We start from the raw sequence: 288,358 nt of genomic DNA, 5'->3' as shown, positions 1-288,358 counted from the left end.
CAAATTGTAGGGTGACATGAGTAAAAGTGGGCGGGGGCCAGGCGTATATGGGAAAAGGGGTCATATAGTTGATATATGCATAAAAAAGTGAGAGAATATATTTAGTAGCAGGCAGGGAAAAATTGGAAATGGAGGAATAGGTGATTAATAAAGGGAAAAGCAGACATCCACCCGTTCGTAGCAATTGCTACAAAGGAAACCCAACAAAGGGTTTCCTTTGTAGCAATTGCTACGAACGGGTGGATGTCTGCATTTCCCTTTATTAATTACTTCTCTCCACCTTGCGGGTGACCGCAGAACTACTACGTCAGGAATAGGTGATGATAAGAATCAAGGTTAGCTGGTGGCACAATATGTTTTGTGCCTTGGTTAATGATATGAGAATTTCAGATTTAACTTGCAGCTTTTCAAGATTCTAAGTTGCCACCTGCCAAATGATTTCTCTTCTGGTGTAGGCATTTAAACTTGTGTATGAGGTATGATTCAGTATACATCCTCTCGCGAGGTGAATGGAAATTTGTTTGTAGTATATAGAGCCTTGCTTTGTTGAATATATGACCATGTTCATTGAAGTGGCTGGCTACTGCTTTAGATAAATTGTATTTTGTATCTGTGCTCTGACCATTGAGTCTTGTATGAATTGTTATGCTTCTTTTATGGTATGTTTAGTACTAAAATCCTTATTGTTCTTTCTTTCCACCCCTTTAGGCTACAAAATCTGCCTCTGACAGTGACTGCATTAAATTTGAAGGCACTGTGGCTGGCCAAGAACCAGGTAGGAGCAGGAAGAAATTTCTTGTCAAGCATTGGGCAATGATGGATGTTTTTCTGGCTTAGTTAGTTGTTAGCACTTAGCAAAGGAAAAAATGCTATCGCACCTTTTTTAGTCCTTCATGTTCATTAGTGTTGAAGAAGGGTTAAAGTACTTATTTGCCGTTAGTACTGGTGCAAATTATTTTTTGCCGAACCAGAAGCTGTACTTAAACCTCCCTGCTTTCCCTCACTCTCTCACTCTCTCTACCTCTCTCTCTTTTGTAAGAATGCTTTACTTTTAATTTTATTACCTATCGTATTTTGTGCCGAGTGTATGATGATGTGGAAGCCAATCTTAAAGGGTGGAAATAATAATTTTAAAATTTTACAACATATGGCCATTCATTTCGCATGTGGTAGTAAGTGTTCTGTTTTTCAGATTCACATATGCCAACCCTGAGGTTACAGTGTGCTTTTACCAGTTTTATGTGCAGCTTTTCATGGCCAAATTTGACACTGCTGCTGATAATGATGTACAGCATGTTGAGTGACAAGCTAAAGCTGCAGCCATACAGCTACACATGCACGCTGGTGATGCTCATGTGTCGAGCATTTTGCTGGCCTATCCTTGTGCAGCACAAAATTCGTACCTTTGATGAGCTTTGTGTGTCATGCGCCACATTAACGCTGCGTGTGTTGCCTTGTTTCCTTCAGTCTCAGCCCATGCTCAAGTTCCAGACCGACTTGGATGAAGCCACGGGTGACAAAGTGCTGACATGCTTTCTGCTGCCACAGCAGGATGACCATACAGAAAGCATGGGTGAGGCGCGCTTCTAGCTTACCCGTGTGGCTCATTTTTCATGTCCCTGTAAATCTTCATGTCCTGGGTGGCTTGGTGACTATTGCATTCTGTTGCTGAGCATGAGGTCACATGTTTGACTCCTGACTATAGTGGATACATTCTGATGAGAGTGAAAGAGTGTCAAAACATTTGTGTATCGAGCTTTGGGCACATTAAGGGACATTGGGGAATCAACATTAATTCAGTGCCCCTCACCGCAGCATCTCTCTTGGCATAGTGAGGGTAGTTTTGGAGCATAAAAGCCCAAAACTTCTGATGACTTCATGCGCTTGAGTGTCCATTGATCAAGATATACGAGAGAGAGCAAATCAGAAAGTCTTTGCCCCTTTATTTATTAGCCAAAATAAGGTACATACAGGTAATTACAAATATACATACTATTCTATGTACCTTACACTATTTTTCCACATAGTCCCCACACCGGTTCAGACATTTGTCTTATCGCAGCACTAAATTTGAGATGCCCCTTTGGTAGAATTCATCCTGCTGACTATGGAACTACCGTACCGTCGCACTGCTGTCTTGGCCTCATCGTTGCACGTGAATCACAGTCCTGCCTGGAAATTCTTCATTGGACTAAAAGCGTGGAAATCAGTAGGGGGGAGTTCTGGTCTGTATGGTGGCTGGTCCAGACTTTCCCAGTAAAATGACCAGAGCTTGTCGGTGGTTATGATTGCCACATGTGGCTTTGCATTGTAGTAGAGGATACCACCATGTTCAACAACTGACAGCTGCGCTGTGCCATGGAGTTACCAGCAGATAATGTCGCACCGGTCCAAGAAAGGTCTACTGCTTGGAATGGATATGTTGACTTCACATTTACAGCTGTAATTTCACTTTAAAAAAAAAAAAGGTGGGGGGAGGAGGGGGCAAAGATTTCTTTATTCACCCTCGTACAATGCTGGTGACTTGGGCAATGCTGTGTGTGAAACTTAAATGCACTCTGTGGTGTTTTTTGCCCAGACTTCTGTTATACCAGTGCCTTCTTAACAAGCATCTGAAAGGGACATGCATAATCCTAGGTGGTTTTTTAGGGTAGTTTTTGCGATGCCTCTTGTCAATGTGGCAAGTTGCACTTTGCGCAGGAAGCAATTTTTCTACACATGATATGATGATGCAGGCAGTTGTTAGGGTGTCATTCATAAGTACGTTTTTCTGTGTAACACTTTAAAACATATATACAGCAGCATAGCATACTGCTGTCTTGCAACCAGCCTGCCAGCTTCATGTTGAGCTTTTTGTTTCAGCTGGTTGTAGCACATCTTAGAAATGAACTTTTGCGTAAACTGAGATTGCCTTGTATTCTTTTGCCCCATGTGATAAAGTGACATGTAAGTATTCTGTGACTGCTCAAGTGCCGTGTTGTTGCGTAAGTATTATCTTAGTCAATCTAATGCACAAAGAATGTGCGTTAGATTGAGCATTGCCTAGCATTGTGATTATCTCGAGAGTGGAATGGTTGACCCTAATAATTGAATATCGTAGTAGCAGCTGTGTTTGCTGTGCTTCCGTGAAGAGCCTTGAAAACCTACCTGTTATGCCCTTTGTACTTTTTCTATAACTGGTACACTATTTCATACCTGTTAAGGGGAGATGCTACTCAAGAAAAAGATTTTATTATTTGTACTACAGATTTCAAATTACGACCATTCATAGAGATTTTATGTATATGTCAAATATGTCAAGAGTTTTTGTGTATCTGCTGTATTTTTTTTAGTCATGTCCTACACAACTGCAAAATATAGTGATGTTTGGAGGCACTTTCTTGTGTATTAATGTTTCACGAAAAGCATTGTACTGTAGCTTATTTAGCTCTTTGTAGACTGCAAAGTGCCGATATCTATGTAAACTACATGTATAATTAGTGGAACTATGCAAGGAAACATAAGAAAACTCGTGAAATATAACCTTGTACTTTCACAGCTACTGCCGAGAGATATTGCAATTTCAAGTAGATATCAGCATTCTGCATATATTGAAGAGTACGTACGCCAAATTTCATTAGTATAAGACAACTATAAGCGCACAAGGTTATTCCCATGGGATTGTGAAAAAAATTTGTTGAAGTTTGCTCTTTTTCTTTTTTTTGCATAGTTGCGCTAGTTATACATGCAGTTTGGATAGATATTGGCACTCTGCAGTCTACAAAGAGCTAAATAAGCTACAACACGATGCTTTTCATGAAAGTTTAATACACAAGAAAGTGCCTCCAAAGATCACCAAATTGACAGTTTTTTTTAAGGCGAAGGCCTTTCTAGGCTCATGGTGAAGTTTGTCAGCAGACCTGACTGCCATATATATATATATATATATATATATATATATATATATATATATATATATATATATATATATATACGCACGCGCACACACACGCACGGGGTGTCTGCCGAAGCGTCATCACGCCATATGAAAACAGATTAAAGAATGAAAAATGATTGATAGTGACAGTTAGTGAATGATAATGTTATAATAGAGATTGGTAGAGGTTAATAACAACTTATAATGACTAGTAATGACTACTAATGACTGAAATGACCAATATGTCTAATGACTGCAATTGATTAGAAATGACTAGAAATGTCTAGTAAGGAGCAGTAATGACTAAAATGACTACTAATGACTTGTAATGACTACAAAATGACCTGTATGTCTAACGACAGCTTGTAATGACCACAATTGATTACAAATGACTAAAAATGCTTACTAGCAAGCAGAAATCACTACTAATGACTTGTAATGACTAGTAATGAGTGAGATGACCAATATGTGTAGCAACTTGTAACGACTACAATTGATTAGGAATGATTAACAATGACCAGTAATGACTAATAATGACTTCAATGACTTGTGATGACTACTAATGACTACGAAATGACCAATATGTCTAACAACGAATTGTAACAGCTACAATTGATAAGAAATGACTGAAAATGCTTAGTAATTACCGGTAATGACTAATAATGAATGAAATGACTTGTGATGGCTAGTGTAGACTATGATATGATCAGCATTTCTAATGACAGCTTGTAATGACCATAATTGATTACAAATGACTAAAAATGCTGAGTAGTGAGCAGTAATGACTAAAAAAAAAAGAAGAGAAAGAGAAGAGGCAAGGAGAAACAGGTGAATGATAAGGGAAGGAAGGAGCAGGCTTTCGCCGTTTGCCTCATAGAAGAGATCATAAGAGACCCTGTAAATTCCTATTCTATTTTATTGCACCCTCAAAACTATAGTAGTTATCTAGAACATACCTAAAAAAGTTATAGCAACTACAAAACTCATGACATATTTGTAATCTACATAATAAACTCTATGGATGGCAATATTTTCATATCTCTAGTACTAACAGATTTTTTTTGAAGTAGCATCTCTCCTTAAAGAAAGAGAATAAACAGATAAACCGAGCGCTTCATAAGAGATAAAAAGCACATAGGTGCTTTTTTCCAGACCTCACTTAAAATAGTGTGACAGTTTTGCCTTCGTTAATTATCTGTTTCTCATGTTACTTCTTACATTTTGTTTCATACATAATAGCTTCTTGACTGCATTGTGTAATTGAAAACTGCATTGTGCATCCCTCAGGCTCAATTACAATAATTACAGGTGTGTACTAATGCTTACATAGGTACATTTTTCACCATGCAGAAGCCGCAAAATATGTCATTTACTAGCAGTTTCAAAGGCAGCCTGAATTTATAGTATGTGCCACCGGTTGCATAGACGAATACGGTGTGTGTGCGTAGGTGTGTGCATGTGTGTGCGTGTTCCCGTTGGGTACTTACTCTTTTTTTGCACATATTGGGTTGCAAGAAATATTGCAAGCAGCCATACACTATTAAACAAAACATTTGCAGGGAACTCGTGCCACATTAATGTATTATTATGTCAGTCTTTGCAGACTATGAATTTTTCCGTTTAGCATAAGCTTCCTGACAGAATGTTTTCTTTTTGTAAATGAGAAGGCTCAGCTTGCTTGACTGTTTTTGTGCAGAAAATCTGCTGCGAGACAGTACAGAACAGGACAGTCGGTTGAGCTGGGACCAAAAGACTGAGAACCGTTCGTCAGCTGTGAAGTTTGTCGAGGAGGCTGTTGAGGAGAAACTAGACAAGGAACTTGAGGTAAAGCCATTTGTTCCTTACTACCACTACTAGGTACGTAATCTTCTGTATTAACCATTGGTGCAGCTTAGCAAAATGCTTTACTGACTGAACTATGGGTACCGCTTAACCTGTTCAATTATAGCTATTTCGTAGGATTATGTGAATGCATGTATCAATTTTCGGTACGAAGTGTAGTCAGAGCAAATAGTAATGAGTGTCAAATAAATTCAGAGCGATTCATTAGAATAGTTGTAACATTTGCATAAAACCTTGGTGTAACAGCCAGATGTTGACAAATCTAAGAAAAGTTGGTTCTCTAGTTGCAAAAAAGAAAACAGGTTTATCTCTGGAGTCCATTATTTCCAAAGTGCCGTTATTCGGATATTTTCATGCAGAAATGCAAGTTTGACATCTCTTACAACTCCAGCAGCGCAAAAAATATGTTTACAGGCACTTGTTCACAGTTGATTAAAATTTTGTGGTGGTTGAGGCGGCAGGACTGTTCCCTGATGACATCATTGGGATGCTGTGAATGCAACCTTGACTGCACGAGCTTAACTCATTCTTTCCTGCAAGTGCACCGACGAACTTAATAGGCTCGCTCGTCGCTTTTGTGGTCCTTAGTCTGGCTCGCACACATGATATAGGGCCCAATCTCCAAGGAGCAGCAAGCTTCCCACAACGATTTTCCGACCACCGCTGCACCCGCCTTGGCTGTTAGACCTAACCAGCACTGTTTTGCCGAGTGTCGACCAACAGAGACGCGGTTTAGTGCCGCGTCGATGCATACCTATTTACAGCAGTTCACAGCAGTCATACAGCTCTCGGGAAGCCACACTTGCAGCAAATAATATATTTGAATAATTGAACCAGTGCAGAAACCAGTAGGCGACTGCAAACGAATTTGTCTTTGTTTTGTCTTCGCTATAAGCAGTGTGATGCAACTTGCTCACTGAAGCCAAAGCCGTCAACCGTACGTGTTTTAAGATTTACTATATTTTTATGCCTATAACTGCACCAAAATTTTTTTAGAATTAGCTACAAAATCGGAGTGGGAGTTATATGCAAATTTCGACTCGAGTTGTGGCTTCATAGCGGCGTTACTTTTGCCTCGGAAGTGTGGTTTCATGGCAGCCTGGTCCACACAACCGTGATGCCACTGTTGTGCGGGACGCGAGCGCGGTTGGGAAGGAGCAGATAGAAGCGAGTAGTGCGTCCCTGAAGAACAAGAAAAAACTCTTTATTTTGTGATCGTCGAGCCTCTACGGCTCAGTTGCGCACCCTCGCACCACGTCCCTTTCTCACACACAAGGCAATAAGATTTTACTGAGTCAAAAAGGGGGAAAGGGTGTCTGGTAGCTGCTGTGCCACCGTGAGGCCGCCACATCACCTTCCCTCCTAGTGAGTTAGCGAATGTTTATAGAAAGACTTAAATTGTTCACATGTCCATACAAACGGGGCGCCCTGGAGACTTGTCCACTGCGTGTCCTTGTGACTTGGCGTGTTTGAACGAGTAGAGCCTTGAAGGGTGGTGTCAGAGATGACTGTGCATGTGAAAGGGTGTCTGCATCTTCAATGTGCGCTGGCTTCAGCCGATCGAGTGACACCACTTCGTGATGACCACGCACGTCAATAGTGAACTGCTTCTTACCTCAATGCAGCACTCGAAATGGCCTGTTATACGGTGGTTGGAGTGGCCGATGAACTGTGTCATGGTGCACAAACACATGCGTGGCGCTGCCCGTCGCGGTGGCGTAGTGCGAAGGTTCTCCATTATGTCTCGTAGCCTAAGTGCATAGGCTGCAGTGGCTGTACAACCGTCTTGCGGACTGCCCGGGAAGAGTTCTCCTGGAAGGCGTAGTGTCGTTACATAGACCAGTTCAGCCACGCTGCAGCCAATGTCTGTCTTGACAGCTGTCCGGATTCCCAAGAGGATGCGTGGTAGTGCCTCCATCCAGCTGCGCTCTTCTGTTGCGGCGAGCTCAGACTTGAGCTGGTGGTGGAAACGCTCTACCAGGCCGTTGCTAATGGGGTGGTAGGCGGTTGCTCTGATGCGAGAAGCACCAATGAAACGTGTAATGCTGGCGAAAAGTGATGATTCGAACTGCCTTCCACGATTCGTTGTTATTATAGATGGTGCACCGAAACGAGCAACCCAGTGGTGCAAAAAGGTGCGGGCAACCGTGTCAGCAGTGATATCCGCTATAGATATGGCCTCTGCCCACCACGCGAATCTGTCAATGCGCGTCAGTAAATAGCCATGCTCTTGGCAAGGCGGCAGAGGTCCAAAAATGTAGAGGTGCATGTAGTCGAAACACGCGTCTGGAGGCACAAACGTTGCCAATGAAGTCACAGTATGTTGCTGAATTTTGGCACGCTGACACGGTATGCATCCTCTTGCCCAGCAACGCACGTCTCAGTTGATACCTGGCCAGATGAACCTTGCTGTGAGCAACTTTTGCGTAGTTTTGATTCCAGGATGCGATAGCTTGTGAACAGAAAGAAAAATGCGGCGATGTAGATTGGCAGGCACGAAGGGGTGTGGGCGGTCCGTGGTGGTGTCACAGCAAATCTGGTCGCCTGATCCCGGAATCTGCATCCACTGTAGCTTGAGGGCCGTTTTTGTTGTTAGGAGGCTTTTTAGCTCTTTGTGTTCTCTTTGGGCTGCTGCCAGTGCATGGAAGTTAACTCCTTCTGCATTGTTGACGGCCTTTATAGCGCTCCGTCACAGGGCATTGGCAACGACGTTGTCGCTCCCATTTACATGCCGGATGTCTGTCATTAACTCGGAGATGTATGCCAGTTGCCGAAGTTTTCGGGCCGTGTGCATGCCACCGTCCAAATGCATAGAGCGAAGAGCCTAGGTCAGCGGCTTATGGTGGGTTAAAATGATGGAACTCGACGCCTTCCAAGAAATGCCGGAAGTTGTGTATACTCGAGTAGACGGTGAGCAGTTCGCGCTTGAAGGTGCTGTAGTGGCGCTCAGTAGGTGTCGGCTTCTTCGAGAAGAATGCAGTTGGGTGCCGTGTGCCGTCGCTCAGCTGTTGCAGCACGGCGCCGATGGCTATGTCTGAGGCATTGACCGTGAAACACTGGGGAATTCCTGGCCGTGGGTATGCCAGGAGAGCCGCATTTGCTAAGGCCTGCTTGCTTTGGTTAAAAGCCCTTTTCGCTTCTTCGCACCAAGGCTGGTCATTCGAAGATCCTTGCGTTGCCTTGAGCAGGTCCGTGAAGAGGTTGTATGATATGGGCACATTCAGGCACAAAGCGGCGGTAGAAGTTTAGCAATCTGAGAAATTCACGTAGTTGGTGCTTCGTGGTTGGCAGTGGAAAATCTTGTATGGCCTGCACTTTAGATGAGTGTGGCCATACTCCCGAGCTCAAAATGATGTGGCCGATAAATGATAACTCAGGCACGCCGAGTTCACTCTTGGCTGCGGTGACGATTGTCTCCTGAGAAACTGTGGAGGCACGACAGGAATTCGACCATATGTTATGCATCCTCCAGCTTTCTTCCAGTCCTTGGGCATCTCCCCTTCACATGGTTCCTAAGTGATCATTGGGTGACTGGCGTCCTTGCGGGGACTATCGTGCGCTGAACAGTGTCACAACGCCCGACAGGTACCCCGTGCCGCATATTCATGACATACTGGCAGGTCTGCATGGGGCCAAACTTTTTTCAAAAATTGATCTCGTGCGGGCATACCACCAGATACCTGTGTCACCAGAAGACGTCCCCATGTCTGCTATCACTACACTCTCCAACGCCTCATAAACGTTGTCTGCTGGTGGGGAAAGCAGCAGGTCTCGAATTTCGCCAGCGGTTGATGGGGGCAGACTGCTCACCACATAATGGCATTACGTGGAATCTGCTGTGATGCGCCATGCAGCGAATTGTGATTCTGCCTGAATGAACCACAATGCAGGATTCGCAGTCCGAAACTGAGGCAGTTTGACGTCGACGCCAGAGAGTGTCGGAATTTCGGTGCCTTGAGGTGTCCATAGCACTTGCTGCTCGTCTGGGTCACCAATGTTGCGCGGGACACAAGCGTGGCTGGAAAGCAGCAGATAGAAGCGAGTAGTGCGTCCCCGAAGAACAAGAAAAACTCCTTATTTTTTTATCGTCCATCCTCTACGGCTCGGTTGCGCACCCTCGCACTACTTCCCTTTCCCGCACACAAGGCGATAAGATTTTACTGAGTCAAAAAGGGGAAAGGGTGTCTGGCTGCTGCTGTGCGACCGTGAGGCCACCACACCACCTTTAAGGCAAAATTGTTCCCCATCAGCGTTGTCGACGAAGCGAGGAAAAGAGCTGCTAGCCAAAGATGTAACATGCATGATTCGTGCATCCATGAATAGAGACTGTTTTACAAAGATTTGGGCGTTTTATGCAGTTATTTCCGCAGGTTACACACACAAACTTTTGTTTTTTCTAGCATGTTGTTATTGCTCTACGGCTTATGTGCAAGAATATACACATATTTATTCGTTTCGAATACTGAAGCTCGAGCCGAACCGTATAGTGAATAGCATAATACAGTCTACGCTCGTTACAACGGACCTCGGTACAACAGACTTTCGTATATAACTGACTATATTTCAGCCTTAGTTTGTTCTACATATTTTATTAATGCAACGAAGTTCGCTATTAACGGACCGTGCTACGACGGACTATCGGCTACAGCGGACGAAATTAGCAGTAATTCTGTCAAAATCAAGCGTATAGAATGGACTTTTGCCGTGTCGACACGGGCTGGCAACTGACTTGCAAGGGCCAGCCGACGAGCGCAGCTCAATATCCTGCGCGTGAGAAAGGCCGAAAGGCGGGGCGGAAGTGCACCGTCTCTCGTGCACGAGGCACGGATGTAGCTTCTGTTAACAGCGCGGGCGCCATATCTTGAAAGCGATCTGTAATGTGGACAATGTGCGTGCGCCCGCACGGGTGCCATATCTTGAAAGTGACCTGCAATGTGAACAAAGTGCGCAGCCTAGCAGGCCTCATCTTCAAAGCGATCTAAGATGTGGACAAAGTGCACTCAGTGCCGGTAGCTTTGTATGTGCTGTGCTTTTGACGTTTAGTTCATGTTGAAGTGAGAGACTGCATGAAGGTCAATTTGCTCACTGCTGCTGCAGCACTTCTCTTGCTTAATTTGCTACCGCAATCGATGCTTCAAGTTTCGGGTGAAACTTCGACTTTTTTTGTTTGTTTCTTTCTTTGGGCGTTCATCACTCACTCTTTGCAATAAAGTTGTTAGACATCGCGATGAAAGTTTCGGAAGTGAGGCATCTGGAATATTACGGACTTCAGGTAAAACTGATGTTGTTTGTCATAGTATCAGCGTCCGTTGTAACGAGAGTAGGCTGTATTCAATTAAATATGCGAAAATATTGAGTATTTGCATGAGCCTACTATTTCATGGGGCTTGGTAAGTCTTTAAATAAATTGCACTGCTTGTATTAGCAAGCATATGGGATCTGGTAATCCGATTAAAGGAAATGGATCACCAGAATAGACAATCACTGATCTGTCGGGATTGTGATTCAAATGCTGAAAGTTGCAGAGTATGAGGTAAATTGGCGAGTTAAGTTATTTAGCTAGGCATACCCCGTTCGAATGAATTCTGGGGATGCACCACTTTAGAGATACACACTCCCAAAACGTGCGATAAAATGCGTTAGTGTTCCAGTAATTTTTGCAGTGCAGTGCATAAAATGCCGTTTTGTTCAAAAAGTAAATGGAACACTACTGCATCTTACTGCGCATTTGACAGCCCTTATCTCAACACTGGTGCTAGCTTCAAGATTAATTCCATGTGGAACTCGTAGTACTTTTAAGACTTTACTAACTTGAGAACCGAGGACCTTGCAAAGGTTTTCTCCTGTGTTACTTGTGTGCAAGGTTCCATACAAGGTATAATACAAGCCCCGTTGGTAAAACTCGCCTTTTTTTTTTTTTTTTTTTTTTCAGACTCAATTTGTTCGTCATGACACTCCTCACCCAAAAGAGCTGAAGGCACGGCACCAGAAGTTTGTACAGAAGGCCAAAAACATTGATGGTCATGTGATGTCACATTCGGATGAGGTAAGGAAGGGCTTGCTTGGCCTTGAGTACTTTCATTGCCCGAAGTCTTTTGCTTGAGTGTCTCCAGGAATATACAGTGTAATATCATATTCTTTATAATGGCACTTCTCAGTTAGTTAAGCCAGAAGAGCAAATTTTTGCTTGGAGCCAACAGGATAGATTATAATGCAAGGAATGCCGAGCTTATTAGTGAACATACCATGTTGGCTACTAGCCTTCTCTCTCACTTTTACATTGTCATTCTTTTATCTCGCACCCTTGATTAACTGTTCCCAAAATTTCAAGGTGTGTTGGACACCAATCCTCCTGCTTTCTGTTCTGTCTGCCCAGGATGGGGAAGTTGGTGTGTACCGACCACATCGAGCCAGCACTGGATCCATGCAATCGGCATCATCCATTGAGACAGCACCTTGCCAGTCACGAGGTAACTTACTATTTCTTTTGTGAATGCTTTGTATTTTCATAACTGTCTTCAAAGGGCCCCTCACCAGGCCCCATAGCAAATTTTGGTTATACGCTGGAAGTTGTTACGGGTCCTCTAGAGAGCATTCTGCCGCAAAAATTTTTCAAATCGGCTCATTAATAGTCGAGATAGAAATATTTCAGTGCCACGAACCCATGATTTCAGAAGACGAGCTCCACTGCATAGCGAGACACTCTCTCCACTCGCCCCGCCTAGCCTCCGCAAGCAAAATTCCTTCCCTGCATTCTCCCATACCGCACCTCGAGGATCGCGTGACGCACACGTCATGGGCCCCGCTTTCATTCTTTTGTCCTCGCTTTTTTTTTCCCTTGGAATGCGCACTTCCGCAGCAGACGTTGCATGCGAGCTCTTGTTATGCCTTGTTTCACACAGCGCACGATTTTGCACACTGTGCACAAGGATACATGACTAGTGGTATAATTCAGCGCTACACGAATACTGAGGCAGAACAAGCGGATTGTGGAGCACGATCATGCGCTGCAACACAGTTGAAAATGGCATAGTTTCGGTACCTGCGCACGTGACTGCACGACCGTGGGAACAAGCAGACGAAGCAAAAGTACATCTCACTTTATTCGGTGCGAAGTAAAGCAAAAAACGCGCAGACACTCCATTTGTGTGTTTTATTATTTCTCTAAACTTCAATTCGTCAATTCAAGCAACAAATCAAACAAATAACAGATGTTGCCTTGAATAATTCTCGAAGTCGCAAGTCAAGTCACCACGAGCGATGTCACACAAGGGCACAACTACGTAGGCACAGGGACATGGCTATGTAACCTTCCAGCTTGGAGCGCGCTGGCCGGGAGAGAAAGGGAAAACGGCGTGCGGATTGAAATTTCAGACCTTGCCGTGGCACGTAGCAATGTAATTCTTTGTAAGCGCGATCGTTAGCACTCATTGTATGCTCTGCGCTTGTCAGCTCAAAATGGCCAGACCTGGTGAGGGGCTCTTTAAGTGGTGTGAAGTAACCATTTCTGTCTCGCTCTCTGTTGCATTACTTCTTTTCATGATGGTTTAATGTCTCGGATGTGGGAAAGCATAGAAAAATAATTGGAGGTATGTAAATATTTGTATTCAATTTGAAAACTTGCTGTTTGAAGTTGTCAAATATTCATTCTGTCCGAATACATGGGATATCAACACTTGTCGGAGTCTACAGGTGGTGTCTCTATATTTACCTTGTTTGTTTGTGAGAAAATATTAACCATTCAATATTAAAGGTAATTTTTCTCAAATATCCGTACTCGTTTCAATTACGAAATCTTTCTATTCAAGCACCTTTAAATATTATGGACTCGCCGTTTCCTGCTTACCTACTACATGTTATGACCTGTATCTGTCGAGGTCATCACACCTCATCGGCTTTAGCCATTCGCGAAGGTTTCTGAATACATTTATAAAGCTGTGCATCCTTTTCTCTCTCCCTCCCACTCACCTTCAGCATTCCTCAACTTCAATTTATGCGTTGATTGCAACAGCAAAATTCTAGAAATGAGCATGGTTTGGGCCTCCTTTTGCTGTGTCGGTGGCTCGTGCCCCGCCCTGAAGTGCAGTGTACCAACCTGTTTGTGCTTAACTCACTTGGAGCAGAAGGGGAGCCCATTGGCCGACCTGGGAGCGTAAGCGACCAGGAACCCGATGGCCGACCCACGTCTGTTTCTGAGGAGGAAGCACAGCACATGGCACGGGTTGCGCACAACGGAATGGCCCCGACGTCCCAGGGTGGCGGCAGCCCCGAGTCTTCAGGGGACGAGGATGACAACGAAAAGGTGAGTCAAAAGGGGCATGGCGCTTGTGTAACCTTACGTAATCTGCAAGTTCACTAAAGCTGCTAGATTAGCTTAGTTCGATTCCATTAGTTCAACATTGATCAGTTTATTGAAGAACTGGATAATGTCAGATCTAATACATGATTTCGAATTACGTAAGTGTGCAAGTTTAGTGGCGAATCAGTTTTTGGGCTTGTTAGTTGCACTTATGTGCGTGCATTGCGTTTACTGTATGTATTTGGCTTTCTTGTTAGTACAGTGAAACCTCGTTAAACCGTAGTTGGCCGGAGCTCGGAAAAAGTACGTACTAAACGGTCGTACTGTTAAACTGGATTAGCATGATATCGCCCACTTACCTGTCAAAAACTGAACTCAGAGAGAGTGCGATGAAAGGGAAAAAACATGCAGTATTTATTCACTTCGTGCGACATAAGTGTTATTTTCGTTTGATGCCACGGCGGCCTAGCATGACGACAGCGACCTGCCATGATGAAGCTGCGTGCCAGCTTTTCAGCCAGCCCCCTCTTCTCTTCAAACACTCGCATGGCAGATTCCTCGTTGGCATTACGTATTCTCCATGCACCCGCGCAGTAGGGCAGCAGAAGTACCGGGACGCCTTTTTCATTGCTGGGTGCCGGAGTTTGCAATACTTTTTGCTTGGAATAGAGTTACGTTATCGCTCCGCTGTTCTCGTCGCGATGATTGCATTCATGAGGCTGGCGTAACGAGCAGCTTCTGCCACTGTCGGGCCTGAATTGCCCGTGCTGTCGCTTTCCGTGTTGTCCTCATCACTGTCGCTAGGCGACACTTCGGCAACAACAGAGGCAACGATGGCGAAAAGTCGAACTTCGTAGCCGACATCTCTTCGCGGTCGCAGCAGCGCTGCCGGGCAGCTTCTTCACATTCCAAATGCCACACACTGTAGTCAACAGCAGATCCCTGTTGCATGCCAGCGCCGACTTCTTCGTGATAGCACAAACAATGTCTATTTTTTCTTCTAAGCTGAGCACCCGGCGTCTTTTCTATCCGAGCTTCGGAACGACGCGAGTCCTCGCTTGCACGACGCTATTACGCTCTCTGGCACAGCGTCAAAATGATGTTGATGTTCATGTGGCTTCACGCACAAACGCACAGGGCGCTTGGAGGCCGTTGTTCCGATCTCTGAGGCTTGTTGTTCTGCCGGGCCGCCCGATGGAGACGGTGCACCGCCGTGTTTGTGCGACGAAAAGTTGAAACGCTACATTTTAACCGATGCGTATGCAATAAGCTGGTACGGTTTATGCGGATACAAAACACATTATCTTCAAGGGTCACTGAGTCGGGGATTTGACTTTACTACTTTTAAAACGAAACTACTGTTTAAGCGGGTACGGTTTAACGAGGTTTTACTGTATTATCGATGACCTTTTGTTTTCTCCATGCAGTGCAGTTCACTTAAACCATATCAAGATGAACGAAAAATTTGTTCATTGTAACCAATCGTTGCTATGTCTGGACTCCCATTAAGATATGAAAAAAAGAAGAACACTACCAAACATACCATGAAGCTTCTAAACCAAATTGGCCCCTTGTGCTAAACATTAACATACAATGTGGGCAGTGAAAAATAACATGTTTGTCTCCAAACAGCGTGTCAAGCATTGTGGGCAGAGATAGCCAGAAATCTGCAATTGCTTTCATGGGAGTTCCAAGTTCACAACCGCCATGTGGATTGCGTCCAGCTGCTGCGCACACACTGGCGGCAATAATTTAGCTTGCATGAAATCAGTGAGCAACTCAGTCAGGGTCAGTGCTAAAGACTGGCCATTGTCAACCTCGTCATCACTGCCGCTGCTGTCATTGCCTCCGTCGAACAACAATCACCCCGTTGGATATCTCTTCGCAGAATGAGGCAGCACTATCTGCACCCAGAAACGTCTCCATTAAAGCACCACCTGTTTCAACGTCAGTAGCAACGTGCTCCCAGAACTCGGCAATGTCAGCGGCTTCCACCGTGTCGGTTTCACTGTCATGGGGTGTTTTGCCTTGGCACATGAAGCCCGCCTTTTCCGTGGATTGGCACGGCCCCTAGTTGCAGCCGTCATAATCGCGGTGCTCTTGCGTGGGCACGCACGCTTCGTCGTCTAGAGCGCAGCTCTTGGGTGACCGTTCCTATGGCAAGTGTTGCCATTGGCGTCCTACCTCATAACCGAGCGAATGAGCACATCGAAAGATGAAATTTAACGCGGAGCGCAGCAGGAAATGAAAGGAGGCGATAGTGAAGACTGTGGGAGGAGGGCATCGCGAAAGCAGGTATGGGAAAGGGAAGAGAGGCTCTGCAGGGCAACGATGGCTACGAGATCGCGCCAGAGTAGCGTGCGTTGTCTGTTCAGCAAAGCGCTGCATGAGCAGAGGTCTGTCTGTGGTGGCTGCTGTGAACTGAGCCCACGCATCGCCCACGCGTTGCCTCTCGCAATCTCCCGCTTAGCGAGGCAGTCGGGCCACATGTTTGGAACGTGCCGTACGAGACAGATTGTCCGCGCCAGCCAATATAATCGCGGAATGAAAACACATATAGAGCTGCGCTCAGATTTCGCATTAGGCAGTATCATAATCATCGGTGATTTTTTGCCTTTCTCTCTTCACGTGTGGAGCGTAGTTCAATAGCATAGCGGAGCACTATCACAGGCGACGCGGACGGGACGTGCACAATGTTGCTGATGCCATCTTGTGGAATGCTGCGTCAACTTGCGATGTTCTCCATGGCTTTCGCAATCGTCGTGAGAGTGGGACGCTCTGCGCAGTAATGGCGGAAGATACGAACTCGTGTAGGGAAACTTTTCACCCCATCTCAGTATCGTTCGTTTAAGGGGAAGTTAGCAACACTAATTTCACAATTATTTTGCGTGAAGAGTGCTCTCCAAAAGGCAAATTTTTATCGTTATATCCAATACGTGGTGGATAAAATATCATTATACAGTCTACGCTCATTACAACGTACCCGAGTACAACATACTTTCGGATATAACGGACTATATTTCAGCCTTAGTTTGTTCTACCTGTTTTATTAATGCAACGAAGTTCGCTTTTAACGGACGGCATTACAAAAGACTATCGGCTACAGCAGACAAAATTAGCAGCAATTTTTATAAAAATCGGGCGTATAAAATGGACTTTTGCCGTATCATATCGACACCGGCTGACAACTGACCTGCGAGGGGCAGCCACCGATCATGGCTCAATATCGTGCACGCGAGGGAGGAGGACGGGGCGAAAGGGCGCTGTCTGCTTTTGCACTCAAGGCACGGGTGGAAGGTGAGGGAGAGGGGTGTACTCCAGCGGCTGCTGCTTATGGCGCGGCCGCGCACACGCCATATCTTGGAAGTGATCTGCAATGTGGACAATGTGCGCCCAGTGCCAGTAGCTTTCGACGTTTAGTTTGCGTTGAAGCGAGAGACAGCACGAAAGTCAATTTGCTTGCTTTTTCTACAGCAGTTTTTCAGTCCAATGTTTTGAAAGCAACTTTCCGTGGTCATCGAGCGAGATATGTTCATGTTTACCTTTGTGTGCATGACACCACGCTTGTTAATTTATTTACTAAATGAATGTTTACAACTTTATACGGCAGATAAAACTATTATCCTTGCTTCGCATAGCAGTCTGCTAATTTGCTATCGCAGTGGATGCTTTTCATCTAGGGTGAAACTGTGACTTTGTTTTTTACTTTGGACATTCGTGACTCACTCTTCGTATAACGTTGTTACACAACGTGACCAAAGTTTCAGAACTAAGGCATTTCGGATATTACAGACTTCGGATAAATCGGACAATTTTTGTTCAATTATCAGGGTCTGTTGTAGGGGAGTCGACTATATATATATATATATATTTTTTTTTCGTGGCCCTTATGCATAAGTCGATATTCTTAAGTTGACTCATCATTATAACTGAATATCATATGTGGTATCGTTATAAGTGGAATGCACTGGATATGCATTTTGTTGCTGGCTGCCTTGTGCTCATATGTAACTTTGGTACTTCAATGGTTTTGTTTTCCTAGTGTGTACACCCATACATAATGCCCACGAGGACATTTAGGGCAGTTAAACAAGAAAAAAAAAAGATGGTGTCCATCTGTCAAGTGGCTGCACTGGATTAGTCATCCCTGAAATGCTGTTCATAATGGAAACAATGAAATTTTTGCTTGGCATTGTCTAGTTGCGCCACCGCAGGAGCAGAAATATGCTGTTCATATACTTTTGAAACTTATGTACTGGTGTTGCATTTTTACACGAGGATATTTCAGACTTCCTGCTACTTGCTGTGCTGTCTCAGGCTTCTCGGCATACTGCATCGCTCTGTACACAACAGATTTAGTCCACTTCAAGTTTTACACACTTTAGTTGCCACAGTTGTGCTGTGTAAGGAGGGCCACAAGTGAAGGTGTGTTTTTACGTTTTGTGCAGGAATCTGACCGACATGTGGCATTCACACATGATGGGCCTGAAGAACCAGGAGATCGACAGAATCGACTTCATAGGCGTGACACTCCTCACCATCTCAAGAACAAGAGGATCCATGTAGGCAGCACTCGTGAGGAGCAGGAGAAGGTGTGTGCCTTACTCTTGTGCCACGTTCCGCACTGCCACAGTGGGAAAGTGGAGCTGTTACACCTGTAAGCAGCATGCAGGTTTAAATCAGCTCGTAGGGCATGACAAACTTGTCACATGGTAGTTTTGTAATCTAGGTGAAAGCATCGTGCCCCTCCCCCCTTTTCTTTTTGTGTGTGTGTGTGTGTCAAAAGAGCTTTAATATGGTTTTTATCGCGGGTCTATTGTGAAGGCAGTGCAATCAAAGACGTAACTGGGTTGATCCCGCTACAGTCAGCTGTAGCATTTGCACCTGGCCTTATAGCTTCTTTGAGTCTCAAAGTATTGGCATTGGTGTCTTGCCAACTAGCTAGTGGGGGTGTATCATACAGCTGAGGCATGGAGAGGGAAAGCACGAAGAACAGCTGACGTTAGTGTCGAGGTGTAAAGGAGGTAGCACTTACTTAGTGGCACTACTTTATACATCACGAGGTATCCGTATATAGCTCAGTGCAATCCTAAAGGACATTTACACAACACACTGATTAAGAGGTGCAGTTGACCATGTCCTTGCAAGGGGGCTGGGGACGCATTAGATGTTGAGAGCTCAATTTCATATTTCTCATTACATAGACCCCTGCTTGTTTATTGCTTCAACATAAGAATCTACATGTTATGTAGTGTTCTTTAATATAGCATCACACATCATCAACACATTCAGCACTTACATAGGCATCTGTATCAAAGAAGCCTCACATCCACCGATTCTCACAGTGCGAGAGATCTGCATGATTGTCTTGTATTTCCGTTGTGAGCCGTAGATGCACTGTCAATATCATAATATGGTTAACATGCTAACTCTGTTTATTGTCATTTGTTAAACATCTTTCCCACTGGTTCATCGACTGGTCGAGCCCGCTGCCAGAGCTGTTGTATCATTATTCTATGAAGCCACTACAAAATATGTGCATGCTAACTCTAAATTTCTAAATGTTATCATGTATGTTAAGAAAATCTAACATACCTTATCGAAAAGTTAGGCCTTACTTTGTTCTTTATGCACAAATTTGTTCGCAAACCTCAATCCATACACAGTTCAGAGCAACAGTACATCAAGTAGCTTGCTGAAGCCTGGGCTCCCAATTGCTCAGGGAAACCTGAGCATAAAAACTTATTTGCTAATAGGCAACATTGCTATCGATCATTAAGAATCTGCCGTGAGACATACATTAATATGTAGTATGAAAATGGTACTGCTGTAAAGCTTATTATGCATATCATCATTTAGTAATTCCTTTTGTCAGTGGCTGCTGTATGCAAGTTCTAGTGTTTGTCGTGCACTTTGCTTGAATAAGCATTTACCTATGTTGAGCTTTATGCATACTGTGCTTTTAGTGTGAGGATGTTGTAAGGGCTCATTGATGTTGAATCTACCATGATGCTCTTCTGACCACAGAAGTGAGAGTTCAAGAGATTCAGCCTGGCTACTAAAACATTCCAGTTTTTTTACAACGAATGCTGTCTTTGAAGAATAAGAAAGTTCTCTTTCGTAGGTGGCATCCATATTGATGCAAGCCCTTCATAGGCCAGAAGGCGAAGAACCGTTGCCACCACCTCCGCCTTCACCACCACGAGAGCGTCAAGCAGTTGACTCTGAATCAGAGATGGACGGGGCAAACACATCGTTTGGAGAAAGTAAGGGCGATGTGCAAGCATTATGTAGTCTTTATGCCATCTTGATGAGGCAATATGTGTGAACATGCTGAATCGCATGCAGGATAAGTGCCAATCAGTGGTTGAACCTCAGTTTAAGGAAATCATATTTGCAGCGAGAAACTTCAATCAATCTAGCCATCGATTGTTTAAACTGTGTAAATAAATTTATAGCATTTTGCCATATCAGTCCTGTTTGCTTACAGGTTGTAATTGAGGAAATTTGAAAGTTTCAATAGGAATTGATGTGTAAACCTTCCATCAAGTTTAAGGTAGTTAGAGGGGGATTTTGTCGTACTGATATGCCACAAGCTGGTGACTGAGAGATGTAAGCAATGCAGGCAACTGAGAGCATTATCCAGCAATTCTTCCTGGTATATACAGTAAACCTTCATTGTAACTTCATTGTAATTGACTTCGTTACTAGCGGCGTTTCGTTAAAAGCGGAAGAGCTGTAGGAGAGTCATAGTAACATGGAAAACCAATAGACTTTGTAAGAGCAATACTTCATACAAAACAAATTTTGTTATAACGAGGGTTTACTGTACTAGAAATGGAAACTGTGGACACAGACACCACCGTTGCTCTTTTCTTTATTATTATTATTTTGCTTCTTGTTTTTTATAAGACTGTTCCTAGGTCATTTCTAGCTGTCGCAATGTTCAATATCCGCATTTACCTAGGTGTGGCACCTGCTGCAGTTGTGGAGGAGCACATGAGGATATGCGTGGAAAGGAATGCTTTGGGTCTTGGGCTGAGTGTGGCTGGTGGGAAAAATTCGACGCCATTCAAGGGGGATGATGAGGTTGGTGTCACAGGTTACTGCTGCCTTTATTTTGAAACTGCACCTTTTTGATGTGCACTTGGAATGTGAATGTCTTGTCTTGCATTTCAGGGTATATTTATTTCTAAGATAACCGAAGGGGGACCAGCGGAACGGGCAGGGCTGAGAGTTGGCGACAAGATTCTCTCTGTAAGTAATGAATTTAATGTAGCGTATGTTGGTGTCTTTGAGAACTGAAGTTGTCACTATTGAAAACAGGAGCTTAGCTAACATATGTGCGGGCCTTGGCAGATAAAGTTGTTCCGACTTTGTAAGTTCAAAGTTATGCTGAGGTCAGTCTTGATAAGTAAAGGAAGCCTTTAAATTGAATCATGAATGTTTTTACAGTGATGCATTTATGTTTTAGCAGTGCAACTAATTTTATATCTTGCTCGCACTTTTTTCATTGGCAAATTTTTTGCATTAAGCATTATGGATTGGAGTATGTGTAGTGATACATTATGCAATTGAATATACTGTCGTCTTATGTGGCTGCACAGGCTGCTTGTATTATTAATGAGTGGGAAACTACTAAAGCGTGAAGCACAGAAGTTTGACGAAAGATTTGTGCTATCCAAGTTCAATCTAAACAATGACTGTTATTGCCTTTTTGGTGCACATTTGTGGAGTAATATGAATCTATTAGTCATCAATTAACAAGTGTGTTACTAACATGCACGCAAGGTGGTTACTGACAGTTCTTTGACATTTTGCTTGTTATTTAGAACACCTGCAGTGGCTGACATTATGTCATTTTTCTTGTACACTTAGGTGAACAATGCATCTGTGGTGGACATTGATCATTACGAGGCTGTGAACACACTCAAGGCAGCAGGAAACAAGATCTCCCTGCTTATAGCACGAGAAGTTCAGCGACCCACATCTTCCTTGGCGGTAAGAAATAGTTTTCCTAGTGCACGCGTCTAACAGCGCTCTAAAGGAAATGCACTACTACATGCCTGTGAGCAGATATATGAAATATGTATAAAATTGTGTGGTGTTCATGAAGAATTGTGTATCCAATCTTCCTTGCCGTAGATAGGTCACAAATGGATTGAATGTCATTCGCATGCCCTACTTCGTTTCCAACGAAAGCAGTGCTCATGTTCAAAAGTCTAGGCTTATACGAGCTCACTGTGATTTGCGCCTCATGCTTCCCGTTTTTCATGTGCTCCTTCTACCAGAGGGAGCCAGTGACAGCTGCAGCAGTACCGTCTAAGGTGCCACTGCAGCAGGTGCACTCTGAGCCTCTTCGTACTTTGGAGGAAGAGCCCCTTCCTTCTTCGAGAACGTCTCCTGTATCAGTGCCCCAGCAGAGGGTGCGACAGCCTGCTGCCAGTGGAGGACCCCAGAACCTGCTGGCTCCCTTGCCGCAGGGAGACGGTGACCTGCGCTCGCTCCCTACGACACCAGAGCCACGCACACCTGAGCCGGACTTTGAGACCAAACGAGAGGTAGGGGCGATGCCTGAGTAGTGCATGAACAGTTGCAGACATCTTGCTTGGATGTCTCGTGCTGCTGACTGTTGGAAAAACCTTGCTGTCTTCGTGCATATGATCCTAAAGAGCGTTAGAGAGGCTGTATGTATGGTGCCGTATTTCGAAAGTGATCTGTGACATAGTCACAGTGCGCGTATTGCCGGTAGCTTCGTATGCGCTGTGCTTTCGACGTTTCGTTTGCGTTGTAGCGAGAGATGCATGAAGGTCAATTCGATCGCTGCTGCTACCGCGATTCCTCACTCCAGCATTGTGACAGTGAGTTTCCGTGCTCATCGAGCGAGATGTGTTCATGTTTACCTGTGCGCGCATGACATCATTTTTGCTAATTTAATTAAAACACATTGGCGGGCTAGTTGCTTGTTGGTTTGAATCCATGATAGAATGTGTAAGCACGACTGAACAAGGACGTAGGAAGAAAAAGACGTGTGTATGTTTCTTTCTATATCCTCATTCAATCGTGCTTACACGTTATATCATCTTTAGTTTAGTTAGTAAGCAAATGTTTACACGTTTATACCGCTGATAAGACTACTATCCTTACTTCGTAGAGCTATCTACTAATTTGTTATCGCAATCAGTGCTTCGCCTTTTGGGTGAAACTGCGACACACTCTCTCTCTCTCTCTCTCTCTCTCTCTCTCTCTATATATATATATATATATATATATATATATAAACTTTTGCGGAACTGTGCATCAGACTTGTCAAAGTATGCATTCAACAGCATTCCTGGCATTGTGTGCAGATAGCGAGCATGGCACGGCGTCAAAAATGCTGGCGGCTGATTACACCAGTGCATCCATTGCCGAATCGTGCGAAATCTCACGAAAGTGATAGTATTTCCGAAAGTTATTGGCTGAAAATACCACTCAAGATCGTAGTCAAGCGCAAAATGAACCGACAGCAATAGAGTTAGTATGCTAAATCTGGAGGAAAAGCTGAGAGAATTAAGTGGCAATCTCTAAGCTGCCGCCATGTTGCTACTAGTCATTATTGTAATGCTAAAAATACTCGAAATATTATGCACAAATAAGCAATAATACATAGCATGCACATATGGACAACATGTAAAGTTTGTTCTATATAATTTTCAGAAAGTTAGATAGCTATTTAGAAAAATTCTATGTAAAATTTACGGTGCATGAAAGGATGCGTTTTTAGGCACCTGAACTAGATGGCGCTACCATACTGATAGAGGCTTGAGATTGCATTGATGTGCATCTCGTCTGGATCGAATCTCGTCGTCTGTGCCTGCGCATCTGCACAGAGTAGCAACATGGCGGTGCTCTTGTGGTTGCCAATTTCAATGCATGGCCACTAACTATGGGGAGCTTTTCCTCTTGAGTTGTTCATATTAACTCTATGGCGACAGCAACCTTCACAAAATCTTGCTCTGTCGGCATTTTCTGATGGTGATGACCCTGAATCTGACGGCTCTAATGCTATAATGTTGCCCGCATTGTGACCGTGGTTTTGGTTTCATATCAGATTGTAACGCACAGGCAATATCCAGACTTATTTTCTATGAAAAATGGTGCACATTACATTCAGGTAAATACAGTACGAATCAAATATGGATGCTTAGCTTCGGATATTTAATAGAGTATTGAATAATGGTTTGCACATAGATTTATTATCAAGTTGCGTTTTCTTAACATCGTGGAACGTCGCAATTACACTGTCTGTGGTAAAAGAATTAGACTAGTAAGCTGTTATACTGAAAGATTTCACTCGTGTTAACTTGAAAAATTGAGTAATTCCCACAAGCTTTTCGTTCTCGCCAACCTGTGACTTATCATGCCACATCAAATGTGTGTAAACTCATAGGCATTTGATCGAGTGCCAGCCGTCACTCATCGAATTTGCTTTCAAGAAATAAGCTCAGGATTGTGGGTGGCTCTGGAAGAGAGTGCACCCTCACTATCGGAAAACCCGTGGTCTTTGCTATTGAGAGGCTGGCTTTCCCGCAAAGCTGTGACATCCGGTGGCTAAGCGTGCTTTACAGGCGAAATTTTGCGAGCAGCACGAAATTATCACAAAATTCAGTACAAAATCAGGTGCATATTCTTAGATTAGATAGAAACAAACGCTAAGAACCGTGTTCGATTTCTTTATAATAATTGTATTCCACTGAATATTCGACAGTTTTAGAATACTTAGGTTTCGAATCAAATAATATTCGATGATATTCGAAATTTTTGAATATTCGCACACCCCTAGAAAGAAATTATCTGGCAGCTGCCTTGTGATGAGGCCTTTGTAGTCTTTTTTTTTTTTTTCTCTCTGGAATGTTTGTCATTGTATGCTATGCTGTGACACACTGTGTTCTACTCTAGAAGACAAGCATGAAATATTAATTTTTTGCCTTTCTTGCAGATCATCTATACTACATTAATTAGGGACCACAATGGCCTGGGGTTCAGCATAGCTGGAGGCAAAGGAGGAACACCATACAAAGACGGAAGCCAAGTGTGTTTTCAACGTCATTTCTTCGCTGCACCGTTGTCAGGCCAGATCAGGGGGTTGCTGATATTATGCATTAATCTGGTTTTCATCTTTGTCGTACATTAGCAGAACTCATTCTAATTCTCAAGCATAAAGCAAAAGAACTGCTGACATTGTAAAAACTTTTGTGTTATTTTCTTCAGTAGATAAAATGTATAGAAATGCACCTGTACAGAGTTGTCATCTTTGATCAGGGGGCCTTATAGACAGTCTGCTTGGTGTTGAGCATGATTGGTGCTATTAATTTCTTACCTTGATTTCTTTATCAGTATTAGGCAAGCTATGCCATGCGTTATAAAATAATGTGTGAAGGCAAGTAAAAGGAATTCGGAAGTAAAATTTAATGGTCCAACTGTTTATCATTCAGTGAAAGTTTAATACTACTCGCTCAAATATATTAGAATACTTGCACAATACCATTTTATACATTTCACATGGCATTACAGTGGTTGCTTACAGTCAAGTTTCACTCACCTTCAGGGCATCTTCATATCACGGATAGCAGAGGGGGGAGCGGCAGCGCGAGATGGCAAGCTGCGTGTGGGCGACCGTGTTCTCTCCATCAACGGCATTGACATGGACGGAGTGCGGCATGATCAGGCCGTGGCCATGCTTACGGGGCTTGAACGCTTTGTACGACTGGTTGTGCAAAGAGAGGAACTGGTGCTGAGGGACCCCAACGCTAGGTCCCAGCAGCAGCCATCACCGCCCACTGCTACGACCCTGACGACATCTGCAACGACGACAACTAGTAGGCCTTACGGTGGTAGTCTGTACTCCTCCTCGTCGTACATGGCCAACCGGCCATCATATCTGGGTGGATACAAGAGGCCCGGACCCATCAGCAGTGTGGGAAGTGCTGGTGATGACGCAGCTGCTGGTGACAAGCAGCCAGCAGGCACAAAGGTAAATGGGGTGGCATAAGAAGAAAACAGTGCAATGCTGCTCATGGTTGCCATGTGGTTAAGCTGCCTGTGCTGTATAGTACCCCGTTGATACATTCCCAGATACATGTATTGTGCTTTCCTGTCTGGCTGCTTTGGTGGTTTCCATGATGATATGGGTCCAAAGCCTGTATGCTCCCATGTGCTTTATGACTTGATATATCGTCGTTCCATTAAGTTCCTGCATCGTATGTTGCATTTTGATCAAGGTGGTGACTGTGTGTATAGTAAATACGTGCTCATACCAAGGTGTCTACCAACCAGGAAAACCGGGAATTCTCAGGGATTTTGCATAGTCTGAAATTACTCAGGGAAAACTCAAGAGAACGAAAGTTCCGCTAATGCTGGCTCGAGTTACAGAGAGGAATCGTAATGAATTGTCTTTGATGCCATGTAGTCGGCTGAAGGAGTCGCCAGAGTACAGTCAACGACCGGTTTTCCGGACACCCAATTTTTGGCACATGCCCGATAATTCGGATGGCTTCGCGGCGGCACCCCGTACCCACTTCGAGCCGCCAGACAATTTGATCAATTTCGTCGGTCTCGTCAGGGTCAAACTAAATACTGTCAACTGTACTTAGATTTAGGTGCACATTGAAGCACCCCAGGTGGTCAAAATTAATTCGGTGTCCCCCACTAAGACGTGCCTCATAATCAGATTGTAGTTTTAGTTTCTCGAACCGCGAGAATTTTTTATTATTATTATTTTTCCTCTCTTTTTTTACAATCTCAGCAATTGCAGCTCTACTATAGCCTGTTTCATACATAGCAGGCAAAACTGCAGAAGCTATGCAAGTAGTGTGATCATAGAGGTCTCGCTCCATGAGTGTCGCACTGCAGTTGTTTGTAGTGCGTGACACATTCTGTGGAAAAACTATTTCATATATTATGAGCACAAGTTGTTAGACGGGAGGTTTACATCGAATCATGCATTATTTGTGAACCTTCATGCTTCCAGGATGCGATTTACTACGTTTTAGTCGTGAGGGCAAGCAGTGATGCTGTGGCTGTTGGTTGAGATGTGTGTCACTCCGCTCGTTTGTCTGGTAAATAGGTTCACACCTGCAGCACATTCCTCGTAATATTTGCAATATTTCATTTTACGTCTAATTACATGACGCATACCATATTTACACGATTGTAAGTCGACCCCCCCATATCGCGTGACAGAAAAAAAAGAAGAAGAAAAGAGAGAGCATACCCGAGGGCGCATTCGATAACGAAAATTTATTAGTAGCTGACATAGTCACTGGACTACTGGTCTTCACTAGTGCTGCCATCGTCATCGTTGCTGCGGTCCCACAGCGCGTCGTAGTCCAGCGAAATTTCACATTTGGCAAACAACCGCACCACGACATCTTGTGAACAGCAGCCCACGCCGAATGCACCCAACCACACACGGCTGTCAGAGAGGCTCTTTTGACAGGTCCGGTTGGCGTAATTTCGCGGTCTTCTGCCGCCAGCAACGCGTACTCACGGCGGAACAAGGCCTTAAAATTAAGGCTAATGTCCGGGCTTGTTTCATGACCATGTCACACTTCACTGGCAGGGACCGATCACGCATTTCAGCGACGTACGCCACAAGCTTAGCCTACAGCTCTGGAAAGTGTCCAGACTTCGGCACGTGGAAAATTTCTCACTTGCCGTCACAGGTGAAAATTTCGCTTCGCTGCAGTTGCCACTCTCGCACCACCCATTCAAAAACATTTAAATTGCGGCCCGCTGCGCAGTGATTTGTTTCTTCGGCGTAAAGGATGGCAGCCCTCTTGAACGCTGCTGTGTACGAGTGCCGAACGATTAGTGGGCCTGGAGCACTCATGACGACTGGGGAAGCATAGAAGTAGCACGTAGTCGGCAGTCAAGTGGAACGCGTCAAACCAATGCGAATACCTTTCAACAGAGAAAGAGAAACCCACGAGCGGTGTCTGCTCTTCCATGAACTACCGATACTCCCCGCAAGCGCCGCCGTTCTGAGGGTGCCGCCGCAAATAAGAACAGCGGCGCTTCCATCAACTATCGACACCACCCCATGAGTATTGCATGCACTGTAAAACTATCAAAAATGCTGCAAAACCCTTCCGAAAAGCGAACAAACACGCGGGATAGCGAAAAGATACGGGTAAGATCATAGAGCAAACATAAAATTGTAACTACGTTGTAGCTCCCGTTGGTCTCGCTTTTTTTGGCTCTCTAGCTTTTGTAGTGTTGCCTGCTTTGTATGAAGCAGAGTTTGGGTCTAGTAATCTTGAAGTTCATACTAAAGAGGGTACCTTGATTGAATGAGTCTTTCATCCAGTGTTCCGGCGGCAGGTCCCACAGTAGGCTGACGTTTAGCTGTGTGGAGGGGGGAGCCTCTACAGTGAGCCCCCTTTTTCTTTTTGTGCAGACCACATACTCCATCTACACCAAACTCCCAGGGCTGAGGAACGACACGACCACCTTGACGGGGAGTGTGCCACACCCAGTCCTCTCGCACCAGCCATATTCCTTTCCCAGTGCACAGAGAGATCCACCCCTGCCTGCAGCACACCCTTCAGAGCCCATCTATGCCAATAGTGGAGAGCATGGCGGGCTTGGCACCTCATTGTCATCATTTCGTCCTGCTCGTGTCATGCCGAATGTAAGTCATCTGGTTCCTCCTCTAGTGCCCTTCCTTTGCGTAGGTCAGCAATCCTTTGCCATCATTGCCCTGGGAAGCTCTTGTGTCAAGTATGTATAGTCATCATTCATTACAGTGGGCTGTAATAAGCCAGCGAAAAAGATCCATTACAATAGACTTCCGTTAATCTTGGTAAATTTCTGGTAAATTCTGGTAAATTCTGGTAATTCTGGTAAATTTGATTTTTCGGTTATTTTGATCCCAAGCAAGCTTCCCGGCTTGCCCATGCATATATATAGGCCCAAACTTTCGTCATTACGATCCTGAAATGGGCCTTCACCGTATAATACAAAGTAGTTGGATCAATCAGCCTGCACGTGCCTGACCTCTGTGGTGACACGAGGAGCTACCGCTTTAGTGGCTATGTGTGTCTTGGCGGAGGTTAGGGGACAGTGAACACATCATTTCCTATTGAAAACGCCTATGTTTTCGTTGCCCTAAGAAGGTTTTTCAAGCAATAACTGTAGCTCGCAATGTCTGATGACGGTAGTTATGTGATTCTCACACCTTTATTGCTAAAATATCGGGTGCACATTAGCTTTTTACTTTGTTCAGGAGCTTTAATGTAATTTCTACATTAATTTTCTGCTTTAGACACTTAGAAAGTGAGTGTGCATCTGATTCGGAGGCATGCTGATTCTGGAAAATACAGCGAAATGAATCGGTGTTTTGTTTTTAATTTTTTCTGCAGCTTGTTTAACCCTTTGAGGTTCGATTTCTTTCACCATATGCGACAGCCCAGGGTCGAGTTTTTTCATTGCAGGTTCCAATACTTCTTAGGGACTAAAAGGAAATAAACTTATAAGAATTAAAAATTTGATGCATTGTTATACACATAGTTCAATACATAGTTCAAAGCTTTGAAAATTTGCGCACGAGAATATTTTGCAACTCTCACCTGTTCCTTCTCTTACACTAATATTTACGTCCATAGCGTAATCGAACTGCGTAGGTTTGCGCACTCAAGAAAACTGTGTGGTTGTGTGCCTATCAAAAAAGCAAAATGTGTGACAAACTTCCGCTAATCTTCATCTTATCACCAACCAGAAGCAGTTAGTTTTCTCGAGTATCCCACACTCCCCACCCCAAAAGAAAGCAACGGAAACGCATGCACGGTGGCATCCTTCCTGTGCACACCCTTGTGAGCACTAAACGAGTGAGAAACAAGCAGCAGCCCTTTGAGAATCAGTAACGAGATCGCCATCAGTCTTGCAAGGAAAAGAAGCCAAAACCACCCGCAGAACAAAACCCAAACCGCCGCCCGCCCGCCCACGCGCCAATGCGCAAGCGGTAGTATATATAGACACGCGGGAGCAAACTAGCTCTAAAACAAACCATGCAACGAAAACCAAGAGAGGAAGGCGCATGAAAAAAATTCCCTGTATTCCCACATAGTGGCAGCACATGATAGAAAAGAAAAAGTTTGGAAATCGGTGCGCTTTTTAAATGTACAGGCGGTGCCGGAAATATACGGCATCGACCATTTTTGGACTTGATCGCCGCGCCGTATATTTTCGTCATTGACCCTCAAAGGGTTAATTCAGCCCACCAGATAATTCGATCGATTTTGTTTATTCTCTCATGGTCAAACAGAAGTCAACTGTATATCCGAAGTCCGTTCTATCCAAAATTAGAGTTGCAGTATGTTGTGAAATGGCAGTGCTTCGCAAATACTGCAGCCTAGTGTTTGGTTAATGGAACCTGGAGGTGATTGCAAAAATGATTAAAAAACCGAAGTTAAAATATATATGCCATAATCGTACAACCATACTAGCAGTATGGTGCCTTGCTGTTTGCCGTTCTTCAGACGCTGACTGCTGACAAATGGCATTTTCCCCACACTACAGCGTACAGTCGAACATCATTATAGCAAAGTGCTTGGGGCCTCCAAAATAATTTGTTATACAAGTCCCGTTATACAAATCCCATACACAATAGAACCAGGGCAGAATTATTCCTTCGTTATACAGGTCATTTTATTGTAGAGGCGTTCAGTTGTATACAATAACTTTACCCCGCACAATGGGAAGATTTTCCTCTTGGCAGAAGAATGGTTCAAGTGATGTTTTTGCCGTTGGCGCTAGCACCCCATCGTGCTCGCTGCCTGGCCAGAGCGCTTCGCCGCCGCCGATGACACAAGCACCGACTGCAGTTTATTTTTCATGCAAAATAATGGTCGGTGAATGAACTGATGTCTTCATTTTATCTTTCGTGACTAGTGACGACTACCACTGTCAGGCTTGTAGCACGAATGAGAGCTGCAATACAAGGCAAGCCCAGCTCGGAGGTCGGGTCCTGGCGTTGCTGCACTGCATGCGAGGCGACTCAACTGCATCATGCGCTTCACAGTCTGGATGCCGCAAATAGCAGCCTATGTTATGTTTTTGTACAAATTGAGGCGATGAGAAATAAAGCGTTTTAAAAACAATGCAGTTTGCAATTGTTGGAAGTGGTTATTGAAGTGCTGTATGCTACAAAATTGATGCAAAGCAGGTTAGGCTTAACCCGCTTTGTGTTTGAGGTGCTCCACAGGTAACAGCACAGCCGATTTGTTTAAGTCTTCAGCATTATCCTTTGCGGTGGCTCTTTCCAGGCCATTGGCAATGGCTTCCCACCAGCAGCAGGGGGCGTGCAGACAGTCACTCCAAACCCATCATCATCACCGTCAACCCAACGGTTGAAAGGTCCCCTGGTGACAGTGACGATTCAGCAGCCAGATCCCTACTTGCCTCTGGCCACTGAGTTCCCCCCAGCACCAAAGACCCTGGGACGCACGACTGAGGTGATCACACGAACGACTTTAACCGAGACGACAACAACGCGGGTCACCAACAATGTCCTGTCACTCACACCTGGCTCAGAAGAGGTGAGGATAGTTCAGCAGGATAGGTGGTAGTTTTGGAATTCCTATCGCTTGATTCTATTCCTTTCTTCTTATTTGCTGTTTCCAACCAGCCAGTCGAGGTGATAACATAAGCGATGACGCACTGCTTGGACCAATGACAAAGTATGAAGAGGGAAGAAAAAATAGGACTAGAGTTGTTGCAATGTCCTGGCCCTGATTTGTGTAAATCCATGTGTCACTGTTTTGTTCTTCTCTCTGTGTAATCGTCAATTTATCTTTCTTGAAATTTTCTTGAGATTCTCTTGAGGTATTAGAGGGATAAATGTTACGGGATGCTCCCTGGCTCAAGTTAATGTGCATCATTCGGTGCAACTGATATCAGCCATGAACTGAAAAGAAAAAGAAACTTTTTGCTCACCTTTTACCGGATACCGGATTAGCTATGCTATTCCAGGGCTACAATGGCTGTTTCATACATACTACACAGTACCGTGTAGCACACGGGCATTCCCGAGTTTACGAGATAAATTTGGGGGGGAAAACAATGTTATCGTTATTCACATCTCATGGTGTACTGAATGCAAAACACAATGACTCAGAGAAAAGGATGCATTATCATCGCATTTTCCTTTTTTCTGCATTTCTAGCTTCTATGCTAGTTTAGGAAGGTGTTTAAGGTCCGAAGTCAGCGCCCCTCGATGACCCGAGCACACGGTGGCAGCGCGAAGGAAGAGCTGTTGTCCGGAAAAGAGACGCTTTAATCAAACGCCAAGGCGTCTGTCCGGGTCCAAGTCCCAACCTCTGCTCCCTCACACAACCAAAACATGACATCTTAAAGCCTCAGTTGCACAAAAAAAGTCACAAACCAGCCAATCAGGTTCACACCATTGCAACCAATAGCACAAAAACTTTCGTGACAGATGCGACATTGGTGGAAATAGTGGCGCTGGTTGTTGCTCTTCCGTCTTCATCTTTTTCTCCCCACATCCCTTCCCCGTGCAGTGCTGTCGAGGTGTCTTCCTCTGAGAGACAGTTACAGCACTGCACTTGTCTCTTCCATTTCTTCTTCAAAGTCACTACACACACAGCGGCACACTTTACAACGCACAAGAGGATGGGTTTGCTCAAAGACGCATGGTCATCTTATCGGCCTTGATGTCCTCCTCTTTTCTCTTGCAAGAAGCTGCCACGCAAGCTGCGAGAATGTTACCAAGAAACCACAGCTTATTGACGGTATGTCTACCGGACAGTGGGCAGCCCTGCCAGTACTAAGAAAACTCGGCCCCCCATGCAGCTGTGGGCCGTTTCCCTTGAACGCTCCAAGCACCATAATTGGGATTCAATGATGATTGCACCCAAAAGCATTCATCGGTTGTAGCCGGCTAAGGGGTTGTAAAAATACCGCTGTTTTCACAAGGCATTCTCAAAAGGCGCGGGGATGCCAAACAGTGACGCTCAAACCGGATGGGCATGTGTGGCTGCACCTACTTTCCGTGATTACGCTTCCCCGTCTAGCGGCGAGGACCACAAACAAAGCGGTCATGACCAAGAAGGTCAATGGGACATGTGGGGAGCGCATGGGCATTAGCGGTGGCGGTGAGCTCAAGCACCCCCTACCTTTTATCATCATGGCTGCCTCCCCGAAGGCTCCCGTTCAGCTCAGACCTTCTTCCCATTTGTTCCAAGCGAGGGTGCAGACTTGGCGGCTCTTCTTTCCTCACATGTGTGTCTCCCGCGTCCCCTCTTCGCGGAACCAACCCACGTCCTTCCTTTCCGGTCATTGGCCAACATAGCAGCATGTGAAATCGTCCTGCACTTTGCTGTACTCGACTAAACTGGGCCACACAGCAACAGCAAGACCAACTTCATAACCTCAAACTGACTCCAACTGTAAAAGACTTGAGAGCCTGTTAGACAATGTTTCTGGTCTAATGCGTTGTGTCTGTCCTCAACTGGCTGGCCCCTCCCTTGAAACAAACACCTTCTGTATAAATGGCAAATAAATGGGATCAAGTTATTTATTTATTTATTTATTTATTTATTTATTTAAAATGTCCTTACAGGCCTCGTATGAGGCATTGGGTAAGGGGGGCGTTACAGAAGGATTAAAAGGAGTACCGTATTTACTCGCATAATGATCGCACCCCAAACTTGCCGCAGCAATATGTCGTGTGCCAAGTCTAGCTAATATTGATCGCGCTTACCATCTGTCAAATGCTACGCGAACAACTCTTCAAGACAAACCAAGCAGTCTGCTCGCACCAAACATTCTTAAGTAGATGCCTCATTTCATTACTTTCATCACTTTCCGCACTTCCATGACTAAAAAAAAAGCTGCAGCCAAACTTGCCTTTATTATGTGAAGGCTTTTTAATGGTTGTGGTCAACAACAACAAAAAAGGCACCTTTTGATTCTTCTCATCTGCACTCGTGGGCACGCAACAAATCGCAAGGGGCAACGATAGTAGCCACGTTTACACTGATACGGTAAAAGTGTACCCTATTCATATGCCGATGCTTGTAACACAGCTAAGATATTCACCCACCCTTAGTGGACACGTGCCGTATTAGAATAGTAGTGAAGACAGGTGCCGTAGTTTCTGCAGCATGCCGGCCATGTGTTTCTGTCACTGGCAGCTAAGCGCACCCATCTGTTTCTGTCCCCTCAAAGTGGACATGGCTACATTATTGCCGCAAAATTGCCGATATTAACGATATGATTCATTACTGATACGGAAGAAACTGTTTCAATGCACGTAATGTACTCGCAAGAAGAAAATAAAATCGCGTTCGGCTTGCTCCACCGGCCGCCATTTTGGTTTTGGTGTCCCGCAGCAAATGCGGGACGAAAAAATTTTTTTCCCGTTTCGCGGGAAATTTAACCCACGTAATGATTGCACCCCTGATTTTGTGTCAATTTTTCTGACAAGAAAGTGCAATCATTATGCGAGTAAATACGGTATATAGGGCATATAAAAGAACATAATAGGCATACATTATTTATAGGCAGTGGAAAAATGTATAGACATCTTATACAAGCATTAAAGCATTGTACAAAAATAACAGGGTCGGTAATGTACACATTAGGGAAAAAAAAATACAAATGATACAGTTCTTTCAATAAACAATGAGAAAAAGAAATGTAGCCACTCCAGTACAAATACTAAACAGTACTAAAAGAATACAAGAATAATATGCAATATAATGAGCTCATAAACAAGAGAGCACATAACTGGACATCTGAATACATGGGAAAGGAGAAATTGTTTTTCTTGGCAACCACTGCACCAAGTTTGACGAGATTTGTTGCATTTAAAAGAAAAACTTAAAATCTAGTTAGTGAGTGTTGGTTGTGAATTATTGAGTTAACTCACCGACTTTTTTAATAAATATTGTTAGAAATCACAAATCTTCAGAAAAATGAAACTATCATGTTTAGAACTCTGTAACTTGGTAATTAAAAATTATATTACAATTCTGTAAATTGCACCGAATAGTACATCTAAAGCGCACAAAATTAATATATCATACATGCCTCTCAACTAAATCACTAATATTTGACTAGAACTTTTGCAAAAACCTTGTAAACAATATAACCAATTCAGGTAAGATATAAATTGAAATTTAAAAATTGTCCACTTTGGGTGCAAAAACAGATGCAGTTTACAGAACTGCAATATCTGTTCTTAGTGTACAGCCACAACATTGTAAACTTCGTGCTGCTATTTTGTTCAAGCTTACCAATTTTGTAAAATTCCTTTTAAACATTTTAGGCCCTGAATCAGAATTTCACATCTAACAGTCACTAGAATTTAACGTTAATTAAGATCGGCCTAGTGATTATCTCATAAAAGTGTTTATGCATTTTACATGTACATACTTGAATAGGCAGCATCGGAGTTGGGCCTGAGCTAAAGCTTCCTCTTAAGTGGATTTTCAACTTGGCCAAAACATTTTTTAGTCTGCAAATAGAAGGGCAAGTTTCCCCAACACAAGCGTGTCCCATTTATTTTCTACGTAGCAGGACTACTTGAAGTAATAATTGATGTTGGATTGTTTGGTAGGGTAGTTTACTACAAGGTCACTGTCTCTAGCCCACTAACCATGCGCAGTGTCTCACAGTCACCACCGCTACCCAGCAGAGCTGCTGATGAATTTCAGGAACTCGATAATCATCATCAAAGTAGGTGCCCAAGTTGGCTCATTATCGTCTCTGCTAGCACCTATTCCTACACTGTCGGTGCTGACGGCAACTTCGTCTTCCACATTAGCGTACCGGCAGGAGAGAAAACATCACACATGCGACAACGCATGTAACACAGCTTGTATGGTATTTGCAGCGGTAGAACCAGAAACGAAAAAGCAAAAGCAGCACGTTTATTGATGATGATGATGATGGTGATGATGATGATGATCCGACTCTCTTCATTGCAGCAGGCGGAAATGCATAAAATTAACACTCACCACCACACAGCATAACCACTTCGCAAAGCTGCATAGCACCAACATTGTAGAATCTAGTGCTTGCTCAACTAGTGGTGTCTGATTCTTGCCATCTTGTAACGTTGATTGTTTCTGTAGCTTGCAGAGCATATATGCATGGCTTTTTGAGATTGGACTCCGAGAGAGCCATCGCTGCTGCAATTCAGATGCATGTGAAATGTCTTGCAGAAAGCGATTGCAGGAGCTGGAAACATGTTACAACTCCCATACTATTTGTGACAGCTCCTCCTAGATATGCAGAGCCAGAAGTGTGTTGCAGCATGCCGGTCTCGGAGGCCACAACCAGAAACTAAGAATTATCCAAATGGACACGTGCCGGCTTTTCAAGTTATCTGGTATATTTCACGTTAAAAATTACAAGACTGCACAAATTCTACGAAGTAGCCGAATTTTCAAATAAAATGAGATCAAGTTATCAAGGTTTTACTTTAATTCAGTATCAATCAGGCATTTGGCTGTTCTTTTCATGTTTACTGCTTTCTGTGGGAACCTTGCAGTGCACAGAATTGAGCTTGCATCCCGTGTCCACTGTACTAAATTGGCCTCTGCCTTTTCTTTCTATAGGATGTTACACTTGTGAAAGCTGGTGGTCCTTTGGGCTTGAGCATTATTGGTGGCACGGATCACCCTTGCCATCCATTCGGTGCTGATGAGTCTGGTATCTTTGTGTCTAAGGTGAGCTGACTTCATACACTTGCATGTGCGGAAACATTATTGTACAGGGCCTGTCTGGCTGTGTATGTGTGATGCTTCTAGTTTTAAAAAAAGTTTCACTATTCAATAATTGAAGGATTATTAACATGACATATGGTGTTGCTGGCCTTTTTGCTTCCGCTGTAGATTGTGCCAGAAGGAGCAGCGTCGAAGTGTGCAAGGCTACGAGTAGGTGACCGCCTGCTCAAGGTGAGCAGAGGGCCTCCATTGTGAAACTCGTTAGTAGGAAGGTTTATTGGTCATTAAAGGTGGTTAAATCACACAAGGCCAGATTGCAACTGTTATCAGCGCAGCCCTGCACTGTTGAAAAGCATCTTCTGGTGCTTTTTGCAATTCACTTATGCGTACCTGCCAACCTTTACGATTTTATTGTAATATGCCAGATTTCTAGAGCTTGTTTACGTATGTCCTATTTACACCAATAATTCTACGATTTTTCGTGTGCCTCAAATTTAGGGCTGAATTTATCTCAACAGAATGCACATACTCTGTACAGTCGACTGTCATTACAGCAGACCCTGATAATCTCACAAAAAATGGACGTTTTATCTGAAGTCCGTAACATCCGAAATGCCTCACTTCCGAAACTTCGGTCACAATGTATAACAACGTTATTACAAAGAGTGAATGACGGATGTTCTAAAAAAAAAAAAAATGAGTCGCAGTTTCACCCAAGAGGCAAAGCATCACTTGCGATAGAATATTAGTAGACAGCTATACGAAGTAAGGATAGTAGATTTATCGGCCGTGTAAAGTTTAAATGAGGACCAGCGGAAGCGACACATAATACACCACAAGCACAGACTGCCAACTGTTTAACAGTTTGCAGTCTGTGCTCGTGGTGTATTGTGTGTGTTCCTTCTGCGTGTCCCTTTTTTTCCCCCACGCAGTGTTAACCTTCTTTAAGACTTTAAGAAAAAGCTTATTGTGACAGGTTCTGTCAGAGGCTTTTGCAAGTCAATGAAGATGGCATCAATTCAGGCCTGGTCAATTTATGTGGAAACTGAGAACTGAAAAACTTAATCAGGTTGAGTCAATATAATAACTGCACAGTAGAATCTCGTTAAACGGAACCTTAGAGGACTGGAGAAATAGGTTCCCATTAACAGGAGTTCCGTTTACTCAGAGAGATGTGCACAGTTGTAGCACTATATGTCAGATGCCCCCTTAACACTGTTTGATTTGTTAAGAATGGAGAAGAGAATGTAGCAGCTAGTTTGTCCCGTGGTTTTGCTGGTATTGCTACGCTTCACCAGTTTCGATTTATGGGAGGCACCAGCAACTTATCAAAGCAAAAAACATCACTATTAATGCTTGACTTGGTGGCTGAATTAGCACGAAGTCGTGCTAGTGGAATCCAAATTATCAAATGTCCTGTAAGGCATCACGAAATTTCAGTCATTCTTATTTCGGTTGTCCAAGGTGACTGGCAGAGTCGCAAAAGTGCCCGAACTGCGCATGCTATGCATTAAATATCTATCACATTTTTGCTTGCTTGAGTCTTTGCCACTGCACTTTAAGGGTGGCTTCTTGCATGGAAGACGGGCATTTCAAGATAAAAAATGAGATTTTTGCTTTCTATGAAAAAAAAAATACTTGAGAGCTTGCTTTTGTTTTTCCATTTCCTAAGGATTCTGAAAACTTAAGTTCAAATTTACGAGAGGCTTTTTTTTTGCATTATTCGAGTAGAAAACCAACCAACGTATAAAGGCTTTTGTTTCGTTTAACCAGCAATACCGCTTAACACTTTCCTGTCCGTGGGAAAATAAGCAGTTTTGGCGTAGTCTACGAAATGATTTTTTTAGCGCTACAGCAAATGCTTTATATTAGAATGTATGATATCAATTTGTAGAAGAAGGAATGTGCTTTTTAATGGTATTCTGTTCAAGCGAACATCTATTAATAAATCATTGAAAAAAATTATTTAATAAAAAGATTTGTTACAAGCACGAGGACACTCCGTAACATCGATACTGCTTTGCACCAAGAGTACATTTAAAAAAAATTTGAGATATGCATTTTAAACAAAAAGGCTATATATTCAACATTCCTGCAAATATAAGCTTTCTATCTGTGGCCGTTCTTTGTATACAAAGGAAAATGTCAGTCCTAGTGGCTATCTGGGTCTTACAAACCGCCACGCAGCACTGCAGAGCACAATAATTGCGCAATGCCGTGATCCACTCCCAGCCGCCTTTTTGCGCAAAACTACATCCTTTGCGCTGCCAAACGGCACTGACACCCTGCAAATAAGAACTGTGACCTTTAGGAGTTTGGAGAGTTTCGAAGGTTCGGAGTTGAAAATGAAACCTGTCAGCAGATACTTGTTGACATTCCGGGGCTATTTGATGTGCTTTTGCCGTCTGTGCTGAAGTCCGATGAATCAAAATCGTCTTCCGAGTCTGTGCTACTAGCACCATAAAAAAATTCTGACTCGGACTCGTTGGAATCCGTCGAAATTTGCTGTTTCCGAAGGGTATCTGCGCGTGACATCAGTACAGTACCCTGATGTAAGCTATGACCGCTTGTCATGCCCGACTATAAGGCGCTTTAAAAATCGCCCTGCAGTGAAAAAAAGAAACACGAAAGCACAACTAGAAAAATAGTTCCTCTTTTATACGCTGGATTACGCTAGCTCTCCGAAAGCACTCTGAGCACGTCAAAATTCGGAATGGGCTATCGATAGGTACAGGCGTGGACAGGGAAGCGTTAAGCGATTTCCGTTTACCGAGTTTCTACTGTACACATGATTGTCAGTCGGAGGCCCACAGACCTCCACACTGTTGTCTGAACAGACAAAATCCTCAAGAGAGACATCGCTCAGGGCACAACACAAGTTGTCATCATCAGTGCAGGTCAGGATACTTACTGCTGTAACCACCGTCACCTAGGGAAGCAGTAGCCCCCTCTGCTGAATTTTCAAGCTTTTAATGACCGCTACGCACATAGTGGGGCACCTATGGGGATCGAACACAACAAAGTGGCGTGCTTTTGCATTCAAAATGAATTATTTTTCCTTCCGTAACAATGTATGTTTCTCTCCAAAACATTCCAAAGTACTTGAATTGAGTGAAGTAAAATGAACCAAGGTCCAATTAACGGTAATCGGCTGTAATAACTTTTTGTCACATGCATACTGTTCCAGTAAGTATATTTTATCAGTCTGTATTTTGATTTCTTTGGCCACTGCATCACTTAAGTGTTGCTGCTTCATCAGCAAAAGCGGATGTGCTGCCATCTCTGCAAAAACGGGTACACACGACAAATGCATGGTGAACACAGACAAAGAATTTATGCTTTGTCTTTGTTCGCATATTTCTACTGAGTATACTTGTCTTGAGGGTAGGTGGGGAGGGAAGCAAAGCAATCTCCCTTGCCTATCGCTATGATGCTGTGATGCAAGTGGCCTGCGCTTGCCGATGCAGGTCAACGGTATGGACGTGACCAAGTGCACACACCAGGATGCGGTGATGGCCTTGCTGGACCCATCGTACCAGGTGGTCCTCACCGTCCGCCACGACCCACTCCCAACGGGCTGGCAGGTAGGCCTTGCCGACGACTCAGTGGTGATATGATGGTCGTGATTGATGACTGCCGCTGCCATCCGCACCGCAGCTGTTGCTGCTGCTACTGTTGTCCAAGTTATAAGCAACGTGGCCGTCCAAACCTCGTCGCCGCTTTTGCTTGCATTTCAAGTGTGTTTATGTTCTTTTGTGTTCATGAAAGCGACATGAGCAGTAAGGGCTGTATATCTTGCTATGTCTACTTGACTTTAAGGTGCACCCCCGAGTCACTTTCTAAATGTAAATTTGCACAAGACAAGCGTGCACCAGTGTTGGTTGTTGCTGCTCTCCTCCAGTCTGCTGCTTGTATGTATTTAGAATGTATCCAGAATGACAACAGTAGACATGTCATTGATGAACTGTGAAAAATTGGCATTCTTGAACTGTAGCACACTGGCTCTGGGCTTGAAGTTGATGTTGAAAAAGGAGTTTCTTCTTGAGAACCTCCTTGAGAAGAAAAAGCAGGTGTGGAGGGTGCACATTACAGTCAAGTAATTACAGCGCTGCTTGTTTTGCTGTTAAACCACTGTGATGCACTGTTGGCTTTGTTGTAGCACTTGTGGAAAAAGTGTGGGTGCTTTACGTGGATGTTTTATCTTTTTTTTTTTTTTTGCATGTGAGAATAGAGACACTGATTTTAGTTTACAGTTTACGGTCTTACGCTTGGAGTCATCTAGAAATAGGGCATTTAGCAATGGATTGTCAAAAAAGAAAGATTTTTCAAAGAATTGTTGAAAGTGCATTGAATTACTGCCAAAATTATTATTATTATTATTGACTTCACGCTGAACTTGTCCAGTATGGGCTAATAGGAGGTTCTTTAGTCATTTGCTTTTGTGTGCCAATTTTGTTTGTGTACATATATGTTTTGTGTCTTGTTGGACACACTGCTAAAGCACTAAGACAAAGAGTACACAACTATCTAAGGAAACAAACTTTATACTTAGTAAGCCAAAGGTCGCCACATTGTATGAATTTTGGCATAATTGTTTTATAGAGCATTTTGTTTGTACACTTGCCATGAGGCTTTGTATTCATCTACTAGGCTATGCATGGTGAAATGTGTGAGTCATCACCATTGCATTTATCGACAAGCACTCGTGTTCTGCCTGGATCATTGACGCAGTAGTTCTTTCTTATAATTTTTTTTTCTTTTTCTTTATCCCTTTCCTTGACTGGCAAATTTACGTCATTCATTTCCAAGCAAAAAGTTTATTCCCTCCCCCCCCCCCCCTTATAATTATTGCCTGCTACAATTTTATAAATTGACAGGACTTTCTTTTATATATTGGTACATTAGGCCAATCTCACATTAATTTCATTATGCCATCTGGACACGTTACACTGGCCTGAAATTTTAAAATTCTTTTTACTGTCCTGTCCCCTGGTATGGAGTATGTTAATTAGTGGTTTAACAGCACTGTTCACTATGCTGGTGTTACTTTCTTAGCATCGGCCAATACTCTTCACGGAGCATTTAACCTTAATTTTATTTGACGCAGCAGTTTGATTTTAGCCTGCAAGTGATTGGCCATGCTTCATGCTCCAAGTTCAGTTTTGACCTAGATTACCTCTTCCTTATTTCATTTTCATTGATAGACTCTCGTTTGCCAAAGCATTTATACCCTTGTTTCAGGACTCTTAAGTGCAGTATATAGTCTCAGATGTTTAAAGGACTTCTGTTTTGTACTAAACATGATGTGAGCTTGATGCTTATGACCTTTCTTGGCTTCAGGCAGTCCTTTATTTGATACACTGGCAAGTGTTTTTGTGAAGTCATGTGTCATGCCAGCATTATGCTTCCTAGCTCTCTAGAATTTTTACCTGTGTTAATGTGCTGTAAGCAATTTATATTTTGCTTTCTTTCTGTTCCATTTCTGACATCTGTCGCGAGGCGTGAAATGAGAAATAAAGATATTTTAACAGGATACTCACAGTAAGTTTGTTTTGCTGAACTAATTTTGATTATCCCCTGATAATGTGGTCTTCAGTGCTCACAGAAAAATGTATTATTCAATTTTTCTTAAATTTTACAGTCGAACCTCGTTATATCTCATATTTGTTACAAGCATACACGTAGATATCTGTGAGAAAAGAAAATACGAGATTGTGTTTCTGCAAGATAAATGCAAGCGGGCTGCCTACAACAGGCCAGCAGAAAAAGTATCCTGCAGATTTTGATGGCCCGTCAGCATCTTGCCAAAAATAGTCTATTTTTCCACGTATAACCCATGCCCTCGTATAATGTGCACCCCCAATTACATTACCTGGCAAGCAAAAGAAGAAAAGATGACCCGAGTTCTGCTTTGCCGTCGCGCTATTCACCAACTGCAAACTCAGCGAAAACGCAAAATGGCAGTCTGTAAAGAAGAGAAGAATGGCCAACTATGAAAGAGGGAAGAGCAAGCTGCAGCACGCAGGGATGGGATTCCCCAAGAAATAACGAAACTTTATATGGCAGCGTGGTAATGTGAAGTCGCACCTCAAAGCAAGATTTGTATATAATCCACACCCTAACATTACTTTTAAATTTGTCAAAATTTTTTATGTCGTATGTATGCTCAAAAGTACAGTACGTACAAGCACTCTGCGTCGCCACTAATACGCAACTGTGTGGCCAGACTTGTAATGTGGGATAGGCACATTGTCTTGCCAACTGCGGTCCAGCCTGCCAAGCCGCCAGCTAAAACATGTACACGCATCAAGTGTGTGTCATTTGAAGTTGCTATTGCCGAGTTTTGACGCCAGCAGACTTTTTTGACACTGAGGAGGCTGCACATGGATCCGTACTCCACTACTGCGACCATCTGTCTAGCCTGTGCATCTGATCTTGCGCCTGGTCGCGAATAAGGGCTTCCAAGGTGAACATATTGATGGCAAGCTTGCTGCAACATCTTGTCACCAGCCACTCTGCCAGCGCTGTTTTTTGGGAGTCAGCAACCAAAGTTCCATCCAGTTATGTGCCATTCGGTATGATGGCAACTTTCTTCATGGCCATCATATGTGCGGCGTCGTGCCCGCGGTTCATGCCCAAAACATTGTGCAGAGTCCGTATTTTCTGTTAGTATTTTAGGGCTAAGGGTAGGTGGTGGTGCTGCAGGGAAGTCCGAATAATCGTGATAAAAATTGGTCAGTGACTGTATTTTACATTTTTGTTACAAAACATATATCGTGTGGCATCTGTAGACAAAAAAGTTGCTTCAGTATAACCGATGCGCAGTTGGACACCACATTTCTGATTTCATTATATCAGTATCAACTATTATAGCCCCATTGAAATAAAGCATGGCCAACCAAATTTGATATGTACTTATATACAATTATTGGTTATATCAATGTTTGTTATATCGAGGTTCGACTGTAGTTGCTTGTTTGTTTGTGCAGCACTATTATGATTATGCCTGCTTTTAGGGTGCGAGATGTGTCAGGCTCACCATATTCATTCGATCCATTGAATGCAGTGGCAGCATCATGCTATGTTTAAGCAATCTGAAGGAAATATTTGCAGGATATAGTCTCTTCATGTTCAGGCATGTGAACATGACGTGGCAAATCCTGCTGGGGGGGGGGGGGGGGTGGGGTCTGTGCTGCTGCAGTTCCAAGGATTCTGACTTGCAGTTGTGCTCTCGGAATGAACAACAGCAATATTGTAGCAAGCCCCATGGGGAGATCTCTTCTTATATATATTAGCCAGCATATATATTGACTATGCACACATAAGGGGCTGTAGCTATACTATCTCTTCAGTAAATTGCATCTCTGTGATTTGAGGGTGTTCTTTAAAATCCTAGGTTTGGAAATCCTAAAAAAATAGAAAAAAGAATATTTTTGGCAAATTTGCAAACAAAGAAAAATATAGTAGGTATTGTAATGCTTTTAGATGTAAAATGGCACCTCTATACATCATTACAGAGTTTTAGAGTAGGGTGCCCAAGCCAGACCCAAGTGTTTGGGGATGCGAAATTCATTGTGGACCCTTTGCGCTTTCTTGTTTATACTCCCGGCAGTTTGCAGCCCCTAATGCTTGCTCACCCTAATCTAAAGCTCTCTCCTGACCTGACACAGCTTCTGTGCAACTACTGCTGGTGGTAAATGGTAACTACACTTTACTGAACAGAAGCGACCCAAGAGCACAGCTTGTACAAGTTAATGTGAATGTTATTAAGTACAGTCCCATAAAGCCATTAAATACATGTAATTTTACATGTAAATCAGCACATTGACACTGAGGTGTGAAAGAAATGAACATCTAAGCAAGCTTTTTCAGAGTTGAACATATCTTGAGTTGCACTTTTATTTCAACTCAGCAGAACTAAGACATGATTGCTGCTGTGCTACAAATTTGCACTAGTTCGTTTTAAGGTTGTTATTCACACGCACTGCAGGAATCGACGGAGTACAATTTCAGCAATGCACCCGTATTCTTGGTTCGAGTTTGCGTTTAAAGTGTTCGGTTAGCAAATTCAGTTGTCGGAAGCAGCAAAGCTAGTTGGTAACCATGCCATGTAATGACATAGGGAAGTTTTTCAGTAAAGCTGGCAAAGGGATTTCTGCAACAGCTTCTGTGCAGCAAAGTCCAGCATGCAGTGGTGCGGTCAATATCAAGCATTAATGCAGTACAGCATGTGTCACGGCACCGAACTGGTTTTGAAAGGTAATAACCAGTGATAACAAAATAAGTTACCTTAAGTATGACTCATTCGAATAAACAACAACTTATATGCACGCTTCTTTTAGCCAGTAATCCACGATTTTTTTCTCGTGTTGCGTTATACAAGTTCCACGTGGGAGGTCAGCTAGAAGCTCATATGGCTGTGCAGGTGAAAGCATACGCCAGGGAGCTTAAAGGGCCCCTCACCAGGCCCCATAGCAAATTTTGGTTATATGCTGGAAGTCGTTACGTGTCCTCTAGGGAGCGTTCTGCTGCAAAAATCAAATCGCCTCATTAATAGCCGAGATAGAAATATTTCAGTGCTGCGAACCCATGATTTCAGTAGGCGCAATAGACACTCTCTCCGCTCACCCCGTCTAGCCTACGCAAGGGAAATTCCTTCCCTGTGTTCTCCCACACCAGACCTCAAGGATCACGTGACGCATACGTCACAGGCCCTACCTCCTTCAATCCCCTCCCCCCCCACCCTCGGCGCTACACACTTTCGCCAATAGCATTGTGCGCGAGCTGTTGTCTCGTTCGCACAGCTCTAGATTTTGCACGCTGTGCATAAGGAAACATGACTAGCAGTATAATTCAGTGTTACACGAATACTGAGGCAGAACAAGCAGATGAAGCGGAAGTACATCTCTCTTGCTTCGGTGCGAAGTAAAAAAAAAAACACGCAGACATTCTGTTTGTGTGTTGTATTATTTCTCAAACTTCAATTCGTCAATTCAAGCAACAGATAGCTCAGATAACAGATGTTGTCTTGAATAAATTTCGAAGTCGTGTCACCACGAGCGACGTCACACTGCAGACACGATTACGTAGGCGCAGGGGCATGATTACATCACCGTCCGGCTTGGAGCGCGGCGGCCGCGAGGAGAAGCAAAAACGGCATTTGGCTTGCAATTTCAGATCTGTCCACAGCACGTAGCAATGTAATACTTTGGAGACACAATCGTTATCGCGCAATGTATGCTCTGCGCTTGTCAGCTCAAAATGGCCAGACCTGGTGAGGGGCCCTTTAAACGAAGTGTGCATTGGAGCCATCACTAAGGAACAACTGCTGCTGTGTTTGAGCGAGGCCGGCACAGACCCCTAGTACTTCTAAAAGGGTGCAAGAGCTTGCTTATACAGCTTCACTGCCATCGATGTACCATTTGTCGGATTGGCATACATCTGCAAAGGATTTCTTTCAACACTCATACTTAATAAATTACCTGCATTGCCTTTGCATAAGATACAGTTGCTCTTCTTCCCTTCCTTATTTGTGATATTGGTGCCTTTCCTTTTGTGGTTCTAGCACTACCTTATTTGAACCAAAGTAGTTGCACAGAAATCCGCAAAGTGGAGAAAGATTTGCGAAGGGAAAGAAAGGTGCATCCAGCTTTCAAGTTGATTCCAAATTTTCCTTTTCTGAACATCATTATCGGATCCTTCTGAATTTTCCTATCTGATTAGAAGCTCTATGAATGTGTGGTGTGCTAACGATGACTCTTTCATTCATAATTAAAGGCCATGTCAGACAAGTTTATTCTTGCAGGCTCTTGATTGCTACATTTAAAGTAAGTCTTCATTTACTAAAAGTAGCACATACTGTGTAGTTGTACTAAAATGAGCACAATAATGAATTGTCAAAAGGCATTGTCTTGGGTTAGTTACCAAATTGTGCTGGTGTTGGTACTTCTATTTGCTGCCATATTTTTTGTGCCTTTAAGAAATTGAGTGATTGCCTTTATCTTGAACTTTTCTTGCTGCCGGTACTCTAAAAGGCTGAGCCACTAGCTGTAACTGTAAGTACAAAAAGTGAATTGCATTTGCATATTCCCTCTTTGTTATCAAAGCACAACTGTTGTTTTGTTCTGACCTAATCCATCAGCTAACGTAATCAAGCATTCCTACAAATGCCACTGCTGTGCCATATTCTGTTTGCATCGTGTTGTTTAACCCATTATTGTGCCTTTTATGACTTCTCTAAGCTGGGCGTCCAAGGTAACATAAGGACTGTACTTTTCTAAGGGTCTTATTTCAGTTTTCCTGCTAAACAAAATTGTACTGGTGATTGCAGCTCCATAAAATGTAATCTTACTCTCAGCAAACTAAACAAGGGAACATTTATTTTCTTCAGCATCACTGTACATTTTCAGCCATTTCTTGCTTTTAAATTAGCGATAATGCTGTACCATGTATATCAGCAGGCACTTAGTGCTATGCGGAATAGCGCACAGACATTTAGCTTAAGTGTTCTGGCTGATTCAGTGAACCACTTACTTTGCTTGAAGACAGGCATTGAATAGATGTGGAAAACAAATGGGAAGAGAGATACCTTTTTAAATATTTTAACATGTCATTATTTGCTTTCTTGCAAGAGTCCTTATGCTTCCTTCTGTTCCTTTATTATTTGTTTGTGGTTTACTTGGTTTTTATTGCTGATTACAGATGTTTTTTTTTGTCCTTTTCCACCTAACTCTGTAAGAGTTCAGTGCTTGTGTTTTTTTACATCGCCACTGCTGATTGACCTACTTGAATGTTTCCTGTGCCTGTTAAGGTTGCAAAGAAAGGATACAGCACTATCTTGCTTGTAATGTCATGTTAATAGTTGCGCTGAGTTTAAGTGCATTTTATTTGCGATTTGATGCTCCTATTCACATTTTGAACTCAGATGCTGAAGGCTTCTACCCGCCTGTGCATGGAGATGAAATCAGAGCAATATTGTTGGGCATTTTAATTATTAACAGTGTTTCTCAGAAGGCTTGGGAAACTGTGCAAGAAAATGGGGGCAAAGTCTAGAAAGAAGCAACATGAGTTCTGAGTATCAACTGTCAGCTGAACCAACTATCCCTACGTTGCACCCTTATCGAGTGTGTGTCCTTTGAGCATTCAACTAATCAGTGTTAGTTGTCCCTTCAACTAGCTAAGATATATGGACGAAAAAAGAAACACTTGATGTCATTATTTCCATGAAAGCATTGAAGTCTATAATTCAATACAAATTTATAACCTATTCACTTTTTTTTTTTTTTCTGCTCAAAACAAGGTACCTACAGAGAGCAGCTGAGGTCAGTTGTGTACATCGTGCGAGGGTTTCAACTCAGGCAAATGAAACTGATGCATTGTATGTCGTCCTGAAACACTGTAGCCATAACATGAAATATTATCATCTGCTTCTTTTTCTTCCTTTTAGTTTATAAAAACATGATCGAAGTGTTTCTTTACAGTAAGGCCACAGGTGCTTCATTCAGCATTAGTAACAATATTTACTGAGTAGTTTAACATGTCTGCAAATATGTAAATGTTATTTGCTATTTAATGCTACTATTTTGCTGACTACTCAATGTGGCATACACGTTTATTTACACATGACTGTAGCCAACAATGTTGTAGGTAAAGCAGAGTAGATGATATACTGAAAGCATAATGCTACTGTTATGGCACACCCTTCTAAAATAACAAAATTCTTAACATCATTACATGTGCTTTGAAGCTTAGAAAAAGGTATCTCTTGAGCTTTCAATCAGACGAAGTTCAAGTTAAGTCACGTCCAGATTTTTTTGTTCCTATTGCTACTGCCAAAACTATGCTTTCATTCACTTGTATCAGTGTAAAAAATACAATGCTCATCACACCTGTGGAGATGACCCACACTTGGTTCTCTAGCTCAGACTACAGTTCAGGTTGAATATGAAGGCCTGCAAACTGGTATTCCAGTTTAGCCAGGTGGATCTGGGTTGACAAGTGGAAAGAAATTTTTGAAGAAGGCAAAAGGAGCAACACAGCTTCTTCTGAAGTGTCAAAAGACAAGTGGAATATTTTATCAAATCTGTTTGAAAATCTTGTTTGTGTAAAAAGAAAAAAGATGTATTGCTCATGCTCTGATACATGGCTTGGGATATAGCGAATTTTGACAAAAGCATGTATTTGAAATGGCCAAAAACTGGATGCCATCATTGATTTGGTGCTTTTACTCTGCTAATGGGAGTTAGGAAATTAAAATGAATCTGGCCACCCAGAAATTTGAATGAACAAAAGGACTGTCAAGTGCTGGAATATGCACCAAGCTACAAAATTTCGAAGGGCTAGTGCCAACAAATCTTGATAAGTGATGAGAGAATTTTATTAGTAGTTTGGTGGTAGCAACAAAACCCCACACAGCTTCTAGTAAGTGGAAATGGCGATCCTAGTTTTTCATGGATGTTTCTCTAATGCATTACAGTCGCCACTTTTCTTTTAAAAGAAGCATGTAGGAAGGATAGGTGGGGAAGCAATGTAGGAGACAATTTTATCTCATTCTTCATCGGGTGACCTCTGTGAGGTTGACATGCACTGTACAACATTGTCTGTTGTGATTGACTGCATGCATGTTTTGTACCTGCAAAAATGTTTCTTTGTTGTGCAGGTTGAGTCTTTGTCGAGAAACCTCTCGCAGGCCGGTGTTTCATATGATTGTGTCCACTCCTTTTTTTGTGTGAATTTGAGCATGGTTTCAGTTCTTGTCTGCTGGCCTTGCACTTGTGTTGCATGGTGCCTGTTGCATGAACACATTTTCCCATTGCCATGCTTTTTCTTTCACGGTGAACCAAAAGAGTCCTTTGAAACTCGCAGGAGCTTGTGATTCAGCGAGAACCAGGAGAGAAGCTGGGGATGAACATCAAGGGAGGTGTTCAAGGGCACTCTGGGAACCCGGCCGATCCGACCGATGAAAGCATCTTTATTTCAAAGGTGATACTGCAAATAAAATGTTTGCCACTTCGCATGTTTCTACTGCGCATATCAGAGAATTGCGCAGTGATATGAGATGCCAGTAATTGCGTTAGGTATTGTCTTAGAAAATCCGGCCGCAGTAGGTGTTTGCATTTATATAGCTGTACATTGTTTCATTTGTTTTATTTATTAGATGCATTATTGTTGCACTGCTATTTGTTTCCTGTTCTGAAATTTCAATTGCTGCTTATTGCCTTTCTTAACGTGATTAGCATCCCTAGCTTACTTTGCCCATATCGGCATGCTGCTGCTTTCTAGCATTTGAAACATCTCTCTTTCGCTTACAAAAAAAAAAATTATATGTCCGAATGATAAAAGTGATAATGCACACTCTTCTAGTTGGCAAAGAAAATTAAATTGTTTTACACCTGAAAAAAGCACCTGTGCAATTGCACTGTACTTTATTCGAAGTCAGATATGCTGAACCCCAATTCCACAGTGTCAACGGGATAAAATTGGCTGCAGTTAGAAGACCACATTTAATGAAGCTTTCACTGTGGCGTCCAAAGGTGTTTAGTGCTCCTAATAGGTGGCAGCGCAAAATCCACAGCACAGCTCCACCAGCAGGAGTGATTTTATTCTTGCTAGGGAGGTAAGAAATTTTGGCACCTGGAGTCATAAATAATTTGGCCATTTTCGGTCAGAATTCAGGCTGATAGCATGCCCCTGAAGAGGTTTGAAGTACATGCTTGAAATGGCTAAAAGCTTCATTAAATCGAAACCAGGCCACAAAGTTACTTTGTTTAATCGTAAGATGACACAGTTTTGAGTGGAACCAATATCAGGAAATGAAAATTGAAGCAAGGTTCGTTATATCGAGGTTTGACTTCTCTAACTTTCTCGTGACTTCCTGGTGGTGAGTAACAGGAAACTTTTCTCTCTCTCTCTCTCTCTCTCTCTCTCTCTCTCTCTCTCTCTTTGTTGTACTGGAGTTGAAGCATAGTGGCATTGACATTCCTCCATGCCATCTTCTGCAGATCAACACGAATGGTGCAGCACTTAGGGATGGCAGGCTCAAGCCGGGAATGCGGATTATTGAGGTATGTATTGTGATGTTCTCGACTGTGTAGCTCTTTCCTTGCCTGAATATTTTTTAAGGAAGCAAACATGTTATCTTACGTCCATCTGATTCACAAAAGACTTGGGAAAATAAAGAAGTTCCCACTGAAGTTTATAGCAGTGAATTGAAGGTTTTTATCATAAACCACCAATAACTCAAGGTGTTGCAAACAGTGTTTGGTTCTTTATACTTCCTCATTCACCATCATAACAGCGTGAAATATCACCACAGAATATTTGAAGGCCATTTTTGTGCCACTCAAGGCAGGTGATACACATTAGGCAGCAGGCTCCAAAGAAATAGCACAGAGACCTAACGTCATTGTGACGTAACACATGGTTGTTATCTCAGCTCTTACGTCTTTTTCCCACAGGCCTTTAAGAAACACATTGACACTGTCCTACTTCACTCGCTTTGCGCAGGTGAATGGCCTGTCTCTGCTGGGAGCTACACACCAGGAGGCTGTGAACATTCTGAGGACTGCCGGCGACACCATACGACTCGTGGTCTGTGACGGCTACAATGCTGCCACGACTCCGGGTGGTGACTCTCCTAGCCAGGGAGGCTCGCTGAAGACTGCCGCCTCTGTGTCCTCCATCGATCACGAGGATGAGGTGACACTTGCCCTGAGGGAGGTGAGCACTGGAGGCTGTCGTAGAGTCACCATTTGTTGCTGAAAATGGGATACGCTGAGGTTTTGAAGGTTTCCATTGCAACAGGGCTTCCTACCCTCTGCAAGTGCAAGCCTAAATTCTTAAAGAGTGGCCGTGTGCCTTTTATTTCAGTCAAGTGTCATTCATATGATAAAAAGCATGTAATTTGTAACGTTCTCAACAGTAAGTGTCACGTGGATGCGAGTTCAGCAAGGTTTCTTATTTAGCACTCAGCATCGGCCTGCCTAACAGCTAAGGTACACTTACCGTAACAGTAGAGTAGTTTTTTCAGGTTCTGACAGGCTGATAACATTTTTACATGTGGGAATGGGCTTAGGGGTAGCTGTCAATTACACCCGTGCTAAATTGAACCACACAGTACAGCTTGTAGAGAATTATGGCCTTTGAGAAGTTGTGCATGGTGCTGCATGCCACTAGTTTGTGCCATGTGACCATGACTGGCTGCCACTACTTTTATTTAGCTCTAAATTGAACTGCAGAAATGCAAGGTAAACAAATGCATACATAGCTTCAAAGTTCCATGCTTCGAGCGGAGTATAGTATGGGTAATGAGCAGACAGTTCGCCCTGTTGAACTGCTGGGCCTGCAGTGTTGTAACTGAATTGAGTAGCTTGTATTTTGTCCTTGCACCCAGTTTACCTGCAGAGTTTTTTTTATGCCTTGTGACAGTGATTGTTGTGCATGTATGCATCTGTATTTGCCCCTTTAAAGTTTTTTTTCCCTCCAAATGTACTAGTCCACAGCATGCAGTTTCTTTTTTTTGTTTTTTTTTGTGACGTTCACTGTAACTGGTGAAGGCAGCTTAATGTTGTGCTTTTGTTTGAAGTGAGCTGCACACTTGCTGTAGAGCTGTAACATGGGTTCTTTTGGTTTATGCCTTTTTGTTGCTGCTTTTTGTAACTGCTACCAGGAGCAAAGTGCACTCAGAGAAACAGCCCAGTGGGAAAAAGAGGACCGCGATACCATAGTGAGTTTAGCATGCACACCTGTTTCTCCTATCTCTCTCTCTCTCTTGGCATGTTTCCGTTGGCAGGAAAGTACAACTTAGAGGCCACCTGCAACGAAATTTCACTTGGGCTAAATTGCCTATAAATGCTTAACATATACTAATCAGTGTAGTCTTGCCAAAGCCGCAGGGCTTGTAATTGTCTAATTTTCTTGTTAGACGCCTTTAAATAGTGCCTCAGCAGACGACGCATGCACCTGGTGTTGAGCGGTAATGATGTGGATATGACGAAAGTTTCAGAACCGTACACGACTGTCGATCTCTCAGTTGCACCTAGGCACCCAGGCGCGTCGCTTGCTCAACTTTGTGGGTTGATGGGTGTCTCTCTCGCCGTGCTTTCTCATTGTGCACATGATTTGAGCTGTTTCAAGAATGCCTACGTATTGTGGGGCCATCGGGTGCTCAAACACATACTCAAACAAGTATTCGAACACTTACTCGAACACGAGTGATGGCTGTGCAGTACACAACGCTGCACAGAGGAAGGCCGAACACATCTTTGCTGTCCCGGTTTTCAAAGTGCAAGTGTACACAGAGTGCCACAGCAGGCAAGTGCGACACCAATCAGCCAATGCGCTCAAAGCATGTAAACTGCACTTGACGAAGCTGCACAAGCTACATTTCATCAGCACAGTCAGTCGCCTATGCTAGATCTGCTTGCCAAACGCTTTCTCGGGATGACTATAAGTACTAATATAAGCTGTGACGGCGCATGAAAAGCAAAGGTAAATTGTATTCAGGGGCGATATTCTCAAGCAATCATTTCCAGTAGTGCATCACCTTGGAGACATTTGGCACATCTCTACATTGGACACGTCGAAGCAGACGAATGAAAGCATTTCTGAAACAGCACCATAAATGCTGTCAGCAGGAGCCGCATGCTGCGTTTGTCACAAAGGAGAACGCGACGCATCGGCCATGGTGCAGATGCCGCAGCAACCCATGCAGGAATGTGATGCCACCAGAGCGAATTGGGTGAAAGTTTACTATGGCCGGAGTCCAGCCTGTCTGGCCGTTACTCTACGAGCACTTTGCGCCAAGCCCATGGCCGTACTCTGCTACTTCTCATCCATTGCTAGAGATGGCAGTAGTAGTCTAATCGACCGATGAGTCTGGCGTTTCCAGTGTGTCAGGCAGCAACCGGTGAACTCAGAGTCGTGCCGGAGACACTAAGATTTATAAAATCTTATCCTGCATTAAATGTGACCCGCAGCAGCGTGGCGATCAGTTATTCTTGTGGTGCAAGTGCACAAGTTCGTGGCGAGTGAGTGTTTTGTTGTTTGTCAAAGGCGCAAACTCAACACACTCTCACATCAGTGAACCTGAACTGTATCAATAGGTCAGCATTCTGCTGGTCAGCCAAGCCAGCACACAATGCACTCTGCTCCATCGGCTCCGGCATGACATGGGACAGCTTCTATTCTCGCGCCAGCCACACTAGACTGTAGAGCGTCCAATTTTCGCCAACGTAGCGTATCTGTGCTGCGTGTGAATCGCGTATGCATTACGCCAGGCTATATCTGTGGCTTTAGCTTGGTTACCCCAGTACGCATCGAGGCTTTGCTCGTTGAACGTTGACAACCAGATACAGAAAACCGGCTTGCCTTGTATGATATTTCACATTAAAAGAACATTACTGTCGCGTATCGGTGTGGGCACAGTGCACGAAGCCGCTTGCAGAGAACTGTGTGGCTGGCAGACGTGTGGAACCTGTTCGCTGATGCACGGGAATGGTGTACAAGCAAGGGAAGCAGACGACCCAAGCACTGGTTCTCTGCAGTCTACATATTTAGTATGTCACTTCTGGTGAGCAGTAATGGCGGCGTCTTTTTCAGTTTTGATTGGAAAAACACAGACTTTTGTGAGCATTTTGTGAAGCACCCACTCGCATTTGAAGTGTAGACTTTTCCAAAGAGGCTACTGTATGTCTAAATTATCTGAATGGGGCTTTTTACACAGTCCAGAGTTTCATTGCAGTTGGCCTTTAAGAGTGTTGTCGTTGCCAGAAGTTTCGAGCACCATCATCTTAAAAGGGCACTGAAGCACTTTTTGAAGATGGCAACAAAACGTTCCCGAGCTTAAACAATGCTGCCACAAACATGCGAGCCAATTATTGCTATGCTGCAGACAGCAAGGAGCCTAAAATCTTGCAAAATAGATTGCTTGCCTTCTCACAAGTTTTATGCACCGTATGTTACGTCAACAAAGACATTGGATGGATGTTCATGAGCATGAATTACTTGCAGACAAAAGCTTGCACACGCATGCCTGGCCTTTCACATCTAAGAAAGGGGAAGTTTTCATATTCTGCTTGTCGTGTCACCACACCTTTGTGAGACGTCAACATCAAAAGGTTGCCATAAGCACACTGGAGAAAGAAGATAAAAGGAAGGCACAGTAGGCAGTGTACTACTTATCAACGGTGGCCCACTTGAGAGGAACGAATGAATTCAGAGTGAATTAGAAAAGTAAACATTGTGCTCGTTGTATTGCCATGGATTTTCATTAAAAAATTTTGGGCGTATTCATATCCATTGAAAGCCATCACACTTATGTCTCAAATTTCAAGAAAGTTGTTTCAGTGCCCCTTTAAAGAGGTATGCGCATTTGAAATGTTGCGTCTCTAAAGCCTTCGCTTGCCAAGCTTGCATGTTTAAATCTGTAATTCTTTCGCCTTAACTGTGCACATTCTCTTTAGAGGCAGTCAACTAACTGAGCATTATTTAATATGAAAATCGGCTACATGTTGGCGGTTAGGTATTTCTGCATGCATTTACCACATTCCGCAGCCTTGCTTAGAGTGCATGAGAATGTTACTGTTGGTAAGTGACATTAATTAAAATATGTTCTTTCGTGAAAACAGCTTTTTTCTCAATTTTCAGCTATGAGGTAAACTAGTTCAATATTTTTCACTATTATAGTTAAGGTCAAAGTCTCTTTGTAGCCTAATGCAAGTCAAGAAGTCAATTTGTATATCCAGTCAATTTGGGCCAGCTGTGCATGCATAGAAAGCAAACAGCATAAATAAAGCTGCTAAACAAAATTATTTCATTTGCAAGTTCATTCAGAACTTAAAACAACACTAAGTACGGCTTAGTAAGTTCTTTTTGTTTTGGCAACTCTTAGCAAGAACAAGCTTTGCAAGAACTGCTTGCAAAGCAGTAGGTGTGTGCAAATAGTGATTTTCAAAACTGAATCTAATGTGAATCGAATAGTGCCAGAAGCGAATCAAATTGAATAGCTTTTGAATAATGAACAGCCGTTATCACAATTAGTATAAAATGATGTTGACATCCTAGTATTCTTAAAGATAGCAAGTTTCTGTCATTACATAGTACGTTATGAAGAGCTGTTTATTAAGAACACAAATGGAGCATTAAGAGCAAACAAGTAGTTTCTTTGTATGCGCAGGGCTCTTCAGAGCGTGCAAATGATCTCTGTGCAGTCTTTTAAGTATGGCTACCTAGGTGACGTAGCCTGCTCCACTATACAAGTTGTCACGTTTTATATCTATACTATGCCCACAGCGGTTAAAATTTTCTGTACTTTTGCTCCAATCTTATGTTTATTTGGGCATAGTTGATGTTTTGAAATATTAGAAACGTATTTGAAAAATATTTACACTTACGGATAGTGGCTATTCAATTTGTTATATGAAAGTTTCGAATATTCACACACCTCTGCAAAGCAGTGCTAGTTCTATCTTATATTTGCTGTCTGTACTATATGTTCTTCCTTTCATTTTTGTCTATTTTGCTTTCTTTGAGCTATCATTGGTTGCTGTATCATATAGAGTGCTTTATTACTGTTCTTTTTAATACTGCATGTGTTAAAATTCTTTGACGGTAGTGAGCTGAAAAGTAATTTTTCTCTTGCAGGTGCTAATATTTTATATATATATATATTGCATTTGGAGGCAGGGTTACTGCAAATCATAATGAATCGTTGTTAGTGCACTTCCTTGTCTGCTGTTCTTAATTCTTATTTTTCTGTTATGCTCACTGCATTGTACCATAATAGTTTCAGCAGTGATTGTTACTTCTTATTTTATTTCGCAAGCAGCCTGGAGGTACAGAGGAGTACTGGTTATAGTTCATTATTGTGCACATCTAATACTCTGTCTCACTAATTCTGCACAGTCCAGCAAAAGCTTGTGTCAGCCAATCAGTAACAACTCGTAAGAGCCAGCTGCATGCTCCAAGAAGGGAGGAGGGCTAGCCTATTGTGCACCTCTAATCGTTCCATGAAACTTCATTCAGTTGACACTACATGGAGGGCATTCAGAGGTGGAACAACGGAGGCGCCTTTCTCGTGGTTTTGTTCTCTGATTGGCTTACATGACCCACAGGTTTCACAGCACTGTCCGCAGTTAGCGAGACAGGGTCGATGTAGTGTGTGCTGTTGTTGCCCTCTTCCTCTCTTTCTTTATAACCCCACCTTCTCCCCGCTTCTTTTTTGATCTTTATGGTTGAGCTAAATGGCTGCTTGGATCAAATTCAGGTCATCTTGGAGCAATATTAGGTAGTTAACAACATTTTCTGCATTTTCTGCATTTTCTTTAAGTTTGTAAAAGCACGCATATTTAGGTATGCAGCATGCGTAAACTCGCTCACCCACACGCCCCTTCTCACCTCCTTGTTGCCAAATTCAGGAGAGGCTGAAGAAGGAGAGGGATGCAGACACACACAGCTTGCACAGCTTCACCTCTGTCTCCTCACAGCACTCGGGCAAAGCACTGGCCACCCTGCCCACTGACGTAGGTACCTCCCTCCCTCGTAGCAGCCCTTTCCTCCTCCGCCTCATCACCCTCGGGGCAAGACGCCCTCGGGAAGAGAAACTCTGCCCTGGCACCAGCATGATCGTATGACTGTGGGCTGTATACTTTTAATCGATCGCTCTAGCTGATTTATTCAAGCTTGAATTTAACATACAGGTAGCATCTTGTAATGCAGCAGCTTCCTGACACCGTAACTGGATTTAGCACTTGTCTGTTTCACCTGGTAATAGATAGCTAGTATGCATTTCCCATGATAATTCTGGATGAAGAATGTAGATTCTTTTTTTTTTTGCAATAGAATGATGGTGCTGTCTGTTGCTCTTTCAGCGAAACATTGCACATCCTGTGTTATTGGACTGGAAGGCATGCATTCGTTTGGCTTTAAAATACTTCAGGACAGCTCCCACACCCACTCCCTAACAAAGTTTGCAGCCGAAACAACCTTGATGCGCATCCTTAGAACAAAGTGCATTTACACGACTGCAAGGAGCAGTTGTACATAAAATCACTGCCGCAACAATTTGTGCAACAGTCATTGATCACAGATACTGCCTGCAAACAGCTTGACATAAAAGAGGAGATAAGGACCGTAGATGTAGTAGAGTTGCTAAGTGGTGTCTGGCAACGTGAAAAAGAAGCATGCTTGGTAGTCTGCACAATCATGATAGCGTAAGGTAGAAGAATACTCATCCTTAAAACCACCACCTATGCTCGACGCTTGACACTGTCAAAGTTACCAGTGCGATTGTGAAATTTTTCTCGCTCTTCCAAAGAGCGAAGCTTCTTCTATTGCGTGTTTCTCAGACCAACTGTCACAGCAGTTACCCTCTTTGCCAGCTATATATATATATATATATATATATATATATATATATATATATATATATATATATATATATATATATGTACACAAACATACACATGCACTTTTTTCATCCCTTGATGTCCTCACATTCTTGCAACAACCAATGCACTAATTGCCAAAAATACTGGCTTTAAAAAAAGGAATAAGGACCCTCTTCCATGCATGTTTCTGTTCTGCAGAGAAAGTGAGAGTTATGTAAGTATCCATTGCCCATTTTCATACATTTCATACAACCAGTTATGCTGGCGTGTAAAATGCAGCATCACATTTTATGTATTGCTTACGTGGCTGTGAAAATTTCTTAATTACAAATGGGGTATGAAACAAATTAACGAGAATTATCAATGCAGTTACAGTGCTATTTTTAGCTTACACACATCGGTTGCAACCCTTGCTCTAAAGCTTTCTCTTTGTTTTTGTTGAAGACAATGAACAAAAAGGTATAGCACATGCCAGGTAAGTATAGTGTTATTGTGCCAAGGCATTGTTAAACACTTTCAATCGCATTTTCAGATTTATTTGAATGAAAGCTGCAGTCAGCTTATTATAGGCAGTAAATGGGAGGCTTTAAGTTTTAATACTTTGTAATGTGACCAGTTTCTGCATACAGAATCAGAGTCTGAATCATTGTCATTATGCGTAGGATATGTTATATGTACATGGTTTGCAGGGGGTGTGATTTTAGCTGCGCCAACTTTTTAAAAATTGCCTGTGGCAGACAGCACAATTCTAACACTTAATCTAAACTACTTGATATAGGCGGTTATTATTTCTACAAGAAATCAAAATGCTTAAAAAATTGCATAATTATGCTAATTACTTTTCTAATTAATCATTTTATTTTATTTTATTAATAAAAAATGTAACTGTGGTAATCTGTGGTCAAGATAACAAAAAAGAAAGATAAGAACATGTCAGTGCATCATGGGGACCTAGAATTGGGTAGCTGGTTTTCCTCAATTAGATTTTTTTCATTCAAGAATTTGTGCATCAAGTTACCTAGTGAGTATTTGTGAAGCTTTTGAACAGATAATACATTGCATGTAGAAGTGAGGAGACATTAGTCGTCAGACTGCTTAAAGTTGTGATGCACAGTGCTTGGTTTTGAATATGTTGCAATGAGCATAAGTGTGATGCATATGTGATACCCCAGGAGGAAATGCAATAATTAGTATGACTGTGAAAAAAGCATAGTAAAGAGAGATGACTGGTCAATGTAAAGTGTGAGCAAACTTTAACAAGTACCCTAATGCCAAACACTACTTTTTTTGTTAATGTGGAAATATGTATATGTATAAAACTTTAAACGTTTGTCTGGTTCGATGCCTGAGTACTTAGCATAGTCAGGTGCAACAAGAGCAATGTTTCCAATACGTATAGAAAGACTTCCAGAGACTTTTCTTTGTGGAGATGTGAAAATTACAAAGCAGAATTTTTTAGCTTAAAGGGACACTAAAGTGAAAAATTATTTCTTATGCATCAGTAAACTACCATTCTACAACACCAAAAACACCATTCTTACAACGATAAGACGTTTGGTAAGCCAGAAATAGCGCAAAAGCGAAATACGGGTGGCGACGCCTACTTAAGCTAGTTCCCACACCTGGTGGCTGTGACGTCTTGAATTTTGATGGCATCTTCTAGGGCCTACTAATTATATATAGCGGTACAGATTGACTACATTGTGTTCTTATATAGGTTCATCCCTTTGACACCAGTTTAATGTATTTGCTGCATTAATATTCAGTTTGGATAACAAAATATCTATGGGTCTATCAGAAGAAAGAATGGTAGAGTCATCAGCATAGAGTATACAGTTAGAAGATGTTAAACACAGGGGTAAGTTGTTAATATAAATTAAAAATAAACTTGGTCCGAGTATTAAACCTTGTGGGGCACCAGTGTCAGCTTTAATAGGCTCAGAATAACTTCGAGAATAACTTGCAATTTGTTCCCAATCAAGTAATCTTAAGGCTGGACCAGTGATCTCAGTGGCATTTAATTTGTTAAAGCAGTATTTTGTGGACAATAGAGTCAAATGCTTTCATTAAACCAATACGTAACGTGCCAACAAAATTGCCCGTGTCAACAGCAACTTTAATTTTGTCAGTTAAAGCTGTTAATGTGAGTTCAGTAGGAAGTCCTTGTCTGAAACCAAATTGCTGTGAAGATGAAATGTTGAATTTGCAAAGATAATTTGAGTGCCGTTAGATGAATAATTTCTCAAATATTTTACTAAAAAAACGAAATAAAGCTATAGGTGGCTAGCTCGATGTTAGTCATTTATCACTACTCTTGAACACTGCAACTACTTTAGATTTTTTTAGAGCTGTCGGGAATATGCCCCTCTTAAACGTTTTGTTGATGATGTGGGAAAAAGGATCGCGTATCACGTGAGCTATCAGTTTTATTTGAGAAGAGTGAAAATTGTCAGGGCGAAGGCTTGTGCTCTTTAAATTGTGGATGAGTGCACATACATAATCAGGCAATTCAGGATAAAGAAAATGGTTGTGATGTGCACGAGGGTATGCGTGATGAAGTGTAACAGTGTCAACATTCCAGTCAGCACTGAAAGATTTGCAAAACACGTTGGCTATGACGATTGGTTTATCGCAGCTGCTGTTCTCAAACCGATGTGATGGCAGTGTGTGTACTAGACTGACCTAACATGGAATTTATGACGAACTGTGCTTTCTAACACATACTACCAGTTTGTGTTTCTCCTCTATGGTCTCTCATGTAAGCGCTTTTCAGAGTGCAGAAAAAAAAGGGGCATGTAGCTTTCTGGTAACTGCATTTTTAAATTGTAGAACACTTTTGTTCGATGGCTAGATAAAATAAAGAAGATAGTCCTACTTATCACAACGAACTGTGGACATACTCACATACTTAATTTGTAAGCATAATGTGTGTAAGCTTATGCCATATTGTTCTTAAAAGATATCATTTTTCTGTGTTTTTTATGAGTTGCACTTTGTTGTTTTTTCTTCATTTTGTTGCTTTCCTTTTTCTGTTTGTAAAGCAGTGTTCTGGCTTGAAAGCACTGAACATTAGAATTTAGACAAGTATTGACATCCATTCTATTTTTGATTCAATGCCAGGAGCAAACTTTCAGTAGCTATATGGTTTATAAAAACAACTTTTTTCGTCCCACTCGCATTTCATCCTGTGCATCACTATGCCTCATCTTGTGGAGACAGTTTCACGAATTCTGTCTGTCTTAATGAATCCACACAGCAGGGTTTCCCAAATATTTTATAGTGGTAGCGGTCATGAGTTCTTTCAGCTCTCAGTGTATTTGTACATATTTCCGTCCATAGGCTGCCTAGCTACTTAGCACAACCTTCGTAGTTACTTCGGGTATCCTCTTGAAGGTTGGCTAAATGGCTCTTCAATAGTCCATACAGTTGTAGAGCAGTGACTGTAGCAATACGTAATTTCTTCTTTTAGCCTAATATGGCCATTTTAATGAAGCTTGGTTTTATGTTCTATATTGTAAGCAGTATCATCATAGCTAAAGAGATTCTGAGAGGGCAATATTCGTTGACATTGCTACACTGAAAAAGAAGGGCACACTTACGACACGCATGCACTGTTTAAAAACCAGATTGGGGGAAAAATTATTAAGGACGACTGAAGCAGGCCCCTTCATTAAAGGAGCTCTAAAGAGCAACAATATATCAAAATAGGATTGTAAGACATTCTTTAAAAATTCTGTTTTCATTCATTAGATGAAAAGAAAAATTTTTTAAACTGGTCATGAATATTAAGTTCTAACTTGCCTTTCTTGAGTCTTGCACTGAAACCGCAATGCAGGCACATCATTGTGACATCGTTAATTTCAGAGTAACTCTTTTCTTATTTGGTTAGTTGTGGTGAGGGAAAGCCCTCCAGACTTGCTAGGCAGAATCTCTTGTTCGTTTAGAATGCAACTTAATTAGTCTGTTTCGATTAACACCTAACTGAATTGAGTAAATGCTGCCGAGGTCCATGACACGATGGGGAGCTAATGGGGGGACTTTGAGGTGGCGTCGTCACTTGGCTTTTGTTTTTGCATCTTTTCTGGCTTGGCAAGCCTTCTCCTATGGTAAGAATGGCCTTTTTCTTTTGCCATTGTAGAAGCGTAATCAACTAGTACAGCCTCACTTTATTTTTTTTCTCTAATGTCTCTTTAGCAGTGGCGGCTGTTTTGTCATCTGCTTTCGAGCTATGTGTAAGGCCACTGTGCCTAATCTTAGCTACAAGTCATATCTCAAAAAGCCATAAAAAGTTGCCGTTGAACAAGCCAAGCAGGGCCAACCTGTTAACATTAGCGCCTAGGTTCTGCGTCAATTCCCTTTGCAAATTTTTTTTTAGTAAGTGCTAAAGAACCAGGAAGGGCATTCCATAAGCAAACAGTTTACTGCTGCATTGACAGGGGCAGACATTTACACTCTGGGCACTGTTTGTCGGGGCACTTTGGTTTGGCAGGGCAAGGCAGTGGCGTTGCCTGCAGACAGTAAGTCGGTGGAGCAGCGTGTCATGGAAGTGGTCCGAGCCGCTGAGCAGCTTGTGAGTCCTGCCCTGGCCGCAGCTGCTACTTCAGTGACGCCACCAGCCACTTCGGTGCCTGCAGGCGAGCAGAAGACTACAACCGTTATCATGACCAAGAAGTCAGTCAGCCACCCACCAGCTTCAGCAACAGCCACGGTAAGCAGCAGAGACGAGTAACTTGGAGCTGGTGCATGCAGCATACCTGCCCTCTAACACGATAGGAGGGAAGATGCTAAAATTATGGTCACCTTTATATATAGCTCAGCACAGGCCACATTTACAAAAGACAGGTTGGATTTTCTGCCTTGACTCATAGCCCAGGATATGCTGCCAAGCATAATTCATTCACTGCACTGTGCAATCTTGTATTGGTTGGGCTGTGTAATTTGAGCTGTAGCATTATATTATTATTTTTCCCAGTTATGGGATTATTGTGATTTCACTTGAGTTCAACAGCAATAGCAGTGGCTCCTAAGCCAGCACAGGTATTATACGAGGTGTGTGATTGTATATTGTAGCAGCACAAGAAAATCTGCATTATCTGGAATGAAATTAGGCAAGTTGTACTGATATGTACTTGTATGAATATAACACTAGCTTCACACACCCCTTCAGGATAGATCAACCTGATAAAGTTGAGAATGCTATTGAGAGACAGGCTTCAGTAGCCTGCTCATTGTTGCCGGAAAATCAGCTAGACGCCGCACTTGACACAATGTTTGTTCACAGCAGCTGTTATCACCGCAGTGGCTCGTTTCAGTATCATTTTGACATTGTGGCTCAGCAGAAAAGCCAGAAGCAAACGAGCATAAAATAAACACAATCCTTTGTTTTAGTACATTGTTTTACTTGCTCCAGCGTGAAAAAAGGCATACTTTCTTTATTTTTTTGCTGAAAGTGTAGTTATTTAGCTATAGTGACACCACAGCCAGCCGGTGTGAAGATTGATGCTTTTCCACTCCGTTCTAAAACTTGCTTGCTACAATAAATGATAAGCTGGCAAGCCCAAAGGGCTTGACATGCATTACGTAATTAGCCCCCTATCTTAGGCCTTAAAGTTTCGCTTTTAAAGGGGCCCTGAACTACTTTTTATCAAAGTTGAGATATCCATTCGAAGTTAAACTAGACTATTTCAGAAAAAATTTGCAGCAGAAAGTACTTCAATGTGTTCAGCAGAAACAAAGTTATTGGCAATCAATGATCACCTTTGAAAATCCTCTTCGTGCTGCTTCTGCTTCTTCTTCAATACATTGCATTGCAAAGGCTATGCTGGAGCGGGGCATGCCTACAATGCTCCGCCTACTGAATGTCACCATGGCGCGCAGTTCAAGTTTGATTTTGGACGTTTGCGTAAACTTCACTATTTGCGATTTTGGCACTTGCTATGTGCCAAAAGTGGCTATCCTCAGTGTGCCGCAATGCGCCCCATTGAGCGGGCTCGTTGCAGCACCCCACGGCGGCTGCAGTATCTATGCTACATAGAAGACGCAGCCGCTTGTCAACCGTAGTGTGTGCACAAAGCATTTACTTTGTGCATGACAGAACTGGATTGTGCACTCACGCTCCTGTGCTCCAGTCTGGCCATGCTAAATGGTGCTTACTGGCTTTGTCCTGCACCAGCTTGACCGACAGATAGTAGCCACATCCAGCTAGTGCATTTTGTAGCTCTGTCAACAGCTCATTACAAAGCAATGTCTGCCAAGGCATCTAGCCAGAAGAGACCAGGAGCGACCAGGAGTGAGTGCGCGCTGGCAAACGTATATGTGGTCTGACCTTAAGTTGCGCATTGTTCGAGGCCAGTTGAGTGTTCAAAACTAATAGAAATTAGCAAGACCTAATGGCTATTACACCGATAAGCAGTGTGGCCAAAGTTTAATTTCTAGGCAGGTGGCCGCTTCCAAGCATCAGCAGACGATAGTCGGCATCGTCTGGAAATAGTTAATTCTTTTCGAAACTTGAAAGCAGATTTTCGCTTGTTCGGCCTTTTTAGTAAACTGCGTCAATAAATATACGCAGTAACACAGTAAGAAGAAATGCGTTGATCAAAAAACAATTCTTTGTTAATGTTGGCTGTCAGCAGATAGCAGCCGTCTATGGGAATCTGCTAAATGGCGAGATATGGCCGCCGCCAGCAACCTCGAAGCAGGTGAGGAGAAGGCCTCGTTTGAAAAGTGTGTGTGAAAAAAAGGTGATTTCGCGCTTCACTTGTGAGCTCCACATGCCGCGCACGACTCGAAAGTTTAGCTCAAATGTTCACAGCAGCGTATGCTATTCATAGACTGTTTTTGCACCAAGCCCAAGGGGTGGTGCAGGACCCCTTTAAGCAGCAGGTTTTATGTTCTGCACTCCTACTTACCGACAAGTTTAAAAATTAGATTGCTATGAGCCATGCTGCAAAGCTCAACAACTGTTGTCGTTAAAATTGAAGAGACTTGTTCAAAACTACCATACCTGCTCTATCGCAAAGCCATCTTCACACTGTTTTGCTGAATATCGAGTTGGGTGAAAGAAAACTCCCAAATCATCACCCTTCCCCCCCCATTTGCAGTAACCTGCAAGAATGAAAAGGGGTGTGGACAACATAACTTCGCAAGAGCTGAATACCCGTGTCACTATCGAACATTAGCTTTGAAGAAGAGTTTCGACAAGTGAACCATAAAATGCAGCCTGCGATCACTTCAAGCATCGCAGTCAGCTTTTGTATGCTGTGGTACTGTGTGGCCTTTGCAAGGCTCTTGCAGGGAAGGAGGACCTGCTGTATTTTCTATGACATAGCTACACCAGATACCCTATTATTTGGCACTCTTTGGCTAGAACTGGCCCTTGTGCCATTAAAACCCACTAATCAGTCAACCTCATTATTATTGCAGACCGATGAGCAAGCAGGAGAGGCTCAAAGAACAATACATTTTGCCAGCTGTTTCATTTCATTTCTGTTCTACTTCCATTTATCAGCACCATCTGCCATGAATACAATTTCCAGCTTACGCTAACAACCACGAAGCTGTATTTTAAAAGTCACTGAACAGAGAAGTAAGTTTAGCTGTATTTGTAAATTACCCTTCTACAGTACCAAATCAAGGCACTCTCACCTTGTGAGGGGGCTTGATAAGCAAGAAAAGTAACAAAAGCGAAACAAGTGCTGATGCTGCCTTGAAGTTCTCACGCAAGTCAACCGGGATATCATGAATTTTGATGCCATCTGCTCGGGCCTAGTTAGTTCTTCATGGTAGAGATAGACAGTGTTATATTCTAAAGGAGCCAAAGACTGAGCTTGGCAAGTTGCCGTAACTTTACTGTGTCACAACAGTTCCTATATAAAATAATACTTTAAACTTTTCAGGATGTCACACTGAAGCACTGGCACTAGGATATTTACACTAAATTCAGAAAATTGAACTTTAGCCTTAATTTTCTCTTTTAATAATAATAACCATGATATTAACAAAAACGCAGGCTTTACATAATACCTTATCACTGTAGACTGATTAAGCATTTCTCTTTAGTATCCCTTTAATATATTGACTCCTAGGAAAAAAGTTTGTTGGGAGTGGCAGGGTGTCAGGATTGGGTGATGATGCAGACTGTTGTGACATCGTGCATTCCCTTGCAAATCCTTGTGAGACGCAAAATCAACTTGTGTCACTGTACGGAGTACCCATTGAAATAGAGGTACAGTCGAATCTCGATAATTCGATCTCGAAGGGGTCCGAAAATTTGTTAGAATTAAAAGAAGTTCGAATTTAAGGAAGCTAATTTAATGGAGGACCTACCTGCAGTGGCGCATGTGCACTGAGCTAACACATGAGTAGGAAGTTCTACAATACTTATTCACACGTCTTTAGAAATTACAGTCGATTATTAGGCGTATTGGTGTTCGTACTGTGACAGGAGACGGCGGGTGCACGCGTGCATAATTAAAGGAAACCTACCACGTCCCGTGACAATTGCCCCTTCAAACTTTTGGTATGCTTCACCGCGTAAAACTGCTGTAGTGGGGCGAAGTTGACTTTCGGAAACCCGCATTATGCAACGCGCCATGCTTTCCGCGCTCCGAAGCCATTGGTGAGGATTACAAAGGCGTAGTCGGCGCCATTGCTAACAGCGGCGAATTGTTTCATTGAAAAACACCACACCGAACAGCAAGAAGCTTGGTAGCGAACGTCGAAGTAGCTAGGCCTAGTGTTGCCGCACGTGTGGCTACGGCTGCATGCGGATCTGCGTGCGAGAGCGGCGACTCGAGGCGGTGCGATAATCAAAATGGTGGTGATTGGAGCTTCGATTAATGCCGTTTCGGGCTTGCGGTCATGGCAAAAAGACTGGGAAGTCAGACGGCGAAGGTTTTTTTGCGTCCAAAATTTCAGACGTTCTTTGCGTTCACTCTATGGGGTACATGGCGGTGCCGCAACGTTAACATTAGTCACTAACCCGTCACTAACAGAAGTAATCGGTGATGCGTGCCTGCACACGCCTGCACACAAATTTCCGCTACTTTTTTTTTTTTTTTTTTTTTTTTTTTTTTTTTTTTTTTTTTTGCACGCGGCATTGAGGATCGAGGCTCACCTAAGCTCTTCCTCCATGGTGGTGTCACAGGAATGCTGGTTGGAGGCGCCGCCGCGTGATTTGGCGCACTGCTGAGAGCATTGTTGGAGCGCAGTATGTTCAAATTAGCCATTGCAAATTTTCGCACGTTCGAATTATCGGATGTTTTCGCTCATTGGAATACACATAACTTTGACGGGACCACAGCGTCAGTTTGAATAAACTGAATGTTCGAATTAACGAGATTTGAATATTTCAGAGGCATCAGAATTGCTTGAGCAGAGTCAGCATAACAGGCACAAATCCACTTTTCTACACGGTTGGGTTCTCTTCGTTTGGGCAATTTTCAATGTCAGAGTATAAATCTACAAGCCCAGTAGTGAATTGTTAAATATTTCTGGCACATTAAGCATGTGAGAATGCTGTAGACTGGCTTATGTGCATGCCAGCGAGCACTTTAGCGGCCGTGTTTCATGCATCTTCCTAGATTTAGTCCCCTGCTCGGATTTCTTCTTTTTCCCTCGCTTGGCTTAGCATGAGCTTATTGAAAATGAGACAGATTGCATCACATTCTGTTGTACAGATCCAGCTTTCTTTCTTTCCTTTTTTTGTCAGGCTTTCTCTTTAAGGCAACACCACTACACAGATCGTGTTAGTAACTGTGCTAATATGGGGGGTGATCATTTTTCAAATATTACGGAATTTTAAAAATCACTTGTTGCAGATAATATAATTATAGTCCTTGAGCTCAATTATTCAGAGAAGTGGAAATTACTTGCAAGAGAAATCGAAGCACATATTCAACTAATTAAGAAAAAAGTTAATTTACTTAGTTAATTACTTTACAGTGTATTTGCAATTTACAAATTGTAGCCGGTGAGTTTCCAAGGTGCATCCACGTGGAATGGATTTTCAGAAGGACACCAGTTTGGAGATATGCCCCCTCAATCTGGTTGTAAAAATGCACTGTTCCACTTTTTGACGAAACACTGTGTTTCACGCATTGAAGCACAGAATTAACTGGAACGCCCATGTATATTTCATCCTACATTTTGGGAAATAATATCTCAAAACTAGTGTCCTCCTGGAAATTCATTTCATGTGGATATGTCTCGCAAGCTCACTAGCTACAATATGAAAATTGCAATATGTGCCGTAAATTAATTAATTAAGAAGTTAAATAGTGAATTTCTAATAATTAGTTAAATACAGGTTTCGATTTCTCGTGCTAGTAATGTCCACCTCTTTGAATAAGCCAGCTCAAGGAAAAGAATTACGCTATCTGCCACACAGGCGATTTTTGGAAATGCTGCAGAACTCAAAAATAATTGCCCCATGCGTGTACTTGTGTTGTATATATATATATACTATACATATATATTTCACTTTCTGTGTTGAACATTTCTCATGTTGCAGACTTTGTTATAAAAAAATGTTTCTTATTGGCTTTTTCTTATGTTTCTATTACGTAGGTTAAATGATCAGCAAACTTAAATATAGTCACTCGCATTGTATTCCCCTATAGCATATTATACAGACAAGGAGCTGCTGTGTAAAACTTAAAGAGGGACTTGTCTATTGGTTCAAATCCAGATGAGACAAGCTTCATGCAGTTTCAGGGTTTAAAGAATTGTTTGCCACATATAAGTGAACTGATAGGAAATCACATTTGTTCAAGGAAATCACTAAGGTTGCATTTCAAAATGTTTGTGGTAGATGGATGCCTAAGATTTGATTATGGGAAATCCAGAAACATCTAGCATAGAAATTACTAGTGAACTTTCATAGAGCTTTGCACTTGGGGGCAGTAATTAGCTAATGCAAATTGATAAAGTAGAAGCTTGGGCGAGTTGGTGATTCAATGTCGACATGTCTGCACAGCGCAAACGACGAAGACAGAAGAAAGGGCACACACAAGCGCTGACTTCAACTAAGCTTTATTTGCTAAACCACCAGAACTATCACGACTATATCATTTAGACATGAGCATAAAGTAATAAAAACTTTTGCTTGATGTCACACATCTCATGAACCTATCATAAGAAGCCAACAAGCACTGACACCAAGGAAAACATAGGGGAAATTACTTGTGCTTAATGAATGAACTAAAGAAACGATGAATGAATGGAAATTAAAGTGGATGAAAAAAGAACTTGCTGTAGGTGGGAACCGAACCCACAACCTTTGCATTCTGTTCGGTTCCCACCTGCGGCAAGTTGTTTTTTCATCCACTTTAACTTCCATTAATTCATAGTTTCTTTAATTCATTTATTAAGCACAAGTAATTTCCCCTATGTTGTCCTTGGTGCCAGTGTTTGTTGGCTTCTTATGATATGACTAATAAAAATTGGGCCCCTCGGTTAACCCCCTTTCTTATCGTTTATCTCATGAACCTGTATCACATCACAGCCAGATGCTTAATTTCGTTTTTAGTGAGGGCAATAGATGGCATGCTGATGCAAAGGCTACCCAGCCACTGTATCTTGTCAGCCTTTATGATTTCATGGGTAAGTTACTCTCAGTGTTTGGAGATTTGGAGATGAGCCCCGAGGGAACAAGCAACTTTTGTCTTATCTGTCAGCCCATTCCAAGCTGGTTAAACGGGGCATTGTATCTTTGCTTCACAAATGCCCTAAATAAGTCTTGCTGCCACTCTTTAATGCGCAGCCTCCTTGCACAGGCCTCCCACCTTACATGTGCTAGGTACCCTGAGCTTCTGTTAGTTTCGGTAGCAGAAAAGATGTTAAACAAAATCAAGCTGGGAGACAAAGCACTAGTAGACTGTGCTGCAAGAGACAACAAGTGAGTTACAGTGCTCTCTTACTTGCACAAGATATCGCACTGCTTGAAGAAGACAGGAAATAAAGTTGATGTTAAAGTTGTTTTTTCCGCTCCAGAAAAATTATCAGTGCTCTGCAGGCGTCCGATTCCTCATGCAACATGACAAAGTATTTGTACTACTAACCATACAAATCGTTTTGGAGCATGCGCATTGGGTGTTGTTTACATGATTCCCCTGACTTACAGAAAGATGTACTTTGGCCAAACGGGCAAATGTTTAAATGAGAGGCTGAAAGAGCATTTTTACAATGTTTACACAACCGTTCAAGGTCATCTTGACATTCACTGCAGAGACTGCCATTGTGTGCCTGAATTTGAAAGATGCGCCGTAATCTCCAAACACCGAGAACATCTTACCCGTGAAATCATAAAGGATGACAAGATACAGCGGCTGGGTGGCCTTTGCATCAGCATGCTGTCTATTGCCCTCACCAAAAACGAAATCAAGTATCTGGCTGTGATGCTATAGGGCTTCATGAGATGTGTGACATCATGCAAAAGTCTTTATTGCTTTATGCTCATGTCTAAAATATATCGTTCTGGCAGCCTTGTAAGTGAAGCTTAGTTGAAGCCAGCACCTGTGATGTGTCCTTTTTTCTGTCCTTTTCTTTTGTGCTGTGCAAACATGTCAATGTAGCTAATGCAAGCAGTGCTGGTGTATCAGAAATTTCAGGCATTCTTACTAGTCTAGGTATACATTTTGACCTTTCCAGCATTTGATGGATGTGTATCCGACTTTGCTAACCATGTGTAAGAAACTGTACCTTGTTATAGGGGGTTAGGGTACCTTGAGTCTCCAGTTAAATAGCGATCTATTATGATGACAAATGGCTGCTGTCACTCTCTAGTATGTGCTTCCGTAATATGCACGGTTTAATATGTGTTTGCCAGCCAAAAGTGGGCTTTAATGTTCGCAGTCATTCATTGTTCTTAGATGAGTTCAGAGGCACCGTTACGCGCTGATCTTGAAAAAATTGCAGCCATCTGATGTTCTTATTGTGCCTTTGCTATTGTAATACTGTTATCTATGCCCCAAATTGGATGATGACATTTAGTCATTTTGCATCTCGTTCCACTTCAGCCTGTTTTGTTTTGAGTCTGTACAGTAAGGTGCATAGCTGCCCAAAAGGTTGCTTCGATCTCTCATTGTGTTGCTGCCATTATTTTCTATAAACCAAAGCTAAGAAGCAAAAACATTTTTGAGTTTTTCTGCTCTCGACTAACACTTCCTTCTTGGATTATCAAGAGTTTAAGTTAAGAGGTACTTTCAGCCCTGTTGTCTGATTTTCTTGAAATGTTGATTTGATTTTGTTAGGGTTACCCAGTGTACGTACTATACTCCTTTTCATACCTTAGCAGGCAATGTTGTGGAAGCTAGAGAGACTTCTTGCACTGCCTGCACTTGTGCACAAAATGAATAGCGTGTCACCTACTAGGAATGGAAAAGAAAGGAATACGTGATGACATGTTACGTTAACTATATGTGTTATGGCCATAATGATAGCATCATCCCACTGTAAGCAACGCTGTCAGCCACGAATTCAGAGTAAACGCAAGAACTTTGCAGGCTTCGTTTCATACTGTCTACGTAAAGATATCCTCTACATGGCATGAAGCCGTATCTTTGGTCACAGACTTTCAAATTCAATTTGCTCAGTGAGATTGTTTTTCTTTCTTCCTAACGCATGATAATTCGAAAAGTCCTTACGGCCCCCATGAAAAAAAAAAATGTCAGCGACTGTACTTATTTGCACAAAAGGTCCAATTTCAATGTAAAGATATCTTGATATGACTAAGTAAAGTGCTGATTTTACCGACTTCATTTTTCTAAGTTTAACTATAGTGTTTTAGAAATGTTGGAATAGCAAAAAAATTGCTACATCGGATGCCGCTCTGCACTCTTAAAAAAACTTTGATGGGGCCTTGAACATCCTTGAATATTCTTGAATTTTTTACTCTAAGACCTGTACGACCCTGGAAGAGTGAAAACATTATGTGATCTAACGTAGCATACCTTCCTATCCTGAAGCTGTAATATGCGATAACTAACATCTAAAAGATGTACACATGTACACGGAGTAATATGCATTTGTGACTTCTTTACTTCTCACTTCTTGTAATGTTGCCTGCTAACTACGGCAGAAAGTAAAGGTATGATGTTTGCTCATCAGAGGCCTGGTCGCTTAATCTAGGCTGGTAGTACCAGGCTCCTAAGATATAGTTTCCTGTAAAGAGAATTTTGTTTAAAATTGAAGCATTAAGAGTTCTTAGAGAAAAGAGTAGTTAAACATAAATTTCTTGAAAATATCTAAACTGAATTGGTGCACTCTGTCACCTTGGATCTCTAGCATGTTTCTTTGTACATGGAATAGGCTTGGAAGCATAAGTTTACAAGGTTTCCAAAGCTTCCAATGATTCCAGAAGTTCTTGAGCAAGAGCATTGCTAAAGTGCAATAAGACAGTATCTTGTTAAGATATTTGTTATTGCTTAAGCATCCAAGGTACTATCTTTTTCTTAGCATCTGGAATGTTCTAGTTACTTCATGGTCAGTCCTTTTTAGTTCTGTTGTCTCTTTTAATACTATTCTCTCTGAAATATAACAGTGTGGTGCTGCTTACCAAACTTTTTTTATTTTTCCTACTTTGATCTTCGATGAGGACACAGGTTGAGCAAATCTGTCTTCTTCTACATGTTCTTTTTCTCTTTTATTCCGCCTTCACATCTTACTCCCTCCCGCCCACCTCCTTTCCTGAAACCGTTATCATCACAACATTTGCTCCACCTTCTGCTTTTTTTATTGACCCGGAACTTAATTTTGTTTCATGCAGTGATCGCACTCTTTGGTTGCTTTGCTGGCACCCTGAACTGCTTGTGTTTTTTGTTCCCTTGTGTCAGTTTGATGTGGCTTTGTGCAATGCTGGACTCTTATCGAATGGACTGCTATGACGAGATAAAGAAATGGAATAGGCTTAGGTGTACACCTGCAATGCACATCATCTTGCCAAGTTTTGACCGTCTGCTACCGCCTCCTCTATTTCACGTGGAAGAAGAAAACAACATTCACGCTTGTGCACGCGCACCTTTGTGGTTCCAAGTCTCTGTCCAGTTCGGTTGCGCCCGGTGCCACAGCAACAACCTCAGTGCCTTTGCAAAGTGAAAGCTTTGCCTAATGAGGGTGTAGCTTTTTTTGGAAGCGTGACTGTACATATCAGTTCCCTCAGCCCCCTCTTTGCATTCTCCCCGTCTGTCCGCTGGTACATCTCCTTAAGGTTTACATCAGAGCACTCTCTTTTTCAGATGCATGTGAAATGCAGAAATGCTGTCTCCTGACCACCACTGAAGCTGTTTGGGTGAAGGTGATTGACTTTAGGAGAAACAGTTAAATTCTACACTCTGTTGGGAGCATATTTTTGGTTTGGTTCATGGAATTGTAACTCGAAAAGGGTAAAATTGCAGCATCAAGTGTTTACAATGCTGCTACTCTGTTGCAATTTCATTGTAAATTGCCTTTATTAGGACAGGGTGTCAAAAGTGGACAAAATTGGTATATTATAGATGGAAATGGGACTTCTGCAAGACTCATGCAAGCAATGTAAAAGGCCTCACATAAGGTGTGAAGTAATCATATTTGTCCCCTCTGAACACTAATAAGTACAGTTAGAAGAATTACAATATCTAAGTTTAGTATTCAGTTCTAAACTTGGTGCCCCAACTCCTTTCTTTATTCCAGTTTTTTCTAACTTTTGTAAAAAGCTTCCGGTAGTAAATGACCATTCTGTACTTATCAGTAGAAATTGGCCTTCTCTATTAAGTTCAGTGGATTTCGCTGATATTGGTTCAGCAGTTGCCTGAGAGGAGCACTTCTGCAGTTCACGTGTATTTGAGTAAAGAAATTGCAGTTGATGCCAAGCTGAAGGTGTCCTCTTAATGCACAGTCACTCCTTTGGTCACTGCTTTAGGCTGAAATGGCATTGAATAGATATGCAATGGCGGTCCCTTATATCTACTGAGGACAGCTTTACATGTAGCCAGCAGGTGAAAACAGCAGTGAAAAGGTTTCACTACCGAAAGCAGTACTTTGGCACATAAAAGGAGGTGTACATTTCAAATAACTAGTATCTAAGAATGTCTGCCAAGCTATAATACCAAGTACAGTATTCCTTGGTGAACTGCGATACATTGTTCTTAGTGTTTTTGAGCTGTAAATGCTATATATTATATATATATAAATATGTAATATCTTGTTGGTTCATTCTTTACTTGTAAGTACCTAAATTCCCAACCCAAATATATTTCTGGGTAGTTTCTGGACATTACATTTTAAATGGTGTACCTGAGCAATTGTGCTGCTTATTCAAAGAACTGCCTATTCTGCAACGGTCTTAGTACGCTTTACAGAGGAGGCTCACATTTTCAAACTGCTTATTTCCAGCACCTTCTATGTAACCTTATGCTTTAGCTCTAGATGACGCGACGTTCTTGCTTGGCTGCTCTGTTCTTTTTTTGTAATCTTGGAAGGACATCATTCTTCAATGCAGCGGAGCTCTTTTGCTTTTCGGAGATCAGTCTTGCTGCGGAAATAATCTGATAATGAGAGGTGCGCATCTGAATGATTAAGAGGACTTGATCTTTTCCGTATCTCGGCGCGAAGTACTTTATGAAAGGAATGACGATATAGCTGTAATTTTGCTCACTTATGCGCAAGCTGCTGTGTCCTTGCGGCCAGCCCTTGTGTCCTGCAGAGAAGGTGTTTTTTTTTTTCCCCCATCTGCCACTGTGCTGTGGTGCTGTTTTCCCTCCTCCTAATTCTGCTCCTGCTTATTTATATGTCCACATTGTTGTTGTCGTGCACTCTGAGAGTTCTGTATTGTGCCTAACTTTTTCAGAGAACTCTTGACAAGGAATTTTTGCATGTTCTATTGGTTTCTTGTGAGCTAGTGTGGTAGCCCAGTTGATTGTTTGCTGTGAGCAGGAAGGTTACGTACTCTTTTGTTGTCTGCCACCCTTAAGTTATGACGTGATTAAAAATGTCATTTTAGTAGAACATCTGGCTTTATTTGTTGTGAAACAGTGCACTTGGAGGTGTCAGGGTTCTGTGGCAAATAAATGTACTTGCAATTTTTTTCTTGTGAGGTCAGTTTGGCTCAATTTTGAGTCGGCATTAGTATTTGTCTTATCACTTTATTGCAATGGTTTAGTTTATGTCTCCTAATTTTATTGATGGAGGGCTTTCTTCAATGCTCAAAGGCCAGGGCTTCTGCAACAGGCTGCATTTGGTGCTTGCAATGAATAAGTAATGGCGCCACTGGTAATGCTGAGCTGGAGGTGATAAGATTTGATGCATTTGGGACCGAGTGTCATAGCTACTTGAGAAATGAGACTGTTGTGAGAGAGCTTAGGCAAGCACAATGCGTTGGCGAGCTAGTTGGTGCGGATCCATAAATACTTTGTTTAGCGCAATACAACGGACACAAGAAAGGCGACGGGACAAGGCGCTACACTCAACTGAGAGTTGAGTTGACAGTTGAGAGTAGCGCCTTGTCCTGGGGGGGGGGGGGGGGGGGGGGGGGGTCGTCTTTCTTGTGTCCATTGTATTGCGCTAAACAAAGTATTTATGGAGCTTAGGCAAGGTTTACGGTGATCACTGCTGATTGGAAATAATGCATGATTTACAGCTGCCTGTAAACTAAATGGGTTTCGCTGATATCTCTATCTTTTGGAGATCATTGCACATATATATGAGAATTCAAAGACATTCTATTCTCAGTTTAGTCATTTGCGTTAATGCAAGTTAAAATGACAGGCTACATACTGCAGTTGAAGTTTGTCTCTGGTTTTTTTTTTAAGACTGCATGACTGAAAAATGCTGCTGTAATTTATTCTAACAAGTGATAAGAAAGCATTCATGCCAAAGAAGCCAACCGATATTGTTATAAAAGTGCAATTAACCTTGAGGCACTTCATGCATCACAACTTAATACCTCCTGTTTGTGTTTTGGAGCATGCTCTTTGTTGGCCGTGCTGTTTACCCTTTATAGAGTGTGGTGCTTCTACTGCATGCATATAATTTCTCCCTCACCCTGCTGAGCAACTGCTTGGCATGCTGGCTTTCTTGAATTTTATAGTCCAATTTTTTATATCCCTATTTTGCTTGGACAATGTTGTCTTTTTCTTTCGCTCTCTCTTGTTATGTTTTGGGGTTGGGCACCCATTGACACTGGACTGCACACACAAAAGCATCCTTTATTTCATTTTTTTGTTCCTTTCCTAATCCTTTTTTACAATCTCACCCTTCTTTTCGCCTACCTCCTTGGTTACCCCCATGCCCATCCCTTCTTTTTCTTTTCCCTCGTGCGGCATGGCGATTACGAGGACAGCTCACCAGGAGTGACCGGCCGCAGGTATCGCCTCCTCCTCCTCCCCCACCTGCAACAACCTCCTCTGCCCCCTCAACCCTACAGCACCGCCCCCCTCCCACTCACTCTGGAGATGACATCTTCCTCCCCCCTTCCCCACCTCGGGACGATCACAATGGTGGTGGTGGTGGTGGCGGCAGCCCTGTGGAGAACGGTGGGACGCTCCCTCCTTGCGCCTCTTCTCTCCTGCCGGAGCCCTCTCGGCCCAGCAAACCTTCCAAACTTAGCCTGGGTCCTAAGCCTGTTCCCCCTCCCAAGCCCAGAAAGGTAGGCGGGCCCACTTCAGCCTCTCTTTCATGTTCTTCGGTGGGACTGATCCCGCTTTTCCTTCTTCACTACTATTTCTTCTTTCTTGTTTTTCACTTAATGTGTCTGCATTTTCTATTCTTTATCTCTTGGGTACAATGCAGATGTTCCTTTGGGTGCCTCCATGGTGCCTCAAGTGGCACTTTGCCCGTTGCACTCAAATACATTAGCGTTCATGTTGAAAAAGTCAGAAATTCAATTAGACAGCTATCACTTATGTAAGACTAAATTTTATCTTTGTAGTTCATATAGGCAGTTTTGTCATTGGCACAGTGTGCAGTGGGACTATGTTATTTCAATATGCTTTTGTTTTATTGTGAGCTAAGAAAAAAAAATCGGACTTAAACTTAACATTCACATTATTTAGCAGTGCATGTCCATGCTTTGTGGCACACTGTCTTTCTTCAAGGAACCCTATCTAAACTCTTGTAGTTATGGCAGTGCGGTTGCGGAGGGGTTTTTCTTTATATCGACACCATTATAAGCATTTCCTCTTCCTTGTATACACCCCCCAAAAAAATATAAAGGCACATTTTTCGGATTTATTTATTTCTGCTCAAAAACCTACAGCACCCATTGGGCATTAAGATTCATGTTCCATTTCATTTCTCATTCTTTTTTTTTTTTTTTTTTGGTATCACATGTCACATCAAGTGTCCAGTCTCAGCGGTAACAGCGACGCAGTGGCGTGCAAGCCAATAATGAAGATTGAAATGAATGAAAAATGAAATGAATCTTTAAAAAATAAGGCACTAGAAGAAGGTGACTCAGTTCAAGCTAAAGACCATTCCAATAAGAGCTTGCTCAACATTGGCACATTGTCATCTGAACTTTTTTAAGCCGATGTGAGCACCTGCTCAAAATTTGAGCACTACGCACAGCAGCAGCACGTGTGGTTTGTACCCACACACAACAGTCCAAACAGTGCGTGCTCTAGCACCCTGATGGAAAGGTCTACAGAAAAGCACAGTGAAGAGCCGAACTAGAGCAACTAGATTCACCACTGATTCATCGGTTGTGCCTGCTGATAATAGGGGGGAAATTGAGAAATTTAGGTGAAGGGATCTGATCCTTTCCCTTTAATCATGGTTTCCTGTGTCAAAACTACTGTAAATACAGTATCTCTTTGCTATTTTCTACGTCAGCTGTTATGTTTATTGTTGACATCTCACCGGAACAAATTTTTCTTGTCTACTCTCGATTTAAGGGAAAATGCTGCTTTAACAACATTGGAGCTATGCGGCTCAACCTTTTGTGCAAAAAAATGAAACGCTTGTCTTCATACGAGATAAGACCTTTTGTAATACATGTCAGTGCTACTTGTCAGAGGATTTATAAAAAAAACAAGTGTTGGGCACTTTGGCACGATAGTATTTCATGTAGTGGGGTTCTCATATAATACTGCATTGCTACAGTGTAGTGCCAACAGAACCATACTTGGTGCCATCTGAAGAATTCAGCACAAGATGCACCCACAAAACCACACAGCGCCTGCCTTCTATGCATCTGCACTCGAAGACGTAGTTCCCAGTGCTTGATGGCACCAATATTGAAAGTAGCTCGTTCCCCGTGTGCAAACAGAGCCAAGACACAAGGCTAGTGCCCATTTACCACACCACCAAAGGGACACTAAAGAAAACAAATAATTTTAGCTGTATCAGTAAATTACCCTCCTACAATACCAAAAAGCCACTCTTACCAATAGAAGAGGCCTGGTCAGCCATAAAAGGCGCAAAAATAAAAGACAGGTGGCGATTTCATCTTGAAGTTCACTCATTAACTCACTGTGACATCGTTGTTTTTTGCGATGGCTCCTCAGACACAGCTAAACTTTTAACGGTGAAGATGGACTAAATTGTATTCTGCCAATGCCAAACACTAAACATAGCAAGCTTCAAGAATTTTTGATACTTTAAAAGTGCTTTAAGAAAAATATAATCCCAAAATTCGTAACATTACACTGACCTACTTACTGACAGTATGCTTTTGGTGTAAAATTCAGAAGATGGAACTTTGACATTAACTTTTTTCTTCTAGTTATCAACGTATTACCGCCGAATTAATTAAAATAAATTGAAAGTATACTTGGCCAGTCTAAACTGATTTAGTGTTTGTCCTTAGTGCAACATGTCTGTAGAGGTGACTTCCATTAATTCGACCATGAGGCCACCGACAAAATTGTGTTATACGGTGGGTTTGATTAAACAAGAGGAAACACAGACCAAATCAAATGTATGCCCACTTTCTATGTGTCCAAAGTAGGAAACTTTGTAAGAAATGACATTAGAGCTCCTAAACAAAGTAGAAATTTTGCACGCACCTGATGTTTTAGCAAGAAAAAAAAATGGTCATGGGTCAATATGTGTTGCACAATGGCGGCCGGCTTCCTAATGTCAGCTTTGCCGTGATACAACCATGTTATGCGGTAAAGCGTATAACCCCTTAAAGGTGGTTTTGTTATTGTTCCTGATCGCATGATGCAAGCAAGTTTCAGCCCAATTTTATCGAAGAAGGACAAAGAAGGTGCATGTTAGGATCTGGTTAATACCGCAGTCAGACATTGTGAGTGAGCTACATTTATTGCTTAAATCTATTCCATAGGCAGACTGATAATAAGCGTTTTCAACGGGTGATCTTTACGGTAATGTGTGTGCAGTTCATTCACTGTCCCCTAAGCTCAGCCGAGACAGACACTGCCACTAAAAAAGTCGCTTTTGAGGTCACTGTAGCCACATGCATGCTCACTGGCCACATTCGAATCGTCCGGCGAAGACCAATTTTAGGATCGAAATAAGGAAAGTTTGAGCCCATAGGAATGCATAGGCACTGGCTGGGACCATCGATCGGGATCGAATTAAACAAAACAAGTTAATATAACCGGAATCAAAACAATGGAAGTCTGCTGTATTTGTGTTTTAGGTGGTGCTGTGTGTGTGTGCTTTTCTTGTGCCCTAGTTTTCTTTGGACTATGCTGTTGTACTGTGGAATGATGTACCAACAGGCCCATCTTCCAATCCTAGCCTCCTGCAATATAGAGGCAGACTTCTTGCTGACGTGCAAATGTGTTTTACCTGCTTTGGCCTTTCCTTTCTGCCTCCTGGCACAGCTTCAGGGCTTGCTGACTGAGCCCGAGTCGCTGACCTTCATTGAGAAGAAGCACCACTTTGAAAGCATGCAGCAGCAGCAACAGCAGGGCTCATTTCATGGCGCCCAGGCATCAGAGGCAAAGCGCTTCAGCTTCTTGTCCGAAAGTGAACTGCAGAAACTGCGTGAGGAGCAGGAGAGTAAGTCCTTGCTTTCTTTTGTTCCCCCCACTCTGACCCCCCCTTTTTTAAGCACCTAGAGCAGTATGTTATAGCCGTTCCTATTTTTGTGCCTATTCCTCTGCTGGCAGCGGCATGGCAGCATGCAAACTAATGACAAAGGGCAAAAAGAGATGGAGAGATAACAAAGGGGAAAATAAAAAAGAGTCGTTGCAAGCTCGGGAAGCCTGTGTCGATCTTGCCATTGTATACCAACATAACTACATTCGCTCAAACCTAAGCACTCTTTTTTACCTGGAGGTGGAAGGGATGTGCGTGTAGGGGGGGGGGGGGGGGGGGGGGGGGTTAGGCTTAGGTTCAGGGGCGCTTAAATTTTAGAATATGTGGGAAATGTTGTGACCCAGTGGCTGCCATGCAGAGGACTAAAATCAAACACGGTAAACTTTTTTTTAGATGCTTTCGCAGATAATCTGAAAATTTAGTGCCCTGCATTCTTTTATTCTAACTTTTACAAAATTTAATTTACCTCTGCTTTCTTTCCATTCAAATTTAGTAACAAGATCACATTTTCTTGTATGTATCATTCAGTTAAGTTTTAGCGCTACAAATAAGGGGTTAGGTGACATCACATGCATACTTTGCTCCCTGAAAAAGCAAGCCATTGTACAAAACATATGAACTAGTTTTGCTGCTATCAGCAGCTAAAAGTCCAAACAAATATTTTTAACAATGTGGACAAAAATGCCATCATGTTGCCAAATTCGAGTTAATTCTGCAGAGAGCCATAAATCTTCTTTCAGTGTTGTAACCTAGTTTCGACGCTAAGAAGGCAAGTTCAGTGTAATTGCATGCGAAATACAATACGACTAAGACATGATATGAGTGAATAATGAAAATGAAAAGGAGACAGAATAGAGATATATAATCAACTTTAATTATGGAATCATTTGAACCACTGTGTTCATCAACCTTGCCTTCTTTAGCATCAATACTTTTTTTTTCCTTTATTTTCTTCCCCCCCCCCCCCCAAATGGACTCAGCATAAGCTTTCTATTTCGCTTCATATAAAAATAAAAATTTGTGCGGAAACCATAGACAGTGATTGTCATTGTAAGCTAATAGCCAAATGCTTCAAGAAAGCTATTTGCATTACTAAACGAATGGTGCACTTACAGCATGTGTTTGTTACAGTGAGGACATTTGTTGCTTAATTGTGTAATTCCGTCGGGTACAGGGCCATTAACCAGCACATATGTAGCATTAGTATAGGTGGAGGGCATATGTGTCTCAAAGAGCTACAATACTAGTTGGCGTTTGGCCACGAATGCACCCCATAACTCAATTGTGCAAGCATGCACACGCTTTGTGTTGCCACCTTTGTATTGAAAGCCAACGTCCGACCACCAACCACAGACAACGAAAATGGCTGCAAGAGCCAAAGAAAGCAATTTTCCTTAAATTATTCTATATTTGATTCAATGTTTGGTGACTTTATTTGAATGTTCCTTCTTGATTTGGAAGTTCCACTTCTCAAACACCCCTGGATTTTGGTGCATAGTACCTACTAGTAGCGTGAGAACATGATGTGCCAATTCATGTTTCACTCTACCATGCTGTTGCACTAATCTTCTTTCTTTTTTTTTCTTTTTTTCCTCTCTCTACTAACCTTCCAGGCAAGCGTGAGGGCAGGTGGTCTCGCCAGGAGGAAAGTTGTGAAGAGGAGGAGGGCGATGAGGACGAAGTTGATGATGTTGACATGCCTCCCGCAGGTGCACAACATCTGGCTGAAACGTGAGGGACACTTGCCTAGCCAGTTGAAATTGAAATGCATGTGAAACACACTGTTACACATGGGACTTGAAAAGGCATGATGCGACTTTGCTTTGTATCCAGTTATTGGACACTTTTTTGTCCCAAAGCAGCATCCAAGCTGTACCATGTGAACTCGATTAAATCCACGACTCACTGCCTACTTTTAAATAATGACGCAAAATAAGTTTGCACGTGATGACATGGGACCCTTAAGACGAGAACGACGAAGTTCGTGGTTACGCGCGCACTCTCCGAGGACCAGCCATCGCTAGAGGCAGACGTTTTTTTTGCCAATCTGTAAGTGGTAAACTGTTTTAGTTGTAATAGCTCGGTGACATCTGCTCTAGCGATGGCTGGTCCTCGGAGAACGCGCCCACAACCACGAACTTCGTCGTTCTCGCCTTAAGGGTCCCGTGTCATCACATGCAAACTTATTTCGCTTCAATATTCGTTGCAGCACTCTTTGACAAGCTGCTTTAGCCACTGAATAGCTTGGCTACTACACGGCATAGATAAAATGATTTCAATTAATCTTATGTATGACATGGATTTCAGGTAAACAAATGAGGCGCGCCATATTTGTGAACATATTCTTATGTGCATATTTTCAATGAGCGCAAGCTGTTGTTGAAAAATCTGTTCATTCTTAACCAAAATCTACTCACGTGAGTTGTCCGCCAGGCGTACATTGTGGTTTGGGAATTGTGTTTGTTTCCTGTGCCTCACAGGATTTCTGCACATTTTGCAACATTGTGCTGCTGTCACCTTCGCTAGGTTTAGCAGTCTCGTAAGCTGGAACCAAATCGTAAAATGTTCTGGTAATAAATTTATTTTCTTGTCAAATTTTGTGTTAAAAGTCGTCATGAGTGTTCATGATGACTATTACTACTGCTATTACTACTGCATCACTACTGCATGCCTCATATTCACATTGTGGTTTTGGCATGTGAAACTCCATAATTTCATTTCAACTTGAAGATGGCTTTTGGCAGCACCATACCTCTGCAAGGCAGCCAACTATAAGAACTCTGAAGGTCTACTGTAGATTGTTTGCCTGTTGATGTTTTGAGGAGAACTGGATGCTAAATTTTTATAACATTGTGTCTCAGTGAAGTGGACAGCCCCATGTCAGTGGAGACTGAGCTCGTGCGGCAAGTGCCCATACCAGCAGTGCGCACCCTGAAGGCTGAGCGGCGCCTACAGGAGCGCCAACTGCAGCAACCTGATGAGGATGAGGACAAGGAGGTCCATCCTGTAGGCCTCATGGATGCTGAGCAAAGGGCACTAGAGGCCGAAAAGAGGGCAGCATGGCGACAGGCCAGGTGCGCATCCGGAATATTTCCTGTAACAACAGCTTTAGGCAGTAGGATGTAAAATGTGAAGAGAAAGAAAGAAAGGTATACACACGTGCAAAGTAGCAAAATGAGACCCTGTTTCCTTCATCCTTGTGTGCTATGTGTGCTGAGTGCTTTTGTTAAGATGTGGCACCAACTATGACATTCTCTGATTGGCTGTGTGGACAGCACGATATTTCTAGCATTCTCAAGTTGAGGCAAGAATGGTCTAATCTCAAGTTACGTTACTGCTTGAAAGGTGGTTATACTAGCAGTAAAATTTTGTCACAATATTTGGCATTACATGGACATCATGTAATGAAAATTACAATGATTCATTACATCAAGGATTTCATTACAAAAAAGATCATAATTTGAAAGTTTAACTAAATGAAATCCCCAATTTGTATTTTTCTCTGTTGGACTCATTTTGTGTATGTGTGTGTGCCTGTGTTGGAGTGCATGTACATGTATGCACGTGTGTGTGTGTATTGCTTTTTGTATTCAGCAGTGCTATATGTTAATTAGTGTCTTTTTATTATGTTGAGTTCTTTCTTGTGCTTACGTATCAGTTTCGAAGCATAGTTTCACTGTTTCTTAATTTTTTTATTGTTAACCTTTCGCATTTTATATATTCTGAACCACATGTCCTGTTTATTGAGTATTGTTTATGACCTAATATTATTAATGGTTTTTATTTACCACACTTTAATTTACAAATTGTCATGCCCGCACCCAAGGGTCCTTAAAGAAGTAAATCTAAAATTTGGTTGGTCATGCTTTAATTCAGTGGAGTGTTGTTTTGCTGTAAGTAAATAAAGAAACGCAGGATCCAACATGGTATCAGTTATGGCGAAGCAAGTTTTTGTTTGCACATCCCTTAAAATATATATTCTGGTAGCAAAAATGCCAAGTACAGCCGCCGACAAATTTTTCAGACCTGCGCAATTACTGACTTCCCTGCAGTATTGCCGCCTACCCCTAGCACCAATGTATAATGGCAATGGCCAACATTTCAGATGCCGCACAGTGTTTTGGCCGTGAACCATAAGCGCAATGAAGCACACATGGCAGCCATGAACAAAGTTGCCATTATGTTTGCTAGGAATAAAATTTGGAGGTCGCTTAAGCTTCTCCTTTAAGAGTGAACTGCGATAGCATTCAAAGATCCCCGACTGCTTCTGATGCTTCCGTGCAACTGCAGCTTATGTAACCATAAAGTGGGAAATGGTGGTGGCGAACGCTATGCACAAAGGCAAGTTTTCTGGTGGAAATGTGGCCTCTTGTGCGGCCGGCGATGCGGAAGCGGGGAGCGCCATCTACAGGTGTTACAAGGAACCAGGTGCGCTACTCCGTGGTGTGCGAGATTTGCCCGCGTCGGCGCACGCAAGTCTCAGACACCATGGCCAGTCTAAGAATGGTAGAAATGCTGGAAAAGAGGCTTTTTGACCTTCCGTGCAACAGAATTATGTTTTCTCGTATATTCAGATTACAATCCGCTGCAATCACGTCTGTAGGTTGTGTGTAAGTCATACTTCACGATTTTTCTGACATATTTTACTTTGAGAAATTCAATTATTTCAGTAACTTCTTTGCACCAGACGGAGGGTCTGCATGGTTTGGCATGCGTTGTTGGGTTTGAAGGGTTCGGAATCATTTTTGCTGAAACGACAGGCAACACTGGATGCGGGACGCCGACGCCGGATTTCTTGCGACAAGGGGTCCTTAATGCTCTCACGATAAAAAGTGCAACTTTGGTTTCCAACTACCAACAAAGCAGCGCTGGCTAGGCATAGCAGCCGAAGTAGTGTGGCTGGCGGATGCATTGCTTCGATTGGTTTGAGGGGAGTGAAGAGGTCAAATAAATGTCTTTGGCTCTTCCAGAATGAAGTCACTGGAAGAAGATGCAGTCCAGGCTCAGGCCATGCTGGCTCGAATGACAGAGGGCATAGAGGCCAGGCCTGCGTCACCCATTTTTAAGGCTGTCAACATCAACATCGATGAAGCAGCGGAGCAGCAGATACCAAGGGAGCAGACAAGGAGAGGTGACGATGGTGAGAATGATTATGGTGTCAGAAGTTTTGTGGGCTTGCCATCCTCTGCCACTCCGTGCTCCTTTTCACGTTTCTGGCCGTCCATGATACTTCTGTCTAATGCAGTCTTGTTCATTTTTTTTCCTTTCCTGCGACTTTTTTCAGGACATTAAAAACAAAAGTACACAGCCCACTATAACGAGCACCTAGAGCAGCTTAAGCTGGTGCATTTCAGAAAACATCACGCACACTTTATAATAGTGCTTATAATTATTATCATAGCAAGGCACATGTACGTGTTGTGTTGACAAGCTTCATTCATCATTGTCCCACTGAGTTTTTAAATGACATTGAATGATTGCACTTGCAAGAAAGAATGGGCATGGTGGTCTAGATTCTGTTTTCCTTTTTAATAGTGTACAGGTTTTCTAAATATTGCCTGCAGTGGAAAATTAAATGTTGAATGTTGATATGGTCACTTTTATGTTGGCCTCGTGAACATGTTAACTGCTTGGCCCAATCTTTCTGGCGTCGCTTCTCGTAGTAAAGTTAATTGCAGCATGCTGTTGGCTTACAGGGTCCCTATTTATTTCTGCTTTTGACTTAGAGCCTCTTTGTTTTGGTTAGCATATTACTGTACATTTGTGGTCCTGTCTGTTGTGTTTATAGAAAATAGCAACAACCTGGAACATCCAGGACTTGACTCCGACAGGGAGCAAAGCTTGGGGCACAAGGTAAGTTGAGTCACTGTGCCTCTCATCCCACCCTTGCATTTGTAAAGCTGTAATGAGAAAGAAAGGTAACACTGTCTTGTGACACCATTTTCTTTTACAAAACTGTTTTTGTAAAGCCAAGCAAGTTTAAGTATTTGTAAAAGACAGTGATGCAAAAGCACAAATAGATTATTGGGTAATTCAGTGAGCCAGCCTTATTGGCAAATAATTGAATATGTCTTGTCTCATCATAAAGTAGCCACCTATGCTCAACCGTCAAGAAACTGATATTATAGAACAAGGGTATTTACAGAATAGAGACACAAGATCTCAGAATTGTATCTTTCACAGGACTGTCTGCATCTTAGTCATGCTTTGTGAGCTTTTTTTGCCATGATCACAGCAGAGATTAGCTGAACTTGGCACCAGCAGCCACTAGAACCACAAAATTTAGTAGCTGTTAATCTGCAGAAAATGCATATTTTCCAAAATACTTGGGCTGCAACATCATAGGACATAGTGAAACTTACTTTTTGTTCTTGATAGTTCTTTCACTTCGACGTGAAGTCCTAATAGCAAAATTCACTCGACTGTTTATGCCTATATTACTCAGAGAAGTACCAGTGATTGCGACCAACACTGACAAATTGCTGTTTACACCAGTTGATACCGCAAGTGCTTGCCTTTCATCTGTGCTCCATAAAATGTAAAAGTCAGTTTAATTTAAGTCACCATGCCCAACACTAAAGTCAAAAGGCACTCACCTCGGCTAATTTGCTTAATGCATGCTACACAACCTGACTTCTGTTTGCATATAAACTCAAACTCTGTGGCTGAACTTATGCTGACGACGAGTACTAGAGTTTCTGTATTCAAGTTTGAGAGCATAGCTTTTGTTTTGAGCACAACTAGAAAGAAAAGTGCTTCTGCTTTCATGCGTTACAGTTTTATGTTTGGTTTTATATTTATTTGTTTATATTCTAATTTACCAATATTCGACATGTGAAAGTTGTATCAACGAGCTTTTATGCATGCTTTTATATGAGGTAGAGGGATATGGGAAAGGCAGGGAGGTTAACAAGGACTGATCCTGTCTGACTACACTGTGCTGGGGGAAAGGAAAAGATAAATAGTAAGGATAGGACAGATTTCAAGCAATCTGAAGGCAGAAAAAAGAAAAGGACGTTCGGTAAACCAGCATCGAATTAATGAAAGTCGACTGTACAGCTTGAGGAAAATCATATCGATGTGATCACATGGTTGGGTTGCAGCAGATGTTCACACATTGGGTTGTTATCGAAAAGGCTGCTGTCTAAATTTACACTCGGGGTAGTCATTGCTTTGGCTCATGTTCTTGACATGCTATGTTTACGGGGTTGTCCACTGTTAGCAAAAACATGTCGTTGATACTCAAGGCAGTGTAAGTTCGAAGTCATCTATTTTAGCGGGAACGAGTGGCCAGTGTTATGCCTTGAGCAGAGCAGATGTATATTAATGAAAGATTTATCCACCAACTATCCTGTCACTCATTTCTCCTAAGAATGGATGAACCTGTAGGTGGTGGTTGTTTTAGCTCTGTTCTGTTTGCAGTGTTGTGTGTTGTGTGTCAGTGCTTGCTGTCATGCCTATTGTATTAATGACAACTGTGTTGGCTGCCTCTGTTTGTCCTTGCATGTGTCCTACATTTCGTGCAATATGTGTGGACATTCCTGACACTGCTGATCAGTCACCTGTGTTTGTATGTGGGAAACTATGGTAACTGGGCTGTGTGACAACTTATGCTGTCCTCTTAAACCCTGTGCTCGGAATGAAGTAACTCTTTTCACTTTTCATTTGTTGAATGATGAGAAGCTACAGATGGAGCTTGCACTTTCATTTCTTCATTGAGAGATTTGCGAAAGCGAATTACTGCTCTGGATGAAAATGTGTTTTAGTCTTCATACAAGCAAGAAGCATTCTGCATGTTTCTTGATCTCGCATAATTTAGGTCCCTAAAAGGTTAGCACGAGCATGGTTGATTTAGCTTGCTTTTCTTTCTTTATTTACATATCAGTTGAGACTTTTTTACACGTGCAGTCTTGTATTCTATAACTAACAGCCTTGTAAAAAAACATTAAAGGAAATGTTGAGAAACTGGAAGACTCCAATTTTTTTTTACAGTAGGAAGAATGTTTAGTTCTTTTTAGAGGATTGCTTGCTTTAAGAATATTCGCTGGCTGTAACGAAGAGTGTGACAAGTTCAAGTGTAGTTTAGCAGCTTCTCTATTGAAAACAGTGCCATCACTAAGGTAGCTTTTAATTTTTTGGTAGGGGCATGTGAATGGTGAAATTTTCTTGCCAAATTGTGTAAGAACATTCACAAAGAGTCGTCTTCAAAAGTTAAATCAAATACGGCATATTTTTCATTCTTTTAAGTTCAGAAAAATTAGCAGAGGTGTAAATAGGTTAGGGGAAAGTTTATCTTTACCCTTCCATGACCTTATTGTAGTTTGTGAGTGAAAGTTCAGTAAAATGCAGAACTTGAAAAATGAGGCAGCAACTGAAATGTCATCACAATTCTTATGATCATGGCAATGACATTGATGAAGCAGTGGAAATAGAACGCCATGTGATAGGTGTACAAGGTTCAATTTAAAAGCACCATCACGAATGATAATTCCTGTGGTGCAGTCGGGAAAGAGCTAAAGACAATGACTACGATTACAAAAGCTTGAGTTCTGTGATTGATTTCTATAATTGACCAGCATTTGAGCCTTTTGTTGAATTCATTTAGAGTGCAGCTGTGTAACTCGCACACATGCTGTCATCATTGCCTTCAACACCAGTGGTTTTTCAAAGTACTCAAAGGAGGCAACAGGATGCTGCTCGAACATCGGAACCTTTCTTGAGGTTCAACAGATGTTAGACGCTTTTCTTTTTACTGAATTAGGGGCCAGGTTTCCTGTAGTTTTGAATTTCATTGGTGGCATTAAAGGGCCCCTCACCAGGTTTGGGCATTGCAAACAGACAAGCCCGGCTCGTAGGCCACGCTGTGGCAGTCGTGTTTGTAAAGCATCATCAAGCAGCTGTGTGGTGGAAAAGAGCTGAAATTTCAAGCAGAAGCCTGTGCGCACCTCCCTCGAGAGAGAGCCGCCATTTCAGCCAGAGTCAATGTCACACGCACAAATGCGTATACATAAAACGCACTGCCTGTAATATCTACGATTACGGCATGCGACCTCGGTAAATTGTCCAATGCAGAATGTGCAATGCTGCCTCTGGGAGTGTGCTGCGCTGCTAAAAGAAGAAGGGAAGAAGAGAAAAGAGAGAGAGAGAGAGACTGGACTCACGACATATATGTGATGCAATCCCTCGGCTCCAGTATTCAAGAAGACAGGCAAGAAAATGGCACTTGCATATGCTAGTTGAGGCAGAAGAGAGTATCTACATTGGCAGTGAAGCTTGCCTCCTGGCAGCATAGCAACTAAACATTCGATTTTTCCAATCTTCTCAAATAATAAAGCAATATGAAAAATTCTTGCGATACGACGCTCCCTAGACAGCACCCTAGAACTTCTAGTACATAACCAAAATTTGCAATTGAGCCTGGTGAGGGGCCCTTTAATGTAGTCCGGAAGTACGGGTGGGTTAGAGGAGAGATGTCTGAGCATCATGGCTCGCCCTGCTGCCGTGCAAAGGCGCTGCTCGGCGACGAAGAGCTGCCTCGGCTGGTGCTGACGCTGCGCGACGGGCAGACATGCACGGTGGAGCGGGAGCACGTCGTGGACGAGACGGTGTCCCGCCGCATTGAGCGAGTCATCGATCCCCACACTGGGGAGGCCCGCCTGCGCACGCTCGAGTTTGTTGAGAAAGTGGTCGAGAAAGAGGTAACCGCCAACTCTGCGATGGCAGCGGGGTTGTCCTGCAACCCTGTCGGGTACACACAGAGCTGCTGTGCTCCTCTCTGCCCTGTCCATCACACACACACTGTCGCATTCCAGGCTCTGCATCCCACAGTAGAGGCACTCTGCTACTTTGCGTCTTTTCGCATCGTTCACAACTTCGGTTGTTGGTGGCACTTTATACGCTGCTACGTTGGTGATGAGGAAAACTTAGCAGTCTGGTTTTCGTCTTTGCCTGGCCTGTTTCTTTCTTTTTCTTTTTATTTTTTGCCCTTTTATACACATACAATTTTTTGTTCCTAGACCTCCTCCTTCAATGCACAAGCTAGGTTTTGCGGTGGCCGTGACCTGAAACTAGCTCCCACTTTTTGGCATTGTTTGTTGCCTAGGAACAGTGTCAGTGATTTTGCTTATTTTGGCTGCAACGCTCCGCTGCACAGGGGATGTGCATTTTCTGCTCGTTCTTCACATTGATAAGCTGCATCTCAAATTAGTCGAGACGCTGTAGTTTCTTCTAGCAGTTTTTCTAGAGCCAGAGTACCCGGTAGTCTTACAGGAAGGCACCCAGTTGAAGTCGGCTTGCATGTGCGCAACAAAGCATGGATGTTGTTGGTGTCTGGGGCACTGTTCTACTGCTCTCTTCTGGGGCTTTTCTATTCTGCACATTTCGGTTCATTTATTGTGTGGTATTTATTTATTTTTTTTAGTGTTTTTGCGTGTATGCATGATTTAGGCTCAGGCACTTGGAAGCTGCAATAAAGTAGAGCATACGTCATAGTTAACATTGTGATTTTCTTTTTTCATTATTGTTTTTGCATTGGTGCCTAAAATACAATTGATTGAAAGATTCCTGTTCATATCAAGATTAGCATGATGCTACCTGTGCCACTGGGAATTTTCCATGGGCACTTGCATAAAATTCATACAGTTGCTTTTTAAGGTTCTAGTGGGCCTCAACAATCAGTCATAAAGGGATCATCTTTCATGGAGGTGTTGCTACATGGTGGCTGTTATGGAGAGTGCGATAATTGCAACATTGACTCCTGTGTATTGCAGAGACAAGTTCTTCCGAGGGCTATAAGAAATGTTACTAATGCAAAACCACATCATGTGTTAACTACCTAATGCAATGGCATGCTGCTGTTAAAAATTTACTCAATCTAATCCACCAAATCCTCCTTGCCTTTGTGGAAACCTTTTGTGCTTTCCCTTCCCTAACTTCTTTGTTTGAAATGTATTAACAACGTTGCTGTTTCCATTGTTGGTGCTTGATCTGGTTGCCATGAGATTTGTTGAGTTGCTGTCCTTCACCTGTATGTTATTCCTCTTTTAGCCTCCCATGTTCGTAAGCCTGGGTTACATTCACTTGATAGTGCTGTAACTTTTTTTATGATTTCTCTAATGCATCATCGTGCTCTCAGATTGAGACAACAACTGAGAAGATCCTTTCTCTGGAGCTACATGGGAGGCACGAAGATGCCACCAATGACAACGGTAAGTGAGGGCGCTCTGCCATAATTGCTTTATCTGTGACAGCTATCTCTTTTTGCATGTTCACTCACTCACTTATTTCTCTTTACTTCACATTCTTTTTACTTGCAAATATTGTGGCTGAAATGCTTGCTGCATTCTGCATGTGAGGTTGTTTTTTCCCCTCTTTTACGAGGCCTGAGGTAATGTGCTAGCTTGCTTTGTTAAGCCTTGTGTGTCACTTTAGAGGAGAAAAATAGTCCGAGCACTTTGTTTGTTTGCATGTCAGCACTTATTTGATTGTATTCAGGCTGTAAACACTGCTTCCACAAAAACTTCTACAATCATTCAATTCATGAAAACATATTTACCCGAAGATCTGCACCAAATTGAGCATCGTCATTAAAAATTGCCTCTTGGGATCCAATGTACAGCTATGCCCATGATGATTAACTTATCGTCTAGAAAAGTTATTACTGTGTAGCAAAACAGCTAGGTACATGTGTAGGTATGTAGTGTAGCTGTGTAGGTATGTAGTGTAAAATTCTCATAATCCTACGCTGCTGCTACCATTCGTAGACCTTCCAGGAACGCAGAACCACCGAGTAGTACCATAGCAAAGAAAGAAAAAGACCCTGAGAATAACAATGATATTTGTTAAGTTTTTACCTCCGAAAAGGGGAACAATTTTAAGAGTGCATCTGTTATGATTAGATGGCACTGTATCTGCGGAGCCACCCGGGGGCATGCAGAGGTTTGATAGCCTGTCTCCTTTCTTTCGCTGTAGTCTGTGCTTGTCCACGATTAAACTGTCACAAAAAACAAGAAGACAACCACCCTAAGTAGCACAGTGCTGCAGAGTTTGTGCAAATGTGCATTCCGTTTTAATGGCCTCTTTTTGTACCATTTGCATAGCATTTATGCTTCTGATTGTCTGTGTGTACGTATGTGCATGGTTGTTATGTTTGCATTGGTCGCTAGGTATTAATGGTGGAATTAAACTGTTTACTCTGTGTGATATTTTAGGAATCAGATTTTTCTAATGTTAGTGGGACAAATAAATGCTAGTTATCTGGAATGTGAAATGGCATGCTGTTGTTCAGATATACAGGGTGCTTTTTCTTTTTTTAGCTGTACCAAATTTTTTTAAAGGTTGCCTATGGCAGATAGCACAGTTATAACCCTTGATCTAAATTACTCGATGAGGCAGCCCTTGCTTCTACAAGAAATCAAAATGTTCGTTTGAATGATTAGCATAATATGCTAATTAACTTTTTATTTAATCACTTTATGCCACAGATTTCAATCTATGAATTATAGCCGCTGAGTTTGCACGGTGTGTCCACTTGGAAAGAATTCTCTGGACAGCACCAGTTTCCAGATAATAGTTTTCAAAGTTTCCTACGATATGCATTGGTGTTCGAGTTGCTTTTTTCAACATAGTGCTGCTTTATATATTCAAGCACGGAAGTAACTGGAACACCAGTGCATTTCGTCGTACACCTTGAAAATTAATATCTCGAAACTGGCGTTGTCCAGAGAATTCATTCCAAGTGAATACACTGTGCAAACTCAGCGGCTATAATTCGTAGATTGAGATATGTGGCATAAGGCAATTAAGTAAGAAGTTAATTAGCATAATTATCTTAATTATTCAAATGAAGATTTTCATTTCACATGGAAGTAATGGCCGTCTCATCGAGTAATTTAGATCAAGGGTTAGAATTGGCAACCTTTAAAAAATTTGGTGCAGTTAAAAAGCAACACCCTGTCTGTTGGCATTTGTGAACTTTAACACATTCACAAGGTGGTTTGGCTCACATGCAGATATGTGAAGGGTTGGTAAAGCTTGTTTAATTTCCTGAAATGCAGTGAAAAACGGAGCCAAAGTGCATTCAGCCATCACTACAAGTACTGGCCATCAACTGCAACTTTCCTAAGTGCTCCAGAGCTGAGTCTGGTTGCTAAACTCCTAAAGTTGCTTCAAGCAACACTTGACTGTTAGGATCACAGGAGAAAATTTGATATTCTGTGCTTTTGCTATAATGCATTTAACGAAGCATTAACAAGAATACCAGAACATGGATAGTTGATTTGTCAGCTGTTTACTGTTTACTGTAAATCTGAAAAAAAAAAAAGAAGTAAGGATCACAACAAATAAAGGCGTTCTTCTACCTACGTTTCCACCATTTATTTATATTCTTTTCCACCTAGTAATTTTGTGATTAAAAGTTAAACTTGGCACTTTTATAAATTAGGTGTGGACAGAGTTTTGTTAATGAGTTGCATGCTACACGTGGTGCTCGCTTGTAATTAACACAAAAGGCTGCATGCTATTTCTCTCTTCCTTGAGTGGTTGAGGGGCTCCTCTTTCTATTGGTGGTGGGGTTTTGACTCTGTCCAGCACGGTGGCCGACTAGCACCCAGGGTGTCCGGAGCATCTCTGGTACGCACCCTTACTGCTGACAAGGTGAGTTAATAGAAGAACCATCTGTAATTTGATGGACCACAGCTTTGTAGCGTAGTGTAGTGCATGCTTGATTACATTGCATGTCTTCGGTGACAACTTTTAGTGTAGTTGTGCTTGCTATCCTTTTATATGAGAATAGAAACGAAATTGTTTCCTGCCAGTTTTCACAACTTTGTAAACTGCAATCTGTAGAAGAAAGTCTGTTATGTGTAGGGTGACTGATAGGATCTGGTTCTACAAATGCTGAAACTTTTCCTTATGCTCCAGCACATTTTTTTTTTTTAGCGGTGAGGCCGCGATGGAAGGCTCATTATGCTGCCTATAACAAATGAACCATTCACAGATTTGTGTAATTTGCTTGCATTTTGAGGCTTATTAGTAGCTCTAACCAAAATCTTTTGCCCAGACATCACTTTGAAAGCTCAAGCACATACCATTCAAGGGCTTTCAAAGCATGTACCATTCAATGAATTAGTCAGTGCATGCATAGCAAGAATTGTGCTTTCTAACCTTTCTTTTTCTCTAGCAAACTTAGCTCTGCCACAACTGTCCTTTCACTTTCCGATAAATTCTCCTCTTCCCTCCACCCTTCCCCATATCTGTATGTTAACCAAAACCATTCAGAATTGAAACTATTGATGCGGAAAAATATTCAATTCTGGAATTTTATGTGCCAAAACCACAACCTACTTAAGATGTATACCATAGCTGGGGACTCCAGAATAGTTTGATCACCTGGGAGTCCCTGAACATACACCCAGATAGAGTTAGTGGAGCCTATACAGTAAGTCTACTCCCAATGCACAGTGCATGTGCATTTTTGCATTTTGCCCTCATCAAAATGCAGCCGCATGGCCGGGATAGAGCCTGTTCTCAAGCTCAGCAGCGCATCAGTGCAGAATCTGCTTGTGAAGGGCAGATGGTTTTGCCCTTTCATTTTCAAAAATAAATGCAGAAGTGGATCTTTGGATAAATGCTCATTAATGAGAGAACTTTGCAGGTCAGCCAACTTGCACATTTCTGCATATTGTTAGATCCAGTTATATCCTCCCAAGACTCCTTGTAATTATATCACATATTGTCTCCATTGCTTGTCAAAATTACCTAGGAAGTGATTACACAACATATTGACCCGGAGATGATGTCAGATGCATGCAGAACTATATGAAAGCGACTTAATCAGCTTTCAAGGGAGTTGATATTAATTTGGCTGCAGGCCATTGTTTTGTCACAGACAATGAAAAGCACCCATGTAGTGCATTTGGAATACAGTGAAATAGCATAAAAAATTCAGGATGTGAACTCAACATGGCAACACATCGCACTGTTGCATGTTCTCCGTGCTCATGCAAAAAGCAGTTATTACCATATTGGACATGGCAAGGTGCTTACTTTGTCCACATATGTGGATGCACTGCTTCCGGCATTGAACAGTGGCATTTATGCAAAACAAATTCGTTGTTCACATTTGTAACGTACCATTTAGTAAAAGAAACAGCTCGAAAAGCGATTATGTTCCTGAGCAGTCTTCAGGTCTCAGGATTGGGTGCACGATCTGCACACTTTTTGGCAAAGGGTATGTTTGCACCGTGCTGACTGGCTGTGTTAACCATGGTGCCAAGTCAAGATCATTGCATGGTGGTGCACATGGCTCCCAGGGAACTGCGAGGATGAGGCCGTCGGCGACGAAGGAGACCTTCCTTCGCCCACGTCCGACCAAGGGCCAGGCCCAGCACTAGCCAAGAAGAAAAAACGGAGGCGGTCCAAGCGCAGATGAGGCTGCCATTGCACCAACAAGCGCCTGCTGCCAGTTAGGAGAGAGAGAAGGCACCAGTTGTCACACCTCAAGCCGTCTGTTCCTCCTCCCCATCCAGCCCCCCTTCCCCCCCTTTCATCACATCACCGTGTGCAACTGAAACACTGTGTGTTTTGCATCCATTCCGTCCTCCCCTCATGTTTCTGTTTTGCCGTTGCAGCTTCATTGAGCACGTGAGGTGCATGTGTTTACATAGTGAGGCAGGTTCTCGCAAGCAGTCTCAGTGGTGCGTGGCGCACTGTGTGGTAGTGTGGACGAGGGCGAGTAGTGTGTGCTTGCAAACCTGACTTAGCCATTCTCCCGCTGTAACCTCAGCTCTCTCATGGTGGATATTTTGTTGTTGGCATGACTTGTTTTGCTTGAGCACTTCCCCACAAGTGGTACTCCGTTAATTTTCTACCGTATTTCATTTCTTGTTGCTGAGATAGTCTGAATGGTGCCCCGCGATTCATTATTTATAGTGCCTTTTATAGACCTATAAGTATTCGTATAGTAATAAGGGCCATTGATCATTTGCCCTCGTGTAATGTTTCAACCATGACCTAGCAATTGCAGTTTTGTGGAAAATTTACAAATTGCCGTAAGTTTAGCACATCTTTCATTTGTGCTACAGGAGTAGGTAAATTCTGCCCACAGTGGTCATATACTAATGGCAAATGCAGACTGCATGCATGGTATGAATTCAGCCACCTTGTTTTTATTGATGTTTTACCAATGTTGCAGTTGGCTATCCTAGCTATCTGCTAGCATCCCCTTTATTCAAAAGATACAGCTTATATTATACCATGTCGCACCAGTGCCAGGTGTGCTAGCTTTCAGTGCCACACTATCATGCTATTTGAGAATTTAAAATTGTGTTTGGCTAGCTATTTGCCATCATCTGCATAAAATGACGCTACTTTATTGCCACTGTTGGTGTCAGTCCTTTATTCTTATGGAATTCTCTTTATTTTACCTTTTTGTCCTTGTCCTTTTGGTGTGCCTAGTAGCAGTGCATCGCGCTCTCCCGGCAGCGTCGCAGCCTGGCGTTGTAGACGGGAGCTGCCCATATGAGTGACTCTGTCCTGTCCTACACTTTGCAGGTGTCTGAGGCAAAGTGTTGTTGGCAGACAGATAGAAAGGCTTGACTGTATGATGGCACAGTTCAAAATTAGGAAAAAAGAATACTCTTAAATAAAAGCTCCGACTGAATATTTTAGAAAAGTTATAGCTTACCTACGTTCTTTCGAGTTTTTTTTTTTTATTATTATTTATTTATTATCACTACCAAACCTCAACAGATTTCCCTAAGTTTACTGTGCTCTGCTTCACCATCCAATAGCATAGACCCTTGTATGCCACCATTGTTCATGCCTTCTTCAAAACCAGCTGCTGGAATGAAATGCCTCGCAGAATTTGAATGTGCAGAGCAGGGAAAACAGGCCAGTTATAATCTTGTAGCATGAGCTGCTTAACTGATTAAAAGGCTGCAGTTCCCTGCGCTGGCATTACAGGGTCATACCTTTTTCTTCCTTTCTTTCTCTTAGATCGCATGTTACCATTTCGCTTAAAAAGTGAAGGCAGTTTCATTACCTGCAGCAGTGGCACAAGCTAGTGTGTTTGCCGGTGTTATTGGGATTGATCAAACCAACCGTTGACTTGCAACTTCTATGCATGAGTGTTTTATCTCCATTAGTGAGCTGGTTGCTCCTCATGCAAGCTGTGCCCTGACCTTCTGACCTCTCTGTGCCAAGTTGCACGGCACTCATTGTTGCTCCATTTTCGGTCTTAGCTTCAAGCAAATGTTGATTTCTCTGCTTTGTTAAAAGAGAGAGATGCATGCTGATTGCACACCATGCATGTTATATTCCTCACAGTGCGACTATTTATTCGTCATCAAGCGCTCGGCACTTGCGAGTTGCGCCCACTTTAATTTATCTGCCGAGCTGTAGCATAGGCCTTTGGGCACGAACAATGCCTTAGATATGAGTTGCATGCTAAGCATAGCTCGTTTTTATTATTGAATTCTTAAGCATAGTAACTAGAGTTCCATAAACTTCTGTTCAGGAAGCAACCTTTTGTTCTTTATTATGCCGTACCATCACTCCAACAATTGGTGTAACACCAAGAAAATGTCATTTTATGTTTATCTTGCCCTAGCCTATAGAGATAGAAAGCATGGGGAAATCTTTCGAAAGCAGAAGTTCTCAAATGTCCTTGTTAAAAGCTAAGAACGACGTGCCTGGCATCGCGTGATCCTGTACAACACTGCGGGCAGTGAAAAACAGTTGTACTTCCAGCGTGATGCTCTTTGCCACTTGCAAGTGTTCATTTCTTGTGGTTGCATTTGGTGACAGCTTTTTCTTTTTCCTTAAGTGGTTGAGGTTGCATCTCACTTGCAAGTGTGGAGTTTTTACTTTCACTCTTCTGTACCATGTTCTGTAATAATCAACTGGACCTTCATGCTATTGTTATAATGCTTCAACGTTTAAGTTGTGCTTGTTTGGATACTGTAATAGTGTGGACTGTTCCCTCGTGTTTGAAACATTCCCCTTTGAGATGCGCTTGAATGTTATGATGAAAGACAAAAATCTTACCACCACATCTTTGTTTTCTGCTGTCTTTTCTGGCTTGATTCTTTGCCGGTCTGGCGGCGTTCGAGTGCTCTTTAGAGGCAAGGATTTGCTGCCTCCGCATTGACCACTTCTGCTCCCTGACAATGTTGATCACACTATGGAATGTTGACAGTTGATGCTCCTTCCGCACTCCCACACTTTATGCTTCCAACTGCCACCACATGGCCGTGTCTTTGGTGCTTGTTATAGACTACATCATATTGTTGCTTTGTTTCTGAATGATGTGGATGACACATTTCAGGCCATGTTTAAACTTTGGCGACTGACGAAAAGAACAGGATGTCCTTTTCTTGTGCCAGTAAATCGGCTGACATATTAAGCACCCTAGGAAAGGCATTTATGTGACGACCCATCATGGCATTGTCTCCCCGTCACGTGCCAAGATACTAAATTGCACTGTTCTTGTGCAGTTTACAAACAAAACCTGTGTTGTCACTTCAACATGTTTCATGTGGTGGTGGTTGTCAGAACCAAATAAAAAAAAACTGAAACTCCATCAAGCAGTATGTATGGTGGAAGTGGTGCAGGAACTCGACACTCTTTATATCAGCCAACTGAATTTCATGCTCGGGCTTCATTTTAACACTTCATATAGAATTCCTTGTGTGTTCTTGTTTTGTATTCTCTGTACATAGAAGAAGGTATAGAGATAAAAGAGGTAGCTGTAATGTATCATACCAGTTTTATTAAAGGCATTGTACAAAAGAGTCTTATGTGTGTGTTATTCATGTCTTTAGCATGATGGTGATGGTGGTGGTGGTGGTGGTGATGTTGAAGCAGGCGGGGTTAGCCTGGCATACATAGCCGGCAATTGTTCCGCCTGATCCTCCTTCGAGTTGAGATCAGGGGTGTGTCACCAGGTGTCGATGAGCCCCGTGTCTCGCAGGAAGGCTATCAGCAGTCGTTGCGCTCTCTTCCTGAATGCCACGGGCCCTCCGGGGAAAACAACGTCTTCAAAGGTCCTGTGCGTGAGACCGCTTTTTTGCAGGTTGTCGACCAACGCTTTTCTTTCTGTGTCAAACGGTGGGCATAGCCAAATAAAATGTTCGATGTCACCAATGTCACCACAGAAAACACAGAGTGGGGAAGCGCGAAGCCCAGTCTTGAATAACCAAGCTAGAGTGTATGCGGAGTCGGTCCTGATGCGGTATAAAAGCGTCGCTTGTTCGCATGTAAATCCACGAGTCACACAGGATTCGTGTGGATTCTTGTGCATCTGTCTAAAGTGAAGGCGGATTGCATCCTTAGGGTTTTGAAAAGCTTTTGGAGCTTTCACTTTTGGGACACATGTCAGCGCTAGGCGTGCAAGGGCGTCAGCTTCCTCGTTTCCATCAATTCCTACGTGTGATGGAATCCACTGAAACCTTATGTTAAATCCTTTGCTCGTTAGGTCGTCAATCAGTGCCAGAGACTGCCTTGTAAATTTCTCAAGAGGTAGGCCCCGATGTAATCTTTGTAATGCTGACTTGGAATCCATCAGCACCATGACATCTCGTGCAGAAAAGGCACGTAGTTTCCGTAAAGCCGCGGTGATTGCGGCGCTTTCTACTGTTGTAGAGGAAACTACGCGATCCAGTCGGCCAGACCATGACACATCAAGGGATGGTATGCAGAATGCCGCTGAACAGCTATCTGTTTGTGCGCACACCGAACTGTCTGTGTACACTTGTAGATGGCTTTGAAACACAGTGCTCAAGTGGTCCAGCACAATAAACTTGGCTTCGGCAGTTGAAATGGTGCGTTTCGTCGGTAGGTGTGGTACATTGAGGCTGCAGGTAACGTCCGGAAAAGACCATGGCGGGTCAAGGCGACTTCGTTTAGGCCATTCCAATCCTAAAAATCGGAAGGTGTTCAGCGCCGCATGGAAATGTGAGCGAGTTCTTGATCTTAGCCGCCGGAGAAGCACCGTGCCTGCGCGTGACTCGCCCAGCCTTAATAGCTGTGTCAGCAAGGCCCGAGATGCCAAGAGGCGGAGTGGAAGAGACTCTGCCTCATTAGTGACTTTCTTGTTTGAAGCCGCCGTTGGAACTCCCATCGCCAAACGAAGTCCCTTTCTGTGCACTGCCTCCAAGCGCTCGAAGTGACTCGATGACGGTGATATCAGAGGGAGCTGACAGAGAATGCGGCTTGTTATCAAGGCAGCGTTCAGTTTAAGCATGGATATAGGATTGTTTCCCCAACGTACACCTGCCAATCGACGAAGTGCGTTGATTCTTTGCACTGATGCAGCCACAACACTTTCGACCGCACCACGCCATAGTAGCTTGTTGTCGATGGTGACGCCCAGGAATCGAACATGAGCATCTGCAAAACTTAGGTAATGTAGGTGGATAGGCAGAATACTCTACATTTTTCCTTCCTTTAATTACTTCGGTAATTTTACAAAGCAATCAGTTGTCAAGAATTCTTTTTTGCATATTTCTCTCAACTTTGTCATATTTGCGCACAATTTATTTGCCAACAGATGAATATATGTACTGCCAATGCTTGCCTTGCATGTTTGACTGGGTGCTATCATTATTGCCATTTCTCTTTGAACGAAAATCAGTTTGGCTCAGGCAACGACTATATAATATGCTGTGCGCATGTGTGTGCATATATGCATATATGTTTTTAACTCTTTAAGTAAAGCGCCCGTCATCAGGCCACATAGCAAATTTTGGTTATACGCTGGAAATTGTTACATGCCCTCTAGGGAGCATTCTACTGGAAGAATTTTTTTAATTGGTCCTTTATTAGCAGAGATTAAAATGTTTGAGGTATCGTGAACCATGATTTCAGGAGGCAAGCTTCCCTGCCAACATAGACACTCGCGCCACTTTCCCCCGTCTAGCCTCTATACTGGAACCAGAGGATCGCATCACACACACGTCTTGATCCCCGCCTTCCTTTATTTTCTCTCGCGTATTTTGCTGCGGCACACTTCAGGTGATGGTCTCCGAGCCTGAGCCTGCAAGTTGTTGCGATTATTTCGTTTCACTCTGCCTGATCTTGCAAGCTGTGCTCATGAACACCTGCGTTGCTGTCTGGCTATTTCTGTGAAACGGATCCCTCAGTGAGCGCACGTTTGGAGAGATTGGCCCAGCTCCTCGATCCTTACCGCGATATACCGTGTTGTTGTACCGCTGGCACCAGGCTAGCAGTATAAATCGGTGCCACGTGAACACTGTAATAGATGCGAGCTGGTCAAAGAGCATGATCGTGTGTTGGAACACGGTAGAAAATGGCAAAGTTTCATTCTCTGTGCGCACGACTGCATGATGTGGGAACAAGCAGATGAAACAGAAGTACATTTCTCTTGCTATGGTACTAAGTAAAACAGACACTCGGACATTCGGTTTGTAGGCTTTATTGTTTCTCTAAACTTTAATTTGTCTACTGAAACAACTGATCAAACAAATAACTGCTGTTGCCTCGAATAATTGTCTAAGTCATGTTTCGTCGTGAGGGACATCACAGCACTGCAAATTGCATAAGCGCACTTGTGCAACTAATGTCGACTCCAGCTGGGAACGGGGCACCCGCGAAGAGAAGGGCGCATGGCACTTGGTTTTGAAATTTCAGCTGTTTTTGCAGCGCATAGCTGTGTAATACTTTGCAGACACGATGGTTAGCGCGGATTGTATGCGCTGCACTTCTCAACTGAAAATAGCGAGACCTGGTGAGGGCCCTTTTAAGGATTGTAAAAAAATTAAACATTTTGCATTAATACAAAATTTTGTTTGGCATGCAAACAGTTCTGTTGACAACAAAGCAAGACCAAGGTAAAGGTTCAGGAAGGCAAAGCTTATTAGAAAGGAAAATATATTTTAACAATATTTTAACTAGCAAAGGTGTGCTTTACTACACACTGGTTGATTTAAGTGCACATTTTGACTTTTCTTATTTACGCATTTCAACACAACATAGTGTCTCGCAAAATAATAGGCTCTTTTGCAAGTGTGCACGTGACGAGCTCGGCTTGTCTTCCATTCGGAAAAGGTTAAGACTAAAACAGAATTTTCAAATATCGCCTGTGGCAGCTAGCAAGATTCTATCGCTTCAGCTGAAATTACTTGGAGAGGTAGACATTGCTTGCACAATAAATTTAAATGCATAATCATCTAATTAGTCAATTTTTAATTTAGTATTTATTCATTTCTTTACGGCACATTTTGCAATTTACTAATTGTAACTGCTGAATTCGCCAAGCATATACACTTGGAGCATATCCACTTTTAAGTTTAACTCTTAAATTCCGCCATCTTGGTAAAACATCTTGGGAGTAGTAGGATTGCTACTGCTGTTGTTAACCGCATTAAGTATACTTTTTCTATGTACTTATTGCTGGAGGTCCCTCCCCAGTCTTTGACTATGGGACCTCCTAGAGTTACTTTTTCTGTAAAACATTTCAAGCGCATCAATAAACTGAAACTGAAACTAAAAATAGTGCATGGCTAGGCTCCACAGCCATGCTGGAATGCGCATCCGGCTGCAGCGGTGCTTTGCGGTGTGAAAAAAGCCCTTCCACATGCTTCGCAATGGCAGTTTTGCATTGTTTTTCCCGTGTTGCTAGTGTTGTCAAAAGGGTTGTGTATCTGGCTATATCTATCTTGAAAATTCTGTTAATTAGGGCATCCGGTCTGCTATGCAATTGTTGCAAATCAGTGTCCTTCAGTGTTGCAAATCAGCTTAGCATTTAAAAACAAACATACATATTGCAGAAACCCGTGTTCCTTTTACATTCAAGCCCATATACAACGATGCCAGTTAGAGCAATCTTTCAGCTACGAAGAGCAGTTTCCCAACAACCAAAATATTTCGCAAGGAGTTGGAGTGAACCGTCTGCTTGACCGGTGCCCAGCTCAGTCCAGTTAAGCGAATAGAATTAACCATAGCGTCGCAGCATCTCGACAAGCTGGGAATGAGACCACGAACTGGGGAATGCCCCTGAGGTATTGACATCGTCTGCCTTAAGAGCTCACCCAAGCATTTTGTGAGTCCACTTTACCTACAACTGCATCAACAGCTTGACAAATTTCCTGAGTACCCTTGTTGGGTGGAAACCACTTTTTTGCACTTCCAATAGTTTAGTGGAGCCCAGGACTACGCAGTGGCTTTCCGTGTATCTTAATTGACCTACTTAACAAAACAAATTTGCTAGTGTGGCTTTGAAATGTTGCAGATCATGTCGACATAAGGCAATGAAACGACAGGCTTGGCCATATGTGCGGCCACGCCAATGCAGATTTATTGCGGCCTTTGCACATTTTACATTGATTACCAGGCGGCCCTGGACCACAATGTTGGTATCAGAAATCCTACACAAGTGCAATGAAAGCACACAAAATATGCATGTGTGGCATGAGTGTAGCGTACAAGTTGGCCCAGTAGCTGCTGCTTACCATTTTTAACGCAAGAGCGTTAAGGGGGCCCCAGATCGCAGAAAATCAGGCGCCATCGTCCCACGTCCGGCATGCAGTGTTATACGTCACTTCGGCAAAAAGAATTTCAAACCACGCATACCTAACCATGCAGGCCCTCCATGTGGCACAAGGAAATTACTGAACTAATTGAATTTCTCAATGTATGTACAAAAATTGTAAAGTATGACATACACATGACCTACAGACATGATAGCATTAGATTGTAATTTGAATATACGAGAAAACATAATTCTGTTACGCAAAAACTTAAAAAAATCCTTTTCCAGTGTTTCTACTATTCATAGGGCGGCCATGGCCTCCCAGATTTTGCGCGTGCAAACCTAAATGGCCATAAAGCGGTGCACCTGGTTCCTTGCAACATCTCCAAATGGTACTCTCCTCCGCCGCATCGCAGCCCATGCAAGAGGCTACATTTCTACCAGAAAGCTTGCCTTCACGCATAGCATTCGCCGCCAGTGTTTCCTGGTAAACATTACGGTTACATAAGCTGCAGTTGCCGGGAAGCATGAGAAGCACTTGGGAATCTTTAAATGCTATCGCGTTCCACTATTAAAGGCAAAGCTTAAGTGTCTTCTTTTTTGTGTGTGCAGCCCTAAGGAGGTAGAAAACCTACTTGAAGAAAGGTCTTATTTGATTAGTGAGACATAATGGTCCTACTATTTCCTTTTACATTACATGTATTTAGCTTTTGAATTTGCATTATCATGGATAATAACCAATTGACACGGCAATCTTAAATGTTTGAACACGATGTGAATTATAGCATTGAGAAAAATTCATTTAAAACAATTTAGTTTCTAGGATACAACGAGGCTCGGAAAGGCTGTAGGTTTCAATTACACATTAAACTGGAACTAGATGGCTGTGTTGCTTGTTGTTTCACTTCGTGTTTTGCACATCTCCCCTCAGGTCACCTGGGCCCCTATAAACGTAAAACTATTCCATTCTGTTTTCATTCCAAAACAGCCATTAGCCTTCCCTGTGAACTTAACCTCTTTTCCTGAATATGGAACTTAAGCTCCAAAATCAGCAAGAAGGTGGGGCGAGCCAAATTATGTTAAAAAATGGGACTGTCCTAGTGAAAATAAAATTCTGCCATAACTATGAAACGATTATGAAGCGCACTGTAATGGAGGACTCCGGATTAATTTGAACCACCTGGGGTTCTTTAACGTGCGCCTAATGCATGGTACAAGATTGTACATTCCACTTGCCATCGGAACACAACCGCCATGGCCGGAATCGAACCCATGACCTCATGCTTAGTAGTGCAACGCCAAAGCCACTGAGTTACCGCAGCGAGTCTTAGGGAAATCTGGACATCTGATCACCTCAATTACTTAGTTTCCTCCCAAATAGGCATCAAGCCCAATGCTACTTGGCTTCAGTGATTGACTAAGAATTGGAATAGTATTTAGCGGAGTTCAGCCAATGTAGTGTGTTATCTAGGCTGTCACATTGTCTTATAAGAGCATACTTTGCTGTTGTCACTAATAAGCAGCGAGACAGCTTGGCAAATTCTCTTCTGTGTGGGATTAGAAAAATTAAAAAGATCCCCTTTGATGCATGCACTTATTTCAATTGGAACTACACCGTTGCAGATTATTTGTGAATTGGCGCAATAATGGTTTTGAAACCGTAAGCGGCTCTTCAGTGTTGTGGTGCAACTGAAGAAGACTAGCTTATGTCATTAGCTTAGATCTAAGTGTGAGAGCACTATGGACAATATGGCAACATTTGCTAAGTACCGGGAACTCCTTCTAGTTCAGTGGATTTGTTTATAACCTGTCCATTTCTAGGACAGTGTTCCCACCATCCTTCTAGGATAGAACGTTGTCTTCTAGGATAGAACACTGCCCTAGAAAGATTGGCCACCCTATATACACAATGCCTCATGACCTCAAACGTACCGGAATCTTGGAAGAACGCTAACATAATCCTAATCCATAAGAAAGGGGACGCCAAAGACATGAAAAATTATAGACCGATCAGCTTACTGTCCGTTGCCTACAAAGTATTTACTAAGGTAATCGCAAATAGAATCAGGAATACCTTAGACTTCTGTCAAGCAAAGGACCAGGCAGGATTCCGTAAAGGCTACTCAACAATAGACCATATTCACACTATCAATCAGGTGATAGAGAAATGTGCGGAATATAACGAACCCTTATATGTAGCTTTCATTGATTACGAGAAAGCGTTTGATTCTGTCGAAACCTCAGCAGTCATGGAGGCATTACGGAATCAGGGTGTAGACGAGCCGTATGTAAACATACTGAAAGATATCTATAGCGGCTCCACAGCCACCGTAGTCCTCCATAAAGAAAGCAACAAAATCCCAATAAAGAAAGGCATCAGGCAGGGAGATACGATCTCTCCAATGCTATTCACAGCGTGTTTACAGGAGGTATTCAGAGACGTGGATCGGGAAGAATCGGGGATAAAAGTCAATGGAGAATACCTTAGTAACTTGTGATTCGCTGATGATATTGCCTTGCTTAGCAACTCAGGAGACCAATTGCAATGCATGCTCACTGACCTGGAGAGGCAAAGCAGAAGGGTGGGTCTGAAAATTAATCTACAGAAAACTAAAGTAATGTTTAACAGTCTCGGAAGAGAACAGCAGTTTACGATAGGTAGCGAGGCACTGGAAGTGGTAAGGGAATAGATCTACTTAGGGCAGGTAGTGACCACGGATCCGGATCATGAGACTGAAATAACCAGAAGAATAAGAATGGGCTGGGGTGCGTTTGGCAGGCATTCTCAAATCATGAACAGCAGGTTGCCACTATCCCTCAAGAGGAAAGTGTATAACAGCTGTGTCTTACCAGTACTCACCTACGGGGCAGAAACCTGGAGGCTTACGAAAAGGGTTCTGCTGAAATTGAGGACGACGCAACGAGCTATGGAAAGAAGAATGATAGGTGTAACGTTAAGGGATAAGAAAAGAGCAGATTGGGTGAGGGAACAAACGCGGGTAAATGACATCTTAGTTGAAATCAAGAAAAAGAAATGGGCATGGGCCGGACATGTAATGAGGAGGGAAGATAACCGATGATCACTAAGGGTTACAGACTGGATTCAAAGGGAATGGTAGCGTAGTAGGGGGCGGCAGAAAGTTAGGTGGGCGGATGACATTAAGACGTTTGCAGGGACAACATGGCCACAATTAGTACATGACCGGGGTAGTTGGAGAAGTACGGGAGAGGCCTTTGCCCTGCAGTGGGCGTAACTAGGCTGATGATGATGATGATGATGATGATGATGATGATGATGATGTCCATTTATATCGCACTGCCTTCCTCCGTACACAAGTTGATGCAGCTGCATAAATTGGAGATTAAAGTAGCCGCTTGCCAATTGGCTAGTGTGTATTCATATAAACTTTGTGTTACTCTCTGTGCATCCTTACAGCACATTTTTGCAAGGGTAATGCGACTATTGCACATTTCTACAGTATATGAAATAACGTGTGTGCTATACGGAGTGTGGTTGTTTGACAATTCAATAGCATGCCTTAATGGGCCATTTCCACTTGGTCCACACAGCTGCTCTCAAAGGTATTGTGTGTTTTCCATTGCAAATGCTTGTTGAAACCGCAATGGAACTGAGTAATCTCGCTGCAGATTAACTAATGCCTGTAAATATGGACTGGCCAAGCCTTTCCACTGCAACCTTATTTGCACAGTGCATTAAGTGCAGCTCCTATATGGATAACCTGATTATTAAAAAAAAGATTTCTGGAAAAGCATGACTTCGAACGTGACTTGTTGACACCTGCTACGTGGCCCTCGTGTTAAATAGTGCGCTCGGCTGGACTTAATTGCATTGAGATACACGGTCTTGATTGAATGTAACCCACCACGGTTGCTTAGTGGCTATAGTGTTGGGCTGCTGAGCACGAGGTTGCGGGATCGAATCCCGGCCACGGTGTCCGCATTTAGATGGGGGTGAAATGCGAAAGCACCCGTGTGCTTAGATTTAGGTGCACATTAAGGAACCCAAGGTGGTCAAAATTTCCGGAGTTGCGCATTATGGAATGCCTCATAATCAAATTAGAAATTTGAAAGGTAAAATCCCACAATTTTTTTATTGAATGCAAATTACCTTCTGTGCAGGTCCACACAGTGCTTTACAGGTTGTTTTGCTTAAAGACTACTCGCATTCCTGTGGCAAGACATGCAGATGAAGTACATTGACACGAAACAAGACACCATTGTCAGTATACTTAAGAAGACATTTATTTAAACTTTGAGAGAAAAAAAAATTTAGGTTGAAATAGATACGTTTCCATTTCACAATACAGTCAAAACAAGTAGACTGGAAGAAACAGGTGATAATGTTTGTCGTATGTACAGTTTTTTTTTTTCTTGCACATAGCATGGGGTCAATGACATGCAAGGAGTATGTAATGACACGTTGTGCACACAGTAACTTGGACACATCTCGGTACTACACAAGGTATTGCAACTACACGCTCACCGTTTCTTAGTATAGTGCAAGATGAAGCAAGTGGGCAAGTTTAGCACACGCAACACAGACTTGTAGGTAATAGCAACAAAACAACACCAGCATTAATTTATTAACCAAAACGTGTAGGTAGAGGGCCACATAATGTGGCTCGTTGAAAGAATACAAACCTGGGCGTTGCATCGAGACTTTCATATCTGTTCCTTTGAGCTCGGGTTTGTATCTAATACAGTCGCACATGTATTGTGTTGTACCCAAGTGCCAGTCAAAACCTTTCGAGGCTTTCTCCTTTGCTCGCTGCCAAATTGCTGATGACAGCCTAAACTGTTATAGTATGCTTGCTGCCTACACCAACATTCCTTGAGCTAACATTGCAATGGTACGATCATGGGTGCACATTTTTTGCCTTCTGTCTTTTTTCTCTCTTTTATTCTCTTCGCATAGTTTAATATGGAAAAATTCTACAACGGTTACTTGCAACAGTTTGCTGCTGCTTGCCACTTTTCTAATAATGCTAATAGGCAAATTGCTTAAGAAAGAATTTACAAGCACTGCAAGAGAATCTTGCTGATCAAAAAACACCCCTGTCGACATAGTGGGAGCGTTTCATTGTGCATGGAGTGTTAATCTGGTAATTTTTTGTTTAAGATTTCGTTCCTCATATCATCACATCCCCTGCCAACTCTAGGTCTACGACCCAGAATTGCGCAACAGGCACATAGCTATTGATGCTAATTCACGGAAGCTATCGGTTCCCAACAGGAATCATGACTAGAGTGTTTTGGCTGCGTTTTTTGCCACGTGTTCAGCCATGTACATTTTCTGGCTGCTAAATCCCAGTGTTTCAGAGAGGGGAGGATGCTGGCAAAGCAAAAGGCCAGTGAAATGAAAAGAAAAAAAGTTCTTGATTACTGTATCAGTCACTTAATCGCTGCATTGCAAGTGACTCCTTTCATTGCCTTCTGTGCCAGCCAGGCAAACTTAATAGTCCACAATGCCATGCAGAAAGCAATGGTGACTGGTCGTACGCTCCACCAATCCTGGCAGCCAAGCTGCAAATGGCCACTTTAAATTGTCTGCTACTTGACGGTATGTGCAGCAGAATTAGCTCAACGGATGCAGCACGCAACTGAAAGGAATCGTGAAAGGTGGAATCTGTAGTCTGACCGTATGATCTAGTAAAACTGATGACAACCTTCGCCCTCTTGTCATTTCAGTTGGGCTAATCGTGCTTGCCAATAAACTTTGGATAAATACTCAATCAAAACAAAATCTGCAGGCTAGCTGTATCAGTTGCGGGCAGAGTGATCCACTATTCACAGCTGACACGCATAGGCCAAGCAGAGCTAACACTGAGCCAAAAAACACTGAACTAAAACACTCTAGTATGTGCCATCAAATACTCTGCCAGTTGAACTGAGGAGTGAGCTGATTTATTCCCAGGGCGGGTGCATAGCCATGTACAGTAGTTGCAATTCTGACACAAATTATCACGTTATTATTTTTCATTGTGAAAATAAAGGAGAAAGAACACTAAGCTCTAAAGAGTGGACTGCTGAAGTTGCAAATATATTAATTTAAATGGTACTACAATCCTTGTTGCCATGTCACTCCCTGTGCTAATGGTTTCATGGCCTTTATATCGTTACAATGTCATCTCAAGAAGGAACACAGGCACAGGGCAAAAATTTAAATCATTAGGAGTCCAAGAAAACTGGGACTACTACTCGGAAAGCTTATTAATTTATTGAGCACTGAAAACTCTGAAAAATTGCATATTTGACATGCATCGGTATCATAGCCAACTCTATTAGCAGGCCTAACTCCTGGAGATCGGAATTGCTGTGCCAACCATATTCCTCTACGCAGCTGCATATATATTCTCTGAAAGTATATGTACAAGGCAGGACGTTGGCTTGAGTAAACTTGGTTATGTACAGCTTATAAGTACACAATTCTCTGACTGGATTTTACTCAAAGTACCACTGGGCTTTCCTGTATGTTTGGTTGGGTTCCATGTTATCCATGAATAATTTATGTTTTATCCTTTTTACATAATTTACAAGCAACCTTTATTTTTTCTTACTTTTTTTTTACTCTTCGCAGTCTTGTGAAACACTACACAAACGGTACTATGTACATTATGAACATTAGTTTGTATATAGATATATATATATCTTATTCAAGATACAAAAAGATGTTTTTTTTTCTTTTTGCTCTTCCGACATACAGCAAATATTTATATGCATATATAAAAAAAGAAACATCTGTGACTGCCCTGCTGTTATGACAGAACATTCATGTGTACACTTTGTCATAAAATATGCACTTCAACAACATCAATATTGCAGTTATATACAGAAGTATAGCACAGTGCCATTTCCTTAACAAGTCATTTTTTTTTTTCTGTAACCTTTTCAAGGCACCATGTCTTTTGCTCCACTGAGTGTCGAAGCTACTCCTGACCTGTTTTGTGCTCCTAGCATGGCAACCAACACAATTCTCCTATGTTCTCATGCAACATCTGTCTGATGCACCACGGCTGGTTGTCTGAACAGACCACCACAACAGTTCCACTCTAAAACAGCTATCCTGTCAAAGCCAACAAGAACAAACCTGCACACAGATCATCGAGAACTGAGAACCAAGCATGCTGGATTACACGCTACCACTCCGATTTTCAGCACAGAAGAAAAAACTATCTCGCAAGCCTGCAATCAACAAACAGTTTACATGACAAAAGCCATGGAGATATTGCAAAGACGTATTGCATGCTTATAAGTCTTGCACAGCATTTCAGAGTGGGTCTCAATGAACTGTGGCAGCTGCTGACTGCACAAAGCTGCAAGCTGTTGCAAAAACAATGTGCCTATTAAAGATTTACAGTGCATTTATGTATGCTACAAAAGACTAAAAACAGGTGTTATCGTATTGCTGATGCCTGGTTTGTGAAGTAAATTTTTGGTATACCTTATTCTTCATAAATCACTGTGCCCAAAAGAGTAAGATATTTGAATTGCAGCCCGGACGAGCAGTATTCGTCTTTGGCAATGTCGGTACAATCTGCTAGGTTGAGTGCAGCTCGGGCCTGGGAGCTAAAGGATTAAGTGAAGTGAAAATACTGCTAAAAGCAATCACTCCACAATATGATACATGAGTGCACCAATTCCTCATTGTAAAGTAACATTTGCTTGCATCTGACTGTTTTTGGCAGGGTAAAAAACTGTGCAGTTTGTGCCAGTCAACAGCTATTTTTCCTCCTGCCCAAGTGACAGGGTACCCCCATGAGCAAAAGTCAATGCTATTTTCATACCTTCTGCATGCATCAGACATTGCTGCATGATTGTGTCAAGACAGCAATTGATTAATCAGCTCCACACGACTGTCCAGCTTACTGGCGGACTAACCCTACAAATCTGGCACCGGTTATCTTCATCCATTTCAATAGCAGTTCTCTTCTACATGTACACACCGAGGCACAGGACAGTACAGACAACACACTATGACATCCTTCTGTGAGACCATTCAGTATGCGATCACAGTACACTGGAATGCCACCAGTCACGTCAGAATGACAATCCTGCCACAGATCTTTATGTGCACCAAGTCAGCTATTTCAACATGAAAGTCTTTTAAAGCATGACAATATGACATACTTCACTGCTGAATTTTACATTTTCTGTAGTGTAAGCTGTGTAAGGACACTGGCACAATGGGTAACAAGTTGGCCTATACAATCTTCAAAAATGTATCGTTGACAGCTTTGTCACACAAAAGCAGCAGCAGTTGCTTAGATACACATTCTCGTCGCGGATCCAAGCAATCGTTTTTGCATTAGTGTCGCAAAGCCACCAACTACGTAATGCCAACACGGTGACTGTAAGGTGATGGCAAGATGGAAACGGATACATACAATGACATTTGAACATTGACAGTGATTTAGTAAAAAGCATATTGTGCTTTAGTCTGCTTCCAGAAAAGGGACAGGAGGCCCATCTTCTTGGCCGTATAGCAAAACTAGTCTTTCTAACCCAAGCAAGATGCTGTGTGTTTTATTGGCTACAGCAGTCTCCCTTCCCCAGACAACTTTCCTGCAATGTATGTTTCTCAACCAATGTCCCTGTTTCAGTTTTAATGCGATAGCATTAAGGGCTCCATGCCGCAGAAAATCTAATGTCCACGTAAGCATCGGCGTCAGCAGACCAGATAATCATCTCGAACCACGCATATGTTATACGGCACTAAAGTTGTTCTATCACTAAAGTTGCTCATATCTTGTCTTAAATTCTTTACACAGTTATTCCTCAGAATTTTGAGAATGGCAGCCCATAAACAAATGCCGTGAAACAAAACACCGACAGTGCATGCCTTTTATGTTAAATCTTCTCAGACTGAAATATCAAAAGTGCGAAACAATAACAGAAGATTGGCCCATGCAAGAGGCCACATTTCTACCAGAAAGCTCGCCTTCATGCATTTCGGCACCAACATTTCCCGGTAAACATTACGGTTACGTATAAGCTGCAGTTGCTCAGAAGCATGAGGAGCAGTCGGGGATTTTTGAATGCTATCACATTCCACTCTCAAAGGCGAAACTTAAGCACCCTCCAAATTTTTTTATTTTTGACAGCATGCCGCCAGAAGAGAACAACTCACTAATTGGTTATACTAGTGCTCAACATTTTAAGGCCTTAAAGAAGCACTGTGATGTACGTTTCAGTCACTTGAAATGTAGTCATTTGAAACAAAATGAAGCAAGCTGTTTTCAATTATTGTTTCAAGATGACTGCAGTGCATCGAGAGCCACAGCTTCTATGATTAGTGTCAGGGCAGTCTTGCTCATACCACTGCGTACAAAGACGTGTTATGGCACTCATATTGAAAATTCATTTATCCACAATAAGCTTTCATTTTTCTGGAAAATTAAAGCGAAATCGACTACATACGAACACTGACAAATTTTGATTCAATGTAGCACTTGGGCAAACGTATCAAATGACATGCTGGATGGCATTCACGTGGACTATGAGGCAAGGTGTTGCACACTCTACTGAGTGGAGCGGCACGCACCCGAGATTCCAAGTGTTTTTGTCAACCCACAGCTGTTGTTCTGGGGTTACGATTGCTGTTGGCTGTTTGACTACCAGGCAAGGCACACTTCAGTCCCAGTGACCCTGCCAAGTTGCTACAGCTCCACTGCACATGGTAACACAGAAGCAGCTCAAGATGACCTGGACAGGGCTTAGCAAGGATACCAAGCAATGTAAATAAAACAAGTGCTCAGACAAACAGATAAGCCTCATTCATTGTACGTATGTTGCAATTCGACACTTTGAGTGTACAAAGTGCATCTTTCTCACACACGTACACTTTGCGCCTGTGTTAAGCAGCAACCACACGAGAATGTTTACAACACATTTAGGGCATGGCGCTGCCTAGTTTCAGCATGGCTATTTCACACCTGGTGATTACCACGATGCAATTCCAGTTGGAATGCATGACATATGGTTGCCGAAAAAAGGCGATATTCCATGGTAGGCATTTAGGCAGTGATAACAGTGCAGTTATCATGTGGCATAAGATAGATATGGCAATGCCTCGTGGAAAACATGTTTGAAACTTGCTCCATGTGGTTTCCACTTCCAAGTACCAACACCACTGGCTGATCTTTTATGAGGTTGCAGCTTGTGCAAGCCTTGTCCAGGCCATCTCACAGTGCCTTGCCAGCTCCTCATGACAGCAAATTGGTTCAAGGCTTTCGCAGTTGCTCTGACCAGACGCTATTGGCACACTTGGGCGGCTTCTGCCTACTCTTTTGAGTTCACTGCATTTCACCTTAGGTTCTGATTTGCCCCAAGAGGCAGCTGGCATGCTTTTGTTTCAGGTTCTGCACCAAAATGAGGATTCTGAGTGGTATGGGAGTGATGAGAAATAAACAGTTAAAAACTTGTTTCTTGTGGCACAAGATGACGATGCTTGTAAACTAAGTGGTGCACAAATGTGCATTCCTTTGCACATGTCTATGCAACACACACACGTCTTGAGCACATTGTAGGCTAGCACAAGAAGCCAAGACTCTAATTTCACAACTGTGTCGAATTTCACTACTACAGGTTTCTGGTTGTAAACCTGAAGTAAGGCTTGGCTTGGAATCTCTTAAGCAAAACATGTTGACAGTTCAGCTTAAGTTTGTCATCCAGGAGACATCTTTACCATAGCAGACACACACTAGCATACATGAACATATATTGGACTACTACAAAGGAGCAACAATGGCACCAATGTCTTGCGACACTGTGTTTATCTCGCCAAGGCATGGAGAACTTGTATTATTATGATAGCAATTCTACGGATACCTGAGGTGCGCTTGCACCACCACCACTGTCATGCTGTCATGGCATTGACGGCACATGTGCAGCATGCGTGTGGCTGGTTACAAGGTCTCCAGAGAAGCGACAGACGCGCAGTGCATTTGGCAGCAACAACGACGAAGCCAATTGGATGCTCAACTGGCTTTGCAGCAAAGCCACGGTAGCAATCCGCCTTCTGCTGCTGACACGAGGGCTGTGCACCCAAAACATTAGCACTTTTGCTGTGCAGCTGTGTGCATACAGTGGTTTGAGCGGAACAAACTGTAAACTTTAATCTACGAATGCCGATGGTTTTCCTTCAGCCTTATTTCGTCCACCATTGAGGTGCAACATGCCTGCGACGCCACTGGCAGTGCTCCACGTCACGCCAGCATTATGAAATGCCCGGTAGCTGCCAGGGCACTGTTTCTGCTGCGCAGCAGCAGTTGCCTCGCAAGCTGCATCGCACCAACATGTCGCTTTGCCTATTGCTAGAACACTGTCTGAGGCACTCAAGCGCAGTGCTAAACTTCGCTGTTGCTGTAAATGCTTTGCCCTTTTGGTGAAAGCACCCGTTGTGGTGACTTAATGGTTATAGCATTGCACTGCTAAGCACGAGATCGCGGGATCAAATGCCAGCCACCGCAGCCACATTTCGATGGGGGCAAAATGCAAGAACACCCGTGTCTCATGCACTGGGGGCACCTTGAAGATCCCCAGGTGGTCAAAATTAAGGCGGAGTCATCCACTACAATGTGCCTCATAACCAGATTGCGCTTTTGGCACGCAAATCCTCAGAATTTAATTTTTAATTTCCGTGAAAGTGCCAGTTTTTGCAATGATCGATTGTATTCCTCTTATCTGCAGACATAGATGTATCGCCAATAATGTAATTATCACAAAGATATTTTTGTGCATTTTCTTTTTCGAAGACTCATTCATACAACAGAATAATGTTTCGAGGGTGTTATGGTTGATCACAGTGTCGCAAGATGATGCCACCAGTGCTACTGTTGTTGGAATTGTTCTTTGCTACTGCAGTATGCATTTGCGCTAGTGTGTCCTCACTATTCTGGATATCTCTAATAACTTGCAAGAGCCTGCCTTGAGTAATCAAGTGGTTTATGTCGATTCTGGCTTTTGTTTCTATTTGCTTCACAAGTGCCTGTGCTTTGCATGACTATGTACTCAGTTACCTCTTGCTTTCAGACACTTCATAATGCAAGGCACAAGTGAGACAAATTGCAAGTGAGAAAAAGTCTGTGAGCTCAAAGCAGCACCCCTACAACAAACACGCCTCACCTTAACAAACACTGTCAGCAAAACAAATTTCAACTCATCTGCTCCAGTACTGCTTGGGATATGCAGGCATAATCAGTGCAAATACAGCGGTGCAATTAAGTCTGACAAATGCAGCTCCAACTCAACTCATTTTACAGTGAAAGAATATCCTCAGCTTGTAGACATTATTACTACAAGAAAGCGAAATGGAACAGAACTTCTTTTAAATTTTTTCATGCTCTGTGAGCATTGGTAGCAACACTGGGCCAATGCTGTGGTCGATGACCAATCCGCTTCCGCTGGCGATGTCGGCATTTGTAAATCAGTTCTCACAGTGGGCATGAGATAGCAGCTATGAATAAATCAGCCAGTGGCACCTCTCAATGTTTTTCATGATGAAAGGGTGGTCATCTGGGAAATAACATTACAAATAGAGAAATATGTAGTTGATGATGGCCACATGTCAGCATGTCAAGAAAACACTATGTACAGTACTGCAGGCCACACACTTTGTACAAATAAATTGGCAAAAGCAGAATTTGCCACCACCATACCTTTAGCAAGCTTTCCTCCTGATGTCACAAGCTTAAAGGAGGAATGTGTTGTCAGCCAAGCTCAGCAGCCATGTTTTCTTCAAATATTGGCTTGCATAAACTTATCCTTGCCAGACCTCTCAAATTCCCCGACGATCGTGACATCCTTTTTGTCTAATTTGCATTGCTGACAAAGAACTAATTGTACTCTATGAAATAATTTCATCTTACTTCTGTCCGATCATATGTTTCAGCTCTTAGAAATTCTGACAATGGTGGCATGACTGGAAACAGTCAAAGTAACTACAAGGTGCTTGCTGGTTGCTAGTTGAGGATGCACAGAAGATTTTACATTCACAAGGATTTTTCGAGCAAGGGATCCTAAATGACTGTTTGAACATAGCAAATAGCTCCTTCATACTAGCATATAAAAGCTGTGCATGTTAAACCAAACCTTTCCCATCTGGCAAGGTTTTTCTTCATTCTTAGATTACAGTGGAGCTTGTCAGTAAGCAGCCTGCAGCGCAGCTTAATGCAACAACACACACTGTGAGATGAACAAGTTTGGATGTGCCACGATTATGACAGCGGTTACACTGTGAGTAGTGGTAAAAACGAAAAGGGAAGAAGTGGGAGGAGTGGGAGTGCTCAGTCAACGTAGCGGCTGCAGGCCTTCTTCCACTTGCACTGGGTGCACCACATGTCCTTGTTCTCCATGCCGTGGACCTTGCGGCACTTGCGGCTTTCAGAGCGTACCCTCCGGTGAAGTGGCGAGCTTTTTGGTGAGGCAGACAGGGTCTTGGGGCTCAGACGCATGAATTTTTGGGGCGAAACCTGCCCAAGAAAAAAAGGACGCACCTTTGAGTAGGAGTGGGGCTGACAGATCATTACAGACATGGCTCAGTTTTCGCTCGGAAGCTTTGTTTTATAAACAAAGTTGTGCATGTTCAATGCTTTTTTTCTCCACTAAGCACTTAATATTGACTCCAATATATGGAGGGCAGAGCCACTCCTCAGCCAAAGTGACCACTGCAGTTTATTAATGCACTTTATTAATGCTTAGATTCAAGTCTGTGAATGTGCCCTTTTTACATAGACACAAAAATGGATATAGCCACATCCCCCCCCCCCCCCCTGCCTATCCTCATCATCGCTATCCGCATGTTCCTTTTTTTATCTTGTCCCCCTTCATTCCCTCTAAGCAGGGTAACAGGCTGCAAGACTATTTATTACCTCAGACCGACCTCTCCATATTTCCTCAAATAAATTCTTTCTCTCTCTCTCTAGTGTCCCTTTACAATAGCTGGTCTTGAATACAGTACATCCTTAGCCTATGCTAGGTGTCCTGTCCTTGGTAGGAAAGAACTTCAAGTGAACACACATCTATGAATATATCGGTAGGGAGAAAACACCAACAGATGAAGACAACAGAGAAAACATAGATAAATGAAAGGCACTGAAATGTTCCATACATCTATTCATTTTATTTCTTCGTAATCTTTTATTGTCAGCGTATGGATGGTTGCATGTCCTTTCTTAATTGCTACATATTTAGGCTTTCTTCATTACGCACTTGTATGTTGCAATAATTAAATTATTGTGTTTGTCTGTCTCTGTCTCTGTCTATCAAAGCTTTGTTCCTGAAATTGGCGCATATGAATTTGCACAAATCTGAGCTCTTTTGCAGAAAATTCAGATTAAAGTAGCAATATCTTTCGCCGCACTTGTATGGTAAAAGAACTGATCCCTGGGAAAGTTGGTATACCTTCATCTAAAACAAAGAACCAAAATACAAGGCACATAGAAGAGGTGGGCAACACAGTAGTAGTGCCAGTGTTTGTCTGCCTATTCTACTTCCTTTCTCTGCTGGCACTAAGCTTTAACAATTCGCACTTGTAGAGGGTGAATGCATGCTGCCATAATCAACTTGAAGATATGGGTGGCCGTACACCAGACATTTGGCATTTCATAAGTGTAACAAACTATGAACACCACAAAAAAAAATTATTGTGAGTGTAATGTCAGCAGCCAAAGCTAAGATTAAGAATGGGCGGCTAAGTGGAGGGGTACCTGGAATGCTGTTCAATTAAGCTTTCCCCTGGCTCCCACGTCTGCTGCAGCATTGAAATGGCGCACAAGCTGCTGCTATGTAGCTCTAAAACACAAACCAAAGGCACACCACTGGCAAAAGAATGGCACCTTTTTAACGAAGAAAGAGGGCAAAAGGGGAGTAGCTGTAAGACACACCATAGTTGTTGGTGCACTGACGTGTGGCTGCCATGTGAAAGATCGCTGCACTGTGGGAATGTTGATAGGTGATGCTGATGACAGGTTGGGCGGGGATGCAGGAACAGCGCTCTAAAAGACAAAAGAAATTATGGAATGTCATTATTTAGGCCCAAGTTTCACTGTATATTGAGCAAAATAAATTCCCTTTTGCAGCTATAGAATCTTTCTGCAGATAACCAATATGTGGTTAGTTTGAGAACCTCTCTCCACTGTGAAACGGCTTCTTGCTTTTGCCTTCTTATAAGTGAGAATTCATTCAATTGGCAGGAATGCCCAATGTGTGGTCAACATTGTCAATTCCGCTCTGTCACAAAAGACAAGCAGCTCTCCTTCGAAAACACAGATGGGCTATGGCTTGCTCAGAATCATTGACAAGCGATGCACTGTGAGGAGCTTCCTTGCATAATTGACCAGCGAACCATGTTCAGGAATTGCCAGGATGTAGAGGCATATCAGCTGACTGCTCTGACCTTGCCTTCGCCGTTATCCCGGTTCCAGTAGTACAAAAGAATGTTAATGCACATGTCAAGGGCTAGTTTCTGTGGTGCAAAAACAGGGAAAGATACAAAGTTAACAGGAAAGTCACTAATACTATTGCCTCACAATCCATTTCTATATATGAAATTGTGCTGATGCCTTACATGTTAATCTGTTTTTCAATGAGTGCAACATACCAATGCGTGCACTTTACCAAACGTGAACTTCAGCTTGCTATTCACAAAAGCACTACTATTCCATTAGAGGTGGCACAAATCGACAAACAAAAAAGTACACACCCTTGCGAGCATCTGGTACTGAGGGTCCTCGTGTGGTGGCCTCGCCATATCAAGATGACTGAGGGTGGGTGCAGAAGTGTACACATTGTGCGTACATTCGCCATGCTCTCCAAGAAGGGTGCTGCCAGAGTCGCTCTCCAGGTCATCATCCTCCTCACTTTCTGTGTAGTAGAACTCTTCCTCATGGTCACTTGATGCAGAGTCCTCGCTCTCATCACCACGCCTATAAGTCAAAACAAATGACCACAATGTCTCATGGAAGCCTCTAGCCATCCATGAGAAAAAAATATATACATCGATCAGGTATTGAAGTCTGCAAAGTACTGGAAGCAATGACATCGCTATGCTGTCTTGTGGCACCGTGCCTATGGTCAATGCTATCTGTTGTTTGTAACAATACTCATTCCTATTCATAGGTACAAACAATAAAAAAAGTTAGTGACATTTCACTTCGTGAACGCGGATTACATACAGGATGTTACGTTTCGCCTACGACGCGCGGTATAGCCGGCGCGGATGTAACGGACGCCGGGGCTTCGTTCAAAGCGGCGGACATTTTGGCCCGTTCAGCGCTGCTGCAACGCTTCCTCCCAAGCACGTCCAGGCATGTTTCAATGCCACGTGTCTTCGTGTGTGCGTGTGTGCATGTTGGTGCCCACGCTTGTCAAAGCGCGGCAGCCAGGGAGAGGAGCTCCCCAACCTAGAAGTGAGGAGGTCTGACCGGCGCCGGCCCGGCGGATGCGTCACCTTCTAGTCTCAACGTGTCCGCGCGGCGCCGTCACGTGCGCCTCATCCCGAGCCGTTCCTTCTTGCCCTCGACTCCGAGAGTATAAAAGCAGCAGCCCACGGACGCCGAGAGAGGCTCCGATTTCTTCCGTCGAGTAACGTGGTCTCCCGTCTCTCCACTTCGGTCGACCTGACCGGCCACTCTTTTGCGATACTAGAATAAACAAGTTGTTCTGTTAGCAGTCGACTCAACCTTTGCCAGGACCTTCGGATGCTTCCAGCTGTGCCCCAGGCCGCCAGGCCAACGCTACCCTTGGGGCTTGCGACCCATATGCAACAAGGAGTATGGGTGCTATAGTGCACACGAAGCTATCGTTCCTAGGTGTGCCCAGACACCTACACTATCCGCATCGCAGATTGTATTCAAGACAGGGCTTGCACTGCCACGCCATACGCAGCAGCCGCCGGAGTCGCCTAGACTTTTCTCTAGGTGGCATTGCTTTGCTGCACACTCAGCGCACTCTTCGTGCTTTCCCCGATGCACGATTATTTTCACGTCCAGGCGCCTTCCTCCTGCACTTCCTTCACGGCTTCGAACATACATTCGCCAATTGCGCTAGATGGCCAGTTACGCTTGCACATAAAACACTGATCTTAGGCACTGTACTGTGAGACAGCATGACGATGTGGTTTGGTGGTCATTACTGCTACAATATATCTGGACTTGTGCACAAGTAGTACATGAATGTTGATGAGAACATAGCTCATGCACTCTGACCAGTTACATGCCTGCTATAAGGCATCATACAGTGAAACTTTGGATGTGTTCTTGCTTTCATACAAATTGGTTGCTTGCAATGCAGTTCAAAACCTGACTACATCTCCAGTGACTTGCAGCAAGATTGAAAGGAGAACTAGGTGGTTGCCACAGAAAAATATAATTAACTTAATTGTCCCTCTTCTAGGGTTCCTTATTATTCATGTGTGTGCGGGGGTGGTGGTGGAGAGAGAGAGAGAGCAGCTTACCCAAGATGCTTCACACGAACATGCCTCTCAACGTCCTTGCAGGTGGAGAACCGTTCACCACACTCCTTCCACATACACTTGTACAGCACCCGCTGCAGGGGAGAGTAACATATATCCCAGTTTTAACCTAAAGTGCATTAATGCTGATTTTATTATTTTTTAATTGCACATTCTATAACTGGTAAATGGAATGTGTGAAGGTGCTTAAATTTACATAGAGAAAGCACAGTAGTGAACTGCCATTTTTCATGTAACGAAAACTAAAGTTGAAGTCAACTTTCGGCACTGAAATCACACTGGGCATAAGATTTGTTAATCTGTCATTTCAAATGGCATTTCATGTTCCAGTCTTTCCAGTAAAGTTATATGATTGAAAAAAAAAGAAGAAATAAAATTGGGAATGTGACGTCTGGACTGAAAATTCTGCACTCATTGCTTCATGGCTGAACTATCACAAAGCTCACTGTCAGGACCCCTATGCTCATGCTCACGATGTGAATCACGCTGCAGTTCTGCAACTGTCAATGCGGCTTCATTTTTAATAAAACTTCGAAGAACTGAATTAATATTAAGATTATGGTATCTACTAGAGTACAACGGCATATAAGAGCATCAGAGCAACTACAAGTAAAGCCTCCACAAGTCTGACAAAATAAACAGAAAAAGGAGCCGCTGTAGTGCTTACTAACAAAAGTGTCACCTACAATGACCACCAAAAAGAGGCCCAGTGTCCATGTAAAAGCAGCCAACATATGAGGGCCTTGCCATAGACAAAAATATAAACAGAAGTGCTACATGCTCAACATTATTTCATGGGCTGCAAGCCAATCATGCAGAGAAAGGGCCAGCATAACGTAAAACTATTCCAATCTGTTTTTAATCTAAGTCCCCCATTAGCCCTCCTGGAAGGTCAAGATGGCTCGGGCCTCTCCCATATGGGGTGGGCCTTAGTCATTCCGACCTCTCATGGAGGACTAATGTTGGATTTGGAATAAAAGCAGGTGGGAATAGTTTTACGTTACCCTAGCCCAGGTGTAACATACCTTTCTCTTTGCACAGCCAGATTCAACAGACGAGCCAAGGTTCTCAGCAAAGTCAACACCCTCATCCTGGGTGGGTGACATGCGCCAGAAGGTGTGTGCATCTGCCGCAGCCAGGCCTGCTGGGGGAGATGGGGTTCCAGTCCGTGGAGGTGACTGGCCACTTTCCCAGCTCGAGGCACCGGAACTTGAGCTTGTCCATGATGGTGTGCCTGTTTATGCAGAAAAGAGTGAGGTGGTGATTAGTGTGTCTCGTCTCTTCTTTGGGGTATTACAAAAGTATTATGAGTCTGAAACTGGTCATGAGTTCACCTATTCTCAATCATTCAAGCAAGGGGAGGCTGAGGCTAAAGATCTGCATCCTGATTATGGTCTCACAGCTTCCTCAATTGCAAGTTCAGCGGCAGTATTTTACAAGCCTTCCGGCATATATGGCATTTGCACAACACAGGCGTTCCTGTATATACTGCCATGCAGGCAACACGTCTGTATGCATAAGGCTTGCTATATATGTACAAAGACAAAGAACTGATGCTTTACTTACATACAGCCTGGCTAGAGCACACAGTATAGGAGGCATCTTTGACAGTATATGCTGTGAATTCTTGACACCACCTGCCACGGCTCATCTCGGAACAATTTTTTTTCACCCACGAAAAGGATAAAATACAGGTAAAGTTAGCCTCAAGGCAAACACCATCCGAATGAGACACGTGTGAATTTAAGCTTTATTTTACATCCTTTGTCTATCTTTTTCTTCCTCGTTGATCTCTCTCTCTCTCTCTCTCTTCTTCTTTTCTTTCTTTCTTTTTTTTTACCAGAAATACACCCTTCACAGTGCATAATTCCCCCTGGATGTGGTAATGCATCACTTCACACAATGGCCTGCAAATGAAAACCTGGCTTGGTTTGCCCATCACTGGGAAGTTTCCGAAATAGTGTACCCAAGCGGCTTTGTGTACTTGAAAACCCAAATTCGATTGTAGGCCCTTATTTAATTTTCGTCCTTCTGTAGGGCCAGCGGTCTGCATCCCTTAATATTGGGCCCTATTTTAAAACTCCCTATTGAGAATGTCATCAATAGACCTGTCTCAGAAAGCTGCAGTTCACTCAATTCAACTAATATGCTACGGAACGGGGAGCCATTGCGCACGTAAGCGTGGACGCCGCGGAAAGAGTGGGGGAGAATGACCGGCGCGGGGCGTACGTTGCTGTTGCCGGGCGCCGCGGAAGAAGAAGAAGCGTCCGGTGGTCGGTCAGGGGCGTCCCCTCATTGAGAGGGCGCCCACAAGGTCGTTCGCTTTCTCGTTCCGGTCCGCGCACGCCACGGAAGCAGCGAACAGCTGCGCTGCGCGCGGTCGATACGCACAGCGCCCCAGGCGCTGGACGCATGTGGCGTGTGCTACGCGTATGCGACGACACCCAGCGGTGGGCGGGCGCCATTCGGATAAAGCCCGGTGCGGCGCCCGCCCGACTGTTGCGGCCGGAATGATATTTACGTTGCGGCACATGCCGCAAGTACGAGGCGTGTGGACGCTACATTCTCGTACGACGACGAGGCAGCTGGCGCTAGTGCAGCACCAATCGGCTCCTTGATCATCTGGCCAGCGACGGCGTGCGCAATGGTCACGAGCGCCAGTTTGACGTACCGCTTTCCACGCACAAGAAGACGCGGCCAGTTGTTCCTCAGCAATGTAAAGGCGAGGAATAAATAAATTTATTGGCAGTGCGAGGCTGATGAAAGCAGACAGAGGTATATATACTCCGTTCCATACATAGCAGTCAACGCTGTAGAGGATAGAGAGACTTCTTGCAGTGGCTTCGTTCGCACTTGATATAGTTCGATGTTTTTTTACGGCAATTTTGAGCAAATGTTGTTTGTGTAGGCTCAGTACTGAATGAAACAATTTTTAATCCTTAGAAACAAACACACTAGTATACGGCTGCTAATGCGTTGTTTTATATCATTTTTAGTTTTGTTCTTTTCGCGTTTTTTATTTGCAACCTGTCGCGAGGAGCCTCACGAGAATTCTCGCGCGTGCGAACGCTGTTGGCGCGCAGCGAAGCATGGACGTTCCATGCTTCGCGCGGAGTGATAACTTGACCGAACTTCTACCGTAGCTTCCACAGCGTTGACTGTTATATGTATGGAACGGAGTATAGAAAGCAGTCACCAATCTTCAGCCATTCGTATAAAGGCGGCTTGGACGTGTCAGGGCCTCCCTCCCGCCGACGCGTTGTGCAGGCTCGTTCTGCTATCCGAGCGGATGGTGTAAGCGTGCGGCACGCGCAGCCGGCCGGGGTGGGCCGCGCGAGAGAGGAGGAGATGCGTGGGAGCGGCTCGCGGCGCAGCGGTGTGTTGTTGTTGTTTACGGCAGTGTCGCAGCGAAGCCGCACCAGGGCGCGCCGCGCTTCCGAGATGCATCTCGGATGAGAGCTTCGGCGTTACCGCAAGCGGACAGCACCCGCCGCCACCGCCCAAAGAATTTATCCGTCGAACGGCAACCGGCCACGGTGACTCCGCTGCGTGGGTCGGAGTGTCCTCTGCCCTGCCCCGCGTTCTAACAGCTGTAGCGCAGGGAGCGAAATCGGCGCGCGACCCTCCGAGTTGGTTGGCGGCCGACCTTGGTTTGGCTGCAGCGCCTACGAGAGCGGAAGGGAGGGTCGGGAAACAATGCCGGGTCAAGTGTGCCGGCAGGCAGCAGGGGTGTGCGCACGCCCGCGGATGTGCGCGTATACTGTTCCCTCCCCCTCCCCCTCTTTTCCTTTCGTTCTTTTTGCACTCCCAGAGCCGCTCCCAGAGTCACACACGAAAGAAGGAAGAACAAAAACGGGAGTTGTCTCGGCGAGAATGCGTGCTAGCGCGAGAGAGTTGTGCGTAAGTGCGCTTCTTCGCGGCCTCCATTCAACGCCACAAAGAGTAAAGTTGAGAGAACGCTGCTTCTTTCTGCGTTTGCTGCGTGAGAAATTTCTCATAATTCAAGCATTTTCGTCTGCGCTGTATGTATGGTGTTATGCTGCGCATGCTTTCATCAAGTAATAAACACTGCGTAAAGCTTTCGTACTTCTGGAAAAGGCCATCTCTCAACTGCCAAGTCATTGCTGGTGCACTTATCGCAATGCTTTCTATGAAGAATTGGATGGTTCACACACAACCCTCATTTGACATCTATGCTCAATCTCCGTGAAAACGTACGTAACTGTCGAGAGTGCCGCATAAACGCTTAGCTGGAGAAAAAGAGTAAGCATGGGGAGAATAGGGGGGGGGGGGGCGTTAGTTCGACCTGTCAAGTGTGAGAGGCATTCAGGCGTACGTTCCCATGACAAGATGATTTGCCTCGTCCCAGAAAAGGATGTTACGGTAAGGCTGGTCATCGACCTGTCAAGTGTTCAAGCTGGCATCCCCATGTCGACATAATTGCCCTCTTCTCCGAAATAGCGTCATCCCTTTTATTCCCCGAGCAGACACAAAGCGAAGAAAACCCGAAGGGCACGAGCTCGTCGACGGCAGAGCCTGACGAAAGCACCAATACTTCGACAGGCTCCCCAAGAAGACGTCGACGACCACAAGACCGCAAGGGGTTATTTAAGGCCGTCCTGGCCCCGTGTTAATCGGAACCGCTCGAGGCTCGGATGAGAGTCACCACCATTTACCAATGAAGTGAATACAATCTTTTCTTTTTCGTCTTCTTTTTTTTTTTTTTTTCATCATGGCGATGCCCGGCTTTGTCGCCGTTTCCTGATTCTTGCGGTGAAGACCCACCTCACCCGGTCAAGATCGTATCAAGGGGCACACCGGGCACATGCCCCTCCTTCTTGAAATTTCTGTTTGTAACCTGGCAAAAAACCTGGCATAAAACGAGCCATCCGCGTGACGTTGCTGCTGCTGCGTGTTCGAATCGCGATCGCCTCGTGCGGCTTCACTTCGTGACTTTTGCGTTTCGCTTTCTACGTTGCATGCTTCTTGCATCGGATATGCGTTCCGTTGATGGGAGGAGCTGCCGCACGGGCCCGAGGAAATGAAAAACCTGGAAAAGGGCAAAGGTCTGCTCCACGCATCGCCCTTCCCCCGCCTCTCCGGCGTTAGTAGGAGAAAAAAGAGAGGAATGACGGAGCGGCTTGTTTTTCGCTACTACCGTTTCCTTCCGGCTGGGAGAAAAGCTTCTCCGTGACACACGCTGAAGCCGCGAGAAGCGAACCCTCCTGCTGTTTTCTTCTCCACCCGCAGCGACACGTAGATCAGCGGCTGAGCTGTATGGCGTTCTGCTGCTAAGCGCGAGGTCCCCGTATTGAATCCAGGCCGCGGAGACCTTAATCCGATGGCGGCGGAATGGAGAAAAAAAAAGAACAGGAAAAGAAAACGTTAATGCACTGACTGTTGCGCGCGTTTAAAGAATCGCAAGTGGTCAAAACTGATCCGGCGCCCTCTACTAAGCGTCTCTCGCGAAGCAGCTGTTGTTGTTCTGGGACGCTAAGCTCAATTTTTCTTCTTTTCACGCTCTCCCTGCATTGTGCAGTTGGCAGAGGCAAGAGCCGTAACGCGTTCAACACTTGCAGCCAAAAGTACTCCAGCGCGTTAGTACGAGATTGACTGGCCAAATTAATACGAAAACACCGTTAAACCACTCGCGGCTAGTATACTAGCTATCTTCCAACATATATATGATGCTCAAAGAAAACAATGCGACCAAAATGTTTTTCTTTTTTTCTGTCGATTATTATTTTTAGCACATATATGGCGAGCGCCACGAGACACTTCCATCACGCGCCTCGTTTTCGGATGTCGTTCCACGCGATTTCGAAAGACACTTCAGTTGCTGAGAATATCGATCATCCAAAGTCGAGAGAGACGCGTGCCAGGAAATTCGCTTTAATTTTTCATTTCTGTAAGCGAGCAAGTAAGAAAACGTCGTCGATGAAAACCAACGACGTCGAGCGAGCGTGTCTGCTTAGATTTCGCAGCATTACGTTAAAAAAAAAAAAACGCAGTTCCGCCAGAAAGGCGAAGCACGGCTGATTGCGATAGCAAATTAGTAGATCGCTGTACGAAGTAAGGATAGCAGTTTTATCGACCGTATAAACTTGTAAGGATTCGCTTACTAACTAAATTAACAATGACAGAATGCGTAAGCGCGACTCAGCGAGGACGTAGAAAGAAACAGACACACGGAGACAGCGCTGTCTTGGTGTGTCTGCTTTTTTCTGCGCCCTTGTTCAGTCGCGCTTACACATTCTTTCATGGATCCAAACGAACTAGCCCGTCAACGCGTTTTAACTAAATTAACCAGCACGGTGTCACGCACGCTCAGGTAAACGTGAAAACACATCGATCGATGACAGCGGAAACTCTCTGTGAAAACGCTGGAGTTAGGAATCGCGGCAGCAGCCGCAAGCCAATTGACTTCCAGGCATATGTCGCTTCAACGCGAACGGAACGCCGAAAGCGCAGCGCATACGAAGCTACCGGCATTACGCGCACTCGTCGCAGACCTCTTTCAAGACACGAGCGCCGGCAACGCGTCCCTACGGCGTCCGTGATTCACGTGGCCAACGCCGTAGTAGACGCCGTGGTTGTGTCCACCCTGTACGGGGCGGCGGGCGAGGAGGACATCAAAGCACCGTACCAGCCGCCAGAGAACGTCCCTCCTCCCTCGCCTCACCCCCCTGCCTCGCGCGCCACAGGGGAGGGCACGCATCCGGGCCTCATTCCTCGCTCGCGCACGCGAGATTGAACCGCTTTCGCCGGCACACCCTCGCACGCTTTCACTCATACGGAACCTCACGGCGACGCCGACAGCGACGGCAGAAATCCGCCTGGAGTGTCCATATGATTTATATCGCAATAAAAAGAAAGAAAGCAGATCCGGACACAAGTATAATCTTTCCCTTTGCGCCCCGACTAGCCAATTCCGGCGATACAGCGACGCTGGAGCCAATGACGAAGAATGGCGGACAGAATGGCAGCCTAAGAATACTCACCGGATTATTCTGCTTGTAGAAGTCCATCGGAGCCAGCACGCGTAGCGCTTTTCGCAAATTTAAGACACCGGCTTGCCAGGCATTGTGTTAGCGTAGACTGTTGTGCCAGTTTTCCCGCCTTCTTTTTTCGGCACGGCCGCAACACCGAGTGAAGCCTGCCCTTGACTGTTGTGCAAGGAGCTTTATATCCCCACCACCCGGGCTTGGACTCACGCCAGCGTCAAAGAAGCAGCTGGCCTGAATTAACGAATGAATGTTACTGAAAAAAAAAATATTTACGGTAAGGCAGTATGTTCGCGGGCATGAACGAATGGAGATTATGATGAATAGAGGCCGCATCAATGAATGAACGACGGTTTCGCGCTAGGCCAAGGCTATGAACACACACTGGAACCGCAGTTGTAAATATGTCGCAAATCTAAAGCAACCGAAACGTACTTCCTCAAGAATCTATTGATCAGCAATGATTTTGCCGGTAACTCAGCCAGTAGACCTCAAGTGTGTTTGCAGATGCCCCACCAAACACATTCGTCAAAACTGGCTTCCCCACAATAAGAGACTTTGCGAGGAGAAGCCAACTTGCGAAAGTTCCTTCGCTACTAGACGACAGCTATATGTAAGAACAAAATTGTGCGTGTTTGTGTAACTTAGAACGTTGCCGTGGAAATTGTAACCGTTGTTACAGATTAATAATAAAGCAAGGCCGAGTCAGCCGGTACCGAAATTGTGCCTCGAAAAGTATTGTAGCGTGTGGTTTCGTCATCAGGTGTACGCCAAAATCATGGTCTTGTCGCGCTGCCAATACGACGAAGCTGCAGGAGTTTCCTTCTTTTTTATGTGTGCGTGTTCGCTTCTATGAAACGCGAGACTTAATACTAGGCACCATTGCGCCAGACGCGAGAGACATTTGTGACATTATAGGGCCGGCCGTAGAGCCATGTTGTTGCCGCATGCGACAGCCGGAAAAATAAAAGTGACGTCACGTCGAGCCGTGACATCCAATGCGTGGTCGAACAAAGCGGAAATATGCGACAGCGCGCCCGCACAAGCACAGCGTTCTGGATCACCGTCGTGTGTTGTCACACGTCGCTACCAGCGCGGGATTTTTAAACAGCGTACCATGTAACCGTTCAATGAGCATGATAGAAACTGTTTTAAGAATAACTTCTCACTGTACTCCTTTTGTGTAACTTTTCTTGCTCGGCGTAATATTGCCGTGCACGCGTTGTCTGCCTGGTAGTTTTCTCTTCCTCCATTGATCTCACACAAGAGCTCAGACACTATGACGGTATAGTTTGGGTGATGAGCAATTTTGAATTAATTTCCAATGGTAGGACAAGGCCTTCATTACGCATCAGAAGAGGCACCGCCGATTTTTATAATACAGCGCACGCACCAGCGCCTGCGCCTGCGCTGCACGTCTTTGCGAAGTGGCTAATCTACGCGTTGTAACGCTTGGTATTGTACGAGTGACAGGGTCTCATTCGCTGGACACGGGACTTCGCAAGGACAAGCGTCTCTCGGTGTCACGAAAGCGCGCACAATGCCGCCGAGCTCACGCGAGCAAGCCGCACGGCATGCTGCGAGCGACATGATTTCGCTGCGCGGCAAAAGGGCCACGGCCCCGCTGCACCGGCCAAGGACACACACCTCCATCCGCCACGTACGTGCTTTACTGAACGAAGGCGACAGAGGCCATGGGGTTGCACAGCGGTTGCGCCACGCGCGTCCGCCCGCCGAGCGGACGTTTAACAACCGCCACTGCCGCCGCCACCACCACCGCACAACGCAGTTGACGAGGCGGAGCCCAATCATCATCGTCAGCAGCGCGCAGTTCGCAACCGGCCCGGCGTGCTAGCTGGCACACGCGTTTTTTCGCCGGCCGGCCGGTCCGGGGAGCAAAAAGCAATGGCTGCTGCGCCATCCCCATTCTCGCCTCCTTCCCTCCGCCTCAACTCGCTGGCGTTGGGAATGGAGAAACGCGCGCCGCCCGGTCTGGCAAGCGAAGCGTCGCCGCGCTGCTCGTTGGCGCCGATGGCCCCGACCTACATTCAAGCTGGCAGCGGCGGCGGCAACGCGCAGGCGAGCCGGCCGGCGACGATTTCGCAGCCGGCGCCCGCCGCCGTCGCTAGCGTCGCGCCGGTACGTAGCGGCGTCCTGCCTCTCTTCCTCCCTCTACCCAGTTGGCATCGGCTTCCGCGGGTGGAAATGCGGGCGTCCCCGTGGCCAGCAAACAACAGGAGGAGATGGGGTGGTGTAGGGTTGGCACGTGAGCTTAAGCCGCAGAAAAAAGCTAAATTAGGTGCTGCATAGAGTGGCGTTGCTGCGAACCGGCACGAGTTGCGCCCAGCGCACGGAGCAAGAGCTGCAGCGGTGTTTGCGTATCGCGCCCATTGCCTCCGCCTTCGATGGAAGTGCGTCGCTTTCTTCCTCCCGCCTTCGCATATCCTTCGTCCGAACACCTTGATGCCTATCTGCGTTCCTTTGTTCTCGCTTCTTTTCGATTTTCTGAGAAAGGATGGCGCGGTACTGCGGTTCCAGGAAATCGGGCAACCGTTCCCTATGGACTTAATAAAAGGAATGTTTGACGCCGTTAGCGCCAGCTTCGTGATCCTTTCTGTTTCTCTTTTCCCTGCGCATCCGTTTCCTTGGAAATGTGTTCTAAAGCCACCAGCGCCTAACGAAACGAAGCAAAAGCGACCGGACAAAGCGTACTGATGGCTGAACGATGACGAGGGAGCCAGCGAGTTTCTGCATCGATATACGAAAGAGGGCGCAACGTTTCGACTTCACTTCGTACTAAGATCGAAAGATAAGGCCAGTCGCTTTGCGTATAGGCGCATGCGGAGAATCCGCGTTTTTCGAATTTGCATTCCGCGGACGGACCGACCGTGTCCTGGTTCGCCTTTGAAAATCACGTCGGGCGGGCCATTGCGTGTCCGCGCGCGTTTGAAAAACACATTCCTTCTTTATTTCCACGGTGTTTACGCCGTGCCCGTTCCTGAACCGTTTTCTCTTCCCCCTGACCGCGAGCCAAGAAGGTCTCGCTCGCTGGCTCCGGCGGCTGTAATGCGGCCGATACGACAGCAGCGCGTGAGCAAGGCCATTGGAGGAGGGCCGCCGTAGCAGAGAAGCGAGCCGTTGCGCAATTCCCCGTTCAGCGACGGGATCTGCTGCTGCCGCGGCGGCAACCTCCCGCGCACACACGCACAAACAACACGCTTCCTGTTTTACCAGTCTCTGACACATTTCGTCACGGTCGCCTTCCACAGTCTCTCTTCTCCTCTTCCTCGTCAATCTCTCTTTTATTTTATCGCTTACTCTCTCTGTCACCCCCCCCCCCCCCCTCCGCGAAACAATGGAAACGCGTCGATGCGTGTCGTTTGCCGCACGTGCACTGCAGCCTTCTCGGGAGGCGATTATTTCTCGAAACGGCGGGATTCCGGAACGTTCCTCACGCGTCATCGCGACTTCCAGTGAACGCTGTGACAATCTCTCCCAGTTCCAATAAAAGGTTTACGACTTCTCTGGCAACCTACTATATCGTCGGCGGCAAAGCCGCTCGATGTACACGAGCCCGTGAAACGTCGAGGTGGTGGTCAGTCAATATGTGGCGCACGCGTTGCCTGCCACTGCAACACGGCTTTGACCACAGGGCATTTTGCCTCTTGCGGGGCTCGCGTTTACGAACCGCGTAAGAAAGTGCGAATAAGGTTCAGACTGAAGATTTCCTCATGCGAGAGCAGTGCGACCACTGTAGTGTGTAGAAACAGCGCGCCAAGGATGTGGGGACAATGGGACTAAAAATTCGCGCGAATTTTCTGCGCGTTTTTCTATTCGGTGGTCCCCGCTAGCTTCACATTTTGATAATAGTCTGCAGCATCGATATCGTCCAGCCACTTGCTGTAAACAGTTTACGCGCCTTGTTCAGCGTTGCGTTCGTGTCAGTGAAGGCGCGTTATAATATAGGAACTCCGGTTTAGTTCATACAGTATACAAGCTGCACGCATGCGCGAACTTGCTTAGCGGTGTGAAGTTGAGAAGTGACAAAACTGAAGACTATGAGCTATATGGTTAATATATAATGCATTTTATACGTCGTTTTTTGTAGTACCTGCATGAAACAGGCCTCCATGCTTATATTTAATTTCATTCTACATGTTACGGAGCGCCGGACTCGGCAACTCAGACGAATAAAATAAAAAAAAAAAGCTTTATTTTGCCTTTGACCGTCTTCGTAGCTGACACATTTCGCCCGGCGCACACACATCGTTGTTTTACATGTACGTTCCTCGTAATGCGCAGAGTGTCATCTGTCTGTCTGCCGTGTACGGCGTTTCCCAGACACCGCTCGTCCGAGCGCATTAAGCGGCCGCGCATTGTCCCGACGCAGCCCAGGGCGTCCACGACGTAGCGATTGATTGATCACTCGGGTTCCCGCTTGCGGGAGTTGCGACGTCCCTCCTCGAGAGCACGCGCTCGCACGCACGAGTCACTTCGGGGCTCGAGGAGTGATTTATCGGCGCGCGGGGTTGCAAGGCGACGCGAAAACTCGAGTCGTCGAGAAGCGCCGGAATCACGGCATCCCTTTTGCTTCTTCGCTCCACGGCGGCGGCGACGGCGCGCGTGCCGGCTCTCCCACGCACGCAGCTGCGCGTCTCGCCTCTCCGGCACCTGGACGGCGTTTGGTTTGCTCGCAAACAAATAGGTACAGCGGCACAAGCCGCCTCTCGGTCTTTTTTGGCAAACGTTTTCGCCCGTGGATGGCTGGACGGATAGAAGGCCCCGGTGTACGTTTCTTTCTTCCGGGGACACACGCGGCTATATAAGACGAGGGATGCGTGCGCAGAACCGCAAGGGTGTGGTCGCACGGCCGACTGTTGAGGCAACTGCCAGAGTATGCGATTTACATATTCAGTGCTAGTTCTAGACGAAGCACAACGAGCACAGGCGCGCAAAGAAGGGCTCTCCACGCGTTTTCGTATATGCTATATTAGAGATCGACGGCGACGGTTTGTTAGGTGGCTGTGTGTTCGGTGCGGTGGCAGAGGCCCAGCGAGACGTGTGTATTGCGTTTTTTTCTCGACGTAAAGGCTCTTGGCGGTATTAGGTAGGCTAATTGCCTATACAAAGTAGTAAACACGTTCAGTACACTATACTTTCGCCCAAAGTGTGCGTGACAAACTTATTACAAGAAGCATGCGCTTCCTACACACAATATATATATATATATATATTTGGGGGAAACAGCCGCGGTAGCGCAGCAGCTACATAGCGTTGCGCTGCTGAGCTCGAGGTCGCAGGCTCGACCCCGGCGGCCGCATTTCGATTGGGGTGAAATGCAATAACGCTCGTGCACTTAGATTTTGGTGCACATTAGGGAAACCCCGAGTGGTGCCTCCCAGTAACGCCTGCCTCAGTCAGATCGCGGTTTTAGCGCGTAAGACCTCAGGCCTTTTTTGTTTTCTTTTTTTCCTCAAAGGGGGAACATGTGCCATGGGATGGCACCAGAATATACATCTCACGCAGGCTACGTATGCATTCAAGAGTTTGCTCCGTCTGCGCATATGCGTTATTAACGATAGCTACAAGCGACAGACAGCGAATCGGCCGGGCTCTTTGTAACGGGATTAAAACAATATTAACGACGCGGGCCCGTAGAGCGGTGCAGTCTCGACCTTAACCGGTTAGCCGGCAAGTATATCTATAGTTTATCTAACTTTCTTTCTCCTCTTCTGTCCACCCACCTTGACTTCGCCCGTCTCCCTCTGCAAGCGCATAAATTTATTGCGATGGGCAACAGTTCGCCAGAGGCCGTGTGCGCCGACCACTTTTAGAAACTGGATCTTGCGGCTGCTGCTGCGACAGCCAGCCAAGGTCAGCACGGCACCAATCGAATGGAGTTCCCTGAACTCGGTTTCTTTGTACGCGATTCACTGACCCTGCGTCGCATGTCGGTCACCGCAAGGTCGTCGCGTCGAAATCGATCGCGCGCGCGCGCTGTGTGCTTGCACACCTGCTGGCGTGGCCGCCGTATACGTTCGGCCCAGTGATACACCTGCACCGCACTGCACGCTCGCGTGCCCTAGCCACTGGGTCGGCCCGGCACCGCCGTGGCCGCGAGTGCGTGCGAGGCGCCGGGGTCGATATGTACGAGAGCGCGCACCATGTGTACGCGTGTGCAAACCTTGTCGCAGCCGTTCGGTGACACCTTGTGCGCGTGCGCGAGATAGTCAAATCGACTGCAACCCCCGAAGGGAGCGCGAAGACCTCGTCTGGCTCAATTCCTGCCCCCCCCCCCCCCACCTTCCCCCGCGCCCACTTTCCCACTTCTACAAAGGTCATCGATGCACCAGGGATTTGTTCGCACGGCTATGGTGAGACGATCGATGGCAGGACATTCGATGAGGTACTGTTGCGATATTATAGCATCCCTCTCTTTCTCTCTTCCCTCAACTTACAAAGCAGGGTGCGGCTATCGACAACGTATACGTGAAAAGACAAGCGCCCCAGCCCATGCCTAGTGAGGCTCTCTAGCAAGCGCACGACTACTGATTCAATAATCCGTTGTGAATAAGGCCATGCAATAGAAAATGGAAACTATGGTCGATCGCATGTTCACGTGGCAGCACTTTTCATCTTTTTAAGAGTCTTGATGCCCTTTTTTTTCGACTAAGATCCGCCAGTGGAGATACGCGCTGCGATCAATAGGGCAGACTTTTCTTCAACCATTTAGCCGAGACAAATGGTGCAGGTGAGCTCGTCTGTGGCCTATACGCTTGGACATAATGAAGATCGTTATGGCTTACAACGATCAACACGCTATCCCTCTAGGGGAAGCCGCTCACTCACCAATGATTCCTTTTTTTTTCTTCTTCTTTTTTATCGAAATGGAAAAGAAACGGTAACGAAGCAACTCCTACAATCGATTGATGACGCTTGCGGCTCTAAGCAGTGAGCGAAGGCTGAGGTGAGGCCTGCGGCCAGCAGTGAGTGGGCAGTGGCGTGTGCAGGACCGCGGGCGAGACGACCTTGGCAAACGCCCCGATCGCCCTCAGTGTAGCCTGCTCCGGAGGAAGCACGCAGATTTCGCCAGCGCAACCACAGGCATCAGAGCCGGCACGCGCTGCTGCCATGGGCGCACCTTCAGCTTTCATCCATTTCCCTCTCTCCCAGTCGTTCCTCCCCCTCCACGCCAATTACCGCCCTCCTCTCCCTTGGTTGCAATGCACGGCTCACCCCCTTCTACGCTTGGGCCGGACGGGAAGGCTGGGGGAAAGGCATCAGCGCGAGCCTTTTGTCGCCGAGGCCTGCTCTTGTGGTTTCGACGCGTGCTCCAGAGAGAAAACGCGTTGCGTCGGGCAGGGCCGATTTTCATCGATTCCTCTTGTTTATTCGTTCGTGCTTCGTTTATTCGCCGTGCGCCCTGTCGTGCGTCACGCGTCACGTTTGAAGGCTGTTGCCGATAGCGCGCCGCGTGCATGCAGGTACAGCGCACGCGCTGCCTTGCTCACGCAGCAGGCCATTTCATTGTCGGCCGCACGATGGCCTCTCTCTCTCACTATGCGGTCAGCAGGGCCTGTATGCGCTCCTTTGATAGTTACATCTCTCTCTTTAAATGTCTAGAGTCAAGCAGTCTCCGCGGCGAAAATTAATTTTTTTTTTCAACGGATTTGATTATGAAAACGCTAAGACCACAGAGACGACCTCGCAGTACGCACTCTGAGATGTAAATTGAGTTGTTCACTGTGCTCACTGCAATCATTACTATATTATCCAGGTACTACTACTATTACTACTGCTATAACAGTAGTAGATGACAGTTACCGTCATCACAATGAGACGTGCCCTGAGAAAATCCTTCACTGCCAACACGGCGCGTGCACAGAATACGTTCGCTCCAAAACGAGGCTTATGTGCAGCGCTCACAATTGGACGACGGACGAAGGAGGTATACACACAGGACAAGCCCTGACTCTCAGATGGCATTTATTTGGGAAAACATGAAGAAAGAATGCAATCCGTATATATTAAAACACGTGACGAACCTATCCGCCCCCCACCCCCGTAACGTTGCTGTCTTCACATTAACAAATGTGAAGCGCATCAGCGGCACCTATCTTGCGCTGCCGCACGGGCTGATCAGTTATTCAAATTCTTTGTCTCGAAGCCGACATGACGGTTGACTGACACCGGCTATGGGACAAAAAATTTGAATATTTGATCAGCACGTGCGGTAGCGTAAGAAAGGTGCCGCTAATGCGCTCTGCATGTGCCCAGAAGACAGCAGCGTTCCAGGGGGTAGGCGTTTCGTCACGTGTTTTAAGTTATACGGACTGCTTTCTTTCTTCACGTTTTCCAAAATAAATGTCAGTTGTGGGTCAGCGCCTAACCTGTGTGTACCTTCTTCATCCAAATGTACGTGAGCGCTGCACAAAAATACGTGATGAATGCATACCAACTCGCTCAGTTTTCTATCCTAATGGCCTAGTGGCTTCGGCGTTGCGCTACTATAGGCTCAAGGTCGCGGGTTCGAATCCCGGCCACGGAGGCCGCATTTCGATGGGGATGAAATCCAAGACCACGCGGGTACCGTGCAGTGGGTGCACGTCGAACTCCAGGTGGTCAAAATTAATCCGGATACCTCACTAAGGCGTGCGCCTCATTCTAATATGGTGGTTTCCGCACGCATAAAGCCCCTGAATTTATTTGGACACTTATTTCGAGCAGGTTAAACACTGCGAAGAAGCGAGAACGCTGTCTGTGTCTATTCGCTCTGGCAGTGACATATGCCAGCGGTAGGAAAACATATGCGCCGCGCCATGCAAGCGAGGGCACCAATCGCGTTGTCATGTACCCGCATATACGCATTTTTCGTCCTTGCGCGCACCAACTCTCTCTCTCTCTCTCTCTCTCTCTCTCTCTGTATTCGTTTTATATTACTCTGCTCAGCGTGGCTGAGCTACAACGAACTATTGAGAAGGAAACGCGTCGCTGGGCGGTTGCCACTTTGAATCTGCTACAGCCACTTTGCCCCCAACCAACACTGTATTTATTTATTTTTTTTGCTATACTATATAGAAAGCATCTTGCGAAGACATCAGTCTGCTAAGTTTTTCCATACTTTGGGTCAAATTGGAAATTCATCCACAATATTCCACATATAGATTACGCGACACCCAACCGTGCGGCGGCCTATATGTTCACGCTTAGCGTTGGACAAGTCGATCGATGCCCTATTAGAGAAGTTCGTAAAGTACCGGGGGAGTAAAGAAGTCCGGATATAAACGCCGGAGGATGCTTCATATTTGGCGCCCCCGTGTAGAATAGCTCCGGGACGCTGTAAAGCCGATCGATAAACTATAGCCAAACAACAGCGCGGCGCGTCGTTCCGCTCGTATTTCTTGGCCGAAGGACGCGGCGCGGTTCCCGCGTGAAGATGACGCCGCAGCCGAGTGACACGAGTGATAACGCCCGTATACGTCGCCGCAGTTCCGAGGCGAGCACTAGAGAGTGAGCAAGCAAGCAAGCTCGCTCGCTCGCAAAGGGCGACGCAGGCGAGTGCGAAGAGACAAAGCGGCCTGCCGGGGGCGGCTGAATCGCGCGCCGTGCGAAGCAGGTGCGCCGGCGGCGGCGCGGGTTGTCGCAACAACTGCCGCGGCAGCGGCGAGAAATAAACGTGACGCGCGCCGGCCGGCGAACGCAGCAAACGCCGGCTACGTGCCGGCACCGCGGCGGCGCGCCTCTTCCTCCCACCAGGCAGAACACCACCGCGAATGTCGTCTGTAGTACAGGTATACATCGGACTAGGCGCGATGTTCGATCCTGTGCTTTTCTCTTTGCGCACTTATGTTTTCGCCTTTTGTCTGTCTCTTACCTTTCCCTGATCGCCCGGTGCCGCGGACAGACCCATTGTCGTTCTCCAGCTCGCGTTTCTCTTCTTCGCCGATGTCACTATCACTTGCGGGCTCGTGTGTACTACTTGGCAAGGAAAGCGTGCCACGCGTCGCGACGTCATTAGCAAGAGGAAGAAGCTGCCAACGAGCGTACCTGAGTCGCTTTCTAACTGGAAAAAAAGAAAGAAAAAAAGATTGCAAGCGAGAAGCGCGGCAGGGGCTGCTTTAGAATACCGGTCTTGTTCAAGCGATCAGCTGGGTTGAGCGTGCGCTCCGGAAACGACCGCAGAAGGGCATAAACTCGAGATATGAGGAAATGGTGTCTGTCTCTTAACGGCCGAGGAATGGAAAGAGCAAATGAGTGTACAAGCAAGCGCTCCTGCTCTGATGAACATCGAACTTCGAATGGTCGGTGCGCAATAGGTCGATCGCTGACTGAGGTAGAAATGCGTAGTATAGAAAAGTCGTGCGAACAAAGAGAACAATCGCGCTCGCACTCACAGATGTTTCCGATGAACGCCGATCCCTATCAGAACAAGGGAGCACTCTATAGAAACCCATCAAGACATTCGGGGCCGCGAGGCAGCTGCACCGCATAACAACCGCGATGCGCAAGGAAGCAATCTTTGGCGCGAGAAAACAGAAAGTAGTAAGTCCCGCGTTCGGGCCAAAGGTTGCGCCAAGGTTTGTAGCAATCTGTGCGCGCCTAGCCGCGACGCAATCTAAGCCAATATTCGGCACTGCAGCAAAATCAGAGACTACCGCATGTGCGTGCATCCGGCAGCAGCCGACAACAGCAGTAGCTTTGCTGTGACTTCGATTCCCCCCCCCACACACACTATCGCGTCGTGTTGCCGGTGTGTGTCATCAACCGCGGCGCACGCTTACTTTCACCAAGCCATGCACGGTAGGTAGGCTACGCGGAAATGAAGCCCTCTTCTGCCGCGGTGTTGATCCGCCAGCTATTTATTCCAGCCACGCGGCGCACGTGTGTGTACAGCGTCGACATACGTGCCTGCGCGCTAGTGCGAAGGCTACGGGGCTGCGAAGCGGGAAGTGAAGCGACTGGCTCTTCTGCATCGCCTGCCGCCGCTCTGCTGCCGATACTTGCGAGTTGCGACATACCGTACTCTCTTGTGGTAGAAAGCGAACGCATGTAGAGGAGGGGGTTCACAGCTACACTTCTAGTGCACGTGCCGACGTTCCTCACCTGACGCCCATCTCGTCGCCGCGCTGCATAGTGCATTCAAAGAGCGGAGACCATGAGATCGTTTTCCGCTCTGCCCGCCGCATATGCGTGTCGACACATGCTAGAGGCACGTTCCTTTTGATCCGGCCCTCTGCTACATTTTTTCTTCTTCCTGTTCACCCCTCGCTGTATTTTCAAGCAGTCTCAACAGCACAGCACGTAGTCTTGTACACCGAGTCGCAGTTCTTACCCACCTCCCGTGCACCTGCCATTTCGCATCACCGCAGTGCTTCCTCTCTACAAAGAATGTCTCGCGATATTATTCCAATCACATGCGCAATGGAGACAAAGAGAGTAACAAAGCCGCACACGGCGACTGCGCGGAAAGCGACCCCCGAATCAAAACGGTGTCGTTGTTTCTAACAGGAGATTCCCCTAGCGTGCCGCCCGCTGTTTACGATCGGCAGTGGAAATGTACGCGGAAGGAAAAGAAAGGAGAGAGGAACCGACACCACAGCCCAGTTTGCGGGCTGTTGATGTCGCAAAGGCGCCCGCTCGCCACCCTCTTTCTAGGCTGTTTTTCTTTAAGAGCGGTGTTCGTCGGTGCTTATTAAAACACACTCGCACATATCGCCGGTCAACGGTTGAGAGAGCGTGAAGATAGCAAGAAAGGAGGAGACATACGGGTGCGTGCACAACCGATCGGGAATGCGAAGGGAGGGAGCTAAGGGGTAGAGACGACAGCTGCATCCGTCCTTGGCGAAGCCACGACGCTTGCAAGCCATGACGACAACGGCGGCAGCAGCAGCAGCGCAGCATTGCGAAATGCAGAGAGAAGCGACGGCGCTTGGCGGAAGGCCGGCGTCGCCGCTTGCAACCCCCCCCCCCCCTCCTCCTCCTATTCTTGCTTCTCGAACCGTCCCCCTCAACCTCGAACGAGAAGGCGACAAGGAGTCTGGCCGGGCAGGGCCGTCGCCTCTTTATGCGCAACAAGCGAATGCATGACGTTCGTAGCCGCATGACGCGACGCCCTGTTGCGGTGTGCCTTCGCCTTGGCGCAGTTTGCCACATGAGATGCGGGCGAGCTCCAGCACTCCTCGCGCGTTGCCTCGGCAACGTTTCGGACAACGTCGCTCGAAGGCCTGAAAGTATAGCAAATAATAATAATAATAATAATAATAATAATAATAATAATAATAATAATAATGATAATAATAATAATAATAATAATAATAATAATAATAATAATAATAATGCTTGCCGTGCCTCACTCTCGGAAGAGACACTTGCGTGAGTGAGAATGTTTAAAAGCCGGCAAGTAGCTGCCTTCGTTGCGTAAGCTGCCGCCATCCGCGCTCGTTGAAGCAGGGGCGAATAAGTCCGCACCCAGCGGCCTCGACTGCCGACCTTCGCACAAAGATGGCGGTGACTGTTTTGCTGGCATTGATGTGATGGTGGTGGTGGTGGTGGTGGTGGTGGTGTGTGTGTGTGTATATATATATATATATATATATATATATAATCAGCTACCTTAATATTGTCACTCACTGCACTTTTGTATTTTGTTGTTATCTTAAAACGAGTCTCATCTGCAATAAGGCTGGCCTTGAGGTTGACAATTCAGATTTAAGACCCTTGACTTCGGAAGGCAGAAATACAAATCCATGCACTGCGATGGATGGACGGATGGATGTTATGAGTGTCCCCTTTGGAAAGGGGCGGTGGGTAGTGCCACCAAGCTCTTGCTATTACACTGCTTAATGTCCTACCTAGGTTAAAAAAGAAAAAAAAATAAGAAGAGGAAATCCGACGATGAATTACCATAACCAAATTTTCTGACCCCCTATTGTGAACTTTGTTTTTGTACGTCTCCGTTTTTTGTCGTTCCCCTACTTCCACCAATGCATGCTACAATTTGCCAATGCGTGCGCTCGCTCAGCCGCCGTCTGGTGGCTCACGCACACACTACAGCCGCCATGCCTTCCTCTGAAGTATGAGAAGATCCGTGTTATACACCAGTTCACACATACGCACTTACGTGCATATGCTTCCGCCGAGGACACGTGACACAAGCCCCGCCGCCGACGGCAGTAGCGAGGAACCGACCCTGTCGGCCGCTGACGGGCCCCCGGCCATCGTCCTTGTGCGCGAGCGAGCCGGTTATGTATGCTCGTTACCGGTGAAACCGGCGCGCCACACTGACTGGTAGCGCGCAGCTTTTCTTTCGCGATCGTTATCGCCTGCTCGCTTCGCGGGTGATCCGCTTTCTGGCTTCGCTATTTCTTTCATTTTATTCGATTATTTCCTCCGCGTCCGCAATCGGGGTCGTCTATAATCGTTTCTCCGCGTCGATGCATCGAGGCGCTTCGGATCTGCGCTATGTCCCGCCCAACTCGTGCGATGTATGTGGAGCCGCTGCTACAAGGGGGCTTTCTTTTATTTATACACATTCGTTGTTCGGCACGCTGTATTCACGACTGTATACGCCTTGTCCCGTGTGTTCGCGTTTTCTCTCTCTGTGCTGCCGTTGTATTTGTGGCTGCGCCAGCTACTGTGCGATAATCGGAGCCACTTGATAGAATCGATCCCTCTGCGTCGTTAAATAAACCGCCCTATAGGTCCTTGGTGCATAATTCGCAAACCAAGAAGAAAGATGGGCGGTGGCTAGAGATTGTGAGCAGGAGAAACAGTGATATATGCAAAGGAAATTTTGAATAGATAAGTTAGATTGGTTTAAGAAAAGAGCTTAAGGACGTTAATTTGCTTGTCGGTGTTTTGCTTTCAGTAACGCGAAGGCAATGGAAACTTTAATACGACTCGTGTTCCCTCCCTCCCCCTCTCTCTCTCTCTCTTATATTGTAAAACTTGAGACAGGCACTATGAGCTGCATACAGACGTCCTTCTACAGGCTTCTAGCACGAGATCATGGCTGTAGCAGCACGTGTCTCACTATTTCCTGGGAGATACGATTTAACGAACACGTTTTGCGCTTCTTACAAAGCCACCAGGGCTCGATACCACTACCTCACGAAGCAATCCAGAGACACACAAATGGTGCAAGTATAGAAATGATGATGATGATGTGTAGTGTTTTGTGGCGCAAGGGCCAGGTTTGGCCAAAGAGCGCCATGACAAGTGGTAAAGTTGACGATGTATTATGGAAGATGTGATTTAGCTGTAAAGTGGCCTAAAAATAGTCGCTGTAAAGTGCGTAATATCTACTTGCTATAAAATTATGGCGATGACTAATGACGTATACTATGAACAATAAAATCCATCGTAAAAGAATGACATAGAATAGAAAATATATGAGATAATAAAAAATACCTGGAGCACTGTTGCCTCACCGGAGCCCTTGAAACACAAGGGCCTAGAGGCACGTGCTATACAAAAGAACTATCAAAGCGCCATCCTCCGAAGAGAGGAGACGCTACGAACATGTGGGGCTAACAACATGCAACACAACATCTTTCAGAAAACTTAGGACTGCATTGGTGTCAAATAGCGGTTCTGGGCCGAGTAACATTGCAGGATGAAGGGGGATCTGCTGCCGGTATGCTAGTAGAAAATGTTTCTTTCTCTCAGATTCGGCTGCCCGACACTCCAGGAGGACGTGGAGGACGGTCAGCCTCTCCCCGCATCTACCGCAGGTTGGAGGATCATTTTCAGTGAGTAAAAAGTTATGTGTGCCAAATGTGTGTCCTATTCTGAGGCGACAGAATAGGACATCTGTTCGCCGTGATTTTGTTACGGAGGGCCAAGACCCTAATTGTGGCTTGATCACGTGCAGTTTGTTATTTACTTCTGCGTCCCACTTACGTTGCCAGTGATTTCGCAGTTTCCTTCTTAAAAAAGGCTTCAGGTCTGTGACAGGGACCGAAGCAGCAGGATTAACTGTATGCAATGAAATTGATGTGGCCATCTGGTCTGCTAGAACGTTACCCTCGATGCCCCTATGTCCAGGCAAAGTATAGAAATGAGATAATGCGGTAAGATGCGCCTATCATCAAAAAGGGGTTCCGATGAGGCCAGTCTATATTGTCCAGTCATCTATGGCAACCTACTTTAGAGGTTCAAATCGAGCTGATGTGAGCCCTACACGTAGTCATATATACAGCACGTCATCTGTGTCAAAAGCCGAAAAGGAGTGACCATACAGATCACATATTTACGATGGAATAGGGCTTGCGTGGACGCTGCAAAAGCGTGGAAATTGATGACTCGCCTTGTCCACTTGGACACTGTCAAAAGTGCCGGCAGCGACACAGAAGGCCACCGCCCAGCGCTAAAGGAGCAACTGTTACGCGCGGAGAGCACGACGTTCTTACAGCTCGGCTGACGGCATGTAGCTCACTTTCTACTGGTATGCGTCGTGTGGAAGCTGGACGCCACGCCCTTCTCTCGTACCACGACTTGCCTCGGTGCCAAAGACACTGCCAATAGACTCCAAACGCACGCGCCCGCGCGCTATGACAGCCACGCAAGGACTCGCGCGCTCACCTGCGCTGACACACGATCGGCGCGACTCCGAAGCTGCCAACCGCCTTTGGCCATTCGAACTTGCTCGTTGCCGTAACTCGGGCAGGCATGGATATACATATATATCGCAGCAAAGACAACGACCGCGTACAGACTTCCTGTGTCTAGCCGCAAGCGGTGCCCGGAATATCCCCTGGAAGAGAGAGAGAGAGAGAAAAAGTGTTACCTAACAAACTGAGTCGCGCAGTGGGAACTAACTGTGTGGTTGAGGCAGGAAAGGGTTGTTGGCCGAGAGGCAGCACTCGGGCACAGCACGCCGTAAAGCCGGTTCGACCCCAATTCGAGCCCGCGGGGTTCTCTCTGTGACGGCAAGGTTGGCCGACTGAACCGAAGAACGACGCCGAAGGGGAGGTCGTTAAGGTTATAGAGACAGTGCGCCGTATACGTGTGTGTATACTACAGTCGAAGCCCGCGGCGGCGGTCGCGCAGTCGAGTTAATAAGCCGTTCGGCAAGGTGACGCCGTTGCAGAGCAGGGCACGCCCGCCGCGCTCAAACCTAACGGCTTCTCTTCGGCTCGCGGCGCAGAATTTCAGCGACCTTCGCGCGCGTGTGCGAGCTCCTCCGACCCTGGAATGCCGCCGGTGCTGCTTTAGCTGGTCCTGTGCTGCCGTTGCAAGGCGGTAGCAGCAGCTCGCATCGCAAAGGCCACGCTCTCTCTCTCTCTCTCTAAACCCTCTCCTTCCAGCGATGCCCTCAGCAGCTGCAGGCCTTGTGCCACACCGCAGCCTACATCTATACGGGGGGGAGCGCGGCCTTACTTGTGACTGCCGCCGTCCCACCTCGAACTTTGGGCCGAACGCCATACAGCCGCCACCAATTCGCTCCTCGGCATCCACGCCTCCCACCCGCCATCATCACGTCGTTATTACTCGGCGGAGCTCTTCGAGCGCTCGGTGGCCGCTGCAACAATAGAATTGATCGCCTCGGGAACTGCCACCCCGAGGCGCGCGTTTTGTTTTCCCGGCGTCTCTCTTCCTCTCGTTCCACCTCTCCACCGAGTCTTCGAATCTGAGCGGGTGCGATAAAGAAACTCACAAGAGTGCGCGCTTTTGTAGGTCGAACACGTTATTATATGCGCGGTTCGAAGTGTGAGATTAGTTGCGTGACTCGCTAGTTCGTGACCCACCGTGTATATGTGTGAGCCTCTTGAGCGCGCATGTGTGAGTGCCAAGCTGAAAGCAGAGCTTGTGCGAAGCATGTGCGCATTCTCATTCGATGCCCTGCAGACCGTGATGTTGCTGGCGCGGAATTAAGGGTACACGGAGGAGGAGGAGGAAAGCGGCGGTAGGCGAGACAATGAGAACCCCTCGTTTTGCCCTTGGCGCTGATGAGTCGTAAATGACGCTTCGGGCGAGAGCGTCATTCGTGACTTCGACTCCGCGCAGACGGCGATAGTTCATTAAGCAAACAGAAAAAGCGGGAAAACAAAAGGTCTATAGAAGAGAAGAAAGACCGTCGCGCAGGGCGGAAACTGTCGCAAACGCAGACAGCGCACACAGTGGCAAGTTGGCCTTGAAACAGAGTAAGTGCAGGCAGTCGCGTATGTATGCACATAAAGAAACGCAAACGGACGACGACCATCTGCAGTCTCAACGCCAGAGCGGTAACCATTTGTATTCTTATCAGTATGTTAAATTTTGTACAGACACTACCTTTAAAGGTAACTATATGCTACATGGTGCACCTTGAGTCGGCAAAAGCTTCTTCAATATATGAAACAGATATTTTTATACCTATTATTTTTATATCCATATACGTGTCTCTATGAGTACCACCATGACAGCATCATACTGATGGTTCCCCTACTCGCCAGCTGGAGATGCTAAGTCATTATCAACAGTGCCCGAATGGCAACAATGCCCGAATGAACACAAGCGGTGCGTGAAAAGGAGGGGCAAATGGAGTGTTGCTCCTCATACGCCGACATAACTTGCAGATACTCAGCCACACACCTAAGTAAGTGCTCAGTAGCAGGCACCGGACCCCCCCTCCCACCCCTTTATATACACGCGGCCACCGAAAACACACGACGCGTATAATGCAGCAGCGATAGAGGCCGATCAACGGGTTATAACCGAGCCTAAACCGCACTCGTTTATGACAGCTGTTCCCGGTCGCCCTCCGGGAATACCTGCTACGCGACACCCCTGTTTCACGGCAAAGCGCGCGATGTAGCCGGCGCTCTATGCTCAAGCAACACGACGACGCATAGCGGCTCTCGACGCCTACGCGTCGGGCAAGAGACAAGTCACGGAGCGCGCACACGCACACAGGTGTTCCAACCCTGTTTGCTGCCTCCACTGTGTATAGCGCCGGTTACCGCGGCACCGGCTCACAGGTGCGCGCGTGGGAGCTTGTTTTCACCTCTCGTGCCTCGCTGTCGGATGTGACCGAAATTGCTGCATGCGCGCCGATTTCGACCCTTGCAGACGAGACGAAACTGTGCCTTTTGCGCCCAAGCGGCCGATTCGACGCCCAACGAGATTAGTTGCATGCTATACTATAGCCCGAGTCGCTTAGACGATGGATTGTCCTCGGAAGAGCACTTCGTGGACCGAAAAGAAAAAAAAATTCAGGGCCGCATACGACAGAGAGCGATAGCTGGCCCGGTGAGAAGGATAACGACAAGACACAGAGTACGGCGGTATGACGACAGTGACGGAACAATTGCGACAGTATACGACAGCAATGACGGTGCGACATCATAACACCATCGCGGACGGGGGTAGAATATCCTGAGTGGGAAAAGTTTTCCTTTCTCCAAACATTTCACGAGGGTCCAAACATTTGCCAAAAAAAAAAAAAGCAAGGTGACGATGCCTACAATAGACCCCACGAAATTTCGGTGAAATGATACGCCTAACAGCTGCTGAAGAAGACGAAAACAAAGAGAATAAACAGGCTAACTCTACGGAGAAGCCGGCTTCTGTAACGACGCAACATATATTTCACTCGGGGACACATCTGCATTGGGGGCATGTTAAATATTCCCATCGTGGTTAAAATTAATCCGGAGTCCCCAACCACGGCGTGCCTCATAATCAAATCGTGTTTTCGGCAACGAAACTCCAGAATTCAATTCAATTCACGCGGGGACAAATCGGATCGCTCAGACATTCATGACCTTGGCTTCGAGGATATGGCAATGCGCGCGCCGAACCTGCCGAGGTGGATGGCAAGCGCACAACTGCACAAGTACACCGCAGCAGACGTGCGATTGTGCAACGCAGCCTTCGCATAATCGCGGCTGATGTAAGGATTTTCTTAATATTTTTTTCCGCGAGCGTAGGTCGCCTAATGAGTCCTCGATATGCGCCACAAGTTCTCGGCTATCGTACAGATTCTCCCGCATGGGACCATGCAGATGCACTAAGGCATGCAGCAGTCTATACGCTCACACGAGCGGCGAAAATCCACGAACTCGTTTCTCGAGTAATACACGTTGTTGGGAAAGCTGGGCGGCATATTGCACACCGTGATAGCTCAAGGAAAGCTTCAAAAAGTTGGAAAAAGCGTTGAGTATGATCGTCTCTGTACGTTTTCGTCGATCACTGTCACGCTGATGATATCGCGGTCACGACGTGCTCAACTGGGACAGCTGCAAGTAGCGCTCTGTGTCGCCTTCACGTTTCCGACCGTCGCGATGACGTCATCATACTTGTTTTCCCGGTTAGTTATACAGATTATATATACTGCGTAAACGTACGGCCAGCCTGTTAACTGCTTGGAACCACTCACCTCTGATTAGGAAGCGGATAATTCTCTCTCTCTCTCTCTCTTGCTTTTGTTTTTCTCCGTTTCCGCTACTTATACGCACATGTGCGACCTACGCAGAAAGCGCGCATTTGTATTGAAAGATGGCAGTCGCAGCGTGCGCCACTTCCTATGATCACACGTGCTATGAAGGTCTCTCTGATCATAAAATGGTTATGATGTCACTAGATGTGTGTGCTAATCTCATGCGCGAGAACGAGAAACTCCTGATTCCAAACTTCAAAGCCGCCAATGACCTGGCAATACTGGAACATCTGGAGCAGTCATATTATTCTTTTTTTGGAGTTGTGCAGATCATCTGGTACTACTGAGGAACTATGGAAATTTTTCCATGATATGACAACATTTTGCATACAACGTTTCATTCCTGAACGTTCTAAACGTGTAGGAAAAAGAAACCCCTGGGTAACTCGGGAAATAATACACACAAAAAGAAAACTTAAACGTATGCGAAAGGCTTGCACCCTCCGTCCTAGTATCGAACAGAAACATGACATTCATCTTTTAGGTAAAAAGCTCCGGCATAACCTGAAGACGTCTAAAGATAACTTTTATAACTCAACACTGAAACGATTTCTCAAAGAAGCCCCAGATAAGTTTTGGAGGTACTTGAATCCAACGGCTAAGTCGTGTAGCATGCCCACAGACAAAAGTAGCCAGGACCAAGCGGAGGCATTTACCTCCTTCTTTTCCTCAGTTTTTACCATCGATGACGGTATTTTGCCTACCATCAATGATTATGCAGACAGACTTCCCATTCAGAATATCAAGATTACAGAAGAGGGCGTTTTCAATCTCTTTCTTCACGTTAATATAAAAAAAAGTCCCGGTCCTGACGAAATCCCCAATGAATTCCTTTATAGATATGCCGAATGGACATCCAAGTTTTTAACACTAATTTTTCAATCATCCATTTCCAGTGGCTCGTTTCCCACTGCCTGGAAGCGCGCAAAAATTGTGCCCATACATAAAGGTGGCCCAACCTCTGGCACTAGCAACTACCGACCGATATCGCTCACGAGCACCTGTTCTAAAATGCTAGAACACATTGTGTCAAAGCATCTGCTCACCTATTTAGATGAACATAAATTACTTTTTCCAGGTCAACATGGCTTTCGCAAAGGTTTGTCCACCGTCACTCAGCTTACTGAGCTTGTGCATGACCTTTCTAGCACAATTAATGCCCGCGGCCAAACTGATATAATATTCTTAGACTTTGCAAAGGCCTTCGACAAGGTGTCCCACAAAAAGCTTTTACTTAAAATCAGTGTTACTTTCAAAAATTCTTCTCTTACGCGGTGGTTCACTTCCTACCTTGAACATAGAGAACAATATGTTCAATTGGGACATCAGCAATCTAGTTTATCTCCCGTGGTATCTGGGGTACCCCAGGGTAGTGTCTTAGGGCCCCTTTTATTCTTAGTTTTTATAAATGATCTGCCAAATGACATCACTACCCAAATAAGAATGTTTGCCGACGACTGCATATTGTACAAGAGAATAGAGTCACCAGGTGATCAGGCCGACCTTAAGCTTAACTTACAGAAAATTAAGGACTGGTGTGATCGGTGGCAAATGCAGCTTAACCCAACTAAATCGGTTTTTATGTCCATCTCTAGAAAAAAGAATATCTTAAATTTCTCATACAGTATCAACGGTCATGAGCTTGCTCGAGTTAAACAACATAAATACCTAGGTCTTATATTTACACCCGACTTGCGTTGGAATCTTCATGTATATGAGCTTTGCGCAAAAGCTAACAAAGTATTGTGGGGGCTGAGACGTAACCTGCACTGTGCCTCCCCTGAAATTAAAAGTATAGCTTACAAAACCTTGCTAAGGCCTATAATTGAATACGCAAAAATAGTATGGGATCCCTACACCCAAAGTAACTGTCTAAAACTAGAGAAGGTCCAGCGCCTTACTTCTAGGTTTATATTTAATCAATACCGCCGTTTTCACTCTCCGACTGAATTGTGTAAACATGCAAAGCTTCCACCTCTGCAAAAACGTACGGAGTATGAAAGGCTTCAATTCCTGTTCTTAGTAATTCATAACCATGTCAAAATAAGATACGACGAGTACTTCCAGATCAAGACACAGGAAACATCACGGCACAGACACAGCATGTATATACCTCCTCCCACAGTGCACAATGACTGCTTCAGGTATAGTTTTTTTCCCAGGGCAATTCAGCAGTGGAACTCTTTGCCTGACTCAATTGTCCAAATAATATCACTTAATGCATTCTTGGAAGCAATACATTGTCTTATGTACCCTGATACACCCTGATGTTCTGTAGTAATATTGTGACATAATAAGTCAAAATGTGCTCTGTATTTAATTGTTAATGTGTTTCATATCAGCAGTGCTACTTCATTTTTTAAATTTTTTTAGTGCATTGTTCAATCGCACTAATGCACTTCTGTTTATGTATGTTACATCCACTCCTGTAATAGCCCGTCATGGGCTGACAGTATCAATAAAATAAATAAATAAAAAATGTGCGACCTACGCAGAAAGCGCGCATTTGTATTGAAAGATGGTAGTCGCAGCGTGCGCCACTTCCTATGATCACACGTGCTATATAGTGTGTGTGTGTGTGTGTGTGTGTGTGTGTGTGTGTGTGTGTGTGTGTGTGTGTGTGTGTGTGTGTGTGTGTGTGTGTGTGTGTGTGTGTGTGTGTGTGTGTGTGTGTGTGTGTGCGTGCGTGCGTGCGTGCGTGCGTGCGTGCGTGCGTGCGTGCGTGCGTGCTGTGTGCGTGTGTGCGTGCGTGCGTGCCGGTAGCGGGACCACGAGGGAGACGTGCGTATCTGGACGAGCATGGTTACCGCGAAGGTCGCGGTCTTAGCAACAACATGTCGTTCGCTCTTTGCGAGGCGGTCGCCCTTTTGTCGAGCGCTCGCAGACGACGCGCGGCAAACGGCGGCGGGGGATGCCCGATGACGGCGTCGACGACATGTGACGTCATGCCATTGTGACGCCATGCGCCGCCATGCGTGCGCGTGCGCCGCGCGCTAGCCGTGACGGCGAGCGAGGCCTTGACGCGAGCAGGCGATTCTGCAGCTCGCGCGAGCAATCTGCTCCGCGACGCACTGCCGCATGCGCGACCTGACAAAGCCTGGACGCGCAAGGAAAAAATGGCTGCCGAGCCTTGCGACGTGACGCTGGCCGACTTGGCTTTGTCTTCAAAAGGGTGGGTCACAAAGCACAGATGGAACGGCTCACGTGTCTGACGGGGTAAATACAGCAGCAGAGACCGTTCTGTCAGCTGTATGCTGCTGCTGCTACTACTACTACTACTACTACTACTACTACTACTACTACTACTACTGCTGCTGCTGCTGCTGCTGCTGCTGCTGCTGCTGCTTCTGTATATGGACTACCGGTAGAAGTTGAATTTCACGACACGCGAGCCGCGTACCGGAACTGCTCGTTCCGTACACCTGTAATTGCAGGGAGGGCTGTGTAAGCCCATTCTCCTTTTCTGTTCATTTTCTCCTCTTTCTTAATGTGCCAGCGGACTCAATATTGATGAGCGGCTAGGACGAAATGAGTCACGAGCATTCTGCGTGCAGGCTATATAGGCGGGCACGTGACGTTCACTGTAGGCTTATTGAGCAAGGGCCCGCTCAGCGCGCGCGGCGAACATGCGGCGTGTGCCGTGGTTGCGTGACTCGTCCTCGGCACCGCGTGATCTACAGAAACACACACGGAAACACGTGTATGCTTACTAAGCTCGAGGGACGAAAGCTTGTCGAACTCGGAGCACCGGCTTCATTTTCGGCTGTTCTAGTAAGGACGCGCGCATACATACGCTGGCTCCCAGCCGTGCCCGAATGTGGCCAAATGCGCACTGACCTTTGTGTTCATTCGCCCGAGCACACCGCAAAGCGGACTGTCCTCGCCAAGTGTGCGGAAGAAACACGAACAAGCGAATTACGCGTGTGAGGGGGTGTTTTATATATGCCGTTCACGCGCGCGTGTATGTTTGGATGGGTCCAAGTCTCGAACATATAGAGGGCACACATTGCTTTCGCGAGTGTGCTTCACGTGACTTCTTTACGTAGGTAACGGTCGGCGCTCGTTATTAAGCGTTCTCCGCAAAGGACCATTTGTCAAATCGCAAAGGCGGTAGAAGGAAAGATGCGACGTCACCGCTAGAACCTCAACCCTCGCTATGTACGTAGTGCTCTTCGAGAACCGAGTCAATTTCGAAGGTTTGATCACGCGAGCACCGGCATGCATGCGCAGCCCTCACCGGGTCACCTCCTCTATACGTGCGTGAGATGCACAGGTAACCAGACCGCAGCAGAGCGCGAGGTCGCTGGTTCGATTCCAAGCCGGGTTAATTTAGACGGCGCGCAGAAATGCAGAAACGCTCGCGTACATAAATTTTGTAGCGGCGCGGTAAGGAACTCCATGTTTGGTAAAACATAATTAACCGCATGCATATCAAAACGGCGTGTGATTCGGTGATCCGCTGTTTCCTTTATTTACATATATATCTGCCTCTAAAGCAGGGACATTGCAGAAGTAGGTATATAGCATTTCACCACAGATCAATAAATAGTAAAATGTTAGCGATAAACATAGTCGTTAGTTACAGGTGCTGCAGTCTCTTAGCAGAGTTGGGACGCTTACTTCACTCAATCAACCACTCAATAAATAGAGGCATGGACCGTACGCGTCTGATGTATTACAGGCTATCGCTCTGAGACACACGAATCGCCTAACGCAACGCTGTGTCCACGGGTCCCATGGCAACTCGCTTGCTAAAGCTCGAGATTGACCTGGTTAATTATTTACGTCTCTGTAAGTGTGCTGTAAGTCTGGCGTCCCTCGGGCGTTGTAGGCCTCGCGCGCCGCTCGATAAAACATCCGACTCATACAGAAAATATTATATAGAAAATAGCAGAAAAGCGAGAAAGGTTACTGCGGAATTGTGTGTCTGGCAGCTTCCTTTTCCCAACAGACACCACCGCCAACGATTAATGCTATAGCTTTTATAGCAAGTCCCGAATGATGCACCACGCGCACACGTATACATCGCGTGAGCACGACACGGTGGCCATTCCTTTGCGCGCAGCAAACCCGAACGAGCGTACGCTAAAGGCGTCATTCGCCGTGATTGTGTTTACACCGCCGGCGCGCCTTCCCTCTGGCACGCGCTCGCGCGCTCGCACGTGACGATTCGGAAAACACGGCCACCTGTTCGAAAAGAGCAGACCGCGAAATGAGTTGGCATGCGTCTCCGGTGACTCCTCTCTGCGCAGAGAGGTGTCGGGTCCACAACTGTGCGGGAGTTGCATCACGTGCCGCCGGCTCACTTTTCCTCGTCCCACCTGCAGCGGTGCCATTATATATATATATATATATATATATATATATATATATATATATATATATATATATATATATACGTGTGGTCACACATGCGCAGCTCAGCTCTTTCTTATCCGTTCTTTTTTTTTTCTTAAATCCACTAGCTTATTTTGTTACTTCGTCTCATCTTGAGCGGTGCTTGCGCGATTACGGAAAGACATTTGGCGATGGCGCGAGTGCTGGCTTATCAAGCGTTCACTGCGCGCTGCCCTTTGGCTCAGTGCCGTGGTCAGAGGCGGGAATCGAAGATTGCGCGCGTGCGCCGACATATGAGAAATTGGTGAAATAAGTATACCACCAGGTGAATGGAACGGTGTTTAAATTTTCAGATGTTCGTATGTTTGCGCCGCTGTGCAGTCTTCCATGGAACCCCTTCGACTGCAGGTATATCGCGCTGCAGTTTGCGTCGAACGCGACTGAACTTTCAATACGTATTTTGCCCAACGTGTTCGTCTTGCGCAGTCCGATGACGGCGCATGCATAATTCCGGCTGAAGTTATATACGCCCACGAACGACTATAAAGCAGAAACGACGTGACGCGCATTTCGGCCGTCACATACGAGTGATATAGGGGCCCGTCATTCCGACGCCACTTCTGAAACGCCTCGAAAAGCGATGCGAGTTCCATGTTGTCGCTTTTCAGCGAGTCTCGGGGTTCATAAACGCGAGTTCCGAAAATACATGCCAAGCTCCGGGCATAGCTCCAGGTATCGATCTGCCGGGGTTATTCGACAGAATTAAGTACCCCCAATGAGCGACAAAATAAGATGTCGCTTGGACGCTTGGGAAACCTTATGTTGCAAATGCTCGTATACAGTGCTCTCGTGGGCATGCAGCGCAAGCAAACGTCGAGCAGAAACGAAACTCCAGTTTTTTCTTATGACTTTCGCAAACGTGCTTCCTCTGAGATTGCTACCCTTGCAGGTATAATACGCTGCCACAATAATGCCATGCCTATTAATGCGCGTTGCATGTCGGGCTAAAGAACCTTACTTTCTCTGTGGTGCTTTTTATGTACATCTGCATGCGCTGATTCGGCTTTCCTTCGCAATTTTTCTGGTTGTATCCTGCCATATGCCGGAGCATCACAGCACCTCACTGCTGATAAAAATGCACTTGGCTGTGCTTTGTACACTTGACATAGACACGTACCCTGGATGTGCCCTGGAAAAGCAAGACAGCCTTTGCATTCACTACCACAAATACTATTGAATTCAGTAAGCAGAGTGCAACAAGGATCTACAGCGCTTTCAAGGTTCGAAGTCCACAGTACACGTTACATTTTACCTGCACTGTATATGTTACATATGCAGCTCTCAGGTCCACTTTTCCTTATAAATGTACGGATAATGAAGAAAGCAAAATAGCTACGTTTCAGCTTGTCAGCTGCAAAAAAAAAAAAAAGAAGCAATTGTGTTGTTTTTAAAATATAACACGACATCCAGCATATACCTCCCCGCCAATCATTGTTTGCAGATTGTGAACAGATGGCGTATCTTCCCAACCGCAGTGTGGTCGACTTGTCTCTGTACATCGTAGTTTCTAATTAACTTTCGACTGCATACAGTTCAAGCAAAGCGCCACTGATTGTTAGAGAAGAATCTTTTAACGATACGTGGTCGTAATGTTTTCAGTGTCATCATTTTGCCTTAGCCTATGCTATATATACCTACATGTTTGCACAGGGGCGAGTGAAAGACTCGCCATAGTTTGCCGATAAGTTCGTTGTTGACTGCCAGAAGACGTGAGCGAGGCCTCGAACGTTGACCTTTTCGAAACCCAGAGGTGTTGATCCGTCCGGAGGTTATACACAGCCTGTATTGTAATATACACGCTTGTCCGTTCTCTCGAATCGCTGCTCTCGGCCAAGTCGCAGACCAATGAGGCGCGTGCAACAACGACGCGATTTAACGGCGCAAGTTTCCGCGAACTACGCTCTCAACCCCCCAAGTACACAGACATCTCCAGAGCGCTGGGTTGTATACGTTTCATTTCACCGCTCTCGTTACCGCAGGTGTCCCGCATCTCTCCGTGAAGGCATTCAGGCGGCGCCGCCTACATAATGAAACCTCGGTAAAATTAAAGAGGTACAGCGTATAGTGCAGCTTCTCCACGAGCTGCACACTTCGGATCGATAACTCGAAAGGACCGACTGCGCCGCGGTGTGCGCCAACATACCAGAGTGCCCCACTGCATGACTAGAAACGAACCACTCCCGTACAATTAAAAGCCTCAAGTTCGAGAGGACTCTGCCTTGCGGGAATGCCCGCAAGCGCGCTTCCGTGAAATCAACCGCCTTCCTTCGGCCTGCACTAACAGGAATCGTTAACGGGTCCCGCTACAGCGAACGCTCTGGCGCGAGGCATGGTCGCGTAGAGTGAAAGTAGCGCCATAAGCGAGTGGATAAGAGTGAGACAAAATAATAATAATAGAGAGGATAGACAAAGCGTGGCAGGGCGATTATTATTTCTTTTTCCCCGAAAGGGGACGGAGGTCAGATCTTCGTGGAAAGTGCAATATCTCTCTCTGTCGACGACGGTCATTACTGCGTGCACGTATATACGGTCGTCCAGGCATACACGCACGCGCACTTATATATGTAGGCAGGCAAGCGGCATCCACTCCCTCGGATTTTTCCACGCATATGCACGCACGCCGCTTTTCTCGCGCTGCTGCTGCTCTGCAACGTGAAAAGAAAAAAGAGGGGGGGGGGGCGGAGGGGAAGCTCTTTTTTGTTTTATTTCCTTTTTGCACTTTGTTACGTTTTTGTACAACACACGGGATGAAAGGAGATGCAATTTTCCTGTACTCTGATTATCCGGCTCGATTCTCTTGCCCCCCCTCCCCTACACACGCGCTTGTCACATGAGACCACCGGAGAGACAAGCGCGTTAGGCAGCCTACCGACAGCAACGAGCTAAAGAATTGCGTAACCGCGCGCATAATTGCCACCGCCGCGGGTTGCAGGCATTGCAGCCTGCGCTTGCGCTGCTGTGCGTGTCTGTTGCATCACGAGGCTCACGCACACAGCGCTAGCCGCCCGGCTTTTCCTCCTCGCCCAAGTATCACGCGCACTAACGCCTCCGCTTCTACCGCAGTTACTTCTTCCACCCTGTTACTTTTTATTTATCTTTACTTTTCGGTCAAGCCGAGTGGCGTCCATCCGTCATCATCATCACCACCACCAGCGCCATGATAGCCGTCAACGTGCTGCGCGTCCGTACTCATTAGCATATCGTCCGTCGGCACCTACCTCGGTACACCGGAGTGCGGACGCGTCCAAGCATGCGAGCCCTTGCAGCTGCGGCGCACTAAAGGCCGAACGTAGTGGCACGGCACGAAAGCCTGCGTAACACCCGCTGCGGTCTCGGACAACGGCTCACAATACGCCCGGCGCCGCACCGCCTATACTGCACCGAACAAGCGGCGCCGTCATGCATAACGATGATATGAAAACGCAGGGCCCGCGGGAAGAACGGACGAACGAACTTGGCCGCACCACGGCCAAGGGATGGCAGGTTTCATAAAGTAGTCGTTCTTGATGACTTCATCAGCGTAACGTAGCTAGCTACGGGTGCTTATGTCTGGTAACACTGGTCGGCTGAAGCTGCTTCAGCAGACCGGCGATGCGATACTGTTTCGCTCTATGGATTCAAGCATGGTACGCCAAACATCGGAGCGGTTTTTCAGTGTACAAAAATTGTTTCTTTCTGTTTCTTTCCCTGGTATATAGTAACGGTGCCGCACACTTTATGCCCGTACGTGGTCATCTAGCATAATGCCCAATCAGGTATGGCACGCAGACTAGCCGAAGTAGTTAGGGGTGCTTACATGAAACTCCCCGCCCCCTTCCCTTGCCGGCGTCGGCCCACGGTGTTAGCTCCCGCGGGCGCGTCCACTTATAGCGGCGACAATGCATGTTTATATGTAAACGATCGATGATGCGTCGAAACCACACTGCGGTCGACTACTCTAGCTGCGTCTTATCTCCAGATAAAATACAGCATGGGCCAGCTTAGCGATACAGGAAGCAAACTGTACGAGCAAGCGGCGTGCTGCGTTATATGCAGTCGGATAAAAAAGAAAATACCGTAGAAAGACAGGTGTGCACCTTTCTGCGCGCATGATGAATACTCGTGGTCGCGAGTGGCGCGCAATGCCATTGGATTTAATCTGCGGTATAGACCAAAAGGCGGCCTCGTGTACGACATCACGATTTGCAACGACGGCATGGAGATGTTTATCTCGGGGGAATACAAATATTTCCAGTGTTCCTGTAGACAGGCGTGATCCCAGCCGGCGTTTATTTATTGCAACAACCACATATATCAGCGGCTACCGCGTGCTTCAGCTGGGAGGAGACGGGGTCAACACCCTCGGAAGTTTGAAGCCGCCCACGTCAGTTCTGTGCATTACAGAAGCACGGGGACGCGGTTTGGACTGTGAACGCGCCATTAGTTCGCGTGTCTCGGCGTCAATTCAAAGCTGGGCGCGTTCTGTCGAACAGAACAGAGTGCACCGACATCTTCTCCCAGGTAAGCGCATATAAAGCTGTTTGATTTCCATACGCTTCCTCCGGGGGCTAGGAGCGCACTGACGACGAGCACGATCATTGAAAACACGGGCGGTGAATGGGCTTTTCGTTGATCATATCTCGCAACGCTAATCCGGTGTTGGTTAGCTAGAAGCAAACCCGCGCTGAGGCGCGGTGGGCTGTCCACTTATGCGATGCCAACGATTACGGGCGTTTGGGTAAGTGGTGCAGACGCGTCAGCTTGGACTTGATTACACCGTGAATCATGTTCTCGAGAGGAAGAAGACGGGACCTTCGCCAAGTTAACGTTTAATATTCGCCGCTGGGCTAAGTGCCAGCTAAGGTGTTAAAAAAAGCGGGTGGCATGCTATTTATATATATACGATCACCAAGCTCACACAACGGTATCAATAACATTTGGTAATAGTAAAGTGTTGACCCGGGGCGAGTCGGAAATGCGAACACATAGTATAGCTATCAGCGCAGGATATGCGCAGGATATGACCAGGAGGTCAAGAAACGACTAGAACGTAGACAGAACCTGTCGTAACCATCGCATAGCAGGATGTCCCAGCTAATTTTAGCCAGAGTTTTAAAAATGTGCGAATGCCACGTAGCTGGACAGAATCAAGGTAATGTTGTTTGGCGTCGCTTGGAGAGACTCAAATCATATTTTTTCATTCCGCTTAATTAGATAATTAGGGTCTTAATTAATTAATCAACTTATGAAATATTATAACTATATGAAAAGCGTCAATGAGAAAATTGTAGAGCGACACGAAAAACTCCCGATGCCGTTTTCTGTTACTCAATACATGATAGATAAAAGTGTTTTTCTGAGCGTGAAAGAAGCCCTTAAATGCACGCAACATTGCCGCTCGACTGGCCGCTCGAGGCACTCTGCGTGCATTCCCGGGCTTCCTTCACGCTCGGAAAAACACTTTTATTTATCACGTATTGAGCAACAGAAAACGGCATCGAGTGTTTTTCATGTCGCTCTACAATTTTCTCATTGACGCTTTTCATATAGTTATAACATTTGATAAGTTGATTAATTAATTAATGCCAGTTAGCTAATTAGGCGGAAGGAAAAAAAATGAGCATCTCCAAGCGACGGCAAACAACATTACAGTCGTTCTGACCGGCTACGTGGCATTCGCACATTTTTAAAACTCTGGCTAAAATTAGCTGCGACACCCTGTATACTGTGGCGCGAGCTGGACGTTTTTCAAAGAAGGCGTCAAAGTTGTAATGAGCCTCGACTTCGTGTTCACGCGAGTCGCCGAAGAAGCCGCAGGATGACTAAACTTGCGTCTGAATATAGTCGTGTGCGCTGAATGTATAGCTAAATGGCTATTTCGAGACGAAATAAATGGCGAAGAGGCGAAGAATGCCTGCTTTTAAAAAAAGCGTATGCTTCGTGGCGCATGAGCCTTCAACATTGGCGCCACATTCTTATAGTTATCCGTTGGTAATACCGTTCTCTCTTCTCCTTCCCAACCCCGATATTGAATAAGAACATAAATATCGAACTCCGCGTGTATTCAGCCACGCGTGAACCGTTCCGAGACGCCGCTTATACTGTGCTACCCTTTTCACAACAACGTATACATAACGGGAAGCGTACAAAATCAGCTGCAAAAAGCCTCGACGTTCCGAACAAGGCGCGAAGGCCGCGTGAAGGCTGCTTATAAATTGGGGTTTCTGGCACAGAGAAACAGGCGCCCACACGGCATGCTCATTGCGGCTGATCCGCGCGTCGAGGCGGCGCTGTAGGAAACAACGTTCGCAGGTGCTCGCTCGCCACGCACCCCGGTCTCGGCATCAGCCCGCGCACGTGCAAAGCGCGGCGATTCGAGCCAACGAGTTCGTGCATATACACAGACGCACACACCAAGGAGATCTCGGTCCAGAAACAGCTTGGGTGAACCTCACATATATCGCGTACTCACGCAGGGCGTGTGGCAGCGCGTCGGTTGCAATAAGCAATTTCAACAGTGGCAGCACGCAGATATACAGCGAAAAAAAAAAAAAAGAAAGAAAGCAGGGCGTGCGGCGAAATAAATGGGAGGGTCGACTGTTCCTTTTTTTTTTACTCCTCCCCCCCTCTTTTCCTCGCTCTCTCTCGTTTTCTTTCGTTTTTCTTTTTTCCTGAGAGCAAGCTCTGCTCTGCGTATCTCTGCCGCGAGCTCCCATATAAAATCACTGCCCTGTACGTTTGTAAAGGTGTGTGTGTGTGTGTGTGTGTGTGTGTGTGTGTGTGTGTGTGTGTGTGTGTGTGTGTGTGTGTGTGTGTGTGTGTGTGTGCGTGCGTGTGTGCGCGTGTGTGCGTGTGTGTGTGCGTGTGTGTGCGTGTGCGCGCGCGCGCGCGCGTGTCTGTGTGTGTGAGAGAGAGAGAGAGCATGGCAATGGTGGCGGCTTTGTTGCATATGCGTCCTGCGTCCGAGTGCGCGCCGGAAAAGCTCGGCCATTCCGTCCCTATAATTATCGGACTTCCTGGCTGCCCGAGGGCGCGGGCGTTGTTTTCTCTTTTTCTTTTTCTTTGACACTGGCTTTTCCCTTTCTCGCTAGCAAACGGTGAGTGCGGCTCTGGAGGATTGGCATGGTCGCCCTCTACCGCGGTCGCTCTTCACCGGAACCAGCGACATCGAGCAGTCTGATGCTCATCTAGCTCTTCTTCCACGTCTGACTGAACGGAGGGAAGGCGGTGGGAGAGTGGGTGGGGGAGGGGGTGATGGAGGAGGAGCCAGAGAGCTTGCATGTAGGAGCGACCGTATCTCCTCATATACCTGTCGCGATGGTTCAGTGGACAGGGCGTTGTCCAAATTGGCAGCGGATTTGTTTCCCGGCCGCCACATTCCGATGGAGTCGGCGCAAGACTCGGGTGCACGTTGGAGAACCCTAGGCAGCCAAAACTAATTCGGCAGTGAGCAGATGAAAGAAGGGTATAATGAGATTTTGACCGCTCTTCTCTTTCTACCGTTGCAGTGCAAACCAATAATAATATCGCAGGAAATCGAGTTCGATCGTAACCTCTCGCCGCATAGTGCGATATCACGCGCTGCATAGTGTCGAGCCTAAATTGCCTATTTAAGTCGTTCTCGTTAGCAGGACAAGATAGATACGGCGATAATACCTGGCACAGAGGGAGCCGAAGAACTTAAGATGAAATTTGTAATATTTGAAGGCCGTGGGGTAATTGCCGTACTCACAATTTATTGACGAAAATGGCCTGATTCATGACCAAGCTGCGCTGCGAACGATCGCGCTTCAGTGAGGCTTCTTTAGCGCAGTAGTCATTGTTGGTATTGTTGGTAACCACGGCTCTTCGTTACCTCAAATGTCAGGCAACGGAGTGTCGATAATCGCCGTCATCATGCCGCTTTGCTTGTGTATGACGATTTAAAGATGCCAATGACTGCAATGCATTTGTGTACAGTGAGCACCTTACGTATATTCTACGTGGGCGAATCAGAAAGTCCTTGCCCCTATTTCTTCTTTCTTTAGCCAAATTACGGCTGTAAATGCGAAGTCAACATATCCATTCCCTGCGGTGGGCCTTTCTTGGACCGGCCCGGCCTTATCTGCCGGTAGCTCCGCGGCACGGCGCTGCTGTCAGTTGTTGAAGATGGCGGTCGTGCTTCACACGTCCACGGCGCACGAGCAACGAAGTGCGATTCGTTCTTTATGAAGCAAGGGACGAACGCCCATCGAAAGCCATAGGGAAATGCAGCCCACGTATGGGGAAAGGTGTCTCGCTTATAGAAATGTGAGGTGTTGGTGTTGTGAGTTCGCCAAAGGACGTGAAGACTGGCATGGCAATGAGCGTTCGGGGAGGCCGCGTACGTCACAATTCTACCGCAGGGGCATCTCAAATTTATTGCTGCGATGGGACAAATGTCTGAACCGGTGTGGGGACGTATGTGGAAAAATAATGTAATGCGTAATAGTGATAGTGTAATTACCTGCATGTACCTTATTTTGGCTAATGAAGGATATAGGGGCAAATACTTTCGGATTCCCCGTCGTACCTATAGGCGGACGTTTGGTACGGACGGAGAGGACGAAGTCGCCCTACGCAACAACCCCATGACGGCAGCTTGTCACGCAAGAACAACGTAGCAATCACGTGACCACGACGTGTGTCCGCGCGAGAGTTTGAGATAAACAGAGATGGAGCGAAAGAAAGAGGTGCCATTAACAAGTACAAATGAAAAGGAACGGGAACATCCTGTCGCCGTGTCGCCCGCATGCAGCAGGGGACGAACGGCGTCGTCGTGCAAACAGGAAGCGAACGCAACGCGAAAACATACAGCGGAAAGAAGAAGAAAAAATAAACGTACACAGGCAGAGGCAAGCGGGCGGGCGAAAAGTACATAAACAGTATACGAGCTCCTCCGCTTCCCGCGCCTTCGCTTCGCAGCCACCGCTTGCGCGCATGCAACGGCTTGGCCGCTTTCGGCCGCGAGCGCGGACGCCTCGTCTCCGCGTGGCCTCCATCCGCCTCCCTTTCGCGGGACCTCATCTCTTTCTCAGAGCGATGCGGCATTTCCCTGGGAAACTGGTTCTTCTCTCCGCGGTGTGCGTTTACAAGGCAAGGGAGCCGAAGTGCGAGGTGCGGTCATCGCGGCTGCCGCAAAGTAATATATACCTACGTTCGACGACTGTAGACGCGCACGCGATGTTCTGCAAAAGGAGAAACGGGCCACTGCACGGTCGCGCTTGCGCCCCCTGACTCACCCGTCCCGGGGCCGTTCTTTCGCCGCGAGTCGTCTCTCTTTCTCGCCTACACTCTGTGCCAATGTCTGGGTTCACCGCGGAAGGAACTTGGGGTTCAATAATAATAATAATAAAGAAAGGATTACAAAGAGCAAATACGAGCAAAGCGGGACCAGTTCTGCTTTGGGTGCAACGAGTTCGTGTGGTGCCTCGCGCGGGGAATCCCCTCCCCAAAGGTTGCCGAACTCCGCCTCGCCTCGGCAACCTGCTTTTGTGATGTCGTTTTTTTTTTTTTTTTTACCTTCTTTTCGTTAAGGCGAGCTTAAAAAGCGGGACTATAAACGCGGTGCGAACAGAAGGGGACGTCCGTGTCCCCGAGCGTCTTTCGCGCGCTACGACACAGCGCATAGAGAGGGAGTCGCTTTAACTCTTTGTTTGTTTCTCGAGATCCATCAGAGTCGCGGTTCCAAGAGCACACCTCGTGTCATTTCTGGTCTCTATGGGGATCCTCAAGGTTCATCGTTAGGACCACAAGGTGACCTTGCGTCACCCGACGTGGCGCAACAGCAGCCGAGAGTGGAAAGCTTGCAGCCATCGGAGACGTTGTCTCCTGGCCTCGCTTTTGTGGTCCCTTAATTGAATAGTATAGTGGCATGTGATTGCCAGTTCGGCTGGCCTTTATGGCTAATGCTGCACTTCACTGGGAGGTTACAGCAACTGCTATAGAGATGAGGCTGATCGTTATCACGCCGTGCCCGGATTGACCTGTTCTCTTTGGTTCTTTCGTTTACTTGTTTGTCATTGTACAAGTGAAAGAACGCGAAGACACCGCCTTACTGCTTCGTTGATATCGACGGCTTAAGAAGCATAAACGTTCGTGAAACGCCAGTTACATAAATATACAGCACGCCTACCGTCGTCTAGCACTTGTGTGCAGCCTATACGTGCAGTGTGTGTTTCAGCAGCAGTTTGGCCGTTGCGTTTGTCAGAAGGACGTCAAGGCCATTCGGGGGATAGGGAATGTGGGCTAACTCGAGAGATCAGCCGCGTATGCGGAAGTTTCCCGAACCCACTTGAACTGTTTACGATACCGTGAGCTTAAGCAAGCTTTCCGAGTCACTTTTCAACGTTTAGCGCTCGGTGGCTACAGCTCTCGGGTGGCGCGACGAAAACAGCAATGTGGAAGAGGCATCGGCGCACGCAGGACATGGCGAAACAGAAGAGTCATTTGAGGCTTAATTGAGCACGGACGTCCTGCGAGCAAATAGCGGCGCTGTATCTCTCTCTCTCTCTCTCTCTCTCTCTCTCTCTCTCTCTCTTCTACCGACGTAGCTCGCCCGGGCGCTTCCTTTCGGCAGTGCGAGCCTTTACAAAAGTGCGCGCGCGCACCGGAAATAGGATGCCGGTCCCATTTCCTTATTTTTGTTCGGGGTGAACCGCTCGCGCAACGCCTCGGAGGTTTCGCACGTATGCAGAAGCCGGCCACGGTACGCAATTAGGCCTTCGCATACGCGAGCGACCGCGTGCGAAGTGCGTGCGTACGTGTGTGCCAACCCTGCCGAAGATTACGGCTCGCCTATATACTGCTGCTGCTGCTGCTGTGTAAGTGCGGACTTCCTTTTTCTGCCCGCGCGCCGTTTCAAGGAAGCCCGCTATGCCGCGACCGTATCCGGCCTTTCACTTTCTTTGTTTCTCTCTCTTTCGATCAGCGCTCGCAATGCCGTTCATCTTGGAACGACTGCCCGCTCCACCCTTCTCGCCTTCATTCTCTTTTTCTTCTTGTCCATGCCGTACCGCAGCGTCTTTTATGGACAGTTGAAGCACGGCAGCGACCGTGAGACCTCCGTCGCCAAACGGGAATCGGCCGCAAATCTTTCGTTTCGCGACTGCTCCGAGAGCTCGGCGCCAGTTTCGTTCACTGTTTCGATCGGCAGCAGACGATGCGTACTCTTGATGCAGGCAGAAACAGGAAAGCGAGTGAACGAAGTATACGTCCGTTCCGATTCGTCGCGCTAAATCAAACAGAGGCATTCCCGTTCTACGGGATTTGTGCCTCCGGAAATATCTTGCATTGCGGTGGTGCCTGAAGTTCCCATCCGATCATTACTTTTCATTTCTTCTTTTGCCATTCTTGAGCCGAACGAGAGGCTAGCGTAGAATACATCTGAGCGAAATGGCAGAGGATAATGTTGGCTCAATATCTCGAAATGAAGCAACAGCAAACAGACCGCGTACTCGGGGGCGTTTGCATTGTTTTCTTTCTTTTTTTGGTCCTTTCACCTCCTTCGTCATTCTTTCATACAGCGACAGCTATTGTGCGGCCTCTTAACTCGCCTTGATTTGTCTGCATGCAGTTGTTATCGCCCTCATGTGGCAGCACGTTTGATACACATTTGATCGCACGTCTAGTATAGTGCCTAATGAAGAACCACGGGTATGTATAAGAGTTGCTGACCAACGTATACCTTTACGTATATATGCTTACACTTCGTGCTGCAGGAGCCACTTAGTCGAGGCAAGTTATTTACCATTCTCGAGCAGGGTAATACCGCTAAACGCATAGAGAAACGAAAGAGACACTCTGGCTATCTCGCTAAGAAAACGTTAAGCACGTATAGTAGGTACGGAGTATTAGCAGGTACACAAAAATCAACGGGCGCTCAGTTGCTGCTGAGAAAGAATCAAGGAAGAAAGCATGCACTCGGCAGCTTATAGCGCTGACCAGGGGCCCTATAACGTAAAACTATTCCAATATGTTTCTATTCCAATCTCCTGACGTCAAATTTGCGTAACCACCAACGCAAGCACCGGGCGGTCACCCGCAGGGTTGTCTGAACAGACCAATCAAACGCTCTCCTCGTTCATAGGAGGTCACTTTTGTTTGCTTGAAAAACGAATAACATTGCCTACACTGAGCGGCTTGTCGTATCTAATTGGCTGACAAGAGGCGAGGAGAACGCTCAAGTGGAGAGGCATTCGATGGGGCCGAGCCACTGCACTGAAAGTCGATAACCGGATGAAGAGGGTGGTGCCGGCGTCTACGATTGGTCGGCTTTCCCTTACTTAGCTTGCGGTGGCTGGTCGAAAATCGCGGCGGCATGCAACGGAAGCTCAAAAATGACGCTAAAACGGACCCTCAGCAAAGAAGAGTTGGCAGAATGAGGGGGTAAACGTGCCGAAAGTGCTCGAAAACGTTACACGGCCACGCAAGAAGGTTTATTATACGCAAATACACCCATGCTCTCCGGCAGGTGCGAGTAGCCAGCATCTGAGCGATCGGCGGCAGCAATCTTCTATTCCTTTCGGGACGGGGCAGCCTGCGGCTATTCCGAAGAAAATTCAGTTTTGTTCGGCATACTAATGCATCTTTATCGCGTACACGTCCCTTTGACGCGGTGAGTTCTTGCGGTTTTGTGACGTCGCGTGAAAGGCAGGTGAAGTGGGTGCAGCCCGAAAACTTTTTACCAATAGCCGAGGGCTAATGGCGAAAAGGGGTCGAATCAGAAATAACTGTTTTCCTTTTTTCTGTCAAATCATGCATAATCAGTGTGTACACATCATATCAGATGGGGAGGTATCGCGGTTTTCGTGACGTCGCGTGACAGACAGGTGAAGTGGGGGTGGTCGAAAAAAGTTTTTGACCAATCGTGGAGGGCTGATAGCAGAATTGGAATAGAAAAGTTTGGAATAGTTTTACGTTATAGCGCCCCAGTTCGGAGCTGTCGTGTGAACTGAGGACCTACTGCCGCCTACGTTAAGCTAGACGAGGCCGACAAGTGCGAGCTGTTGCGAAAGCGCGAACATCTTCGCAGTTTTCGGCGTCCACGCGCTGGGTGCACGTGTGTCGCATCGCACTCGCCATCACGCGCGGACCCGCTAAACGGCGACTGGCTTCCCTCGTCAGCATGCGCCACGAGAATTCTACGACCTCCCCTTACCGCTCAATTTTCGTCCGCGGAACACCCTCCGTGCCACGCAAATCCGTGCTCAGTCAGCCTGCCTAGGCTGAGTGCTTTTTAATGACATTTTGTCGTTGCTGGTGCTTCTGTTGCAGCCTCGCGGAGAATGCGACTTCTTCCCACCTCTCATGCGCCAGCCCTTCGGCCGCGGCCCAGCACATTCGTCATGCACCTGCTCGTCTCGCGACAGGAAGTGCCTTGCCTGATTGACGAAAATGAGGAGTGCCCGGGTGCGTGCCTCTCTGCCCTCCCCCAGAGGACGGACGCGCGGTACTACGTGCGGATGTGCACGTTGAAAGAGGAAAGGTGCTGTAGACGGGGAGCGAACGGAGCACACCGCCATTGTTCTGTCCTCGGTATCGCTCAATCGAACTTCAAACCAGATTGCGCTGAGCCGCCCAAGCAAACAAACTGCTGTAAGCGTATAGCAGCGAAGAGTCACGGCGCCACTCTCTGTAACCGGAGCCATTCCTTTGTATAGCTGACACCGGAATCTAGACATCTGTACAAGTTAGTCGTCGAAAATTTCGCCTGGAAACTCCTCCCTTGCGCCCGCGTCGCTCTTCGCTTCTTGCACATAACGCTTGACGCGGCCACCCGAAAGTACGAGCGATCGCCGCGGGTGCTTCGTGAATCCGGCCGCACGCGCCTTGCAGATCACACGGGGCCTCGCAATTTTGCCCTCGAGATTGGGCCGCGAGTCGTGACAAGCTTCCACGTGAAAAACCGGCGTGTTTCGGCGCCGCTCGGAAGCCTACTTCCGCTGCGCTGAGCCTCGCAACGCAAAGCGGCCCATTTCTTCTTCTTCTTCATGTCTTACCGGCGCGTGCTGCACTGCGATGCAGCGGCGTATCTCCAGGAAGCAAAACGCGCCTAGGGGGAACGGTGCTGTCACTGCGCGCAGACTCGCCTTGCCTCGTTGTGCGGCGCGCACATCGGCTTGAAGAAGATAGAAAAGTTCCTGCGCTGATGTGCTGATTCGGTCTCGGAATAGTGTATCGAGAACTTCACGAATAGGTTCCCTACACTTGTATGTTCGAGCGACGCTGGCGCGAATATACGTGCCAACTGACATTCATACGTGTATCGCTCCGGAGAATGGCGGGCGGCCTGCTTTCTACAAGATAGCAAAACACAGGGCTCATGGTTATACAAAGCAATAGGGCTTCTGTAGAGCGAGCAGGCGAAATCCGAATGCAACGATTCTCCGGTCCTTTTTGCCTGTCGCGCTTATTTTCCTATGCTTCGCACTCCTCGCCGAAGTGCTCCACAATCACATATGCAGCATCCATCTGAACGTCCTGAACGTTTCGTTCCTCGTTCGCGTCTTGTCGGAGTCTGTTTACCGGAGGAAAACTACAGACGTCAGCATCGCCTAAGGGGGTGTGCTTACACCTCTCGCGGTAAGCGAATATGAAAACAACTCCGCGCTGAGGGGTAAAAAAGAAGAAAAAGAGAAAAAGTGCAAGCGGAAAGGACACGGAGAAAGGTGCGCCAGCTTTCCTTCAAAGCTCCCGTCGCCTTCGGCGTTTCCCCTCCTGTTTTTTCGTTCCCTTGAATTATTCAAGCATTCTTACTCAGAAAAGAGAAAAGCAAGAACATATGTACGTATACGGTAGAGACACGGCACGAAATGTTTAGGTTTTAAACCAAGAGAAGCAGAAAGCCTTCCGCGTAAAAACTTCCGCACGTTAGAGTTGGCGTATACTGTGCTGTTATGTATGGGACGTTACCGCAACGTACGAACTTGACACGAGGAAATGTTAAACGCCGAAGCGGTAAGAAATGCAGTGAGACTAGACAATCGATTAGCCGGAGTTCAGCGCGCAGTTTATTTGTACGCACCGGCAACGCAATTCCAGCATGCGCCAGTTGACACGCTACCTAGGTAACAAAGCACCGCGCTTGTATATGTATGGGGACCCTGAGTTACAGCATTAGACTCAAAGGAGAAAGTGCACGCATTTTCGCACCTGCATGTAGTCGCCAATGACAAATGCACCTTGAACGCCGTCTAATTAAGGGTCGCCCATAAAGAAGTTCCGATGATACGCAGTTTGCAGCTTCGCGCACACACGAAGGGCGAGAAGAGAGGAAAAGAAAAATCTCTAAGCTTTTGCATGAATGTCAATACATTTCAATAAACACACATAAATGGCCATCGAAAATACGGATAGTTCGTCTGGCAATGACGGCACCACTGCTTGGGTGGGTGGAGCTTCTGGCGACTTTGAGATTTCAAAACAAGAAAACGCGATGATGATACCTGTGCCAGCTTTAAAAACGTCTGGATCAGCGGGCAGTCTGTACAAAAAGAAAGTGTATTTACAAAAAAGAAAAGGAAATCCAACGCTTCTATAGATACACGTGCTCCAATCGTTCTCCCTCCAAGCGGCTCCCGCCGTAAGCGCTACTTTCCTGGAATCACTGCATGCCTTTTTGCGCAACGCCGTTAGGGACACGGTCGTACGTTATATATGACGGACGCCCGAGAGTCGCACGCAACGCATCCCGGAGCGGCAGCAAAGGGTCCCGCAAGCCGCGCTCGCGGGGACCGGGTTCGCGGAATCTGGGTCGGGAAGAGTCGGGGCCGAGCCGACCGACCGAGAAGAAAAGTAAAAGACTCGAAGGGGCCCTCGCGCGCGCATTTCCCTGTTGGCCGCGGCAGCCACCGCTGCTTAAGCTGCCGGAGCACCGCCGACTGGAGACGATGTGGGTCGTCGTACCCGGGACGCCGGCTCGACGAACGAGCGACCTGTTTCTTCGGTCTCCCCTCGCCCCGCGAGCAGGCGCCGCGGCTCTCTGCTGCACGTGCTCCACAGCACGTACTGCACCGACGCCGCTGATTGCGTCGTGTCGCGCAGTGTAACGCGGCATAGCTGCACTGGGATCGTCCTTCCCTCGACGCTCCGGCACTGCGTCGGGTGGCCGGATGTCCTCCGTCTGGGCCGGTTCCTGGAAGGAACCACGACGACAACGGATGCCGGTGTGTTAAAAAAGAAAGTGTTCGCCCGTGCAGAAGATCCCGCGCAGCGTCTTCATTCTCTCTTTCTTCTGTTTACTATACGTTGTTCGGCGTGTACAGTAGTCAAGGGTCGTAATAATCCTCACCACCACCACCACAAGCCCAATACATGTCCACTGGAGGACGAAGATTACTGTCCCAGCCATCTCCAATTACGCGCAGCTGCTTCGAGTCGGACGATTCTGTCTGTACACGGGAAAATTTGCTAGTCGAATCACTGCTAATCGCCATTTTCTCATCTTCGCTGTTCGCCGCTATACGAGCGACAATATTTGAAAAGTAACTTTTCAAAACGTGCCCATGTACGTCTATTATACGTCTCTCTTTCCACGTCTATTATACGTCTGTCTTTCAGGGAAGGTCGCGGTAAAGTCTGTCATTTTCTTTTCTTATTTTTTTTTTCGTATCTCTGAAGTGCGACAACAGTGCCACCGCACACGCCCGTGAGGTCACGATCTGTAATGCATGTGAGGTCCTGCTGCTGATCACGGAGCGGTGTTCTTGGTGTGAGATACGCAATGCTTTAGTGTGTGCCAAGTTACTCTCTCTCTCTCTCTCTCTCTCTCTCTCTCTCTCTTTCTTTCTTTCTTTAAGCGGTGGCAGTCCTCAAAGACTTGATTTATGGTTCTCAGAGACGACGCCATTTGGCGTGCAACGCTCTTTCCATACTCGAGCGTCCAAAAGCGACAATGAAGGCAAGGTCGCTCCAGCGGGACGATAACGCCAGTCGCATCGACGGGGCGATTGTGCCGCGCTGTTTACACAGGCGCGTACGTCCCAGCGGACCCAAAGCCGAACGGTTGCCAGAATAACGGTGCGCTTATTATGCACTTGGATCTTTCTTTTCTCGTGTTCTCTCTTCCATGCTAATCTACGCCTGCTCCAAGGTCGTATCGCTCAGCTGTTTTTTCTGGCGCGAATGACCTCGTTTACGTTTGTTGCACTGTCCTCAGGATATTTCTGCCATTATTCCTTTTCTGCAGTTTATTCCACTGCTGGCTCCCGTCGCTCGTTAATCACGCTGGCTCGTGAATCATCAGAAAAAAAGAAATAAAGTAGAGGTACAGCAAGTCAGAAACTCCATAAAGTAACTGTAGCGAGCTCAAGCTTCATTCGAGAAGGACGATTACTATCACCGATGATGTATGGACGGATAGTCAGTATGGTTAGGTTAGGTAACACATACATAGCACCACAGGCGAATGAACATGATTAATAATTACTGAAGGGGCCCGCTCACAAAATTGAGTTATGAGAACGTACAGACGTTCGCATGAGTAGGCACAAAATGGCAGTAAGTAAATAACAGAGTCCTTTAATATTGATCACGAAAGTTCACACCAAGTTTTCTAAAGGGACAGAAGCTGCCGTTAGGCGCGCCACTGCAGACAAGGAGGCTATACGATCGATATGGTCGGCTTGCTTTGGTGGTTTCGGTTGCAAAGTCTAGCTCCGTGATGCTAACTATCGTGTGAACCGTTCCATGAATTAAACGCCCAGTTCTGGTTGCCGGTACGCCGATTTGTGCCAGTTTTTACTCCGTTCCATCGTGTGTATGCATACAATGACCACAATGCATAACAAGATCACACAAACAATGCACGTCTTCGTATCGTGCTTGTCCGCAGCTGTGTCCGTATAGAAAGCGTATGCCATATATAAAGGTGGACTAGAGAGTCAGTGTTGAATTTAGTCAATCGGAATGTATTCGCCGCGATTCGGAATCGAAACCGAGACATCGTGTTCCAGCAGCGCCAGAATGCCATAGCCCGGAGCCGTAGCCCTGAGCCGTAGCCCTGAGCCGTAGCGGGAACTGTCTTCCAAGTCTCGAGCGCAGTTTAGAGCACCGAGTCAAGGCGCCAGAAAACGCCTCGTGTCACCCATAAAGTGACCAGCCTTTCATGCAAAACATCCCCCCCCCCCTTCCCACCCACGCTAGAAAAAATACTGGAAGAAAATCTGGCGGCGTGAGGTTTAGCCAACGCCGAAATTGGGGGTGGTATATACTTGGATTTTCCCAAACTTCGTTCCTCTGGCTTCAAACGGCATTGTGACAAATTGATCATTCCCAACGGGATATTGTGTTATGAATGCAACAATTCGCAATGCACGTGCGAGCAAACATATTGCCTTGTTGTCTTGTAAGATTACGCGGATTGCTTGAAAATTTTGAAAGATGAAGCGTAAAAATTAACGCCACAAGATCGTCTCAAGCCACAGGCACGAAGATTAAACGACTCTATGTATATAATTTTCCCGATAGGTGAACGACCGTAGCACCAGATTTCCTCTAGTAATTTTTTGTAGGATAGTGCATGATTGATGATTGATTACTGAATGTTATTGGCGCAAGGAGCCAGGGGTGGCCAAAAAGCGTCAGTGCTACAGGATATGTACTGCACCGTGTCACCCACTCCCGCGACACATATACAATGTTGCTAAGTGGAATAGAGAATACGAGCACTGTCGACACATCCGCTATAAGGGCGGTGCATATACTACACTGCGGCGGCATGCGGCTCAGATATGCACCGTTGTGTTCCACTTACCGCGCCCCACAGGGGGCGCTCTTGGTTTACCGAATATTCATGCGTTTTTTCTTTCCCGGGGCTCATTAACGCTGCCACTGTGCTTTGTCTGAGCCTTCCCGGTTTATACGATATGCAAGGATGTAGACGGCAGAAGGACAGCGCCCGCAACGTCCTTCGCTGCCAGCGTATACGTGTCCTTCACACACGTCTGCATACACATATAGGTGCCGCATATGTATGTGCATCACTGGTGCACTGATTTCCTCTTGTATTTAAGGCCTCCCCCGCCACCTCCGAGCCTTTCTTTGCCATTATCTCGTTATCTACTTTCCTTTTTTTTTTTTCAGGGGCTCGCGAGTGAAGGCTAGGATGATTATACTCTTCAGCGTGCTTCAGCGCGATGCTCTAGCTGTGGCATCTTTCGGGCTTAATAACGAAGGAAGTAGGAAAACCTTCCCGTGGTGGGGGGATTCATGACGGAAGCAGTGCAGCGGCGACAGGGTGATGGAAATTTATATTGACCACAAAGAACATTCCGCCAATGAAAACGGCGCGCCGCAATTCAGCTAGTCCTTAATTATTGGAACCACCGTCCCCCTTCCCGCAATATAGCGTATATACGCTACGATACGCCACGATACAGCGACATAGCGCTTTTCGGGAGCTACATAAATTTCCCATTACCAATACGGAATCTGCAAATCACGACGTTGAAGGCCAAGGCGAGATAAGTCGTGCCAACGTTATTAGGATTCATACCAACCATTCCTCAACCAGCGTCCTGTGAGTACAACAATATAATTATAGAAAGAGCGCATATACTAAGTTAGCGGACAGTATACGATCCCCGAGTAAAAATAAAGAAAAAGAAATCTGTGGATCATCACACTCCCATGTGGGAATTGTTTATAAGCAAAACATTCTTTGATACGTTTACTAAAATCTCCACTACGTCTTCTTCACTTCTAGGCTGTCGCATTTATTTTTATAACGAATTTTTTCGTTTGTTTGTGCTCCACATACCGCGTGCGGAGCCGATGCATGGCCTTCCATTTAAAAAATAGTGAGCACACCGAGCAATCACTTTCAAACGCGAGAACCACGCGTTCCCAATCAAATGCAACTGCAGCTGCCGTAAATGCTTGCTCGCCGCGCCATGCAGCTTTACGACCGGTCAGATAGCTTAACAGTTAAGTTAGACCGCGCCCAGTCTGTCTTGCGTGCGCGGCTTGTCAGCGGATTTTAAAGTAAGCCTCCGAAAATGCCGCAGGGCAACGCTTCTCGTCTAGACAAACGAGTTTTCCGGCTCTCGGTTTTATGGCGAACCAGCGGTGATTAACGACGCGCGATTAACATGTACAGCTTTAGGGGCGCGCCAGCGCTCACCACACGCTATCTTGATGCACACTCCTTCCATCCGCGTCCTCAATTTTACTGCTCCTAGTATGAATTTTACTCACTTCATTAAGGGGAGAACTGGCTTGGTAAAACAAAAGAAAAATGTATTGAGCAAATGGTTCTGTTCGAAAAAAGAAGGAAGAAAGAGAAGGAAGCAGACAGAAACCAACCAAGCGTGTTGCCACGTGTGTGTGCGTGTGTGTGTTGTCAGCCACAATTTCCTGCGTTTACCACAGGTAATCAAAATTAATCAGGCGCTCCCCGCTACGGCGTGTCTCTTAATCAGATGTGATATTGGCGAGAAAAACCCCTGAATTAAATTAGAATTCAAGTTCTATCTCTCGTTCCGGAACTTCTTGTACTTTGCGCAGTACGTTACTTGTGCAACTTTCCCAAAGAGCGCTGCTGCGGTCTCTAAAAACAACAGGGCTGCGCGACCGCTTCTATGTGTATACGTATAGTACTTGAGTGCATGCGCGCTAGATTACATTGCTCTTTGGGAGTATATTCAGGCGACGTCACCGTATACGCCATTTTGCTGTTCCATTCACAGCTTCCACTGTGCTGCTCGAGATTAAGAGGATCGAGATAAAGCACAGCCTTTCACCATGTTATAGCTGTACGACAATATGGCGGCCTCGATGATGTATATATCAAACAGGTGCGATCACGCTTACGCTCCATGTTTTTCCCCCCTTCTCTCTCCAAGTGAACGTCACGTAACGCTTACGCAACATAGAAGCGCGTTAAGGAAGGTACAAAGGAAGACGCGACAGCACCGACTTTCAACTCAAGCACATGGTTCAGGCGTCGTTTCTCGTCACAAAGCAGCACGCGGCGTGAAACCGAGGAGTACGGCGTTCGCCTGAATTTACTCAAAAGCTGGATGCCAGTCGTTGTTGTTGTTCATATGCATAAGTGAGTGGCACTTCGCCCAGTTATCTCTTCTTTTCTTTAGCCGTGTCACGCCGACTATCCACGCAACAAATTATCGGTCAAAGACCTCAGCCACACGGCCAGGCTAACTCTTTTCCGGTCCGGCGGTTATCGGTTGCTTCGCGGCCTCCAGAATTGCCCCGGAACTTCATTACTCTAAACCTAACGTAACTTTGCCAAAACGGCGCAGGTTTTTCGCGTATCCGCGCGTTACGCAGGTAGCCGAGGGTTGTCCCAAGCGAGTCTATTTAGTACTTGCCCCCTCTACGTTTTTCTTATTTTTTCGAGTCCTTTTTCACGGACGGGCAGCAAGTAGGTCAGCAGTGTTCACACAGGATGCGGATATCGCGCGAGCTCCTCCATCCCAATGTTTACCGTGTGGTGGTGACAAAGAAAAAGCAAAAAAAAAAAACCGAAAGAAAGAAAGAAAGAAAGAAAGAGAATGGCGGTGGGCGGCACGTGAGCGGTATGGTCTTCGTCACGTACACCCGCCGCCGGCACCGCAGCAGCACCGATTCGCCGCCGTTCGTGCAAACAAGCCGAGACAGATGACGACATGCGAGGCGGCGGCAGCGAGCAGCAGCCTTCGCCGGCCGGCGCAGGAGGTCGTCGCGACGGACGCGCTGCGGGAGCACACGACGGTCGACAGGTGCGCGTTGCCACGGCTCGCTTCGGCGAGGACGAAGAGTTGAGAGACAAAAAAAAGATGCACATACGAAAATAAAAGATTTGCAGAATGGGGGACGAGAACAAAAGAAACGAATAACGGAGGAGATAAAGTAAGCGAAGGTGAAATAAACTGACAGAAAGAAAAATAATGAAAGAGAGAAGGTAAAAGAGAAACAATGAACAAGTTAGGGTAAAAAAAGAAAAAAAGAACAAAGGTGTAAACGAGTGATAGAAATATAAAAATGAATAAGAAGCACGAAAACGAAAGGAAAGAACCGGAACAACAAGAAACCAAAAGAAAGAAGATAAGGGAAAAGAAGAAACAAAAGGATCAGAAAATAAGAAATCTGCAGCCTTTTCTTCACCTCGCTGCGGTTCTGCGCGGATCACTGTAGCCGTGCGAGACATCTCCAAGGTTGCAGCGCACCGTGACACGCACGACGAGAGGCATCGAAGATGCATCCGCCGTGCGGCACGAGGCACCTTCCAGTCGACGGCGCACATGCAGCGTTGTAACTTATGCACGACGGCGCAACGTGCAGCGGTCGCGACACGTGTACTGGGCACACGGCTCGCGACTCGGCAGCGCGTATACGCATTTGTCGGCCTGACGGAAGTGCGTCCTCGAGAAACGCGAAAGCCGAAAGGTTGAGAGACGTGGTTGGCAGGCCGGGCAGTCGCGGCACCGCTTTGCGCTTAAACTGCCGTGTCCAGCCACTCATCACGTCGCGTCGACAGCACGAAACGCGAGGCCCGGCGAAAGCTGCTCGCCGTGGGGGACTCGTCCGAATGAAGGCATGCCAGTGCAAGGAAAAGTGAAATATTTACTCGCGTTGGGCAATGCGCGTTGGGCAATGCACGCTAGACAGCGAAGTTGTCTAGCGAGAGAGAGAGATAGGACTGCCGTGCTGACAGACGCCGCGTAACATATGAATGACCGGGCACTGCTTTCGGTAAGCTATGTCTTCCGACCTCCTGCGGAGCTCTCGCCTCGTTCGCGGGCGGATAATTCATAGCCGTGCGCAATCAAACATGCGCGCTGCCCATATTGCGACACTGCTGCAGGAATGCAGCCCGATTGCACGTAATAAAGTGGTGCATGCGTGTTATGCGATTCGTACCTAATTCGCTGTTGGCATATATACAAAGAGGCTCGCGCGAGCCGTGAAATACCCAACAACTGGTTGCAACAACGCGCAGTTATTAAGTGCAGAACGTTTCTTGGTAGAAAATAAGGTGGTACACACACGGGAGGATCTCCTGAACCAAGGCTCACGCAATTATGCGCCTCGTCAAGGGCGCCAGGTCGAGGCACTGCGTGCGCTTAATCGGCTTTATTCGCACAAACATCACGATATACAGTCAGACAAACTTCGGGGACGGCAACACACGATCGATATTTTTTTTCTCACACGTAACCGGAGGAGGAGAAAAGAAAGCGAGAAATATGCAGGGATGTTAACCAGAAATGCGTCTGATTGAGCACGTAACAAAGTGATTAATGCCTCGCCGCCTGAGTGGGTCCAAGCAGCACACTATTCCACTCAAACCCGCCGTGGTTGCTCAGTGGCTATGGTGTTAGGCTGCTGAGCACGAGGTCGCGGGATCGAATCCCGGCCACGGCGGCCGCATTTCGGTCGGGGCGAAATGCGAAAACACCCTTGTACTTAGATTTAGGTGCACGTTAAAGAACCCCAGGTGGTCGAAATTTCCGGAGTCCTCCACAACGGCGTGCCTCATAATCAGAAAGTGGTTTTGGCACGTAAAACCTCATATTTTTTTTATTCCACTCAATGACGTAACATGGCATAATAATGTAATATCATAACACCGTAAGACGTGCCAACTTATTCTGCATAATATATACGCAAGCGAGCCGTTTCACGTTCTGGTATGCATCAACCGATGCAAACATTTGACGTATAACTATTCTTTTTCCCTGTTGAGGTAAATGCTGCAGTTTGGTGTCCTAGGTGATAAATACAGTACACGATGAAATCCGTTACGCGCTCGATTTTCATAACGTCAGCCTGGCTCGTATGAATATATTGCTGGTTCCGCTGTTGCGACCTTGCTCTTCGTAATTCATAAAGCTGGCAGTGCGTCAATACGATGTCGGTGGTGGCTTCAGCGAGGTATCGACGAGCACACACACACACACACACACACACACACACACACACACACACACACACACACACACACACACACACACACACACACACACACACACACACACACACACACACACACACACACACACACACACACACACACACACACACACACACACACACACACACACACACACACACACACACACACACACACACACACACACACACACACACACACACACACTTGTATATATTACACACGGAGGAACGTTAGCCAATTAAGGGTATGCGCGCGCAAAATAGGCGTAAGCTTTGCACGTGGCGTGAAGCGATAACATCTCTATACGTACAGATTACTGCTGCTATAGGCCATAAACACAGACTCATTACACGCAGCGATAACATCGATGTCATTACACATTTCGTCGCAGGGACACTTTCGCCTCGCCGAGCAGCAATGTATATACAGCCTTTGCACAGAAAGAGAAAGAAGGGACGGGGTAGGGGTGCTTCTACTTTGCGGCACATGCCCGATATTGCTGGCTATATTTCACGTGAGGGACAGCTGTGCGAAGGTGCCCCCAAGGAAATGGCGCTGAGCACTCCGTTTTTTGAAACACAATATCACGTTCTCGTTATCTGATTCTGAGTTCGCAGAGTAGAAAGGAAGTACAAAAAGACCTGCTATATAAGAATGAGGAAAAAAGAAAAAAAGAAATAAAAGGCTGGAAGACAGGCTGCGAGCGATTTAGATAAGCGGAACCTTCGTGTATATTTGCACAGTATATATACAGCGAAATTTGACGATTTGTTTTATTCCTTGCCCCAACGAGAGAGAGTACGCAACCTTGGATTTTACATATATAGTTACATTTTGTCTTTAGCAGGAAATTTTCCCAGATTATTAATCGATTATGCGCACGCGCAGTAGAGAGGGAGAGATAAAGGTCTGCGCATATGTACACAGCGTTCTGGTCACGTGGCAAAGCTGGCACACTTCAGTGACTCTTATCAGATTCGACAAGAAAAAATTCAAAAAAGAAAAAGAACATAGAAGAAGAAGAAGGAACATGTAGTCGAACTGTACACAGCGACCGCTTTTCGCTCGCGTACCCTCCTGCCTCTATACGTCCGAGCTTCCTGCTAACGCTGCCGCAATAGCGTCACAAGCCAGGACGCCTGCGTCTTGGCTATTTCCTTTCTCGCACCTATAGCTTGCAAGCTATAGTTCCCCCCTTCTCAATCTCCTTATTTGTTTTTCTTTATATAGTTCATCGCTTGCTCCTTAGCCGTGTCTTGTGATAGCCGAATACTGGGTATATAGCCAGCGTCACCTGTTTTCAAACAAGAACAAGGACGACCGAAGCACCTTCGATCGACGGCGTTCAGCAGTTTGGCTGTTCGTGCGCCGTTGTATCAACGCCATAAGCGCGCAAGCGTCATATGTGTACATGTGTGTACTTTTATGCGCGCAGCGCACCTTTCGTTTGTGCGGCGCCTTGCCCGTGTGCTTGCAATCAGGTTAATGGGCAGCGCGTTTTCTTCCGTGCGAGTCGTCTTTTTCCACGCCGCCGCTAGCCGTCACACCCCCTCTCCTCCCTCTCCACTAACACCACCATTACTGCGTCAAAAGCGTTCCCATTTCGCGCGAGTGATTGCGAGCTCCTGCGTTAGCTCGTTTTCCCATCGTTGGCAACGTCTCTTCGGCGCGTGAAATCAATCGAGGCAGCTCTGTTTCGCCGCGCCGCGGAAAATTTCATTTCTTTTCCTTCGAAGTTTACCGAAGTCGCACCGAGCGGCCGATGCTATCGCTACACCGATGGCGCCCCCCTACCCCCCCCCCCTTTTTTTTTTTAGTTTGTAAACAGCCCGCCGTCTTTTACTGCGCGCACGTCGTCTAGATGCCCCGGTCTGCGACTACAAATTAAATCTTGTATACGCAGATCTCCTAATTAGCTCCAGCGCAAATCTTTGTTCGAACCAACGTATGCGCTTCAACTTCTAACGCGCATGTGCACCAGACACGGATAAAAAACGCAGTGGTGTAAGAACGGCCCCGACAATAATTGGGCTGAAGCCGTTGGGCTGCATGCATGCAAGAAGCTTTTCTCGCTGCACGAGTAGCGAGACGCTCGCCGGTTGAGGAAATTGGGTTTTGTTAAAGGAAACAGATCCCTTCACGCAAACGCATACAATGCATAAAGCGACAGCGTTAACGAGTTATGTGGTATAGCGTATATAGCTCGAAAGACCCCATGCCACAGTTGCACATGATTACACACGAGTTCTGCAACTTCCCTAGCTCCCGTATCCAATCTTAGGATGCAGCCAGCTCCGCACAAAGGAGGAAGCTTTCAGTGAGCTCGTTATATGTCTATATTAAATACACGTATACATCTTTCAAGGAACTCCACCCACTCTTTTAGAAGAGAGGAAGCGAAAAGACGGAGAAGAGAAAATAAATAATCTAGCTAAGCAGGTTTTCTCGAGTGATTCTTGGCGGAAAATCACCAAATTCATCGGAAAAGTCACCACGGATCTACTGCGGGCAGATACACCCTAGATAAATTAGAGATCCGCTACCACACAAAACACGGAGACAAACGGGACATACCCAAGGAAATAAGGGCCATACTATACCGCCCTTACCCAAGAATATGCATCCTGTACCCCACCCGCCGTGGTTGCTCAGTGACTATGGTGTTGGGCTGCTGAGCACGAGGTCGCGAGATCGAATCCCGGCCACGGCGGCCGCATTTCGATGGGGGCGAAATGCGAAAACACCTGTGTACTTAGGTTTAGGTGCACGTTAAAGAACCCCAGGTGGTCGAAATTTTCGGAGTTTTCCGTGCACTACGGCGTGCCTCATAATCAGAAAGTGGGTTTGGCACGTAAAACCCCATAATTAATTAATTATTATCCTGTACACCACGAGGGCAGGAGAAAAAGCAGGGCAAAGAACATGGCGAAGAACTACGGTAGGAACAAGGACGCGGTCTTTGTAGACGCTGCACGTTACAAACACAAACGCAGCTTTGTCGCAGCAGTGCTTAACCACAACAGACAATGCTGCACAAGCTTGACTATAAACACGAAACGGCGGAGGAAGCGGCTATAGTGTTAGCCATAGCACAAACCAACGCATACTATATAATCAGCGATTCCCAGACGGCAGTACGCAACTTCGCAAACGGCCAGATCTCAGCTGAGGCGCCAAACATACTCAGAAAAAGCAAACCAACAAGGGAAGACAGATGCGTCCAAATCCTATGAATACCATCCCACACCTCTGACTCAACGGGAGAGCTAGGACATCCCTAATGCGGCGGCACACAACATTGCTCGAGGACTGCCTTTCCTAGCTGCGGCGAACGTAGACCCCTCGACGGGGCCCTCCGAAGCATGCGAATTGGAAGACAGAATGACCAGGTTCAACGGCATCACCAACCATCACAAGATGCAAAGATGCACTTATCCGCCGCCCCGTCCGCAACTCACTAGATCGCAAGCTGTCCAGTGGCGACAACTACAAACCAAATCATACAAGAGCCCGGTACTAATGCACGCTATTTATCCAGACATATACACAACAGATAGATGGAAAGTGTGTGGCACCAAAGCCACGCTAGAGCACATGCTATGGGAATGCCAGGAAATAATACAGGACAATGAGAGCGAAGCCTCCATCGACAGCCTCCGCGCGCGATGGAAAGCCGCGCTGCTGAGCTCGAACCTGGAAGACCAACTCTGGGCAGTCCAGCAGGCCAAGGAAGCCATCGAGAGGCAAGAACTCTTGGCCGTAACCTCGGCGGGTGCCCCATCCCACTAACTCGACGGACGCGAATGGTTCTGATTCGAAATAAAGTTTCCTCACTCACTCACTCAAGCAGGGACGTGCGGCCGAGTGGGCAGCTGTCGTATTCTGTCCAGAGTCGCTACACATCACGTGTATATCTTGTGAACACGAACGAGTATTTATACTATGCGGTCACACATGCCTTTCCTCGCTGCAGATACATGAAAAAGAGAAAGAGACTCGAGGGAATGCCAAGATGAAGAATGATGATAAAGCACCGAGTGTTTTTCGTCCGCACAACCTGCCAGCGGGGAGCACATGTGCAGGAGGCCCCAGCCGCGACTCGAACCTTGACATTGAAATGCTCGCAGTGCGCCGCTGCGCAAGCACACGCTATATACTTTAATGTTACGGCCGCAGTTGCTTCTATACATGTAAAGTGCCGAAGCAGTCGGCGGAGGTCTCTGACGCGCTTTTCGTGATATAGCTGAAGGAAAAAAAAAAAAAAAAGAAACTCCTATAGCAGCTGTTGAGCGCAAGAACAAGAGGCGGCTTTCGGATTGCATCGCACGGCACAGGTGTGCTCGGCAACAGCAGGCTTCCCGGCACGCAGACAGGTTTGTGTGTGGCCGGCACGTCGTCGCTTTCCTTTTATAAAGCTCGATCCCGCTTAACCACAAGTGTGGGGCTCCGATTTGGACGGCCTGGACTAACCTCGCGACGTAACTCGGACGGCGATAAGCCCTTCCTCCCCCCCCCCTCCCCCGGTGTACACGTATACTGCTCTATACGAGAAAGAGCGCCACTTCATTTGCCGCCGAGCTTCGTTTAGGGCGACCTGACCTAACCTGACGCAAACTCTGACAGCAATAATGAAGCTGTTATTACGGCGAGAAGAGGCGAGCTTCTCGCGCGCTACGTTTCGCGCACCTTTTTGCACCCGTGTGGTTATGTGTATACAGCTAACAGGAGGCATGCAAATGCGTCGTTGACCTCCCTGCCATTACTTCCCTTTCCTTCTCTTGGTGTAAATACTGCGTGATTGCTGAGATAACTCGACCGGTGTCGTGAGAGCGGAAGTGCGGAAGACGCAGAAGGATGTTCAGGATCAAGCAAGCAAGTCAAAGTTCGCCACTGCTTCCTCATCGGCGATTCGGTGATTGTGCGTGGCGATGGGAAATCGGCAATCGCTCTTTTCTTTCGTAACTGCTCGAGTATACGTGCACGGTGTCAGTGGCGTCACCAAATTTGACCGCGTTTTTCCACGGAGACGCCACAGTTCGCGCAAACGGCCCGCCCCGATAGACGAGTATGCGTATATTTGCCTACGACAAACGTGGAGTTGCAAACGAGGTCATGCATGCAAAGAGGTTTGCTGCCGTGGCGATCACTGTACATGCTGTCACAGCAGCGTTATAGGCTGAAAGACGGAAGTTATATGCGACGGACTCGTCTACGGTTCCGAAGTGCAGTATGAACTGTGGCACAACATCCCTAAAGCCAGCCTATTTCCGTTGTCCTGAGACGCCTGTAGCCTCGACGTATACGGTTTCTTACACTCCGCATTGTTAAGTGCGCAAGCATTAAACGGTTGCGTGACGCTACATTGGTGCATCACGAAGCTCGATCGTTCCCCGTCCCGAACGCGTCTTCCGTTGTCGTCGCGGTAACGCCTAATTCATAGCTGTTCTTCACTGCACGCACATAAATCTTCGAAGCTACAGTGTAAAACAATTTACACCCTTAAAAGAGAAAAGGGGGTGTAAATGTGTCTATAACTCACACACTTAGGGCGTGATTTATATAACGGACACCCTCCGGGTGTGAGTTATAGGCCCATTTACACCCTTTTTCACCTTTAAGGGTGCAACTTATTTTAGAGTGTGGAGCAGTACGATACTTGCAAAACACCGAAGTCGACAACTCGGAATCTGACTCAACGCCAAACGCGGCACCTGCACTGAGTCGGCTTACAACGTATACATATACGCGGCACAAGATACAAGGAATAGCGCAGCTGCGCGGAGTTGGTTTAAAAACGGCGAGACGGGAGTTTTTTTGGAGCTCGGCCACTGTCGCTCTCATCACTAACACAACCTGCACCAGTCTGTTTGTTTACCATGCACCGCCCGCATTTCGCGTGGCACTGTTTATATAAACAAGTATTTTGTCCCACGAACGCGCTGCAGTGTTTGGGGTTACGTTTAATCCTCATTAAAGGAAATTGACTCTTTTTACACAGGCTTCAAAGCCAGGACAAAGTTCGCGTCACCTTTATCGCTTAACCGATATGGACGTCTGCCAAATAAACGGCGCGGTTTTTTCGAGCTTTCCGACGAGACAAGAGCAAGAAGAATGCCTTCCACCCAAGCTCTGCCTCTCAGCGACGTTTCCTTTCTAACATAGTAAAAGCTTCATCCCACTTGCTACAGTTGGCCATGTGTCTGCAATAATTATAAGAAAAATAATTTAATATAATGCAAATAAATAACCAAACGAATAAATGAATACATAACGAAACAGGTCACATTGATTGTATACGAACTCGAAGCGAAAAGCTCCAGGCGACGTATACTTTCTATGATGTCAGATGTCTCAACGCCGGCAGGAAACAGGCAGCAAAAGGGGATCAAGAGTGGGGGGGGGGGGGGGGGGGGGTTGCGCGCGGAACGGTGCACGTAAAAATTATTGGATCCACTTTCGGCGAGGTTACGCGTACATGTCGGCGCGTGCAGTACTGTCGCATAACTTAGTCAAGCCGACGACGGGCCAGCCCTTCATTACATGTACACCAACGGCCTTGCGCGCCGCGGAGGGTGTACTGTATTTTCGCGATCGCTCCTGTCACGCTGGCTTTCGATTCTGGTGCCCATACGTGAGGCAATCTTATTGCGCTTGTGTTCGTCTGTGCATCGTGCTTTTGGGATTTGGGATAGCAGGCTCTGACGTAGCCTACCTTTTCATGCTTATGCATTTAAAGAGAGAAAGAGCGATCTTGGCGTCTTTGGTCCTGCGACAATCACTTCATATGAAGCAAGTACGAAGTATAAAAATATGTCCTAACAGCCTCTCTCAATTATTTGTTAAATTTATTCGGGTTGATCGATTTGGGCGACGGAGAGCAAATTACAGTTGTTGTTTAACCAATGACATAGCTGAGGGTTGCCAGCTGCATCTCCAACTTTCGCCTTCGAAGACAAACACAAATGCTCATCGCTCATGTCGCATGTCGTTTACGACTGTTGGCAAGTTGCGCTTAGCAGCCGACGCCGACCTTCCACGCTAGTTACCACGACTATACATAACGCGCGTGCTTCAAAACAAACAGAAACGTACTACATAACTAGGCAAAGAAGGAAAATAAAAAATTAAAACAAGAACTAGCGCGAAGGGAAGCCAGAAAAACCGTATACCCGCATCCTGCCTAGCCTCTTCTTCACGAGTAGGCGCACACCGTTGGCTCAAGGCCAGCCAAACTATCAAGAAATAAGCCTGCGGTAGCTCTTAAAAACGATATAGAACGCTATGCAGAGGGAGCAGCGCAGACGGGAGAAGGACGGCGCGCGACAGGCGTGAATGTCGCAGCCATTACAAGGCCGCCACGGTTGCGAAAGTTAAAGCTGATTCAAATACCGCAATCCACTACGCTAAGACTTGCCCGGCCTAGCCTAGCCTATAAACCTAGCCCTCGGCGAGACTCCTTAAGCAAGTCTATGGTTGTGCCTTTGAAACTGCATGCGGTGCCTCGAATCAACCGCACCACCGCGCACGTGCTGTCAGGCCTGGGAAACAGCAACCGTAAAAGCAGCAACGTTTTTTGCGTACGCACGTAGTGCACACCAACGCCGTTAATTGCGTCCGAACTCGTGCTATCCAAATTGCGCATGTTGTTATGACTCGCGACGACGCCCAGCTGTGTACAGACTTCTGCAAGATCGACGATTCGATAGGCGACCGAAGGGAAGCTGTACAGTTGCAATCCAGGCGAAAGTGTTGGCTCACGCCCTCTAAATTCTCACCTTAGCGCACTGCGCTTCACCTCGGAGATGTTATAAGCAATGTCATGCATCGCCGGAACGCATTATCGAAAATGGATGGATGGATGGATGGATTGATGGACGGACGGACGGACGGGCGGACGGATCTCTACTTTCAAAATATAGAAACCCGAGGTAGCTCGTCCTTTGAATGCGCGAAGCACAGTAGAAAACTCGCAAAGCGTTTAACGTCAACTTTCGCTGACCACTTCACAGACTTGGTAATCTGCCGCGTACACGTGGAGGTAGCTTCGCAGTTGACACCGAATTTCCCATAGCTCTGCAACAGTTCTGTCTTTAAGGGTTCAACGCACCTACAGACGTATAATTGCACAGGTGGGTGCAATGCAAGTGGTCAAAGTGGATTCACAAAGCGTCTCCCGCAGCGCAATTAAGCAACGAGAAGCTCGGACCGAGAATAGCTAAGCCTCAGCTTTTATACGAAGGTCGGGTCGTGTCCGACTGACTTTGCATCTCGCGACTTTTATTTCTTTACTACACCTACCCCTCCCCCGACCACTCTCCAGAATTTTATTTCCTCGTTCCCGTTCGTCCTTCACCGTGAGGTTATCTTAAGAGTTCCTTGGGTTCGTCGTCGCATGACTGCGGCGCAACATTGTTTTCCCGTCGCCGCACATATTGCGATATACGAGGAAAACAGAGAAATGGAGGTAGATGAAGACGCATACGCGAGACGGAGAGACAAGAGAGGACAATGTACTCGCGTCGAGACGACCGTATACTAGGAACGCGGTCATCTCCATACGGTCCTCTGCGGACGCACGGTCTTATATTTAATAATACGTCCACAAACAATCGAGACTGCATATACGCGTACGTCCTAAACAGTCGTGTGTGTCACTATTATGCCTCGCGCATGGCCGGGTGAACAGTCCGTGTCGAAGTGAATATATACACGCGTGCTGCTCTTCAAGCTGGCGCGCTCAGGCGTGGCTTTTTTCGCGACGCAGCGCGCTCTGTTTGGCAGGAATTGTCATCAAAACACTGGCAGGACCCGGCCAACATCGTCGTCGGTCGCGCTTCTCCAACTGCTCCGCCTTAACTCGCTTCTTTGGTCTTGGCTCCTTTTTTATTTTATTTTTCCCTTGTTCACAGGGCCCATCTGCCTGTCAGCGAACGACAACCTAGGTTTTCTTCTCGTGATTTTTTTTTTTCGCCTCATAATGGCACCGATTCTTTTCTCTGGACAAGAACCAAGCGGATAGTCGGGCCTATTTTTTTTTTTTTTTTCTAAAGCTGCGGTCAGGCTCTTTGTGCGTTTGCTTTGGGAAGAGAGGTTACGATGCTCCAGATTTGTGCCCACGGAGCGCAGCACATTTTGCCGATAAAAAGCCGACCCAGTCAGGGAGCTTATACCTACAGTGCTATCTTTATGCCGATTGTATGCGAAAGAACGAGCCAGCAAGAACTCGACACGGTCACACGTTCGGTACCGAACTGGAATGAAGCAAGAACTTTTGAAAGCCTCCTCTGCCGGCATCCACTATGCCGCTTCGCTTCGATAATTATTCCTTATTATTCCAACAGTAGACACAGTTTGATCTCATAGGCAATGTTATGCGTGGTGACCACGACAGCTATGCGCAAGAAAGCTGGAAATTTTAGGTTTTCTTTTTTTTTTTTCGATTGCAGTATCCTCCATATAGCTACAGAGGCACTGAAAATTGCTATATGTATACGCGTATGGTATATAATTAATTATTCGTTTAGTGCACCAGGTCACTAGAACTATAGTACAATCACTGCCGTCAGAACAGAGGTCGCTAGAAGATCACCTGCCAGAGAACGAAGCTTTCCCCATAAAACATAAATCACGCTGCTCCAGCTTGCGTTCATATAGGCTTCAGAACACCTGTAGGTCACGTACCTTCAGCTTTGAATTCGTAATTTATAAAAATAATGGAAACAAGAAAGACGTTATACTAGCACGTATGCCATTCAACAACAGCCTCTTGCACGATGACATTACTCTCACTGGCGTACGTCAAGCGCGCCATCGTGACGTCAGCTAACAGAATCGCGCCGTCGAAATCTTGGCAACCAAAGACGAAGGTCGCGCATGCCGCGGTCTGCTGCGCGCTAGACTCACGGGCGGCCCTGAATATAGCATGCAAAGCTGCTGCACACGTACTATACCCACCCACGGCGTCCGTGCACGCACGCAGGCGGCGCCCCATAGCGCCTCGCTGTCTGCCGCAGCTATAGCCGTCTCAGCTGCTCGGCCGTGGAAGGAGCAAAACAGAAATGTCAAAGTGCGCGCGACATACAGAACAAGGGACGACAGAAGAAGGTTGTTGTCACATCGCCGCTAGATTGTACTTCCCTTTCCCTTCGTCGCTCTCGCACTCTTGCTGCCCCCTCTCCCCTATCCCCTGTTGTCACGCTCCTTTTCTTTCGTTAACACTACAGTCTAACTTGGATCAATGGACACGGTTTCGCTCTATCTAGCTGCATATATGGTGGCCGCGCTGAAAAATAAGGAGAAAACAAATGGATGTGGCATGCGTTGTACATATAGGCGTGACGCGGCCAGTTGGCTCTTGCTGGAGATGCGCGCAGCAGAAGCGCTACCGATAGTGCTGCCGTGTGGCTGCGGTTGCTGTGGAATGCGCACGCACGCACGCACACGCACACACGCACACGCACACACACACACACACACACACACGACGCGACTCTCCGAAAGAAAGGAAGGGAAATACGACTAAGAAAACAGTGACGAAAGCGAGGAGCGGCAGGTGAACCACTTCTGCGGCGACCACGTGTCGAAAGAGCGCAGGCGGCGACGAATTGCTGTTGCTGCACAGCCGACTCCAATGTCGACCGCAGCACCGCCACCGACTTGTTGTTATTTTAATGGGGAGACTCGCCAGGCGCGGCGGATTACGAAACGACACGCGTGCCGAGTATACACATACAGCGAGCAAATTGCTTTTCGTTTATCCCCTTTTGTTCTTCCCCTCACCGGGTCTACTTTGCCCCGCTTGGAGTTGGCAAAAGTGCCCATGGCGCACGGCCCAGCAGCTATATACAGTCAGTCGGCCAGTCCTTTTGTCGTGGTATTCGTACACATGCTCGCGCGCGAGCAGGTGAACAAACAGGATAGAGGTGAGGCTGTGCGCGAATTGCGCAGGAACTAGTGTGTGTGTGTATATATATATATATATATATATATATATATATATATATATATATAATTTCACACGCGCGAACAGCCAGCGATCTCGGGGTATGCGTGTGTGATGCCCTTCTTTTATTTCGTGACAACAGTCAGCAAGTACACACAATGGCCGACGCCCACATTGTCGAGTCAACCTCGCCACCATAGGCAAATAAGGTGGAATGGGGACGAAAAAAAGAAATAAGAGAAATGGCGGATGTGTGCCGAATTTTCGATCCGATCCCGACAAGCGCCCGTCAGACCAGCAGCGCTTTCTTCAACCCTCTTTGTAAGCATGTGCGTTGTGTAACGGAAACGCTTTGTTTGCGGGTTTTTCGTTGGTTTCTTGTTTCGGTGTGCGCGCACGCACACACGCCCGCACGGACGCCGTATATTCCAAAGTCGACCCAAGTGCGATACGATTCAGGATGCGGGCTGAGGAAAACTGAAATTGGGGGCACGAAAGGAAGTATACTGCTGTGGAAACGGTATAGCGTGCATAGGAAATCACGTGATTATCGCATGTTTCGATTCAAAGCAGGCACTAGAGATCAGCGTGACACGTACGAACTGCGAGCGAGTTCTTTCTTTTTTTTTTGCTTCGAGAACGCGCTTTGTGGACGCGGTGATGCTGTTTTGAACTTCGTACATATATATGCTCACTCGCTCCTCGTAAATCAATGCATATATACGTTATATGGCGTGCGGCTGCTGAGAACTAAAGGTCGCGGGTTCAATTCCACATTCCGATGCGAGAGGAACGCGCAAACGCTCGTGTAACAATTAAGCTTTGGGTGTATGTATACGTTAAGGAAATCCGGACGGTCAAAACTAATCGGAAGCCCTCCACTACGGATCATGTGTTGGTTTGATACTTTAAACACAATCAATAAACTATGCACAGTTCGAGGCAAAAATCAAACGTAAAAAAAAAATACGTGGCTCACTTTTGGTTGCATTCATTACATGCTATAGCTGCCACAATCAGGGCTGCTTCTCTATCTTTATCATCGTCGCGTTGATCACACATTCGGCACACAAGCAGCTATTATCGCTGCTGAGACAATGGGCAATTCAATTATATCGCAAAATTAAAGACAACGGAAGCAAGTATCTGAATGTGGACAGCGATTAAACGTACACGATATTTCGGTGCGAAAGGGTAGTGAGGAGGGAGGGGGGGGAGGGAGAGAGGCGACTTCAACAGCACTCATCTCTAGCGCGTTTGCATCAAAAATTCCGATAGGTGTGTAAGTTACATACGAGGGCCGTGCGATAGCAGGTATACGCGCAACGAGTACACGAGTACAAGGCCGCGCAGGCAACGCACAGAGCAATCCTGCCCAATCCTGCGTCAGGTTTGTTTCGTGCTGGCGGGACGAACCCGCACCGCCTTGAGCGAGATGTCCGCGAAACCAGAACAGCATCGACGCATTCTGTCGCGCTGCTTCAATACGTATCCCCAGGGTCTGTCTTCTATACGAGGAGTATGCATGTTTCTTCAAAGAGAAAAGGCGAAAGACAGTGCACGCCTCTGTCGGCTAAACGGCACGACGGCCTATCTCTTCCCAATATAGATTTGCGCACGCCCCACCGTATGCACACGCACGCGCTCACTGACACACACACACACGCACACACACAACACATTCATCCATCCATCAGACGAACCTGGAAGCGCGCGATCGACGCGAATCCCACGGGCGTGTGCCGATAGCGCCGTTTAACGAGACCACACGATGCACGATGTCTGTGGTACGCAGCGCGGGATCTCGTGTTTGTCAGAGAGAGGGCCAGAAATAGAGAGAGACAGAGAAAGAGAGTGAGTTCCTGCTATATAGGATGACCTCCGGGCAAGTATTTAAAGCGCCCTGGGGAGGAAGGGCGTGTGATATGTGCGAGCGAGTGGGTGCTACACGCTTGCCGTACATGCATCGCTCGGCTGGCGTTTGACCTGGAAAAAAGGGGGTGGAAGAAAGAAAATTCAAAGATTCGGCAGGCTCGTTTCGAAGAGGAGAACGAAGCGTGGTGTGTGCTGTTCGATTCTTTTACTGTTCTTTCCTTCTTCCTCTCTTGCTTTCTTTGCATGAACCAAATGTTAAGCTCGCCCGTCCAATGATCCGTTCGCCTTTCCCGTTTCGTAGTGTACGCACTCGCAAATCGCGGTCGCTAAAACTGAGCCGACCAGCCGATTGGCGCCGATATACCGGGCACTCTGTACACGCGAAAATGCCACGGTGCACATGATCGTCCCACGTTGGGGGAGACGGTGTAGACGACCGCCTCTTCGAAATACACACGCAATATGGTGCGCGCCTTTTTATCTTTTTCTTTATCTTTACCACGCGGAGATAATGCTCGATGAGCTCTTGGGAATGCAGACAAGCTCGTGACTTGAAAGTGGCTGCCTCCGAGACCGAGAAGCTGGGCTAGGATTCAAAGAGGCCGGTCGAAGAGGGGCTGCACAGAAGCGATTACATACTCGCCGCGGGTCTTGTGGTTGGGAACACGTGATCGAGCATAACAGCGCGCTTGCAGCTGATGTCGAAAGAGACACGCGCCAAACTCTCGGAGCTAGCACTGTCGCGCAGCCAAGAAAGACGACGGTGGAAGTAACGCTGCACGGTGTGGGCTCGTGCGCAAAGTTAACATTGTGGAGACTCATGCACGTATGAAAGCGCACGAAGCATCCTAAATTCCGCACGGTCGATCGTGCATCGACGTACCGTAACATATATGAACGCCGTCTCACCGATTCCGTGCAGTACAGCGAACGCTATGCGGCTCGTGTCAGCTGATGAATAATACGAGAGCCGGCTGCGCGTTGCAGAGAAGAGAGGGGGGGGGCGGGGCTCGCCCAGTGTGCTCCACTGATCTTTATGCGCGAGGCTGATGCAGTCGGCAGCGGGTGATCAGTGGCGGACAATAAAAATTCGCAATTTCGCCCGAAAGGCGAAGCACCGATTGCGATAGCAAATTAGTGGATAGCTGTATAGCAAGTAAGGGTAGTAGTTTTAGCGGCCGTATAAACTTGTAAACATTCGCTTACTAACTAAATTAACAATGACAGAATGTGCAAGCGTGACTAGAAAGAAACAGACACACACAGACAGCGCTGTCTCTGTGTGTCTGCTTCTTTCTGCGTCCATGTTCAGTAGCGCTTTCACATTATATCATGGATTCAACCTAACTAAATTAACCAGCACGGTGTCACGCGCGCACAGGTAAACATGAATACACATCGCTCGATGACAGCGAACTGTCTGTCAAAACGCTGGAGTTAGGAATCGCGGCAGCAGCCGCGAGCCAATTGACCTCCGGGCATATGTCGCTTTAGCGCGAACGAAACGTCGAAAGCACAGCGCATACGAAGCTACCGGCACGCGCACTCTGCAAACATCGCAGATCGCTTTGAATATGAGGCCCGTGCGGGCGCGCACTTAAGCCACGTCGCAAATTGCTTTCAAGACACACGAGTGCCGGCAACGCGTCCCTACGGCGTCCGCCAAAGGCGTCTACTGCGGCGACCGCGATTCGCGTGGCCAACGCCGTAGTAGACGCCGCGGTTGTCTCCACTCTGTACGGAGCGGTGAGAGAGAGAGTGTTACTGTGAAGAGGAAGAGGCGAGGAGGACATTGAGACACCCTAGCAGCCGCCGGAGAAGAACGCCCATCCTCCTCGCCTGACTCCTTTGCCTCGCGCACGACAGGAGAGGGCACGCATACGGGCAAAGCCACCTAGAAAAAAAATTTTTTCTAGGTGGCTTTGATACGGGGGGGCGGGGAGGGGGCGTTCCTCGGTCGCGCACGTGAGATTGAAGCGCGTTCACCGGCTCACCCTCATACGCTTTCAATCGCACATATACGTATACAGCGTACGGCACGCGGCGACGGTTTTATCGCCCTTGGACGATATACGCAACCTCACGGCGACGCTGACGGTAGAAATGCGCCTGGAGTGTCCATATAATCGCTATGGCAATAAAAGAACGCTTATTCTGTTTCTCTGTTCTGGTTGGGCGACGCTATCTGTAGCTTACGCTCACGTGTTCTGAGAAATAAGAGTATATGACTGAATTCACTAATCGCCTTGTTCGTTAGGAACCCCCCCCCCCCCCTTTTTTTTTTTTTTTCATCATTGGCCAGCCACTTTTGTTCACGACGTGTTCGCTCGCCTACTGGTCGGCGCTTGTTGCTACAAACAACGAACTGATTCGCAAGCATAGGCCCAGATCTTTACGTCTGTTTACTTACTGCTCAGCCTGAACGCCGGTCCAAGTGCAACACGTCTCTTGCGTAACGCACGAAGGTCAACGGTCGCTCCTCGTTTGGAGCGCGCGTCTTGGGCGCAACTGTGTCGCCACAAAAGCTATTCAATTTCGCCCGCTGCGCGTTTTCACCTGCATTACTTTAGACATACGCCGACGCTTTTGCATGCATGCGAATAACGTCAAGCCCCGTCGCAGGAGGAGAACGATCGCTGATGTACGTCAGCAACAAGCGCGATTCCGTCGCGCTGTCTGCGTCGTGAAAGCCGCGCGACGTAAACGAACATGGTTGCCGCGTACACGCACATACATAATAGGGTGGTGCCGGCTGATGACGTTGTCCCTGTACTTCCTAAAGCTGCGGGCGCGTCTTCTTTACATCGCCATTGTGCGCACTTCATGCTTGATTCCGTTGACCCGTGCGGGACGCGCAATAAATTTATCCCCGCGGTTCACGCCGCGTCCAGGCTCCGCCGTCTCGCTTCTTTCTAAAAGTTTTATTGCTTCTTTACGTGAAAGCTGCGTTCATTTCGAGTGTTCTTTTTTCTCCCTCCCTCTACACTTCAGGTAAAGACTGTATATCGGCAAAGATCGAGGGCGAATTCCACCGCAAGCAGGGAGAAACATTCCAGTAAAAAATGTTATTGTTTATAGAAGGCTGTCCTATAGCGTAACGCACCAGTTATGGAAGCGGAGAAAAAATGAAGAATACAACGGCATGTTACACGTATAGGAAATCACATCGGCAGTGCGCGGTTTATTATTGCATAGAGTTCAGTGAGGAAATAATGGTCGAGTTGTTAATCGTTATCAGCGATTGTTACATATACCCGCGGTTGCGCTATAACAAGATTACAGCTTGCGGTCTCACTAAGCAGGCAACGATCGATGTCCACCGGCCTTTCACAGAACAGCTGACGTGGCCTTATGTTTCTCCCTCTCCTTTCTTCAAAGCTGCGTAGAAAGTAGGCTGGCCATCGAACCGCGAACATGATCGGCTCGCGAGATAATCTGACGAGTTTACGCTCTCGCTTTTATTTTCCGTCGCCCCGTTATTGGGCAGCGCTCTCTCTCCGCTTACTATGCACGTCTCAGCTCCCCTCGTTTCGTCCGCCTTTGTTTACTTCGAGAAAGAGGCAACGCATCCAGGGAGCAGCAGTCATCGACCGATACAGCAACCGCTGACTCGGCAGAGCCGACTGTGCTATACGACGGTAAAGCACCGCAGCGAGTGACGATAAGCGCCCCCACCCCCCGCTAGGCAGAATCCGCGAGCACAGTGCACTGACACACGCACGCGCGACTTTTCTTTCTTTTTTTTTTTCACCTCGCTGGCAGCTGCTGCGGCAGCCCACAGCGGTCGCCGCTCGCCTGTGACCTCCGTGGCACGCCTTTGTACAGCGACTGTATAGAGTACACAGTACCGCCACTAGAGCAACTGAAGGACGTACTGCATGCATGCCGCACGCAGGGGATGTTCACATTAGTTCCTATAGCCACTTGTGAAGCATGTGACGCCATGCATACGCGTGGCGCAGAAAAAAAAAAAAAAAAAACGGAGTGTGAGAAAAGAACGCACGACGCAGTCGCGCATAGTGCACATCTGACGACTTCTGTACGAGCAAGGACGAACATTTGACTAGGTGCTCGCTACACCAATAAGTGCTGGGAACTGTTCCAACAGCTGTACTGCTGTCATATATATATATATATATATATATATATATATATATATATATGTGTGTGTGTGTGTGTGTGTGTGTGTGTGTGTGTGTGTGTGTGTGTGTGTGTGTGTGTGTGAATTCTCATGTTTGTTATTCCAAACGATTCTTTGCGCAACTGTCTTGTAGGACGCATGCATTCTTCAGGCGCCTTTCTCACAACATTGCTACCATCTGAAGGTACATGATGACTATAGGTTCGCGCTACGTGTATGTATATAGGCATCTTAACTGGTTTTAACAGGCGCGCCAGTATACGAAGAGGTTATAAAAGCCTGAGCGGCCTGAGTATCGCCTGAGGCACCGACGTGATGGTCCGTTCTGCTTGCGTCTACGGCGGCATAATTTGGCGTCATGCAGGGCCTCCTATGATGGAGTGACGGTGTAATTGCAGAGCCATCTAAACTACACTGCGCGCGTGCAGTTTTTACTAACGAACAAGGCTGCGCAAGATGCATGGTTGCCAACGTTAATAGCGTATTTACTACACAATACCGAGCGATTTAATCGTTCCTCTGGGCGAGACATGCATGGTCACAAGACGACAGTAAATGCGGTTCGAAACACACGGGCGAGTTCCACGCACAGTGCGATAGAAGAGAGAGAGAAAGAGAGAGACGCATGCATTGCGGTTTGTATAAACGATGTTTCTCACCCGGAAATAAAACAGCGACGCTGATGGACGAGCACAAAGGAAACCTTGTATGTTCTTATGTCTTGTTACCTGTCTCCGCATCGCCATATTATGCTTTCAACAAAAACTGCAGCGGTCGCCGGTGGTCATGCTCTATATACGCCCACGTCTCACCATCAAACTGTTCTAGTACAAACTCCAGGTCACGATCGAGGTGCTAACGGGGTCCAGGCAAAGTTCTGCGCTTAATTAACGGGCGCGGGAATCAATAGCAGCTTTCCCGAGTTATTCACCCGATTCTTGCTATTATACAGAATTGCCGTATGCAGCAAACAATTTCTGCGGTACATTTACTCCGATAAAACGTAAATGTGTTCTCCTTGCGGCGACAGCTACAGCGCAGCCAAACCTCAATCACGGAAAACAACGAAGCCGTCAGCGACGTAGCTTGGGGCTCGCCCAATAGCGACGAGGGTGTTAGCGCACGCGTCGACCGACTACTCGGCAGAGAGAGAGCGCAGGCGAGGCTTCCTGCACGTTTTCTTGTTTCTTTATGATTTTCTGTTTCTTCTTTCTTCTGCGCCGCGCGCTTGTTGATCGCCGGCGTCACACCGCCGCTTCCTTTCCTTCCTCGGCAAGCGGCGGCGATGTTTCGTCTTCTTCCACCGTCATAAACATGCGGGCGCGACAGATCCGACTACCGCCAACCACCCTCCCCATCAGCATCCCCATCTCTCCTCTATATACGCGGCCGCTGCCGGTGCGGAGTCGCGCGCATCCATCGACTTCTCCTTCCACCACCTTCCGCCTCCGTCCGGGTATGGCGTCGCGGACGTGAATTAGCTCTCGTGGGGGGCGCATCCGAGGAAGAGAGCGAGGGATACTCCCGGCGTGGCTGACTGAAAGGCAGGCAGCAGCTGCCTGGCCCGAGCGCGGGCCTGTGGACAAGGGGAGAAACTTACGACACGGGCCGCCCGCCCGCAGCACGCATCGCGAGAATGGCGCGTTTCCTTCCTGCGCGCGCACGGCTGCGTCGGAGGACGACAGCCGCACACCCATCGCCCTGCGATTTTTGTTTTCGTCTTCGCGTCTTTCAGCCGGCACATATATATGCCGCCCTCGTTTCTGCCGATGGCGCATGTGGAACCTTACGAGTGGCCCTGGAATACACAGGTCGCGTCCACAATTGATGGTGCTCTTCCCCTTGCCTGCATGCATGGAGAACCTTATCAGTGGCTTGGAAGAGGGAGAATAACTAGCGCGTCAGGCCACTTACGGCTGTAGTAATTGACTCGCAGAGACAGTACAACGCCAACGTCCTTCGGCCCGGAAAAAGCTTTATTCGGCTCCATCGATTCGCTACTTACGCATGTCTTCCCTTCACAAGTGTTCGTTTCGTCACGCCCTGGCGCAAGACAAACGACAAGTACAGTACATAAAAAGTGAGACAGAAAGAAGAAAAGCACAGCTGACGCTTGTCGTGCGTATAGCTCCGGCATTTATAAAGCTTGTCGAAGACGCGAAGTCTCTTCATCGCTTTTGCGTACCATATGCAAACTGCTGAATCAAGTGAATTAACGTAGCATCTATAGTAACGTACACGCTCCTTCACGCGTATGCATAGAGCTTTCTTGAGAAAGACAAGAGCTGCCTCAGCGGTGACAGATATTTCCCGAAAGGACTAGAAAGTGCACGTATATAGTGTTTGCAAAACTAAAGGCACGCTTTAAACCCCCAACCAACACCCGCCGCGGCGGCTTGGTAGCGTTGGCGTCGAGCTGCTAAGCCCGAGGGCAGGGGATCGAATCCCCGCCGAAGCGGCCGCACTTCGATGGGGGCAAATGTATCGCAAGAACGCCCGTGCACTGAGTGCACGCACGCTAAAGAACCCCGGGCGGTCGAAATTATTCCGGAGCCCCCCACCACGACGTGCCTCATAAGCATATAGTAGTTTTGGCACGTAAAACCGCAGAATTTAATCCACAAACCATCACCGCGTCAAAAGAGTACATACGTATAGCCCTCTATATATAGCTATCATGATAAGCGCTTGTTCCAGACATATACCGATAAATGACCGTTAAATTAGTTGACGCTGTAATACTGATTGAGAGACGGCATATATAGCTATACCGTCTTCCAATCAGTATTAAACCGTTAACTAATTTAACGGTCATTTATAACAGCATCACTGCGAAAGAGACAGAGCTGTCAGTATACAGTACTTCTCCCGCTTCGTGCACCAAAAAAAAATTTAAAGAAATAAAAAGACATAAAAACGATAACGCCCGGAAACGTACGTGCGTCAGCGCGCTGTGCAGGCAAGGACACCGCGTGAACTCATCGCGGAAGCACGCCAAGTTTTGTTTGACAAGGCCCTGCACAACGCGATGCGATTATATTTGCGTGCGCTCACAGGGCTTCCGGCACTTTTTTTTTTTTTTTCTCGTATCGCCATTTTATTTATTTTTTCCACCCTTTCGTCTCTCGCTGTTCATGCTCTGCGCGTACGTATATCGCCCGGATCTCGCCATCGTGCAGCGCCGCGCGTGCAAACCGGGCAAATATGGCAACGGCCGCGGGGGGAGATTTCCGGCTCTTTGTGCCGCCTCGCAGCATCGCTCTTATATACAGCGAGGATCGTGCCTGCGCTGCTATAAGGTTGCTTTTAGCGAACCATGGGGGAGTCCCGGAGGTTGATTTGTCGTATTTTATTTCGTCTTTTTCATTCCCAAGCTCCCAAAGCAGCGTATATATGCGTAAAGTGCCTGAACCAAGGCTCACGAGAGGACGGACACCCGTATTCGCTACGGCAGTTGTACGTATACTCTGAAACAAAATCACACACAGCGCCCACTTAGAACATTTATTTAAGGCCAGTTGGGTGATATATATCATATAGTGCAGAAAACAAGACATATCGCTGACAAGGCCACGGCCACCTCACGGGAAAGCGAAAAGTACCATAAACCTTCGCGAACGCTAACGTTGCGCAATAAGTATTCATTTAACGGGGTATACCGCAGGACATTCAGTTTTGTCTAAACATGTGCGGAATACAGAAGTTTAGAGCCGGTAACGTACAACGCGCAACGCCATGCGAAGCAATATCGCAGGAAACGTTCCATATTACACTACATAATTACCAGCATACAGTAAAACAACGCCCTTTCTCCACCTTTCCTTTTTTTTTTCATATCCAAAGTGTAAACCGGACTCCTCTATTTCTTTTTTGTTTCCCCTTGCCGTCAGGTTGTCCTGCATGCCCCCTGGATTTTTTATCGACACGCCGCGCAACGCCGCTGCTTTTTTTGGCCTCCGACGGAGGCTCACGCAGAGGGTAGGTAAACAGTCTCTGCGGCCGAAGCAAGAGCACAGCGGGGCGCCGATACAGAGACCAGATAAGAAGCGGCCGCGGAGAAGCGATAAGGGGGCCAGCGATGCCCTGAGCAAGGGCGCCCTCTTATCGGATACGTCAGGTGTCCTCGGCAGGTCGCGTCAGCACCGCTGTTTACCCGGGACTTACGACGACACGGCTACCGACTTGCTCGTTCGCGACCGCTACTTAAACACGGCGGCGTGCTGCGAACTTCGCGCTCGCCTCGATACAACAGCAGCTATATAGAGGAGGCTCCGGATACGAGCGTAGAAGAGCGTCTCGCGAGTTGAAAGGGGCAAGATGGCGAGGTGATTTCAGTACACGGACGGATCTGTTCATGCCACAGTAGTGCACTTTGCAGTTCTCCATCACCGTGGTCGCGAATACAGCGTGCCCAGCCGAACATCCCGAGAAGCGCATGATGATCAGCAGGAATTACACGTTCATTATATGAGCAGTTCATATATATGTTTTTTTTTTCGCTTAGAGATGATGCAATCAATCAATCAATCAATCAATCAATCAATCAATCAATCAATCAATCAATCAATCAATCAATCAGCTGTTTGAATTCGTTCGCATTGAATGCTTGTAATGTGTACACAACATATACGCATTCTCTATTTCCAGAATACGAACATGTACGTGTCTCGTGGTAAACGCGACCAGAGCACGATCACACAATCCAGTTTTGCAGCACCTCTTCACATTTCTGCTTAAGCGGACCAGAACTTCCTCTCTGTCATCCCCTACAGTGCTTCGCTTAGAAATTTCCACAGTGGGTGCGTGTAACTTTGTACCCGTTATGTCGTGCAGTGAGTATCGCCTACAGAAAAGCAGGCGAACCGTGCACACGCTGCGGTAGGATATACAGCTGTCTAGTTTGACACCTGGATGCCCGCTGTCGAAGTTGAGGAGCCTTATTGCGACTGCAGTGCCACTAAGATGGCATGTATACTACCGGAAATATAAACTCTCGGCAACTTTTCTCCTGCTGCGCTCGTCCGCGGCAATGCCGCGAAGAATCGCTGACGAACTCTGCACTCTCATTTTCCCTGCCTGCAACAATCCGTGAAGCCGCAGCATGATGAACCGCCGCTTTCCTTCCACGAAACGATCCTGTACAGCTGCTTCGGCTCCCCACCGCCGTATTAGCGGGAATGCGTGAGCCGAACAGTTTAACCTGGGGCTTGCGTGGCGCGGTGCGCGCTCGGGCCGCCTGGCGTCGGCGCATGCGCATAACGCGAGGGGGCTCACCACAGCTTGTCGCCATTAGTCCCAGCAGAAGACCCCAGAACGTAACACACTCGGTGCCTTTGACCCCGAGGAGGAAGGAGGGGGGCACGAGGCCTCTTAGGCTGCAACGGAGAGTCTACCCTTCGTAAGCGGGCACCAAACCTCCCCCCCTTCCCGAACGCCCGCTTCTTCCTTTCTTCCTATAGCGCCGGGAGCAAGTAAAGAAGTAGAACGGGAGTAATAATAATATCGTCGGGGGCGAGGAATCCGCTCTCTGCTCTGTATATACCGCCAAAGGTCACGGGCGCCGGGCCTTTTTCAGCGGGCCATAAACACAAGGCCTGCCTGCTCCCTTGCGGTCCGGACTTTTCACTGTCCTCGACGCCGTATCTTTCGTTATTTTATTCTCGCTCGTGCGCCTTCTTCTTTTGCCTCCTTCCCTTTCCGATCGCAGCTGTATAGCTAGGCGCGTGTGCCGACAGGCCGGGGCAAGAAGAGCTCTCCCTCCCCCGTTCCCCGAAACGGTTTTACGCCGTCAGTCAAGAGCCGGCCCCCAACGAGGTGCCCCCCTTCCCGGCGAGCGAACCCGCCCCAATGGTCGGTCGGAAGCAGCGGAGGCGAGGACGCTGCGCCGAGGCTCGCTCAGGCTTCTTTTGCGAGCGCGGAAAGAAATACGGAGCGCGCGGCGTCGATGGCCGCCGACACCCCGCGCGCGCGCGTCACTGCTGCGGTTTGACTGGCACGAGAGACGACGACGCCTTCCTTGCCCGCGCGTTCGCTCCTTCACTGTGGGGCAGTGGCTCGCAGGGCGTTGCACCACGGGTTCGATTACCCCTGCGTGCAGGTGTTCACATGTTCCTGCTCGTGTTACAACTGAACGCCGGTGCGCGGTTTTGTTTGTCTGGTTTTTTTTTTTTTTTTTGCTTGCCCGCAAAGAACAACCGACGTGTCCGAGCAGGAACCTCTTGAGAGATGAGTGTTGAACTCTGCCCGCGCGCTCCGTGAAGCCAAAGCTTAGGGAGTAGCGAGAGACCCCGCAGTCAAAGGTTCGGTATTAATTTAGATGGAGCGAGTCCGGTAAAGTCGGCCTTTACAACACTGGCGAGCACCTCGTCGATACGAGGTCGACGCTTCGAGGGGGATCACGTTTTAACCTCCTGCCGAGCGTACTTCGTCATCATCAAGGACTTTCGCGCTTTGCGGTTGCGCACGATATCCTCTCATTTCCTCACATAATGGTGGATACAACAAACACGGTGTCGAGACAAGGGAGTAACGCAAAAAAATTAGAAAGGGGAGTAGAGTATAGTGGCAGGGCGTAGCAGAAGCAACGAGAAAAATATAGGGAGCAAGAAAACTTTTTTTTTCCTTTTGTCGCAGCACTGCCAAGCATTATTCATGAGAAACGAGACCATAGTTCTTGTCGCAGTACAGTTAAGGCACCTATGGGTGAGGCATATGCGGCGCCGAATGCGAGGAGCATCCCTTTGCTGTATATATAAGCAGCCGCGCGCCAGTGACGTCACGTCGTGTTCACTTACAAACGCGGAGAGGCTACACGGAACGCTCACGTCTTCGCAAACGTGGCCACGCCATACGTTCTTTTTCTATTTCGGACAGAAACCGACATTCCGTTACACTTCTGCGGCCGGCGTAACGCGTGCGCTCAAAGCAGTGAATGAACGCATTAATGAGTCTATTTATTTATTCAAGGCTAGCTCAAACAGTTTCGTATAAACTGTAGGGAAGAGCAAGGGCGCTCTCAAAGCATCGCAACCTTCCCGCATTTACCAAATGTATGCATCGTGTCTGTGCTGCGATACCTTGTAGCATTCTTGAATTTACTTACACTGAGAAAGCGGAAGCGATGGCTTGTCGCCAAATACCTTCTCGGCAATAAATGAGACAGGGCAAAGTAAGGTGAGGCTCGATATGGCTAAAAAAAAAGAAAGGATGACCTGAAAAGCCGCACCACAACAGTACAACGGCTAAGAGGGACATATGGAGATAAAATTTGCGACATGCAGCGAACTTTGACATGCGGAAAGGGGAAAAAGAAAGTCTACAAAGTGGCACTTCTAAGCAGCACATGATATGTATGCAGCTGCGATCAGTATAATACACCTTAATCAGGCACGCACCCGAGACAAGATACAGAAAAACCGTGCAGTACTGTGGAGCTGGCGGCAGCTTAGCCCGGAGCCACACTGTGTTCGCACAATGGAACGGTCAACGACTCGAGTGAAGGTTGAGCCAGCACGCTAGCCAATCGCTAGAACAAACAACAGTAGAGTGACGAATCATACCGCGCTCCCGTAAGCGCGCAATATCGTCCCTGAATTGACCGACACCATCTGCAGCAGCTGGCTTCCGCAACGCTGAAGAACGGTCGCGCTGTCTCAGCGAGGAAAGTGCCTATGCACCTTCTCCACAAATTTCGTACAGCGTGTCGAAAGCTATACGGCTCGCGTCACCATTCGAGCAGAGATAACCGAAACAAGCGCTCGCCCAATGTACTTCTCTAATGTTTCCGAACGCAACGCCAAGTGAAAAGACGGATCACGGCAGGATTGGGCAGCGCACAATGGGCGAGCTCTTCTTTCTAACCTGACTTGCAGTAGGGCCGGTACAATGTAGCGACTCCTGCCGCTAAATTCTATACCTTTCTTGTCATGCACCGCTCCCGACCTGCCGATCATAGTGATTACGTACAGACAGATCACCGCTCGGACCACTGCTGAAGCACGAAAAGGAAAAACAAGAATGGGAATAGAATCGTTATCCGGCTTAGGTCCTCATTCCCGGTTGGCTGACGCCACCAGTGGCTTTCTCCGCATTGCACGGAACTACTGAGACGGAAGGTAGGCGCGAGGCGATTGCTGTTAGCGCGCGCTCGACGATGGCTTTCACGATTCGCGGCGCACGCGTCGACCGCCGCGCGTCGAAGCGACTTCGGCTCCTTGGGTTGCCAGTTCACCTCGACTGCACTCGTTTCCGTCAAGCGCGAGCGAACGGGGTCGCGTCGCGTCAAGCGTTCGCGGGAGCCAGATACCGTGACGATTACCGCAAGAGCCGCCGATTGGTTCGCTTCCTCCCGAGGCGCGTTGTCGAGGCAGCGCCGTATTGCATGAATGCATTCTGAGGACTGAAGACGCATCTCTTCAATTCCCCGCCAAAAATGTTTTTTTTTTTTTTTTAATTCATTTCGTTTCTACGCCTTTCTTTGACAGAAAGCATGGAGGAATGGGGAGCGTAGGCAGGAATATAAAACGACGGTTGGCGAACAGGGGCGGAATACGATTGCGCCAGGAGCCAAATTTAAAACGCGCGACCGGCCGCCTCGGGATGGTGTGTCGTCTCATGTGAAGTCGCTTAGCTTTTCTAATAGTGTATACTCGCTGCAGCGCTGCAGGCTCGCCAGAATTTGTCCCGGTCCTAATGCACCGTGAGCCGGATTTTTATGCACTTTTTTTATTATTATCGGTCCCCTTTAGTGGCCGATCCATGGCCACCCAGCGAAGGCGCTGTTTCGTACGAGTCAATGACGAAGGACTAAACGACTGAAAACAGATTGTTTTACAAAACGCGACCCCAAAGCATAACGCGCTCGTACGGTGTTTTGAAATAACTTAGTTTCGCGGCTTTTAGGGCGTTAAAAAATGAAGTTATCAAAGAGACAGGGGATGTCCTGGATCACATGCTCCGTGCATATCAGAGCGTGCGTATACGCTAGCGCGATTAAAAAACGGTACAAAAAAAAAATACAGGGACACACACACACAGCGCTAGCGCTGTGTGTATCCCTGTGTGTCTTCTTTTGTCCCGTCTTTTAATCGCGCTACCGTGCACCCCTTGAAAATGCATTACCAACAAGCCCACATTGCAACCATCGTGTACATATACGGCCACAAATGACGGCTCGACACATTCCGAAGACTCGTAGAAGGCGAACTGTCATGCAAGTGAGGATTCCAACTATATAGAAGTCGCGCAACATTGAGACATAGCTTGACATAATCGTCCCGAACCTCATTCTGGTTACACACTATATATTCGCAGGCACTCCTTCCGTTCGAGTCTACCGTTATGAAAGATCTGCTGGGCGCATTCGGGGAATAAAATAAAATAAGGGTAGAAACAGCCCGAAATGCTCAATGCGATGCACATGTGTTTCGCCCGTGTTTGGCGCCGCCAATCCGCTTATCTGTGCGCGGCCCCGCGGAGTGTCGCGAAACGGCCCGGTGAATGCCCGAAAGACCCGCGTATACACGCGACCCCCACGCCTACGCGTCTGCGTAAGGGGCGCAGCCCCCCACTGAATCGCGACCTTTCCGTGCCATGCTGAGTCTTGTGCACTCAACGCGCGCCGATAGGGGGCGCGATCGCACGGCCTTGTTGCTTCGAGCACGGCGCGTCACCGCTCTCTTGACCTGTTACCTGCGTCAGTATGCAGCACACTCCGCGAACGCAGTCGCACATATATGGTGTACAGACGCTTAGTGCACGGCCTGTATCTTCTCTCCCTGTCTCTCTTCCCTTTCCTGTCCTTTCTTTAATAAGCTTTTTTTTTTTCTTCAGCCTTCAACCACGAGGAGCTGCGCTGATCCACGACCGTATACATTTGTACGCGCCGTGAATACTAATGGTAGATATCATGCTATATAGCTAAATGGTGTTGCTCTATACATGGCCCTTTTTTTCGCATCGCGGGCGAACGAGCAAACTAGATCGTGTGCAAAGCGACGCGGACCAGAAGGAATGCTACGGTTGCGGGAAGGTGAAAAAGAAATAAAAGGGTCGTGAAGGGACAACAGCTGTGCGGTGAAGTCACAGCTGGCGTCACGATGAATCACAGCAACATTGTGCGTCCCATTATGTGCGAGACTTAGTAGGTAACCGCCCTAAGACAAAGAGAGAGAGAGAGAGAGAGAGAGAGAGAGAGAGAGAAGGAGAGAGAGAGAGGGCAATTTACTTCATCCTGTTTGGCTACCCTACACGTAGAGGGCGAGAGTGAGTGGAATAAGGTACAAGAATTCGGATAGTTCACGTATACTGCATGAACGACGATCAGCGCACACATAGAGTCTGGCATATATACGAGTCAGCTGCCTTCAGTTATTGCAGAAGTGGCCGCGTTTGAGTCGGTGGGGGAGAAAGTCGAGATAGAATGGTGCCGCTTAAGGGTCGTCTCTTGCGGGACATCTGTTGCCACGATCACTGCAGCTGTCTCCCTTCGGAACACATCAACGCCTGAAGTATCCCATGGCGGCACTGGGGCCACCAGCACTCATGCGTCCCTTGCAGATCTTCGTCCCAAGTACAACGCACAACGCTGCTGAGCTTCGGTGACCTGTTTCCGGATGATCCCGCAGAATGACTGAGCGGTGGAGGTCCGAGTGAAAAAAAGAGGGGGAAAGGGATATCTGGAAAGAAGGAGATGGCGGTGTGCCGATGCTTGTGTATATACTACCACTCACCAGGGGCGTCGGAGGGCACCCTCGGCGACTTTGGGCTGCACGAGAGTCGCATGAGCACCATGGCGGCCATGCAGTCGTCCATGGTGTCCGCGTCCTCGCTGGCGCTGGGCCGCCTCTTGCGGCCGCTGCAAGGAAGAGAAAAAGGAGAGACACGCACTCAGCATTGTGCGGGGAAACACTAAACATGTATGCGGCGACGGTTATGCAAGCACAGCGGAAGAAGGATGATGAGCCGGCCTGTCTGTCGGGGCCTGTAATCTTTCCGTCTGTACAGCTCCAATGCCGCGTTGGGTGCAAACGTAGGGCGGTTTCGCCGCTATACAGACGACCTACTCGTGGGAGGACAAGCGTGACCTCGCTTTGACGTTCGTAGAATAAGAACCAAGGTCGCGGACTGGGCCGTCGCCAGTACGACTCGCTTTGCGCCTGCCGTGTTCGCGTACGTACACCGAAATGATTCATCGAGAATGATACCCACTATTAAAAAAAGAAGAAGAAGAAAAGGAACAGAAAATGACGGGTCGGCGATGGGGGTAAAATGAGAAATTCGAGCAGTACAACTGCCCTCTATGGAATGGAAGGCTGCAACAAACCTCAATCACCCGTGCAGATCGAGGCCGCTCCTAACTTGCACAACCAGTATCCACGTATACAACAAGGTACGTGTTGCAAAGAATGTTAACAGTCGATAACAGTTTCGACGACAAAACTTCCGTAATGAACGTCAGCGCATCGCAGTGTCTGATTCGAAAAGAGTCAAGCGGCTTACAATATACTCAGGTAGCCTCAGTACACGAGATCTCAGTCGTATACCCTCAGGGCACGGTACTAGCCTATAAGCGGCAGCGTGGACGGCAGTGACCGAGCTTGCGCAGTGCCTACATATGCCGTCGTCTAACTTTGCGCCCGATGTTCCTAAGACTACCTAACGAGGCCGCCTTGCTTTCAGCAAACAAAATGACAGTGCCAGAACCATCGCATAAACAAAGATCGCTGTGAACAAACAAGCAAACAAATAAACAAACAAACAAATGTAGGCGCGGCCCTAGCTAGCGCACTCGCTCAATAATCAGCCACACGCGCCGCCTCGCAAGCACTAATATATACTATACGCGAAACCTGAATTTACACCGACACGACCAATGCGTGCACGCGACTCATGCATAATCTAGAAAGGTGCAGACCTGTTGGTTTTCTTTCCTTTATTTCTTTTTCCTCACTACGCTTGGCAGCCGCAAAAGCGTGAGTGTGTGCGCTTCGGACGCGATTACTCATCCCCCTCGCGCGCCCTAGTCACCGCGGCGCGACACTCGACGAAACGAGGGCGCGCCTCCCTGACTGCTCCCCCTTCCCCCCTCACCCTCGTTAATTATGAGCGCATGCGCACCACCGTGGAGCGGCGCCTAACGCCGTGGAGCGTACACGCAACAAGAAACACGGCAGGCGAAGGCAAGGAAAACAACACGCATCATCGTGGTCACCTATTATATAGCACGAAAACAAAAAAAATTATCTGGTGTTTGACGTGCCAAAACCACGATTTGATTACGATGCACGCCGTAGTGGGGAACTCCGGATTAATACCGACCACGTGAGGTTCTTTCACGGTCACCTAAATTAAGTACGCGAAAGCTTTCTTTTTTTTTTTTTTTTTCGCCTTTATCGAACGTACGACCTCGAGGTCAGCAGCGCAACGCCATAGCAAGTGAGCTACCGCGGCGGGTCATTGCCAAATAAAATGGCACTGTCGCTCACTGTTCATTCGTTGCGTCGAACATTAACCAACCAGAAAAAAAAAGGAGCTGAACTGTTCGGTCACAGCTGTGTTGACAACGAATATGTCGGCATGCATGAGGTGGGAAATCGCACGCGGCGCGCGGGTGAGCGATCGTTTGCGAATAAAGAACGTGAGCGAAAGTCACGGGTCCAGCCGGCTAATAATTACGGAACGATAATCGGCTGCATGTCACCGAGGAAGACTAAAGTTTTCCCCAATGTGCCACGCTAATCCTTACGCGATGCCTCAATTAAACCGGCGTTGTAGACGGGAGGATTAGAAGCGGACTGTAGACATGCCTGCATAGTTCTCCGTGCAGTTGACGAGTACATAAAATTCAGTATACAGGCGCACTTATACAGAGAAAAGAAGAAAAAAAAAATTTTTCGGTAATTTTGGAACCATATCATGCAAGTGCAAGGAAGTTAAACAAGGAAGAGGAAATAGTAAGTATAAGAACAAATTCATGGCAATGACAACAGCACACAGTTTTCTTTTTTCTTCTTCTTCTTTCGGGTCTTGTGGATAGGGTATTTTAACCATTTACATCACTGTAAATGGAGAAAAACCGTTTCGCTGGTCTTGGTCATTGCGATTGGAAACAGGTTGCATTAAATGGAGAGTATGACCGGCGATACAGATCAGCTGTTTGTATCAGAGGTATAGGGGGAGAACCGGAGAGAAATTACTCATCACGTTATAAAACACAGTGAACAATAGAAAGCTTAGTGCACAAGCCCTGAAGTGATAGAGAGCTTATCTTCGTTCGCCGCTTCCGGGATACAGAGCTGCCAAGGCAAACAATGTCTTATCGCTCGCCCCGTCAGGTCCTGTCGACGCTGCGACATTAACTTGAGCACAAAAAACACGCAAAAGGAAAGGAAGAAATAAGTTAGCTGATCATTAGGGCTAACCAGATCACGAGCCGCGACAAACATACGGCCGCTTGTATGCGTGCACTGCATGCTTCTATCTTTGATGTGCGTCGTTGTACCCTTCTGCTTTGACCTTGTACCGTGCGGCAAAATTAATGTATCAATCAATCGTGCGCGCATTCCTTCAGTCCTGATCAGATTAATAACGGCATTGATAAAGAATTTCGTTGTATAGTAAATCCCGGATAATTATCATCATGCCATTATGGTAACGATAGTGTGTGTGTGTGTGTGTGTGTGTGTGTGTGTGTGTGTGTGTGTGTGTGTGTGTGTGTGTGTGTGTGTGCGTGTGTGTGTGTGTGTGTTTGTGTGGAAAGGTCATGGGTCATGGCACATGCTCCTCAGTCTGTGTTATAACCTTCAACTTTTCGCAGTGAAAATATTGCGCTCCAGCCTCCATGCAACTATATATCTCCGGCATCAGGCCGAAGGCGAAGTATACTGCAGCGAGGCGCGCGAGACAATAACAAACCAGCACCAGTGTATTTAGATAAAGCGAAGCCAGCGGCCAGAAGTGAAATACGATAAGAAAGAAGGTGAACCAAAACCCGCGATTCTCCAAAGCGAATTTCTCGCGCGCCGCTGCTGCAAATGTTTTCCGCGACTGATACCGCGCGAGATAACGTACAGGCTTTATTATACTGCGTCTAACAGTGCGCCATTCGTCGTAGCTGCTGCGTGCAGAAATGCCACTTTATCATTTCATGGCAAAAATCAGGAACATTTGATAGCTTGAAACTCAATTACGTTCCCTTCCGCAGGTATACGCTCACTAACGTCGGGACGTTACACGTTTCCTCTTGTCGTCTCGTTCACCTCCTCGCCGCAGCCGCCACTGACCGCTCACCGACCGCATCAGCCCATTGCGGGAATAGATAAGGGCGCGCACGCGCTATCAGCTCACTCAATTACGAGTCTGCAAACCGCAAACAGGCCGCAGGAGCAAGCGGATCTCCGGCTTATCGCCGCGTGTTTTCTTTTCCAGCGAAGCTGTTAGCCTCTAGTTGGTCTGGAGTTCTCGCTGCGCGTCCTCACAGAAAAAAAAAAAAAGTATATCTTCAGCGATTAAAAAGAAATAGCGATTGAAGCGAAACGTGCACAGCATTCGTTTCAGTAAAGAAAGAGCACAAAAGCATCCAAACAACATAACTGATGATAAGGCGCTCCTGACAACAATGCGAGGCACCCATGCGTTTCCCGGTAAGGTTTACCGCTGCGCAAGCTGCCGCGGCCGCGACGGCAGCTTGCGACATGTGGTAGTGATGTCACTAGCCTTTTATATAAAAAGAGGCAGCCTATAGCAACTGGTTTTATTGTTGTTACAGCGCCGCTATGGGTAGGCAACGCATAGTTGAGAGAGAAGTGGTTCGTTGGTGAGAAAGGAAAGATTGGCGCTGCCTTCTGCACCCCTTCCGGGAGCACGGCTCAACGCCAAGGAGCAGCGTGAAAACGAGGGGCGGCAAAGGGAAAAGAAACGGCAATACGACCAGCTAGCGGCGGCGTGCCGCGAAAATTACCATTACTCTCAATTACCATTACTGCCATTACCCTAAAGCACTGCACACTCGCCTCAGCAGTTGCATAGTGGTTTTCAACAGCTTCGCTGAACATACACTTCCGCAGGGCCGGGACGGCGAGTCTATGTTTACCGCTTTATCTTCCCTCCACGCAGCGCGAATGGGGCGGTGTGTTATTGTGCGGCGATCAAGATATCCGGGGCTCCCTCCTTCCGAGTAAAAGCGAACGTGTCCGAGCGCGTCGCCTTCAGCAACTTGCTCTCTTGTCGCGATCGGTTTGTGCTAAAGCAACTGCGGCTGGTTTCTTCTTACCATTGTTCTTTTTTTTTTTTTCATGAAGGTTGCTCGCTGGGGGGGGGGGGGGGGGGGGGGGCGGCCAAGGAGGATTTCACCTAACGCGAAATTCTGAAGGTAATAATGAATTCGCCGGACTGGCGTATGATTGCGCGGCTCCCAGACGCCCATATTTTAAGAGGACACGAAAGCAACACGCGTTTGGTGTTTCCGCTCAAACTTGCACTACTTCAAGGACGCCCGGTACAGTGCGCAACTCATCTTAGGTTCGGTGGTTACGGTTACACACGTGTCGTTGCCAATACGTCCTGTTATATCACACTCGATCAGCCAGCAGACGCAAAGCTGAGTGCATAATCACCATGAATAAGCACATCTAATGCAGGAAAATTCTTTATGCACGCTAGCTGTTTAAAGTTGCAGAAAAAAGCGCGGTTGTCCCATGGGAACAGCAAAACCTGCGCATACGCACGTTCTCGCATTTGTCGCTCGATCGAAGTATGCACAGTCGCACGCTTCTCAGAAGAAACCTGCACCATTTGGATCAGCATCACGCAACAAAACCTCAGTCATGCGGTGTGCTTTACCATCTCTCCGCAGTGGTATCGCTTCTGTGCTATATACTGCCCGCGTCCTCTGAAAATGAAAGGCTTGCACTCCGCACCGCTTTAAACCAGCTGCACGGAATAGCTTTATCGTAAGGACAGGCTCTTGGGGACGCAGGGTCTCGTATATCAGAGCTGCAGAAATCCACTTAAGCGTTGTTACGATTACAGAAAGCAATGGCGGATTCAGCGACCGTCTGTGACACAAGGCTGATAATTTTCGCTATACATAGGCAACATCAACAGTGGACTTTCTCTTTTTATCTATTCTTTTCCTCCCCTTTCCCCTTCCACAAGTGCAGGGTAACCGACCTGTCTCAGTCCATTGTTAATCTACCTGCAGTTCATTTATCCTTCCCCCCTCTCTCTCTCCTGGCTGTGGTGCCCCTGTTTTAAGGTGTCGGAGAGAACTGAGAAGAGCCGTCGAAGAGCTAACGAAGCGGTGTACTGGCAGCAGTTGCGCGTTTTCGTTTACCCAAGAAAACAAAACAAAAACACGTAGTGACAATGACAGTGACCACGGTTTATAGTTGGTTATTCACGTGGCACTATAGCGGGAGCACAACAAAAACATTTTAAGCGGACGCGCCGGCGTTTCCGTGTGTTGCCTTTGCTCCTTCTTGCGTCCGTGCTAACGAACCGACTTCCTTATTCCTTCCTCGTCATATCAGCTCACTCAGCTGACACGGCTATTCCTTCCTCGACGTTCGCAAACACGAAGCTAACAGAACAGGAGCGAGTGCCGACAATGCTCGTTTGCGGGTGTAACTGCTTAACTGCACCTCATGACTCCCTCCTCGGTACACTCTTAAAATATGTTTGCGCCCTTTGGGGCTTGTCTTGCCCCACAACAATAATCGTCATCTGTCTTATCCGCATTGTCTTTAACGCTGCGAGACCCGTACTTCCAGGTCACGAATGGCAAGCGCGTTATCACTGTGACCTACACTCCTAAAACAGTGACACCCTTTGGAGAGTATATTTGTCCCACAACGATAATCGTCATCTGCCTTGCTTGCGTTTCCTTTCTTGATAACGCTGCGCTCGCTATACTTTGCTCTCCAGAATGCTATGTCACGCCGACTGCTGTTCGTGACTTGGAAGTACCGAGCTCGCAGCGTTAAAAAACAAAATGCGGGCAAGACAGATGACGATTATTGTTGTGGGACAAGATACGCCCCAAAAGGGTGCAAAACTTTGTTAAGAGCGTAGCTTTCGTACTCCTCGATAAAGCCCCTTCATTCTGCTTTGGGCAGAGACCCTGTAAAATGGAGTAAAATGTGGGGCAAGCAGTCACGCACTCCAAAGGAAGACGCCAGTACTGTTCTTGGAGTGCAGATAAAAACGTCTCCGAGTTGAACGGGGAGGGCGAGGGGGGGGGGGGGGGGGGGTAGTTCGCTAGAAGGCCATAGAGTTTCTCACTATACAACCTAGAGGGAAATCTGGCGCTTACCGTCTATGGGAGTTTCTTAAGGGCCGCCGTGCCGTCATGGCAATGACGATATATGTGTCTGCGAGGCTCGTGTAGGCTGGTGTTGTAAGAGGCTTCGCCTAGAACGTGGATATGGCTACACAAATAACGCGTTCTTAGAGTAAAATCTTCATAAAATGTTTCCATTCACGAATATTACATCTTTACTCACCTAGAATACATGACCAACCGAAGGAAAGCAAGAACAGACGGCAGCAAACTGTTTCAAAGCGAGCGCGAATCTTGTCGTCTGTCCTCCAACTTTAGCAGCCTGCTGATACTTCTTACGTATCATATAATTGTACATGCAATAAGAAGTCCTCATAGTTAAACAAAACATGTTCTTGTGTAATAATAAAGCTAAAACAGCTTTTTACGTGCTATTTCAGTAGAAAATTAATCATTGTGACAGACGGAACGGTGCTTGCCTGGCTCTCCGAGAACGATGCCAATCCGAAGTCACAATACGCCGGCATTCCCATGCATACCACAGCATAGCAGCGCCATATTTCCCTCTGGGTAATATAGTGAGAAACTCTATGTAGAAGGCATTTGAAACAATCCAGATGCCAAAGAGAAGCTTCAGGAAGGAACGAAAAAAGAAGAGAGAAAACACAGAATCCGAAGCGCAACGGGCAACCCGAAACGAAGCGAGCCGGTTCCGCGCGCCTCTCCGAAAGGCTGAGATGCAAACGCGTTTGGTATCACGTTCGCGCGCAACTAGCCAGTGCCGGCATGCGATGCCGGAGAGTGTGTGTTGCCTATCGACTTCACGCCGAGTCTGTAAGCTGCCGCGGCGGAACCGGCACATTACGGCTTCTTCGGGCGGTCGGCCTTGCCGCTCGACTGTGGAGGCGTCCTTCCTCTTCTCTTATTTTATTCCCCTTACCCCTCACTGCCCTGCGCAGTGCTGTTGAGGCGTCCTCACAACGAGAGATACTTACGGCTCTGCACTTTTCAGTTTCCTTCCTTTAAAAGTCACTTACCATACGGCACATTACAAGCCGAACAGCGAGCCTCGCTCTCTCTCGCCCATCTTGGCCCGCTGCTCGAATATCATCCGGCTCAAGGTTCGCCATTGTAGCGTAGATGTACCGCAGCTTCGGCGCTGCGGCTCAGCCCGCACAGAGTGCCAACAGCGCTGACGCCGAGCGATAAAAACAAGAGAGGGTGAAAGCGGAGCAGGGGAGACAGGAAGGGTGCGGATGGCGGAGAATGGGGGGTGTCCTAAGCTATAGGCTCAACTGTGAGTGAGGAGGCCAAAGAGCGGAGCGTTCGAAGAACAGAAGACCAGAGTGGGAACTCAAGCAACCAGAACAAAGCTTAAATATAAGCGTGCTCGTAGAAGACGGAAGAAAGAAAAGGAGACGAACAGTGAACGGAGATGACGTGAAAAGAGAGAACGGGTTGATTGCAGGAAGTGACTGGGGCTGCAGCGAGCGCGGGTTTAAAGAAAGGGCAAAGCTCAAGGAAGAGAGGAATGAAATAATAATAATAATAATAATAATAATAATAATAATAATAATAATAATAATAATAATAATAATAATAATAATGCGACGACGACATCAGAAGCTGAGAGAATGCGAGCGACACCAGAAAGGAAGCGAGGAGAAATATAAAACCTGCAAAGAACTCAGCCCGAGAAACGGATCGAGAAAGATGGAAGACAAGAGAAAACAGATGTTGCTAAAGGAGCCTTCTGCTCGCACGTGTGTGGGTGCTCCTCCGCGTTGGCCGCTCGCTTCTTTTGTCGAGCTAGAAAAAAAAGAAGAGAGGGAAAAATAAAGAAAGAAAGAGGAAAGTGAAACCGACGGAAAAGGAGATGACTAAGTAAAAGCGAAGTGTCGGAGGGAGAAAGTTAAAGGGGCGAAGGGCGACGAATTGGTAGCTAAGCCCTATATTGGAAACCTTGGGGGCGACCGAAGACAGTGGGAAAGGAATTCGGCAACAGCACCTCCGCTTGTTCAACATACCGGTGCGCGTCCGCCCCTCACTACCGCTTTGTGCTTCAAAGAAATAAAAGATGATCTCGGGGGCGAACAGGCGGCGTATATGACCATCGGCCGCGAACTCCACGTATACAAGAAAGGAATGAGCCGAATAGCCGGCAGTCTCTTTTCTTCGGGGAGGGAGGAGGACGAATCTGCATCGTAAATATGGGGAGGGGAGCCAAGAGGGGACTTAAAAGGCCAAGGCGGGGGAACGGGGACGCCAGCAGACGACGAATAACATGTTCGCGGGCCTGAAAGGGAGAGCGAAAATTGGCCGACAAAGTATTTAAAGGAACTTGGAACGGGAGTGCAGTGACGGTGGTCGGGCATGCCGACGCATTATTCTCCCCGCGCGCGCTAGCAGCATAACGCGGTGGTCCCTAAGGGAGGGAGGGGGGGAGGGGTTGCGAATGTGAGTCACGCCGGGTGAACTTGCATCGTCCTCGCTTGGGACATTTCCAAGCCCCGCCGCAGCGGCCGCCGTTGTCGCGTAACTTTCTTCTCTTGCGAAACTTCCATCTCCCTCTCTCTCTCGCTCTGCGCTCGGCCTCTCGTAAAACTGGCTCGCGCTCCGACCGGGCGGCACTCGAGTCACAAACACAGGGTGAGGGAGCGCCCCTCGCGCGGCCTCTCACAATAGAAGCGGGCCTTCTTCCTAACTTCAAGGAGACCATGCTATGCGCGGAAGTGAAGAAAAAAAAAAAGAAAAAGAGGCCGACAAAAGCGGCCCAAGTCGGAAAAGAAGTTGGGGGTGTCGGGGGGTATCCCCTTCTTCACACAAAGGAGTGAAACGCTGCGAGGTGTCGTACAGTGGATAAAGAGAGAGAGAGAGAAACCAACTGAAGCGAGAGGGTCGTAATCTAGCGGTCCCAGAAAAAGCAGGTCCCGTTGCACAACAGCTGATTTTCGTTCGCTTCCTCTCCCCGCCACTGTCTTACTTTTCTGTTTCTGATGGAAGCAGTAAAGAAGAGGAATTTCGTGCTTTTTTTTAATTATTATTGCTTCCTTTCTGCCCGCTCCGTATTCTTTGTCAGAGCGCGCGTTTCTCTTTCCGTTCGTTTGTTTACGCGTTTTCTCTTCGGGAAGCGATGGAATGGAGGGGGCCTTTGTTTGGGCGGTCATTTCCGCGTATGTAGTATGCCTGCCTCAGCCGCATAGCTGCCGCGAGGAGAGAGTCCTGGCGGCGCATTAGGGGCGATGGCCCAAGCGCTTTGCGACCAATGAGCTGTCGCCCGGTTTCGCAGCGCTGCGTCATAGCACCTGCGCCCATGAAGCGCCGCGTTGTTCCCTCGAGGTCGGCCATGAAAAGCGGCCACGATGCATCTTATGCACAACGAGTTATGCGCCAAGGCACTTCGTTGCGAAATGCCAGCGTCCTATCCTATACAATGTAATAATACGGGCAGGGAACTTCGTTCGCTTTCGACGATCAAAATCGAAAGCCCCCCTCCCTCCTCCTCTTTCTTTCTTCTCCCTCCTCATTTTTCAGTGCGTGTGGGCTGCAGGACCATAACGCCCGCGGCGTCTGACCGTGATGCATAAGGCAGGCAATATGAGAATATATCGCGGAGCGCGGGTCATGCGACCGCAGTGCTCAATTTCTCCAGAGTGTTCCATCCTTTCCAGTTCACGCGGTGATCAGTCTTGCCACGTCGTGTATGCGCGATGGCTCGCATAGCTGTACGCTTAACCTTTCATTAAAGGGCTGTTCCATATACGCTCCATCTCAAGCGAATGCATGCAGACGGCGGTTGAAGGTTTATGCAGGAAAGAAACAAATACGACAGAGGGGAACGGAACACTGACAGGCACGCACGGTGTAAGAAGTATACAGTATATTCGTACACCGTGCAGGCACGTAAAAAAGAAAAAAAAAATGAGAGAGAGAGAGAGAGAGAGAGAGAGAGCTATTCCGGCTTTCACGTAGGATACACGGGCACGAATATAAGACCAGGTTGGTGCGATTTCGAAAACTCGATATTAGGGCACTAGAAATTATTATTATTATTATTATTATTATTATTATTATTATTATTATTATTATTTGAAAACATTGAAAACAGATATACGCACGGCAGGAAAGGGAAAGCGAGGAGCAGGCTGGCAGCTGCCACCGGAAGCGGCACAAGGCCCATATACTCTTCAGAAAGGAGACAGAAACATAGAAATTGAAGATAGGAAGAAGGGGACGAAGGGGAAAATAAAGTGGAAGGGCAGGTCACTGCAGGTCACGCTACTACACAATGTTAAAATACAATAGTGCCTGAGGTATAGTCTTTTGAAAAATATAAATAGGCTACAAACGTGAACACAAGCAAGGGAAAAGCGCACGGCGCTCTGTGTGTCTGTGTGCGTTTATCCCTTGCGCTTGTCCATTTAGCGCCTTAAAATGATGTTTTCCAAACCTAAAAAGCTTTTGGTCCGTAAGGGCTGCTTGAGTTTTGACTAGCTCCCTTCGATATATTATAGTCGTTTGTACAAAACATCACAATTAGCTGGCCTGATGTAACGAACCAGACCTATAAATAAGAACTATTATTGTGTGTGAATGCGGTCCCTATAGTCCAGGCTGATCGGAGCTGAAATTACGAGATAACTTCCTTCTTGCGAATACCTCACCTCTTTCGCCACACATCCCTCTGCAGCTGGCTAGCTGTAATCTTCCAGAAAAACATTGTTGTCCCACATCAAGGTCGTACAGTAGCCGTATAATGCACCCGACTGTTAAGTATTTTCTTTCTTTTTGTCTTTCTCCCCAGAAAACGCGCTCTGATAGTCACGATATAGTCACAAAATACATAGACACATAGCAAATAGATACACATGGATCACAGATGGAGACGCAGACTCAGGTAACAATACATCACTGCAAATTTGCAGTGCATGGCGAAAGCCACCCCGAAGAACAAACAACCGGCATAGTCATGACGTATGCATGCATGTGCACTTCCGCCTCAAACAATGCTGCGCCCAAGGTTTATCCATCGAAAGGCGTCGGCATGTGTGCTAATTAACAACGTGGCATCGCCAAATTCATTAACTACCAATGCACATATATATTTTTTGTACGCCGGTGTCACTTTCAGGAGCGCACAAATATCACTATATAACCTGCAAGCGCCCGAAACAACAATCCGTGCCTGCAGCCTGCAGTGAAAATGTCGAGTTCGCAACCATTTTGTGCGCGCACGACCTCCGCGATATAACAGCGCCGCATCCTTTCCAGGGAACAATAACGTGACCGCGGTATAAGCGAACGACAAAAATACATCGGACGTTCGCGACGCGGGATGCACGCCACATGTGAGCGCGGTTCGAAACGGCGAGGCCAAGCGTGCTGTTTATGCAAAAGCGGTGACGGCGCAGTCAAGTTCGCTGGCCTCGCTTGTTTCTGAAACAGGGTTCGCAGCACGACCTCGACTGATTCGCGGCGGTTAACAACATGTACACCGCCATACACGTGCGCTGATCAGCTGCTAGACGCGCTATGGAATAGACGGAATGCCGTTCTTTTGTTGGCTTAACGCATGCCGCTATATATTTTCATGTATCTGCCTTCCCGTAAATAAACCATCTCTCCATCCAGCTATCCCCCCCCCCCCCCCCTTTTTTTTTTTCATTGCGATGAAGATGTCGCTGGAATTCCTTAGCCAAAACGGCAAAAGGCAGGCAAAGCAACTGTAACAGACACTTCAATTTCCGTATTATGTCGTTTCTTACACAGCATGTCTTCCACTTTGCCAGCTCTTTCTACACGTTTCAGACCGCAAGCATGGGACGTCGCATAACTTAGCGGATCGGGTGCCGCATTCAATGTGACGTTCGCGCACATATCAGGGAGAACCGTTGCTGGTCGGCGCTCGAACACTGCAGCTGACAACGACGGCCCCGCAATGCCGTCGGATAGTCGCCAACCATGCTCTGGCGAAGGAGAATGCCGTTCCAAGCTGCAGTGTGTGTATGGGCGGACGGCCGCAGCCCTCTCCTATATACAGCTCGTATAGTGCAGCAACACTTTAAATTTTGACGCATGCTGTATACCTCGCCCCAATGACCGCGCTTGTCAAGTCATGGCATGTATGAGAGTTCGTGGGACTTACGTCCACGTGTATATATAGCAGCGCACTGTGGTTTTCGCCTGGCCGCTTCGGTGTTTTCACATTCGGTCACGAGGGCACCTAGCTACGCCACTGCCAATGAGTTTCTGTTTATAAATTAAGAAAACTTGAACTGCATTCAACAAAACGCGAAAGGGCTCGACCTATCACTCGCTAAACAGGCACTCTCAAAGCGTAAAAATATGTTGTGTTCCATTAATGTCGTGCAGCATCTGTATGGCGCGAAATCGGAAGAACAAAGTTCACACTCCCTTTGACCTTTACTGAATTGTTGTAACGTAAAGAGGGTTTCGAAAGAATGTTCTATACACTCTATGTTGATTTCGTATTTCCCTCTTGTGTCCCTATAATAGTCATTGCGCATAAAAACCTGCGCGCTGACAGTGAACTGCGTGCACATCTTTCCGCGCCTGTCCAGGAAGGAAATGTGAAATAAGACTCAACATAAAAACGAACGCATATCATTCTTCAGCGCACGGCGGGGACACCTGAACGAAATATGTGGCGAGAATAAATATAAATAAAAAAAATAAGAACAAACTAATGAACTCGTTGGGTGTAAACAAGGTCGTTTCCCTCTATAAAATGGCCTAAAATGTGTATTTTTACTCCCCCTGCAATGTGAGACGCCGCGTGTGCGTCTGCTTCAATTTCCACTGCATGTACATAAACTTAAAGCACATTAATTTGTCTGCTTTTCTAATATGTACTCACTCCCTTAAAGCGGAAATGAAGACAGGTGCCTTCGCAAACGCAGTTTGTTCGTGACTGTAAACGACCGAGGGCGTTAACTTGTGTGTCGGGCGCTGGCCTTTGCAAAGTTCGAGCGCCGACTGACAGTTCGCTTCGGCGTATTTCTATTTTCTATAGGCTCGGGGAAAAAAGAAGTGAAAGCCAGGAATGAAGAGCTACAGCGATAAAAACCTGCCGTACAGACTGTACGGGTTCATGCATATATAGCTAAACTTTTAAATTATTTTTCAACACGCATACGCCGTACGAAGAGGTCATTGCTATTTCGCAGCATGTCCATACTACTTGTTGCCCTCGCGCCGTAAAAAGCAGTAATTTTATGAGGCGGAGAAGTACGTTGTCGGCTGTATAGTGCACACGTACGGCAAACGGTAAACGCGGTCTCAACGCGCCACTGTCACGTGCGTGAACAGAGAACAGGCGCTTTGGGAAGTTCCGCGTTTTTTTTTTTTGCCTATATATATATATATAGTATAGCGTTGGTTTGTGCTGTGTCCGCTTAAATATGAGAGAGAGAGAGAGAGAATGCGCCCGGGGAAGTATACGCCCTCGCCGTCGTCCACGTGTTTCGTGTTTGGTTTCGTTCGCCCTTGTGAGACTTCGTGCGCAAAAAAGCCGGAGTTCGACGTCCGGCGTGCGGAGGGGAACGCTGACACGGCTTCCACTCCCTCCTGCCTCTCTGTGGGCGCGAACAGCGCCCGAGAGAAAGGCTCGAGTTGAGCGCGCACGTTGTGGCGACACGTACACGCTGCAGTTCGTTATCGCGGCGACGTATCGAGGATGCCGCGCCACAGGTCGCTAGCCCTCGAGGCTTACCCACACGCCCCGCTGTACAGCATGCATGGCTGCCGCGAGGACGGCGACGACGTGCACCCCACGCCAGGGCGCCTCGCGGGGCCAATGTATTGTGTACTCGCGCGTGTGTATGTACACAGGTGTCATTCGGTTCTCCGCAGTGACAAATCCCGTGGAAAAGCAGTGGACTCACTTTGCACTACGTATATGGTCTTTCGCGGGTCGTTCGCGCGGTTCGCGAACGACTGCAGGCCAGCACCTGCGATTCGGTGCGTTGACCCGTGAGTTGTGAACGAGGAAATAAAGCTTTAGTTCGGCGGAGTGCACGTGACGGATTTAGCGTCGGCCTAAAATGTGGCTGTCGGAAAGCTGCATGAGTATACAACTACTTTGCAAGCGCTGATGCTTTGTCGTTAGAAAAATTAGTGGGAGTGTGAGGTTCGGGAGCGCTTCACGCATGGACAGGAGACAAGCAGGAAGGGTCGTTGCAATGCATGGTATCCTGATCAAGGCCGCAGTCCGGCCAGACTGTCCATAGGGAAATCACGTATACGAAGAACGACCGGGTGGACGGAGCTAAAGAACGGGAGGGAACGTGGGAAAGGGGGTTGGAATGAACTGACGGTAAGGGAACGTAAGTAACCCTATCTATATACCCACATCTATAAGATGTGGGTGTATAGGATGTGGATCTGGGGGATCTGGGATGTGGATCAACAGAAACCTGCGCTACTGCACGATACTCAAGCGCTGCGAAAAGCCGAGACAATGCTAAATGTAAAAGACGGGCTCACCACATACGGCGCTTACAAGCGTACATACACATAAATAAGTTTTATTTTAAATGTGCAGGCCAGGTAGAATCAACTAGTAGTATGGTAAACAGGCATGCATAAGCGATTCACTCAGAGATAAGTTACCGCACGATTTTGACCCCTTGAAAAACTGAGTTTTCCTTAAACCTTTAATGCGCCACTTCATAATGAAAAAACGGAAGCTGTCAAGTTATTCCCCTCGCGTAAGTGTGACTCATTTTTTCATCATTTTTCATCCTTCGCGATGAAAAACGGTCCTCGCGAACCACGCTCGATGGTTTGCCCAAAGCGCGGACGCTTATTTCGCGAGACAACCACGATGAACGCTCTCGTATAACGCTCATAACCTAATAAGCGCCATCCAAGGATTCGGGCCAATTTCGCAGCTTATGACCGCAATTAGGCCCCATTTTACCCGACTCGCTAGCAATCTTGACCGTCAGCAGCGAGAGGCACGTAGCTCGGTGGCCCAAGTACGTATACGAGTATATATTTATAAACATTGTAACGACTTCCTTGGACCGGAAGTCATCGTACGGAAGGCACATCCCCAAGTTGCGCGCGAACGGCCTTCTGAGCTACGCGCTGTAATTGTCTCGGCTCTGGTTAATTGCGGCGCCACTTGGCGCCTGCGCGGCGCTGTATGTGTTTGTTCCTTAGTGCTTGTGTGTGTTTTAATTGAAAGTAGAGGTAATATGGAAAAAGGAGCTGAAGGTGGACAAGAAGGTAACTTGACGAGGTAGAAGCCACATCCACACCTTCCGTATTACGCGTACGTGCGACTATCTGTCTGTTGCACTACGGTGGCGGTACCCTCGCACCCACTTTCTCGGTTATTTATGTATGTGCATCGGTTATTTATGTATGTGCACTATATCTGGCCCTGGCAGTGTTACCCAGCGCCACTCACATAGCCAACGAGGTAAATATGTGAACATCCTTCTAACTTCTAACCGCTGGGTGTCATGCAGTACGAGCAGGCAGCTGAGCAGGCCAGTAAACCCCCTCGTTATGTGCTATCAATTAATGCGTGGTGGGCTGTGAACCTACTCGTGTATACAACCCTCGGCAACGACATTATATATATATCAGCCACAGTGACGAAGCGCAGTAGAGCAAACGCTAAGTGCTGGGAGACAGAATGAAGACACCCTCTTCTCTCTCTATTTTTCTCTTGCTTTCTCTCTGTTGTCCTGGCAGAAACAGAAGCGCTTCTCCGATCTCGGAGACCATAGTACACATAGCGTAGAAGTAGGCTGAGAGGGGCAACGCGATACAAAAAAGACAAAACAAAGTTGAAACACGCGTTTCGCATCGCATATAAACACACACGCGCGCGCACAGGCACCGCTCGGCACGGAGGCGCACCCACTGCTCGGAGAAACAAACACCCTTCCTCCCGCCGCGCGTGCAAGCACAAACTCGCGCTCGCTCGATCCGCATTGTTCGAGCGGGACTCGTCCTCGGAGAAGGGCCTGCGCGCTGCATGCAGTGCTCGCGGCAAACAGACGGCACGGGAGACGCAAACACCTTTCACGCCCACGTATACAACATAGAGGTGTGTATCCTTCCTGCACGTGCGCTTGAGACTTGGGGCGCTCTGACGTGACGCTATTCCAGACTTTCCTATTCCAATTCGGCAATCAGCCCTCCGCGATTGGTCAAAAGCTTTTTTGGACCACCTCCACTTTGCCTGTCTGTCATGCATGCGACTTCACGAAAACCGCGATAGCTCCCGATCTGACATGACCTCTATACACACTGATTATGCATTATTCGACCAAACAAAAGAAAAAATAATTATTGCTGATTCGACGCCTTTTCGCCATTAACCCTCTACTATTAATCAAAAGTTTCAGGCTGTACCCACTTCACCTGTCTGTTACTCGACGTCACAAAACCGCAAAAACTCATTCCGTCAAAGTGACGTGCATGCATGTACGCGTTGAAGATGCACTAATATGCCGAACAAAACAGTTCTTCTTTCCATTTTTTTTTTTTTCTGAACAAACGGAGACTTCCCCGTTCCCAAAGGAATAGAAGATGGCTGCCGCCGATCGCTCAGGCACTGGCTGCTCGCAGCTGCCGGAGACCATGGGTTTATTTGCGCATAACAAAACATTTTGCGTGGCCGTATAACATTATCGAGCCCTTTCGGCACGTATACGACATCGATCTGCCAACTCTTCTCTGCTGAGAATCCGTTTCAGCGGCATTTTTAACTGTCCGTTGCACGCCACCGCGATTTTAGACAAGCCACCGCAAGCTAAGTAAGGGAAAGCGAACCAATCGCAGATGCCGCACCTCCCTCTTCATCCGGTTATCTACTTTCAGTGCGCTAGCTGGCTCGGCTCCATCGAAACCCTCTCCACTTAAGCGTGCTCCTCGCCTCATGTCAGCGAATTGGATAAGAAAAACCGCTCGATGTAGGCAGTCTTATTCGTTTTGAAACCAAACAAAAGTGACCTCCTATAAACGAGGAGAGCGTTTGATTGTGCTGTTCAGGCAACGCTGCGGGTCACTTGCCCGATGCTTGCGTCGGCGGTTACGTAAATTTGACGTCAGTAGATTGGAATAAAAACATATTGGAATAGTTTTACGTTATAGGGCGCTTCATCTCTCTGTCACCCGTCCTTAAGTATAGTTTAATTCCTTCGTCCCGATTTCATGTTCCTTTTCTTCTTGACATCCTGCAATTCGGAACGACACCGATCCTTCTAGGGCAGCAACATTGTTATCCTTTCCCTCAAACCACAGACTTGATCCTGTATTGAAGTTTACCTCGAGAAAGAACAGAATGTACGGTGAAACCTGTCCGCGGACAGCGAGAACTAAGCACCAAAGCGCACAGCGCGGGCTTTTTGCAGTCTTCACATGCATATAGTAGCGGCCTATAGAAGCAGTTGGCCGCGCGCACACAATCTATATAGTGCGTCTGTTTGCGAAATGTACGAGAGGATTTGTCTCAACAATCGAAACCCTCGTGGCTATTATGGTGCACGGGCCGCCTTCAATGTGAAAGTTCCGTGCAACGTTGTGTCGTCCAAATAAAGTGAATGGCATGCTGAAAAATCGGCATTTGCCCCGAGCTAGAGGTAGCCAGCGCTGAGTCTGTATAAGATAACGATCCTTTTCGCTATATTATTCCTTTCTTATCATCCGCCATTCACGCGGTTATACCCGAAACCGCTGAAAACGTGGGCGGAACGCCAAGAGAAATAGCTGCATTATCCTGGCTATGGACCGAATTCGCGTCTCAATTATTTTACAGCGGAGGTGACGGATGGAATTTAGGGTGCGCAGGGAAGCTAACTTCTAAGTTACAGCGGTCCACAGGCCACAACAGTCCCACGCATCTTCCGTCTTCACTCAAGTGTCAGGGCTATAGCTCTGAAAGTGGAGTCAGCCTGTTTCCCTTCAGAAGGAATACCCCGAGAGCAGAAATGGAGAGTCGAGGACACGGGTACACGGGGGGGAAAATAAATAAGCATCTAGCGGAAGAGGCCGCGGCGTGCGGGGCTTTGGAACGCGCTTTGAAGGACCTCAAGCCGCGCTTCGAGGGCAGAGACGATGACATGCTGGTGGGACGTCCATCGTTTCTGCTCTATAGAAAAGGGCCACTGAGAACTCCTTGCCAAATATTCGTTTCTATCGAAATGTACACCATTCAACAGGAAGCAACATTTGTGAGTGCCCATCTTTTCGTTTCTTCCTTTCTTTCGTAATGGTTACGTCTCACAAGAAGGCAGCAGAGGTTTAATACCGTATACACATGAAACGGGCATCATATTTTTTTTTCGGCCTTCCCAACCATTCTCTTTCTTTCTTTCTTTCTTTCTTTCCATGTCTACCCTCCATGAGCGGGACAACGTTCTCTTGCAAAACTTCCTCATTTGGGACTCCGTTCGCTCCTTCTTGAGCTTCTCCTCCAGGTGTTCGGAACACAAATTCAGTGAGTGGTGCAAGCGGTTGAGCGCGGTCAACTTTACTGGGAGTCTAACGCACCGTGCCTTTTCCTAGTATAACGCACGGGGTAAGTGGCAAACGCGCGAGCGGAGGACAGAAGCAGGAGCGCTGCTCTTCATCTTATGTCGACCCCGATCTCTCCGTCTCTCTCACAATCCTTAGAATAATTCTGCCGAAAACGATACCGCGTTTTCTCGTAAACCCGCGCGCACTAATCCGGCGCAGCGACTAATCGGTATTTCGATCCAACTTTGCCGGTCGCTTCTTTAGTCTCTACCCGCGGACCACCCACGGCGATGCAATCCCCGACGAAAGTTGTCGCTGTATACGCGCTGTTTCTTCGTCGCCTTTTCGAAAGGAACCCGGCGTACCTCTAGCGGCGCATTCGCACGCGCCGAGTGCGTATATAATGCGGCCGCGCTCTCGGCTTCCACGCGCGCCGTGCACACACACAGCTCAGGTGTCGTACCGCTCGGCCGCAGCGGCGTGATTACCGGCCGGCGCTGCAGAAGCGTAGCAGCGGAGCGAGCGCGCGCGCTCGCGACAAGCCGGCAGGTCTCGCCCGAGATGCCCAGCGTTGCGTGTCGGCGGCAGACAGGCCCCTCGCGGACTGCCGCGGCCGCCTTGGCCGGTACCAGTGTATATACTCTTTACTCTGCCTTCCACGTTTGCTCACGCACCCGTGCATCAGTGAAGCTTTGGCGCCCAACCAACTCCGTGCAGTGCCTCGGAAGGCGACGGCTCGCCTCGGTCAACCAGGAACGAGAACCACAAGGGCTCGTCCACTGTCCGCCCCTAATCCTTTTTAAGTGCCACGCCGGACGTACGCAAGGATAACGGAAGGATAAGCGGCGCGCAACCTGTATCATACCACCTTTCCCTGAGAATATATACGCGGATGCTTCCGGGGCTCAAAGCTTTTCGTTCAACAATCGGCTATACCTTCGATATAACGTTAAGCTTCTTATCGCGATTGGCTCCCGCGCCTGTTTGTAACGCCACACTGATCCAGCGTACACACTAACCGTTTTTGTTGCGAATACGGGCCCATGGTTTCCGATTGGCTGAAATGAACCGCGGTAGCGTTCGCCGCGCTGCACGGAACTGGCGAGACGGATAATGGCAGCCGTGCCGGGGTAGCAGGGGTACGGGCAACAACTCGGTGGAACGTACCGCCCTCTGTTCAGCTGACCTTAGCACCCATTCTTTCCCGATTTCGCACTTCCTTTTACCGTCACCCTCGCCGAACGTTCTACAGCGTCGACTGCGGGAACGCCAAAGGAAGAAAAAAAAAAGAAAGACAGTGCGAGGCGACCGCCGGCCTCTCTCGCTCGAGAAATGACGCCAACGACCCACTTCGAGGTGAACAAACACACGCCGTCCGAGGAAAGCGAGCGCACGCGGCTCAACGGCGACCTTCTCTTTTCTTCGCCGGCCGGCTTGGCTGAGCTCGCTCTGTACTGCTAGCTTAGCACACCGCGGAAGCGAACGCACTCTGTGCGCCGCTCGGCTGCTGGTCCGCAGAGGCGAGTTCGCATTCGACTCGCCCTGCACTCAAATACTCCGTCTGACAAACTTCGTGCAATGCAGCGAAGGCTATAGGACTCGCGTCAGCCAATCGCTAAACGAGACCCGGCTGCGCTTGTCCCAGAGGTGGGAGGAGGAGGAGCAGGAGGGCTCGCCCGTGCACTGTGCGGTACTAGTTCTTCCGGGATGCCGCATCTTTTATGCTCAGCACACGTTAAATAACCTTAGGTGGTCGAAATTAAGCCGGAGCACTTTCATAGTCCATGTGTTGCTTTGGAGCGCTAAATCTCCGTAATCCAAAATTTGAGGAGCCGAATTCGCAAAGCTTTTCGTACACAACTGCTCTCCGCAATTGGTCGGCCGCCTTCGCCAATAATATGTCCAGCATCAGGACTGGCTGGAATTTGTTCTTACGAACAATTCTAGCGCATAAGAGCTTTCTTGTGAATACGGGCCCAGTTTCTGTGCTCAGCGCCGCCACGGAGCCATGCACCTATGCTTCGCTGGTAATGTCGAACCCAGAACCGTGAAATATACTCTTCACTTTACTGATGACGTATGCACTTTCGCGAAGGAACGGAGAAGAAAATTCTCGTAATTCACGGTAACCCGTTGTACGAATCATTGGCCTAACGAAATATGAAGGACGCGCACGCGGTGCCTTTGAGAGCAATTGTTCAGGCCAAGGAACGGTTAGGGGATGCGGGTGCCGCAGCCTCACTTGCTCTTCCAAGTATCGACCGTCCATTCTCGGAACGGCCACGGAGCGTAAACACGTGCGTTTGTATGTACGCCAATCGATCCCGGTTCACATCTCTCTCGCTCTCTCTCTCTCTCTCTCTCAATCTATCTACCTATTTTTTTTTCTTCTTTCTCAGGCGACGTCGAATGGACTGCAGGTGCTGCCGCGAGCGGTGCAAACGCCACGAGTGAAAGAAGAGAGCGGGACAGACAGAAAAGAAACAAAACGGAATAGGTGAGATGAGGCTTTCTTTAATCCGCGCGCGTTTTCCAGCGACGGACCGTTACACTGCGACGCACGCAAATGTGCGGCTGTGTTTGCGTATCTAACGTTAGAATGAAAATAAAAGGACAGCTCCTCCAGATGTTCAACGACGTTATATGTAAACCGACGCGAGGACGTTGGCGGCGGGAATGAAAAACACACCTGCAGATTCAGCAGACTGCCTTAATCGCGTCTGGGTATAATAAGCGAATGGAGATAGGAGAAAATAATAATAAAGTTTTCCACAATGTCTGCGCAGGTGTATGCGGTGACTGCTGCTTTCATTTTCGATGTTGCGATAACGGCAACTGCTAGTCGTTGCATTAACAAAATTCAGTCATACTGTATGTGACTTACCGATAAAGCTATTGTGTATATAAAGAGCAAATATACATGTAAAACTCTGTTATCTCGGATATTTGTTGCAGCGCTACTCTGATATTGAAGCATATATTAACGGACCCAAAGTGTTCATCGCAAACAAAATTAGACTTCCTGTCTGTTTTTTTTTTTTTTTAGTGGCATTTCAAAAAGGCATGCCTATAACGCATGAGTCCCCTGGCCGAATGACCTCAGTTTGCCCAGCAAGACGAAGACATGAAAGTGAAGTTGAAATATATTATCTACCCCCATCACCATTCGGATAATTGAAAACATAACAATCATATCACACAAGGTGGTCAAAAGAAATCGCTTGCGATTATGGTTCGAAAACGCACGCACATTCACACACACAAACGTGCGCGAAAAATACATTACATATGTATATGCCCTGCACCCCCCCCCCCCCCCCGTTCGCCTAAAAAGAAAAGAAAGCCACCGAATATTTACCTTGTCTTAAATAAGAAGGATTTAGTAATAGTTAGCCGAACGTATACGTCAGTGAACACCTTTCTGCTTAAAGCAAATCAGTTCTGCGGAAGCCCGCATGCAAAGTGGCGGAAAGCTGACGAAAGGAAATATTGCGGTTCAGCCGACTTTATCACGAAGCTAAAGGAAACCGATAGGGGTTACTGAAAAAGAAAGCTTCGCAGTATACAAGAAGACCAGTACGGTCTTTTTTTTGTTCAACTGTGAATTTTTATTACTGAGAAACCTGTATGGGTTTCCCTTGTATTTTGAGTACAGTTGGGTGGACGACAATTTTCCTTTGACGATCTGTCTTAAGAGGAAGCTGTAGCTCGAGCCCAACTCCGATACATGTAAAACGCAAAAACGCTTTTCTGAGATAATCCTTGGACCGATTTAAAATGAAATTTGTTGCATTTGAAAGAGAAAGTTAAATTCTAGTGACCGTTGGAAGCGGAATTTCGATTTAGGGCCTGAATTTGGTGGAAAAAGATTTCAGAAATTCGAAAGTTCGAAAAAAAACAGAAGCACGAAGTTTACAAATGAGTATCTCTGCATCAAGAACAGGTATCGTGGTTCTGTAAACGGCATCTGTTGGAACATTCAAAGCGGACAAATTTTATATGTCAGTTTATATCTTACGTGAATTTGTTACGTTGTGTACAAGGGTTATGCAAAAGTTTTATTTCCATATTACTAACTTTTTACAGATTCATGTGCAACATATTAATTTTGTCCGCTTTATATGTACCATAAGACGAAATTAACATAATTGTGGTAGCATTTATCGTTGTTGAGTTAGAGTTTTAAACTTGATAGTTTCGTTTTCTGGAAGTTTGCAATTCTTGCCAATTTTTAATAAAAAAAATGACGGCCTAAATAAAAAATTCGAAGCGACCAGTCACTATATTTTGTTTTTCTTTTCAATGCAATAAATCTCGTCAAATTTGGTGAAGTGATTGCCGAGAAAAACGAATTCTCCTTTTGCGTGTATTTAGAGAGGAGCACCCGAGCTAAAGCTTCCTCTTAAGCACGACCGAACCGAGGCAATGCTTTGCATTCTGATCAGTTCGTGCTCATTCAAGGCGACGTTACCTCTCGGATTACGTCAGCTTGCTTTCTCTTTCAAAAAACATCCAATTGCTAAAATCTCCGTTGCTCCGGTAAAATTACGCCAGATTTCACAGTAATTAAAGAAACGAAACCGTTTGCAGCATTATTAAAGAGATATTGCATTCATTAATAACATTCAGACACGTTCTCTAAATTATTATTTCTCATGCAGCTGGCATCGTATCCTTTGTATTGGCATCCTTTGTGCTTCGGTGGTGTCTTTCCTAGCCGGTCATCTTTGTTCTGCGTTGAATATGTTAGTATTTTATTGCGTATGTTGTGAATATGTAAGTATTAGTCTGTGCGTTTTTTTTTTTCGACGCTTCCTGTTGTCGTAATTTATTATTTCATTCCAGTGCTCCCTTACTGAGGGTCCCGGTATACAGCCTTTCATATCGGAACCCTCGTCTGTGTATATTGAAACGCGGTCATCCGACGAAGACAAACAAGCACAGGTGACAATATTTCTAAGCTCCCGTACATTTCGCCATCAGAATCAAGCTTCGATTTGCCACAAATTTCGTCAGAACATATGCCAATGAGCCCGGCTGGCAAAATACTTTACATACTTCCAAGCGCACATGGGGTGGACAAGACAGGCTGATCCAACTATATACGCGTTATCCTACTTCTCAACCCCGCCTTGAATGCAAAAAGAGTAAAAAGAAAATAATAATAAATGGGTTGGTCTTGAAGGGCTTTTGCAGAAACAAAGGCGCGCTTCAATTTGCGTATTAAGATATCTTGGGGAACAATATGAGAAGCCCGCAAGTGGGTACGCTACTTTCATTATGTATACATTATCACCGCGGACCCTCCGTGAAAGGCCGTCTTTAGCATACCTCTGCGTGCAGCTTTGCCTTCGCATAAGCGCAGCATGAGTCCAGCTCGCTGGCTGAACCAGTTCACACGGCGCGTGCAATGCATTCCGATTCGTTCTGCCAGTTCTGTCTCCGAGCCGGGGAGAGTCGTTTGTTTTCAACTCGGCGTATAACCATATGGCAAAACACCGCCACAGGCACCCCGCCTGTGCTGACGGAATAAGACGCGCGGAGACAACAGTACCCGTATTCACAAAAAGCTCTAGCGCTAGAATCGTTCGTATAAGAAAGTTCCAGCCAATCATGATGCTAGGCATATATTAGACAAAGCGATCGACAAATGGCAAAGGTCACTTACGTAAGAATAGCTTTGTGAATTCCGCCCCAGTAGTTATGACTCCTCAGAATTTTTTTTTTTTATTGAAATGAAAATAAAGGAAAGAGATGTAGTCACCTTACAATGGTGACGGCTACTGATTTTCGCGTAGCAGAAACAACAATAACATAAAATATATATGTAGCAAGAAAATGAAAATAAACCATCTCATAGGGCCAGAAATCCACAGCACACAGTCCTCCACACCCACTAACATATATAGAAGGCAATTAATAGAAGGCGCACCACAATGAGCTGAAAACCTTCCGGAGATAATGGCCCCGGTACAGCTAAGGGATGATTTTGAGTGAGAAAGTCTCTGCTAGCGCCTCTTGATATCCTGAGGCCACAATCGCGAGTTCGGTGGACATGGCGCCAGCATTCTTTTCTAAAACACGCCCAATCAGTGGACGAAAAAAAAAAGAAAAAAGAAGTGTTCCACAAAAGTAGTAGCACGGGAACCGTGGCGGTATGGCGCTATTAGTTATACGTCCAGTATTTTCACGTGCAAAACTTATGGCGGGCACATAGTCCCTTAATTGTCGGACAAGAAAGAGCTCAGACATCTTGACATTCTATTTTTCGAAGCGTAGTCGTAAGGGCAAGTTTGTGTCATTGAATTTGTCGAAGGAGTTGAGACCTAATTGTTTTGCCGGTTCTTAGAATAAGATCAGTTGAATCCTGTCTGTCTTTCCTTTTTTTTTTTTTTTTTTGAGAAGCAGCACGCATACACAATGGCTGCTGTAAAAAAATATATATTAAAAGGAGATAACTTAGCCAACAGCTGCCAGCTGGCAAGCGAGGGCATCTTTGTCGGGGCATTCTTCGGATGGCGCAATGTGCAGTGGCTGTGACGTACGTGTTCAACTGTGCGCGTTTCTTTCGCGTATGCGAATGTCGTTGAATGTGCCAAGCGTGGCGTCTCTTATAATTTACGTCAGATGCTTCGAATTACAAACTGCTAAAAGGTGCATGACGCCATACAAAGCGTCGTAAGAGACGCAGAAGGAATTGCAAAAAAAAAAAAAAAAAAATCTAGGAAACAAAGAAACTCTGGAGATCTTCAGGAACGAACAATGCGAATGTGCACAATGAATAGCAAAGCTCCCCGCAAAGCTGTGCAAGAGCTGTTTTCTCGGCTGTAATGCATTTATACATCACTCACAAGCTGCCGCTGCTTTCATAAAAAGCGGCCGCTACACGAAAGCCGTTGCGTCGCAGCGGACGGGAGAGAGGGACTCGTGAGGAACAAAGCTCGTCCGACTGGCACTGACCGGACCTCGTAACCTGACGTGACGGCTTTTGAACCGAATAAGGGAATATACGACGAAGTAGTCTCCCAACAATCGTAAGTGAGAGAGATAGAGACAAAAATAAACGAAGAAGCCATAAAGCTTTGCTTCCGCAGTGGGTCAAGTCGCAGAACCCATACCACCTCTTCCCGGGCCACAACTGTGGAAGAAACCACGACGTCGACGCCGCTCAGAAACGAGAGCGTCCCCGAGCGATTTTCACGAGCAGGCAAGGAACGGCTCCCCCAAGCTGTCGGAGTAGTTTTCCAAGCGCCGCAGCTTCGCTCGCTTCGACCCCGGAAGAGATCATGAGGCCGTGCGAGTGAGGAGGGAAAGGGGGGAAGCCGCGCGGCGCGAGAAACAAAAAGCGAGAGAACCCCCTCCGCCGCCGCGCCCGCAAGCCGGCCGGCCGGCTTCTCCGACAGCGCGCGGAGAGAATAGGGAACAGCAAGAGCTTCGAGGACCAAGCAAACACGCACACAACCTGCCGCGCGGCTGCTAGGCGTCCCGTGCGCCTCGGGACGCAGAGAAGGGCAGCGGTTGCGCTGTGTGCTCGGACCCCGAGTAAGTCAAACATGCACAAACGAGCCGCTGCGGCGTTCCGTGGATCGAAGCAAGGGGGCAAGGGGCGAGGAGGGCTGCTGCGGAGTTGCGACACACGCACGAGAGGTGCTCGCTGCTGCTGCTGCTGGGAGGCATTCCCGGGAAGGAAGGAGCAAAACAGGCCGTGACGTCAGGTTGACGTCGCTGCGCGTGCGCCGGTTCGCGAGGGGCGAGGCGCGCCTCCATGTTTGTGTGTACGCAGCAAGCGAGGCCGCGCCGGCCGGCTTTCGTTTGCGCGGTGGTGGCGGCGCACAGCTGATCGGCGCCGCGCCTACGGGGAGCCACTGCGCGCGTTCTCATACTGCCCGGGCTTGTCCGGACAAGGAGATTTTCTGTGAAGGCAGGTTGGAAAAGCAATAAAAGGAGCACGACGGTTACGTTTCGCACGCGGCGCACGGCGACCCGCTTACGAGCCGAAACCAGCTGTATCCTCAATCAGCTGGGAGCGCGGCGGCCCTCTCGCGAGCTTGCGGCCATAGCGCTGGCCGGATGACGAAAGCGCCGAGGAAAATTTAGGAGGGAGTCGGACTTGTAAAATGGAATGACAATCTGAATAAAATTGATTTGGGAGGTGGACTCACTTTATGGAAGGCGGCACATCGATGCTGAGTGAAGAGGCTCGCCGCCGGAGCTCGCCCTGACCTTCGGCAAGCCGCGAATAGTCCGTGTCCAAGTCCTGTAGGCGAGCTGATTTGCGGCTCTCCAAGAGTCGCACCTCTTCCAGGCGCTTGTGGACCGTCTGCGTGATGTGCTGGTTGTGCTGCGACGGCTGGATGCTGATGACCACGTCGTCGCGCACGGCGTCGTGCTCCAGCACGACGCCGGACACTTCGCGGCCGTTAAACGTCACGTACACGCGCTGGCCGCTCTTGAGAGTGAGGCCCGCTATGGTCTGGAAGCCCGGCCCGATGAGCTCTTCGCCGCGGTACTCGCCAGTCGTCTTGTCGGCGAACATGACAGTGTAGATGTTCTCGTCGTCAGTGTCCGTTTTGGTCGCCTGAATAACACCAGGCATGTGGTTGCCGTCTGCCGTAGGGGCGCACACACGCGTGCCCAGGATCGAGCGCTTCGCCAGCCGCTTGCCCGTCGACATGTCGCCGCCGCTTCCTCGCGCGCGCGTAGCTGTCGCTCTTCTCGCTATCCTCCGGTTTCACGCACGCACACTCACGATTTCACCGCCTGCTCAAGCCAGAGCCGGCGCACTGACATGCTACTAGCCCGAGGGAATAACACACAGCCGACAAACACCGAGAGGTCCGCACCGGTGCGCCGTGGGGACAACCGTTCGCTATCTTGAGCACAGCTGGCCGATCTTGTCCTTCCCTCACACTTCGGGCCGGCTCCGCTGCCGCGCTCGACAACAAAGCCATGTGATTTTGGGGGCGCTCCGATTGGCCGCTCAGCTTCTGACCTATTTCCTCATTGGCTGGCGCCGTTGTCAGGCGGCCATGGTGTTCTAGCGAAGGTCCCGGATGTTGAGCTGCGCGCGATGCGGTGCCGGCCGCTCGTTCGTGAAAAAAGCTTGATTATCACCAAGAAACACCTGTGTTTTAATTGTTTCCCGTTCCTTGCGTCAATGTGGCATCGGTAGAGACGAAACAATGTTGATTTAGCGCTCGACAACTGCGTCTAGCGGTGCGCGTGGCCCCGCCCAGCTGGCCAAAATGTAAACATGTTTACAGCGGTGCTGGGGGCCGCCGGCAACCCCCGAAAAAAAGCAAGCTTGCGGCATAGCTTTGTTACTGTGACGTTTGGAAGAATGATCTAACTCAGCACAAGTAATGCGTTACAGACGTCGCCTAGGCCTCATCAGAGCAATCCGCACAGACTGTCTTTGCGTGAATATTGCGCTACGAACAAAGTTTCGATGGGGTGATCGGCTGTTCTAGCAAGCGCCGCTCTCCCCCGACGCTCGAAAGAACGGTCAGTGTTGCCAAGCCTCGCTGAATGGCTTCGGTGGAAAATCGATACTAGCGGGAAACACTGATAGCGTACAGCTGATTCGTCAAAACAAGCTGGAAGGAAATTTCCGCGAACGGCCGGCATCGCCAGCGCCCGGTCGTTCGCTTCGCTGTTGCGCGAACTTGACTGTCAGAGCCGCCGGTATGGTGATCCTAGAAGCGGCGCTAATATAGGACAGGAACGCGTCCAAGGTCGTTATACCGGTGCAGCTGGCTGCACGCATTGCAAACTACGAACCACGAAATAAATAAATGACGTTCTCACTGTTTTCTTTGTTTTAACTTCCACGTTCGTTGAGAGCTTTACGCTGTGCGCTATTGATGCGGCATGGTTACTGAATTGTTCGGTCCAGTTTCAGGATAAATCAAACATTTTGACTGTGTTATTGATCGCAGCAGCTAAATTGTGTGGTTTAGTGAGCTTGTTGAAAAAAAAAAAAAAAGGAGTTAAATGAATGGAACAAATGTGCATAATTTAATAAATGTTCGTATTTTGTGAGGCTATTTGTAGCCAATCTTGACGTCGGTGACGTTACTAGGTGACACTGAGAACTTCAAAAGCAAAGGTTACGCCACAAATCGGCCGAGCAAGAACTGCACACGTTTATGACATCTGGCGTTGGATCGATTTTCTGCTCACTCTGCGAGCTCTACGTTCGTTGGCCATTGAGGACAACGAAATCAAACATTCTGCGGTCCATTGACATACGCGCTGCGATAAACTGCCCCTGTGACGCGTCGGATTGTTGCAAACGAGATTTGTGTACCATGTACAGACGATATTTCGACGGTATTATTTGCGAATACCGCAACTCGACCAGCATGTGGAACACGGAACCGTGGCCCATAGTCAATGGCAAATAATTTAAATGAATCGAATTGAAAGCGGTAAGCACACGTGACACAGAGAACTGCGTGTCAATTGACTACAACGTTATTATTAAAAACTGCCGTTCCTGTTGTCAGAGTGGTCTGTCATTTTACAACGCGAAAAAGCATTTCAGCGCTTTGGCTGCAAGCTTGGTGCTCGTGGCGACATCACGTGATAGGACTGCCAGCTAAACGAAGCAAGTTTGCCGTCTGCTGTCAAAGATGGCGCCAGTTTACATTTGCGCGTCATTCGTGGAGGAGGAAAAAGGTAGTTTTTTTCCCCCTTTCATCTGTGCTCATATTAGTAGAAAGTAACGTAACAGCGCGCATTTTTAGTTTATGCTATTGTGTTTTGCGACAGGCTTTTCTTTTATTCACTTGTGTTTGAAGGTCATGTTTCGGCAATTAGAATCACTTGTACCGTTTTCTCCACACATATTCGGCTTGTCAGAAGAACGAACGAACGTGTTTCACTTGCTGAATCCGATCTGAAAACGACCGAAAAAAAAAGCTACAACTGCTATTCGCTAACCTGACCATGACCTGATTCGCAATCTAGAGAGAGAGAGAGAGCGAGAGGGAATACAGAGGAAGGCAGGGAGGTTAACCAGAGGTAGTTCCGGTTCGCTACCCTGCACGGGGGGAAGGGTTAAGGGGGATAAAAAGAGAAAGAGAGTGGAAGGGGGAGATAGAGAGAAAGCGAGACGAGCACTCACAAAGCGCGTACACTATAGAGCGGTAGTGGGCGGCGTTCTTATAGTCTATCGCCCCGTAGACCGCAGGAACCTTAATAACGTGAATAAGGCCTTCAACGCGGATGTTCTTTCAGAGCACTGACCTAAAGCTTTCAGTTCTGATAGTGGATGATTGTCCAACTGGTCCAGTACTCTGCACATCACTTGTCTCGATCTGGGCACCATATCGCGGGCAGACACGGATAATGTGTGTGAGCGTCCCTTCGCAGTTGCATGTGTCGCACGTGGGACTGTTGGCCTTTCCAATAAGGAAAGCATATGAGTTCGAAAAGGCAACGCCTAGCCACAGACGGTACAGCATCGTCTGTTTTTCACGTCGTGGTAATCCAGGCGGGAGGTGCATCCGTGTCCGGAGACAACGAAGGCAAACGGCACATGGTGTAAGCTGTCGAGTCCCACAGGGGCAAAGTACAATCACGGGACACCAATCGCAGCCCAGCCGCAGCTTCTGTTCGCGAAAGCGGAATTAATATAATTTCCAGCGCGCAAGTTGCAACTACGAAACGGCTAGATTGCAGTAGGAATCGATAGAGTAAGGAATCGCGGCAGCAGCAGCAAGCGAAGTGACCTTCGTGCTGTCTACCGTTTCAACGCAAAGTTAGTGGCGAGAACACAGCGCACGCAAAGCAATACGAGCCGTCAGCCCGCCTATAGACAGTGCCCACAAAGCAGATCTTTTTCAAGATAAAGCCCGCGTCACCGCGCGCAACCGCGCCGTGGGGCAGTGTGGTGGTACCGCTGGCAGGGTATCCATTCAGTACCACATGATGGCACGGTGGTAAGGGAAGTGTTAGGGGGGCGTTCTCGCATTCTTCCCTTGTGAGGGAGGAGGAGGAAAGAACTTTATTGTGTGCCCTGAGAGTTGGTGGGGAGGGCCAGCTAGCAATTTATTGAGACGCTGTCGTTGAGACGCTGCGCCTCTGGTCGTAGCGTCTGCCATCAGAGGCGGTGGCAGGCGCTGCACGGTGTTCCTAACTCGTTGTTTGAGGAAGTGGCACTCGAAGTACGGGTTGGCTTCCGCCTGCGGGTAAAGCACGGTGGAAAGGGGAAGCACCCCCCATAACAGAGTGCTATACAGTGTAGCAAATAACGACCTCCCAATGCATGCTCAACGTATTCTTGAATATAATAAGCAGGGTTGGTTCGTCATAAATTCTTTCGTTACGATTAACAGCAAACATTTCAGCAGCGTAAACTAAAGCATATGCGCGTGTTAGGCTTTGTGTTCAAAGTGTTAGTTTAAAAAGTATGAAGGACACTTAGCGACTTTTATCTTCAAATTTCTGCGTTTTTGCTGCCCATAGAGCTAATTAAATGTGCGGATGAGATTTGCAGGCAAACCGGACCCACTACGGAGGTCCAGCTAGGTGCCTTCCCTGTTCGCTTGCTTCGCGGCTTCAGACGAACACCGCCGATTTCACGGCCAGTTGCGCTTGCACGTAAAAAATGCAGCAGGTCGAATGAGTTTGCTTCTATAACAGCGAGGTATTATGTGAGTCTCAAAGAGTAGAAACACTCACAAGCGCGGGCGTACAAATTATACCGAGTCGTTTCTTAATCAGTGAAGCTGCTGACTACTATTGGCCTCGAGGTCCACCACTGGAAAAGCTGGCGCCACCATCGGCGTGACGTGCTATTAGGGATCACGTGGACATAGCGGCCGCGTCGGCTGCTTCGGGAGAGCCGAAGCGAGCTGAAGACGAGAGTTAAATTCCCTCGTACGCTGCGGTCCTCATTTAGTGGCGAGATTCTCCCCCTTCGAGTGTCTCCTTTACAACGCTTGAAAGCACTACAATAGGTAGTGGCTGCCTTTGAAGGCGCGCAACATGGTAGGCTACTGCTCGGTGCCGCAATGCCGGACGTACGCAACGGAGCCCGGTGTCAGCCTTATTCACAGGTAGCCGCAGGACAAGAAGCTGCGTGAAGCTTGGCTCGCGAAGCATAAAGCCGGCAAACAGTTATCGGCTACAACTCGGGTATGCAGCAAGCACAGACGCGAGGAAGATTTCTGCTACTGCGCCGGGTCTGCGATGTTCGGAAAACGCGCACTGAGGCGCTCGCCCGAGTCCGCTGCCCGACTAATGTCATGACGGTTTGGTCTATGAACTTGTCGTTGCTATAGATACTGGCAAGTTCACTGGAGTGGAAAGGGAGCGGTAAGAAGCATATTTAAAAAAAAATGACATATGGTCATGCTTGTGTTATGAATTAATGCACTGCATTACAAAAAAGAAGCAGTGGGAAATCGCATGCTGATAGCACTGATAAACCTACAGTGCGACGCAACTCGAGAAATAATATTGAAACGTCCAATAATTTAGAAGAAAAAAAAAAGATTGAATCGTCGCGACGGCACATCACAGACCCCGTAGGCGTCGAAGTCACTACAATGAAATTATTTTTGAACAGCTCCGATAGCGCCCACGCAACAATGATTGCTTGTATACTGTCTTGTATACTGTCTTGAAAGCTTTTCAGGCACCATTTTCAAGATCAGTAGACGCTCAGCTATATAATAAATTTTTGTTGTTTGTTTGCTTACGGGGCAGGATATCAGTCATTCGTTGTCTTACGTGACGGACTAATTTCTTGTTGAGTAGGCATATAAATTCTTACTCATTTAATAACAGAGGTGATACGAGAATATATGTGTGTGCGTACCTAACGTTATGCACAAAACAAAATAAGATTGACCGAGGCGCAGTTCAAAGGAGTGCACAAAACAAAACACGTTTGTTTGTAATTTGCGATTGAGCATGCTTCTTAGTTAATAATGAAACTTGGAATCGGACTAGAGTCTTATCCTCTGTAGCAGAGAAACATCGGGCTGTCCGCTTCGCTCCCGACAGACGGGAATTCCACAACTTTGCAACTTCACTGTGAACTACATAATTATGAAAAGTAAATGAAACTCGGCGTAATGATAGAGCAGTCTTGGCGGCCAATTGTCATATAATTTTGGTAAAACAAGAGTGCACTCATTTGCCTTCGCCGTCCAACCACGTTCAGACCATGGATTGGGGGCGAATTTGGGAGCACGACAACAGCTTCGCTGGCATTCCACCTTCGCAGAGTGGATTGGCCCCCATTTTTTTTTTTAAACAGTGACGCACATGTCATTGGCGTTTCCCTACATGGTGGATACCGCAGATTTCTCGCACAACGGATGGATGGATGGAAGGTAGGAGCGTCCCCTTTGAAACGTGGTGATGGCAGTTGCCACCATGCTCAGCTTTTTATTTTGCCTTTTATTTTTGTTTACCTGTGTTAATTTGTGTGTTATTCAAATTCGCGATTTTCTTTAAATACGTTTTCCTACCCTTTTAACCTTATGTCACCTCTCTGCTTTTGAGCCACCAATCCTCCAATCGCCTTTTGCTGATTTCCACCGCATATTTATTTACATGACTATTGTTATCTCTGAACCCTGGGGCCTCAGGAAGCGTGGCTGTGGCCGCATCGGCATCGGGATTGATACCATCACATTTTAGTAAGAGGTGTTCTATTGTTTCTACATATTTACCACACACTAGTGCATGTGTCTTCTTCTTCGTTAAATTTCTTTTTATAGCTCCGCGTTCTAAGACATCCTGACCTAGCTTCAAAGAGTAGGGCACTGCCTCTTGAGTTATCATAAAACGCTTGCTTCCTGAACTGCTGTTTCCAGTATCGATATAGTTCCACATTATGCTTCTTTTCCATTGAATTTATCCAATTTTTACCTTCCGCGTTTTTAGCCTGTCATTTAATGCTCTGTCTTTCTTCGTCCTCGTGTCTGGCATACTTACTGGTTAGCTTCCTAGTTCTTTTCTGCCATTGTGAGTCAACGCTCTTTCTGTATAGGTATTTAAATACCTTAGCTGCCCACCTGTTATCGTCCTATTTCCTCAGACGTTTTTCGTATAGGATTTTACTCTCAGCTTCCCGTGCTTCGAACGATGCCCAGCCCATATCCCTCTGTACTGCTTCCCGTGGACACCTAGTGCTAATCTTCCCACAGCTCTCTGATTTACTTCTAGTCTCGACTGAACCTCTGCCCTTAAACACAGGACCACATTCCCGAAAGTAAGCCCCGGCACCATTACTCCCTTCAAAATACCTCTCAGTACCTCATACCTAGTACCCCCACAATGCCCTATGTTTCATTATCCCGGCATCTCTTCGCCCTTTTGCTATTCCTGGCACGGGAACAGGACGTGCTGGCAGGTCTGGAGGATGACAACTTCGACGGTGTCCCCGTGCCGCAGCAGCAGCCCACCATCGGTGCGCTTTCTTCGTGCTTTTCCGTGTACATCTGCCCATTGTTTATCCATACCCCGAGATATTTGTATTCGGCTACTCGGGGTATTTGATGGCCTTGTATTGTAAGCTCCTGATCAGCTGTATCGTTGAAAAACATCCCACCGGACTTAGCTGCACTAAAACTGAAACCTAAACTGTCTCCTTCGTCTCCACTGTTGGAATCGCACCGCTGGCACGAGTTGTTGGGGTCTCGGTTCTGACGCCCGTTATTGCCAATGGGTCGCAAGCCCCAAGGGTAGCGTTGGCCTGGCGGCCTGGGGCACTGAAAGCATCCGAAGGTCCCGGCAAAGCATGAGAAGACTGGTAACAGAACAACTTGTTTATTCTAACATAGCAAAAGAGCGGCCGGTCAGGTCGACCGAAGTGGAGAGACGGGAGAGCACGTAACTCAACAGTACAAATCGGAGCCTCTCCTCTGGCGTCCGGGGGCAGCTGCTCTTATACTCCCGGCGTCGCGGTCCAAAAGGGAAGGAGGGAAGGTCACGGGATGAAGGTCACGGGACGGCGCAGCAGGAGCCCACGACGGCGCGAGCGGTTGAGCCGAGAGACCTCCAGGCTCCTCATTCGGGGAACTCCGCTCCCCGGCTGCCGCGCTTTGACAAGCGAGGGCACACACACACACACGCACACACGAAGACACGTGGCACTGAAACACGCCTGGGCACGCTTGGCGGGTAGGCGTTGCGGCGGCGACGAACGGGCCAAAATGTCCGCCGCTTTGAACAAAGCCCCGGCGTCCGTTGCATCCGCGCCGGCATTACCGCGCGTTGTAGGCGAAACGTAACAGACCGCCCCGCCGGGGGAAGGAGATCCCGAAGGTCAGGGGACTGCATCCGCTGTCCGGAGGGATGTCGCTCGATGATGCTCATAACCGAAGTTGGGCGTCCTTGGGCGTTTCTTGAGCGCAGCGCACAGAGAAGGCCTCGTTCTCACGTTCAGGTGCACACAGGACACTGCAAAGTGACTTCGGGAGAGTTGACATTTTTGTTCTCGTTTCCGGCAAGCGTTAGAACCACGCCAAAAGTCAACCGCTCAGTCAGCAAGCACGGCACAACCCTCACTAAGCCCTGCCAGGCTCTTTCCCCTTTTTTTACTGCTGCCTAGTTCCTTACAGTAGTTTAGCAGCACTCAGAACGCGTCCACAAATCGAAAAATTGCACTAGAAAGCACATCATCACTTTGAAACACTACACAAAAGCAATAGGTTAAAAATCCTGCCTCAGGAAGAAAAACATCAGTAACAAGCAATTTTGAGGCTGATTCCCACGTTAGGGGCTTCGACTTAAGCCATCGGCGTTACCGTTGAGACTCCCCTTTTTGTAACGCACCTCAAAGGAATATTGTTGCAAAGCGAGGCTCCAGCGCAGGAGGCGGCCATTTTTGGGAGAGATGGTCTGCAGCCATTGGAGAGGGCAGTGATCCGTTTCAATGATAAACCTCGAGCCAGCTAGGTAACATGACAATTTCTGAACGGCCCACACGATACACGCACACTCTTTCTCGGTGGCGCTATACGCCTGCTCACGACTCGTCAGCTTACGACTAGCATACAGGACGGGGTGTTCTACTTCTCCATTTTCCCGTTGGCACAGTACAACGCCCATGCCTCGCTCACTAGCATCACACTGAACAACGAACCCTTTTGTGTAGTCGGGCGATCGTAGCACAGGCTGGCTTGTTAGGGCGCTCTTTAGGGCGCTAAAAGCTCTTTCCTTCGTCTCATCCCAGACGACTGTTTGCGGCTCTGTCTTTCTTAGAGCATCCGTCAAGGGAGCCGCGATATCAGAGTACCTGGGGATGTACCTCTGATAGTAGCCGGCGACACCTAAGAACGACCGAATATCGGTCTTCGTGCGCGGTTGCGGGAAGTCTCGCACAGCGGCCACCTTTATTTCAGAGGGGCGGCGACGACCCCGACCAATCACGTGTCCGAGGTAGACAACCTCGGCCTGTGCTAACTGGCACTTGGGAGCCTTGACTGTCAAGCCCGCATCGCGAAGGCGGGTTAGCACTGCCCGCAAGTGCGCCATATGTTCCGGCCAGGATGCGGAGAATATCGCTACGTCGTCTAGATACGGTAAAGCGAATTCTTGCTGTCCCCGCAACACTTTATCCATGAGGCTCGAAAAGCAGTATGGCGCGTTCTTCAAACCAAAACTCAAAACTTTAGGACGGAATGTCCCCAGTGGTGAAATGAACGCCGCATACCTACTAGCCTCTTCTGTAAGTGGAACCTGCCAATAACCCCTGACAAGATCTAGGGTGGAAATAAACTGAGCGCTACTCACTCTCTCAAGGCGCTCCTCGATGTTAGGGATCGGATAAATTTGATCCTTAGTGATGGAATTAAGCCTGCGGTAGTCGACGCAAGGACGAGGTTCCTTGCCCGGTACCTCAACTAAAATCAAAGGGGAGGTATAATCACTCTCACCCGCTTCAATAACACCGAGCTGTAGCATTTTCGTTACCTCAGCCTCCATAATATCGCTCTGGCGGGGTGACACCCGGTACGCCTTGGATCGTACTGGCTCTGGGGAGGTAAGTTCTATGTCATGAGTAAGGACAGAAGTCCTACCAGGCCTCTCAGAGAACAGACCTTGAAACTCTTGTAAGAGCTGGTGTAGTTCGGTTTTCTGCTCAGGCGACAGCGATGCTTTACTTATTAAGTCACTAATGACTTGATCGGTGTCTTTCCTGTTCGTCACTGAGCCTAGTCCCGGAAGCTCGACCGGAAGCTCTTCTAACTTTCCCGCATCGGGAATTTCCTCTCCAGTATCTGGTGCCTTTAACGCTACAGGCTCAAGTTTATCCCGTTCGGGCGTGCCCTGAATACCAGCTTGCTGCGCCTCTGACCCTTTTTCATCGTTCAACAACGTTGGCCCCGCAACTACCGCCTTTGCAGCGAGCTCCCGAACCTTCGATCTGGTTAAGGCCTGAACGCTAGCCTCACCAAACAAAAGCCCCTTCTCGCGCAGGAGGTAATCGGACCTGTTCGAAAATAGGTACGGGTACTGGGGGGGCAGCATAGATGACACTGCGGCCTCCGTCTCAAGTGCTCCGAAAGGTCCTTCAATAAGCACTTTCGCTACCGGCAGACACACGCTATGAGCTTCCACTGCTTGCTTGATCCATGCGCACTCGCCCGTGAACATATCGGGTTCTACGTAAGAGGGGTGAACTACATCCATTGTAGCTGCGGAATCGCGAAGCACTCGGCACTCTTTCCCGTTCACGAGGAGGTCTCGCATGTAAGGCTCGAGAAGCTTCATGTTCTCGTCAGTGCTGCATATAGACAAAAACACGACTTGTGTTTTTGTTTCTGGACACTGCGCCGAAAAGTGACCCGGCTTCTGGCACGTATAACAAACGCGCGCTTGCCTCGTCTCGAACCGCTTTCTGCGTTCGGCTTCGGTTGCCGCCGTCTCCTTACGTTCGGTCGGACTGCTTTCACTCGCATCCGCACTACGTGTATCCCCCTTTGCTCTCATGGGTGTGAACTTCGGCCTCTCAAACTTGGAGCCAAATTCACCCTTTTGACCGTCCTTAGCTCCGCGAGCCCGACGCGTCACAAACTCCTCGGCTAACTCAGCGGCTCTAGCCACCGTACTAACGTCTGGCCTATCCAAGACCCAGTACCGCACGTTCTCAGGTAACCGACTATAAAACTGTTCTAGCCCGAAACACTGCAGAACTTTCTCGTGGTCACCAAACGCTTTCTCTTCTTTGAGCCACTCCTGCATGTTTGACATAAGCCTGTACGCAAACTCTGTATATGACTCACTTTTGCCTTTCTCATTTTCCCGAAACTTCCGACGGAACGCCTCCGCTGACAGCCGGTACTTTTTTAGCAGACTCGATTTCACTTTGTCGAAATCCTCTGCCTCCTCTCTCTCCAAGCGAGCGACTACGTCGGCCGCCTCGCCGGGTAGCAAAGTGAGCAAGCGCTGTGGCCACGTTTCCCGAGAGAACCCCTGCTTCTCGCACGTTCGCTCAAAGTTAACCAGGAACAAACCAATGTCCTCTCCAAGCTTAAACGGCCGCATCAGGTCAGTCATTTTGAACAATACTCGTTCTCCTGCACCGTGTGCCTGACTTCCATTACGAGCGCGTTCCATCTCTAACTCGAGACGCTTCATTTCCAAAGCGTGTTGACGGTCGCGCTCTCTTTCTTTCTCTTGTTGCTCTTTACGTTCGCGCTCATCTTTCTCTTTCTGTTCTTTAAGTTCGCGCTCCTGTTTCTCTTTTTGTTCTTTAAGTTCGCGCTTCTGTTTCTCTTTTTGCTCCTCCCTCTCCTCAATGGTCTCAAGGCATTCCGACAGCTCGTCATCCTCAGCTTCTAACTCAAGAATAGCCCTTAGCAGTTCTGGTTTTCTGAGTTTGTCTGAGACATCCAGACCCAACTCTCTCGCAAGCTCCAGCAATTTCGGTTTGCGCAACGACTTCAAATCCATGGCTGCCCTGAATGCTGCTTTCTCTACTGCCTACTATTGTCTTGCCGCAAACTAACCCGGTAGCAACGACAACCACAATTACCAGCTCTGTTTCTAACACTAACAAAAGCCTGGCAAAACTCAGAAGAAGAAAGTCCCGCACTCACCAAACCTCGCAGCCAAGACTTCAGCGCAGTCGTTCCGCTGCAGGCAACCAGTCATCACACAGGGCTCGTTGCGCTGCTCCCGGATGGTCGTTGTGCTGCTCAGCATACAGTCAACCGCATCTCTTCGCTGCTGGCCTCCGTTGTCGCGATCTCACCGCTGGCAACCAGATGTTGGAATCGCACCGCTGGCACGAGTTGTTGGGGTCTCGGTTCTGACGCCCGTTATTGCCAATGGGTCGCAAGCCCCAAGGGTAGCGTTGGCCTGGCGGCCTGGGGCACTGAAAGCATCCGAAGGTCCCGGCAAAGCATGAGAAGACTGGTAACAGAACAACTTGTTTATTCTAACATAGCAAAAGAGCGGCCGGTCAGGTCGACCGAAGTGGAGAGACGGGAGAGCACGTAACTCAACAGTACAAATCGGAGCCTCTCCTCTGGCGTCCGGGGGCAGCTGCTCTTATACTCCCGGCGTCGCGGTCCAAAAGGGAAGGAGGGAAGGTCACGGGATGAAGGTCACGGGACGGCGCAGCAGGAGCCCACGACGGCGCGAGCGGTTGAGCCGAGAGACCTCCAGGCTCCTCATTCGGGGAACTCCGCTCCCCGGCTGCCGCGCTTTGACAAGCGAGGGCACACACACACACACGCACACACGAAGACACGTGGCACTGAAACACGCCTGGGCACGCTTGGCGGGTAGGCGTTGCGGCGGCGACGAACGGGCCAAAATGTCCGCCGCTTTGAACAAAGCCCCGGCGTCCGTTGCATCCGCGCCGGCATTACCGCGCGTTGTAGGCGAAACGTAACACCACAGTAATTAACCAGAGTATGCAAATCTTCCTGGCTATCTGCTAACAGTACAATACCGTCCGCATACATTAAACCCGGTAGTCGTTGCTCAACAACCTTCCCGCCTAATCTGTTCGACAGATTATACCCTAGATTACTTCGTTGTAACCTTCTTTCCATACTTATCATATAAAGCATGAACAGCAGCGGTGATAGAGGACAACCTTGCCTTAATCCTTTGTGTACCTCGACAGTTGTCGTACTCTTAATTCCTTCCCATGTTATTTCAACATTAATTTCTCGATATATTTCCTGTAGAAAATCAATAACCTCATGACCGATACCTTCATCTTTTAATATGTTCTACAGGAGTTCCCTGTTCACGTTGTCGTATGCACCGCTTATGTCCAGGAAGGCTAAATACAGAGGTCTATTTTCCGCCTTAGCTATTTCTATGCACTTGGTAAGCACGAGCAGGCTATTATCTAAGCGCCTGCCACTTCTGAACCCGCTCTGAAGTTCTCAGAGTATTCTATTACTTTCTACCTACGACTGCATTTTTAATTTCACCGCCTGCATCGCCATGCTATCTTCTTATCACCTTTCCCTTCATAAATCAAATTGATTTTAGTCTGTTTCCAGCTGTGCGGAATTTGCTTATTTGTTATGACTGCCTCCAATGCTTTTATCAACGTTTCCTTGCTTCTTGGGCGAAGGTGATTAATTAACTTGATTGGAATTTCGTCTATCCCAGCGGACGTGCATTTTGGAACATTTGCTTCCGCCTTTTTCCAGTTAAGATTGGTCAGTTCTAAGCTGTTTTCTATTATGTTATCCTGTGTTTCTCTCTCATTTGGGGCGATTACCCTATCGTCTTTCCTAAATGACTCTGCTATAACTGAACCAATGTAGTTCACAGCGTCATTTCCCTCTAAACAATTTCCTTCGGCATCGTGAACCTCTTTATGCGACATTTAGCGACAACCGCGCCGCCACCCAAAAAAACTAAGCCACATTTAGAATGATTTGGTCAACGCTGTACCAAAAACGAATGAAATAAGTTTCATTTTCTGCCACTGCCACATCATTTTTATGACGGCTGAAATAGAAATTCTAATATAGCAATTGAAACATTTGTACCGGCAAGGGCATGCACGGCCCGTGAGTATCCGTAATCCGGAGTGATCCGGAGAGATTGTACGTAAGTGTGGTGGCGCCCCCAATAGTCGGCCGCCACTTCGGCCGACCGACATCTTGATCTCGTCACAAGTGGCAAGTGGCTTCTTTCTATCTGCCGATCAGAGCTTGCTGAGCTCTGATTGAACTGTTTCGCAGGGCGCATTGAGAATTAAACCATGGCCGACTTTGATCAGTTCGAAGCGAGTTTCGACAATCCACCAGTGACAGAAGAAGATCCAGCAGCGGAATTCCTGGCACGGGAACAGGACGTGCTGGCAGGTCTGGAGGATGACAACTTCGACGGTGTCCCCGTGCCGCAGCAGCAGCCCACCGTCGGTGCGCATTCTTCGTCCTTATTCTGCGGTTCTGTTGCTTCAGGATATATTCTTCCTCGCGCTTAGTGACCACATACCGCTAGAAACGTGTCCATATTTTCGCTAGGCATTCCGGAAAATTGGAAGTCTGGTATAGCTGTGTCACCGTCTGCAGAGCCTTTGGGGCGTTTCTTACGGCCTTGCAGGGGGCAGTTCAGTTCGCCAGCGTGAAAACGGCTTTGTTCTTATTGCTCTGTATCCTTGCGTACAATAGTTACCGAATGCTGTCTTGAAGGTAAAATGTTCTAACGGCATCGGAACGGCATATTGTTGTGATTTAAAATTAGAGCGTTAGTTTGGCGAGACACGACCAAAAACACTGCGTGCGATGCGTGCCTCAGGCATTCACACACGCCCGCTGGTTGAAAAAAAAAAAAAAGAGAAAATGGTTTGTGATAGTACTGCAGACGGCATAGTACATGCGATGGTAACGAAGTAGCCGCTGTTTGCTTCCTTCTTTTAAATTAATAAACCTTATATGTCCATATATCTCTGCAGATGGCCTCGCCGATGATGTCGCAGCAGAAGTGCAGGTGAGTTTGATCGTTTTCCACGTAATTGCTACGAATCAGTCGAACAACCTCCGAAGTAATGCATTTAATCAGTCGCGGGGTGCTAAGACGCGCGCCTCGGTTTCGTGCCGGCGCGACGAAGGAAGCTCGCGCATTGCGCCTCGAGACAGCTTGCGATGCACGAAAGGAACAACTCGCAGCGGCTCATTTGTCATTTAGTTAATTAAAGTGAAGCTTTCACTGCGAACCCTCCGGGACATTGCTGAACGTGGCAGCCGCTGCTGTTTTGCTCAAGAGCTCACACGCAGATCCGCACTCGTGTAGTGAATTGGCCGATATGTATTCCCATCTGTCCTGCCTGTACGTGTGCTGGTTGCCGTCTCCCTTCTTTACGGAATTACGCTGTCAAACAACAAACGTTACATAAATATCCTCATTGCCATAAATATGCAGCAGTGAGCACATAATTACTTAAAGCAGTTTTATAGCAATCAACCATTTCACGAAAGCTTCGTTTCACATAGATTCCAATATATGCGTCGGGTTTACATGATAAAAAAATATATATAATCCCCACAGAGCCCAACATATCATTTTTGATAGTGATCGTTAAAACTCGAATTTAAGTGCTGGGAACCCAATCCAGAGCCTGTACTAGCTTTTTTTGATATGCTGACGGGAGTTATCAGTGATGGCTTGCTCACCAAATCAATTACTAATTACTGCACTAATTTTAATAAATGATCATTTCACTGTTTTATTAGTAACAATAGACTCCATGGCCAGAAATTAATGTGAACAAGTTGTTCAAATTTTCTTCGAAGTGTAATGGTTTTCGGGCTTTGTGGGGATCTGTATTGTTTTCTTGTTTTCCACTTATGAATATACGTGTTCTTTCTCGGAGTTCGGCATGGCGGCAATGGTTGGTTTCTCACCCAGTAAAGCTAGACAGTCCTCCAGCATTGACCCACTTTACTTGGTGACCTGATCTTGGAGACAGTTTCAGCAAAATGGGCCGATCCCGAAGACAATGTAACGCATGGTAATGTGGTTGGTGGGGCGCCTCTGCATCTTCACATCGGGTGGGTATTTAATCGTTATGCAGCAAGACACTATGCACAAGATGATCTGTTGTATAGCACATAATTAACTAACCACTTCACGAAACCTTCACTTCACAGATACAAATATGTGCACTGGGTCTGCATAATTTTTAGTATGTCAGTGCAATTCATAGGTGGAAAGCAAGGAGGGAAACGTGAGAATACATTTAGAAAAATATGTGTATTTGCAGAACACTCATAACATTTTTTGATGTGAAAGAAAGTAGGCTTCACTGTGCTGCTTGAAGTTAGCTTTCTCATAGGCAATAAGGTAAAAAGAAAAAGTGAATGCACCAAACAAGACTTCCATGCCCTGTGAGAGTTGTGACAACCTGTGACAGAAAAACAAAACTAGACTTGTGGACTTGCTCAGATTGTTTTTGGCAAATTGTACCTTTTTTTTTATGGAGTAGGCTAGCTTCTCCACGGTAGCCGGTGTGTAAAACGTGGACATGATTAGCTTGTGTACACGAGGTAAAGGGTTAAATATGCTGTGCTGTGAAGTGTGCAGCAGCGCAGCAGTACCCTGGATGTGCAGTAGCAGTGTGCTCAGTGGTTGCTGTACACATAAAAAGTGGAACTGTGATTTTGTCCTTCAATTTAATTTGCTTCAGATGAATGGGCCATCTCAGCCACCAACAGTTGTCCCGGACACGTCACCACGGCCGACACCTGTCCGTGAGGAGCCTGAGAAAATAAAGAAATGGCGTGAAGAGCAGGCCAAGAGACTGGAGCAAAAGGGTTGGTGCTCTCTTTGTTTGCAAAGATTTTTTTCAGCCCAGACCACACATGTACTGGCGACATGTGCAAGCTTGTGTCTATGCGTTCTGTGCCTGCTGCGCCTCGCAAAGAGTGGCAGTTTGCGTGTACAAGAGACACGCGCCATGTGCTCACTCCTGGTACGCTGGCTTGGCACCTTAGCAGACATCGTTTCGTATTGAGCAATTGATAGTGCTTCAAAATGTGCAGTCTGGATTTGACTACTATCTGTTGGTCCAGCTGGTGGAAAGCACAGCCGCTCCGCACCATGTAGCACAGCCAGATGAGCGAGTGCGTACTCCAGCCCGGTCGTGCACATAGCAAATGTGGTGCTACACGCATGACAGGGATCCAAGCACGAGCCTGCCCGAGTGCCCATATCTTTTTGGAACAGATCTCTGTGCTTTGGCATGCACAAGCTGTCTTGCACTGTCTGCGCATGCGTATGCGTGCAGGCACGCGCGGCCAAGCGTATGTGTGGGTTGGCCTTTAGAATATGCCTAATGCAGCAGTAGTACAGTAAAACCTCGTTAAACCGTACCCGCTTAAACAGTAGTTTTGTTTTAAAGTAGTAAAGTCAAATCCCCAACTCAGCGGCCATTGAAGAAAAAGTAGACATCATTCGTGCTATCGAACGTGACACGAAGAAGTCGGCGCTGGCACGCGACAGGGATCTACTGTTGACTACAGTGTGTGGCATTTTGAATGCAAAGTTGTTGCTCGGCAGCGCTGCTGCGACCGCGAAAAGATGTTGGCTACGAGGTTCGACTTTTCATCATCGTTGCCTCTGTTGTTGCCGAAGTGTCGACTAGAGACAGTGATGAGGACCACACGGAAAGCGACAGCACGGGTGATTCAGGCACGACAGTGGCAGAAGCTGCGCGTTATGTCAGCCTCGTGAATGCAATCAACGCGACGAGAACAGCGCCCCGCAATGAAAAGGTGCCCTGCGACTTCTGCAATGCTACTGCGCCTGTGCACGGAGAATATGCAACGTCAACAAGGAATCTGCCATGCGAGTGTTTGCCGAGGAGAGGGGGCTGGCTGAAAAGCTGGCTCACAGCTTCAGTAAGTTTGAGGCCGCTGTCGTCGCTGCTAGGTCGTGGCGGTATCAAACAAAAATAACACGTTTGTTGCGCAAAGTAAATAAATACTGCATGTTTTTTCCCCTTTCATCACACTCTCTCCAAGTATCGTTTTTGACAGGTAAGTGGGTGATCTCATGCAATTTCGGTTAAGCAGTAGCTACCGTTTTAGTATGTACTTTTTCCGAGCTCCGACCAACTACGCTTTAACGAGGTTTCACTGTAATGCAGTAGCTGTCATGGTAGTTTGCACTGGCATCACTCCATGACATCCGTCATTGTGTCTTGGTGGCTGTGGTGTTCTCTCGCTGAGCAAAACATCACGGGTTCGATTCTAGACTGGGGCAGCCATGCTTCAATCAGGGTGGAGTGCAGAAATGCTTGTAACGCCCAGGTGGTCAAAGCTAATCTGGAGCTCTCCTCTGCAGCATCCCTCCTAGCGCGTTATGCAGCTTTGGGCCATTAATGCTTTAGGCATCTGGTATTCTGAAGTACAACGAATTCAATTACTACCTAAGTAGCCCATTATCAGGCTTTAAACTCAAATTCTATTTATTAATAATATATTTCTTAAAATTTTAATTTCGAGATCTAGAAATATGTAACGAAATGTCAGACTTATGCTAATAAACAGCTTTAAGGTAGTGTTCCTCTGGCAACATAACCTTTTTGTCGCTGTCATTGCTTTTTAAACACATTTCGTAATCAACATATAGAAGCTCTCTGAATCAATTCATAGGAATTTTTTGGATTTGTGCATCATTTAATAATATGCACTGGCTTTTTATTAGTCTGCCATGTCGGAAAATGAGGTGTGAGAAACACTGATGGTTCATAAGCTTTGTGGCACCATCTTTCATATAGAAACGAAACCTACTATAAAATTTTTGTTTAACCAACTTCCCAGTAGATGACGCAACCAGTCTGGATGTTTCACATTCACAAATGGTCTTGGGCACGACCGGGGGTGTGCATCGGTGACCAAGCGAGTATACTCGGGCACTGAACTTACAGGGTTAAACCACAGAATTGAATTTCAATTTTTACCTCTACATGACTAGAACCTCTGTTTAACCACGTGCAGTGCTGGGCAGTATCGAAGATACATGTATCATGGATACCATCTTAGATACTCTTTGGGTATCTTGTATCTGTTTCATGATACGGCTGGCAAGGTGTGTATCAGTATCTGTATTTCCAATACATAAAAAGATGTATCTTGTATCTTAAGATTCAAGATGCTGGCTATTGCAAAATCACAGTGCGAAACTGTAAACATTGGCTGAACTCCACTTCTCAAGCTGATAGTGCTGCCACTAAGCCACCTGAATAAAACTAAAGGCAGTGACATTCTTTTATCTTTCCATCATAGCCCTCCAGCGATGACAGGCAATGAGGTCTGCATCCGTATTGGTGCAGCAGAGTCACGTGGTGGCATTCGAGATGTCTTGACAAAAACAAGTGCTGAATGTCTGTGTGCAGCCGACCTTTCTTTTTTTATTTTTAGTTCCATCAGTGCCAAAAAGTGCATAAACGGTCATACGTTTGCAGACAAGGTAGAACTCCACAGTGGTATTTGTCATCTTGCAGAGGCCTCTTATTGACGTTCTTGTAATTAGATGGCAACCCGCTAGTTGGTTGGCAAGCATAGCAGCAACTCCCATCAGTTGCAAAACCGACAATCAAGAACCACTTACAGCGCCGGGTGGAAAGAGTTTTCATGTTAAGCAGCTAAAGCAACCCCAATGAATTGTTGCGGAATGAAAATATACTTTGAGCAAGAAAGACAAAAATTTTTAGATACTAAGAGACATTTCATTCAAATGAAACGAGGTTAGTCGGAGTTAAAAAATTTACAAGGAAACATTCTTGTGCATACGCATTTGCTGCTACATTGCATCTATTATAAGAAAGTAGCCAATGTGTTGAAGTATGTTAAAGGGACACTAAAGTGAAAAATGATTTCTGCATCAGTAAATTACCGTTATACAACACCAAAAACACCAATCTTACGACGCTAAGGCTTTTGGCAAGCCAGAAAAAGCGCAAGAACGAAATACGGGTGGCGACGCCTACTTAAGTTCCCGCAGCTGGGGGCTGTGACGTCTTGGATTTTGATAGCATTTTCTAGGGCCTACTAATTATATATAGCGGTACAGATTGACTACATTATGTTCTAAAGGAGCCAAATATTAAACATGGCACGTTTTGAGAACCTTTATTGCGCCAACGTGGCTCAAATGCGAAAACATACTTTAGAATCCCTGACGTCACGTTGACGTACCGGTGCTGGGGTTTCGGCGCGAAATTCAAATACTGATACTTCGACCTTCATTTTCTCATCTACTGAACTATTTTTTTGAAATGACTGCCTGCAGGGTTCTCAAACAATGCTGCATTACTCTAAACTGATTTGTTTCGCTTTAGTGTCCCTTTAAGATACAAGTAGAAAGTATATTATATTGTACACAATAATTGCGGTGGTATCTTGTATCTGTATCTCAAATACTTGTTGCCCGAGCATTTCGTATCGTGTATCTCGTATAAAATTGCAAAGTATCTTTGCCCAGCCCTGACCACGTGGATATTTCAACCCATGGTGTATCCAAACACGATCTTCGATGGGTGGTGACAGGGTACAAACAGAAGTGATGCATCCTGTTTGACTTTCTGTAAGAGTTGCCACGTTGCCTGTTTTGAACACCATTGTGGGAATCGTCACCCTTAACTCAATTATACCTTTTCTGATGCCACTACAACAGTTCAATGAAACTATTATGAAGAACATAGATCAGCAGATGTTTGATAGCTCAGAGGAAAGCTGGCTTTACTTCAAGTTGCAGTGGTGCGTACATGTCTGTACTATTTACACTTCACCTATAATTTCAGTTAGTAAGTGCTCTTGAACGTATTGCTTTACAGAAGCTTTTTGATTGTTCTGCACAATACAGCACACAACACACAATTTGCAAATGGTAATACTCGTGGATGTGTCTGGTGTAGCTCAAACGCATAAGTTCTTTTATATGCAATGCTGTATGCACACTTCATCCTCTTTGTAGACTGTTGAAGGTAAGGCAGCGCTGCCCCACAACTAAAATGGTTACTGTGCTTCAATTATGCTCTTTGGCAGTTCCTGTGATAAAGTGTTGTTTGAGAGAACTTATTTCAGAGCCTCTGAGATGGCAAATACACTGTCTCATCAGAAAATGATAGCTTACGAGTTGCCTAAGAATGAATGATTCAGTTGAGGGATTGCACTGCCCTCCACCCAGTGTTGAGCTGAATATGTTAATGCCAAGGTATGTCTGATTGCAGGGATAACTTAGCAGCAGAGAATGTAAATAGAAAATGAAAGGAAGCCCAGGATTATGAATATTGCAACAGACGTTGACAATAGATTGAAACAGCCTTTAAAGTACACACTCTTCATGTTTAGGCATTTGAAACCTTTTGTATTTCAGATTAGTGAATTCTTTTTACTGCATCAAGCCTGTTATTGTCATTGGCATAATGTGTCACTGGGTGGAACATCACCCTGGGTGGTGAATTGCTGCCTCCTGTTTGCTAGGAATGATGGAGGGACAAGGGAAGTTTTCAAAGGACCAAATTAAGGACCACCTCTACTGATGTGAAACACCTTGAAAAAATTCTTGCAGAGTAGCATGCTGGTAACTCTATCCAATCGTAATGTTTTATTTGGACATAGAGATGTACAGGAGCTCCAGGAGCAAAGATGCCTTACACCTAGCTGAAACGCAAAAAAAAGGTTACACCATTTGCATGACAGAAGCTTAATACAGAGCTCCCTCATTTACTAATAAAAAGTTCCTTCCTTCTCCTCTTGCAAGAGGGTAGTGTCACAATGTGTGAAAATACGTCAAACCACTAGAAATTCTTGAGGTATTTTCTAACAATCCATTTTGTTTTACATTCTTCTTATTGTCCATTGCACACAATGGCCTATCCACGACATAACAATGTTGTGGGGTTGTGCAAGCCAGTTGTCATGGGCAGTTGGAATAGAAATGAAAAAAAAATTTTTTCAGTACATAATGTGGCCCATGATTTCTAAAGTCACTTAATTTATGTGAAGGGAAGTTTACCGATGATAGTGGCCATACCCTTTGTAATGTAAAAGTAAATGCTAACATTGAGTGACTGTTACTGGGTGAACAAAAGATATTTTTGTAACAATTTGTGAATCCGTAATTTTCGAAATTCTGCTTCAAGAAATGTCAGCCTACGTTTTGTCTTATGGCAAAAAAATAATAAAAAAAATAAAAACACAAAGGTCACAGTGGTGTCACAGCAATTTCTTTTTCATTCGCTTCAGATGTCGAAGAAGAGGAGAAGAAAACTGAACTTCGAGCAAACGCAAAGAAAGAGCTTGAGGAGTGGTACGCACGATATCATGAGCAAATTGAAAAGGCCAAGTTGGCCAACAGGTAATACTCGTGAACTTCACTTTATTTTGCCTTATTATTTTCATTGTGTTGTAGCACATTCACTTCATATATAAATTGTTACATTGAGAATGCACGTAGCTAATGCATTGTGATTGAATACTGTCTGCAGTTACGAATCCGTGTTTAGATGCAGGTAAGCTTTGTTGACATTGTTCATAGTTTTGTTGTGAGATCAGAGTAACCCTTTGTGGTGAACTGAATGTGGTTGAACGAGGAACGTTGGTGGAGAATGTTCAAACAAAGGGACTTGTCTTGATCAGGGCAGGGTTGCTGTCCTGATGATGTCTTCTTGTCGAAATGGCTCAAGCAACATCCTTGTTTGACTACTGTTATTCACTTCAAACCACCATGTTCCTGTGAACTTTGTCTTGTTTCTATTTGCGGCATACTGTTGTTTGTTATCTGAGTATTGTGAAATAAGCTAAAACAGGCAGGCATTTGATAGGCTGTACTGCATCATCTCCAGTGCGCATCACCGTTGTGTAGAGTGCAGGAATAGTGGCCGCTAAGACACTCCGGAGCCAGCCAACAACATTTAATGGAAGTTGCTGGGCTCGAGATAAGATGCGTCTGGGCACGTTTGGCCACACTTACCGATGAGCCTTGCTCTTTCACTGCCCTCGGAAGTTTACGGCGTTCGTGTTGTCCACTTCTCTTGTGTCCGTGTCTGCACACCGTACCCCTTTCTTTGCATTATGAAGTCTGATTAGCTGAGTGTCAGTGAGAAGGCATTTTGCCTGTGTGCTGCGTTGCTCCGTGCGAAAGCGAAACTGCCACCGAAGCAAGCAGCAGGGGCAAGACGAAGGTGCTGCGTAAAGTCTGCTCCTGCGAGTGGTAAAAAAGCAAGGCTTGTCTGTCTGTGTGGCCAAGCGTGCCCAGATGCATCTTATCTCGAGCCCAGCAACTACCGTTGATGTTGCTGGCTGGCTCTGGAGCGCCTCAGCGGCTGCCATTTGCGCACTCTACACAAGCATGGCGCACACTGTACTGTAGTTATTTCATGACTATCTAGCTTGGATGATTGAAAAAACTGATGCTTTAACAGGCTTCTGATAATTAGGCTTTGTCTGTCGTTTCTTCCATGATCATTCAAAGATAATGACCAGCACAAGTATTTTCCTTATGCATGGAAAATTGAGCTTGATGTAAAATCGTTGCCTGAAACACGCATGTACATTACGCTGTCTGTGTTCAGAAAGATCATGCGCCAGTTGGCCTCAATTTGATTGCAACAGTACATGTTCTTCTTACTTGAATAATGTGTTCTAAGTAACTTTATTGCTATACAACATTTTGTTAGAGAAAAATGGCAGTGAGATTTGTTATTTGTCATCATCACTCTAGTATGGTGCCTCAAACTCGTATGAGGTGCTGGAATGTATCTGTTGTGCATAGCTCCCTTGTGCACTACTGGGATGCATTCAAGGCTTAAAGGGGGAGTTCCATAATGCTTAGGCAGCTAAGGAACGGCAATGGTGCATTAATGGGGAATGCCATGTAAGCTACAGGCAGGAGCTGTAAAAGTTGGGTACGACTTGTGGGTCGTCTGTTTGAGATCCCTGTTCTTGTAGCCTGAAAAGTCTGTAATTGTGTGTGTTGTTGATGTCTTTGTCTGTTGCGTGTATTGTAGCTGAGTGCTGTTGTTCTCATTGTCAGACATATTCATATGTCTCTTCCTTTTTTTCCACTTGCTGTTCAGAGAAGTTTCCAAGTAAGTCGTCAACCGCTATTGCGCGGCTCTCTCTCATTGCGCATCATTACACTGTGTGTTGTGTGCTGTGGCTTTTTCTTCCCTGCACTCCTTTTCTTTAAAGCACTGGGAAAGTTTCTAAAGCTTTGTGTTTGAAGCTTGTTGTGGGAATAGATTCATCGCATTCCTCTCTGCTGGTTTGTTTCCTTTGTTCTGAGGGAGCATATTTGATGCTAGTGATACATTGCAAGGGATTACTAGAAAATGCTGGTTTATATTGTACGTCTTATCAGTAAAACAATTCATTTTAAAACTTAATAATGACTAGATTTACGTTAGGTCAAGTGGCCCTAATGAAGATAAACTAAACAAGTCGGAGAAGGCCACTGTGGCAGGTCACTTCAGTCCTTTGAATGAAGAGTGTGCAAGTGTTTGGGTGGGAGGAGGTTAAGCTGTACATTAATGGCTGATGCAAGTTGGCATACGATAAGCCAATAAAATCACTGAATTGTTTAGAGGGAATACTAGCATGTAGCAGGGAATGAACATTGGCTTATTGTTGCTAGGACTGTGGCATGTAGATTCATTATTTCTGCTGTCATATGAGTGGGAATCTGAATTTCCACATTTTGGTGTTGATAAAGTGAGAGTGTCCTAACTGGTGGTCTGCCACATTGAGAAGTGTGATCAAGTTAATAGAAGATGTCAGCGAATGCGAGATCTTCCCAAAATGAGCTAGCATATCATCCCATGTTATCTTTTCACCGTCCACTGCACGCAAAATTTCTAAACATTCTTCTTGGCCCTGTGATGTTCATTGTTTTCGTTGCAAGGCACGTCAATATGGAACAGAGCTGTTTTGGTCTCTCACTTTTTCACTTTGAATGATCCGGTAATCTTTTAGGATTCTACCTACTGCAGCACCTTAATGGCTATGACGTTATGCTGCTGAGCTTGAGGTTGTGGACTCTATCCCGGCCACGGTGGCCAAAATCCGATGGGGGCAAAATGCAAAGTCTTATGTCTCGTGGATTGGGTGCACGTTAAAGAACTTCAGGTAGTCAAAATAATGTGTAGTCCCCCTGCATAATGTGCTTCCTAATCAGATTGTGGTTTTCCGACATAAAAACCTCAGAATTTTTACTTATTTAGGGTCCTTTCATGTCAGCAAACAATGGTGTACTACAAATATTCATATAGAAAGTTCTTAGATGCCTCAATAGTCATTAAAATACTCAAGCAAAGGGGACTACAAGCTTCTGTTACAGATCCTGATCATGTTTCCTACTTGAAATTCTGTTTTCAAATCTTAAAACAGCCTTTATGATTTTACGTAAACCTGTAAATTCACATTTCAAGCAGGTTATGCTGCAAGGCACAAGCATTTAACACCGCAAAATAATTGTTTTAAAATTCTTATTCTTTAAGAACAATAATTCACTGGAACAGTCTTTAGGAAGAAACTAGCACAATTTGCTGTCATATTTTGAATGCAGCTTCTGTTGTGAGCTTTACCTGCATGTGTGTTCCTCCGTTTACTTGAACTACCTTGTACTTTTTTTTTTCACTTGGTTTGCTTTGCAACATAACGTCATAACGGAGCTAAACATAAATAGCACGCAGGTCCGCTTCGCGGCGATACTGCAACAATGACATTGTACTTGACTTTGCTAGTTAATGCTTACTGTACATTTCATTATAAGGATCACATAAAATTGCTGTGTCTATAAGTGAACAGTTCATTATTATAAAAGACAAATAAAATTGAAACAGAATAATTTGGACGTAAGCAAATCAAAGACTGTGGCTTATGGAGGTTAAATAATGACATCACTTTCAGAATGCGGTGGTGGCTCTTTGCAGGTGAAAACTGCTATTAAATGAGCATTCAACTCAGATTTCCCACTGTTCAAGTGAAGCTTTCATTGCCTACTCTCCCATATTTTGCATGGCTGCTGGCATATGGCTGTCAGTAACTCTGCGGATATAACTGTGGATATATATATATATATATATATATATATATATATATATATATATATATATATATATATATATATATATATCAGCTCCAACACAAAAATGGCTTCGTCGTCGTACCGTGGTTGTCCTTCTGTCATCATTGCCTTTATTCCTTTGTGGTCATTCCTTTGTTGTCATGCCGTCGTCATCGTTCTGCCGTCTACATTCTCTCGTTCCCCTGCCTTGTCATTTTGTCAACATGCTGTCGTTCCATCATGATCATAGCGCCATTGTCATGCCATCATTGTAATTGCACTCTTGTCGTACAGACGTCATGCATTCGTGGTCTTATGTCATCGCAGTGCTGTCATGATCGTTCCATCATTGTCATTTCAATTTCTTCATCTGATCGTCGTCATGTCATCATTATCACTTCAGAAACATTGCGTCGGCATGCCATCTTCATCGTATTGTCATTGTCGATCCAATGTCGTCGCTCCTTCATTTTATTGTCGTGATTGTGTCGTCATGCATTCATGGCTATAGTATTGTTGATACTGTTGCCTTTGTACCATCGTCGTCATACCATTCTCATTGTTCCAGAATCTTCATCCCGTTGTCGTCGTTACAGTCATTGTCACTCAGCAGTTGTTGCTCTGTAATAGTTATTCCTGTGTCATGTTGTTGTCGTCATGCCATCATTGCCATTTTAGTGTCGTGTCATTGTCGTATCATCATCATCATGCATGGAATCCACACGTTCTAGTGCCATATAGAGGGACTGACAACTGGCCAGAATGTTGCGAGATGTTGGTATAAATGAAAAGACCAGGAATTATGGTGATAGAATTGAGCGTGCTGCGTATGATATAAGTAAAAATTATTTTAAATTGTCCCAGGAAGTTGTAAAAACCGGTATGTGGCGCAAACTGGTGGTGAAGCCTTGGTACTTCAAAAGCAGCATACGAGATTACTGTGTGTATGTTGGCCATCGTTAAGTACCGCATAGGTATTGTTTAAAATTAAACTACCTATCTTATTAGGCTCTTGTGCTTTATTCTATACGTAGTATGAGTTAAAAAAATGGGTGCTACCAAACGGAGCTGCCTTCATGGTAAAAAGTGGAGCAGCAGAACGGTTCAATGCATGGCGACACGCGTGAGTGCTGTACCTCCAGAGTACCCAAAGTTCTGTGGTTCCTGCGAGATACAAAATGCCATTGACAAATTGTGCTCGGAATGGGGGCCAGCATTGCAATAATAGCACTACTGGCGTATCCTACCACTTTGCTTGAATTGGCTGAAAAAAAGAAAAATTCGGCAGAGATACTTAAAGCTGTAACCGCATGACACGTTTTTCGCTCGCGAAAAGCAGAAAAGCAGGACCAATGTCCGCGCCACCGCTGATGCATCGGCACCCGCACGAATGCAGTGGGTCCGCGCCTGCTGCGCCATGTTTGCCGGGGTTGGTAGACAAGGGGAAATCCCCAGAGCATGGATTATTAGTGTCTTTACGCGGAAGTAATTTACTCTTTATATTACGAAACACTGTTAATAAAGTCGCCTCATGGGTCATTACAGAGCTACCTTTCTCTCCCAAGTATAGTTATCGTGTTTCATTTGAAATGTGCACCGTTTGTACGACATTGTGGCCAAGGATTGATCGCTGCCTGCGGAGGCGACTTTTCCCATACGGAAATCCCACAGGACGTGCCGCTGCTCCACTTCTGCGATGAGGGCTCCGTTGAAGATGTCTTTGTCCATGATAAGTACAGGAGCACGACAGGAGCAATGGCGATTTTGCACGATTACCAAACGCGCATTACCCACACTAGAACAAGTGGTTTGGAAAAGCGTGCCCTCGTCCCCCTGTTGTTATGCTGAAATGTGTGGAGGGCAACACTGTCTGGTGGCGTTTGGGGAACTAATGCATGACGTTGCCGTGACGTGCCACTCGCGCTGCACTGTCATTGGTGGCCGCGGGTGTGCCAGCACGATGTGATGCATTCTTTTCTATTTTTTCTACTCCCAACAGTCTGACGCGGCTATGCGATTTTCATGGGTGTGTTCGTCGAAACGACGCCCTGGCCTCTCTGTCGTGCGTCAGTTGCGCCAAAAAACGGGTCATGCTGTTCCAGCTTAAGACTGCTTACTTGTGGGAATGCAAAATCATTATATAGTCGCTTTGGCATGATCTATGGTCAGGGTTTGCTGATCATAGCAAATGCTGACCGATGAAATCCAAAGAGCAAGAGACGCAAGGCAGGCAGTGCGCTAATTTTATACTCGCGACGTGGCGCCACCTCCTGCCCATTGACTGCACTGTCACATGTCCAGTGACGCATGCTCTTGGCCACATCTTTAGTTAGCCAGATGGCTGCGACGTGACATGTGCGATGACGCACGCACTAGGCACTCTTTTAGTCAGCTAGAGCCGTGTAGCCACCATGGTGTTGGGGAAGCATGCTCATCGCGCACCTTGGAGGCCTGCGTTTGGTTCCCACTAAGACTAAAATGTACCAAATTTTCTTTCCAAAGCCATTAATTTACTTTGTTTACAGAAACTTCCCTGAGAAATTTGACGTCGGTTCGAGCATTTTTGACGTGTTTTTGCTCTTGGTTCCGTCAGTCATTTTTGTTACCATTCGTCAGTCACGCCGCCGCCAGATTTTCGCGTAATGGGGCATATAATGCTTGCGCATTAAACGCCTGGCACATGCAACCAGCAAAAGCATGAGCTTCGAGATTAGTTTCTATTACTTGGAGGGAGCCATCACGGGGGCATAGATTTGGATATCACCTATTAGTGCAGAAATAATTAGACTTCAGAAAACATGAACTTCTGGAACATCAGCTTAATAAACAGAATTTTATTTACATCTAGGGCTGCACTTGTCTTGGCACTGGCATATAATTGCTATAGCACTATTGCACTATCAATGCTGGCGTATAATTGCTATTGCACTATTGCGCTATCAATGCTGGCATATAATTGCTATATAATTAGCATTATTTTCAGCATGTTGCTTGTATATGACGCAAGCCGCCATTTTACAAGAAATTATTGCAAGTTACTAATTGTATCAACCAGTCTATAGTCGGATACAACTTTAGAAAAAAGGGGGCGTTTACTCCTCCGACGCGGATGCGCACGAGCATCCACCAATGGGCGCGCACTCTGGACTGACGTCATGAGCCAGACGGCCGGTGACCCCGCCGACAGAGAAGATGGCCGCCCACGCTTCGAACTGGGCCAAGTCGCGTCAGCTCTGTGCTTCAGCGATAAACGCATTGTTTTATATAAGTACTTTTTCAATAGCAACTGATTTATTTTAAGCTTGGAAAATGAGTATTAGATACGCCGTGTACATGCGAACAAGTGCAAAAGCCATGCAGAGCTGCTCTTTCTACTTTTGTGACTTGCAGTGAAGCTAAAGAGCAGACGGGCAGCGTTGTAGAAGGCACGGGGTTATTTTTCTGTCGCTATCCGGTATGTGCTGTAGCACATGATAGCTCTACTAAACCAGTCACCAAAATACAAAAGTCTTTATTTATACCGAGAATTGCGCGTTTCAGGAGCACGATTTTTCGAGCATGACTATTTTAGTCGCGGAGGCACTCGGCTGTTGCGCTTCGGTCATCTGGGCGGGGCCTCCCCTTTTTTCTAAAGTTGTATCCGACTATAGTAGTATCGCATGCAGCTAAAGCTGATGGCAAGCACTGATTCTAGCCATACTTAATCAGTCTGCAGCACATCCCCAACCAGTGGTACAAGTAAATTTCAACTATCGGGCAAAGTAATGGCTTGTGCTTGGCATGAAGTTTAGTTACATGGAAAATAGGCAGAGCACAAAGCGGGAGGGTGCCCGTTTTGAAAAGTGGTAGAAGCTTAAAGGCGGTCTGCTTACTCCTTTGTTGCACGTGGCCGAACAGTGAGCTTCTTTGTGGGACAGGGGCAAAGCAGTTCATCACAAGACATAGAAGGATAGAAAAGGGAGTCAGTGGGCATGTCAGTCTTAAAGTTCCTCTGTACCCTACTCCATACACTTGTGTGAGGTCCACCCTCCTCATTGGGGAACAGCTGTTGTGTTCTCTTTCTGTTTTCTTTCTTCTCACCCTTTCCATGCTTCTGCAAATGTTGTCACCTAATGCAATCATGCGCTGGTGTTTTGCTCCGCTGCTGACTATGGCAGTATGGATGAGTGACTGTGTTTCAGTAACACTAATGAAAACATTTTTCTGTCGTTGGGCATTGTGGTACAGGCACAATGTAAGGAACAACAGCATAAGTGTTGTGTAGTATTATATGCACCTATTAGTTTGTGTTGTGGCACTAACAATGTAAATAACAAACACAATAGTCACATTCACCATTATATTTAGGTGCAGAAGCATGCAAGTACTGTGTAATGTTTTACATCTTCCAGTTTGTTCTTGAAGCACAGTTATTGAATGTGAAATCGTAAAGCAGCTTGCTTCTTAATCTTAAAACATCTTTTTGCTCAGATACCACTTCTGAATTTTTAGTTTTTCTTTTTGGAAAGTAAGTTGAATTGGAATTGAAAATATTTTATTATCCTTTGCCTGTGCCACTTATGGCTGTGCTTTGTAACCTTTCAGGAACGCTGAAAAAGAGTGGGTGCATGAGCGTGACTCACCGGCACCAAAGGGCCAGGAGTGGGAGGCCATTGCCAAGCTGTGCGACTTTAACCCCAAGGCTGCACGCAATAGCAAGGATGTGTCACGCATGCGCTCTATCATCTTGCAACTGAAGCAGTCTCCACCGCAGACCAACAAAACACCCTGAGGTGCACTTCTGTTCATCAGCCTGATCCTCTTCAGTTGTAAAGGTGAGCAGTGTTGGTTAGTTCAGCATGGACACTTGAGCGGAAAGACATGAGAAGGACCTTGAATACTGTTTTCCCAACATTATGCCTGCGCTAATTTGATTTACTTAATGAGTTGGTACTCTGATATTATGCTACAAAGCTGAAGAACTTGTTTCATGTGTCATTACACCTTGTGTTGGCACTCTAGGTCTATTCAGATAGCTGTCATTGCAAGGCGCGATATGATGAAGCCAGAATTTCTTTTGAAGGATTATTCAAAGAATCTTACAGCAGCTGTGTAAATTAAACATGTGCTGCTTCAATAATCTTCATCTTCATTTACTGAGTGAAAATCTCTCAACTTTATGATGTGTGTCTACAACACAAGTGTAAGGTCACTATGCAAAACTCTCCAACTAATATAGAAGGGTTGTGGCAAATAGCAGACATATCCAGTTAGTATCAAGTGTATGAAAACAAAGGAAAATAACAATTCTTGAGTAACATTTACTGGCCTTTGAAATCCTGGCTTCCTGGCCTCCTGGTGTTTTCATTGTGCAGCCTCTGTGGTTTCCACATGACAGAATGGCCTGCTGTGAATCATGTTTGTGGTTGAACAGAATAATGTGCAGGCAATATTTAGCCACAGTGGAAGAACTTAGCAAGATTGAAATTATGGCAGCTATTGCCTGTTTCAAAAGGGATGACAACCAAATTTTTCACGGTAATACTGTTTCATAATCTTGTAATTCTACTCTATGCTCAATTCACTGGCACAGTGCAACAGTTCAACCAGCAGTGCTGTTCTCTGCATTGCCTCCCATGGGGGATCTAGTGGACATATTATGCACTACTCTGCTTGCTATTCCTCTTCCATAATGGTCAATTGTCTAGTTTGCTAGTTCAGAAGTTTTTTCATGCTAAACTTTTGTTTTCGCAATCTTGGAAATTCTGATAGTTAAACCTTGTTAAATCGTAGTTGGCCGGAGCTCGGAAAAAGTATGTACTAAACTGTAGTACTGCTTAACCGAAATAGCATGAGATCGCCCACTTACCTGTCAAAAATGGAACTTGGAGAGAGTGTGATGAAAGGGGAAAAAAACCGTGCATTATTTATTCAATTCGTGTGACAAAAGTGTTATTTTCGATTTATGCTGCGGAGGCCTAGCAGTGACGACAGCGGCCTCAAACTTACTGAAGCTGTGAGCCAACTTTTCAGCCAGCCCCCTCTTCTCGGCAAACACTCGCATGGCAGATTGCTTGTTGGCGTTTCATATTCTCTGTGCACGCGCGCAGTAGCGCTACAAAAGTCGCGAGGCACCTTTTTCATTGCGGGGTGCTGTTCTCGTCGCGACGATTGCATTCACGAGGCCGACGTAACGCGCAGCCTCTGCCACTGTCGGGCCGGAATCGCCCGTGCTGTTGCTTTCCGTGTGGTCCTCATCACTGTCGCTAGTCGACACTTCGGCAACAACAGAGGCAACGATGACGAAAAGTCGAACCTCGTAGCCAACATCTTTTCGTGGTCGCAGCAGCGCTGCCAAGCAACAACTTTGCATTTCAAATTCGACACACTGTGGAATGTGAAAAGTGGGAAAACTGGGAATAAGTGGGAAAACTATGTGTTAACCGATACGTACGCGATAACCTGGTACGGTTTATGTGGATAGAAAACACCTTATGTTCAATGGCCACTGAGTCGGGGATATTACTTTACTACAATTAAAACGAAACTACTGTTTAAGCGGGTGCGGTTTAACAAGGTTTTACTGCATGGTGAAACTTCTCTAACTTTACAGACTTATATATGTTGAGATTTGACTGGCGTTTTGTGGTATTAGTTGTAATATTAGCAGTATTAGATGCATTGGACTTTCTCAGGATGGCTTGCAGTGTCACTTAATACATCTGGTTTTTGTGTTTGTTACAGAGGTACCACATGAAATACTAGACATTGGATGTGAACTGCCGTTTGAAACATCTGATACTGCCTGCAATAGCCACACATGGAGACTTGTAGAAATGCTGTCTGATGTCATTCTTTTTCTTTTTTCTTTTTATATACTTTTTGGTAGCCAGAAACTGTCAGTGCTTTTACCATTGCCTTTGTTACATAATTTTTTCTTTCGTGGTCGTTGTTTGCTTTCTTATAGTGGAGTAGTATTTTTTTGTTTATTATAACATGTGCAAAGTTTAGTTTTGCAGTTTATCAACAAGAACAGCCTACATGTTGTCAATGAAGGAAAAAAAAAAAAAGAAAAGAAATGCAGGTAAAGTGCAGATCATTACATGTACTTTAGCACAATGGAGTCCAAGCTGTGTGGAAAGTGTCATGTAGAATAAGCTATTACGTGATAAACTTTTTTTTTCTGTATTCTGCGGAAAAGAATGTAGCTTGTCTTTCAAAGAACTATATGGTTTATGAAGCAGTTATAGTTCTGAGGAAATGAAGATGCTACTGAGTGAGAAACAAGTTTGAGAAACATTGTCTGCAAGTTATCCTTTCAGCCACCTTTGCAGGAAAGCGACCTTTATTTTATCTTTAGTTGCCTGGTAAGAAGCTGATGGGGCTCAGCGTTATTAAAAGCCTTTCACTCTAGTGCATCCTTGCTTTGCACTGTGAATTTGATGTTAATGTGGAAGCAGTTATGAGCAGTGGTTGCAAGTGATTGTACTATTTATGATTTAGTTCTTAAATAAACAGAACATTTCTTATTGAGGGGTGTTTTCGTCTCTCTTGGTGTGAAGGTTGCTTATGCTTCACCTTTACTTTTGTGGACAATTTGACAGTTTTGGGACACATTCCTTTTGCATGTGCTACAGTCAAATTTTATTTCTAGGAACCACATAGTAAACTTTTCAGATTATAGGTTCAGTGTAAATATATTTCAGAATAATGATGCTTATTTCGTCTCCTAGTATGTTAAAGGCCACTCCGGCTGGATTGGTTCTATGTGAGTGTACAACTGAAGTAACCATGACAAAGCTGCAGGGCTGGTAATCTCATCTTAAAATGAACGATTTGTGAATGACACCTTAGTAGACGTAAACACACCTGCTTGGTAAACATATGACTCGGATCGTGGAACTGTGTACCTACACTGATCTTGACCATGCTGAGCATTATTTTTGGCATTTCTTTGGGTTTCAATTTTTGTGAGCTTTCCGTGGGCACATCTGCTTACATTTGAAATGTAACATTTTGCATGGTGGCATTTTCGCGTGTGCACCACCAAAAATTGGGCTTCTTGTACAGCTCAGAATTTCATTGCAGTTAGCCTTTAGTGCCTCAGTATAATGAATGTATGTTTATGAACCCAGAGATATACAAGATTAATTTGTATTCTTTATGGTGAATGATTTGATGAGCTAGCACAGTCCTGTGAGCTGTGTACACATGCATTAATACGATAGCGTTGAAAAACCCGTGTCGCAAAAAATCTGACGTCGGACGTCGTTCTGGCAAAAAGATTTTCGAACCACCTATACCCAGCCCTCCGTGTGACTCGGAAAGAACTTACTGAACTAATTAAATTTCTCAAGCTAAAATACTTGGAAAAATTGTAAACTATGACTTACGTACAACCTACAGACATGATAGCTCTTGTGGATTGTGAGTTGACTTTACGAGAAAACGTAATTCTGTTATGCGAAAACTCAAAGAAACCCCTTTTCCAGCACTTATGCCATTCACAGACGGGCCGCGGCATCCGCCATTTGCGTGTGCTGGCGTGCGCATGTTTTGGGGGGGGGGGTCCTTGCAATACCTCCAGCTGGCACTCGCCTCCTTTATATTGCGGCCCACGCAAGACGTCGTGTTTCTACCACAAAGCCCGCCTTCATGCATAATGTTCGCAGCCAGCATTTCCCGGTAAACATTACGGTTACATACACTCCATTTGCCTGGAAGCTTGAGAAGCAGTCGGGGATCTTTGAACGCTATTTCATTCCACTCTTAAAGGCGAAGCTTAAGCATCCTCCAAATTTTTACCCAACACTACTGCTTGCTCTTTTCAAACCATTAGCTCGCACTTGTTTCATAATACATGAAGTGGCTGGTTCAGTTTAGCCAAAGAAGTGAATGAAGTGCCTAGGCTTGCCTAGAGGGAGGGACGAGAATATTAAGTGTTTGAAAGGGTAATGTTGTCGTCCCGTATCCCGTCGTCCCGTCCCGTAAGTTACAAGGAAAGCCCATATTAGTTTCTGAGAAGGAAGCCTTGTAGTTGAAAAACTTGCTTTGGTAAGGGCATTGAAGCCAGGAACAGTCCCTTTTTAGTGCAATCACTCTACCCATGAACTAACCAGAAGGCTAGCAGATTGCAGAATGAAGTAAAATTTTCAACTCCTGCACAGGGGCACTCTATAAGGCTAATTATTTCTGTGGAAATCTGCAAGGTGAAGGAAGGTTAATAAAAGATGCCTTGTAGTACGAAACTAATTACTTTGAAGCTTTTCTCTGTTGGCAGGCAATATTTCCCTTTCAGGAAACTCTCTACCTTGCAGATTTCTGCTCAACTAATTCGCCGTACGTATTAGGTGCTGCTCGGTTTGATGTAGATTGGCTCCATGGTATTTTGCGACCTCCTTAGTGAAGGACGGAAGCCATGACAACAAAGGAAAAATCAAAGAATTGTAAAAGAAAATGCTCTTAATATTCTATTTCTTGACTGCCTGCTCCCTCCCTCGCCTACCACTCTTCTTTTTTCGTTTTTAAAAATTTTTTGTGGCACGTTTCTGACGGCGGCAGCAGCAGCACGTATATGCACGTTTTATAACTGGGCTTCGATGTTCAGCTTTTCAATGTCCAAGTGCGCGCGCGAGAGCTTGGCTTTTTTGACCGGCCTCAGTAGGTCAGTGGCTATGGCGTTGCGCTACTGAGCTCGAGATAGCTCGAAGTCGCGGGCTAGATCACGGGTGTATGGAGGTGTCGCCTTTAGTTCCCTGCCCACGTCGGGGCGATTGAAAGGGTTCCTCTGAACCTCAACGAGTCTGCCCACGAGGCTGCGCGTGGCTTTACCGACCGCGCTGCCCTCGGATCGGGCGACTCTCTCCCAGGACACAGAGACGTTCCTATCACGCACAATGAACTTACTGAATTCTTTTACTTAGAAGGGTTTTCCCGTCGCCTCACTCCAAGCTAAGCAGGCCGCAGGCGGTCACACTCACTCTTGCAAACGAACTCCTACCCAAATCCGGCGTCCCTTAACAGCATATATCCAGAGATTTATCCGAATTGTTTTTGCGTGGCCTGTGGTGAGGTTGCGACATTGCCTCATATGCTCTGGGAGTGCGGGTCGCTGGGCCCGAAGTTCAAGGAAGAGTGGGACGCGCTCCTGCGAAATCCAGTGTTTGAGGACCAAATCCTGGCCGTACAGCGCGCCCGCGATCGGGCCGGCAGGCCTAGATTTGTCAGTGCCGTCGTGGGATTAGCCGGGTGCGCGTTCTATCGCGTTTTGCTGGACTCAATAAAGGTCTATTCACTGACTAGATCACGGGCGCGACGGCCGCATTTCGATGGGGGCGAAATGCAGAAACACTCGTGTTCTTAGGTTTAGGTGCACGTTTAAGAATCCAAGGTGGTGAAAATCGGGGAGTTCTCCACTACGTTATGACTCGCAATCATATCGTGCTTTTACGCGTGTAAAGCCCCAGAGTTTTTTAATTAGCTTGGCTTGGCGCAGCGCCCGCGCCAAAGCCTAGCTCGCGCGAGCACCCGGTACACTGAAAAGCTAGCGCAATAAGAAGAAGAAGCAGCCGAGCGCCCATGTCAAACCCTTCAGGCCTCGACGACAAGCAACGAAAGGTGAGCAACAGCGGCAGCAGTTCGTTCTTCTCTAGGGCGAAGAGCCGCCTGCGCATGCTCAATGTCCTCCGACGTACGCGAAAAGAACCTTTGCCGCCTGCTGTCATCCGCGCTCGCAAAACAAGGTCAAGCGGGAGCACGACGGCCGCCGTCATAGCGGAAGTCCAGCCGGAAGCTACGATGTTCGAAGACAGCGACGCCTCGGTATTACGGAACGCAGCTGCTGCAACCGACGACGAGCGTAGCGGTCCGCGGATCCCGCGCAGTCCGAAAGCACCGGGACCAGCGGAGCCGCCGAAGATTCCGAAGACGCGCAAATCGCCTCGCTCGGGAAGAGTCGCTCGTAGGAGAAAGAAATCGGGTGCCAGGACAAACTCGGAATCTACTAATTTCAGCGACTTCGAGGATATCGAAGCGAACAGCGAGAAGTGGAAGACCTTCGCAAGCGAGTACACGGCCGAACACTTGGCCCATCTGCAAGCAGCGGCTAGGACAAGTGGGCGCATTCGCGAAAACGTTAACGAGGCCGTTATTGGGAGCTCTGTCGATGAAGCGTGCAGTCCGAGGTGCGGTGTCGTAACTCGTGAAGGAGGATCGAGGGCTCCTAAGAGGTACTCGACTTTGACTCCGTCGTCTTCTGGAACGCCCCCTGAGGACACTGCGAATCTGCGCAGGGAGCAAAATAAACTTGCGGAAGTCGCCGCAGAGACGCCCGTAACCTGCCAGCAAAAGGCTTCTTACGAACTACGGCCCTCTTTGGTGGCGGACGGCGATTTAGCCTCTGACAAGGCAGCGACACGCGGAGACCTCGAACTTCAGGACAAGTTGACATCTTGGGATCCTTTGCAGGAAGAAGGTTACGGGCTATCTCCGTCCGACGAAGCGCTCGAATTCGTTGATCGAGAGAGGGTACGTGAACCGACGTCATACTCCACGCCGCCGGAAACTTCAGCTGGTGTCAGATTGCCAGCGGCGGTCGCTTCCTCACCGTGCTCCCGGCGTTCCGCGATCTGTTCCGAGTCTTCGACGGGTAATAATTTTTATGAGAATTTGCAGTGGATCACCGAGGAGAGCGAAGACCGTTCTTTCAAGTCTTCGCTCAGCACTGGCGTGGAACGGCGACACACCTCCGCAAAGAAGCGTCTGTTTAACGGCCCAGCCGTTCTCGCCGCAATCAATTCCGTGACCGACAGATTGGCGTCCATGACAGCATCGCCGCGGCAACCGGCCGATAAGCCTGTCGCGGAGTGTCAGCTGACAGTCAACGCCAGCGACATCGGGACTGCACCTGTCGATGCAGTTCGAGGTGTTCTACCTACATGCACACAGCAGACGAAACCAGAGTTTCCTAATCAGCACGTACTGCCGCCCGTCTTAGATAAGACGATGCGACAGCGTGAAGATCAGTGTGGTGTCCGTAGGGCACAGCCTAACATGCCTACGACAGTGAACAGCACAGAAAGGAACAGGCCTGGCCATCTTGTAGAGGCAGGTGGAAACAGCAGCAAGGAAGTTGCCGACGTGACCCCAGCAGGAACAGTTCGGTCTAGCATCGCTGGAGCGCATATCATTGCGAAAGGCCAAACAGCTTCGGCCGACGAAAGGAGCGAGAACGTAGCTACCGTGGGCACACAGAGACGAAGCTGCGCGGATAGCGCTGACGACCGAAAGGAAGCGCCGTGCCCTGACAGCAGCAAAATAGCTGTGACGCATCTGGTAGGATCGCTGTGCTTAGCTGATGTGCCAGACGCTAGCTGGGATACAGCGCCACCTGCGGGTTGTGCTAGGGCACCTGGGCTGCGCATCAGCGAATTAGACAATGACGTCACTGTCGACAAGGACAACAGTGAAATCAACATCCGTATCCGTACATCGACGCCTCAGAAGTCGGCGATGCTGTGGCCATTCGGTGCTACTTCCCTCAGACAACCACAACCGTCTCCACGGAGACCCTAGGATAATGTCAGACGAGCAGGGCAGGACGTGTCTTTCGATTCGCCTGCAATTCAAGGGACGCTAACTCAGGATAGAAAAAAAAGAAAGCCTTATTTAAACTGGCTTTTGCTTATTATCGCGTGCGTTGTCGCACGCTTGGTTTGATATGTATAGGATTGGCATCGGCTCCTGTCGTCCTTCAGGCTGCAGCTTCGCAAGGAGGTGTTTTGTGACACTACTGGCGGACTTGGGCAGCGTTGAGAGTGTCCGCAACTGCAGGAGCTTTTATTGACTAAAAACTGTCCAGCAAAGAAGCATGCTGTCGAACATGGGTGATCGGATTGGCAGCAAGAATTCTTCTTAACTTTAGAATTCTTTGTTGTATTCGTACGGACTCGCTGCCCAAGAGCGCGAGTACTTGCTTCTGCAGCACTCGTCTTCGCCTATTGTTTAGATTGTTTGCTATACCGTGTGCGCCCAGCTAACGTTATCCAAGCTGTTAAACAAAAATAAAATAGAAATAGAAACCACGTTGCAAGATACAACTATAAGACATATATGGTGTTCGGCCGTCAGAGGTATGACGACCGGACACCCTAGGTCATAAGATTGTATCTTGCACCGGGGGGTGGGGGGGGTGGGGGTGGGGGGTGCTTTTTAATCTTATTTTCTTTTTGTTGAACAACTTGGCTACGTTAGCTGGGACACCCTATATACTACTGTTGAGCAGAGAAAATTTGGAGCAAGCCTGCAACGTTTATGCTGAATGACTCGACACGATGAAAGCATAGCTCGCGCGCCACTTGACCAGTTATATAAGTGCACCTCCGAGCGGCATCGTATAATCACTGGGTAGGCTCAGTAGAATGCAATGGCATATAGCCAAGGCGAGGGGAATGGGCATGCATGGCACATGCCCCCCCTCCCCGGCATTTCTGTGTACCAGGTTACGGGATGATGAGGCCACTCTTGCTATAGAAGAAAAATATTTTCTCTCCTATGCTTCATTAGCGTAGCTATCATATTATGCAAGTACTGCATGCAAGAGCGGGATATGTTGCATAAATCCTCCCGATACTCCTCCCTCTTCAAAAAAAAAAAAAAAAAATTGCTGGCTGCGCTACTGGTGGTACGACACGACAAACTAGTATCAGTAACGGATGTGTCACTTTGCGCCTGTGTTTTAAGCTGGGAAGTGTGGAGGGCTGAAGAACGTCAGCGCGCGATATAGAGCTCCCTTTGATAGGTTGCAGGTTATTTGCGCATGTGATCGCGCACACAGTTATTATTTAATCGGCTTTGCTATACTCTTTATGGAGCATAACATTTTCGGTTTGAACAGAATTAGTCAAACTAAGAACGCTGCTGCAGCAGTCATTTCCCGCCTTCGCGACTGAGCTGCATGCAGATTCTGACAAACTTACTCGAGAAATCGGAATAGTCAACTGATTACCAAAATTGCAGCAGATGACTTCCACTTACTGACTCACATTATCACATTGTGTGCTGATTTGAAGCCTAGCTGGCATATTCTCCGAGGCCACTGACGTAAACCATTGATGCTTTACCACAACTTTCTTTCGATTCGTTGGCTAATTGCACAGCTCGCCTCGCTCAGCTCCGGGCACTGAGAGCGATGCTAGGCCCATAAATGTATACACGCACGACTTGCCATCCGCACCTGAATGCGTTCGCTTTGTCACCTGCATGACAGCGCTAGCAAAAGAAGTGGCAGTGGCCAGTAGATTGGAGTTAAGGAATTCGACAGTGCACGCTTCGCATGGTCGTTTTATTGCGACAGCGATGATATGGACACTCAAGGCGAATTTTCGCCGTGATACAACATATAACGTCTAAGTGCAATAAGATCGCGCCCCGCCCGCCGTATGTATGCTGTGATTGCAAGGGTAAGCGGGCAAGGGTGAGCGGAGAGGGATGGTGGCTTGATGCACGTCGTTCTCCCACGCCCCTAATGTTAGAGGTCACGTGATCGAGCGCGAATTCGGGGAGTAAAGCTTGCGTCTCTTCCTCTAGCGCGGCCGTGGTAGCGCATGGCTCGCGGCTGAACGCATATACCGGGTGCGGGTGTTCAAAATTAAGCTTTATGGTTGTCTTAAATTTAGGCACTGGGAAGCACGCGAAAACCACCTGTGCAAGTAAGTTATGTGGCCAGGGGGACACAAAGTGAGATGATAATAATCGCTGTCAGTAGCCCAATGAACTACAATTGAATAATTAACTTTTTGTTGACTGCAATAAGTGGGTATGTTTGTATTGAAAAGTTACAGGCAGTCGTGTTTCTACACAGTATCAGTATCAGCGTCACATCTGGGAGGAGCTTTGCGCCGATCCTCACTTTCTTGCAAGCGTAATCATACGAACAATTAAAATTTGGAGTCGCCTATCTCGGAGCACAGACACGCTAGGAGAATTCTTCCAAGTGATACTGTGCAGAAATACGACTGACTCTAACTTTTCAATACAAACATACCCACTTATTGCAGTCAACGAAAAGTTAATTATTGAATTGTAGTTAATTGGGCTGCTGACAGCGATGATTATCGTCTGACTTTGGGTCCCCTTGCCACATAACTTATCTGCACAGGTGGTCTTCGCGTGCTTCCCAGTGCCTAATTAAAAAAAAAAAAAACAAAGCTTAATTTTGAGCAGCCTGTTTACGCGCCGTATCGGTAATCTGCGTAAGGCGAGCTGAGATGACTGGTAGCTTCATGGGCGCTGTGTACCCGCATGCCTGGTGTTGGAGGCAGTGCTGCCAAATTTGACAGCGAAGATGCTTATGGCTAAATTTCCGTGGGTTTTTCGTGTCCGTCAACAAATCTGCGTCTGCAAACACTCCACTACCGAATTTGATGCAAAATCGCTTCATTCCATGCTAAAGTTATACGTCTCATCACTTGGACATGCATTTTCAGTAGCTTAGTTATTAATTGGCACTACTTTCAAGATAAGTACTCTCAGGTATGGTATGGCAGGAAGAACTTTATTGGGTCCTGAAGGTCAACCCTAGGTTGACGCGGGCCGCTCCCACATTGGGACGGTCAGGCCGAGCTCATCAGCCACATCGCGGGCCTTCTGGACTGCCCGTAATTGGTCAGAGAGTGATTCACTGTGTAGCATTTGCCGCCACCATTCTTGTTCCTTGTCACAGTCTGTGAAGACTGCGGAGCACTGCCAAAGCATGTGGACAAGAGTAATGATGTCATTTCACTTATTACAATTGGTTTGAGTTTCCCTCTCCGGATAGATCCTGCTAATCAAGTCTGGACTTGGGTATGTCCTTGTTTGTAGCAAACTTAATGTGACCGCTTGGTCTCTGCCAAGCTTACCGTGTGGTAATGGGTATTCCCTTCTGCTTAAATAATAGTGCTTCGTGATTTCGTTGTATGTTAATAATCGATCCCTATGTTCCCCGGGTGAAGTGTAGGTTGCTCGGTCTTGAAGAGCACGGCTAGAAAGTCCTCGTGCTGCTTCATGTGCCACCTCATTGAGGTTTCTCCGAGCTCCGTCCACCAACCCCAGATGTGCAGGAAACCAGCGGATTTCGATCCTCTCACTGTTGACCTTCTCTAGTAATCTTGTTGCTATCCGTGTCACATATGCGTTAGTAAAGTTGCGTATGGCTGTTCTAGAGCCGCTGTAAATATGTGACCACCGATTAGCCCCGATGGCTAAGGCGATTGCTACTTGTTCTGCTACTGTTGGGTCCTTGGTATAGACGGTGATGGCATCCCGTATGTTACCTTGAGTGTCTACAACAACGGAGGTATACGCATCCTTATTTTTAACCCAGGCAGCGTCAACGAACACCGCCTGCTGCTTATGTTGTTCTATGTCTTGAAGGAGTGCCTTGGCCCTTGCCTTCAGTCTCTCGAGGTTATGTGTCGGATGCATGTTCCTAGGGAACGGGGTCGTCTTAATTGTTTCTCGTAGTCCCGCTTGCAATTCTGTTAATAATTCTCCTTTGTTGGTGTGGTTGTTAATTTCTACGCCTATTTCTTCAAGTAGCGCCCTCCCAGGTCGTGTCCCAATTAGTCCCTCCTGGTGGGCCACCTGTTGAGCCTCAGCTATCTCTGCTAGTGTGTTATGCAGCCCTAGGTGCAATAAGCTATCATTGGCCATGCTGATGGGAAGTCGTAGTGCAGTCTTTATAAGTCGTCTGATTAAAGCGTTTAGCTTGTTTTTATTAGCCTGTGTCCATTGTAGCATGCCTGCCATGTACGAGAAGTGGCAAAAGGCGAATGCATGTACCAATCTTATGGCACTGTCTTCTCCTAGCCCCTTATGCTTGTTGGTAATTCTACGCAAAAGCCTAATGACTTCTTCTGACTTGTTAGAGATATGTTGTATCATCCTGCAATTAGATACATTCGCTTGCAGAAGTCCTAGCACTCTAATAGTCTCCACCTGCCTGATTGGTTCTCCATTCTTGGAGTATATGTCAATGCGGGGTTCTTCCTCTGGGATATATCCGCTCGGCTTGCGCCCACGCTTACTGCACCGTAGTACCAATAGTTCTGATTGTTTAGCAGAGCAGTTCAGTCCCATACCCTCAAGTATTGTTTCCACCACATAAATGCTTTCCTGTAGTTTGGTCTCTGTTTGTCCCATATTACCTTCGGCACTCCAGATTGTTACATCATCTGCATATATTGCGAAGTGGATACCCTCAATTGCGCGAGACCTCGAGCCACTTTTGACTTTGCCAAATTAAGTAACATGGGAGATAGGACAGACCATTGTAGTGTCCCACGATTTCCAAGTTCCAGGGTTGTCGATTGGAGTTCGCCTAACTTGAGACAAGCAGAATGGCAACCGAGAAATGCTTTGACTATATTGTGCAATCGCTTACCCAATCCCATCTCCGAGAGGATATCCAATATGGGGCCCTGTGCTTGATGCGATCAAAGGCATTTTCTACATCTAGGCCTAGGAGAGCTTTCGTATGTAGCGAGCTAGCAAGAATAAGGTGATGTTTGATTAGAAGCATTGCATGTAAAGTCCAGGACGGAAACCGATCAGGTTATGCCTAAGAACATTTCTGTTTTCTACATACTTAGTCAGTCTATTGAGTATGCCATGCTCTATGGTTTTGCCCAGACATGATGTTAACGATATGGGTCTTAGGTTATCTAGATTGAGTTTCTTGCTTGGTTTGGGAATAAGAATTGTGTTAGCAATTCTCCATTCTTTCGGATAATCACAGTTTTTCCAGAGTTCGTTGCAATACTCTGTTAAATATTTTCTAGAATCCTCGTCCAGATTTTTCAACAGCCTATTGGAAATGCCATCTGGACCGGCAGCGGATCTACTGTTGAGGTCGTACAGGGCTGCGCGAACTTCGCTTTCTGTGAAGTCTCGATCCATAGGCTCACAGTCTTCCCCTGTATATTCAGGCTGGTCTGTACTCTCATTGCTATCCTTAAGTGGTAAATGCTTAGCTGCGAGCCGATCCAGAATGGCCTCCTCCGTTGTGTCCTGACTCTCACGATGGACGAGTCGCGCTACTGCTGTTCTCCTATTAGATTCCGTGTCGTTCCCATGAAGCAAATGTCCAAGTAAGTTCCAATTTCCACTACGTTTGATTCGACCATCTATAAATTTCTGTAAATGTAAATTTCTGGAGTGTTCTTCAATCTCCCTATTCAACAATGCTGTGCGCTTCCTGAGTCTCCTGTTCAGCCGTTGCGTTTTCCATCTTTTTAACATAGATTGTTTGGCTTCAATCAAGTGCGCCAGCCTGCTGTCCATGATTTCGATATTCTCCTCCGTGGTAATATCCTTCGTTGCCGCCTTTACATCTTCCCTGAGCTGAGTGGTCCAAGTATGGAGTGTTTTCTTTTGTCCTGTCTCCGTCTCAGCTCTACTTTTCCTTGCTTTCCGAAAAAGATCCCAGTCAATGTAGTTAAAGTGCTTTATCCCATTACTGGGTGTTTCCAATAGTATTTGTAATATGTAATGATCACTACTCAGGTCAATATTGGACTTATTCCAGCCAGCGTTCGCTAAATTTGATACAAAAGTAAGGTCTGGGGTGGAGTCCCTGTATGTAGATGTACCACACTTAGTGGGAAAGCTGGGTCAGTGATGAAGGAGAGATTAAGATCCGTGCCAGAGTCCGTCCCCTTTCTTAGTATTCCAGCGATATCCCCAGGTTTGATGTGAGGCGTTGAAATCCCCTCCAATAATGAGTGGAGCATGCTTAGTAACAGCCATAGTCTTATTAAGAAGTGCCCTAAACTCTATTTCAAGTCACTAGGGCTGCTATAAACATTGAGACAAAAGAGGCTTTGCGGTTTGCTTCTATTCCTTTTCAAAATCATTTCTACAAGTAAGTACTCTGATTTGTTTAGTCCAAGGTGCAAATAATGTTCTATGTATGGTATTTTCTTATCTACGATCGTGGCTAGCCCCCTACCCGTTGAGTTGTTGAGTAACTCAACTCAACAACCCTACCCGGCTCTTTGCCCCTGCATGTCGCTTTGTATCCGGATAGGCTGATCTCATCCGCCAAGATTTCCTGCAACATAATTATTTTCGGTTTATCTGGAGATGTTTTTCTTAACTGCATGCGAGGTGCTTTTTTGTGATAAAATCCTCGGCAATTCCATTGTCACACGGTAAAGCTCCCCCTGCTAGTCATTGCTTGTAGAACTCGCCTTACTGCTACCCGCTAGAGTACGCTTCGTAGAACCCCTCGACGCGGCAGGGAGTGATCTGACGCTTTCTGCTTCTGAGGGTAGGTATTCGTCGTCCTCGCCTTGCGCTGCTACTTTGGTAAGCCTCTTTTCAGCCGTCAGTCTCCATTTCCATAACTTATCAACTTTGAAGGTACTTTTAGCTGTGGCATCTCTAAGTTGTTTAATCGCCTCCTTGATCTCTTCCAAAGCAGAGCACACTCATTTCTACTGGGCTTATTGCCCACTTCTTTGGAGCTGGTGCGTTTTCTTTTTCCTAACTGTTGTCATTATTCACCGGTTTGGCTATTGCTAGTTTTGTGGAGCTAGTCTGCGAGTTCTTGCGAAGTTCTACAACCTGCTTAGTACGTTCTTCATTTGCCTTTCTCAGATATGTTACTTCTTTAATTAGCTGCTCTATTCTGGCATCATTATCTCCGACCGGCCGCCCCGCACCGCTCTCCGCAGCCCTCACAGTACCTTTCACTTTGTCGACCCAGGTTGTTCCAGATGTCGTCTTGTCGCCAGGCGTCTGCCCTCCTCCTTCGAAGCGCAACTGCACTTCACGTGATCTGGAGCGGCTTCTGCCCTTCGACGGCGAGCGGCGTCTTGACCGTGTGGGGATGGATGGATGGATGTTATGAGCGTCCCCTTTGGAACGGGACGGTGGGTTGCACCACCAAGCTCTTGCTATTATACTGCCTAATGTCCTACCTAGGTTAAACAACAACAACAACAAAAGAAAAGAAAAACACTATGAATTCCCACAACCAAATTTACTGATCCCCTATTGCGCACTATGCTTTTGTACGTCTCCGTTTTTTGTCGTTTCCCTACTTTTATTCCCCCAATCCTCCAATCGCCTCTTACTAATCCCTATTGCGGATATGTTTACTTTTACACTGCTCTCGCTGAACCCAAGGGCTTCAAGGAGGCCAGTGGTGCCTAAATCGACCGTCGGGTAGACGTCTTGACATTCTAATAAAACATGCTCCATAGTTTTCCTAGCTTTACCGCAGCACGCACATGCTTCTTCTTCCTTCTTATATCTCGCTTTATAGGTGCGTGTTCTAAGGCATCCCGATCTCGCTTCGAAAAGTAATGAGCTTCCCTTTGAGTTATCATAAATTGTTTCTTTCCTGATTTCGTTTTTCCCTCTTAAGTAGTTACTCATGGCAGGTTTATTTTCCATTGCCGCCACCCATGAGATTATTTCGGCCTCTTTGACTTTCCGGTTGACGTTCTTTATTGCTGTGTTGCCCACCCTACAGGCCGCATACTTGCTAGTAAGCTTCCTAGTTCTTTTCCTCCACTGTGAATCAATGTTTTTCCTGTACAGATACCTCAACACTCTCCCAGCCCATTTACTTTCTTCCATATTCCTCAATCGTTCTTCATACTCAATTTTACTACGAGCTTCCCTCACTTCAAAACTAGTCCAGCCCATATCACCCTGCACAGCTTCATTTGTAGTCTTCCCGTGAGCGCCCAATGCGAGGCGACCCACTGACCTTTGGTTCCCATTGATTCCTGATTGTACCTCTGATTTAAAGCAAACAACCGCATTTCCAAAAGTAAGTCCTGGAACCATTACACCTTTCCACATACCTCGGAGCACCTCGTACCTATTATATCCCAATAGCGCTCTGTGCTTCATTATGGGTGCATTTCTCTTCCCCTTCACTGCTATTGTTTTTTCCTGTGTTTCCATATATATATCGCCTTCATTTATCCATACACCAAGGTATTTATATTCTGTTACCCGAGGTATTTCCTGGCCCTCTATCGCCACTGTCTGTTCACTGTTTTCATTGAATACCATAACACCTGATTTTCTAGCACTAAATTTCAAACCTAAATTGTTGCCTTCTTGTCCACAGATGTTAGCCAGACGTTGCAAATCACTTTGCTTGTTAGCTAGCAACACAATATCGTCAGCATAAAATAAACCTGGAAGCTGCTGCTCTACTATTGTACCCACCTGTTTGTATGAGAGATTAAAACCGATTTACTTCCTTCTAGCGCCCTCTCCATCCTCTCCATCATAAAGAGCAATGGGGGTAAAGGGCACCCCTGCCTCAGTCCCTTGTTGATATGAACTTTCTCCTCGCTCCTCATCCCTTCCCACTCAATGCAAACGGTATTTTCTAGGCAAATCTCTCTGAAAAGCTGTAGACAATCGTCACCTAAGGCTTCCCCTTCTAGAATATACCACAAAATGTTGCGGTCTACGTTGTCATAGGCTCCTGTAATGTCTAAAAAGGCCACATATAACGGTCTGCTTTCTACTTTTGATATTTCAATACACTGAGTAAGAACAAATAAGTTATCATCTAAACGCCTACCTATTCTGAAGCCATTCTGAAGTTCTCCCAAAATGCCATTATTCTCTGCCCATGCTTGAAGCTTTAATTTGGTTGCCTGCATTGCTAGCCTGTATATTACCGATGTAATGGTCAACGGTATATACGAGTGAATTCTTTCTCCCCCTTACCTTTATAAATTAAATTCATTCTACTTTGTCGCCAACGGCCTGGTATTAGTCTATGTTTTAAAGGTTTTTCCACTGCTTTCAACAGAGTTTCCTTACTTTTTGGTCCTAGTTCATTAATCAGCCTAACGGGAACCTCGTCTAGCCCTGTGGCTGTGCGCTTAGGAATTTTCTCTTCGGCTTTCTTCCAGTTGAAATTTGTCAGCACCAGCTCCTTTTCCACCTGGGTCTCTTTCATGCTCTTTTTTTTCTTCAAATACAACCTTGGCATTGTCTTGGAAAGATTCGGCTGCTATTTATCGGATGTAATTTATTGACGCTTTTCCTTCCAGTCTGTTTTCATCTTCGTCTAGGATACGTTGTTGTATTGTTGTTGACTTCCTGCCTTATAATTTTATGTTGTTCCAAATATTCTAGGTGCGGCCTTTTTTTCTCACGTATTTCTGACAGCCAGCGTTCACTTTCACCTTTTAATTTTGCTTGCACCAGTATTTGAACCATAGACTTTTTCTCCCGGTATATTTCCCATTTACTGGCTACTTCATCCTGCGGCAACTGCTCCTTCTTTGCCTGTCTATGCTCTTGGGATGCTTTCTGTCGTTCGGCGATCGCTTCTCGTATCTCCTTGTTCCACCAGCTTTTTGGTTTTTTTTTCCTTTCCAACGAACATGTTGTTTCTCTTTCCGTATTTCTGTCGTTATTACACTTAGAAGCTCACCATATTCCCACTCCTTACTTGGCCATTTGCCAAGTTCTTCCTCAACTCAAGTGATTGTATTTGCTATTTGTTCAGCGTTCAAATTTGGACTGGGCATTTTGCTCTCCTTGCTGTCTTTCCCAACTACATATCCCATTTTCAATATGATGCGTTTATGGTCACTCCCTATGCTGCGATACCCTTCCTCATCAATGACCATTTCTCTCAACTTATCATTAATTCCTTCTGTCATGGGACAGTAATCAATGGTTGATTGCCGGTTTCCCACTTCCCACGTGATCTGCTTTTCACACTTAGGCCGTGTATTCACGATAACGAGGTTATGTTGCTCACAAAGGTCTAGCATTGACTCCCCGTTGTTGTCGGTATAGCCATCTGAATCCTGTATGTGGGCATTCATGTAACCTAATAGGATAATTTCAGCACCATTCCCGAAACCTTTAATATCAGCGCTTATGCATCCCACTAACTCTTTATTCTTCTCTGTGCAATTATTTCCGGTCCGCAAATACGTAACGCCCAGCCAAGTTTTTTCCCCACTCATTGTACGTGATAACCAAAGATGCTCTTGACATGTTGAATTTACTCTTCCATTTGGCTCCCTGATGGATGATCATTTCGACTCCCCCTCCCTTTCTTTCCGACTTAGTTCTGTTGCAACCTTCCCAAACATAATTTTCAATCACTGGCGGCTCTTCTGAGTCTCTAAGGTGCGTTTCTGTCACCGCATACACACCTTATTGTTCTCTATTTACCTGCTCCTCAATCTCTGCCCACTTTTGCTTTCTTCTGCCGCCCTGCATGTTTATGTTGTCTATTGCATGGCGAGCTTTCTTTCTTGCTTTCCTCCCTTTTCTGTTTTCGACGGCGATGCTCTTCAGAGGTTCCCCTAGAGGACCTTCTTCATTACTATCTACTCTGGCCTCCTGAGCGCCCGTGTGCCCCCTAAATAAGCAACAGCGCGACCTCCAAGTCGCCAGCCCACTTCTCGTGCCAGCCTGTAATTGAAGTGGATACCGTCTCGTTTAAAACCCCTACGCCTTCTCACTTCCCTGTTTACTTCGACAACCTCGAAGCCTTTCACTCGGATCATTTTCCATATCGCCTCATTAGCAGCCACTATGGCTCTTTGTACGTGACTGTCACGTATAGGCACCTCCGGCACCGTGCACACCACGATCTCCACCTGAGGGGATAGCTCGCGCAAGTCGTCCACCCCCTTCGCCAAGCGCTGGTCTAGTCCTGTCCCTCTCCTGTTTAGGACGTCATTTAGCCCACCTGCTACTGTGACAAGGTTGCGCACGTGGGCATTTTAGCGAGCTATTCTTTTGCTCGCTCCATGACAGAACCCAGTGTCCGCCCTGGAAATGTCCCTACCGCCACTCTTTTATCGCCTTTCACCCTCTCCACAATTGCTTCTGAGCACCCAGCCAGGCTTGAGTCGCCGGCGATAATCACCCTTTCACTCTCTCCTACATCTCCCTACTGCCCTTTGTCCTTTTCCGCGTGATTCGGAGTCGACAAGGGGCATTATCCCCTCTGCCCCTGCTTTTTCCGCGTGGCGGCCTCAAGGTAGGTGCCGCTCTTTCCAGCTAACCCTTCACCATGTTGCACGCATTCCAAGTACTTTGCTAGCACTCCCTCTCCTGTCACGTCGGGGGACTGCGTTTCATTTTCACGCACATTTTCGTTCACAATGGCGGCCCTGTTCAGCTTTTCCTCGGCTACTTCAAGTCTGTTTTCAACGACCTTCCGTGCATGACGCTCCTGGTTTAGCTCATTTTTGAGCTGTTCCACCTGCTTGACAAGCTCTTCCTAGAAGGCCTCCATTTTCTGCAGCCTACTATCGACATCACAGTGTGTGCCGGCTGACTCGATTCCTTCTCTATTCTCATCCATCCCCTCATCTGCCTTGAGGGACCCCCCGCGCACTGCCTGCTTTCTCGGCTTTCTTGCCATGTATTGCACGGCGTTTTGTGATGCAAATACTATAATAATATAATAATGCAGAGCATGCGCCTTTTAGCAAAAACCGATACGCACAGGATCCAAATCCTCAAAATGTCGCAAAGCAACTCTCACCACTGTTTCAAAAGCAATCAATGCTGCGGAGACCCCCGATATGACACACTCTCGCACGCGCTCAACCACGTGGCAACGCTCTCACTTTTCTACTAAAACATGCACAATAAAACCACTATAGATATTAGTCTCAACTATTAGTCAACTATTAGTAGTCTATTAGTAGTCAACTTAACTATTAGTAGTCTCGACTATTACTAATAGCTGTTAGTCTCTCTAATAACTCAACGTCCCATCCGGCTGCACGTGTTGAAGCACCGTGGCGCGAAAGGGCGCTCTAACCATCCTGAAAAACCAAATGTACACGAAACACACCCGCGCACACGAAATACGAGAGACAAAAAAAAAAAGGAAAAAAGAAAACCGCCCAATTACAATTTAAAGGCAAAAAACAACCGCCAAATCAAAAACAAAAGCAAGCTCAAAGCATGCACAAAAACTTGTGGTTTCGTCGCCGCCACGGAGCCCCGAAAAGCACCTCCATTCGCCACAAAATCTGAAGCCAATCTCTGTGGTGCTCACTTTGCTCATGTTGAGACCTCCTCGTGTGGGTCTCCTTGAGCACGTGCGCTCCCCGGTGCCCGTTTGGGCATTCCATTGCAGCTGAGCTGATGTCGTCCCCGATGCAGATCTGTTGCGTTCTCGTCGTAGAATTCGCGCCACGTATGGAATTTGGTACCGCTGTCGGCAAGTCTTGTCCCCAGTTGGGTGGTCCCCTCCACAGAATTTGCATTTAGGCACACACATGTGATTGTTCTCCGGGTTTTGAGTTCCACATCCTCTGCACTGTACCGCGTCCGGTGTTGGACATACATCTCATCGATGTCCAACCTTTCCGCAAGCATAGCAGACATCAAACTGCTTCCTATGCAGGAAGCACCTCACAAGGGTCGACCCGTGTCTGACATAATTGGGTACCTTGAGCCCATCAAACAGAACTATGACCGAGCCCGTCGATTTAATACGTTTGGTTGCCAATTCCAGTGGGTTAAAGTCATGCACAATCTTCTTCGTTATCGCGGCCTGATTGTCTCTGAGGTCAACTCTCCGAATCACCCCTTTACACGTGGTATGCGGAGCTGTCTCGTAGGCGTTAACTTCATATTCGGTTTCCACTATAATGATTGACTTGATTAGCACATACCTGGCAGCATGGCTGGGATCTGGTGTACTAACCACCACGATGTTTTGCGTGAAGTTAGGGCAAACGACATCCTCTCGGGCTTGTTCCGGAGTCAGGCCCGATGCTTCAATAATCGCCACACCTATCGCTGTGGTGCTCACTTTGCTCAAGTTGAGACCTCCTAGCGGGCGGATGATGAATTTGCTGTGCTCCTCGGGCAATTGGGGCATCCTTGATGCCTTGACAATCCGGTTCTTGAACGTAGTGGTTGTAGGTCCCTTGTTATTGCTGCTGTTGCCTTGCTCTCAAGTATACAATTTTTTGCTTGCTTATGGGGGTATGAGCCGTTGCTTAAGGGGGTATGAGCTATTCAGTGTCTTACGTGACGGACAAATTTATCGTTGGGTAGGTGTAGAAATGCTTACGCACTCAGTAACAGAGATGATGCGAGAATGTGTTTTCGTACCTATCTTAACTATGAAAACCGATTAGGATAATAAATGTGTTCGTTACCTATTCAAAATTCTGTGTCACCTCTGTGTAGTGTGCTAAACAGGGGCCATTTTCTGAAACGATCACTTTCGGCGATACTATCGCCCTGGCCACGGCTTCGGCATCAGCGCGCGCTGACTGGCTGTTTAGCAAAATCGAATGAGCTGTATGGCTAGTTGAGCACCACGTCATCTGATTTTGCTCAACCAGCCAATCAGCGCGCGCCTGACGGTGATACTATCGCCGAGGCATTAGTATCGCCGAAGTGGATCGTTTCTGAATACGTCCCCAGCTTCGCTGGTCATCCACCTTCACAGAATGGAATGGCTCATGATTTTTGGAACGTGTCTCCAAAGTAAGACTATGAAATCGCTAAATTTCCGGCAAATTTACCTTCAATGTCGCTGAAATTGTTGCTAGAACTGCCGAATAAATTTTAAATTATGTAAGCGTTTTGGAACACTATAATATCATCTAACGTGAGGTAAATCATCTATCAAAGCGTTTGAAGTTTGGCTATTGTCCGTTAGGTGCATGATTCACAAACAGTAAATTTTAAAGGTAGGGTGCTGAGGGCTTTTACATCGCTAATATATATATATATATATATATATATATATATATATATATATATATATATATATATATATATATATATATATATATATATAGGGTGTTTCACGTAACCTGAACCAAGGATTTAAAAAATGTGGTTAACCGCACGTGAATAAAACCAAAGGCATGGTTTGCCGTAATGGGGCGCTTCTTAGGTTTTTTTATATTGCGCTAAATTACTTAATTAACCAAGATAAATTATGAAATTTTTTAATATTCACTTTAGGCCAAATATCGGCATCGGCTTCACAGTGCGTCAGTATCTTTGATGATGGTACACGGAGAGGAAGCACCGTCATCCCTGATAAGCGATAGGCTGGACACACGCTTGAGCCCGCTGCAATACGATAACGTACGATCGCAGTCATGTGGTTTTATTTCATATTTCGCGGGCTTTCCTTAAACGCCGGAAAAAATCACCACGCAGCATGTACGTCGCCACAAAAAATGGGATTGATCGTTTTGAAATGCCCTCTACTACGTCACGAAAAGCACTTGGCCCTAAATGGAGTATTAAAAATTTTACATAATTGGATCTCAGTTATTGTACTAATTAAGCGAAATACAAAAAATATCCTAAGAAGCGCCACATGACGGCAAACCATACGTCGTTGGTTTCATTCAGTTGCGGTTAACCACTTTTTTAAAATCCTTGGTTCAAGTTACGTGAAACACCCCGTATTTTGTTAAGTCTCAACACCACCAAGGGTGCTAATTGAACGTTTGGCACGTGTCAAACCACTGCACCTGATATCCAGACGTCAACGCGGCGTGGAAAACGACTAAAAGCGCTCACCCCACCATTACCTGGAAACCGGAGAAAAGGATGAACTGGAGGGAACCACGACGACGAATTGATAGGGGCAGTTAATTAGACGAGTCAAATCACCACCCATTCCTCGGCACTTAGCCGTCAAGACAGCGTGTAAACCGGCTGTTGCAGGGTTCCACGAAAGGCCCTCAGCCCGCCCTTCACTTGGCAGATTGAGCGAAGAACGGAGGGGTGCGGATGAAAGCAACGACGAACGAACTAGGTGTCGCCGGATGATTTATTTCCACAGATTTCAGACCAGTTTCTTCGAGGCGAGTCATGGTGAGCATGGGCGTGTTATCGCAACGGAGTCGACGATGGTGATTTGCTGCTGGACAGTCTTCAGATTCCCTAGTCGACTCGCCTAGGGAAGACGACGGTATTGAAAGCAGATACCTTTCGAGAGTGGGAGCAGAGGGTCCTGATGTGAACTGAGACGTTTAACTTGCTCCTGCGTGACTGGAGCCGTGTAACTAAGCTAAATAAACCCCGTTTCCTTAGTTTTCTACAACCTGACGTAATAGTCGATGGGCGTGATGGATTATATGCCCGGAACGCCACCTTAGCCGCAACAGTATGTACGAGGGCGAATTAGAAAGTCTTTGCCCCTGTTTTTTAAACAGCGGAGCTGTGTAAGCTTTTAGTTCCACCGTGGAGCGTCACCATAAAACTGAACCCATCTGTGCACCGCCTCGTGTTGCCTAGCAACCACCTGCGAAAGCACCGACCCACGTAGCCTCCTCGCATCCCTCGCGCGCAGGGCGGAGTCATGACGTCACAGGTGAGCAACAGCTCGGAACAGCCGGCGCGGCGACACACCTCTCGCCTCCTCTACTATGTGCGTAAGTGCTGCTGCCATGGGAAGACCGAAGAAAGTCGGGACGCCCGAAGAAGAAGCGGCTTAGGGCCGATTTACGCTCGAGCCGCCCATCGTCGCAAGCCGCACCGAACGCGTGCGGTCGCGCAAAAGATTGCACGTATCAAATACTTGTGCACAAATTTCTGTTTACAATGTGTAAGGTATACAGTGTGCACACAGTTTAAATGGTAATTTGTGCACAAGTGCTGGATACGTGCAATTTTTCGCGCGACCACAAGCGTGCGGCTTGCGGCGATGGGCGGCTCGAGCGTAAATCGGCCCTTACCAGGAAGAGCGCCGCACTGCCAAGCGAAAAGCGATGCGTCGCCGCCGAGCGGATCCGGAACACCGCGCCGAAGCTGCGGCTGAGAAGAGGCGACGCCAAGTCGAGGATCTCGAGGTTCAGTCCGGGAAACGCGAGAGTCGGCGCCTGAACGCTCGACGTCGCCGAGAAAGGGATCCCGGCCTGCGACTCCTCGAAAACTTCCAGCCGTCAAGCCCGCCGAGTCAACTTAGCAAAACCTAGCATAACCTGGCAAAACCTAGAAACAACTTGGCCAAGCCTACCACAACCTCGAAAAACCTAGAAACGACTTAGCCAAGCCTACCAACAACTTAGCAAAACCTAGCATTACCTCGCAAAACCTACAAACAACTTAGGCAAGCCACGTAAAAGCTAAGTGATCACAAGCTCCGCTGTTGATTCCAGCCTTGCACCACTGGTGCAAGCTGCGCAGGTTTTTGTAGCCGAATTACGGCTGCGAATGTGAAGTCAACATATCCATTATCAGCGATGGATCTTTCTTGGACTGGCCCGCCAGGCCCGCCCTTGTCTGCCGGCAGCTCCGCGGCGCGGCGCTGCTGTCAGTTGTTGAAGATGGCGGTTGCGCTTCACACGTCCACGGCGCACGACCAACGAAGTGTGATTCGTTTCCTATGGAGCAAAGAACGAACGTTAATCGAAATCCACAAGGAAATGCAGCCCACGTATGGGGAAAGGTGTCTCGCTTTGAGAAGTGTGAGGTGGTGGTGTTGTGAGCTCGCAAAAGACCGTGAAGACTTGCACGTCAATGAGCGTTCGGGGAGGCCGCGTGCGTCGCTGACTGACGTTAACATTTCCCGCACGGATTCAGTAGTGAAAGCGGATCGGCGTGTGCATCTCAAGGACATTTCCAAGGAGCTTGGTATTTCATATGGAAATGTTTACGACATCGCTCACGGGTCGTTAGGGTACCGGAAGGTTTCATGTTGGTGGGTGCCTAAGTGGTTGAATGGCGTAGTGAAAGGCAAGCGAATGATTGTTTCACTGAATCATCTGCAACGGTATGCCGAGGAGGGTGAAAGTGTCCTGGACCGCATTGTTACTGGGATGAAACGTGGGTCTGCATTTCACGCCGGAATCGAAGCAGCAGAGCATGGTGCGGAAACATCCGGGTTCGCTAGTGGCAAAAAAAAAAAAAAAAAAAAAAGTTCTGTTCAGTGCTTTCCATTGGGAAAGTGATGTTAACGGTCTTTGGTATCGCCGAGGACCGCTCCTGCTGGATTTCATACCACAAGGTGCAACCATCAATGCCGACAGTTATTGTTCCACAATGTATCGTCTGCCATCAGGCGAAAGCGCCTAGGGATTCTCGATTAACCTCCGCGATAATGCGAGGCCACAAATGTGGTAGTGAGAACCACCGAAAAGCTCCGGTCATTTCACTGGAAAGTGTGACCCGCCCCCCCCGCCCCATACGGTCCGGACCTCGCCCCTAGTGACATCCACGTTATCGGTCCCCCGAAGAAGTTCCCGGCAGGACAGCGATTCAGGTGCAACGATGGAGACAAGACAGCACTCCAACGGCGGTTCCACAGTCAGCCGGACGAATCCTACCACAGGGGCATCTCAAATTTATTGCTGCGATGGGAAAATTGTCTGAACCGGTGCGGGGACTATGTGGAAAAATAGGGTAAGGTACGTAGAATAGTACGTATTTTTATAATTACCTGTATGTACCTTATTTTGGCTAATAAAAAACAGGGGCAAAGACTTTCTCATTCGTCTTCGTACATGCAATATTTGTGGACGGATTAGATGTGTTCGGCTTAAAAGGAAGCTTTAGGTCGCCATCTGCTATCTTAATACATGGGAATGGAGAAATCATTTTTCTCGGGAACCACTGCACCTATTATGATGAGGCTTGTTGCATTAAAAAAAGTTAAAGTAAAGTAACTGTTGTACGTGAATTTTCAGTTTATGCTGCAAACAGTTTTAGAAAAATTCTTGGAAATTGTAATGTCTAGAAAAGCTCGTCAAAATACTGTAACTCAGCAATAAAACGATTCCGTAAGTTTATA

The 288,358-nt window shown here is 46.5% G+C and overlaps 3 protein-coding genes and 1 long non-coding RNA gene across 13 annotated transcripts in view; 3 read left to right on the top strand and 1 right to left on the bottom strand.

Annotated features, from left to right (window-relative positions):
* LOC126536215 (protein scribble homolog) overlaps positions 1–98,949 on the top strand; it is a 174,849-nt gene extending 75,900 nt beyond the window's left edge. The window contains exons 9-44 of one of the 9 annotated variants that reach the window (XM_055073867.2): positions 709–775; positions 1,468–1,573; positions 5,613–5,740; positions 11,691–11,804; positions 12,135–12,228; positions 13,882–14,060; positions 18,506–18,649; positions 20,182–20,323; positions 21,025–21,146; positions 21,237–21,314; positions 21,936–22,058; positions 22,349–22,618; positions 25,039–25,131; positions 25,648–26,073; positions 28,498–28,731; positions 31,364–31,636; positions 36,683–36,793; positions 36,959–37,021; positions 40,258–40,374; positions 46,825–46,845; positions 49,655–49,771; positions 50,791–50,853; positions 51,296–51,508; positions 52,458–52,514; positions 57,205–57,309; positions 62,666–62,884; positions 76,490–76,795; positions 79,941–80,118; positions 81,771–81,888; positions 83,019–83,231; positions 85,128–85,297; positions 85,946–86,010; positions 89,667–89,855; positions 91,292–91,364; positions 93,745–93,810; positions 95,469–95,556. In XM_055073867.2, coding sequence (XP_054929842.2) covers positions 709–775; positions 1,468–1,573; positions 5,613–5,740; positions 11,691–11,804; positions 12,135–12,228; positions 13,882–14,060; positions 18,506–18,649; positions 20,182–20,323; positions 21,025–21,146; positions 21,237–21,314; positions 21,936–22,058; positions 22,349–22,618; positions 25,039–25,131; positions 25,648–26,073; positions 28,498–28,731; positions 31,364–31,636; positions 36,683–36,793; positions 36,959–37,021; positions 40,258–40,374; positions 46,825–46,845; positions 49,655–49,771; positions 50,791–50,853; positions 51,296–51,508; positions 52,458–52,514; positions 57,205–57,309; positions 62,666–62,884; positions 76,490–76,795; positions 79,941–80,118; positions 81,771–81,888; positions 83,019–83,231; positions 85,128–85,297; positions 85,946–86,010; positions 89,667–89,855; positions 91,292–91,364; positions 93,745–93,806 — 5,053 coding nt within the window. In that variant the 3' untranslated portion in view covers positions 93,807–93,810; positions 95,469–95,556. Of the gene's footprint in view, positions 1–708; positions 776–1,467; positions 1,574–5,612; positions 5,741–11,690; positions 11,805–12,134; positions 12,229–13,881; positions 14,061–18,505; positions 18,650–20,181; positions 20,324–21,024; positions 21,147–21,236; positions 21,315–21,935; positions 22,059–22,348; positions 22,619–25,038; positions 25,132–25,647; positions 26,074–28,497; positions 28,732–31,363; positions 31,637–36,682; positions 36,794–36,958; positions 37,022–40,257; positions 40,375–46,824; positions 46,846–49,654; positions 49,772–50,790; positions 50,854–51,295; positions 51,509–52,457; positions 52,515–57,204; positions 57,310–62,665; positions 62,885–76,489; positions 76,796–79,940; positions 80,119–81,770; positions 81,889–83,018; positions 83,232–85,127; positions 85,298–85,945; positions 86,011–89,666; positions 89,856–91,291; positions 91,365–93,744; positions 93,811–95,468 lie in introns of all 9 variants that reach the window. The other 8 variants (XM_055073866.2, XM_055073871.2, XM_055073872.2 and 5 more) reach the window with 8 other exon arrangements.
* An 8,934-nt stretch (positions 98,950–107,883) lies between these two features.
* LOC126536220 (zinc finger protein 704-like) lies at positions 107,884–232,500 on the bottom strand. Its single transcript, XM_050183112.3, has 7 exons — positions 231,747–232,500; positions 204,539–204,663; positions 122,162–122,370; positions 121,119–121,210; positions 119,367–119,589; positions 118,549–118,659; positions 107,884–117,135 (listed from the first exon to the last, which is right to left on the bottom strand). Exons 1-7 carry the CDS (start codon positions 232,256–232,258, stop codon positions 116,950–116,952), a joined length of 1,458 nt encoding a protein of 485 aa, XP_050039069.1. The 5' UTR covers positions 232,259–232,500; the 3' UTR covers positions 107,884–116,949.
* Positions 157,180–228,681, top strand: LOC129386216 (uncharacterized). The gene is made up of 3 exons (XR_008613670.2): positions 157,180–157,457; positions 225,984–226,081; positions 228,430–228,681. It is a non-coding gene; the product is annotated as an uncharacterized lncRNA (long non-coding RNA).
* A 13,173-nt stretch (positions 232,501–245,673) lies between the features above and the next one.
* LOC126536222 (clathrin light chain-like) lies at positions 245,674–265,113 on the top strand. Of its 2 annotated transcripts, XM_050183114.3 has the most exons (7): positions 245,674–245,948; positions 246,485–246,519; positions 248,216–248,342; positions 253,782–253,893; positions 255,614–255,625; positions 262,186–262,415; positions 264,325–265,113. In XM_050183114.3, the coding sequence occupies exons 1-6, from the start codon at positions 245,789–245,791 to the stop codon at positions 262,370–262,372; spliced, it is 633 nt and encodes a 210-aa protein (XP_050039071.1). In that variant the 5' UTR covers positions 245,674–245,788; the 3' UTR covers positions 262,373–262,415; positions 264,325–265,113. The 2 variants fall into 2 exon arrangements, with proteins under 2 accessions (XP_050039071.1, XP_050039072.1); XM_050183115.3 differs by lacking the exon at positions 255,614–255,625 and having other exon boundaries at positions 245,677–245,948.
* The last annotated feature ends 23,245 nt before the right edge of the window (positions 265,114–288,358 follow it).

The sequence above is a fragment of the Dermacentor andersoni genome, chromosome 4 (genome assembly GCF_023375885.2).
Source record: "Dermacentor andersoni chromosome 4, qqDerAnde1_hic_scaffold, whole genome shotgun sequence".
Lineage (NCBI taxonomy): Eukaryota > Metazoa > Arthropoda > Arachnida > Ixodida > Ixodidae > Dermacentor > Dermacentor andersoni.
The sequence above is the reverse complement of the archived record's forward strand: the minus strand, read 5'-3'. Positions and strand labels throughout refer to the sequence as shown.

Coding starts and splice junctions, on each gene's coding strand:
- LOC126536222 (XM_050183114.3), top strand. CDS start 245,789: ATGGCCGACTTTGATCAGTTCGAAGCGAGTTTCGACAATCCACCAGTG. Junction 245,949..246,484: donor GCAGCAGCAGCCCACCGTCG/GTGCGCATTCTT, acceptor ATATCTCTGCAG/ATGGCCTCGCCGATGATGTC. Junction 246,520..248,215: donor ATGTCGCAGCAGAAGTGCAG/GTGAGTTTGATC, acceptor AATTTGCTTCAG/ATGAATGGGCCATCTCAGCC.
- LOC126536220 (XM_050183112.3), bottom strand. CDS start 232,258: ATGTCGACGGGCAAGCGGCTGGCGAAGCGCTCGATCCTGGGCACGCGT. Junction 122,371..204,538: donor GGTGCCCTCCGACGCCCCTG/GTGAGTGGTAGT, acceptor CTGCATAAACAG/GCACACCATCATGGACAAGC. Junction 117,136..118,548: donor TCAGTGCACCAACAACTATG/GTGTGTCTTACA, acceptor TTTCTTGGGCAG/GTTTCGCCCCAAAAATTCAT.